The 267,942-nt window shown below is 38.5% G+C and overlaps 2 protein-coding genes across 2 annotated transcripts in view; both read left to right on the top strand.

The window, feature by feature from the left end:
• Positions 1–116,323: 116,323 nt before the first annotated feature.
• FREM2 (FRAS1 related extracellular matrix protein 2) lies at positions 116,324–245,876 on the top strand. Its single transcript, XM_027674469.1, has 24 exons — positions 116,324–121,472; positions 125,580–125,669; positions 185,365–185,511; positions 187,770–188,000; positions 190,324–190,449; positions 191,354–191,605; positions 208,336–208,485; positions 210,458–210,667; positions 210,936–211,133; positions 213,088–213,252; positions 213,333–213,515; positions 216,846–216,976; positions 217,875–218,033; positions 218,905–219,208; positions 221,793–221,924; positions 222,530–222,861; positions 232,534–232,726; positions 235,032–235,136; positions 236,293–236,420; positions 236,519–236,653; positions 240,731–240,857; positions 241,052–241,239; positions 242,126–242,272; positions 243,918–245,876. The coding sequence occupies exons 1-24, from the start codon at positions 116,324–116,326 to the stop codon at positions 244,428–244,430; spliced, it is 9,495 nt and encodes a 3,164-aa protein (XP_027530270.1). The 3' UTR covers positions 244,431–245,876.
• A 19,935-nt stretch (positions 245,877–265,811) lies between these two features.
• Positions 265,812–267,942, top strand: part of LOC113963435 (complement C4-like) — a 48,415-nt gene continuing 46,284 nt past the window's right edge. The window contains exon 1 of the mRNA XM_027674468.1: positions 265,812–265,958. Coding sequence (XP_027530269.1) covers positions 265,894–265,958 — 65 coding nt within the window. The 5' untranslated portion in view covers positions 265,812–265,893. The remainder of the gene's footprint in view (positions 265,959–267,942) is intronic.

Here is a 267,942-nt window from a genome sequence, read left to right as displayed (position 1 = left end):
TTATCTAGTGATGGTGGACTGAAGCATCAATTTTGTTCAAAAAAAGAGAAAGAACAATGAACTTTGAGGTGGCAAATAAGTAGTTATGATATCAATAATATGTATGATCATCTACTTAAGTTCACGGGAACTTTTAGTATGAAAAAATTAAATATTGTTATAAGGATGAGGAAGATTTGCAACTGAAATGCACTGATTCTGCTTCTTTTTGGATGCCAAGAAAAATTTCAGCACCATCCCATTTGATTTAATGCAGAAGACTAAGTACAAAGAATTATAATTTCTCTAATACAATAATTTTTCAATTATTTCTATTGTTGGCTTGCATGAATTATATACATTCTGCATATGTAGAATTTCTAAAGGGATCTTCAGCTATTCTGGAAAATTGGTAGGGATCTGAAGTTGATTGGTACTGCAATAGTTAAAGAATAAGGCAAGAATAAGTCTGTCTGTCCTAGAAAGTATGTCTGCTAACGTGGTTCTTTAAAAAGTACTCTCAGTCTCAGGAAGTTTTCTAGTCAAGTGTTTTACTGCACTTATATTTACAAAGCTTTCCCCAAATTCCATTTTAATTTGTGAAAATTAAGCCTGCTGCTTCTTCCTTTCCCAGTGTATATCTGGGACAACTGATGGGACCAATTCCTGCAGGTGCCTGTTTCTACAGAGTATAGGAGAAGCCTCATCAGCAAGTTTAGGCTAAGTGAACTGCCAACACAGGTAAGATGAATTCCAGTCAGGAAGGCTTTTACAGAAAACAAGCATGAATCAGCACAGATGGGGAAGATGATGCTTCGTGTTCCCTGCAGATCATGGGTTTTATTAGCTTCCTAACTACCCACAGTATTGCTGGTCATAAACACAGGAGCTTAAGAATCTGTTTGAAACTAAGCTAAAGAAACCCTGTAGATTCTCCTTTAATTAAACTCCTGTCAGCGGTATTCAGGCAATAAATGAATTTAAAATCTTATAAACAGCTCTGTCAATTCAATTAATTTCTTGCATCATACATATAAACATGTTAATCTTTTTTCCCTAAGGTGATTTTTTTCACTTAGGTAATCCTGCTATTTTCACACTTTTATCACAGAATCACAGAATATTCTGAGTTGGAAGGGACCACAAGGATCGCCAAGTCCAGCTCCTGGTCCTGCACAGGACAGACCCAAGAACCACACCACGTGCCTGAGAACATTGCCCAAACACTTCTTGAACTCTATCAGGCTTAGTTCTATGACCACTTCCCTGGGGAGCCTGTTTGAGTGCCAGATGTTTTTCTTAACTTAGAGTTCTCTTCCTATCTACTCTTTTATAATTTTCTTCTTCCTTTATTTTAATCCAATTCAGATTGTCTCTCATTAGGTTGAGCCTTGTTCTATCACAGCTCTTCGGATTCCACTTTTCCCTTCTTTTCCTGAGACCTTTCCACAGCCTCAATTTCTGTTACTTAATGTAGCACAATTAAAGTAGTCTACGTTGCTGTCTTGTTCTAAATTCCTGAACAACTCTTCTGCCTGTTCTGCTTTCTCAATCCCCACTCTAGCTGATACCCTGGATATATATTTTTTTTTCTTCCTGGCTCCAGGGTTAATTTTGTGTGTGAGGAGGTGCTAGAATATTAATGTATATAGCTGAAAAAGCCTCCTCTACACCAAGTAGAGGTTCACCATAAATAAATAAATAAATCTGGCATGCGGAACACAGACACCAGTGTTCTGGAAACATAATATATGACTCTATACAACTCAAACGTGAAATTAGTTTTGTCCTTTTCCTTTAATGCTTGCTGCTTTTTTTCATATTCTCCACATTGCTTCAGTAGAACTAAGTTTGTGTGATTCAAAAGATTGAGAGCTGAAAGGCAGTTGTAGGGTAGGAAAGGGCTAAGAAAGTAGTTGGAGGTGGAAGAGCTTCCCCTCGAGTACCCAGCAAACAGCTTAACCCAAAGTGAGCTTTCTATCCCATTGCAGGATGGTTTAGTGCTTGTTTTCTTGAGCAAACTGTTGTTTCAGGTCATTGATTACCTGCTGCTCATCTTACACCAGAGGTTTGGGAAATGTGTATTCTTCTAAACACTAGTTTTTTTCACATCTTTAATGCACTGTACTTCATTTTTCTGAAAGATAGATATATTTTCAGCTACGTGAAAAAAGAGAGAAAACTCCTTTGGCCAGAGCACCAACACTCAGGTCATTCAAGAATTTTTTATTTCTTCTGTCTGCCTTTTAACTACTTTGAGCAAGCTGTAAACTGCTTTTGTGCCTTATTTTTCCTCTGTTATTTTCTTTTTGTTCTTTGTTTTTAAGTTTTTGGTCTGGTAATCTTCCCTTTATTCTCTCTCACTTTTTCTCTTCTTGAATGGTTCTAAAGCATACTTTAATCCTATTATCCTACAAATCCACCATACACTATTATTTCCTTCCTAACTACAGTAGCTGATAATCAGTAAGGCCAGCACTCACACAGAGTGATGAAAAACACAATAAACAGAGCATAAGAAACTATTTCGGGCATTTTAAAATAATCCTAGTTGCAGCAAGAGACTATAAAAATTCTGTTTTACTCAATTAAGTAACATAGGATTTTTATGTTAATGGAGGCTATGAAAAAAAAGCCCTTCTCAAGCACTGAATGGCATCTCTTGAGGAGCTGCGCAGAACTTTCCTCTTCCAAGGAGGGAAGGAACCTCACGTAAATGTTTTCAATTGTAAATGGGACATGGGCTGGGTAAAATGAACTGACCTAGGAAAAAGAAGGAGGGGAAAACACAATGGAGGTCATCATCCAAATGTGTGCATATCTTGAAATAGGATACTGGTGTCTCTGAACATGTGTGCAGGAACTCCTGACATTCTTGGTACTGTGCCCCCACCCCTATACACTGCCTTTCCTCCTGCTAACTAGCATCTCCATCTACTCACTGCTGAGCAAAGGTCTGCTGATCTCGAATAAGGGAAGCAGAATCTGGCAGATTGGCACCACCCCACCTCAAATATAGTGCAAATCTGCATTCCTCTCAGAACTGAGGAAGCTAATACAGGGTTTGTATTGTTGGAGGGTACAGCCCATACATTTCATCCAGTATGTGCCTTGCAGGGGTGCACAAATTGCTGGATTCTTACTGTGCTTGATCTTGCCACTTTGCAGCATGTTTATACTATTCTTAAATAAAGCACTTTGCAAAGCTCTGTGGTTTGTTAAATAGCAGCATTCCTGTTATTAGTGAATTGTGGAAAGCAACCTCACAGTATTAACTTTCAGCTTTGTGGCTGACTAGCTCAGAGTGACTGATTTGTTGCAGAAAACTCTATAGCAATTAAACTGTCGGCCACTAAGAAATGCTAACTTAACCTTTTACTCTAATTTACAGGCAAGTGAATTGATACAAAGTCTCCTCTTTAGTTATGGTTGCTTTCCATCCACAGGACTTGGAATACTTGTCCTTGTCTCATGCATAAACCAACATGCATGAGGTGGAATAAGAGAGAGAAGGAAGACATTAGAGCTGGTCCTTTTCCAACTCTTTCATCTCTAACATTCCCAATGCAGGTCCCTTCTGCGCATCACAGAGGAAGGACTGTAAACTGTAGAACTTCCTCTCCACCCATAAGAGAATATGTGCTCCCCCAGAAAAGGGTGTAAATGTAATATAAGGGCTCTCTGACTCCAAAGATATGATAACACTAGAAGAGCTTTGTTTTTCTTTCTTGTCCTGTTTCCTTCAAGGGCTGAACTGAGCTACAGCCAGACACTTTTGGTCTAGAAATGAAAGCTAGATTACTTTGGCAAAATGGCTATCGCCAGCAGTGGAAACCTCAGGAAGTTTTATATTGGGAGTTATAATTGCAGAAAATAGGTAATGATATGCAGTAGGAGACCCTACAATGCTGGAACCATGGATGTATGTTATATACAGGTGAGAAAACAAGCAGAACAGTATATGGATGAACCCAATATAAATTGCCTTTCTGGTCTAGTATGTACATCAGTCAACAAGACCACAATAATAATGAGTTTCTAATTCCTCCATGAGCACTTCTTGTTGGCTCACATGTTTTTAGTGTAATATTTGTGAGCAGACTTGATTTTTTCATCAGAAAAAACACAAAGTTGATGAAATGGAAAAACTTTTTTCTTAAAATCTCAGGGATGGGGAGAGGGGGAGGGGATGATAATAAAATTGCCTCACAGAATGAAAAGCTTCAAATGACAAAAATTGGTGTGTCTGCACTCCTGTGTATGGAAAGCATGACATGTTATTGAAAGATGGAAAAACCTTATTTTATTTCTCTGAAAAAATTAGGATTTATTTATACAGATCTATGACTCCAGAAGGAGATAAAAGTATATTTGCTATGTTCCTAAGAAAAAGCAAGGCAGAAGAATTTAATCAAACTTTGTTGCTTTATTAAAGCTGCTTTCTGAGTACAGCTTTTCATGTAGCAGAGGGCAGGTGAGAGTTTAAATTAATGCTTCATGGTGTAGCTTTCTGTGAAGGAAAGTGCCTTAAATGACTACAAATTCAGTATACCTCTGCTGCTTCGTCTCTTAAAAAGCAGAAATTGTACATTTTGGCACTATGTAAAATGACAGCTCTAAGCAAGACAGCCATAGCAAGAAGAACAAAATGTGTATATTTAAGGACAAGGCAAAACTTTCTGATACAGTATTATTGGTTAGAGCTGCCTGGGAAATTTGATCTTGATCTAAAAATTCAGAATAAATTCCTGTTCAGAGAAATTAATTCTTCAAGGTCTTAAAAACACAAGGCTCACAACAGGCTCTTGGTGGCAGAAACATTAAACATTGAAAAGTATTTTCCTAAAACTACGGAGGGAACTCTGCCAGCGCCCATGGCAACAGGGTGGCATCATTGTTTGACAAAGGCCTCATTTTCTGTGTCTGCTTTGTGAGATAAGCAAACTTGTCTTACGTTTGCTAGGTTACATGATACATTCATGCAGGCTGTGAGACCTCCCTGCTGCCCTTCCCTTCTGAGGAACTGCCTTAGTCAAATCGATCTCTCCTAGATGGCTTGTGGAGAGACAAAAATAGAGAAAGCAAGGAAAAGAGCAAGTCTTCTGTTTGTGATGGGACATCATCCAGGATGGCAAACGTTTAGGATGAAGAACAGGAGTTAGGAACAGGAATGATTCTTGTTTGTCTGCTGTACTATAGTGGAGCAGGTCTTCCTTTCCAGACAGCTCAATGGTATTCTGAGTTGGACAGTTGTCTGCTCCATCCCTCTGGTCTCAGGGAAGCTTTTTACTTCTTTCTGGGATAGACCTGCCATCTTCCTCGTTGCAGTTTCCCAGCTCTTGCTTCTCCCATGCTGGAACACCTCCTCTGACCCAAGCAGTATGTCTCCTGGGAAGGTGTAAGCTTCCCTTTCTAGGTTTAAAGGAACATAATATTCATCTGGAAAGACATAACTGTGATAACTATACCTCTGAAAGAAGTTAAAGTACCTTTGTAATTTAGAGTCAGAGCATTTATGATGTGAAAAATTTAAATATGGCTGTTTGTGAAAGCAGAAAAGTGGGCATGCTGATGCTGGAGATCTCTGTCCACTGCAGTTCCGAATGTGGCAGTAAGAAGGGAAGCAGATTCTTTCCCATGTTCCTGAATAAATGCTCAAACCAACATAATTGCTGAAGATGCAGAAGGTACCTCTTGACATCTGTTATCAGTCCTGACCATTAGAAGCAACTGTTATAGATGTTTTGCTTATTAATTAAGTGCTTTCCTGTAACTGGGATAGAGTATGTTTCTGTCTGAACACCCATTCAATTTAAGGATGACATTCAATAATCTGAATCCCTTGCCCATGCATTAAATGAAACAGACATATGTGAGGGAGATGATTTCCCTTCCTGTAAGGACTGTTTCATGACTGTGAGCAGAAAACAGTTGCATAGGCAGTCTTACTTCTGACATTCCCTACTTCGATTTTACTATGTTAATCTCAACTATATATATATCTCATCATCATGGCTAGGCTTCGCGAACGAAGATTTGGGATATATATATAACTATATATATATTTTGACTAACTTCATGCAGATGAAATGTCGTGTGTGTATGCAGTGGAGGTGATAGGACGCTTTGATCTTCCAGACAGAAAGTATTTTTTGAAGATAAACTCTTCAAGATGAAGCCTTAAAACCTTCTTCTGGTCCTTGAAGTTTCACAAAAGTTTGCTTGAGGCTCAGTTTTCACCAGTACAGCTTTGTCTGTCCTGTATTTCTGTGCAGTCTGATGCACGTCTGCTCTTGACCATCATTAAGAAAGGGGTTGTTCAGTCCCTGTGACATGTGTGGAAGGATGTACCTTGCATGTCTCTTGGGAGCTAGTTTTTCTGGACTGCTTTTCTTAAAGTATGATTTCTGCCCCATAGACTTTTGTGCCTTACTCTGACAATCAGTTCCTTCACAGAATGGAATTTTATTTGTGATTTAAAGTTGCATGCATTGGTCCCTGCCTCAGTGATGTCACAGCAGGGCTGGTCTCCAGCTCCCCACAGCCTTGCCTGGCCATGGCCATCACTGCTCCCTGACAGAACCTGCACGGGATTGAATGTGCTCCATTACAGAAGTGACTGACACTTCTGTAAAATATTATTGAAAAAAAAATCATACTTAAATTAGTCTGCCCTGCTATAAAGTCCTGTTGACTTGACCTCAGTCTTAGGTCTGGCTGCAGATTTGTAATTTAAGGTAGTAAGAGTAAGGGATTTAAATTAATACAGCTTCCTAATTTCTAATACATAACTACAGTAATTCCTAATGTTACACAGTGTATTGTTTTCACTGTAAGTATTAATTCAATTGATTTCCTGGTGAGTGTCTATTCTGTGCAGAAAGTACAGTTAATTATGAATCCACATTCAACTAAATTTTTTATGCTGGGCATATTTTTTTAATTAGTGTTTAAAATATTTTAAAATGATCCAGAACTTGGTATATGTTCCTTTTAGTTATTTTATTATTTTTTAGTTTTTCAGTGCCTCTAATATTTTTGGAATATGCAAGACAGTAACAGTGGGCAAAGAAAACTTCCATTTAGTTTTAGGGTCTGAAGTCCTGATAACCTTCCACAATGAAGTAACTGGCCTGGTAGATGAGGAGAGAGCAGTGGATATTGTCTACCTTGATTTCAGAAAGGCTTTCTCCGTTGTTCTATGTGAGATCCTAATAGAGAAGCTGATGAAGTATGGTCTGGATGAGCCCTTGGGTTGAAAACTGGCTGAATGACCAGGTCCAAAGGGTGATGATCAATGAAATGAAGTCTAGTTGAAGACCGGTGACTAATGCTATACCCCAGGGTATACCAGAGTATAGCATATAGGGGACTGGGTCCAGTCTGTTTATCATCATCTGGATGATGGGATGGAGCATACCCTAAGCCAGGTTGCAGACAACACCTAACTGGGAGGAGTCGTTGGTACACCAGAGAGTTGTGCTGCCATCTAGAGACTCCTCAACAGGCTGGAGAAATGGGTCAACAAGAACCTTATGAAGTTCAACAATGAAGTGCAAAGTTTTTTGGGGAAGAAAGAGTACAGTCAGTCTCATACACACTCATATTTTGATCCAGAACACTAGCAGACCAGTCCCAAACCAGCTATTCTACTCTTACACATAGCTTATACAGGGACTGTAATTTCCTAGAACACAGAGTTGATCATGTACAACACTATGTATTTCCTGTGGTGACCTAATTGTGTGACTAGGGGGAAAATAAAGAATCATTCTAATGTTTTGTTTTTTCTGTTCTTCATGTTATGTCCTGGAGCTAGGAAATCATTGCTAGTTAGTACCTGTATCATAGTCACATGAGTGAGCAGATTCTCATACTTTCTGCAGTCTGTTTGATGCACTGCTTCTAAGATGGAGGATGTTTCTTGATCACTGTAGTTAAATATGATTCATCAAACAATTGGGTTTTACACTGCACAAAGACTGCTTGGCAATAAACTAGAAAAATAACATTGTACTTCTAATATCTTGGTTTAATTTGCTTTGGAAAGAAAGCCTATTCAATCACAACATTAAATTCAGCCACATACCTACATTTTCTTTTTGTAGGAGCAGCACTATGACCACCTGATGTATTTCTACAATCACGAAATAAAAAGGAATGCAAATCTGGCTAGAGGGAAAAGCAGGTTAGAAGTCAAAACACATTCAGAAAAATTTTCCCTTCTTTCTCTTAGTAGCTCTAATGGTTCAAATCAATAACTGCAGTTCCCAACAATATGTCCGCAAACAATTTCTTTCCCTCTGCTAGAGTCCGAGGTCTAGAAAAGTGTCATGGATTTATTTCTATGTCACTCATGTAAGTTTTCATTTGGACTCCATACATGTCTCCATACAGTGTATCCATTGCTGTGCCTGAACTGGACAATCTTCGATGTAACAACCGAGATGTACTGTATTAAAACATTTACCTAAAATTTTAATATCTCATTTGTTTTAGTCCTCCAAATTACTCACATCAGTGATGCCCATTTTGTTTTCTCTTCTTGTTTGTTATGACTTTTTTTCCTAGAATTAGTAAAGTATTTACAAACAGGAATATTATCACATCTTCCTATCCATGGTTACTATTTCTTCCCTTCGTGCAAGTGATCTCAAGAGGGAAAGATCAAATCTATGATTTTATTCTATCCAGCATACCAAACACTATTGCTGATACTATGGCGCTATGGTATCTAGTGTTATATGTATGGAGTTTATTAATCTTCATTACACACATGAAAGCTGTTCTTTATGCTAGAGTCAAAAATTCAGTCTAGTCCTTGCTATCCTTGCAGCTCTTTGGACAGTGCCACTCTCAGCTGCCTTAGAAAAGAAAGAAGAAACATAGGTTTTCAACAGAAGATCAAGAGTTTAATGCAACTGTTCTATGACAGTTTCCTCTGCTTCCTTTACATTCCTTACTCTCCTTACCTGTTGTCCTCTTCTTGCTGGCAAGAATTGCTTGCAACTCTTCTTTTCTCTCCTTTTTCTACTCTCAACTGCCCTTATTTTTGCCACAAGTCTCACCCAGAGCTTCTCAATCCCTTTTGTGAGGTGACAGAAAGCTCAGGGAGTTGGAATCTTATTCAAAATTGTATCCTGCTGCTGCTCCTTTCATCTTATGTATTTTCCTCCTCTCTGGCATGGGTTTCTCCATATGATGCAGCCTCTTTGTGAATGTCCCCACCTTTGTGTGGGTTGCCTAAGAGTTGCAGACCTTCAGGGGTGTTTCTACCCTTGCATGTTTTTCCATAATCACCATTCCCTCAGAGCAGGGACTCCTGTATGTCCTGTGGCATGGAGTACCTCCTTCCAAGAGCATACCTTCAGCCATGTTTCCAATTATGTCGTTTTCCATACCACTCTTCCATGCTCCTCATATGTCCCCTCCATGCTCCTCATATATCTCCTCCATTTCTGCACCTCCCAGAACCTGATGCCCTTTATTCATCATGTTTGCACAGAGGCACCATGTGTTCCTCCCACAGTTGCAGTTTTAGCTCACAATAAGTTCCTGACAGCAGTTTTAGAACTGACTAGAAGTGGCTGTGACCAACCCAGGGCTCTTCTTGGCCTTCTGCTACAAAGGTCCCCCTGCAGCCTCCTGCTGCCAAAACCTTCCCATCTATGCCCACGCATCACCCTTTCAGACATTAATCTTGTTAGTCAAAAATCTGCATTATTTCGGCTGTTAGCTAAGAAAGAACTTCCATGGTCTTCAGCATCATAAATGATGGGTGGTTTCATGTTTTAAATGGCACCACAGAAAAGGAAGATATCTGCAGATTGGGAAAGCAGAATCTGTGGTGTAAATAGGCACTGGTCTCCACTGTAAGTGTATTCCCATCCATAGTCTGAGAGTCTGAAAAAGGAAGGTTTTTTTGAGCCAAGGTCTTGTGTTAGGTTCTACAGATACTTAAAAATGTTGTATTTTATTCCTATGGGCTTCTGCTAAGTGTTGTGTTTGTACCTGGGCTTGACATGTCTTGTCAAGAATGACAGGTTGGAGAGGTCTGAAGATGTTTCAAGATACTTTACAGATAGCATTAGACACTCCAAGTTGCTAAAACATCTCTTCTACCAGCTCACATTTTAAGTAAAACACTTGTAAAATGCAAGGCAGCTATTTGAAGACACTTCTAAGTGCTTGTTTACAGACTCTAAAAGCTATCTGAAACATTATGGTTTTCTTGGATTCTGAATTTTTGAGGGGTTCTATTTATATCTAAGGGTGATTTAATTTTTTATGTATATTGGGAGAGAAGTGAGAGAAGAATGAATGAATGAATGAGAAATATTTTTCACTATTATTGAAAGAATATGATCAAAAAGAAGATAAATCCTGTGTTATTGAAAAGGAGCTGTACAGAAAATTGACACCCAGGCAGTTTATATTCACATATAATATTAGTAAATCACTAAAATGATAAAAATGTCACTGCTAGGCTTTACTACAGAAATTTAAAACAAGCTAGATCAGCTGAATCTCCAAGAAGGAGGCCAAAAGAATGAGAAAAAAATCCTTGAATTGAACAATTCATATTATAACTATCAAAGAATAAGTGAAGAGAGGAATTAGTTATCTGGTTAGCTAGTCCTGTAAAATTCTTCACAGCTGTTCATCACTCCTCTGTCATCAGCTCCATCCTCATTCCTCCTCCCTAGTCTACTGGTCCTGATCCAGCTCCCACCCTTTTCCATCCTGCATCCCACGCCTTCCTAGCCCACCTGGCCCATCCTGCACCCCTTGCTGTGTCTTTCCTCTTCTCTGTCATCTCTTCTTCCTTTCCTTTACTCAGGTACTAGGCAGAGGGATGGAACAACTGAGGGAGCTGTAGGTTCTCCAGGGAGTAGCATCTGCTGTTGAAGGAATCTGAGGTCGAGGGTGTTTTCTTGTGTCTTCAGGGGATGGAGGTAGCTCTGGATCACATCTTGGGAATTGAACTGTAAAAGAAAACCCGTAAGGTGTTGCTAACTGAGTAGGTACTGCAATGTAAGTGTGCTGAGGACAGGAAAAGTGATGTTCTAGAGACATCTGGGGAAATTGCTGCATCCTCTGCAATGGCCTCCTTGGAGCAGTTTTGCAGTGACATCTGTTACTATGAGTATTTCCAAAAATATCTGGAAGGCCTAACATATCTATGCCCTTAAAAATAAGAAAATGTTCCTTATCTATGAATCAGAGGAGCTCTGGAGGTCAGTACGGGAAAAACATTTGCCAAATCCATTTCTATTTCCTCTGACTACTCTCGGGCTTGGAGATACTATGATTAATAAGTGCTTACAGAGGTTTCTTGTAATTCTTAGGATGTCAGAAATTAAATTGAAAGACTCCTGCATTGTTCCATAGACCAAAATGCCCATAATAAGTATGATCTTGGTTACTATCATGACGTCACTATATTTGTAAATGAGACAGGAAGAACAATAAGTAAGTTCTGTAAGAGTTATTCTAGTCACTATTTCTTCTTCTTTCTTTTTGGTTTTTTTTTTCCTGACACTGACACATAAGGTTTAGATCTCAGACATGGAACAGCTAGATCTCTCTTAACCAGAGAATGATCTTATTGTATAATACAAGAATTGCTACAAAACTAATTACATTTTTTATCATTTTCCCTCATTCTTCAAAGCATTGCCACACCCACAACCTACCACCTACTTTTTGTTCTATATCAACACATGAAGAATGGAATTTTAAAACTCTGTATTATGCAATGAAACAGCAGGTACTAGGAAAAAAATGAAACCTTCATAGCTATTAGTTAAAAATGCACAGAATTCAGTAAGGCTTTTCTTTTCATGCATTTATCTTAATAATCAAATGTAGTTATCTTACATGATACATTTTCTTTGTAGCTAATGGAATATTTCTGGCAATACTTTAGCCTGCTTTATCTTATCATTTTTTTAAATCATTATATTGATAAGCAGAGGACTATGGGTTTTCCTGAGAGGTCTGAAAGCTTATAACCTTTCTACTGTTCAAAGATCCTGACTTTGACAACCGGAATGGTATGGATAACTAGTATCTGGCTGCCGAAGACAGCAGGTGCTTTGACTAATTCATTTGTCTACTGACTCAAATTACAAGCCATTACACTACTCATCTACACACAGTTCATTTGTCTACATCTACAGTAGGTAGTTGAACTTAGCCCTAAATGTATCATGTCCCAAACTTGCTCAGCTGCAAGGAAAATTGCTAATATGAAAGTCTGGAATTTAGCTTTACAAAGCCTGGAATGTGGCTTCACAGTTAGTGGCTACATATCAGTGTAGGATGTTGTACCTCCCTCTTCTTAACTATTGCCCAGATTTGTCTTAGCTCTCTGACAAATATGTGTGCCTGTAGTAGCCTGTGGATCGTGTCAACTGACTAAATATAGGTCACTTTAAGATGAGATTTGTCACTTTCTGAGTTCTGTTGACTATACAAGTTCTATATCTAGGAGTATGGGAGATCTTTTGCAGCTGGAAGCTACTGAAATACCTCATAATATCTCAAATTATGCCAGAGACCAATGCTTATGCAATTAACCTCTGCCCTAGATCTCTACTGATGTTAGTACTTGCTCTGTCCTTACTCTGTAGGTATCCAAGGAAGGTAGTACATGAAAAGCCAGTGTATCTGCAGTCAAAGCTCAGGGCTATACCAACAGAAAATCTTATTTTTATAAAATTCTCGCAATATTCTTTACCTTCAAACCCAAATGACCAGCAATCACAAATATTTTGAGAAAATGAAGACACAAGTCATTGCTTTCAATATTGTATTTGTGTCAAAATACTGTCCAGGTAGATGCCATTTGCAAGATTATGTAACCATAGCAGTCATCAGCATAATGAAATGCTATTATCTTTTCTATTATTGAGCAAGTCAAATTACTATTTATTCTCTAAAAGCACATTTCACAAGTTCATGATTGAAATTCTCAATAAATTTTCCAATTTTATTTTCCTTATACATATGTAGGGAAATAATGGAAAGGTGTACGTTCATTAAATCTACAGCTGCCTTTTAATGGTGCTTTTTCTCACCTTGGATAACCTTGTTAACTGAGTAAATTCTTTCTTCTGTTTTTCAGGTAATTGGCATAAAAATATTTTGTCAGACATAAATTACTTATTTACAGTGTCTCATCACTGAGGGCAAGATTCATCTTCTCTAACTTTAGACATCTACAACATATAACATCTGAATTATTTTCCCTAGTTTACCTTTGTCAGTGAAGAAACGATCAACATTTATGGCAGTGCATTTTTATTTTCCTTAGTTATAGAAGGACTTTGTAGCGACTAGCTCAGATAAGAGTCTTCTACATGATAAACAGCTTTATTTGCCAACAAGGCATTTTCCCACCAAGACTAGAATGAGATGCTTTTAAGGAAATCTCATCATGCTGGAAGAAAGTGTGGTGTGTCAGGAATTCAGTCAACATAAACATGATTTCCTGATGTTGCTTCAGGACTAAGGTACTCTTATTTCAAGCCAAAAGGTCTTTTTTTTTTTTTTTAGCCAAGCCAAGATGTGTAGCAGGTGTTCTTGAATTATTATAAGTCTGTAGATGAAACTAGCATACTGGGTAGTTCTGCAACACTGGCTAGGGAAGCAGCCGTGTCAGGGAAGAGACTAAGCTTTACTATATTTATTGACATGTAGGTAAATTAGATTTTCTTTTGCCTCCACTACAGTTTTCCACAGTGATGGCTAACACAAATTAGCTATCTTAAAAGCAGTGTGTGTCTTTGTCTACTAATGACACATACTAAATAAAAGGTGACAGCTATTATGTACTCGGGCAAGTTGTATGCATTAATAATGTGTTTACCATTACCAGATAGCACATGCACTCTCTCAGGTCTGCATGAGTGATCTGACTACACTAATAGCTGTTTTGTTGTGACAAAAAAACCTCCTTATTTTTAAATTATTGAATATTTTCCAGTAAAATTACTTTTACAGTTATTCTGCTTTTTATGTTGGCATCTATTATTTGCTGGCAGCACAGAATGAAACCATGGAGGACAATCCCAGTTCTCCTTTTGCTTTCATATATGTAAACATGGAATAGCTGCAGCAGTGTAAAATGGGAACAACGTAAGAAGGCCAGAAGTGTCCAGCTCAATACAAACTTGCTTTCTATGTTTCACTTATGTATGCTCTGCCATGAAGGATTTGTTCGGATGAAATCAGTAGCTGTGGCACAGTCATTCTTTAATTTAAAAAAAAAAAATACAACACTATTTCTACTTTGTGTAACAAATGGCATTATTTCAAAGGTTACTCTCAGGATTAGAAATGTAATGGGAAAAGAGTTTCCTCTGTTTAAGGAAATTAAAAAAATTGTACACAATCTTTCCTTTTGGATGCAGATTTGTCTCTGTATAATTAGCATAAATGCACACATTGTGCATAAGAAATGAAAATGTTACCAGAAATTTTTGATATATACTATTCATAAATATTATTTTTTTCCTCACTGCTTGATTGACTCAAGCTGACTATGTATTTCAAACAAAATCTTTCAACAATTTGGAGGGACAAAGCTGAAGATTGCGCATTAACAATATGATGAAAACTTCTCCAGCCACCACAAACTTTGCAGCAATGGCAGATGTGATACTCTGGAAGATTTTTATGGTAAGGACATGCTTTTTGTTATATTATGAAAATTACAGTTCATGCATAATCAAGAGAAACTGACTTTAGTAGTTAAATCTCCAGGGTATTCATCCTCTAGCTTAATTACTCCTAGCATTAACCAGACCTTCTTGGTGCTACCCTTGAAACGTGATATCATGGCTGCCCTTTACATAATGTGCATGAGGAATTCTGGGCAAGTCATTTCACCTAAACTTTTTAAGCAAAACTAAAAACTGCATGTTTCTCATTTTCTGTGTATTCTAATATGAGACACAAAGATCTGATTTTCAGATAGATGAAGTCAATTGTAGTTGTAAATGAAGTCATGTCACATATATAATGCACAAGCTCATATGCTCTGAAAAATGAGCTTCTAACTATTTCCAAATTATCATTCAAAATTAGTGAAAACGCAGCATCTCATCTTAGTTCCTGAGACATAAAACTGGGGTTAATATCACCTCTTACTGCTCTAAAGTTTTCAAAATGTATTGTATTAGGGCATGGAGATACCTATACAACAATAAGAAGAAAAAAGTGTAACTCATCAATTTGAATATAGTAACTATTCATTGTTGTGAAAGAAATGAAGGCTGGTGACCTTTCGATAATATACAGTCATATACTTACAGACAAAATTGTTAAAAAGACAATTCTGGCTGTCTTTATTCTGTCACTTCCCTGCTTTTGAATACTCAGCTTTGTGATTCTAATCTTGTTCTTTTGATGTGGAGGTTGGGGCTTTTTTGTTCTGCAGTTTCAGCTGCTAAAGACAATAGGCTCTACTTAGCATGAAGCCTCTGTTTTCATATGATGACATGCAGGAATTTTACGTCCTCTTAGGACACAGTTTTAGTAAGAGTCAAAGAGAGAAGAAGGGGCCCTTACTTAAGTACCCATGCAGACTGGATCACCGCCTCTTGATTGTCCGAATGAGTGGGCAATTCTTTGGAGGAATATGGTTCTGACTTCACAGGACAAGTGTTCTCTGGTAAATAGAAGTTCAAGAACATTGCTGGTTATATTGGTTTTGTTTGTTTCATTGGTTTCTGGGTTTTTTTCTTCTCTTAGTTCAACCACAGGTACAAACTTGTGAGCATGGAACCTGTCACTCTCTGTTTTTTAGTAATGTGGTTGTGATGTAATTTGTAATGTGTAATGTACAATGTGATTATTAAAACAAAATTCAGTGCTTTTCTCTCCCAGGTGAATGTTCAAACCATTAGGATTCAACTCAAGCTACCTTTCATTTATTTTGAAGTTCAAAGGGACAGTTTTGAATTTATTAACTAAATTATGATTTCAACTCAAGTCTTCCAGTGCTTGGATCAGGGCTGGGATATAAATGATGAGGTTTATATCTTCCAACACTCTTAATAGAAATAAGAATCTGTTGCCATTTTCACTGCAGACCTTGATCCCACCAATTCATGCAAAGAGTCTTTGTAAAGCATCTAGTGGATAAGACATTACAAAGCCAAGGAGAATTTGGTTTGAAAGTGAGCTGGGGTTGAGATGCTAAGATGAGGCAGTTCAGAACAGATTTGCAGCCAGAGCACAGATGCCTCTGGTGTTCAGCTGTATATTTAAGATACAGATAAGATATTAGTTGTACCTAACTATTTAAATTCATCTCCAAGTGTTCTCTGTCCATCTGTTTTGGGTTTATTGTCCTTTATTCTGTGCCATGAATTTGCAGTGTTGCAGGTGGGTAAAATTTCCCAGAGTTGCCAGCTGTAGGTCAAACAAGCTGGAGGCAAAGCATCAGATCTTCAAGCAATTTCTGCTGACTCTGTTGGAGTCACTCTGTGTTGCCACTAACCTAAGCAAGCTGGAAAGTGTGCTGTGAAATCTTGGAGCCAGGAGTGTTTGGACTGTGAATCTAAGAGCTAGGGGTGCTTGTCACAGCCTGTAAGCAAGGAATGCTCTCTTATATGTTAACTTAATTCTTGTTGGTTGGTCTCATCTAGCCTAAGTCATTAAAGTTTACAAAGGAGGTAAAGCTGTCTTTTCTCAGTCCAGCAGCATAGTAATTTAGGCTACCTACTTTAAAATGTATTTCTCTTTGCTGCTTTACTGTGGTCTTTAGCAAACGGCACACTGAGAAAGGTGCTGAGAAAGGTACATCTTTAAATCTTACTGAGTCTATCAGAACTGCTTGCAGCTCTGAAGAAACATAATATTTTGCAGTGATAGTAGTGTTTTTGACCCACCCTTCATACACTAAAAAGCACTACACTTGCAGGCCGGATTTAGAAGAGTCCAGTGTAGGTACTTGGAATCAATGTGTATACTCACACAAATTATTAACTGAATTTTGTTCAGGATAGTGATTACTTTCAATCAGAAATATTCAGGATATACTGATATCGTAGATACAAAAGGGCCTAAATGATGGCAATCACAGTTCATATTGTATCTTTCCATATGAAACCCACACAAACAGCAAATAAAAATCCTATATTTCCTAGGCCCATTTCTGAAAGAAAATAGCGATATAATTGTACTCTGATAACATGTTCCAGAAAAACCGGCTAAAGCCATAATTTCTTCAAATTAATGGCATTCAACTTTGTTCCTTGTGGGGGGCTTTAGATTTTACTCTCAGATAAGTCACTGTACTGAAATTTCAGGTCATTGAGAAATCATTGCTTTTGTATCTGTTAGCTGCAGTCCCACACTTGAACCCCATCAGTCTTAGTTGTTTGCTAGATATAATTAATTTTGAAAGTGCACTGTGCTGAATAAATCGTGTGACGCATTACACACTTCACAGTTATTTGTATCCATCTTCCATTTACTCCTTTTTTTTTTGTATAGCAACATGTTAATCAATCCCAAGAAAAGAAGAAAAGGTCAAGAAAAACATTAGTGAATGTAAAATAAAATCACTTTGTTAAAATAAAAGTGAATCACAAGTTTCTGGCAGTAATCTGAGATATTTGACAGTGGAGCCTGAAAGGGAGAGGTCCAGACACTTGGGAACAGGACAGAGAACAGAGGAGCCTTTGACAAATTTGTCCCATGTCAATGACCCAAATGACATGAAATCCAGATCCTCACAAAAATTGAAAGGTACTCACAATTAACATTCCAACTCACATTCAAATCAAATTTGTCTTCAACTGATAAAAATAGCTTTTGGGCATTTCTCTCAAATGAACGCCATATGAAAAACTGCACTTCCATATGATTCTGGGTCAAGAAACAAATTATTTGCAGTGACCCACACTGGTTTGCCAGGTCTGCAAGCTCTCAAAAGCATGTGGGAGTTCCATAATTATTCAACTTCTCTGCCATTACATGACCAGACCCTGCAGCAAGTGGTGTTAGCAGGGGTAAGGGAAATAAAATCCTTATAGATCCCAAAGATAATTGAACCTGACTCCTACAAGCATATTGCTAACAATACTTCTACCTCTTTTTTACAGAGCTCCTCCTTCCGTGTATTCAGACAAAACTATGTATTCTTCTAAAAAGAGCTTCAGAAATTTTATGACACAGAAATTACCCAGTTTACAGTTTTCTTACAAAGCTGAAATTTAAAGAAGCCTCAAGAATGCAGATTTATGTATATCTTTACACACCACTGTGCATTCCACTGAAACAGATTAAATGCTGTGTGCATAGTTAAGCACATGTATAAAGTCTTTGTTATGTCAAAACTTTGTTTAATTTTTCAGACTGTTCTCTTGCTTTTTAAAGAAGTAAGAGGTAGAGATTTAAACAGGGGTTTTAAAAGGGTTTGAAGGGGGCATACATGAAGCTGATTTTTACTTTAAAATTTTGTATATTCTAAAATTCCTGTCTACTTATTCCTACATTTGGAAAGAAAAGAAATTTTTCTTCTAAAATCTTGTGAATAGAAACTGCAGAGCTTTGTGGATTTTTGATGAGGTCTCTATTCCCTATTGCAGGGAGGGTAAAGTTGATCCTGTTACTGTTTATGTATAAAAGGATTTGTGGTATCTATTTAGCTGGGGATGAGAATTGCTAGACATTATAGGAGACACCTGTAAGAGAAACCTTCAAAGCTCCAGTACTCATACATGGCTCACAAAGTATCCTGGAGACACAGACTGGATGAGGAAGAGAGGCATTTCGGAGAGAAAATCCCAGACCATACATGAAGGAAACTGCTATGATATCTAGATTATATAAATACAGGTAACCTGACCCTCTGCCAGACTTCACATACTTCCTTAAAATGCCATATCGTTACTGGCAAAACTCTCTAGCTGGCCTAAAAGTCAATTACAACATTTTATTTCCAACCTCTAGGCAGCAATCGCTGCAGTGGAAGTAGCTTCACCCAGTGTTGCTAGTAGCCTGGCTGTTCACCTCTATGCTGGTCGGGAAAGGAGCTGGTTTTGCTATTCCCTTTCTCCCAGGTTTCTTAGTGCAGAGCTTCAGACAAGCAGCAAGCCAGCGCCCACCAGTCTCGCTCTTCTCCTCAAGTCCTCCAGAGCTTCCCACCACACTGGTCTCCCCTTGCTTGAGGTGGATGAGGATTCCTGCAAACAGCACAGTTTCACAGTGGTGAATCACTGCTATGCCAGAACATTATAGGCTCTTTACTATTTGGGGTTTTTTTCCCCTCCTCTGAGTTTGTTTTCTCACAGTGTATCTATTTACACAAAGTTAACCCCTCTTTGTTTTCCCTCAGTGTGTGATATTTATTTGTTCATATTTAACTTCTCTGTTTCTGCCTGGGATATCTGCTGGCAGATAGAAGAGAACTGTTAATACCAAAAAACCTCCTGCACTTGGAAAAGGGATGATTCACGGTAAAAACATCTGGATGCTAGACAAATGTGAAGCTTAATTGATTAATGTAGAATTGATGTAGATAGACTTATATAGGACTCTACCACTAACTAAACAGAACCAGTAAGAAGCAGCACTGAGGGTCAAAGACTACCCTGGGACATTTAACAGCTGCAGTTTAATAGGATGTGACTTAGAAGCCGCATAGCCCCCCTCCCCCCCAGTGGCACATTCCTACAGGTCTAAATGTGGCTTATATTCCAAGGCCTCTACTCTGACTTGTTTTGATATCTGGGCATTTTTGCAGTTGTTCTCGCCTTTTAAAGGTCAAAGTTACTTGGTTTCACTTGTAGGAGAAGAGGTGAATGGCTGAAAAAAACAGGCAAGTGCACTGAATTGAAATTACTCTCCTTCATGATAATACATAAATCTATATCCTAAGTGATCTACTGTAGCAAAGGGACAACTTTCCATAAATGTTGGAATCATTTAATACATTTTCAGGATCATGATGCAGTTACCTTTGTTAATGTCCCACTTCAATATGAGAATATCTACAAAGCAAGTGACCGGTAAGAACTGACCTCAATGTGTCTAAAATGCATTGGAAACTAATAAAATTATTTAAGGTACTGATACTAGAGTTACAGCTACTAGTTTGGGCAGTGTGTTTGGGGGTGATTCTATTCTCAGGACAAATAATTTAAATTGTTTGAAGAAAGTTTTTTGTTCCCAGATAAGGATGCAACATTAAAAACAGAGAAAGAAGAATGGGCAGTACCGTTAAAGTATGTTCTGGAGGCAGGAATAAGTAGTAGAGAGTAAAATAACTGCTTTGGGGAGATTTTTGTTGTCACTAAAGCACTGCACAGATAAAAAAATTTAAAAATTTGACAGTCATATTGAGGCAGTATCTCTTCTTGCATAGATGTTCTCCCAAGGAAAAAAAACCCAAACATCTACTTTTCTTATTAATCTATATTAACTTCTTGTGTTTAGAGGGAAATATGCAGTCTCTTCAGCTGCTCCTGGTTTGAGTCAGTCACAGAGTCTCTAGAGATTCCTTCTGCCGCATAATCCCACTGCAGGCTTGCTCAGGAACAGAGATCTTTGCATAAGAGCTGCAGCACAGTTATTCTTTTATATTTTTTTATAAATGTAAAAATTTTAAGGAAATCTGCACAAACATCTGAGCAATTAATAACCTCTCACCTACATCAAGTAATTTATAAGCCTTTTGCTATTGTTAATGAGTAGTTCCACATCTTCATGCAAAGACAAGTAAATCAAGTACAGGTCTTCATTCTTAAATCTGTGGGTGTACAATTATGAGCCAAAGAAATATAATCTATTTGGAAAAAAAAACAAAACACCAAAAAATGAGGTGAGATCAGCTTTGAACTTTGCAAACATAGAATAGATTTTCCATTATAATTGTATATTTAGATAAACTAACCTGAGTTACAAAGGCCCAGGCTTCTAAAATGTGTAAGAAAGTGTGTATCTTCAAAGGAGGACAGATACAGAGGGGAAAACAAAAGGCTTTGGAAAAGCAGCTAGTTCTGTGGGAAGGAGGACTGAAGCTTAGGTTCATGGCATTCTGTGACCTGTGGTTGTAATAGCCAATTCCCAATTAAATGGAAATTCCAAGCCAACCTACTCCTAGTATTGTGTGATTGCAAGGTCTCTTTCCTGAGGTATCTGATGTATAACAATATAGCTAATCTGACACTGCAGATTTTCTTCAGCAAACTAAAATATTTGTCTTCTACTGCTCTGTTTATCTCATGAAGCCTTTAAACTCTGCATCCCTCGCTGCCTTTCATAGTGCTCAAATTTGGCCGAAATTAGCCAACAATTTCAGGAGCTATTGGTTGGAAACCAGTAGACAATTACATAGCATGGCTACACATGTATTATTTGCTTAGGAAAAAGCCACAGCAATGTTGTACTTTTAATGACTTCTGGAAAAACAATGGAATATGGTCTTTATAGTTGCTATATGATCCATCCTGTTTTACCCCAAAAGAAAATAGTATCTAATTTACTCACACTTCTTCTCAGAACCAGGTTTGGATACCTGACCTGAGATAGAATTCTGGACTGATCTGTTGTTGTACTTCTGGTGTTCCCAACATTATGCTGAACACAGGTATATGAAATAAGAGGACAGATTTTAATAAAAAATAATAATATTCTCTAACAGGGAGAGAGAGGGCATCTTTTTCCCGATATTACATAGAAAAATCATGAAAATTACACAAATCTGAGCTTAAAGTAGTTTATTCCTTTGTATTATAAAGAGATTCATTTAAGCACTTTTAGTGAGATAGTTCTCAGATTTTCTTAGATGACTAAGATGTTTGATAGATACCTCATGGAATTATAATTTCATACAAAATAAAATGATATGTAATTTATCAGGTATAATATACCACTATAACTCTTTTATACGTCTTTAAGTAGCCAAACTGAAAAATGTTTTTAATCAGCCTTCAAAATATGACTTCTCTGTAAGAAGCCCATGTTCTTTTTTCTTTTTTTTTTTTTTTGGTTATTCATGTCAAGAACTCAGGCATTTCTACCTACTCTCCATTCAATATTCTGTATTCAGCTCTGGCCTGTGCTGGACAATTAGCTGGTCTGTTCCTTTCATTTCATCTATCCACTAGGCAACTGGGTTTACATACGTATTACTAGCCATAGTTCTTCTGACACTTTTCACAGCCTTCTGTTAGCTCTCCTACCGCCATCTCACAAATTGATTGCATGGTTCGTCCCTCGACTTCAAAGATGTTTGGTTGTCTTTCTTCTATTTTCACAAATGTCTCAGACTCATATTTCATTAGAGTCAGACTCAGGCTTCACCATTCAGGTGCTGAATTCTGAAGTGTGATGGATTTCATACAGAACAGAAGGTAATTCAGCACTGCTGTGGATATTCACTATCTTTGAGCATATTTGTTGTTTTATTGATCTCAGTAAAAGCACACATTAGCCAAGTGCACTGCTGAATCAGAGCCATAGATAGTATGTCAACTAAATGAAAACTTAAATGCTTTATAACAAAGTATTTAATTCCCATATTGCCCAAGGGATACACATCTCTGTCAGTCACTCTTCTCATTATTTGCCTGCTGTCCTATTTAAAGTGTCCACTATTCTATCAGCTGTAGCTAGTGAAAGTATCAGGAAAACCTAATTCAAAGTAATAGCCATAACCTGTCCTCTTTTGCAGTAGCTGTTTCTAATATGCTATTTGTAATTGTAAATCCAATGATGCTGGTATTTATTTCTGAACTATTTCAAGTTTTTCTGCTTCTTTATCTAGAAAGAAGAATGATATGGGGAGAGACATGACTTTGAAAGATTAACAATGTTTCTGATGTTTGAAAAAAGAAATTACTCTGAACATTTGAAATTTTTCCCCTGGAAAAAATGTGTTTTGAAATTTGGATTGTCATAAATACTTTTCATCTAGAACAGAAAATTCACTAATCCACTCCATATTAAGAAATATAACAATTGCATCAGCTACAGATTCAGAAAGATCATGCATCTTCTCAGCTCTTCTGAGAACTTGTATTTCCTTCAAACAACCTAGTTTTTCTGCGACTGTAAGGTTGTGCATGATGGTTATTTCAGTTCACCTTCAGCTCTGACATGTCTGCTTTTCACTTAGCATCTTTGGTTTCTCAAGGAGTGTCAGAATGAGCTAGAGGCCCATGACAGCGCCCAGTGCTACAGCTCCCATTTACCTTGTAAAGAGCAAAAAGCAAAGAACAGGTGATAGAGGTGTAAATGAGTGGCTCACTGAGAATTAACAATGAAGAAGCACCTAGTTTAAGACAAAACAATTAAAGAACTGATGTTTGAGAAAGGAGTAAGAGGTATGAAAAATAAGTTGGAAAGAGGATCAGACACTGACATGAAGGAAGGATAGGGAGTGTTTGAGCTGGCTACCGAATTGGTTGCTTGGATGGTGGAGTCACATGCCCACTTATTCAGCTTTAAATTAATATTTGAAAGATTGAGATCAAATCCAAAGCCAAATGTCCATGTCCACCCTGTTTATTAATGTGTAAAGGCTTTAGACACTATATCAACAGGCATCCAAGAAATCATTAATAGAGAATTATAGATAAGCTAGCTCAATTCTGTTCTCACTTTTGCATGAGACTCATAATCAGAGAGAAATGGATGTCATAAAGATATGAAAAAAAGCTAGATTTCATTGTAGTTTAATTTAAAATTACCACAATGTTGTTTTATATATATGGAGTACTCAAAAATGAAGTATCACAAACTAGTGATTTATTACTTTATTTCTTAGTTGCCATCCTTTCTCCCACTAATTAAAAAAAAATAAAATAAAATAAAAAAAAAAAGAACCAAACATTTAAAAAGAGATATTTATCTTTAAATGTCAAATTTCAATGTTAAGGACTAATTTATGTCTACAATACATGAAATATATTTAGGAATTCAGTTGAAATGCTCTTACACTGCCATCTGCTGAAAAGCAGCTGAGGCTACAAAGTATTTGTCAGTTTATTCCTGCTAGGACATCTGTAAATTCTTGGTCCAAATCCTGGGTACTTTTCAGTTGTTTATGCCTTACAGTATGACAGCACAAAATCTGTAGACCAAATACAAGGGAAACTATAAACATTGCATTTGCCTATATTGTTAAGGGCATGGTACCACTGAAAGGTAAGCAGGTACCTAACTGTCTCAAACAAGAGGATCCTAGCATGCTTAGGGTTTAAATTGGTTTATGTATATGCACAGCTCAAAGGCTGGATGTTAGCATCAGTTTTTTTACCCTCTGTCAAGTTGCTTCTCATAAAGCAGCCTAAATTTAATAAGCTCTAATATGTCTAACAAAAAATAAGCTGGTATGCATTGATTAATAAATTTTTAAATTTACTTCAATTCTCATGTCTTGAAATGCTTGTCAAGCATGTGAATAATTCTTTTAAAATGAAGAAGACAGACTGCATAGATTAAGGTAAGGTTTTGTCACAGTCTGAACTTGGGCCATGTGATAACAGCCCACTTGTCAGAACTCAATGATTTCTTTTTATTTTTTTTCCTTTTTTTATTCAGCAACTGATCCAAGTTTCAAATTGGTTCTTAATTATAGCTGAATATTTTTGTGCTGCTTGCTATGTTAAGAAGACTCATCCTTCATTATTTTTATATTACTTTATAAATTCTCATGTTACTTTATAAATTATTCTGGCTTCCCAGTCCACAGTGAATCAAATTTTAAACAGGTCTCACCTAAGATCTGGTCAATAAGCTCAGAGCTGTGTACATGCATGCAGCATTTTTTTGGTTTACATAAAGACGTAAAGCATCCTGTCAGTGAAAATCAGATTATATCTTTTCTCCCCCAGACCAAAGGGAAATTTGAAAATCAATTTGAAATGCAGTGCATTTGGCATTATCCTCCTGCTTGAAAAGTTTGCAATGGTCATTTTGAGAAGTAACAAGAGGTATTCCAGCAATTAATCACAAGCTGCACACTGTCAGAGTGGACATTTCATGAATAACCAAGAGGCTGAAGTTCTTTTTCATACGTTTTGTCATGAATAATTTAGACTTGCAAATAATTTGACTAGCAAAGTCAATCAGTAACTCACTGAAAGGGAAAAAGACTGAATTTCAATTAACTCTGTCAACCAGCATGACTAATTCTACCCACAGTTCAATGGATGTAGGACATGCACAAGTTTTCCTCATAAGTACTGAGCATCATCTCAGTATCTGTTTGGTGACAAGGTTCAAAGATGTTTGTATGATTTACTTGTATGATTTAGAAGTGGTAATGGTGTGAATTGCTCAAGTTAAGCAAAAATTACAAGGATGTGTTTAAGCTTGTGTCTTCCTACTTTGCTTTTTGGGGGTTTAAATTCATGTGTAACTGATCCAGAGACCAGAGTCAATCTCTCTATGATTACTGTAGTAAGATATTCTTGCTCCAGAGGCTAAATCTTAACAACTGAATTTCAACTTCATTTTTGACCTGTGCTCTTGCAAGTCTCTTTCCCACTTCTCTCTTCCCTGTTTTTTCAGTTTTGAATAAATATAGGTAGATTAGCTTCTGGAGTCTCTGTGCACATTCAAGCTCTTCCTTTTTTCCTGTGCCTTTCTTTATTTAAAGCTGTGGTAAACAGCATAATGCTAAAACAGCACTTAGTAAGGTACAAAGAAGGTCTAGGGTAAATGCTGCTGATTTGCCTTATTAGCTAAGAATCTCCATATTGAAAAAAATCACAAAAAACAAACAAACAAACAAACAACAGCCTTAGGGCCAGATATTCAAAATATATGCATAAGTATCTGGATGTTTTTGAAAATTTTGACAGATGCCTGTGTCTGTAGGTGTCTACTTATTTGGAAATTTTAATTCAATTTTCATAACATTATGTTCAGAATCAAGAAGAAATACTATGAATTTTGCTGAACACAGCACTGTCTTGGGTCACATTCATCTGTTTAAAGAAGATGGTGGATATACCAGGGGTTCTAGCTGTTAAAGTTTTTTAACTAGCCCACTCTGTTTATTAACCATAACTGCTAAAAAAGAAGTTAATCAACAACTGCTGCATATTCGGGGAGCATTCTAAGAATTGTGAATTTTCTTTGTGGTGAAGCCAGCCTGATCCTGTTATCTTTTTCTGCTTGCAAAAATGGATTATTTCCAATGGGCTTTGTTTTGAAAAATGAGCTAACTTTTGTATTGTTGTTACAATAATAGTAACAAGAGTAAGCTTGGCTGCCCATTTTGGCTCAGAGAAGCAACAGAATTATAAATGCAGCTGATGGAGGAAATTGCGAAATCTCCCAGAACACTGCAATTATTAAAGAGAAAAAAACAACAAATGCAAATACTTCCCAAGTGTAACCATTGCTTAGTCCGGTGTCAGAGCCTTAACATTTGTTTTCACTGAGATTCAGTACCTTTCACACAATTTTACGGCAAGATCTAAAGTCCATTAAAATTCTGTGCACTAGATGATTAATACTCTACAATTACCGAGATCAGTATTTGGCTGGTAACACTGCTTTTGATGCAGCCTAGGATATGGTTGGCTTTCTGGGCTGCAAGCATGCATGACCAAGTCATGTTGAGCTTTTCATCCACCAGCAACCCCCAAGTCCTTCTCAGCAGGGCTGCTCACAATCCCATCATCCACCAGCCTGTGTAGTTGCTGGGGGTTGCCTCAACCCAGGTGCAGGACCTTGTTCTTGGCCTTATTAAACCTCATGAGATTCCCACAGGTCCACTTAGAGCATCATTTGACATCGTTAGGATCTTCAGGCATCACTGACCTCAAATGTTCTTTAACAGAAAATGGCTATTCAACTGTGCTTCTCCATACTGACACAACGTAGTCTACAGGTAGGTAGCAAAAAAGTCCTTCATTTTAAGTCACATTAGAATTCACTCCTCTATAAACAGATCATTGTACAGGCATTCTTTTAAGAAGTGCCATGGAAATACTCTCTCTGTGTTTTACAAGTCCTGACACCTTTGCTTCTATAGTTGAACAAAAAACTAATTTCTTCATTATCTTTGGAAGTGTACTCAGTGCCGCTGTGCACTGTACCAGAGCCTAGGCATTGTTTATGCACACTCTGTCAGCCATCCTCAAGATGTTCAATATTCTTAAACTCTTCAGCCAGCTCCTGCCCTAAGTTACATATTTACAACAGTAATGGCTTCAGAGAAATGAAAACTCGGGGCTGAACATCCCCTGACACTTTTCAAAGAGGCTGTTTTAATACCCACCTTGGAATTTCAGACACTTGCACTCCAGCCAGCGGTTTTAGAAAAAACACTGAGCTCAGTTCAACAAAACATCATCCACCCCTCAGTGTTTTGGACTATAGGTTACTAGAACTCAGGGAAACAGAATGCTTAAAAAAAAGTCACTAGATCCTTCCCCAGATTACACTCCTAATTATACTGAAGAAATTAGAACTCCATTACTCTTCTGAATATCACAGCTACTGAAATTTCCTAGGGCTGTGTAGAAGAATCAGAGTTAAAAGAAAGTGGGAGATATTCCTGCATATTGGGGTTCAGCAGGACACTGCCTGCTGTGCCACACAAGCTATGAAACAGGCCAGGGAGAGAAGAAAGCACAGGCAAAATGCACGTGTAGTTTCTACTTGAAGATATGGCGTATCCTCTTTTGAATAAAACATATTCAGAAAAATACTTGCAAAAGCAAGGACACTGAACATCTGTCATCTCTACAACCATCTTTGCAAAGCATTGCAAAGCATCCTTTCCCTTCCTGTTCCTTGCTTTTACCTGTCTTTCTAGAGAGCCTTTAGTGATGTTTGCCTTAGGCAAGGTTTAGCAGAAGCTGCAACATCTTTTCAAAACTTAACACAAAAGGAAGAAAAGACAAGCTCTCAGGTATGTAGAGCCTCCCTTGACTATGTGCCCAAAAGTCTGTCTTTCCTTCTGCTAACGGGAGGGTTTTATTTAAAGATATGCTTCTCCAACTTGACGGGGAAAAGATTTGGATCATTAGCAGAAGCAGGTGAAATGAAGATTTTTACAATCTGGTTTGGGGCTCATTCACAGTTTTTGTTAATACAGATCAGACTTACTAAAATTCTTACTAAAATACCTTCTTGATAGGTATTTGTATTTATATCAAGCTGCTAAATAGGAGGTATCTGAGAACCTCAGGTCTTCACTCTGGCAGTTTTTCTGGGGATGTCACTGGCCTGGAATTCAACTGGGCTTTGGGAAGTGCCATGGTTCCTCATCATACAAAAGGCTAAGAGGAACACTAAGTCTATGATTGAGTCTGCAAATTTTTGTAAACCTTAATCAACCCCACTTACCAACATGTCCCAAGCATTCTGGTGCTGGTTTCAGTACAGTTTAATGGCGTTTCATTGCTAACCAGATACTTAAGTATCCTACAGAAGACCTCAACTTCTGTTGCTGAATCTGCATTTAGGAATAACAAAGCCAGATTCCTTCCTAAATTATAAGATATGTAGGCTCAATTTAGATACGCAGTTTTAGCAGTAAAAAAGAAGAGGGATTGGGGGGTGGAGAGGAATGTGTTTGTTAAAATAGGACAGACATGGTCTGTATAATTCCGGTCCCTGAACAGCGAATATGTGTTTGTCATGTCTGCATAAGAAATTTCAAGGTAAAACATGTTCAGCAAAAACAGTGCTTCACAGCCTTCAGGGGCATATAAGGCAAGTTTTGCATTTTACACTATGCTTTACTCTGTATTAACCTGAAGAGATGTATATTGACAGGAAGGAAAAGGTCATTATTATTATTAGGTGAGACTGAATTGGAATGATGGGTCTATATAGCAAGATTTAACAACTTGTTGACAAACATCTACATTAATAAAAATAATAGGAAAAAAATGTTAATGTATATGTTTTTAAAGCTTTTAAAAATGGTGAATTTTCCAGTTTGTTTTTCAGAATTCTCTTTCAGAGTATTGCCCAGCTCCTCATATATTTTCAAAATAGCAATACTTAGCACTGCCATAATAGCTTATAAATTCCTGGCTGCATGCAAACAATTACTTATGTGCATCCATATTGGCACAAATTAAGCCCACATGTACCTTTGTCACGCACATACAATTTCTCCATCATTAATCTCAGTTGTAAATGACAACTTTGAAATTCTCTGCCTCTCTAAATCTGCATTTCTCGTTGAATTTAAATGGATTTCAAATATATAAATAACTGCACCAACCCTTGAATATTGCTTTCAATGCTTTCAATTACTTTGAGTTTGCTGCTGTTCACATGGCATTCATGCTGATCTTTCATTCTGTTTGAATTAGCAAACCTCTTCTTTCTAAAACAACCTCCTGTATTCACAATTAACAACTCAATCCAAAGTTGAATTTTTTAAGCTTTTTCTCTGACTTTTTAAAAAGGTACAACTGGTGGCCTGTGGCTACAGGTCACATATTGTTCTTTTAAACAAGACTTTATTTGGAGTCACAATGATTAGAACTGGTTTTGAACAAAAATAGTGGGTCTGTTTTGCAGAACGCAAACTGAAATGCAGTGCAGACATATAGTGAGAATAAGAACATCTTATTACAAACAGACAAGGCACGTAGGTGCCCAGTAAGAGACAGTCAGGCTGTGAAACGATCATTTCAGACAGCTGCTGCTCCCCATGGATAGCAAAACTAGATTGACTGATTTTGCCTATAATGCTATTATGGAGTGGCCCTGACCAGGGACTAGAGATGAATTTTCTACTTTATTTCTGGCTGCAGCAGCAGCCTTAGATCTGGCTCTGGGGAAACAATGCAAGGAAATCACAATGCTGATTGTGACATCATCATCATCATGGCTAGGCTTTGCGAATGAAGATTTGGGAAGGCTCTATCCACATTTCTTGCAAGCGCGTTGGTGGCTAAAAAGGCCAATACGAGAAAGGCATGTCCGGTTGCAAAAGGCAGATTGTGACATAGTACACAAGGTAAGGGGCAACTCACCACTGTGGGCTACATGTTACATCCTGCTGCTGGGCAAGGAGCCTCTATCTAGCCCTCTGGGCTACAAAGTGTTCTGGACAGTCAACAGCCATGATTATGGGGGCATAATGCTGCCTAGCAGCACCTCGCTGTTAACTGATGCAGGAGCAAACGGGATTTAGACTTGCAATAAGTGCAGCCTGCTCACAGGGCGGCATAAGTGTGTAGAGCCTAGTTTTCTCTGTGGCCTGTATTTCAGGCCATTAAGGACAACCTAAACATCCTTCTTGGGCAAAAAATTAAGTATGCTTTAATATGAATATCAAATTCACCGTTCACATCTTAATAAGCAATGGAGGAAGACAAGATCAAGATCAGACAAACTCGAAGGGTAATGTTAGTTCACATGAGCATAGGCAATTTTATTAAGGAACATAGACATGCTGGAAAGGACTATCAAGACCTGTTCAAATCTATTATTTGATAAAGGCCTGCAATGTTCATTTAGAGTTGACCAACTCCATGGAGTAAGAGCCTGTGTAAAATACAGGAGTTAATAAGTGGCTTGCCCAGATATTCAACATATTGCAACTTCTACCTGCAAAGAAAATGGGTATTTTACTCCAAAAGCAGGGAATTATTCCAAAATTATATTTAAACTAGGAAAGAATGAGATCCTTGCACTCACTGAAAGGCATTATAAAAAACAAAGGTCCAGCTAGAGTGAAATACAGGATCTTTAAATAGTTCTCCAAGATTTCTTTGTTTTATTTTTTACTCACCTATGCCTCATTTGTGCATGGATTTCCTTCTTGTTGAAGGTGTACATGTCCATGGTTGCCCATGGTGGTTAAGGTAAACAAAGCCACTTCAATTTTAGAGTAGGAAATTAATAAATAAAACCCTATTTTGACTGAAAGGCAACGCAAAAGAGAACTTTGAGCTCTGTTCATTTTACAGTGCCTGGTTTATCTGGGTAAGGATTCCACAGTTGCTGCTAAAAGGCATACCTTGGCTTATTGACTGGGAGAGATATGCACAGAGCCGTGCACTAACCATGTTCCACTTCAGATATTTTCCAACAGCACCAGGCCTGCCACTGGCTCTCCTTCATTGCAGTGAAATCTTGCAAAGATGAGCAAGCATGACCCAAGCTAAAAATTTTCGTTTTATTCTAACTCGAAAACAAAAACAAATAAATGTGCTATGAGGAGAATGCTTCTCAGGCGCCATTCCCATAATATTTATAAACAACTGTCCAGTTTAAGCCAAGTGTGTTATGTGTCTGCTAAAAATATTTAAAAGATACTTTTGCTGTTATGGTAATTAAACATGCATGAGACAGAAAGTAACAAACACACAGATATATCCATAGTTTCCCAAGATGACGTATAAATACAATAATAGAAGACTTACATTTAATAAGTAAAGCAGAATAGTTTGGTGACAGTGGAGCAAAAACATAAAATCCACAGAAAATAAGTTGCTGTGATAAGAAGTAACAAAAAAAAGCTTGTCTGAAGGGCAAAAAATAATGATGAATAATACTGAACAAGAAAATGAAATATTGGTGAGCAAGAGACTTCAAATGCTCAAGGCTGCATGAACAGTGTGATTATCCACAGTGATTACTGAATGCTTTTATAAATCTTCAGAATGCCAGCAGCATTTCATTTCTTTCTAAGACCAGCAGAGCATCGCGCAGGAAGAGGCATCAGCCAACTTTTTATCTAGACTAAGAGGTAGCAAGATTCTGCACCACTTTCAAGCACTTTTCCTGGAGGAATTGCATCATACACGTAATTAAGTTGAACAGGAATTTGTCTCCAGTACTGCCTTTAAGAAATAATAGGAAAGAATCCTAAAAGACTCTCAAAAATCATGTCTTTCCCACTATCGGATTTACTAAAAAGAAAAAATTCTTAGTTCTCTTTATTTATAGACTCTTTCATGAAGGGCTATTTCTTTCCTACTAAATCTGAAACTTTTACTAGAGAGAACAAAATCACTCCTTATTCCAGAATACTATGTAATTCTTTTCTTCCTCCTAGCATGCACTAGTAAAAAATAGGGATTTTTTTTAAATGCAGGTCAGTTTGGTGTGACCCATGGATCAGCAGGCCAGGCTTGTAATGACTAAGATACTGTTAGATACTGAGTAAAAGCAAACTATATAAGGTCTCATAGAGTTTTCCTTTTATGGTAGGTTGTAAATATTATTACACATTCTTCTTATACTGATAGTGTAGTTTTGACTTGTTCAATAAAAATCTTTAAAATTACCTGGGCAAAAGGCATTTATAGCTCACAATGATTTCCAGCTGCTTTGTTTTCTTTTTGTAGCTCTCCTGTAAACAAGTGCACATAAGAACATGTAGTTCAGAGAATTAGCATCAAAGGAGAGACTAACAAGTGATTCTCATATTTTCACCTTCTTGCCTTGAACTTTTAAGTGTTGCTACTGACACACCATTAATTCCTATTGTTGTGGGGAAAGATCTACTTAGATTAAATGCAAACTGTTATAACATTCTGGATACATGTCTGTTTACATCATATGAGAATTTCTTTCCTATATTTAAGGTCTTCAGTTCCTTAGTTTCACCAATTCTTGCCTGAACAGATGATTAGGACCAGGATCCATCCATCTGAAAAAAGTCCTAAAATCTCTTGGCTTCCAGACTCAGAATAAACTTATTTTTGCCTTTGTATGTGTTTGTGTGTATATGTGTGTGATTAATGCTAGCACTGTGTTTTGTTTTAGCAAAAGTGAACACCTGTCCAAATATTTTAAATATTACACAGCAGAAAGTATATGAAAAAGACTGTTGAAGATGTGGAGGCTTTGGTTCTGCAGAGATTGATGCCACTGATTGTCTGTATTTAGATGTGTCAGATCTGCATTTCACTGTCAATCAAAATGAACTTAAGTGAAGTTCATTCCTCTCGTCTTCCTCCTGACATCACCTCAAACGGCTTTAACATTTGTTTGTGTTTCAAAGAGAGAGATAAAAAAATTCTTTTGATGTACTGCTGGTTAGAACACTGTTTTCCAACCTGTGGATCACACTCCACTAAGAAGTCACACCAGTGATGAAGGGGAGATGAACTCTGCTTACCCAGCTTTCCCAGCATCCTTAGTCCTACCCCCAGACAAAGTCAGCATTCTCACCATGTGAGAAGGCAGAACTGGTGGCCCATGGTGTAGCCCAGGGAGGTGACAGAGGTCAGAGGAAGCTTGAGGAGGCAGCATTGAGAGAAAGCAGAGCTTGGGATATGAGGACATCAGCCTAAGAAGGCAGTGCGGTGGCTTGAGCAAGGCATGGCATGAGGCTTGCTGTAGGGTTCAGGGAACTCAGTGTGGGACAGTGTGGGACAGAGGAGAGACTCTGGCATGGGCTAGAGGAAAGTAGGAAGAGGCAGAATCACTGAGACCTCCCTAACTGTGGCTGGCAACCTCCAAGGTCATATATTCGTATGGCATAGTTGGTTAGAGCATGGTGCTTATAATGGCAAGGTCACAGGTTTTATCCCTGTATGGGCCATTCGCTTAGGAGTTGGACTCGATCCTTGTGGGTCCCTTCCAACTCAGAAGATTCTGTGCATATAGAAGTGAAAAGGTTCAATCTTCCTCCAAATTCAGACAGGGTTTGTTTTTTCATCCTGGCTCTCTAACTTCCCATCTCAGGGTTCCACTCAACCAGTCTAGTTGTCTTTCACTATGATGGATATATCCCCAGGAAGAATTTTCTTTTCAAATGTTTTGCATTTCAAGTTTCCCAGCCAGTAAAGCTGGTTTCAGTAAAGGAGTACCATTTACCCAGGCTTTCTCACAGCTGGTTTCAACTTGCATGAAATTTTGGAAGTTTTTTTATATAGCCTGCTCCAAATACAGATTTTTCAAGTTTTATTCTGTGCTGCTTGACTTTTGTATGATGTTCCAATATTCTATGGGTTAAAACAATGGTATGAAAATATGCAGTTTATAGCTCATCTAAAAAGGTGTATTTTTCTATGCATTGAAAAGTTGACTTCCACCAAAGACTGCTGTCTGAAAGACACAGGATTTTCCAGGTCCCATGTCAGAGTGCATATGCAGTGAAAAGATTCCAGACATAGTGAAATAAGTTGATTTAGCAAACTGAAACAAATCTGGTGTGTTAGGACAGATAATGAGCTCAGTGTTAAAAAGAAACTCTCCAGTTAACCCTATTTTCTCAGACTTTGAAAAGAGTGCACTTAAATTATCCAGCGTATGTACCATATGTACATGCTATGCATCAGCTCAAGTTGCATACGCATAACTATGTTTTTCCATGCACCAACTGATTGAAGAAGTTTGAGGTAGATCTTTTATAAAACTCTTCGGAAAAAAGTCCTTTTTTGCATTAAAAAAAAAACACAATAAAACTTGGAATATTCCAATTTCACTCAAAACTTGCAAAAATAAAATTAATTAGCAATTGTAATTCACAATCTGATACTGAATTAAAATGCTGATCCTGACACTGATGCTGGTTTATAAGACAAAAGATCTGATAAAATACTTTCACACTTCGGCCAATTTCATAGGAACTGATTCCACAGATTCTGTCTATGTTCTATAAGGATCCGGACTACAATGAATCCCCTCAGTCAGAGGGGATTCTTAGTTTCTAGAACTAATTAAAAGAATTTATATATACATACATACATATATATACATATATATATAAAAATGAAAGTTTTGAGGCTGAGACTCATGTCAGAACTGCAATGTGCTGGGCAGGTTACACTTTCTTTATTTAAATGTATCTAACACTTCCATGCCCTTTATACATCTACCTGTAGTGGAACAAATGGCCTAGAAGACAAAAATAGCAAAACTAGTGAAATGGGTTAATAAATATCATGGTACAGAGGTTTCAGTCTAGTATACAGCAACATATAAAAATCACAGGCTTGCTTCAGAGTATGTTAAAGAGTCAGAGCTGAGAGGCAAGACAAAAACTGCAAGAGCGATGACAAGGAGAACCCTCAGAAGCTTGAGTTTGTACTCAGTGCTTCAAAGAGGGAATCAAGGGGAATGTTCACTCTACTTTTCAAAATATGAAGACTGAGCTAGAAGAAGAAAATAAATCCCTCCATAAACCTGGGGGAAAACAGAGGACCACGTTAGAGGTCACTGTATATAAGTGCTCCCGAACTATATCTGGTCCGTATTATGCAGGCTGCACTCTAAACCCTCTCTTTGAGAGTTGAGAAAATGAAAATAAATGCAAACATTAGTTTTGAAAATCTTGAATTGGCTGTGATGTCAGCAAAGGTCTGACATTGGGAACTTTGCAGGCTCATTTTTGAAGTTGAGAAAAATTATGTCATTTTGGCTCAAGATTTCTATATTGACTATATTCTATTTTGCTGAGCCATTTTAGATCCAATCCTATATCTGCTATTTACCTACAGCTCAGGCTGTGAACTCATCTGAGTAACTCACTTTTTCTGCCCTATGATCACTGCTAGTGATTCAAGCAAAATGGTAGATTGTGAGGATAATTTCTACAGTAGATATAATGGTTCTAATATTTGTCTTGAGCTCTGTACTCCATGTTAAGGACTGGTTCTGAAAAAAAATATGTATTTTCTCATTTCCTAGATAATTTAAAATCTCCTCTTTTCTTTCTGTCTTCCCTTGGATTTTATAGGTAGAGGTACCTTTTATGTTAGGCATGATATGAAATAAAAAAAGTTTCAGGGTTCTCACTGAGAAAAAATAGAAAAGTTCTAGAGAGGACTTTTTTTAATGTTTTTAAATTTAAAAACTCCACAGAAGTAAAACATTACAAAAAGAAGGAAAAATTTTTCCTGTGGAAAACCACTTATATCAAGTGCAGTACTTCTGACTAACTACAGATGTTGATCAACTCTAGTAAAAAATTTGCCCTGACAGAGAAGTTTTTCAAACCAATTCTGTCTGACGATAAAGTGGGTCTCAAATTTGCACATGTGGTATTTGGAGCCTCACACAGCAGGCTTTGATTAATGATTTTATTCTCACTATTGTAATATTCTCCTGCTTTATAAGTAGGTTATGTTCTTATTCTTTTTACATCGTTCAGCTGGCTTCAGCCCAGCTTGATATTTTGCTTCTCTTATCATCTTTTCTCTGTAACTTCTGATTGACTGTAACTTTTTTCTTCTTCCTCTGTCTTGCTTGCATCATTCTTCCCTGTTTCCCATACAGGGTATTTATTATTGCCCTTTTACTTTGGAAAAATCGCTGCTGAATACACAGTAGATGTTTTTTGATCCTCATGTTTTCTTGTTGCTGAGATTTGGCTGTGCCTTCAGTCACTTGCCACTGTCAGACAGATCCTTAGCAACACAAATGTGCAGAACTCCACTGCCTTTAACTGGAATCACTCTACTTTATATTAGCAGAGGATCTCGCTTGAAATCCAAAGATGCTGCTTCGGTTACACCTCAAAAGCAGCATCATTACTTTCCCTGTTCAGTTTAAAGTCTTGTATTTAAAGAGAAGAACACATTTCCCTCTTGTAGCAGTATAGTATCTTTTAATAAGGTTTATATACTTTTAAAATGAAAAATGGATTTTACAAAATCTCTTTGGTTCCACTTATGCGGTCACATGTATTTTTTGGAAAATCTGTAGAGAGTAAATAGGAGATAATATGAAAACATTCTCACTGAAATAGCCCTTATGGCTTGTAAAATCAATAGATTGAAAGATCTGTCAGATCACAGGAACATAACTCAGGAGACATCCAGGTTTCTGCTGCTCTGTACCTTGTTCCTGTTTAAATTACTGTAGGAATATAAAACACAGTCTAGAACAAGCAGCAAAGGCTCATCACAAGTGAGGTGAAATGTACTTTTGAACCTTGTGGAAAGGGTGACATTTGAGAGTATTCCTTTAATACAGACCAGGGTTTCAATGACTGCACTAGCTCTTCTTAACTTATCCTTGGGGTGGAAAACCAATTTCCAAACTGCATTCACTCTTGTTCCCAACACAAACGCCTCTTTAGTGAACAACATAACTCTCTCCAAAGCACAAAGACATCTGTGTAACTTTGTAGCATGGCATTACAGGACTAAGGTTCTCATTTGCGATTGTTCAGGGGACATAAGGATTAATTGGGTAAAAAATCTATGAAAATCTGTCTAACATTTCCGTATTAAAAGAGAGAGAGCAGAAAATGTTAGTTCACTTCTGAACTAGAATGTCAGAAAAAAGGAGGAGGAAAAATTGCAGTTTTCTGCTGAGAAGTAGGAGAGCAGTACACCATGACAGTAGTCTCTCCCACATGGCACCCCTGTCGAGTAAGGCATCTGTGCCTTGCACACAGCCTTCCACATGATGATGTGAATCTTTGCCATCTTGTGATTGCATGCCCCAAGAGGGGACCAGGACTATGTTCCTTTTTGGGCCTTGACCCAGTAAGACTGCCATTGATCAAATTAGCTGTAGGTAAGCCCTTAGCTACTATCACTGGAAGTGATACTCACCACTCCAATGTACCCCTCTATTTACCATTGCTTTTCTTTCTAGAGGACTGGAGTATGGAGTGCCCATTTCCCTGGGGAGTCTGGTAATGTTCCTATGGAGAACACAGAGGATTCCCTCACTCTTCATTATGCCATCAAGTTTTAAATAATTCATATTTATAGAGTTCTCCTGATGGGGGAACACTACATAATTCTGAATTAATAAATACTTTTTCTTCATATCTAATTTTTTCCCTTGTGTCCTGCAGCCAAGAAAACACTGTTAAATAATACAGGACTGCACCTATTTCCTACAAGTCTGAGATAAGAGGTATTGCTCCCCTTCTGTCTATTCTGAGTGTATTTATCTGTCACCTATGCAAAACTTTGTTTACCTGTGTTCCTTCAGCAGCATAGCATAACTGCAAGGGCCACCTCAAAGTTCTGTGATACCATAGTTCAGTTGTTAGTTGCACACAAGGTCTTTATTTTAGCTTTTTCCCATACTAACTGAGTTACTCTTTGGCCTTTCAGGAGAGCAGCATAACACACTTATGACCGTAAGAAGAAACTTTACTGTCCAAAAAGCAGGTATTTTACATTTGCACTAATAGCAACCTGTACAATAAGATATTAACAAATCAAATCTGGATTCGACCAACAGCATATCACAATGTGGCAACAGTAGCAACACATAACAGTATTTCCATATACACTTGGACTGGAATGGTTTAAATCATAATTAAAGTACTTCTTTTAAAAATCTAATTCATGATCACAACACCAAAATATGATTTCTTGCTTGGCAATTCCTCCATTAGGTATTTTGTGCAGGCTCAGGAATAAATGAAGGCAAGTATGACAGACACTTTTTTCCACTTAGCTTAGTATGTAGGACTACTTTGTGAAGCTTTAGCTATCTGTCATCAATAAATCTTTTATTTCCTGGACAGCCTGAGCACCATATCCAGCAACTGGACAATGAAAACATCTGCTATTAGCTCTCTGCAGTACAGCACAGTAGAAAAATCATTGAATCTGGGATCTGGGACTTGATAATGAATGTTGATTAGTATCTACATCTTTCCATAATAGAATAATATGCACAGATTTTTAAAAATTTTATTTAATCTTACCTGTCTTATTAAGAATAACACTGCTGTAGAATATGCATTTTTACATTATGGCATCTAATATCCTAGTTACAAACTTTAATATCCTCCCAAGTTAGGTGAACTGCTGGCAATCAGATGTTTTCTACTGTTCTTACTAAATTCAGGGGAATTTACTGGGAGTGATTTCCTAATACTAGGTTGAAATTGTCTTCATCTTAACAACCTCAAATTTATTTGACATTTATTAGTAGTACTTTTTCTAATAGTAGGTTGATACCTTGTACTGATGGTAAAGCAGTGCTCTTAGAAAGTATGTGAGGCACATTTCTTATGCCACAGCACAGAAAATGGACAAGATACCTGGGTCAGCAGTATCACCTCAAATAACAATGAAAAAACTGCGTGAATGCTGCAAAATGGATAAAATTTATCTTGAATGGGCTATGAAAGAAGAATGACTTTCAGTTCCATCTGTTTGACATTCCCTGTGGTTTCCATAAAGGTTTAAAAACCCTTTTATTATTTAAGTCAAACAACTATAGGCTTTTACCCAAACCAAAATACATTGTCACTGGTCTTTTGACATATGTTTGGGCATATATTATGCATTACATAATCTTACACCAATAAAATTTCTTTCATGCTAAAGTGTTCTAATAACTGTTAGCCATAATTGGTTTTGGCCTATCTGGGTGGCATTTGCTGCAATTGAGCTCTTCCCAGATTTTGCAGCTGTACTCCTCGAGTTCCAGATTGGAGACTGGATGAGTAGTAATAAGAGAAATGCTTTATCAGCTAAAGAATCATGGACAAACAAATTAGAGAAAGGTAAAATCTTACCTGCATCTCATATTATGCAGTCACTGTCAAGTCTGATGCTTGATTTTTCATCTTGAAAGCAAAAGTATTACACTGTCCTTCAGTCCTGTCTAGGCAAAATTATCTGTATCTTGGCACTTCCTTACTTCCTTCCTTCCTGCCTGCCTGCCTGCCTGCCTTCCTGCCTGCCTGCCTGCCTGCCTGCCTGCCTGCCTGCCTTTTGCAGACTGTGATAATCAGGACAAATCAAATGATGGAATAAATATGTGTGTGCTTCACAGACTCCTGGTCTCCATGAGCAAAGTAAATATTCAGTGTGTTCTCTGCTGCTTTGTTCTTATACCTGTCCTGTTTTGTTTAGCTAGGAGGACCAAAGCAAATAAACCTACCCTAACCTGTTCTGTACTGTGAGGAAAACCAGCAAAATTTACTGTAACATAGGGTCCATGAAAGAAGAAGCTAAAATTTGGGACTTTATCCTTTTGGGGAGAAAATGAGAGCCCATATGCTCTAGGATAATGCTGGGAAAAGATGCTTATTCTGAGAAACTTCCCTAGCATGCCAGGAAGAAAGATTTGATTTGCTAATATCTATCTGTCTTCTGTTACTCACACCTTGGGGATGGCACATTGACCTTTCTCTCACTGTTACACAGTCCTGAGGTTGTTACATCCCAACACAATTACTATCCCATCACCAAGTGGCTGCCTGACACCAAAACAGCTAACATAAAAGCAAAATAATCAGGTAGTCTGTAAGAGATGGTCTGGGCTTTGTCACTCCAGTACTAGCCATAAACCAAGTGCTATTTTTTCAGTTCTCCCTCCAAATAAGTGGAGAACCACAACAACCTATATGGAATATGAATCTATATGAATTTGATTAAGCCAATCACATTTTAGTTGAAACCTGTTTTGAGATAATAGTCTTACATGTGGGCCATATAGGCCGAATCACCTAAAAATACATATACGATCTGCTAGATTACATTCATGTTTTTGAAAGAAAAGGTGTGTGAATGTGTGCATGTCTATGTGTGTATGTGTAGCAGAACACTAAAATAAAGCATTGGAGTTTTAATCAGGAGAGTCAGTTTTCATAAATACAAAGGGATGTAGGTGTTTTTCTCTGTCATGTTAAAAGGTTTCAGAAGTAGGTTTTCCTTCTAACAGCTCTGCAGATGAGTATTTTAAATCCTAGGAATATGGGGTGCATTCTTGATCTCAGTAGGTGGTTTGCTCTTAACTTCAAAGGAGATGGGACATCCTTCACGGACTCAGGAAGGACAAAGAATCTCTTAAATCAAAAAATGTGCCTTTTCACCCCAATATTTTTGTAAGAGTACACTTTCTAATATAATTATTTATCAAATTATATTTAAAACCATGAGGTGAAAATATAACTAGTGACTGTTTTCCAATGCTTTCAAGATCTGAGGGGTTATTTTCTCTACTTTTTTTCACCTTATTTTCTGAATTTTTCTTTTTGCTCTTGGTTGTAACACTGTGCGAGAAAGATACTTCCTTTGCTTTTCATGACTGCACTTCAAATATCTATCCTGTTGTTACAGCTACCTGTACCTGACACTTTATTTTCCCCTTCACTGCCTGAAATCCCAGTACCTGTCAATGCTAAGAATGAAAAAAAAATCTGTACAGAACATCAGCTGACATTAATTAACCTCGATTTCAAGGGAACTATGCTTTTTTATGCTGGTGAATCATAAGGCCTCAGTTTTCACCAATGATCAAAATTACATGCTAATAGAAATTAGGGACAAAAATCTTGCAAATTTCACATGAAATTACATCAGGGAAGGGAGAATGCTCCTAAGTGAAACCTTATACATAAATTCAAAGTGTTAACTGACATTGCATTTGGAAATATCTATCATTTGTGATTATATTACATGTAAAGTCATACCTGATCTGCTGGGCCTCCAGACCCTTTTTCTAATTAAAGTCATTTATGTTTTGTGTTTTTTTTTTAAAATAAAATTATGTCTTCTTTAATTGAAAACAGTAGGATTATACTATTGAATAACAAGTATAGTAGAATTATACTATTTTATTTACAAAATACTGCACATTTAGAAAATCAGTTACCCAGTCTCTCTTTGCAAATATTTAATATCTTCTGGTTGAAATTAGACATTACATATGATTCCAGTGAAAATCACCATGGGAACGTTTCACTGTTTATCTCTGGAGAGGTTGGAGGGGAAGGGGCTTAGCCATCAAAGTATAACAGTGTATTACTAAAGCTTAAGCACTGTAAAATTCTCTTTTATTATGTTAGAATAGAAAGGTCAAATCTGACTTTAAAATAAACAGTAAATTTATTATCTACTATAACTCTATGAAACTGCATGAGAAAAAGAAGAATTGTGATATGGGGAAGACAAGAAAAAACTGAAGCAAATTGAAGCAAAGCAAAGTACTTCTAATGCATAAAACCTACTGGAGCATATTTTATAGAAGTCCCATATAGGGACTAAATTTTTATTATACTCTTTAACTTGCTAGACTTCTTTTCTGGCAAAATGCTGAAAATCTGTAACATCTATAGATATTAAATACAACCTAGTATTTATATATTCAGAATATTCTGTTAAATTAATGTTTATAACATGTGATTATATTACAAGCTGTTATGATGATACCAAAAGTAAATACATTATTTCTGCCAGATAATTTCTGATAAATGTACCATCTATACTCATATGGAGCCAATTTCTACTTAACAAGATAACAAAAAGCTCCATGGCTATAGAAGTTAGAGGAATGTAAAAGTCATTTTGATACATTATATATTTTAATTATAAAACAGAATTTGGGCCTGTTTCTTTTTTGTCTTGCAGCTTGAATACTCATTTATATGTGTTTGAAGTGGCTGCAAAATATTAACAAATTGAAATAATTATTTCCACTTCCTCACATTGAACTGCATGATTTACATGTAGATAAGTAACTGTGTGTTACTAGACAGTGATGAAGCTGGCATACCTATGAACAGCTGCCTTCTAGCAGGTATTGTTTTCTAATGCCATCAAGAATCTTTAAGCAGACCGGTTCAACGTTACATTTCCTAAGTCTCTGAAAATACTTTTTCTTTACTGGTTATTTTACATAATCATGGTTGGAAGCATTTAGAAAAATGTCTTTACAGTATTCATCTTCTGAATGGATGCTGACAGATTATATTTGAAAACTGCTGACTACAGTTGACACTTATATCACTCAACATGATTCTATACCTGTTGGTGTTTCTGTCTATCTGTCTAGCTATTAAGAATTTGTTTATGGCAAAGAAATGTAAGAGTCAGTTCATTATATAAAATATTTTTATATTCTTGCTACAAATATTACAGTGCAAACTCTAAGGTTTCCAAAACATGTCAGAAATTTCTTTCTGAGACATTTGCCTGCCTCGTAACACCCTAGTGCAATTTGTCCTGGTCCTTCATTATGATTACTGTTAGTTAAACATAAATGTTCTTAGAGATTTTCATCTTCAGTGAAGGCAGTCTAAGCAGACTGCTGTGTAACCACACAGGCCCTGAGTCATGGAATAGTTTGGCATGGAAGGGATCTTTAGAAGTTATCTACCCCACCCACTCCTGTAATAAGCAGGAACATCTTCAACTAGACCAGGTTGCTCAGAGCCCCATCCAGCCTGATTTGAAATGTTTCCAGGGATGGGGCATCTACCACCACTCTGGGCAACCTGTGCCGGTGTTTCACCACCCTCATTGCAAAAAATTTCTTCATTATATCTAGTCTAAATCTATCCTCTTTTAGTTTGCAACAGGCCCCACTAAAAATTTTCTATCTTTTCTTGAAAGTCCCCCTTAAGTATTGAAAGGCCACAATAAGCTCTTCCCAGAGCCTTCTCTTGTCCAGGTGGAACAACTTCAGCTCACTGTTTTTCATCGTAGGAGAGGTGTTCCATCCCTCTGATCATTTTCATGGCCATCCTCTGGACTCACTTCAATGTCTTTCCCATTCTGAGGACTCCAGAGCAGTACTCCATGTGGGATCTCACCAGAGCAGAATCACCCCTGACTTGCTGCCCAAACTTCTTTTGATGTAGCCCAGGATACGATTGGCTTTCTGGCCTATGAGAGCATACTACTGGCTCATGTTGTGCTTTTCATCTAACGGTACTCCCAAGTCTTTCTCAGTAAGGGTGCTCTCAATCCCTTCATCACCCAGTCCATGTAGATACTGGTGGGGCTTGCTATGACCCAGTTTCAGCACCTTGCGCATGACTGTGATGAACCTCATGACGTTCCCATGAGTCCATTTGTTGAGCTTGTCCAGGTCCCTCTGCATCCTGTCCTTCACATGTGTCAACTACACCACTGAGCTTGGTGTCATCTGCAAATTTGTTGAGGGTGCACTTGATCCCACTATGTCATTGTCTAAGACTTTAAACAGTACTGATCCCAGTATGGATGCCCGAGGTGTATTCTAATTCCTCAAAAAATATTTAAGACTCCCAAATGTTGTATCCTTTTGTCAGATGGCAAAGAGCCTGATTATGAGTAGGAACTTTGGATGCCAGAATAACATGAAAACAGCGCTGCACAAAGTGTAGTTTTACTTGGTTTTTTATGTCATTTGTTGGTTGGTAAGTTCCTTACTGATTTTTTCATCTAATTACTTTTTTTCCCATTTCTCTGAAATACCCACTTTTAAATTAGACTTATATCACCCCATTTATTTTGATCTTTATCATGAAAATGCACACTTGTTATACTGTGTACCTAGGAACATGTTCTTCCCCTGAGTTAATTGGTTTCTCCAGTCTTGTGTCATGTTCTTCTAAATGATTTACGACATCAACCAACATTGGCCTTGACCATCTATAGTTCATCTGTCCCCTGTGTCAGTAATGATTCACAGTCTTGGGAAATGGAACTTTGCCTACATAAAGAAAAAAAAAAGGCTTTTTTTTTTCCCCATGAAAGACTAGTATTAGTGTAAAATGCATATTCTGTAAAAAGATAAGGTTTGAGCACAGGGAAGGTTTTATGGATTGAAAAAAACAGTGGGCCTCTATTGTCTAATAGAGCTAAATGATCGGTCTGACTGTTAGACCCACCAGTTTTTCAGAACATCCAGCTGTGCATATAAATGGTCTTTAATGTTGTTATTGATGAGATTGTAGGCAGAGCAATGCAGCTAAACAAAAGGAGGGCCTTGAATGCAGTGCTGATGTCCAGAGTTTCTCTGTGGAGAGTAGCAGAATTTAATGTGATTAGAGATTTGTGCCTGGCATTCAGCCTGAACACAAAACCAGACGCATTTAGTGTGCCTCAGCAAACACTGGTTCAGAGGTCAGAAACTATTAGCACCTGGGAGGGTAGAAAACAGATACCAGACCTGGGCTGAGGAATCAGATAATGGCAGAGCAAAGCAACACGTCTGTTTTGGACCACTGCTTATGCATTGCTCAGGCAGAGGTCATAAGGGACCAGCTGAAGAATTGTGTCTGTCTACCAAATACAGAGCAGAGCTCCTAAGAAGTATTTAAGTCTGAATTGTGCTCTTTTTCTCCTCTGGTGAAGAGGGCCACGTATCTCCATCTAACCTGTTCCATTTTGCTGCGGGGGGGGAGGTTCCTGCAGGCCCTAGAGAGAAAGGAGTAGATGGAATTTTACCTCCTCCTGCCAAATACTTACAGCGGCCAGGGACAAGGATCTCAGTGTGCCTGCCACGCAGGAAGGCTGTGGTCTGCTCACCTGTGGAATGCAACATCCAAAGATAAGGGAAGCAGTAGGATCCCAGACTTTATGGCTGCACACATGATGCTAAATTAATTAATCTGCTTTAGCAAATGGTTACTGGCTATAAGTGCTATGGTTGGCTGTGTCCCTCCTGAAGCAGATTGGCCATGCTTGTTCTACAAAGGATGTGACTTTGAGTCTCCTCTGGGTGTTGTTCCCATATCTTGAAGCTAGAGGTGGTTTGGTATGTGTGTTTTGTTGAGAACATCTCATGCAACACGAGCAGTATGCTGCAGCTTGCTAAAGTGGCACTTTTTTAGCACAAAGCTGGGGATTTTTAAAAGACCTGTGATGTAACACTTGGGGACGTGGTTTAGTGGTGGACTTGGTAGTGCTGGATTAATGGTTGGACTCAATGATCTTAGAGATCTTTTCCAACCTAAACGATTCTATGATTCTGTGATACCATGATTGAGTGTGCCAGCCCTGGTCTCTGCCATCCCAGTGCATGCAGATGTTTTGGGAGATCAGGACTAATGGGGCAGACCCTGGAGGGCAAGAAGGGTCCATCATGGTTGCAGGGCACAGTGAGGGCTGAAGGTTTCTGTGGGGGTGGTAAGGCAGGGCACTGAGGACCTCCCTGGGATGCAACTGAGCTAGAACATGTGCCTACAGAAGGGCCTGGTCCACTGTGGCCCATAACTGGGAAGAGCAGGGTGGTAGGGAGCTCAGGACTGGCCCTGCTGCAATGTCACTGTGGCAGGGTCTGACATGGGGGTGATATGAGGTCCTGGACTGTGGGGAGGGGAGGGGGAGTCCTGGTGTGGCCAGGCAGGGCTGGTGGTGCCCTCATGGCCCTCACATGGCTGCAGGCTTATCTAACTTGTGTTTAGGAAGGTGATTTACACTACCCTGGGAACTTTGCTCAGCTCTTACTCTGGACCAAACCAGCTGTCATGTCCAGCAGGACCATGGAGCAAAGTAACGTTTATCAGACTAGGGCAGGAGAGTCAGGATCCAGGGGTGTGTAGGTTGTGCTATCTCACAGGAATTGTTGATTATTTTCCTGCTCCTTCTATTTCCTGAGTTGAAGTGTGATGTGCTCCATACATTTTATGAACTTTTGCTAAAATATTTTTATGTCATTAAAATTGTTGCTGTGCTGCTGGCCAGGCTGTTTTTGCTCACTCTCATCACAGAGACCTGCTGGCTGTACTGATGGGAAGCTGGATTCATAGGTCTCAGTGTGGTTTTGTACTTTTTATGACCATTCAGAGGCACTTGGCAGCCAAGTGTGGGAGACAAGGTCTACTCCAAGGTACAGCAGTACCATATGATTGCAAGTGGGAGGACAGAGTGGTATCTATCCAAGACCCTAGTGTTGATTTTTTTCAAGGGTTGGCCATGAAGAAGTGATCTGTATGGGTGATTTTTCAGTATGCTGTGAAACTGATAGTGTACATTTCTGTATTCATCATCACAAATAAACACATCTCAGTAACTCTGCTAGTTCTCCCACCATGGACTGAAAGTTTGGGCCAGGATTCTGGCAAGACTGGCTACTAGCTGCCTCTTCAAATACTTAACTGTGTAAGCAGAGATACTAATGAGGACAGCAGCAGTAGCTTATGGTATTTACGAATTCTGAGTCCTAGATATTGAAGAAGTGTGAAATAAGAGGTTATTTTTCCACTTCATCTATTTTCTATTTATTTGGACACACATATGCATAATTCAGTCACAGGGAAGATATGAGCAACTACACTGTCATGCACCTGCCTCTTTTAACATGCTTGCCCATTCTGGACATGTGGGATCTTCTGTACCTTAGAGAATTAACTTTTTTTTCCCCTACAGAAATAGCAAAAATTTAAAACTAGCTGGGGAAACAGCTGGCATGAAGATTCCTTCCAGAGAAGATGGGAGAACCTGGAAAAAACTGCCCACCAATGACTGAGCAATAGTAAGAAGAGTTTTTTGGCAACCAGCCTTTGCAAATGGAAATTGAAATTAAAAAGCTTTTCAGTTTATGTCATTTAATGTGGAAGTTGCCTGTGCAACTGGTGCAGATGAGAGCTTCTGCAGTGCTCAGAGAAATGGATCTAATAATTTTGAGTACAATTAGGTAAAAGAGAATTTTGTGGTTTCCAAAGTCTTACTAGTTACTGATATTAAGACTGAGATTCTTGATCAATAATTACAACCAATTCAGACTGTTCATCTCTCTCAGGAAGCCACTGTTGTCTTTTGATATATTTTGCATGATGCCACAGGCACGAAGTTACTTCCTGAATGTTTGCCAAGCTCTGTGCAGACCTCATTTCTCTTAGTTCCCTTCAGTTTCATTTGACCTTCGGTGGGAAAATAAGTCCCTCTTGCATTTTTCTGTATCCTATGTCTTTGAGGAACACATTCCTTTTAGCTACAATGCCTTGTAACACTTTTCAGCTTCATGTCATATATTTCTTTAAATTTGCCTGAAAATGACCTCTAAACTTCTTTTTAGAAGTAATAATTTTGGAATGTTTTAGTGGGGACTGAATTTTCTCACCATTTAAACTAAGAATATCAGAAATACTGCCAGTATTGGATGAAATATTGAAAAAAGAGCTGATTTTAGACAAAAAAGTGCTATTTTGAGTCTTTTAATTTTGGAAGCAATTGTTCCAGATGTCTAACTATGAGCTGTCATTTGTGAAACCAATGAAAGCAAATTATCTCTCTTTTCCTCACATCATTGTCATTTCTGGTGAGAAACTAGAGAGTTTCATCGTTGATTTTTGGTATAAGGACATAATCTACCCTTTTTTTCACAGTATGGCCAGATTAATGTGTCTGACAGGATATGCTCCTCAAGATAGCAGCTGCTTCATAAATCAGACAGGTTTACAGTCTGCAATACAAATCGATCCTTGAGATGCAACCTATTGCAGCAGAAACTGTTCCAGCTATTATTTGGTAGTAGTGACAATGATGCTAACATGCCAACTCACTCTCTGTCTGGTTATAGAACTAAAGATGCTTCCATGTACAAAAAGCTTATGACTGACTGGTTGTTACTGTTATACAGTTTTTTCCTGTTTGTTAAATTTACACAAGCTTAAATACAGAAGTCAAAAAGAAGACAAAAGACAACTAGGGAAATGAAACATGAGACTGCATGAATGTGACATGCAGTCTGAGCTGTTGTTAGGGAAGCCACACAGTATCGCAAGCTTAATATGTGAATACCAGAAATTTGTGCTTTATGGGATTTGCTTATTTTTATTTCATCCCTAATGTGTGCATGGGTACAGGAGACTGTTAATTCTTCTAGAAAATCAGCTCCCGTACAGTTTTAAAACCCTAGTTAAAAATATGAAAGAATTTCTTTATCACAGAGAATGAGATTTAAATGAAATGGAAGAGTGAGAGGCTGCATCCTCACAAGTGATAGACCTTTTGCAGTGTATTTTCATTTTTTTATCTTTTTTTTTCCTATGGGGAGCAATAGGCAGTTTCTAAGCATCCTGCTTTTTGAAGACATCTTAAACTAGGGAAAACACTAAGATATACCAAATCACTGTTCATTTTAAGAATGTAAGCTGAATTGGAAGCTGTGCTGACAAAGAACTGAAGACCAATAAATTCAGGAATGTATCTCATCCTCTATGTTCTTATAATCATACTAATGGGGATGATGGGGAATTGTCAAATAAAACTTGGTGAAATATTTCAGTTTCACAGACTTCAGGGTTTGGAGATTTTTTCAAATATATTTATGCTAGTACTGCACCAGACACCTTCTCTGATTTCTGGCAAGAAATATCTACAGGTGTTTGATTATAATCATTGAAGAATGGCAATATTTATAGCAGGAATGTTCTTAATGCTGATGAATTCAAAAATTAGCCATATCAGGTAGTAAGATCTTACAAGGTCTCTAGTTTTTGCACTAGAACACAATTCTAAACTCTTCAGTGTCATTTGCAGTTGTTATAAACTGTTCAGTTTTACAAACTGAAACGCGGTAAAGTGGCTTGAAGCCTAGAGCAAGAAAGAAAGATTGTGACTGTGAAAAAGAGAAAGGCAAAGCAGGCTAATCCTTAGGGTTGAGTCTTACACGGTATGTGCATGAGAGAGGCCCCAGAATGCGGCAAGCATTTTTCCAGAGAGAAAGACCTCACCTGCAGGGAGGTAGCACATTGTAATCATATTGCAAGGGAGCATCAGCGGGAGCTTGGTATGCAGAATGCTTTTGTAGGATCACTAGGATTTAGGTCTTTGGGTATTCTTCGGGTGAAACAGATTGGGTCTGTCTATATTTTAGGTGGAATTTAGTGTCTGCCAGCTGTGGAGATTTTGGGATTACGTTTTCAGATCAAGGTACCCAATTCTTCTCAAATGTGATTTTATTAAACAGCATTGCTGTGGTATGCTGAAGTAGATAGCAATAATCTACGTAACTAGGTGTCATTACAATATTAATGATAGCAATGACATAACTGCTAATTTTAATCAGTAATGAACTTTATCCATTGACAACCTTCAGAGCAACAGCAACATTCTTATTTTAGAGTTTGGGCTTTGATGCACAGAAAATTTACTTGCCTGAGGGAGTAACCACACAACAGCCCTTCACAAAATCAGCTCTATCAGCTCTTTCATGCACTTCAGATTCCTCTAAGCCCCTTGAATTTGCTCTGGGCTAAGGCACCAGACTGAATACGTGCATTAACTTGTCATCCAGTGGTAACCTGATTGTTGGTCTGGGTTATAATTTCACAGTAGACAACTGAGGTAGTGAAGAAAGTTCAAATTCTGTGACGTTAACAGTACAATGTCCCTCTCCCCTGCTGTGTTAGCACTGACTTTTAAGTGCTTGTGCCTGCATTTCCCAAAATACTGAGTCCTAATGGATCCAGATGTGTGATGCATTGCATCAAAACATGTCCTATTCGTGCCCATACTGAGTAGCTCTTTATTATTTTTATTCAGAGAACAGATTGCAGTATCAAGATTTTGAAGTGTTTCTATAAACAGAATGCAATTTTCTACGGATTTGAAACTGCTCCAACTTTGTCAGAAGAAGATTAATTATGAGGAATGTTAATCATTTTCACCTAGTTATTGTGCTGTCTCCAATGCTGAATATTGGCTGTGGGTTTTGGGGACCCATCCCACATTTGCACAAATACAGTTTTTATTGGTTGAAAATTATTAGGGCTAAAACAACTTGTGCATATCTGAACATCACAATATTTATCCAGGAGAATCTTTTGCAAGCATCCCCCAGCAGAAGAATCCATTTGAGCTCTGCCATTTCCCAAGACTCGTACAATCCCTCCAGCCTCATGCCAGATTGCTTCCCTGAAAATACAGTGCCATGCATAAGCTGGCCATGGGGTTAATCACCAGGGCACAGTTCAATGCTTTCACTAACAAAGAATTAACTTGGAGGATCCCTGTGATATTGCAGTTAAATCCTGACTTTCTGTAAAAAAAGTTTTACTCCCACTGTTCTCATCTAGAATTCCCTGTCTTCCTCCATTTAATTATGTAAGATGGTGCTTTTTTCTTCTGGAGATTATATGTCATTGAAAAACTTGACAGGGTGTCAGAGACTGAAATAGTGAATGATTTATGCATTCTAGGATTGCCAAGGGACTTTTGCAGGCTTTTGACTTTTGCATTATGCCTCTGATGGGCAGTTGGGCCCATCCCTCCCTTCAGAGCTGAAGGTGTTGAACCCTAAAAAGGCAAGAAGATACCTCAGATGGGCAGTTGGACCCTAAAAGGCAAGAAGATACCTCAGATGGGCAGCTGGGCCCACCCCCCTCTCTGCCAATCTTAAAAAGGCGGGAACCAGGCCAGACCCGGAAGCTCTGTGCAAGCCCAGGGAGAGGCTGGAGGCTTGAGACATGGCCCGTGACACTGATCATGGATATAATAACTCACATCTCCTTGGAGTGTGGGGGTTTTTCCTTCTCCCCCACCACCTGCGGATCAAGACCACCGCTCTCAAGATTACCAAGCTACATTCCTGGATCCACTGAGTGACCACTGCTCTCAAGGTTGCCAAGCTGCATCGCGGGATCCAGTGGGCGGTGACTATATACATTTCTTTTTCACTCTCATCTTTTCTTTACTCTTATCCTGTTTTCTCTCCCCTGTGCATTTCCCCCCCCCCCAAAGGTTATCTTTATGTTGCATCGTTATATGACAACACCCAAAACGCTGGCTTACCTGATGATGCAAAATTGTTAAAATAAATTTTGGCAATATATGTTTTCATACACCGATTATTTAGTGTCGTTTCGCTTTAATCCACCCCAAGGGAAGTATTGATAAAAAACCTGAGTTACCCCCCTCCCCTTTTCCTGGGGCGGGTCTTAACACAGGGAATGCAGCTTTTACAGTTAATTATTTTTAAAGAAGAACAACAACAGAAAGGACAAACATCTTTTAACTATAAGCAGCTTCAGCTCTCACAGTACATGAGCACACTCTGTTGGATTGTTCTGATAATGACTGTGCAGACAAAATGGTCATTTCGTTTAAAAGACTCGAAATTTCTGTTCACAAGAAGAATAAAGTGATCTTCTTTATACTAGGCTAGTAGTCAAATTAAATATATTCAAAGATATAGGTTTCTGAATCCAAACTCTTAAAATATTAAATGCAGAGATTATATGCTCATTATTTGCAGCAAATACATAGAAAGGAACATTTTCAACATTAGCCAAAAGTAATTTTCATGAATCAAAAAAAAAAAAAAAAAGAAGCATGGATGAGTTGATTCATTTCATATTCTCTGTTAGTTTTTATATAATGACAAATGTTTCCACAATAGATGTTCTAAACTGATGGAAAAGATGGTTTGCTGTAACAAACATTTCCTTTCTCTGGAGAGCCAAGATCTGTGGAAATATGTATGTTACAGAGGCAGACCACTGATCTAATTCATCCTAGTATCTTCTGTATCTTTCTCTGACAAAGGGAACTGGGAACAGGGAATAGTCAGATACAAAATGCTGGACTATGAAATTGTCCTGGTAAATTTATAACTGGTCCCCGTGAAGTCATGCCCAGCTTTCAGGTTTCAGATTATTCATAGAACCATAAAAAGGCTTGGGTTGGAAGGGGAGTTAAAGATCACCTAGTTCCAAACCCCCCACCATCGGCAGGGATGCCAGTCACCGGGTAGATCAGGTGGGTACATTCCTTTGAATACATTCAGGGAGGACCATTCAGGCATCACAGATGCCCCTCTTAGCATCTAAAACATTGCACATGCAAATGTTCTGCTGAATAATGGTAAGGTAAACGTTCATCATGAAGTTACACATTTATGGGGCTTTGTGACAGTGGAATGATAGGCAACCAGTAACAGTTGGAATTGTACTCAATTAGACATTGATATTGCAATATATGTAGTTTGAATGTGCTTTCCATACTGTAATTGCAGTGCCTTTGGTGATCACCATGCTTATTTGAATTAAGTGTAATCCAGTTTGGGAAAGATTACTAATATGCATTTTTCTTAAGCACTTTAGCTTCAGTAATGAATACAGTTAGAAACAAGTAATGAGTAATAATTTTTCTTTGGCTTTTTTTCTCATCAGATTTTTAAATTAAGACTATTTAATTAATTTAAAGTCAAATCCAATTTATCTCATTAAAATTGAATCCTGTTCTGTGTATAATATACTATTATCACAGCCAGGACTGTAACCAATATAACCCAGCATCACTTTGCTGCAATACAGCTATGCTCATTTGCATCTCTGCTGAGATAATTAATAAATATTTTCTGTATTAGTGGTTAGCTTATATGTATTTTTGAACCTGGAATGAGAGAATCAAACCCAGTCTGTCAGGCCAGAAAGGACCTAAGCATGACCCAGGTACTCTCTGCTCTTATTACAGCTGGTAAGAATAATTGTTTACTGGCGGTTCATTTCAAATTTTGCTTATTCTCTCCTATTCTATTTGAACTCTCAAATAATATTTTATTTCACACAGTTGGCTGGTTTACTCCCCATCATAAAGAAAGGGTTTCACCAGCTTCAACTACCCTGACCTTGTCCAGCCATCAGAGGATAAACAGTTAATGAAGTACACTGCACTCTGCCAAAGACAAAGCGAATTACGAGATTTGACCCGTAATGAGGGATGGCGTGAGACCCAGCATCTCATGCGAGTGCATACTTCTGCTCAAGTCAGGACGCTAGGGAAGAACCAGGCCCCCTTCAGGCATCCAAACTTCTTTGTTTTCCAGGAAAGACAAAAACCTCAGCTCACACTCCTAAGGGAAAGGGCAGAAAACAAACTGAAAAGGACATTTTTATCTTTTAATACCATAGATATAGAGGTCAACCTGCTTCTCAGCAGAGATGGCACATTGTAGAGGAACTCTCCCTCTTCTTCCCGAGGTTCAGGTATGATTGCCTTTGCAGAAGATATCTTGCAGCTTCAGAAAAATTTAAAACAGAAAGGAGATACATAAAAAGGTGATGCAGAACACAGTGCAAAATGTGATGACTGGTTAGTGTTATGTAATTCTAGGCTGGGAAAAAAAAAAGGTGAACCAGAGGAACCAGTGCTCAGTATCTTTTATTTTGGTTTAGTCTAGAGATGCTTGTTTCTCTTCTAGCTGATCTTTAGTGGGATCAATTACTATGGTCACCACTGCACATTTAAGAGCATAAGACTATTTGAAACCAGTACTGAATGTAATTTAAAACTAGTTTTTCCTCTGTCACATATGAACTCCCAACTCTTTTGCAATGCCCTCTCTTAGACAGACAGACCAGAGCTGTTTCTGTGAGCTTTAACTGTGTCTTGACAGAGAACTTTTACAAACAGGGGTCTTTACATGGTGGGGAATTAGTCTTGTGTTCAGTTCTCCTTGCTTTTTCTGAGACTGAGGCTCTTGTTACACAGAAGGGCTGGTCAAGTTTTGCTATTGGCTTATTCCATTTTAAAATATTTGCGGAGGCTGACTCCCTGTGATGCTGTGAGTCACAATCAGATGGCATATGCTGATCTCTCTGTCTGCTGCCATGGAAAATTCTGTATTCCTTATACTACAAATGCAGTAGTTTTTCCTGAAAATAAATGGTTTTAGAGAGAAAATACATCAAATCTTATTCTCATCTATTTCAAAGCATGTCTGATCATTAAACCCAATACTCATAAATGTTTCCCTTCCTCATCTCATTAGTCATGGAAGACAACGTAATTGTCTCAAAAATGGTAGCTACTATAGTGTGATCCAAATCAGTCTTGTATCTGAGCACTCTTGAATGTAAGAAATTAAATTTGTAGCTCATAATTACTTCTCATTTCCAAACATTTTTTGAGTTTTCTGAATTCATACATTCATGGGGCAAAATCTTTCAAGATTAAAAATGGTGTTTTTACTGAAACACGATAAGAAAAAGTTTACTGAACTTACATTCTTCAGAAATTAAACAGTTTCTTATATACATAGTGATTGCTTATTTGCATATTGGCTTATACTGTTATATATCTCTATGAAAGGCACCAAATCAGTAAAACAATTAAAGAGATAGAGTTCAACAGAAAAGGCTGCAATAAAATTAAATTTATCTAAGACATCAAGTTGGTCTGGTGATATGGAGTAAGATGATGAAAGACCATCAAATAAACAAGACATGATACAGCAAATGATGGTTGAATTTCTGTAGTTTGAAAGCTGAAATAAATTACAGCAGCATGCTTAAAAAAGGTCTGATATTCAACCGTGCTACAATCCAGAGTTTTGGTACTTTACAGATGAGAGATTTAAGATTTGTAGAGGAAGGGGCCATAGGGATATATGCAGAGAGCAAGTAGTAATATATGCCTTGATCAGAAGAATAAACAAGAAAATTCTGGGAAGCATTTTAAAAGTCACACTAAAACAGGGAGGCAGAGGAGGCTGAATATGCTTGACTATTAATGAAACTGATAGAAATAGAAAATATAGCTGGGATCCACAAAAGATAATATGAGAAAATATGTGCAGCAGTCAATAATGCTGAAAATCCTGAATTCTGTGCAACTAGTGTTTAAAAGTATATTGTAAATCTGGAAGGCACAGAGATCTGTTGATGCTCCCTTTTCATGTTGTTACATTTCAGGATTTCTCAGACTATGTTTAAATGAAAATTAATTTTTTGATTATTATTTTTAGAAAGCAGTATTTAAAATGTGCTTACAGTAATATACATCTAATAATAAACATTTTAATCTGATAATATTTAGGATCATTTTCATGTGATTCTGGTTTACATTTACTGTGTCAGCAGAAATAATTGTAAGGAAAACTGAAGATATTGACTGCTGATAGATTTCTCTGTGCAGTTTTAACATGTCTCCCCTTTTACTTCTCATGCTTATAAGTCTGTCAAGGTTTTCAGACTTCTTTCAAGAGGACTTCAACAATCTTCATTATTCCCTTTCGAAAATCAAGGCCCTTTGGATAAACCTTCTATTAAGCATATAAAAAGTAGACCACAGAATTATGGTTCATGTACAAAAATCTTGGCCCTTATAACTATTTCCTTAATGAAACTGTTCCCATATCTTACTGTGGTAGGATGTCATCACTCAGTCTCTACACGCATAGATTAGGATTCTGTATCTGCAAATAACACAGAATTGAACCCCAAGCACAAATTTTAATATGAGAAAAGCTGTTCCTAGGATGAAAACAAGGCTGCTATCATGGCCCAAAGCATTAACACACATTAACAGGCCATGGGAGTATTTGTATGGGCTAATGACTTCTCTAATCAGCAATGTTGTGAAACTGCCACTACATGGAGAACATGTATGCCCACATACAATTAGCAGGATCTGCAGAAAGAATGAAGCCTCAGAGGATCAAGCACTTCAATTCTGAAAGATACTGCCTATAGATATTAAAGGTTTAAGGGTTCATGCTTGTCTTTAATAATGTTTGAAAAATTATGTTGATACTCAACATGAAGATATTTCCTGAAATCAAATGGTGTTAAATCAGTGGAAGATAGATATTTCCCTTCAAATACTATTACCATTTAATACTATTTTTCTATTAACTGATGCATTGGAAGTTGAACCCACAAAGGTGATTTTGACCCAGCTTTACAACACCTACTTCTGGTAGAGTGGTTACACATGAATGCAGAAACCTGTCCCCCAGCCTTTGATGCTGAACATCTTTCACATGCATTGGTGCCAAGTCACACAGGATTCAGCCACCACAGGCCAATTCATTGCCCTTCTATTCCATATTTTACTCTTTGCTCAGAAGAGCTGACCATAGGATTCACAAAAACATTTTTGTTCAAGGAGACACCTTAAATGGCCAATGCGAAACATTGAATGGGAGCCCTAAACCCTAGAGAGAGGAGGACACTGGTGTTCTCTTGAGATTTTTAGACCGTCCTAGCACCGTACCTTCACCTAGATAGGTATGTGAGTATGGGACTAGATCAATCTCTTCCAAAAAATCAAGAGGATGGACACGCCCAGTTTCACATCCCGATTTTTGACAAGAACTTACATCTTTAATGCACCATGATAAAATGCTGATAATAGAGCTCTCTTCAGGTGGGAATATCACTTCATCACTGTTGTGGAAGTTGTATTAAAACTACACCAGCTCAGGGCCTGGACTCAGAGTCACTTGTATTCCTTCTGTTTTAAAAAGTATGAACAAGGTGTGTCCTACTGAGATGGAGCTTCTGAGCTGTGAAAGGGAATTGAATCCCTTTTATAAATAGCTCAAATGTTACACGTCATACCAAGATATAGGACTAAGTAATACAGGAGATTCCATAAGGTTTTCTTTACAGACATTTCAGAAATTTCACACAAGCTCTCAAGCCAGTTAGTGGGGCTGAGGAAAGCTCTGCAAGGGCCCAGAGTGCACCAACAGGTCCTGTAGCCTCTTCTCACTTCCAGCACTTTGGCTGTGGGTGCTCAAGACCAGCTCTGGCACAGTGTAGCTGAACCTGGGTGCAGCTGCCTGGAAAGTGATGTATGAGAAAGAGCTAGGAGAAGCCTCACTGGGGCCTCCTCTGGGCCCAGGAGATGCATCTGAGCTCAGTCCTGGCCCATGGTCCTTTTCTGAGCTGCATTGTAGGGATGCCTGTGCCCAGCCTAGTGCCATGTTGACTTACTGAACTTGCCTTCCCGTTTTGACCTTGAATCTCTCTTGTCACCTTGGACTTGACTGGCAATCAAGACCACTGGTTGTTCCTTGTTTCCAAGCCTGTTACTGTCAACAGTTTAAACTAGAAGAAAGACATATAAAATTTGGTTTTCATTTGGACTTGTTCAAAGGCCCTTTGACCTCTATGATGTTATCATAGCTCAAATGCTTCTGTTACGAAACAGAATCTATGTGGAAATGTGCAAATACTAATCAGTTCTAGTATGAACAGGTGATAATTAAATCTGATCTCCACTTTCCTTTTATATTTTTGCCAAGACATAAAAAGAACATAGGCACAGAGTGGTCTCAATATGCTTTAATTGTTATACTATGTGCTAATTACCTCGCAAATTCAGTTTCCGGAGTTACTCCGGAGTAACTCTGCAGTTAAATACTGCCTTGACTTGTTCTGTGAGGTCTTTATGCTTTCATTAATCAAAAAGTTCCTGAAACTGAAATTTTAGTATGTTTTCTTTAAAGACGAATGTACAAATTTCCATATTATGTATTTTAAAGAAATGCAGCTAAAGTTACATTATAACAAATTCCTGACTTGGGCCTTTATCCAAAAGATTCCAAATAACATGCAAAGCATGAATCTAAACTTCAACAGTAAAATTTTATTCTGTACATTAGGAATTGGCATAGTCTTTAATAACAGGTAGTGAATTATTTCCATAAGCCTTCTGCAGACAAAAACTTCTACTGTGATCAAATCAGTCTCCTCAGTTTGAATCAGGTGCTATTTATAAAAATGAAACAAGTTATTATTTCATGTGTGGAAAAAAAAGCAATCAATAGCTATCTGTCTGCTGGAGTATTATATTTGTTTTTAGTCAAAAAAAGAGAATTTTTCTTTTTCTGTATCAGAGTTGGATATTTCTTCAGCACAACGCAGTACCTCAGAATGATTGACACGGTGGTAATAGGAAAGAATTGAGATCATTTAGCAACAAGCTTGTTAAATCTGGCAACTACACTGGTAAATGTCCAAATCTCCACAGAGTCACACTCATTTCAGTTGTGACATGGACTTCCTCTAGTTTTATGTTTTTGGTTTTTTACATCAGTCAATAAGATGACTCCACACCACACAACTCCATAAGTTTCAACCTTTTAAAAGAGCTCTAAAGTATTTTGAGACTTAAAAGTGCCTCCAGAGTGCACCACAAAGCAGACAGCTCAATGTTAAAGTGATGGTGATGCTTGATTTTCTGTCTTCAATGTCCCTTGCACAAGGAAGAGTATGTCTCTCTGTGGATGCATTTGTAATCTGTAGGGGATCTGAAGTCACTCCCAAATCCTGCAGACTGCTGTCAACAGTAAGAGTAGGTTGAACAGAAAGGTGTGGAAAGACCTCCAGCTGACATGTTTGTGAAAAGGTCTTATCTTGTCAAGGTGTGCTTGGCAGGTTTTCGCTGAGTACAGTGGGTTAGCTTTTTTGTGCTATCCTGAGCCCATGAAGACTGGGTCAACAATCTTCAAGCTCAGGCTTTGTGTCAGGAAACAAAATTTTACTGGGTATTAATGCTCTTTAAACAAAAATCTCCCCTACTTTTTCTCCATCTAGGACTTCGATACCTGGAAAACTCTCAGGTATATCTTTATTTATATTAAATTAAGTTTCCCTTTCTCAAGAAGTGATATTTATGTATAAATATCCTAGTGTTGTTATTCATTAAACAGTAAACATTAGCCTAGCTGAGATGAGCTAATATTGCTGAACAAGCAACAAATCTGAACAAGCCTATCTATCTGCATTGCAACCATACAATTTTAACTGTATACATACCTCACCTCAAAGATGTTATTTCAAGTAATGTTTCAGTGTCTTTCTAGATATGTAATTTAGATAGAGTTTATGATGTGAATTTTTGACAGTCTGTTTTCCTGTTTAACATGTTTACCACCATGACACCGGTTTGTATCTTTGGAGAGAACCAGAACATATGCATATGTATTGTATGTTGACATGAGACATACTAGATAACCCTCTAAAGGAACTGAAATCCGCCTAAAGCAACTCTCTTCATTGTAAGATAGGGTGCTGGCATCTAAATTCTAATCTAATCTTGTGTAATTACATCACTCAAGGAATGCAACCAGAACTTTGCCTTCTTAGGAAAGATATGCCAGACTGAACAGGAGTTAATCAGTGAAATAAAAACCCCAGGAATTTTATCATACTACCAATAAATTAATTTGAAAAACTTCACAGACATAAACATTCCACAAGTCTTGCAGTTTTTGTAAAGAGTTCTAAAGTGTTGATTTAGTTAATTATTTGTGTAAAATGTTTTAAACTTCTCTTTTTTTCTGTTAAGGTCTTGATATGCCTTCTATAGAAGGACATAGAATATATCTGAACTCTGAGGATTAATTCAGTTTGTTCTTTTTACTGCCCTGTTCCCGGGCTGTTAAGTTGTACTTTAGCTAAATAATTATCTTTTTTTTAATAGTTTAGAAATTGAAGGTGAGGAGTTTAACTGAATCTAATTTGACAAACTTGTCAGAGCAGAGAGAGATTACTACTATTCACCAAGAGAAAGAATCTGCCTTTTTTTGCAATATATGATGGTAGGTAATTTTTGATCTGTGTTTGCTGCAGTTTGGAACCATTGTTGGAATGAAAGGTGCAATACTTTTGGGTACTTCTCAGTAAAGCTTCACTTTTTGTCTTTCTATCTTTTACAAGCTGTTCAGTCTCAATATAGCACACTACAGATATGGATAATATCTTTCAAAAGTTTATGATAGGGGTCTATTAAGTTCAAGGATGTTGAGAAGAAGAGGGGGATTTAAAAGGTGTTGCTTTCCTGTGTTTGCTTCTAGCATGTTGAGAAGAGTCTATTCAGAATTAAATGCTCCCACTGTGACTAACCTGAAAACAGCGAGAGCTGAGAAGTGGAATATTACAGCTGAGTGAAGGTACCTTAAAAACAAACAGTGAACTCTTTATAATTAATGCAATCAATATTTCTTGGTAATAAAACTCAAAGGATATGTTACAATGTTTAAAATAACAAGTCAAACATTATCAGGTGGATATTATTTTATTCTGGTGTAGTATTCAATTGCATATAATACTGTAGTCTTAAGTCCAGATGGTCTGTTACAAGGATGGCAGGAATAAAATCCTTAGCTGGCAAAGTGGGGATTCCTAAGAGGTTGGGTTGGTGATAAAGTGATAGAGAATTAATAGCAACTTCTAGTTACAATTCCTTAATCTGCGGCAGTTTTTCTTCTAAAGCTAACTCCAAGCATTATCCCACAAGCTTCTTTCAGTTGTTGTGAAAGTAGCTTGTGAGAACCGATCTCTTCTGCAAGATCATGCGTTCAGTGGATACACTTTTTTCCAATAGGTATCACGTATCTTAGCTCTTCTGATATTCCCAGAGGATACGTCAAGATCATACAAGAGCTACTAGGTAAGCCCACCTGACAGTGCATATAATTACTCACTCTACTTCAGTAGCATTTCTAGCCATCTTGTTGCTCTCTGATGTTATCATATAACAAGTACATGAGTAAATAAAAATTATTAATAATCTATAAATTTAGATAAATTTATAAATTTGACTGTGATTATAGAAAGTCAAAGATGGGAAACTCTACAGTTGTCAATAAACAGACAAAAGAACCAGATCAATGTATCAATGTACCAATGTCAATGTACAGTGTATCAGTGTATCAATGTTTAAGATAGAGAGGGAACCTGATTTTTAATGTGATTATATTAAGTAGTTGTGATTCATGGACTGAAGCAATCTGTGGGGAAGGAAACCAACAATGAGCCAGCAGAATTGCTGTTCAATATTTTTAGGAACATGAGCACATACGGAAATAAGAAATAGCTTCCTAAAAGCAATGAGGATAATGTTTTTTCCGAGTATAGTATAACGAAACAAAGATTGAACTTTAGGTGTAACACAATAAAACAGAAGAACATATTTTCCTTGGCAGATGATACTGCAATAAAGGCAAAATGAATAGAGGGGGAAAAAAGCTATGCTATTTTAGGATAGTGCTTTAATTTGTGAAGCAATGATCATAAATTAATCAACCTGGACAGCAGGAGGTTTTGGGACATAGGACTACCTGGATAATCAACATAAAATGGGGAGTCTGATTCCCTCCTATTGCCTGAATAGTTCTTCCATCTGTGGACCATAATATAAATTGCTGAAGTACACCATAAACTCAACTTCTCTTGAAAATGTTTAGCAGTAAAAGTTCTTGAACACTCACAAAAATGTGAATTCTTATACTGTATCAAAATCCCCAGTCAGCCTGGATAATATGACCTTTATGAAATAAACTGACAACATGAAAAAAAAATAATACATTGAGTATGGAGAAATACAGTGAATCCCAGCTGCTAGACTGCTACATCATTTAAACTCTTCTTACATGAACAGCAATGTAAATTATTTTACTGAAAAAATATGTCAAAATTATACAGTGGTCTGAAAACCCTTTCAGTCCTTAACAAGTTGTTTGTTTGCAAACACCTTTTGAGTCTCCTAACCATTTTTCTTCAGCACAAGAATACCCGCCATTCAGTGAAATATCCATATTTAACATCTGACTAAAATGCTGAGTTACCTCAGCCTAACATACGTGTCAATTGACTGCTTACTAAATAAACTGGATTTCCAGAGAGAACACTTTGGTGTAGCTTCCCAACAGTGAGTTGCAAATAGTCCAAAATACTTAGGGGTGATTGCAACATTTCTTCCTCATAACCTGTGACATGTCCTACAAATTATGGCCCAGTTTCCCACTATTTCCCTCAAGACACTAATCTTGAGAACAGAATATTATGTTTCTGAGATAAACTCAATGTCCACCTTACGTTTGCAAACAATCTTGTAATCCAGTAAAATTGTTCAGTTATATTTATATGGGCTTGATGATGCTGACCTCCAGCTAAAGTATTTGTGAGCTGTAGGATAGCGCTTGCATTACCTACATGAGGTGTCCAAGTACAGTAGCTAATGTTAGTGAGCTTGATTCCTTCTGTAGCCAGTGGAAGAAAGGTAGATGCTTCCAGAGGCACATGGGAACATCTACATTTAGACGGACAAAGCTAAATGCTGTGATTATTTACATGGACCCTGCAGGGTCAAACACAGAAGAAGACCACTTGTTTATTTTTTAACATCTATTTTGCTGAAGAAGACACTGATTTATAAACATGCCCAGCAGAGGGAAGTGTCTCTCTGTGTTTTAAACTTGTGGCTTCTTACTAAGTAGGGACAGCCTGAGCTGATGTCCCTGAGCTGACAGCCTGAGCAGGGATAACCGCTGAGCTGATGAAAATAGTTACTGCACCACTGAAGTGAAATTATTGTAAGAAAACAAGCTGAAAGAGCTTTGGTAGCGTTTCCCTATGCTCTGCAATGGGGTACTGTTGTATGGTCATATTATTTTATGTTCACACGTGCTATCTTTAAAATGTCACAAAATAGCACAATGAAAATATTTCTAGAGGGGGAAAAAAAAAAAGAAGGTAATAAACTCAAGTAATGAATCTCATGGCTACATTGTGTTTTAAGCAGCTCACCCAAATATCTTCACAAGAGGATGAGGAAAAAAACCAAAATGCATCTGGCTTATGGAAAAGTTCATCTTTTTGGACAGGATAAATGCTGAAAGAAAGCGATAGAGGGGAAAGCAAAGCTTTCAAGCAAGCAAAGTTCCTCAGAATGAAGTGATACACTCATGTGGTTGTGTCTTAGCCTTGCCCATGGCATTTGCCTCCCTCAGGCCAGTGGCTTGGATTTGGAGGCACAAGGCCTCTCTTCCTCTTACCACCAGCATCTCTTGGAAGCACTGCTCATAATATGGGACCAACTAGGTTTGGCACTGCAGGGACATAACAACAGTTCTTCAAGACAGCTTTCTGTCTTGGGTATAAAATAGAGACAGCTCCTTGATAGGCAGCTGGGGTGTCTACGAAACAGTGCTGATGACAGGACGTGGGAAGACAATCCCTCAGCCTGTTCTCAACATTTCCAGGAGGACCACAGCAATGACAAATTTCAGCAACTGAGATAAAGGAGGGTATTGATGTAGTATTGCAGATTAAAGGAGCACCTCACACCGCAAGTTTGTCATGTCAGCATTTGTAGCGCCTTAAGAAAGAGGTATTTTGATTTGAATTGGAGCTTTTCTCTGCCTCTTCTCCTAGCTCACTGTTAGTACACCTCCTCCGAACAAAAGGGGAAGTAGCTAGAATTTGGTCAGAGTATTATCTCCAACTTGGCACACATTTTTCCAAGACCCTTAATTGTTATTTTGAAATGACAGGCTACAGAAAAAACAACCAACCAAACGAAAAAACCAAAATCCCTAACCATTAAATACAACTTCAGTTTTTTAATAGTAACTTAGAAGGGAATGTACTGCTTATTGGACAGTCAAGCTTTATTCCTGCTGCAGCTTAGCATAGGAAGACCCAACTGTGCTTTCTCTGACTTAGTCACATGTGATTTTAGACTAGAAAAAAATTTGAATTCCTGGAGTTTACAGAAAATACTCCTTGCTTCCATACATGCAGCAATATCCTATGATTGGAAGTCAGTTGCCCAAAGCAGATCCTAATCACTGAGAGGGAATGGCAGAGAATTTTATGGATTCTATCTGCACTTTGGCTGATCCTAAATTAATCCTTTCTCTGATCCTGAAGACAAAACAAAGGGCAGTATTATAGTGCCACATTTGCCACCCATAGTCAAGCTTTCCCTCAAGATCAAATGTTTATTTCCTGTAAAAAATCCTTCATATTATATAGATTCTGTACTGGTGACCTTTTCTTGCTGCCATGTAATTGCAACATCATCTTTCTCTATGAATCACACACTTCCCTGCATCAAAGGAATGGAGACTTTTTTTGTATTTAACTTGGGGGGGGCGATATTTTAACATCTCATGCCTATATGAACAATGCTTTAACAGCTCTTAGGATACAATCAAGTTATGAACCATGTTTTTGTAGCCTCAGTTCTTCAAAAGGGACCAGCAGCAAACTCAGGCTTAAAGTGTCACTCATCAAATAGACAATGACGCTTTTTCAAGACTGTCATTTGATCACTAGTCCCTGTATTCGTTCTGTTAAGTACTTCTTTGGCCAAGTGTCGGGTTTGGCAAACATTGTGTAATTTGAATCTTCCAAGTTGATTGTACAGGAATGTACACCAACTTATCAGTGCTGGGGAGAACAAGGAGGAAAAAACCTTGACAGCATTGGATTTCAGCCATGTATTACTATCACTAACACTGTCTTTGTTCTGTAGGTGAGGGGTATTTACACAGACTGCATCTGAAAATTGGAGCTTGAGGGTTTATCACGGCTAGATCTCACTGTTCCATTTCTTTTGATTGAATGCATGCTTTTCCACCTTAAGGGTTGGTTTGCAGCAATTTCAAATGTTTTGCTACATCTCTGATCTATGGAGATTTTTACCAGGTCACAAAGGAGGTCGTGTCTCAGGGAAAAGGACCATCAGAGAAGATGAGATCCAAAGATATGACATTAATAGAGATGAGCTTCTAAAGTGATCCTATCTGTGTTTCAGAGAGAAGTTAGAGTATCTACTTTGGAGTAAATCACCTCTTCTGTTTGTGATTTAAACAAAGCTTTTTCACAAAGCTATACCTAAGGTGGCATAAACAGAGCAGACTGACAGGGTCTGGCAAAATTAGTGTGTGTATCTGCACAAGAGGAATGCATCAAACAGCCATAATTCAGGACACTACAGGAAAACATAGATCATTTGTTAGGGATAATTGGCAGCAAAGGCCACCGGTTCTTGTCTGCCTCTGTACAGTGGTCCAAAATTTTACTCCAAGTGCAAACCAGAGCATTACACAAAATGATCTCTCCCTCCTGTGTTCCTGCATAGCATTACTTTTGTCACAGCCAATGATTGTATTCATTTTACCAGAGACTCAGAACAGCTCGCAAGTGTTCCTGCCCTTAAGAAAACTTCTTAGGAAAAAAAAGCCATCATATCTGGGTGGTTTGATTATTTTTCCCTACAAAATTCATATAACGATATAGAACAGATTTCTCCAATGTCTAAAATAAAAAATATTTTACAATTGAAAAATTGCATTTTAAAACTTGCCAAAAGCTCTAATGACTGATGTGAGTCTTCCATTCATATTTGAGACTCTACACAACATATTTTCTGGAAGATTTTCAGAAAAGCAAAATACAGAATGTGGACAATAGCTTTTGTTTTTTAATTCATGCCAAACATGAAGCCGTAAGTCATATCCCAGCTGGCTGCTGCAGAGGTGAAATGTCAGAAATTTTCTTCATGAGAAGCCCTGTGACAAAATGCAGCTGGTGTGTGTGATCACCAGGAAGCCTAACTTCATACAAGTGACCTTATCAAAACATAAGTGAAACAACTTTCACCTGAAGCTAATCTTATGCTTGGAAAATGATTAGTGAATCTAAACACACTGTATCAAGCACAGTATTATTTCCTCTTGAATTCTTTAAAAATTTCCCTGCTCACAGACTATGATTAAACATATCCCAAAAGATGGTTTCCCTCTATTTTAAGTGGTATTACTGTTCCGGAGATTTATAGTTTGTCTTTCAATGACCTAGACTGGAGAAGCATATTGTCCCAAAGTTGCATTTCAGTTTGAATTGGAAGTAGTGAAGCTGCTGTTCTGAGGGAGAAGTGGGTCATTTGTGTGCAGGAAGAAAGAGGAGACTTAGCTGGTCTGCAGCCATGGGCACTGTGTTATACAGGACACAGATATTTCCCACAGCAAAGGAAGAGACCAGCCTAATCAGGTTCTCAAAGCTGAATCTGACACCAGTATCACCAGGAGAAAGCACAGTGTCACATTCCCTACTGCAGTGGTTAGAGACTGCTACGAGGTGGGGTGACTTCGTGTTTTCTGCATCTTATAATACATTCCAGGCAGGAGAGTGCAGGAAGCTGTATTTCAGAGCTCTGGGAATCAGTTCAGGTACATAACCCTTGAAATCTGCTCTTTCACATTGTATAATAAGGAGAGAGAAATTTTCTTCTATTAGACTTCCATGCAACAATATAGAAGTTTTCAGCTATATGTATCTGTGCTATAAATAACTGATCATCTACGAAACAAAAGACAAACTTTTGCTTTGCTTTTGTTATAAGGTCTCTCCATGTAATTTCTTTTCGTCTACACTTGTATCAGAAGGGTTTTGCAGACCAGCATTTCATTCTACCTTTGTGAACAGTGTACTAGAGATGAGATCATAGGGTTTGGCTAGGCCACTGGAAGCAGGTATTTTTCTTCCTCAGTCACACTGGAATACTTGTGTCAGTGACAGGTATTGACAGCTGGCAGTGTGGAGGAAGTGCCTCTCAAGTTAGACTTTATGCCATTTCTCCGACATGTAGCACTTCTCTCTCTGGCGTTTTTCATGTGCATATTCATCGCTACCTGATTCTTCAGTGCTTTTCTAAGCCTAGATCTAGAGAATGAAGCCCTGGTAAGTTTGGAAATGTCAGACAGCATTAGTTTCTTTTTACTTCTGAAGATGGAAACCATGCTGTTGCTGCAAGAATCTGTCCTGCCCTAGACCACACATCCCTGTTGACTCCTTTATGTTAGAATTAATGATGATGCTGCCATGTGGTGAACTGGACTAGATGATTGATCTGGTTAAAAAGGACCCAGAGAGGAAAGTAAGCTGATTTACTGGCTCTGCAGCTGGGCACAGCTACAGCTGGGGTGCAGAGTAACAGAAACACAAAACAGAGGAGGGAGAGGAAAAAATGACACTTTCAGTTGCCCTGTTGTCTATGACTGGGTTATACTGGTCACAAATCTCTATCCTGAGTCTCAGTATGTGTGTTTGTAGCCCAGCTCTGAACTGAGTTACTCCTTCCTCTGAAAACGCCTGCTAAATGCTAGGACAAGACAAGACACTTCCAATGAATAAAAGGAAGGTCTGTTTGTTAATCACCATCATACACCTATTTGCAAAAAAGGTATTGTAAAGCTTTCATAATTTCTTTACACCAGTACGAGGCAAATCCTTGCAGCAACAAGAAAACCCTTCCAGACACTGCTGTTAGTTCCATAAATGACCACATCATAGTCTTCTCAACACTAAGACACCCTAAGTCCAAATGTGACATGGAGGTTAGAAGTAAGGTTATCATTTTGTCAACAAGATTATTGAGTTATTGCTGAATAGCTGGATACAACAATCGTGTAGGTTCTCTATACTCAGTTGCCTTCAGGACTTCAAGCAAAGCATGCCCTCTTTCAAAAGCACCTTATTTAATTTAGTATGGCAGTAACAGCTTCTCTGAAATTGTGAAGTTGAGATCAGTTCATACCACTGCAAGGCATAGTTAGCCTTGAATCAGTTCAGCATAACAACATTGAATCGCTACTAAAAGCCACTTACAGCATTTAATGCTTTTCCTTTTATCTAAATTCAATTGTTTTAAAGGTAGAATTTCATATAGATGGACACATCAAAGATTTCATTGTAAAATTAACAAAACTGTAAAATAAATGCTTTACAGGACTTTATGTGTCACTTAAATTAATGTCTTGCCAAGGTGCCAAGTTTGTATTTTGGTTTCAGCCTACATTCATTTCAAGATATACATTGCATTGCACTAGATGTGTGACTTTGTTGAAATTATTCATATTTTACATATACAGTAGTGTCCAAGCTATCTATTGGTTTAGAAGTATTGTCAAAATGAGTTACTCTTTGATTATTGATGTTTCTAGTGGAATTATTCAGTTATAACATTAAATTGACAAAAATATTCATTGTTTGACAGAAAATAGGTGAGATTCCATATCACTGCTGTAACTGTCAAGCACTGCCATAACCTCTCATGTAACCCATTCTATTTTTGGGCAATCCTTCATGTAATCCATTCTATTTTTGGGCAAAGACTGCTAGGAGAGAAGGACACCAGTTGCAAGCTTTTCCATTTTTTACAATTCATTTTCCAAATGTTTAAATTCCTTTTTCTGTCAAAGCATACACCATTTTTAAAAAAGTTATCACTTTCTTCAAGAGGAATGTAACTTCTGAGACATGGTCCTACATTCCTCAGATTTATTGGATGCGGACAAAAAAGGAACGGAGTGTTTTTTTCAAGACCACTGAATTTGTAGACTGAAATAGGCTTTGTCATGACTCATTGTTACTATCCTAATGCCATATTCAAGCGCAATGTAAGGATTGTTTGATCTCTGTTTAAACCCAGTTATGAAAGGTTTGTTTCTCTGTAATCAAGACTTGTTTAATTTGTCTTTACTTTCCACTTGATATTTTATGTTTTGGAAATTTGAGAACGCTTTAGATTGGGATCTGAGACTGGGTTTAGGCTTTTGTGATGGAAGTGACTTGTTCCATCTCACTTGCAAAACTAAATTGTTCTTGAGATGCTGCCCTATCCTACACTACCAATATCCACCTTAGGGTGTTAGTTCCTCACTGGTCTATCAGTATGAGCAATACTTTTTCATGGGGTTCAAGGTTTTCTCATCCATTTGCAAAGCAATGTCTAGAGATGTGCCAAATCAGGTTGTAAACCTTGGATGATAGTAAAACAGCACAAGAAACAGGTAAGACCAGATGCAGAGGTATTTAGGTACCTGAACTCACATCGACATCATGGGAATTCAGGTGTATAAAACCTAAATATATTAGATACTTAGGTTAAAAAAATTCTAAATTGAACACAGTACAGTTAAATATGGCCCTTTTTTTCCCTAGGATATGTAAACAGCAACACCCTGATCTACATGCTTCTCTTTCCACAAGAGATTGTTCCCACAGACCTATTGTATGTATGTCCTCTTTCTTCTATCCCCTTGTTCCTTCTTCAGTAGTATTTCCCTCAGACGCAAGTCAAATATTAAATGCCTATAATCTTTGAGATTGGATTTTGTCTTTAAATCTCTGAAAAAAATACCTCCTGATTTCTCCTATGTTCTCTTCTTATTTTATATCTTCCAAAATAATTCTTCATCCTGCCTCACTGCACTCTACCCTACTTTCTTCTCTCCTATCTCCACCCTACCCTTCATTTGAGCATCTCTTTCCATAATTGAGATAGAACTCAGGGTTGTCTACAGAGCTGGGCGGAGACAGGAGCTTGTTCTGCCCACACTCTTAGCTGACTAAATACAATCCAGTTCTTGAAAGTCAAGCACCAGGTTCATTCATCACTGAGCCTATACTAGTAATCTCAGCAACTCTGCAAGGTTCACTATCTGGGCGCAACTGTGGCCATCTCAAAGCTTTGAGCTGGGTAGGAAATTTAAATTTTGTTTCCTCAAGAATAAAAGGCTGGGGCCATCAATGGAAAGGAAGAATTGCAGGAAGGAAGATTTGCAGAGGCAGAAATGTGCAAGACAGACTGGAGAAAGTTGAGTTTTCTGCTTCCTGGAAGAATAAGGAACATGGTAACAGCAGTTGCTGAGAGAGCCCACTCCCCGCTGAACAATATCTGTCACTCATGTAGCATGTCACTTCTGCAACATGTTGCCACCACACTCTTAGCAACAACCAACCCAAATCCCCAGGGCTCTGGCAACTCAGGATAGTCTGTAAAGGGATGGCCAATACATCACCTAGAACAATCCATTGTCTCAAATAGCTTGCTTAGCACGCTTTGCCTGGATCTTTCTGCTTGCTTTTGTGGATATCAGTATCAAAACTCATCATCCAGCACAGAGGCAGGTGGTAAAGTTGGTGTCTGCCCACACCACAGCATTCAAGCTTGACAGTTAAACCTGAGAGCAGTCAGACCTGAGAATTGTAAAATATCAGCAGAAGTAGTAAAGTGTTGCAGTTTCATCTCACAAAGATACTTTAAAAATACAAAGCAAACTGCAGTTTATATGCTACAGTGAAAGGAGAGCAGGTAGATCACGTTCAAGCTGTGTTTTGCCATAAGCTAGTACAAGCCCCATGTGGAGACATGATTCTGCAGCAGAGCAGATAATAGTTAGTAGCTATAGCAGACAATTAAACCAATGCTGACAGCATCACACCCCCTCTTTCCACAACACTGCTCTTTTAACAAACCTAACATATTGCCCTACCTGACTAGAGAAATGATAACCAGTTATTGCTGGTGTAAGTTGGCCCAACTCCCATTGGTTCTAGGGTTATTTCTGACCCCTCAACAATACAGAAATTAGGTCATGAAAGTCATGTTCAAATTTTGGCTCACAGATTTTTGTCACAGTATGATTGGTCTGACTAACTCCTTAAGGAAGTTGGTATATGTAGTGCAGGTATTTCTAAAGTAATGAGACACAAAATAAGACAATTTAAACACAGACACTTTTTGTAGCAGCTTCATTGAAGGAAGGTATACATTTCCTGGTAGTCTTGGCTCAAAAAATGAGTTTTAAAAAATTAAACAATAAATTTCAGCTAACGACATTAATGTGAGATAAAAAATAATAATTTTTTAAGTGAATTAATATTTTTTTTGAGGTAATACATTAACTCCCTCTGTTAACTGTTAGATTTCTTGATCTCCATTTCATTTGGCTGGATAAAGGTGTGCTATATTTTAACTCTATATTTTAAATCCCCAAAACTTTGTTGGGGAAAAGCAATGAAAAACTCATACTAACAAATTACATTTCTGTTATCTCAATCTGATCTCTCTTCAGCCACATTCAGCCAAGAATTCAGCCTTCTGGAAGTACTCCTACAGCATGCCTCGGGAAATCAAAGGGACTTAGAGGCAGTAAGTGAAACATTTGACAATTTGATGTTTAGCTGGTGACTCCCATAATACCACAGTTTCTTTGGTATTTTGTTATTAAACAGGTGTTTCTGAAGAAGGACTTTGGACCAACAGTGAAATACTTTTTATTTTTCTTACAGTTCCTCCTGCTTCTGTGTCTGATTCTGAGGAGTGCCAGAAAACATATTCTCAGGCATGCACGTTTGTGGAATGTCATGAGATTCAAAAGAAGAAAAACCCTCACAGAAGGCATTCCATAATAGTCTGCACACTTGTGTGTGATGTATAGCACACTTCATTTCATTTTGTAGATGTCAGCAGTACACTTCTGCATGTCTGCTCTTTAGGACAACCTTTCCAGAACCCATTTCTCTGGCCACCTGGTTCTTCTATTTGTTTTCTAAAAAAACTATTTATATTTGAGTAGGCATTTATACTCGCTCAGTAGGCTTTGGGATGGCTTCACAAGGAGAAAAACCCACTAGAATTATACCCTTAAGGATATATATTTTCCAAAAAGCATGTGCACTTCTTTGTTCCTTTTGAACAAGTTAGAAACTGACTCATTTAGGGATATCATGGAGGGATGGATAAGCAATTATCTTAAATTGAGGGAATTATTTGATAATAAAATAGGAGCCAAAATTATGGTGAAAGTTTTCTTTTCAAATAGAGAAATGGTTTTACAGCTTCACTTTAATGTTTTAATTCTCAAATAATGGATATAAACTCATGCCTTGCAAAAAATATATTAATATTCACAAATAATTTCAATTTTTTTAGGCTACATTCCACTCCTGGTGTGTCAAGACTGCAAAAGCTCAATGCACCCTTTCTTTCCCTCAACCACAAGCATATTCACTTACTCCCTCCACCCAAAAGACTGACATGAAGGCTTATTTGGCTCCCAAAAGAGAAGGGAAAACCAGCAGTAAAGACACTGTTCTGCAACCAAACAAGATTTTCAGCCTCTATCTGTATTAAAGAAATCACTCCAGCTGTGGAAAGTCTCCATTAGGATCCTACTTTTGGTGGGTCTCACTTCTGTCCCAAGAACTTGATTGAATGGTGGATATCGCTAGTGAAATAATAAGCCACCTATCTCCTACCTACCAAGCCTATTTCTGACCTCCATTTCTTTCCTTTTCATCTCTTAATCCCAGAACTAGTAAGAGGTGCTTTTTATACACTCTCTCTGTAAGTAGAAAGGCTCGTATAGGCATTCGTGGCCACTCACAAAGAATTTCTTCCAGCTCACTGTGTTCAGACTGTTCCCAGACAAGAATTTCCTGAGACGCTGCTGTCTGGATTTTCACCTCTTGTTTCTCATGAGGGTATCAGCATCATTGTTCATAACCCGAGTCATCTAACAATAGCACATATATAAAGTATTATACTGCATGATGGCTCTATGGGGTCATTTTTTGACTCATGTTCTTAGGAAAAAAGGGATACTGTAAGAGAGAAAGGTCAGCTTAAGCCCTAGAGAGCTCTCAAAGCCCTCTCCTCTCAAGAGTTAGGCTCTAGTATACAAAAAAGGGAAACTCAGTTTGACAGTTTTGGAAGAAGTATGCAAAAACAAACATAATGAGACCTATGTTACTCGAAGCTTCTTAGTAACATGAGAAGTACTTTTAACGTGACATGACTGAACACAAAGAAGGGGAATTTAGACACATTTTCTTTACATATTTCTCTGACAATTTGGGAAATTTACATAGTGCTGTTTTTTCCTGAAACAGAAATATCTCCTTAGCTGCAGAGAGCAGACCAAACGAACTACAACTTTCCAACATCTGAGCTTTGGAAAGCCATGCAATAAAAGGTACTCTCACATCATTTGCAGATGTAGTATTTTATAACTTTTTCATTCCTATATCTAGTCCTGTATTCTAATGAATACCACACACAAAGTGGTATTATAAGAGTCAGCACATGGCTTCTCCAGTGACACTTTTTATCCCCAATCTAGATTATATTTGAGGACATTTTCTTAGCCTTCCTGTCACGTCAGATCAGACTGCTCAGCCAGTCAGCTTGAGGTTCTGGACACATATCCTCCGTTCATACTCACATTAGCTCCATGGGGCTTGTGCAGCAGGAATACACTTTCTGGAAGCAACACAGGGATGCTCTGCCCATGGTAAGAATCAGTTATGATAAAACCAAGGGTGTTATGAAGATCTGGCAATGAAGAACCTGGTCAATGGAACATAACACACCCCAACAACAACAACATTGTGCTGTTAGTACAGGACACAGGAGAACACAGTGATATTTGGGAGAGGGGGGATGTTGGATAGAAATATGGCTTACAGTAATGAAGGAAGGGAAAAAACCCTTCTATAGGACTGGAGTAAAAAAGAAGAGCCCCCCCTACCACACCATAGTAATACTTTTTGGCAGTGAAGCCGTGGAGATGTTCTTTCCTTTTCTGTGATTACCTCTCCATATTTGTGACTGATACACTGTATCTGAACATAGCTTCTAAAATGAAAGAGAAGAAATAAATGTAATGATTTTTCATTTCTAAATTATTAATGCAAAATTCTATATGGAAATGGAACAGCTTAAAATGGCTGATCTAATCCTCATGGTATTAGGAATGAAGCTCTCTACCTTCATATAGAAATCATTATACGAAGAGAGTAAGACACAGTTCTGTGAAAGCATCAAGGCCAAAGCAGAGGAAGACAAACCTCTGATGGGTCTAGGACTATGTATTTACTCTGAATTACCATATCTAAGGAAAACTAAAATGCAAAAAAGTACACTAACCTGTAGCAACAATATTATGTATCATCCTGACATACAACGTGACATGTAGTCTCTATTAAAAAATGAAGTTTTTGTGTTTTGAAGCTTAAGGGCAAAATAGTAAAGCAATCTTTATTTATAAAGTAACATCAGCCCTTAAATGAAAAATACAATAATTTTCAGCAGAGGTTCCATATCCTTTTCTCCTGCTCATACAAAATCTAAGTGTCTACCAAAGGGAATCCTTGTTCTCTGAATATATACTTTAGGATGAGGTAAACTGCCCTCTGGAGATGTCTATGTTACACTGAACCAGAGATCAGGTATTCAACCTGGACCAGATACCTAACTTTAAGATGTTTGGGGTTAGATGAGATAAACTCCATTATAAGTGTACACAAATTATAATGAAGTACAGGAATTTTAAAACCCTTATCTACTTTGGTTTATAGTTCTGTACAGCGTTCCTTGAATCCTACACTCTTATCTCTAAGAAGTGGTTATTTTCATTCATACCATGTGAGACATGGAAAATTCGTTTGCTGTGCATAAGAAGCAATCCTCTAAAACCAGAAAAAATTTAAAACATTTTTAATACAATATACTGTAACATTACAGAACTGAAGAGTCCACATCATTTTCTAGAATTGAAAATATTAGCTATATTGTTTGGAGAAGGCCCAGGTGGACATCAAGAGTAATTTGGTTTTGTGGTCTGTATGGTAAATTTTACAGTAACTCTTCTCTGGACAGTGGAAGTACTCTAGTGACTAGCTGGCAGAACAGTAATATTCAGCAGCAATATACCATTCAGTGAATCAAGCCTGGGTTGTCTTGGGAGGTGAATCACAATTGCAGTAAGCTTTGTCTTTAGTAGAAAAACAGGTTAGCAATTGATAGATTTGGCAGAACTCCTTACTAGAAATTAACGTTTTGACATAAAGCAAAGCAATAAAAACAAACAAACAAAAACCCTTCATCCTTTAAAATGCATGTGCTAAATTCTAAATTTATTCATGTAGCAGGAACTACAAACATAGCAACTGACTTGTGACCATTTCAGTGAATTAGAGAGTTGTGAGATTCCCTCTGTACTATATTTCCACCTTCATACAACAGTTGGAGGTGATTGCCTCTGGAAGTTACAGTTGATTACATATAACATTTTTAGCTTATCTGCTTAAATATTACCTTCAAAATACAGTCAATATTAAGGAACCTTGCTTACATACAGACACTCAAAAAGAGCGCAGTTATTTGTTTCTAATACATGTAAATGCTTGTCTCCAAGAAAAACCAGAGCTTTTTGTCATGCAGATGCATTTCAGAGCTTAGTTAGTAAAGTTAAAACTTCATATATTCCGTTTTGAGTTGACTGCTAAGATTTTAAGTCATGGGGTTTTTCTTTCTGGTTGTCTGTGTTTGCTATGTGAGAAGCACACTTTCTATCCTGGAGACAAGGGATGACAAAACCAAAGGGAACAGTTAAAAACCTATGGCTGCATTATATTCTCAGCATATATGGAGCTTTGGTAAGATTTGTATACACATCAGCTTGGCAGCTATAATATGTGGCTCAGCTGGTGTGGAGCTACACATATTTACTAAAACCAGAAGGTGGCATCAAAGACTGTCTGACATTTGCAATAGAAAGGCCTAAAACCACACAGTTGGAAACTTTTATTTTTGCTAACAGATAAAAAAATGCAAGCATGGGGAGTCACTTCCCCTATATTAGTCTTAGGAATTTGGCAATTTCTGGCAATCTCATGAGATAGGATCTAAAGTATTATGACTCCTTCAACCCAAATAAATTATTTTTTATGAATCATTATGAATAAATCAGCTTGTCTGGGATGGGTAAATGTGTAATCCTGTCTTAATATCAGTAAGTGTATTTGTTATCCATAGAGTTTAGTTAGTCATCTTGGCAAACATAACAATATAGACATTATCTATGCACACTGTTTAACTGATGCTGTCCATTCTGGCTATCAGTCACTTAATCTGGGTTTTATCACTCCTCACCTGAATTTTCTTCTCTATCTGACTTCTGGATAGAACAGAAGGGCAAAGTGCCTTCTCTGTAGTAGCAAAACTAATCTTGATTATGACAGGCTGTACTAGATGTAAACTGAGTGGATTGGATTTGTGGAAAGTAATGATGATCTTCCTCATTCTGTCAAAGTTTAGAGAATACTGACAGAGGAGAAGCACATGGGATGAGGAGTACAGGTGTGATGACTTACACATGCAACAGAGCAAGAACAGAGGTGAAGAGAGCCAGGTAAAAAATTAATTTTGTTTGTGAAGGGCACTGTTGTTAATGTGCAAATAATATGTCCAAAATTAATGGTCTGCATAGTAAAACTAATTATTTTCATTTTTTAAGAATACAGCACTTTTCATTTTTAATATTTAGCTGCCTTCTGTATCTAGATGCTTTGTTTGTATCATCTAACTACTGAAATAATATTCTTGACTGGAAAACTTGACTGCAGTGTTGGCAAGTAAAGTCTGATGCTTTGTTCAAAGTATTTACAGCACAAGCTTCCCCACTCTGGCAGACCAGATGATTTTCTACTAGACAATGAAAGTACTCAAATATGTTTAGCAAAAGCAGTTAAACTGCTAATAAAATTCTTCCTCAGATTTTTTCTTTTGGGTACAGTGATCTATCCATTTTCTCAGCATTGTGCTACCAGTCACAATGAATCCTAAATCTGCACTTATGGACAAAACTTCCCTCTCATCTTTGTAGTCCTGTGTATACTTGTGTTGTCACCTCATTGAACTCAAATACAATATAAATTAATTTTAATCTACCTCACCTTAAATAATCCATTGACAGTTTCTTATTTATTCTCCTCTTCTTCTTGTTTTGTCAGTTATGGACTTCAAAGCTACAGCATTTGATTCTTCCTTCTTTACACAGTTTCAAAAGTTAAATAACCTAATTCACCTATGATAATCCTAAAGCATCATCCATCACATTATACCTTCTCAGAAATTCAAATCCTCAATTTTGCCCTCAGATCTATCTCTTATCTCCATGCTGTGTTCATCTGCTGCCTCATTTACTATCTTTAATTTTTCAAAATTTTACTTACATCACTCCACAAAACTTAAATAAAAAGCTATGTAGGGTATAAGGTGTATGATACATATATTTTTACAATTTCCAAGTTTATTTGGTTTTTCTCCTTAGGGAATCTTATTAACTTCAGAATTCATAAACTGCAATTTCTAGAGTGTGCTTTTCACTCTAGTTTTGTGGCTTTTGAAGACTGAAGAAAACCTGAGCAAAACGTATTGACAAGAATTCTGAAGCTGTCTGCCTACCTGCTTGTTTATCTATACTCATCCTTTTACTTTCAGTTATCCTCTACACCACCATACTAATCCTTCTACTTTTTATTATGTTAGCTACATTTAGATATTTTGAATCATTTATCTTGTCCTACTTATTGTCATTCCTTAACCAAACTATTCAAATTACTCCCAGTGTTCCACCATAAACTGATTCTCTCTTTCCATCATTTTTATACTGCTCCTCTGAACAATCTTCAGCTGCTCAGTATCTTTCTAGCAATGTGGTGTTTAGAAGCTGAGCCTCACAATTCTAGGATTTTGTGGTATTAAGTGCATAGTTACTTAGTGTATTTTGCCTGCTCTGTCTTGTGTGCATCCATGTAAAGAGATAAAATGCAAGGATTACAGAGCTGCAGCTTGTCGAGAAGGAAGCAAAGGGCTACCTACATTCCATTCTTCAGCAAGCACATGGAGAAATCTCGTTCAGGCAAGTACCTGCTCACTCTGCATTAGGCACCACACTTGCATGTCAGTTATTAAGTATATCATCAGATAATAATATACAGTAAAGTTTGCTTTTTGCAATTATTTTTGAACAAGCATGAAATGATGAGGTAGTGAAATATAATATGGGCTATGGAGTAATTATTTGGAAACTTTTCAAGAAAAAATGAATGAGTGGTATTGTCAATTCTAGTATTAAAAGTCAGTTTGTTGATACAGTCTAAAAAAAACATTCAGTTCAGCTCTTTCATAACAGGTCTTCTTTGGATTAACAGCTTCTTCCAACCATATTATAATTTTCTGAAATCATTTGTCAACAAAAATGCAACCCGCTGACCTTACTGGATACTTTTTGAATTCTCTTTAGATTTCACTCAGAAATAAGAGATCACTCATTAAAAGCATAGGAGTATCATCAGTAAAGAAAAAATATTTTCGTTATCTGCAGAGCTACATTAGAATATCTGAAAGAATATTTATTCTCTGCATACATTACATTGTCCCTGTGAGACCAGATATTAATGTGTGACTACCAAAGATAAATTCTGGTTTAAATGCTGGTTTACTTATGATTGTCACTATTAGAAGAAAAATATCAACTGAATTGCTGTGGTGTGTTGACCTTAGCTGGCTGCCAGGTGCCCACCAAGCTGCTGTATCAGTTCCTCTCTGTCAATAGAATGAGGTACAAAATAAGATGAAAAACTCATAGGTTGAGATTAGGACAGGAAGATTAGAGAGCAATTACTGTCAGAGACAAAACAGACTTGATTCAGGGAAAGTAATTTAATTTATTGGCAATTAATGACAAGGTTGATAGTGAGAAATAAGAAAAAAACTAAAAAACACCTTCCCCCCACTGCTCCCTTCTTCCCAGGCTCATCTTCATTCCCTACTTCTCTACCTCCTCCACTCCAGCAGCGCAGAGGGACAGGGAGTGGGGGCTGCAGTCAGTTCATCAGACTCCTCCCTGCTGCAGCAGGGGGTCCCACCCACTGGAAACTTTCATTCTTCATGAATGCCCATGTGGGTCCTTGCCATGGGCTAGAGTACTTCCTGAACTGCTCCAGCATGGGCCCTTCCACAGAGTGGAAGAGTCCTCAGGAACATCCTTCTCCAGAGTGAGCTTCTCCCTCCATAGGGCCAAGGGTCCTGCCGGGGGCCTGCTCCAATGTGGACTTCCCACAGGGTCACAGCCTCCTTCGGGCATTTACCTGCTCTTATGTAGGGTCCTCAACTTGCTGCACATGGATCTCTGCTTTGCCATAGACCTCCATGGGCTGCAGGGTCACAGCTGCCTCACCATTGTCTGCACTACAGGCTGCAGGGGAATATCTGCTTTGGCACCTGAAGCACCTCCTCCCCCTCCTTCTTCACTTACCTTGGTGTCTGCAGAGCTGTTTCTCTCACTTCTTCTCATTCCTCTCTCCAGTTGCTGTTGTGCAACATTTCTTTCCCTTCTTAAATATGTTCTCACAGAGGCGCTACCCTTGTTGCTGATGGGCTCTGCCATGGCCAGTGGTGGGTCCAGGATCTTGTAGGAGCTGGCTCTGTCCCACACGGAGGAAGCTGCTGGTGTCTTCTCACAGAAGCCACTCCTGCGGTGCCCTCCCTGTCAGCTGCCAAAATCTTGCCATGTAAGCTCAATGCAGTTTCTAATTTTTTTTTCTCTGAAAATGCCATGATGGATTTTAGTAATGCAGTCAAGTGTGAGAGAGGCGGGAGACAAAGAGACACAGGGAGATATTCTGTTATTTCTCTGAACTTCATGTAGTGAAATAGGCATCTAGTCTAAACTACTCAGTAAGTTTAAACCTCTGCAGTTAACAGAGACATAGATCTATAGAGCCATTTATCCTATTATAAGATAAACATCTAAGATCAGTAGGATAACTCTTTGCAGCTGGTCTGTCTCTCTGTTGACTTTTACACAATTGGTTTAGACTGAGAACTTGACTTCTAGACAGAGAAATTTAAGTCACTTGTATACCACCTGTATATATTTGAATCTTTTTATTTTTAAAAGAATACAGGTAGAGATGTCTTTATTTCTAACATAAAGAACAGAAACAGTGCAAATGCAGAGGCCCTCAAACTGTTGACTAGGAAGTAATCTCATTACTTACTAATTTTTCAGAAAGGTAGAATTACCTTCTTTGAGGTTGATTAACTCATTTACCTAGATTAACTTTGTAAGTATTATTTAAAAAAGTAGGAATTCCAGTTGTGTGCTAGAAATTTATGCTGTTGGGACCTGTGCAACAAACATTTGAGATCAATGCAAACAAACCAATAACTGTAGGAAATTAGGGAAGGGAGGGGGAATTAACAGGGTAAGAAAGAAAGACAAGAAGATGACTAAGATATTACTGTTGCCTTCTGAGCATGACATGTTATACATTGGTATAGAGCAGATGCAGAAACATTCCTACCTTTTGTTTTCAGTGCTTTATACTTTGAAACAACCACTTCAGACAACACAAGAACCTTTTCTTAGATAGTTCACTTCTGTACATTGCTTATCAAAGTTAAGTGATGGCACCCTATTACAAGATGAACTGAGACAAGAGCCACGGGCAGAGGAGTAAGGTTGAACCATGGATCATACAGCACATTAATTACTAGGCGTGAAAGGACATGATAGGGCCTGAAGTGCAAATAATTGTTTATAACAAAGCTGTTGACTTGCTTTCTTCCCAGGCCTAGAAATTCCTCTTTCTCAAATTTGAGCATCTTGAGGGAAAAGAACAGTATTTCTTGTAACAATGGGATATTTTCTGCCATTTCAGGGATACTGGGATGGACCTTCTTTGCATCTGCAAAGCATTCCTGTGTTGTATATAAATGTTGAGGTCTGACTGAGCAATGATGAATAGCTGATACAATCTGGCAGTTTTAGTGCTGTTATGTCAGCAACTTTGTCTTCTGAGGTGTACAAAATAATCTCTTATTTTTGGAAAGTCCTTTAAATAAAGTCCCAAAATCTATAGTAACATCAAATTAAGCTTTGCGCTGGGTTGACAAATTCACCAGAATTAGTGTGATTATGCCCATTCATCATTATCCTGAATACTTTAATCTTGCTACAGATACTACCATTCTGCCTTCACCTGTCTTTCATGAAAGCAGGTTTGAGAAGAGTCATCGATCTGCTAGTCACCTGTATGCCTGCTCCATTTGATCAAACATGCAGGACATTACTACTGAATGACCGGGCATTTACAAAGGATTATAGCAAAGGTACTTTTCTAAAACTGACGATCTTAGGAAATATGCCTTTAAACAGGACTTTATAGTTGTTAGAAAGATTTAAGTTGGTATCATTTTATCCCCTCTGGTAATCTACCATGACAAGCATTCTTTTGGTTAAATAATGTCATTCATGTATCAGCTTAGTGATTGCATATTTTGGCTAACTAAAGCTCAGTAATTCCTGTAAGTACACATAACAGGAAACTTCATATACTTGCACACTTTGAGATTGCTTATCTGGAGTTCAGGTAAGGTCAAAATGTATACATGTCCCATTGGGCCTGACCAAAATAAGGGAGGTATCTTATTTCACATGGCTCCAGAGATGAATTTTGTGATTGAAACACCGTAATGTTTTCAGGCTGAGTAAGCAAAAAGCCAACAAACATTGTTGGTGTTTTTAAAAGTGTTTGTAAAAGATTCACAGCCGTATGAGAGGTTACATAAGTCTCCTATTTTTTCATATACAAGGTCACAGAAAATGTTTCTTTGGGAGCTAGGGCATTCCTTTTTCCTGATCATGTGCCAGGGGGGTTTTGGGATTTGGCAAAGCTTGATGGTGTCTTCATTTGTGTGTGGGCTGAGGAGAGTCCAGGCAGCCATTATCACAGTCCTGGTCTCTTGAGTGTCCAAAACATAGACCTAGACAAACATGTTGTCATCTGCCCTATTTTGTTAGGGTTTCTTCTGGGTTTTATGTTTACATATAGACTCACTTGTATCTGGATGCTATTCAGATGCAATTGAGTTACATGGTCAAATAAATAAATAAAAACAAAAGCCTTAAAGAAGTTGTACAGTCAATACTAATATTTTTTTAAGAATTTCTTCTGCACTGTTTACAAAATACAAAGAGTAAATTGACCAAGTTTTGACTGGAAAATAAAATAAATTATGTGAAGTTTTGAACTGGTACAGTGATATAATGAATGCATCCTATGCTGCACACTAATGATTTTAATTTATTTTCATCATCTTCCTTCTCCAGACATCCCAGCAAATGTTAGCTGATGTTGTGTTTTACAGGCATTATTTGTACAGCTATAGCATAAAAATCTCAGGCTACAAAGCTCATCTGTCGCTCATCTTTTTAGTGGTCACAGGTTATTTCACAGCATAATTGAATTCCCTGATGCTTCAATATTTGAGACACTGGGACATACAAGACTATGCTTCTTCCTACCTTTATATGCATGGCAAAAGAAGAGTGCACTATGGACACACTGAGCATATGCTTTCTTAGAAGACTAAACATTTGTTGCCTGATGAAAGAGACCATCTGAATTTGATCCTGTTACCTTATTCTGTTGCTCTACCAGAATTAAAAACTGCAGACTGAGAGTAGCCAAAAGCAGTTTTCTCACTGTGGAAAAATTGACAAGAACTCATGGCAACAAAAATTTAAGCATTTAACAAGAAGTGTTGTTTTAAAACCTGTATTAGGAACAAGGGCAATCAGAGAAAGATATAGTCAGAAATAAAGCAGAGAAATAACAGAGCTGTTTGTTAAGAAATTTCCTTATTTCAGTAAGGTATTGTGTTCAGTGTTTAAAAGCATAACCATTTAGAGGAACTTATGTGCTCAGACTATTTTTACATCATTTCTAAATAAATTTTACTTTGCTTCTAGACAGCGCAAGTAGACAAGAAAAAATTGTGATTATCTAGTCCATTACTACACTTAGAGCCTCAAAGAAACTAAGATCATGGCTAGGGCACAGCACAAGGATGATAGACTGAAGAAGTAGTGATAACATTTCTACTTGCAGAAATTTGTTAGCATAAATGGCAACAACTTTACAGGAGGAATAGGTTTTCTTGTGCCAATGATCAGGCAGGAAATACCATAGAATTCTTGTTTTCTCCTTCCCAGTGTGGGCTAACTGTAATTAACTCAGATATGGTTCCCATTTTGAAAGAATATTCCTGTTGTACATTCGTGTTTTATTCATTTTTGTATTAGCTTCCACTATTACAAGATAATAGTTGACCCTGAGTGACAACAGTGGCCTTGGATGAGGCCTTAAGCCAGTGGTGGCAGAACCTTTCATGTCACATGAAATACCATGTATTTCATAGCATGTATGCCAGATCTGACATATGTCACCAATTTGCCTTCCCTGTGCTCTCTGGGCTCTAAAAACTGTGACAAGTTTAAATTAGCTAGAAAACCAAAATAAGGAAAGCTGAATTAGTTGATGAAGGAAGGCAAGGCTTGTGTACCAATTAGGAATATTATGCACATATTTATACAGATTTTTTCCTTCTTCTGTGATGTTCTCTAACTATGTAACAAAAGTCAATGATTTTACTGTTTCAGAACCTTTCATTTTAAAATTTCTCATCCAAGTTAAGAAAAAAAAAAGGTGATGTTAAAATTTGACACTGTAAGGGAAGAATACCCTAAAGGCTTCACAAGCAGTAAGTAGATAATACAAATTTTAAATATTTTAATAAAAACCTCTTGCGTATTAAATGTACTTTTCATTTGAGGGCCTCATTGAGGTGTTTTTGACTGCTTAGGGTTGCCAGTACTAGGTACAGTTGTTCTTAGGCTGTTAATTAACTGCACAGCTACTACAAAATGGTTGAGGTCAGAGTCTAATTTGATGTTGCAAAAGTGTCTGGATTGGCATGAGATCCGTTATGAATTTTACTGTCTATGTCTGACTCACTTGCAATTTAGGCATTGTTTTGCTTTGGTTTCTAGAAGTCCCAGGTGTGTAGGAGCCTGGGCCCTGAGTTTTATGCTGTGCTAAGAACCATGGCATAGGGAACAGACCTTGAGGAGTAACAGCATACGGCATATGGTGGGGAAATTGATCTTTTTTTTTACCTTAGGGCATGGACACTCCTGGTCTAGTCTAGAGTGGAGAGGTGAAAAGGAATAGGAAGGATTGAATAGGAAAGATTGAACATTGACTTTTGTCAGATTTGAGACAAAGCAGTACTTTTGCCCTACCCTCAAACCCTGCCTACGGAAGTCTGGCATACAAACTGAATGTTCTTTATCTCTTAACACCACATTACCAATGACGGTTTAAGCCAAGGTCCCTAAACTCATAATTGTCTCAAATCAACAGGTTTTCAATTAACTCCCAGGAATCTGTATTTTTCTCTCCATCTCATTTTCTGTTTTCTACTGTGTCTGCTTGAGGGACGTGGAAGAGAATGGGGAGCAGTACCTGTTTGAACAGTGGACTCAGATATTGGAAGTCTACTTTCAAAGGTTTTCACAACTCTAAAGAGCTGATATGTAAACTATGCTACATTTGATTCAGGGAAATGAAGTGATGGAAAGCATGACAACTAGAGGTGGGCTGGTAGAACATACAGGCATTCTTCAGCTTGCTTTCATTCAGCTCTTATGTTAAATTAATGAAAATGCAGTGATGGAGGTTTCAGCCTAAATACATGAGTAAAGGTCTAGCATACTGAGTTGGATTTGTACAGACTACGCCACTGTGCAGGTTAGCTTGAGCTAAAGCTTTCATTATTACAGTACACTGACTGTCTGTAATACGCTGGATTTCATGGTTCTCTGGGAGTCTTTACCTTTTATGTAAGACTATTAAATTTAGTTTGGTGAAGTGCCACTAGTAATGAGGATCGGCAGGCATATAAGACGCATAGTTAGCACCTTACATATACATATATGTTATGCTTTTAAACACTAACTGCTGTACCAGCAAGTATGGTCCCATATGCCATTTTGCATCCCACAGCAAAATGCACAGCTTATGTAGTTAGGAGCTTCTTTTTTTTTTTTTTTTTTTTTTTTTTACAAATAGTAAATATTCAGCAGTTCAGAGAGCCCTTCTCAAAAAATATCCTGATAAATAGCAGTTTGGGGAACACAAAACATGAAGTGCCTGAAATAGACCTAACTGAGAGTGCTTACCACCTTCTGCACCTCTGCTCCTGTGTGAAGTCATAAGCAAACATAAAATTTTGACAAAAGCAGCACTTGGATGGACAAAGGAAAAATTGCATAAACTGATTTCTGGAACCAGGGAGATTTTTCGTGCTTTCTCTCTGTGGGTGCTGGAAAAGTAATATTTCTTAAATGCCCTTTATTTTTCTGAAACACTTTATTTTCTGAAACACTTTCTGAGATATTTTATTTGAGGAAAAACATACAAAAAAGAAATTAATGAGAGAGCCTGCTTCAATACGTCTTCTCATTTACTGTCTCCACTTTAAACATGCTCTTTTCTTGCAAAATAATTTTTTCAGGAGAAATTTATCTGTAAACACAGCCCAGACACATGAATTATGTGACCAAATCTACTGATAGGTTTTGTTTGTGACTTTTCTGTGGTTCTGTGAAGTGTCAGTATTTCACTGAATGAGGCTAATTATTACATTTAGGAGCCAGCTCTCTGTAATGAATGCAATGCAAAGCTTTTCAATGGCAAACTGTAACTGAGCTATCAGATGATATAAAAAACTTTAAAGTATATTGAAAACTCAGGAGAGAAAGTCTTCCCTTTCTCACTTGACAAGTTCTGAAATGTGGTTGTGGAAGTCATTCAGGTCTGAGCATTCATGCATGCATGTTGAGCTCAAGATTCTCAATTAATTCCTGCTTCCACCTCCCCCACAGCCTGGGCCATCCCCTCTGTTTGTGCAGTTCAACATTAAGTTGAAAGCTTCCATACTGCCTGGTGCCCTGGGCTGCAGCAGCGGCTGCATAGCAGCTTACCTGGCTTAATCTGCAGTTCCGTGTGACAGAGTGGGAATGGAGAAGGGGAATGGAGCTTCAATGCTGCTCTGGGGTCAGCTGCTCTGAGACATTGCTTAGCTCCGTGTCCAAAGGATCCCAGCCCACAGCCTCCAAGAACAACCACATGTGCAGAATGAATTTGACTGAAAGGCTTTTGTGAGAGATCTATGCCTCCCTCTGGTCACATCTTGTTACACAGCAAGTCTGAGTAACCTATTTTATCTGTTGCTATGTCTAGTCAAATGAAGAAATATGCCTACAGTGCCCTGCGCTTTCTGACCCACAACCATGCTGTCCTACTCATCAGGAAGAAGGAACTCAGCATCTTATTCACGGGCTCTGACTGCTTGGATCTTTGGGAACTCATAAATCTATTAAAACACATTAATACAATCCATACAATGCTAAAGACAATGTAATTATGGCAGATACTCTGAATCAGTTTAGAGACATAAAATCCACATTTATTTTAGCTCTTAGCGATTTTAAGGAGTTTACATTGACTTCAAATCATAACTGTTTTTTCAGTAAGAACATACCTTCTTTTCTTATGACAGTACAGCTTTTCTTAGAAATCAAACCATGCAGTAGAGAAGTGTGTGATTTGCAAAGAAGGCATAAAGTCATTTTATTTCCACTCTGAAAGGAGAAAAATGTTGGGAGTTATGCTGTACAGACTGAGAGTAAAATATCCTAAGACAGAGCTCAAAATAACATAGTTGCATCCATACCCTACGCTCCTGGATTTGTCCTTCAAACTATGCACAGAAATATTGGTAAAAATGCCCCCACAGATAAACTCTGAGCTTTGTGGAAGATTGGAAACTGGCTAATCATAGTAATTACAGACCACACAGCTTGTCTTAGTTCCCATTCAAAGGAGAGATTTATTAACAAAGTGATCACGTTTCAATAAAGACAGAAAGAAATCCATTTCATGCTTAATGTCCTTCTTGTTGTTTTATGGCCAAAGGTCCTGTGGGGCAGGAATTTTTCATCCAGAAAAGTAAAGCTGTTGCTTACTTTGCTAAAGCTTTGGTTTGCCATAGGTCACACATGCAAACTGGGAATCTCATCCACAGTTGTTTCAAGTTAATAGGGTTCTTCTCCACTGGATGTTTACTCAGGCCATATTATAGAAGACACTGAGTCCCTATGAGGGAAATTTATTTGAGACTAGGGGAACTTGACTGGCCTTGCAGTTTCTCATTATGAGAAGTAAGGACTCCATCCTGTGATCAGGCAAGCACCCCTCACTCCCAAGCATGTAGTGACAGCACAACTTAATAATTCATTAATTCCACTTGAATGAATCGAGTAACTTTACTCAAGTCAATTAACGTGCATGAGGAGATGGAAACTCCCTGTATTTTTCTTTGTATGAGAGCAATACAAGTGTCTGAGATGGGATTCATGTAACATGACTTTGGCCATCTGGAAATTATAGCCTCTGTGGTGGTAATGAGCTCACAGAATAGGATATATAAGTGCCTGCAAGAGGTTAATGTTTCCACACTCCCCTTACAGGTACAGGAGACATACTTGTTATCATCAGTGCAGCCTGGACAGTGATTCAGCTGAGCAGTCACCCCTCCAGGATGAATTTAGGTGTTCCCATGGCTTCAGTGACTGTATCAACTAGATTTACCTTAATTATGATGGCAGGTTAGCCTCCTGGCACATGTGGGCAATGATATATAGACAGCAAAATACAGGTGTTCTGGCCTGTGAGCTGATCCCATTCATAATCTTAGCTATTCTCCTTGGCTTTTCCTCTAGTAAATAAAGATAGAGACGTTCCTCTTGAGACTAATTCATTTATTTCTTAAAAGCAGATGGTTTAAAAATAAAACAAACAAACTAAAAAAAAAAAACCAAACCAAAACAGATGTACTGTATACACTCTACTTTATAATCAGTATAACCAGTGGTTTAAAAAAACACATAAGCATGGCTTAGCCTAGATGACTGGTTTCTTAAAAGCTACAGTTGGTTGAACTGAATAATAACCCCAAATATTTGTGGAAGTTATGAAAACTAGATGGTAGAAAGCATATAGAACTAAGAAAATGATGTCCTAATGGCAAAGCTCAGCAACACCACAGGGCTGTTCTGTTACCAGTGTAATTTCCACTATCAACTGTAAACTTGCCAAGTTTCCTATGACTCTGTCCCCTATGGTCAGTGAAGGCACAGGACCACATGAAATGCTCTAGCATGGGTCCAGCTGTTATGCAGGACAGCTGCTGAATTGCCCCACCCCAGAGCCCAGCATGGCACTCCTACTATTTTTTCACTTTGAAAGAGCCTGGTCTCCATTGCCTCCCATTCGTACGCTACCAGCCTTCTCATTCTGCGCAGCTTTCAGTAGCAGCTGAGATTAGTGCTGTGCGGTCAGCCAAGTACAGCACACACATGCAGGGGTCAGCCAGGAAAAGCTGGCAGCTCTTGGCATCCAGAAGCCCAGTTACTGCACACACTTTTTTGTCACTGATTTATCTATGGCATTTATCTGGACTCTTTATCATGTAAAACAAGGGAAAAAACCCAATGTATTATAATAGCAAAGCTTTCCTCTCCTCTGCTGCATGCTATAAAATAATATGTCTGATTCACAACATTGCTATGCTGTGATGTTTCTACCACTTTAGACTAAGTTTGGACATGTGATCTACGAGCAATAAAGGTAAGAAATAACTTTTGGGTTATATTTGACTTCATCAGTAAATAATGTAGCTAAGATTTTATGGGATATATGGTAATATTTCTGATAGCAAAGAATTGGCTGGCATGTAATTCACTGCCAGCAGTACAGAAATATCCAGCAGGTGAATGTCAGGAATGAGTGTTATGCTTGCTCTAAAAGTAATTTTGAGGATTTTTAAAAACAGTGACTTTAAAAGCAAGTACAAAAGGCAGTCCTGATATTCTTCTGCTAGGTATCCCTGTCATGCCAACGCTGTTTAAAAGCATATTACTCAAACTTGCTCTGTCAGAGCAGTGAAGCTATTGTTGGAAGAGCGAACAGGATTTTGGATTGCTAAATTTTACAGATATTGGAGAGGTTCTCAGCCTCTCTTATGATAATAGAGATTTACTCAAAGGATATCTGATAACAAACATTAAAAAAATATTTTCATAGCATAATGGGACATTAGTAAACTTCCTCTTCATATCTGCCTGTGAAAAGACTGACATTACACCAGTGACAATGAAAAATAAGGGCAAAAGAATTAAGACATTCAAAGGTCTTTTAAAATTACTTTACTTTTAAAATCTCTTTAAATGCTAGTCTTTTCTCATTAAATGTAAAAATATTTCTTTTTGTGTTCTTAGTCATCTCCAGCTTTTGCAAGTTATCCATAGTGCTTTTGAATAGATCTTGTTAGAGACAGCTTTGCTGAATGCTAATAATGGGACAACTTTAATAAGCCAAATTCATCACATTCCTACTCTATACAGCCGGGTTTTACTTGGATATCTCTGCCTGTTTTGTACTTTTGCTTTCATGCCTTTCTCTCTGTAGCTGACTGTAACAGTAGGAGAACAACCATAGGCTGGGCTCCCTCAGGGAAGTACATTACAACGAACCACAGAATCACAAAATATGCTGAGCTGGAAGGGACCCAGAAGGATCACCGAGTCCAGCACTTAGCCCTGCACAGGACCATCCCCAAGGGTCACACCATGTGCCTGAAAGCACTATCCAAACACTTTTTGAACCCTGTCAGGCTTGGTGCTGTGACCACTTCCCTGGGGAGCCTGTTGCAAGTGCCCAGCCACCCTCTGGATGAAACCTTCCCTAACACAACTTCAGGCCATTCCCTCGGGTCCTATCACTTCTTGCCACAGAGAAGAGATCAGTGTTTGCTCCTGATGAGGTTGTACTCCAACATGTGAATACATACCATGTCATACAGAAGTACAGACAAATTATGAACCAAACCGCTTTTGAAATGGTGGTTTGCAGGAGTCCAGCTGAGTAGTAAACTGAGTTTGTCCCTTTCCCCACAATAGGCTTAGTGTTATGCTTCTGTACTCTCTGGGTGGAGGAGAGATGTCCAGACTTACCAGTATTTCTTCTGTTCTTCTTGTGACTTGCCATTTCTTCTTCTGCCTCAGTAACAGGAATAAAAAATCTTATGAAAGTGGCTTTTGAGGTGTGTGGTGAGGTCATGCTCTGTGGGTGAACCCAAGGGCCTCTACTCTTCCTAGCCTGAATATATCCCTTCTCTCCTGGTACTTCCAAGAACACAAGTATGATCTAGCCCATCCCACCCCGAATATAGAAAAGACTGTAAAGTATGATTTGGTGTTGTATTCCGGTGGTATACGCTTCAGATGTGAATGAATGCCACTTCGATGTGATGTGAAAAGTATTCTTCATGGGCTTGCCAGTAAGTGGCCTTTTACCAACAAGTTTTCGTTCACACTTTTCAGAGGCAACATTCATAAATGCTACCAGCCTTCACTAGGCAACTTGCAGCTGAGCTGTTAGAAGGAGGAAAACTTCAGTGAAAGCTTCTTCAGCTCTTTTAAAGGGGATGAAGGCTTGGAGCACAGGGAAAAGCAGTTCCCTATTGCCGATGGTAAGGAAAAGCCATTATCACTGATGAGCTCAGTGTGGAACTGGAGCAGAAGGGCCTGGCTGCTCATCAGACTGAAGGTGCAAGGCATTAAAGGGGATTAAACCAGCACAGCCTCTGCCAGCCTAATCCACTTGGCACCAACGAGCTGTAGGGAGGCCTAGATGCTTTGTGCTTATGGCATTTATAAGAAGGCTTAAAAAGAAAAGAAGTAGTAAGTTTAGTTGCCATGGAGGCTTTTGGTGCGAATTTACTTTTTGATCCTTCCTTTTCCCCTTTCTCTTTTTTGTAATTCTCTATTAGAAACAGTGCTCCACTCCACTTTAATGCCTATGAAATATAGGAACTATCCCTGTCCTTTGACTCTGAAATGAATGCAAAGATTTTATGTTGCAGCCACCAGTAAAGATGAATCTAGCAGTGTCTCCAGAGAGAAATGTAAAAGCAGATTTTTTCATTTTCAATCAGCAGGGAAACATACATAATGTTTTGTCTATTGAACAGCAATGGTCTGCAAAGAAAACTGTTTTTCCTTTTTTGAGCACTGGATATTTGGTTGTCATTTTGTTCTTTCTTTATTAGTTCAATGCATAAATTCAAAGGGTGACATAGTTCAGACTGACTCTAGCACATAGGACGCGTGTATTACTCCTTTAATTAAGCTGTTGCAAAGAAGTGAAATTGCAGTGTCAGTAGTGCAGTATTTGCTAAAAGGTAATTTTTAGGGATTAATGTAACAATGGTACTGAAGACCTTTCCTCTTTTCACTTTTGCTTCTGGCCTTTTCTGTCTAACAGAGTTTTCTGATTAAATTTTTGAAGCATGCAATATAAAACCAGTACATTACTCCTTTGGAACAAGAAACCTGTTAAAATAAAGCACTGGATATATTTATTTGTAAGCTGAAGAGAAAGACAACATAGAAAATCCACTAAACACACAAAAACCCAGACACAGGCTTTTTTTAGAGGAAAAGCCATTTGAAAGGCTTTCATTTTCTTTGCTTTTAGAGTAACCATTATGGATGTGAAGATAAGAGATCATTAGACCTACATCAGTATGTGGCATAAGGGCTGCTCTTCTGTAGCACATCAAGCATGCAATAGCCCAACTGAAATTCCCATAGAGGTTAAACAATAGCCTCCTGTTTGTAGCTGCCTCCGGTTCATTTAGTAGAAAATGTATAACCCAAGTTTTATCAGATTCAGCTATAAAGTCGAGGTGCTCAATATTTCCTGTGCTAAGTGGAGTTCTTTGATCCATTGTCCTGCTAATTACCAACGGGGTTGACCTCTTCCTGGATTTAACTGCTCTTGCCCATTTTTTTCTGGCTCCCTGTATTTGCTTAATTAGACACAGCCATGAATGCTCCCACAGTTCAAGCCATCTTGAAGCACTTTGACTTGTCTGTGTGGATCCTGCACCCTCCAAGTTAGGAGTCAGATTTGCTCAAGGACTAGATGCAAAGGTTAGGGAAGTCAAGGAGAGACTCTAAGTCAAATGGCCAGACCCTGATATGATAAATAAAAACCAGCATGAGTCTATTAATGTAACTGGAGCCAGGCCAATTTCTACAAGTAGAGAATTTGGCCCTAAAGCTTACTTTCTAATCTTTAATTCAGAGTAATATTGTTTATACAATGGGCATAAGAAAGACCAAATTTGTTCCTGTGCAAGCACTCTATGCGCAACTTGCTAAGGAAGAAAATATTTTGCTGTCTTTAAAAATGTTTCACTGTCTTTGAGTGATACATGTGTGAAACTTTGTAAGAGAGCTTATTTTTCAGAATATTTATTTCTGCTTTTAAATTATTTTTAGACTTGTAGACAGCTGATCTGGAACGCACGCTGAAAGGTGTTGCAGTCCTGGCCCCAGCCCCAGGGAACATGCTGTGTCATTTCTGACATATCTTTATCTACCCTGATTTTAAAACCATGATAGAAATTTCTTTTTCCTTTAGTAATCTATTTTTGTGCTTCCCTGTGCTAACGGTTGGATTTTTTTTCCCTTTTCTGCGTCTTCACAGCTGCAGTATAGGCCCATTATCTGTTATCTTCCCATTGGTAAGGGAAAATTATTTATTCCTTTTTTTTGTGTGTGTGCATGATAACGCGTTATATGTTTGAAAATGGTTATCATGTCTTCCTATGTTCTTCTCTTCCTAGACTAAACAAACTTCTCTAAGTCATCTTTGTTTCTAGCTATCCTGGGAGTGTGGAGAACAAATCTGTAGCATCTTAGAGGAGTAGAACTGGGGTTGGACCTTAACTTAATGTGAAGGCCCCATCATCTGCGGGAAGCAGGAGTTGCTCCTCTTCATAAATGTTGAATGTCTGCTAAAACCTATAGCCAACCTGAACAGGCCACTGCATGGCCAGCTCAATTTTCTGGTAGTTCATGGAGGAGCCACATTGCTTTCCCTTCCTAATTTTGTTAGGGACCTGGGCATCCTGAGTAGTGCAGGAAAGCAGAATCCCTTGTAGAAATTATATCGGTTTACACACTCTGTGACAAGATGCACTGATGAGGAAAACCACACAAGCAGTGACCATTTTAATGTTAGCCCATGCTGATGGACCAGACAGAGATGGAATCAGGGTTTTTCTTCTATGGGGGATGAACTCATGCAGGCCACTCCTGTGACCAGGAACTTGATGGATTGTGTCACGTTTCACTTTAAAGACGGATCATGAGATATTCTTCTCAAATTACATTCTGGAAACAAAGATCTGACATAGACCTGTTTTGGCTAAGTTTTACAGGTAGAGAGGAGGGAAGCAGAAGGCAGGGAATGGAAGAGGAGGATAGAAAAATAAGAAAGCCTCTTACAAAATTTTATTTTCTCTGTGGTTGTGATCTAGATATGTTTAAATGTAGTTGTGCATTTTTCTTTGAAAGTGAGGTGTAGACTACATATTATAGAACATGTGGTCTTCCTTTCATTAAAGATGTAATTTTTTCATTATCAGGTTTTTTGGTACTTGCAAAATTAGGTCTGAGTATTCAGTTCATCTATAGTTTTGCGTGTGAATTTATGCTAGAGAAGAACCTTTCTCAAAGCTTAGGCTATATCAAAGGCATTGCCTGAAATAGCCACATTGATAAAGGTTAAAAATGAAGTGTTTTACAGTTTCAAAGTACTCCATTGGTCCATTCTGTCTCAGCAGTATCTCAAACATGAAACACAGAAAGTTAATAGTTGGTTTCAGTCAGGATTGGGTGGTTTTTTTCTCTGACTATGGTGCAGAGATTATTTCAAATGTGTAATTCAGTTTATTAATATTTTATGGAATGTGGTTTCTGATATTGTGTGTAGCTATTTATTTAGAAAACTACACTTTCTTTTGTGAGCTTTCCGCAAAAGAATTCCTTGAAAACAAAAAGCCTGTGTATGATTTCATGGTGTGACAATCAAACGCCCCAAAAGACTTGCTAAGATGTTGGATTCTGAGGATGACTCAGTTCTACAAGCAATTCCTACACACACATCTCTTTTCATCCATAGATCTCAGTGCTTATAAGTACAAGATATTCCTTATAGTTCTTCCTGTTCATTTTTTTCTTAACTTTCACTTCAGAAATGGAGTGTTACCAATAGACAGTACTAGGCAAATTTCAAAGCAACACAGTAGAAATATAAGCATGGCCTCTGTGTTCTCCTGTCTCCAGAAATATTCCTGTCCTAGGGAATTTTGAATCTCAGGCATTGACAACCTTCACAAGATTTTAGAGAGTGTAGCATATGCTTATCTCCAAACTCCTAATTAAAATGTGCTATGGCTCATGGAACAGCTACAGATGTCGTACCGTGGCTCTGTGGGTCAAAAGCACCCCTTGAAAACACTGAGCCAGGCAGCATTTTCCTCTGGTAGTTGTGAGTAGATGAAAGCTAGTTGCCTTTACATACCTTTTTTTTTTTAAAGCTATTTGGCACTTTCAAAACACAGTTCACGAGAGTGTGTCATTATTGTTACAGCCAGCTTACAGGAGAGGTGAAATTCTCACTTTTCATGCTTAAGGGAACTAATATGGAGAGTTCAAAGGGATGATAAATGGATCTAGGCTACTCAGAGAAATAATGGCACTGCCAAACTGTAGCTGGGGCTTCTGGTACTGCAACTCATGCTTGCCTAGTATGCAGAAGAGACTGCTTTCTCTGCTGCCACAAATTGCCTTCCCTGTGTGAAACAAGTGCCAATGCCTACATTGTTTACTGTTACTGTGGACAATCTATACATAAAAACATGCTGCAATTAAATTCTGCTCCTCCTAGGAGCATTATGAAGGTGTTACAGCACACCAAACTCTAGATCAACAGCTTCTAGTGAGACAAAAAGGCATTATCTGACTGTAAGATTTATTTTCCACATCATCTGTCCAGCACATTTCTTTAAATGAGGGTCTACCTACTGAATTTTTCTTTGGCAGAGCACCTGTATAGTTTGCACATTAAGTGCTCACATTGTCAGCATCAAAATGATAGGGGGAACATGCAGCATACACCTTCTTTTCTTCCTCCCTTTCTCCCTTCCTTCCTTCTGTTTGCTTTCCAGATAGCCATACTCTTCCTGATCATGGAAAATCAAAATTCTTGGTGTGCATCCTCCCAGATTAAACTTTTCATAAGCTTTGTCTTAAGGATCTTAACATTTCTATCAGTAGACCAAAAATAATGTTAGGGACTGGCATACATGTGAATGGTTTTGTTTCCCAGATGATAGCAATTTCTTTTGGAAATAGTAAGTCCTAGTTTTACTGCTACTGAATTTCATAGAGAATGATAACAATAATGACAGACCTTAGGGACACGTCTCCTCAGGACCGACATTCCTGGCAGCACTGTCATACTCCTTCTATTTATCTTCTCATTTACTCTAAATTCTAATTCTCAGAATAGCATATGACAGAAAACATCAGCTTCTCCGTTTAGCTGAGAGCATTTGGGCAGCTGGCTCACTATTTCTTTTCCAGACAGCATCTTTACTCCTTGCTCTTCTGCAGAGTTCAGTGGGGGCATAATGTGAAAACATATCCATAGTATGAGCTGGCATTCAGATGGAGAATTTAAATATAGGCCTAACTATTCTTGACCTAAGCAAGCAAATGCCTAGAAACCAGCTATATTCAGATGCTTCTAAGTGCTGTACTTACACAGAGAATCTCATTGTTTTACTAGAGGTATATAAGCAAAACTGTGATTAAGTGTGCTTACAGGTCTCCACTGGAGAAGGGGTGGCATACACAGCTGTCATGCTGTTCTGATAGCAGAGATCACAGAATCTCTCTGAAATTCAGAATGCAACTCCTTTTTTTTTTTTCCCAGAAGATATAATAGCAGTTTGTAATACTGGAAGAATTATTAGAAACATAAAGATAAACAAAAAAATAAATAATAACAGTAATAATAATTTTTTTAAAAAGGGATTCCCTTTTCCTGCTTGCTGGGGAATCCAGGTGATGAGAAAGAAGAACTGAAGCAGCTGAGTTTTGAAAAAAATTAATCTTGTTAGCAATGGTAGAACAAAATGAGCTTTTTTGTTTATTAAAAGATTGCAGTCAGTATCTGAGATCTCTTTAGTAAAAGATTCAGTGATTAAAATGTGGGAACAGAGGTAGAACTTCATGTAAAAAAAGGTAGGATCACTTTTCCTGAGATAAAGATAACTTAGGACAAAGTTACACCACATCTTTACAGACCGTGGTTCTAACATATGAACAGATGTCTTTATTCCCATCACGTGCACGCAAGCCAGAGAAAACAATCCAACTAATTTTTTGTTTGTTTGTTTGTTTGTTGCTTATTTTGTTGGGGGGTTTCAGCATCTATCTATCATGGCATTATGAGGGACTTCAAGCTGAAAGGAAATGTTTGAAGGTCCTTATGCTGCTAATATTAAACCAGCCTTGGAATTTTCAAATTATAGAGGCAACAGTCTCATAACTCCAAAGTCCTAGACCTGAGAAGGGCAAATGCTGTGAGAGCTCTTCACAACTGATAAGAAGTCACTGAGCTAACAGTCAGACAGTGAAAGTGAGCATTGCTTGGTTATTTTCAGCTTTGAAAACAAGAAAGCCACAATGATAAATATGACTCACAAAGCTAAGAAGGCTCATGAACTGAATGAATGAGGTGCAGGAGTGGGAAAAAATACTACTTGGAAAAAATTGTTTACTTTTTATTTGATATTCTAAAAAAACCCAAAACTGTCATCCTCAGGGAGAAAATGGAAGACAATTAAGAAAACAAAATGTAAGTATAAAATGAAGGGAAAAGAAAGTTGATAGGCATGAACATAAATTAGAATCTAGCCGTTGTGAGACTGTGCCAATAGAAGCATAAACAGATGAGCACAGAGAGTTAGTGTACTTATGAACAATAAGAAGGCTTTGAATTATTTCTATCTAGACTAAAAGGAACCCTACTAGTAGGGAGAGGGGATTTCACTGATATTCCTACTGAACAAGAACAAGGACTTACTGACTATTCAGGATGAGCTTCTCCGTTTTTCCTTAAGATGTCTTCTACATCCAAATCTTCTGTCTTCTTCCAAATCAGTGTGAAAGAGGGGTGGTAATGTAGCATCAGGTAGACTGTCCTATTCCTGAGAAGCCCATCAATAGAACAGGTTTTGTTTTTAGAACTTACATTTTTTTGCATCTTTCTTTGATTGTAGAAACTGCATTCTATAAAGTTTTCTCAGAGGGTAATCCTAATTTACACTTGAATGTCTTCTGAAAGATTGTGCTGGAGTGTGTTTGATTTCTGGCATCATTTTGTGGTCCTGAGAACAGACAGTGTGTGTGTGGTACGTGCAGCCAGGCAGCTGAAAAAATTGTTAATGATGTTAGGAACTTCTGAAGAGATCTAAAGCATGCAAGGGCTGCATTAACGTTGGTCATCAATATTATTTGCTCCTCCAGTCTAAATAAAGCAATTATAAACATCAAAATAAGAGCTCCTTGTTTCAGAACATTGGATTTTACATTCGCCTGTCTCTAAATCTTGGGAATATAATCTTCTATTCCCACTTAAGGGTCTTCTGTTCTTATCCACCCATTCACTGGAAGAGGTTCCTTCTCACCACTCTGTTCATTTTCTCTCAGTTGCACTTCTGTTGCATGATATTCCTCATCAGTTGTAGTGCACATCTGTTTTTGACGCCAGAATCATGTTAAAATTAAACAGCAATGGATATTGTTTATACAGCTGAATCCCTGTAAATAGAAAAAAGATGCTCTGAAAGGTTTACAGCATAATTCAGATAGATTTGTATATACAGGATCATAGATTTGAGAGTATGGTTGCAAGCAAAAAGCAACTGAACAAAGGAAAAAGTCTTAAGCAGGGATTTGAGAGATGATACACCATGAATGAAAGATGTAAACACTGCGGTGCAGAACAGAATGACTTTAAAATACCTACAAGAGGTGCACAGCTTGTGACTTTAATATGCCACTATATGCAAATAGGCGATAGAACAGGATTGGTGAGTGGGACTCATGTTACATTGTGCTGGATAAGAAGACAGACTGGGAAAGATATGTTGCCTGGAAAAGCATAAATGGGATCTAAAGGGACCTGTTACTTACTGGATAATTCACCCACCAGACTGACAGTTTTTCCCCAGTCTATTGTTGTATGTTTATGAATTCTTATGCACCTCAGTTTATTGTTAAATTTTATGAATTCTGTCATACCTTCATATTGTCTCCCTTTCTCCCTCAGATTTTCCCTCCAAAAGTTGTTTGTTACCGTCTCCCCAGTTTTCCCACTCCTCTGCTGCTCATTGGTCACAGCCTGCCACCATGCAGGGAGAGCTACCATTGGCCCATTCCCTCAGAGACCCGGGAGTTCCACCCACCTTTCCCCTATCCCCCTATCACACTTTTCCCTGAGTTGTCAATCTCTTGGGCCTCCCCAGGTTAGAATCCACCCCTCAAACCTACGTTATTTAAACCCTTGTTTCCCCCAAATAAACGGCATTGCTGCACGAGACCTCAACTGTGTCAGAACCCTTATTGCAGTGCCCGGTCCCATTCCCTTCCCCCCGCGGACCGCGGCATTACATAATGTTCATCATCTTGCAGTTGTATGTGAAATCTAGCCAGGCTGTCTGAATTCACCTTATTCTAGAACAAGTGTTAAAGGAGAAAGCATGAATTATCCTCCCTGAGTGTATCCCTCCACTGAGGGAAGAAAGGTGTTTAAAAGTGTCCATGTGCTAATTTCTAGACAGCTAAAAATGAGGCAGACGTAGCCTGCCATCTGTCTATAGATACACCTAAACATAATGGGAAGCTTCCATCTTTCTTTTCCATCAAAAATAGATACCTTTGCATATCCATAAAGCCTTCATTCAGCAGTGCCTTCTGAGAAAGAGAGAGCCCTGGGACCCCACTGCTTATGTAGGACCATGATTTAAAGGACAGCATGCATTAGACAAATCTAACAATCTATACATTGGTGTCTATATCTGATACATCTAAGTTCCTAGTGCAGTCAGTGGAGATCTAACCATTGAAATAAGGTTTATTTAATCAAATGTAGGCTTCTGCTTTAAGATGAAATGAATCTCAGCCTCAACTTCATGAACTGGTTTAATTTCTGACCAGGAAAGGAACTTGAATAACTGTTTTGGATGTGGCTATTTGTGCTGCGAAAATTCACATTTGAACAGGACAAATCAAACCCTTTATGTGTTAATGCATTCAATTTTGCTACTTATAAGAACATTCCTAATGAAGAGGAGCATTTGCTGTACCATAAAACCACTTCATTCCTAAATACTGCTTACCTTTTTCCAGATTTCCAGGGAATTTAATAATTTGTTGGTGAGAGCAGGGAAAAAACTTCTGAGAACAGATGGTTTCATTTGGGGATTAAAATAAGGGAGTCCAAAAAAGTAGTCAGTAAAAATAGTTTATAGTTATATTGAATTACAAAGACACAACCCCTCAAAGTGTTAATTCCCACTTCTGAGAAGCTCAGCATTTCTCATTATCTCTTCAGAGATGATTGTACTTTCCCAGAAGACATTTAGACTTAAATGCTTGTAGCCTAGACTGAAAGCATCAGGCTGCCCACAGAACAGTTATACCAAACTGCTAAATCAAATTTGCTTCAATGACTTGGAAACTTTAGATAGGAGTAACATCCTTCTGCCCAGGAAATAGGGCCTCACAATTTATTTTTTTGTTAAATATTTAGTCACGAATAAATAATACACAGTGCCACACTAAAACATTCCATTTGAGATCAGAGACCAGAAAGTTTATTTGAACCTGCAGTCCTGCTTGACAAGATTTGTAGCATACATTTATAAAACCAGTTTGTATATTCACAAAAAGGTTCTCCCTCAGACATAGCTATGGATCCCATCCATCTTATGATGAGCTTTAACTCTGTTCTTTTCAGAAATGTATAACCTGATGCCAAAACATGCTTAACATAATTTACTAGAAAAACAGACATACAGAAATTGAAAGAGAAGAGGTTTTGTTTGCCATCACTTTCAGAAATTGACCTTGGAGAGTTTAACCAGTATATTTTAAGTATTGAAGCACATCTATCAAAGAACATAGCAGTAGGCTTTGGAGTTACTGAATTCTTCTAAGGATAATTCTGAGGTAAATAGAAGGAAAGAAGAAAAAGAGCTGAAACTGAGAGATCACTTGAGCTGTAAACATTCTACTTATTTGCCCTCATTTTCTTGGATAAATCTGTGATTGACAAGGATGCTCTCTGGGAGTAAAGGCAGTTTTCCATAGGGATCACACAGGGGCTGTCCACAGCTGTTTCCCAGTGGTTAGGGGAAACTATCTGCCTTTGAGTACGTGGGCAGGTGGCAAGACTAGCAGAGGTTTCTTCTCTTCTCCTGCAGAGGTAACCTTCATCTTAGCATTTACATATTTGTGAATGTTTGACTTTGCAGATTTATTCATCTATTAATCTAGCAGGAGAAGGAGTAAAGGGAGGAGAGAGAGAATGTTAATGGAGTACCTTGGGTTTTTTTGAAAAAGAAACTGACCCCTTCAGAAAATCCATTATGTAGCATTATGGTGACCCATAATGGTTAATCATCAGAGTTTCGCTCTTTAGTTAATAGTAACACATTTGTCAACTTCTGCATAAATCAAGGAGAAGAAGAGACACATTTTGCCAGCAGTGCTTAAAGCACACAATAGAGGAGGCTCAGGAATCCTGAATCACTTCCAGGTTCCATTTGCCAGAGAGCCTTCTGACCACATCCAAATTTTGCTCCATTTCCTCCTTTGTTCAGACAGGAGTGAAATCTCTGCTCTTTACACATTACCATTTTATTCTATCACCTTCAGGCAATACTCGCTCGCCTCTCAGTCCTCACTTCTTTTTACTTTAGTCACCTTGCTGCTTCTTTTCAGCTAAGAACAAAACAGAGATAGAGTTTGTGTCTCTGGTGCCACAGGGGCCCTTAGCAGCCAGAGGAGGATTTGTAGAGCAAGTCTGGCTCAGCTGATGGCCTTCCAGACAAATTCCTCTACCTCTTACCATCCTGTCTTGTATTGGACAGTGCAAGTTCAATGCTTCTTAGGCAAACTTCTGAAAAGTTATGTCAGCTTCTTTCAGGGGCTTGAAGGCACCAAAAGGTTTGACTTGTTCTTTCTTGCCTCATGTGGGACCTCCATCCCCTGAACTTGCTGCTGTAGGAGCTCCACAGAAGTCTTGTAGGTGTGTCTGTCTCATCTCATGGATGGACCTTGCACCTATGTTACAAGTAGCCTGTCTCCTGGATGGACCCATCATATGTATGTCTCATATTAAATGAAATGCATGTAAATTGGATTGCTCCAGGGTTAATACTTCCGAATTTTATAACATAATTAACATGCAAAGAAGTTACAAACATTTAACTAAAATTAAAAGACTCAGAAAATAAAAAAGAGGAATATATTTGTCTAAAATAACAAGTTCTCAAGCGCTGAAGCTGTATTTCCTGAGAATAATAAATGAAGCATTTTAGAGACTATGAAAAGGCTTGTAATGCCTTTTTAATGCCTACAGGATCACAATCAGGTTTTCTGAGGGTCATCCCCTCTCCAAATGGAAAAACTGTAAAAGCGTGTCTTGGTTCACTGCTGTCACTGTCACTGGATATTTGTGTGCATGCACGTGAAAACATCAATATACTTAGGGCTGGCTGCAAGCCAACATGGGTGTGCATATGAGAGAGAACAGAGCTTCACTTTACTGTAAAAGCTCTGCTAAGGTTATCAGTCCTTCCACTTGTTCTTGTACCTATAAATAGACCATAAATTTTAATTACTGTACATTCTCAACAATTAAGGAATTTCTGAGAAGAAAAGTCAGGAGTAACTGTGGGCAGGAACAGCTAAACCATTTTGCTGAACTGGTGTAAAGCACTAAACCAAGTTACTAATGCTCGCTCTGTCAAAATACCTGTCAAAGTTAAGCTCTGTTATCTTTGCTTAGCCTGCACATGTAAAAGCAAGTGCAAGCTTTCAGCCTTAGTGACCAACTATAATATCTGTAGTCATCCTTGCATTTAAAAAAAAAAAAGAACCTCACTCAAAACAGGTACAATGTAACTATACGTTGTAACTGCTATTTTTGAGCCCTCTGTTAGCAAATTAGTAATTTTTAATGTAAAAAAGTGTGGTAGAAACCATCTTAGCATACAAATGGTCTGTAATAATTCAAATTGTTAACTAATACTGTTTAGTCTTCTATAAGTTTCCTTGCCCATTCTTAGCCACAGTTGGGTTTCCTCCCCTCTCCTTCTATCTTCCCTCCCAGTTTAAAGTTTCAATATTTCATAGGCAAGAGCAAGGAAACTATCAGGGGAATCCATAGAGTGTTGTTTTGGTTTTTTTTAATAAACTGAGGCAGGAGGGATCAGGTAACAGTAGCTGATGTTGCTGACTACTGAATCTGACAGTAGTGAAGTGTAGTTTAGTCCCTGGCCTAAGCTTTGCTTATGAATGATCACCACCCGAGAGTTCTGGCCTGTGTGTGTTTAGAATCACACCTGCTAACAGGTGATTTATACTTGACACAGGAAAGGAGGACCTGAAACATATGAACGGGGGGATTCAGGTGCCTAAGCAAGCCCAGTATAATTTTTTTTTAGATGCTTTTATGGTTTTTCTCTTGGCTCTGTGCTCTGTAGGGCTGTAGCTGCTCTTCCATTGGTACTGTGTCATATTTACTAGCCCAGGTTGATGTCTCAGGTACCACGTGGCACTTAAGAGAGTGCTAGACACCTATGCTTTGGCACTTGAATCGTGCCCTTTCAAGGTCTCTAACCAAAAAGTCTGGTGAAGAGGGGACATGGCATCAAGATGTGAAGTACTAAGTAGCTTATTTTCCAGCATTTTTTCTTTTTTTTTTTTTAAGTAATCTAGATTGTCTCTGTCTGACTGCTTGTTAGGGCAAAATTTATTCCTCTAAATAAAAGTGGATCAAATCAGCAGAGTGGGGAATGTTTCTGTGTGTGCCTTTGGGTGAAAGGGAAAAGAGGAAAGAAGTTTAATCAGTTCTCTCCTGATCCCTATAGTCTACTGATCATGCTGGCTCTAGCTTATGAGAACCTTCTAGGAACATATATAGCCATTTGGCCACATATTGGGCACATTTTGGATGCTTTACTGGAAAGTCAGGCAGTACAGCCCTGGAAGGACTCCAGGACAAGTGTATGACCCCTCCAATCAAAAAGCAGGATGTCATTGTTTAGTTGGCATGTAATGCAAGAATTTAACAAGAATTGCTAAGGTATGCATCTAAAAGCCTTAAACAGCACTTCTAGAATACAGCTTGAACCACATATTTGCACTGAAGCTTAGCAAGATTAGGAAACTTTTGTTTACTCTTCTATCTCTAGGGTTGTTTTTTTAGTGGGAAACACTAATACAGACAAATACATTTAGAATTTGAAGGAAAAAGTAAGAAAACTCTGCTTGCTAATGAATCTAACTCCACGTGTACAGTGGGTCCTGTATATCTACTGCTTATAAAAGTAATGTTTTAAATGGCTTCATTTCTTATGTGCTCTATTTCTTTTTCATCTTCAGATACTGTATTTTACAACTGTTTGTTTGTTTTTTCTATGCAAAAGCCCTTTATTAATACAAAAGACCTGCTTAGAACCACCCAAGGAGTACACTTCTGAAGAGAAAGCCACATTGCTTATTGCCGGGTAAGTCCTGTTTGAATAGCAATGAGAGTGAGTATGAAATGCAGCAACTGGGAAAATGTAACAATTACTAGAAACAGCAATTAATTAAATACAGCAAAACAGTTCAGCTGGTGGTAACACAAATGTAATCCATTTACTCCAAAGTCCAATTAAGGCCCCTTGCACCAATGGCAAAATATTTAAAACAGCTGTAAACTGAGACACCTTTGAGCAGAGTGTTGTCATTCCTGCAATATGCATTAATAAAATTGCGTTCTCTTTAAACAAGTCATAACAGAGCTACCAACACAGAGAGTTAGAGGGCAACATTGATTCTTCATGCACACATACAAAGCCAGAACATTATAGTAGAAGCCACTCCTAAAGCAGCACATGTTCCATTAACTCTCTTATTTTCAGACGGATTGGCTATTTTAAAAGTGAGTGATGGAAAAGAACATTCTTTTTGCCTTGGTTTTCTTATGGAAAAAAATGTCCTTGAAGAGTGTATGTTTTAGCCTTCTGAATTGCTGCAGTCTCTCCTATGCCATGTCAGGTGGACCTGTTTCCATCACCAAGAGTTTAACTGAGATCTCAGCCTTTAGATTGTATCATTAAAGATCTTCTGGGATTTAGCTTGTCCTTCCTTGAGTGCACCATGTGTGCATGGTTGCTCCAAGGCAGAGTAAGAAGTTTTCAACTGCACTGTCTCTATTTATGATTGACTAGCAGAGATTGCATGGCCTCCCCAGGCAATCTCCTTTGTTGTATTAGACAAGAAGGTATTTGGTCTAGGTTGAGTTAATCCCACCCTAGGGCAGGAGGGTGGACTACTTGACCACCTGACATCCTTTTTAGTTCTATTTTTTCCTACAATTTTCTGACTCTTTACAGATAAGTAGGCTGCTGGGCTCTTCACAAGGTTAGGCACTGGGAAAATATGGGGACAAAAGACTGAACCTATAAACGTATTTACAAGCTTAAACTTCATTTCTTACTATAGAAACGGAGATACTAAACTCTTCTGTAGACCAAAAACCAAGCCCAAAACTATCACCGCATCCTGAATAATATAAAAGAGACATAAAAAGACAAAAAAACCCCCTTAATAGTAGGGTCTCTTAACTCCCCTAATACTTGTCCAATATTCTCTTCGTAAACAGGTCCACCCTCTCCCACTTTTATTTATTGCTTAATATCCCATCAAATCCATCAGTACATAGTCTCCATGTTATGACTGATTTACCTTTTATTGAACAAAAAAATTCAGTTACTATGGAAATATTTACACCGCCCAAGTTATACAAACTGCCTGTTGCAGATGCCAGCCTTAGCCATTGCTACCACATCTCTTTTTTGAGTGGCCCTGAACAGTGACAGTGACTAAGTGACATATTACTCCCATAAGCTGAAGTATCATAAATGCTCGCATCATACATATGTATCGTTCCTACTCATAACTACTAATTCATCCCTAGTGTTTAGTGTTTTTTTTTCCTTCTGCAGGTTTAGAATATAATCTTTTCAATAACTTAGGTAGGGTCATCACACCCTACATATTGGTATATTGTTTCACAGGAAATATGTTGCATTTAGGACCTTTTCCTTCAGGTTTTTAATCTATACTTAGTAATTAATTCTTCTTTTTCTCTGATAAATCAATGATACTATATTCCTCAATGATACTGTACTCCTCAATGATACTATATTCTGTGTTTTAGCCCATGCTCCCAAAAGTCTGGCAAGGGGTACATAATTTCTTCTTTTACTACTTTCCCATAAAGCATTGCAAATATCCTATAACTCTAGCTGTCACTATTAGAATTCCCTTTATTTTGTCCTTGTCCTATTGGTAAAATGATGCCATGACTTGCAAAAGGAGGCAGAAAACTCAAATATCTGAGGTAAGGCTGGACCACAAATTGTGGAGAGGTAGACAGTCTTTCCTGAATAGTACTTGCAGGCATCAACCTCTGAATATTACAGCTTCAGTTGCAGGTGTACATTATAATCTTCCCAGCAGAGTTATGTCTGGCAGCAAGCTACCTTTCTACAGAATACTATCAAAGGAGTTACAACCCACTGGGTTTCCTTTGCTGTTGATTCAGAAATAGGGAAAGTTTCCTGAAGAATTGATGTCAGATTGAACACCATTATATCAATGAATTAAGCACACTTTGAACCGCTGCCAGACCTTGAAACCGGGTGTTTCCAAGGTCATCTCACATCCACAGTCACCTGGCATGGGAAGAGACCTACATCACAGATTCTAAGTTCCAATTCTTTGTAAATAAAGTCCTTACCAAAGAAGCTATAATATTTTTAAAAAACTAAACACTTTTAATACGAAGATCTGCCCCTTTAGAGACATTCATGTAAATGTTGTACATAATATTTGAACTATTGAAATTCACTGTCAGAAACTATATTTCAAGTATTCAGAAAAGTTACAGTGCAATTTTACTGTAAATTTACCAATAACTTAAACACTTTAAGTGTCCATGGCTGTCTCATGTTGACAACTTTGAGCATTTTATCTGATGAAATATTCATGTGAAATATAACAAGGCTTCCACTTAATTCAAAATATATATACACATAATACACATATGTGTATATATCTTGGAAAAGTATTTATTACAAGATATGAGTTGTAACAGTAGACTGTCCCATTCCATATTGAACACAGTTTATTGGTGGTTGTGCTGTTGTGGTGTGTAATGGGCAAAAATTCAGATATGGTGTAGCATCTAGTCATGACTTCTTTAAAAAAAAAAAAACAAATTAAGAACAACAATATGAAACGCAGTCTTTCACTGTATTTCATCAGCTACTCTCCCAAAATATTTTTACTTCTCTTTAAAAATATGCACTTTGACTACTGTAATTTCAGGGCATTTCAGAATTTCTAACATATTGTCCTCTTAAAAGATTAAGTGCTATTATTGCCACTTTGCAGCAGATAGAAAACATTAATAACCACAGACATGTAAGCATTAAGCCTTTGATGTAAGTGTTTTCAGTTTCCCTGTTGTATATAGCTCAGCACCGATAAAGGCTAATTCAGTCTCATGTCTTCAATGTTCCCATTCTCTGGACAGAAAGGATGCTCTTTTAGAAGTGTCTGTGTATTTTCATCCCTGTGCTGCATCTGACCTACTCACCCAGGCTTTTCTTGTAGTAAATGGAGACAGAGATGCTTTCAGAGCATTATTCATCTTATTCTAAAGCAGATACCCAAATTAAGCCAGATGAATTGCAAATTAAAGCACCTTTTCTTTCCACTGATAACAAAAGCAGCCTTGAGTGATGAGCACAGAAGTACCTTCACTGCAGGCATCCACCGTCAGGTGTAATGAGATGTTTCCATTCATTCAGACTCAGGGCTATCCTGTGGGAGTGTGCTCACTTGAAGGGGATTGATGGTTAAAAGCTCCAAGGAGTATTTGTTTTTTACTTCCTGTGTCTTGTCTAATTTCTAGGGCTGAGGTCAAGGAAGTGGAGGCTTCAGTCACTAGATTGAACAGTAACTTGTCCTTCCTTTCATCGGGCCCTTTGCTAACCTAGCTTTACTGGGAAGGACAAAAGGCGTCTGAAAACTGTTCTGTAGCCTGGCAGTTCAGGTAAGTGGGAGAAACCTTTTAAGTCCAGTTTGATTGTCAAAAGCCTAAAATCCACCCGAGAAAGTGCTTTAATCACTAGTTTATTTACCTCTTCCTTAAATAAACAGACCATAAAGACTCAAAGTTTTCATGGCATGTTACTCACTATCTGTCTGGGAGACTTTTATATAAAACCAGTAACAACAACGAAATCATGGTGGATGATCTATGACTAGTGACATTTTGTAGAGATCTATAGGGATTCAGTTATTTGTGCATATTTTAGGGGAGATTTTTCAGTAGATATCATATACATATGCTTTCGCTTCCATTGTTTTACAATATTCTGGACTGGCTGGTTTCAGATTTGAGAAAGAAACATATTTGCTTCTCAGCTGAAAACTTCACAACTGAGAAGTCCTGGTGTAGTCACGGAAAAAACAGATAAAGACGAAAATTCTCAGACAGTTACAGAATTGAGAAATACAAGTGAAAGCGATAGAAAGAATTTAACTGCCACAAGTCCAAAATATTTCATTAGACAAAATAATGTAAACTTTCTACAGCATTTAAATGGGTTGTGAACTAAAAATGACCGCTCAGGGCAACATTGTGTTTTGTTCGTTGCTGGTCTTTTATCAGTCTACAGCAAAGGGCAGAAAAGCAAATCTAAACCTGGATGCACTATGGAGGATGACACATTACAGTGACTTAGTTTGTTATGTAAATGAACGGCCTGGAATACTGCATGCAGAAATGATGATTTGCTTTGTGAAGATTTTGGTTAATTCAAATGATTCCACAGATGAGAGACTCTGAGGAGGGAGAATTCTCCTGTGGACGTATATTATGTGTTTAGTGCTCATTTGGACCTTCAGTGTGGAATTTATTCCATAATGAGCTCTGAATAGATAGTTTGAAAAAACAAAAAGAAACAAGTGGTTTCTTAAGGCCTGTGAGCACCTACTGAAGGCTAAGGGTTTAAACAGTAATGGGGAAATCTCTCATGTCTGGAAGTGGTGCAAAGATACAAAGGCGCTCATTTAGGTGCAAAGTAATCACAGCCTGTATGTCTAGCAGACATCCCCCATAAAGGACCCAGCACTGTTTACAGACATACAGTGAGTATAGGTAGCCTGATTGTGACGCATCTCAAAAACATCTGTGTACTGAGGATCTAGCATGTATATCAACCCCATAGACCTCACCTTCCGGCGGAGAGTCTTTCAAATAAAGATGCCAATTTTATTTCATTGAATATAGCTGGAAACAGCCTAAATACTAAGCTTATCTGTCTGCAAATACTTATTTAGCTATCTAAGGCAATTGGCAATGTTGTTGTGTAGCCCCTGAAGGAGATCTTGATTTAACTGCTTAGCTGCAGATTTACATGCTGTAGCAAGAGTAAATTTTATGGTGGGTCATATAGTGGCCTCTGACCCCATCCCTCACTATTTGGTGAGTGTATGTTTGTTAGTTGAGCTGTTAATGGCAAATAGGTTTTTTTAGAAGAAAATAAATTTTATAGCTAACTGCTTTTAAAATGGGGAAGGTAGCTGCACATGTTGCATGTTCAGTCATTAACCAGGTCCAGAAACTCTTACTGCAAAATACTATTTGTTCTATTTTGTGCCCATTTGGCCAAATATATTCCCATTGGACGTGTCAGGGATTAATTTGGTTTTCTGAGTTATGTTATACAGAGACATCACAATGGTGGAAAAAGTTTTGAAACCGATGGTGAACTATTTTTACTTTCTTGCAGACAAGCCACTCAGAAATCTCAACAGTCTCAGCACCAGCCTTTGAACATGCTGCAACACCTTTTGCCTTTGGATTCCATTCCATATCAGAGCACTAAAGAGAGCTGCATCACATGGAAGCCTGAGGACGCTGAAGAAAAGATTTAGCTTCTTCAGGAATATGAGTACATGTGAAGTGGCAGAACTTCTGGAAGAGCATTTAAAAATAGAAGTCCTGGAGGCAGTAGGCTCAGAGCTTTTGAATCTCTCATAACCTGGAGTGGCATTTATCACATTTAATTTTGTAAGTTTAGGAATTAAGCACCTAGTCTAAGACAGGAATGTAAGCTTTCCCAGAGCAGAAACAGAAGGACATGAGCACTTCTCAAACATCTTTCACAGGATGAGATGTCTCTAACCCCACCTCCCTTCACTGTTTATCAGAGGAGTCTCTCCATGGCGTCCTGTATGTCTGACAGCTGTCAAAATTTCTTAATTTCTAACATCAATACAGCAATAAATGATTCAAATCCCCTTCTACAGGGGCTGATAAACCCTACTCTAACACACTGTCAGTGGAGAAAGTAAGGTGCAAGGTCTAAGTCAGACACCAAAAATAATTGGCCTGAATGCAGTCTTTTTATGCCCAAAGGAGTGAGGAATGACAAAGAACACTGGTTTGATATGAGTTTATTGAAGGTATATTTGAAAGACTCTCTCTTTACTAAAATGCCATAAGCTCATTTTACTACAAAATTTAAGTTAAAAAGGGGAATGGATCAAAGAACCATTCAGCTTAGGCAGTAGTATTCTACCTCTCACATTCCACACATACATATTGAGATGGGAAATCTGAAACTGCTTTGCTCAAGTTTTTGGTTTTTTGGGGTTCTGTTTAAGGGCAGCCTGTTCCATATCCCAACTCTGTGGTGTGTATATGGTGCAAGTTGTACCTTGGCATTGCTGCAAGTATCCTTCTCCAAACACAAATCCTAGCTGTTCTCTGACTTCCAGTTAATGTCTCTCTCGCTTAAAAGATGAAGTTAGGCACTAAGTTCTTATCCAAGCCTTTGAAGATCTACCCTCTAAAATGCAAGGTAACCTGAAATTTGGATTCTTACTTCCTAACTGCTGGTTTTATCTGTGATGAACACGTGCAATACTAGCAAGGTAAAATCAGTTTGATCCAGAGGTTTTATAGTTATTGCTCCAGAATAGTTCCTATTTCATAGTATGATAATTGATAATTGATCATTCACTTGGAAGTGAATAAAATTCTGGAGAATTCATTTGAAACAAGCTTACAGGAATGCTTGGAAATCAACCTGCAATGCTACAAAAATGCTTAATTTTAATAGTTATGCAGATGAACAGACACCTACATCCATATGACATGCATATAGATAAAATCCTCATCAATCATATTTTAAGCTGACTGTGATTCTTACCTTGGCAAAACTCACTGAAGACAATCAGATGTTTGAGTGGAAGTCCCAGTATCAGACCCAAAAGGTTAATGTGTCTGTGCATTTACACCAGTTGTGTGTAAAATGAAAGCAAAGTTAACACTGGCTAACTTAAGGAAATCTCTATGGAGAAAGGAAACATAGTAAGTGGTTGACATCACTACCTGAACATGAAAAGGGAGGAGGGATGCTGGTGCTTGTCCACTTCACAATCTTAAGGCTTAGTTCTCATTTACTTTCTAGCCTGTGGCTGTGTAACATAAAGGCGAGTAGTTTACAGTCACAGGAAAATGTGTATTTGACAGTGACACTGTTTGAATTATAACACGATGAAACTGCCTGTGTGGGGTGGTTTTGTTATGACAACTGAAGCTGCAATGATTAGGTAAAATTTCTCTTATAAAGCAGGAAAGAAAAAATTACAGTGAAGGAAATCTTAAGTGATTAAACTACAGTTTCTGCAGCCTTTGATATGCAATTTTAATAGTTATCCAAGGTCAGTGCAGAGATGGCAGGATCATTCTTCAAAAGAATTTTGTTTCATTTTAGGACACATACCATAGCACCCTGAATTATTAAAAGCATTCAGTTTGGGGCTATCTGACAGCTTGTTTAACCGAAGTTCTGGACCTAGTTTAACAGTCTTTGTTGTGGAACATCACTGTGTACTATATAAAATGTGCAGTATGTCATGTTTATAGTATAGGTGTGTATAAGAAATATGTAGTTGATAGAAAAGAGTTCTATTAATAGCACAAATCAACATCTTGGCTCAGATAAAATAATTCTAAATATTATTACTAAATATAATCCTCTGTCAGGTGCAGAATTAGTGCACTGTTTTCATCAATTCATTCACCCACAGACAAATATATGTCCTTCCATAAGGCCAGCGGACATTCAAAACATGAGAAAGATAGTAACATATATCTAGACACTGCTGCAATTTTTTTGAGAACAATATTATGCTCATGTTAGAAAAGCCTCTTGACCACTGAGATCACTCCTCCAGAGAAAAATGGATTGACTCTTTGAATGAACTGCTTTAACACAATGTGAGTACTTGGTACAACACAGTGTCTCCTCACTACAGATCATTCAGGTAAACATGAAACATACAGAAAACGATTAACCATCATAACCCATGATGGAGGGAGATCACCTTGTGAATAAAATTTCAGTATGCAAGGCTTCACTGTACAGGAACTGCCCAACTTCTCTCTCAAATTACTTCACAGACTTCTCATAAGAAAATTAATTTTGGGCAAATATTCTTTATTCTCTATTTCCTTGGCAGACCAAGAGATAAGATACGGTTATGTGGTCAAAGGCTTTTCTATTTTTTTCATAGTAATTTCTGTTAAACCCATTAAAAGGTATCACTTTTATGTACAAGGCTTCCTTTGCTTATTTAAGGGTGTAACCCTAAAATCATAATAGTCAGGACACCGCCACTACCAGTCAAACATACAGAGTCATAGTCAGTGGAGGAATGGACTATTCCGAAAAGTTTCACCTCAATCTCCTCTAACATCTGTGCTAGAATGAAATGAATTTGAACTCCTACTTTTTAAACTCAGAGACCTTAATACAGAAATCAAACATGTGAACTCATAAACCACCCTGTGAAAACTAGAATTTTATTCTCTCACACTTTCTATTCACTCGAGAACATTGCACCATCAGCAGAGTGACCTTAACTCTAGCACCAAGTGACCCCAGCTCTTTCAGCCATTAATGTTTTCCACAGGTTACACTAATAAAATGCCTGTATTGCAATTGTCAAAATGCACAAGGCACGACTTTACTGTTAGGCCATAATTTGTCCTTTCTGAACTGAATTCTAACACTTTCTGAAAGCATTAGAACAAGGAGAGGCAGAAAGTGAAATAAATCTCTGTTGCAATTTTTTTATAACAGCCATGGGTTATCAGAAAAAAACCCAAAACCAAACAACAAAACAATGTTGCACATGTTGTCCTAACAAGAATATATGCATTTATATGGCATTTGTGGGACAGGAGGAGTTAAACAACTTGGCCTGGATTTGATCTCTCATTCACTAAGTAGCTTCCATTCTGTTTAATTTTTCAAATAAAGTGTTGTCAGGAATATTTCCCTACTCAGTTCATTAATAAACTATCATTATTAAACATTAATAGACATTTGACTGTACTAATTTTCAGTGATCAGTAATGAAAACATGGCAATATAAATAGTATTGACAGAGTTTAAGGTTTAAAAGGATAAAATAAATAAATAGGCACTTCAGATAAATGTATAAACATGGAAGATTTGACTGTGCTAATCTCCATCAGCTACTAAGCATTTATCTACAAGTAATAAGTGTCTTACCAGTAATTCCTTGTTAATACATAATTCCAGATATAATTATAATTTGCATAAATATAGTGTAACACAATACATACCACAAAAACATGTACCTATTCTGGATTGCATGTTGAGATTAAACCACCTTGGTCAGCGGTGACAGTGTTTGGCCAGCTCCTATCAACACGATTTCCAACCACTCACAAGTTTTATCCAAGGGAAATCTGAGAGAGACCCTAGGTCTTTCGGCCTTTAAATATTTTTTTGAAAACAGCTGTGTTGCTTATAGTGTCTTTTTTGTTGCCTTCATTAAACATCATAGAACATGCACGTGTGTGTCACTGTACATTTAAAAATAATGTTATAAATTCCATAATCACAATGAATAAACTTCAGAGTCCAAACACAAGACATAAACCATAAGTAAGGAAGCTTGATGGAATAACTTAACCTAGTAAATTACCAAGTCTTTCCCCTTTGTTAATAGGAGATCAAGAAGTTGTATTTTGGCTTTGAAACAATAAGAGTGAGAATAATCAAAAGGCAGAGGAGAAAAAAAATGTAAAGAAAAACACATTGCTTCTAAAATGGGATCTAAAGTAGGAAGGAGCTTGAAGAAAGTTGACTTGAAAAGTAGGTTTTCAAAGAGACAAAGCTGAAATAAAAATAGCACTAGAGACATGGAGGGTGGGCAGGGCACCAGTGCCAGGCAGGTAAAAACAATTACTGGAGCAGCAGCAAAAGAAACATCTTAAGGTACTACAACAAAAGTCTAAGAACTTTAAAAGCATGGAGGGTGATTTTGGATTGGGTTTTGGAGTGAATGTTGGCTAGGTCATGTGGTCACATTTACTGCAGGTACACGAAATGTACAAACCAGCACTATATTCATCCCAGCATCAACCAAAACCAATTTGGGAACAGACTGTGTAAGAGTTTCACTAATTAAGGAATGAAACCTTATCTTGACAGAAACCAGTTAAATTTCTTCCCACTACAAGGCAATGGGAAATAAATCTATGGATGCAAGATTTAGTGGGTTTGGAGTTTTCATTAACATCTCCGCCTGCAAGGCAACAGATATTTGGACTGAAACAAGAACTTTTGTATCTTATGTTGTGCTGTGAAAATGAAGAAGAAATAAAGCAAGTCTTGCACTTTGTACTTGGACTGTGGCACAAGAGGTCACTGACTTGTTTGAAAAGACAGCAACTGCTAAAAGTAAAGAGGATTTCCGCGGCTTTTACATGGAAATTTACAACTTCATGATTGAGACAACAGAGGTCAAAGAACCAAACCCTGTGTCTGCTGAAAATAAGAAATTTCTGTATTAGAGATGGGTCAATGTCATCCCTTTAATACTTTTTAATTTTTTTTTTTTCAGAAAGCAGCTAAATAGCTCAAAAATTTAACTGTTGGAATGCTCTTCTCCATTCACTTTCAACACAGGTATTTCAAAAGCTATTCTTTCATCCACCATGTTTCTCTAACTCACTTTACTGATTGAAAAGAGATGTCTCACATATGGTCTTTTCATAAACATCACAACAAATATTGAAGAGATTTCTCTGTTACAAACATAGTTCAAAACATATCATCATTAAAGAGAAAATATTTTGAAGGTACACATTTACTTGCTATACTTAATAGTCTAGGAGTACTAAAACTGGGAAAAAAAGAGCACTTTGCATTTGATACTTTTGGGGTTTTTTTCTGCTAGAACAACAAATAAAAAAGCTAGATGCTATTTGTAAGTGATTTATTACCCATTCTAACTAATTCTCTCTCCACATACCTTATATGCACATACACATGGTTTGAGTGGCAAACTCTGCAAAAGGGAGTTTGGAAAATCTTTCTCCCTTGAAGTCAATAAATGTGAAGATTTCTACTGGACGTTGGTTCTGTAAAATTTCATTTCGCTGTAGTAAATTTGGAAATACAGCAATAAGTTAATAATTTAGATTAATAATTTAAACTCTTCATGACCATGCAGGCAGACAGCCCTGAGGCTACCTCAAGCCGCATGTTCTGGGTCATTTGATTTTGGGTGTTCGTTGATTGTTGGGTTTTTTAAACTTACGTGTTTGTTTTAAAACAGAGCCCAGGACTTGACAGTAGACCATTATACCCGGGCACTTCCAGTCATTCCACCCTGCATACTGTAATCCCTGACAAAAAGAGATACTAAAACTATACTTGTGAAACTATGGGATCCTTGGTCCTGGGACTCAACTTTTTGTACTGAGATATCTTCCTTTGAGGCTAAGAAATAAGACATTAATTTGCTGAAATCCAGGATTAATGCCTCATAAGGGTAGAGAAATGGTATTAATGTCACTCAAGTTGCTAGATATCTAACTACTAAAATTACTACCTCCTGCAGCAGTATCCAAATCCAGAATTCTGTATAGACTTATTTAACTAAATAGCTTTTGGCAGTATTACACAAGAATGTAAATAATTGAATATAAAGTATCTCACAAATTACAATAATCCAGTTTTGTAGAACTGGGTGTTTATGTCCACTGATGTCCCCCTACCCAAGCTAAATTATTTCTTGGAAAGAATACTTAAACGTAAGTGTGGCTGACCTTGCCCACACTTGCAAAATTCAAATTCCAAATTCAAGTTTTCCATACAGACAACAATATCACATGCCATAATGTTGGTCCACCACCGAAGGATAACTTAAAAGAAGGCATCACAAATTTACTCAAGTAATTTCTAAATAGCCTTGGGTTGTCTATGAATCTGTCTCTTTGTAGTATTTTTCGCTTTTCTATTATTAGAAACCTTTTTTAAAAACAGGCATTTCATTAACATGAAAGAATTCTAGCAGCTGTGCAAAACGATGAATCAAAACTCAGAACCTGCTATCAGGAATTTTAAAAGGCAAGGAACTCCTGCAAGCCCGGGCTCTTATTAATGCGCTTTTAACTGCAGGCACAAGGTGGCAGAAATACCGCGAAGCTTTAATTCACCCGCCGCTGTGACCAGTCACCTCCGAGGAGTGAAACTGGATATCAACTGATGTGTTTTGCCCCGGGGATACTTTTCCATTCCCTTCCCGGCGCACGGTCGGGCAGGGCTCCACGCCGCCCCGGCGACAGCCCCGGGCGCTTCCCCTCCTGCCGCGCACACCCCGATTTTCCTCGGGCACCTTTCCCGCTGTCCCGTTATCCGGGCTCGGGTCCCGGGCAGCCCTGCTCCTGCCGCCGAGAGGAAGGGAAACCCCGAGTCCTTCCCGGCAGCGATGAGGGGACAGCTCGGCTCTAGTTGTGCCCCAAGCTCAGTGCAGGGGGGGGGCGAGGCGGTGCCGCTCTCGCTGCTCCCGGGGCCGGCGGAGGTGCGCTCCTCCGGTGCGGGCCAGCAGCACCGCCCTTCCCCCGACGTGAGGGCTCCGGGTGGGGGCCGCAGCGCCCTTCCCGTGGCAGCTGCCGACAGGGCCATCCGTGCCCGCCGCCCCCCCGGCTCCCGCACGGCCAGGGCTCAGCTCTCCCGCCCCCTCGTCCTCCGCAACCTGCCGGGCGGCCGCGGGAAGAAGAGTGGGGGAGCCTCGTTCCTCCCCGTAACTTGCATGATTGACACACCTCTCCGCCCAATCGCGCACGGCGGCCTCGCCCCCTGCGGGTGCCCATTGGCCGCCCGGAGGCGTAGGGCGGGGCTCGCTGGTTCGCGGGGCTCCCCTCCGGAGCGGGGGCGTTGCTCGCAGAGCGCGGCGTGAGCGCGAGGTGAGCGGGCTGGGTGGGCCGCGCCGGCGATAGGAGCGGCGCCACGACTTGGCCTCTGCCGGAGGCTCCCGGCGCTTCGCTCTGCCGGCAAGGACGATGCAAACTTTCCCCGCCGCGCTGCTGGTCGGCTTGCTGCCGCCGCTGCTGCTGTTGGGCGGCTGCGCCTGGGCTGGGGCGCCGGAGCCACCGCCAGGCAGCAGCGCCGCGGTCTCCTCGCCCTGGTCGCCGGAGGCGGCCCCCGTGGTGGTGGCCAACCGCGGGCTGCGTGTGCCCCTGGGCCGCTCCGCCTGGCTGGACCCCGCGCGGGACCTGGTGCTGCAGGTGCAGCCGGGTGACCGGTGCCACCTCACCGTGCTGGACGAGGACCCGCTGTGGCAGCGCCCGGGCCACCTGAGCCCCCGGCGCTTCTCCTGCGACTTTGGCGCCCGCGAGGTGCAGTACTCGCACCTGGGCGGCCGCAGCCCCGCGCGGGACCGCGTCCGCCTGCAGCTGCGCTACGACTCGCCGAGCCGCTCCCTGGTGCTGCCCCTGGTGCTGGAGGTGGAGGTGCTCTTCACCCAGCTGGAGATCGTCACCCGCAACCTGCCCCTCACTGTGGAGCGCCTGCGGGGCACCAGCAACCCGCTGGACGCCCGCAGCCTGGAGTTTGCCTTCGAGCCGGGCCGGCAGCGCTGCCGGGTGGGGCTGCTGCCGCTGCTGGCCGGGCTGCCCCGCTACGGAGAAATCCTCAACTACCCCATGGCGGCTGTGAGCGCGGGCGGGGAGGCGGCGGGGGGCGTCCCGGTGCCTTCCTCGATGTGGGACTGCGAGGAGTTCCTGCGCCTGGGGCTGCGTTACCGGCACACGGCAGCCGGCGGGTCCCCGAACCGTGACTTGGTGCCACTGGTGGCGGAGCTGCGGGAGGCGGCGGGCGGCGGGGCACTGCTGAAGCGCGAGTACTTCCAGGTGCTCGTGCGGATCCGGGCCGGGACTGAGAATGTGGCCCCCAAACCCAGCTTCTTGGCCATGCTAATGATGGAGGTGGACCAGTTTGTCCTTACGGCCCTCACACCTGACATGCTGTCAGCTGAGGATGCTGAGTCGCCACCAGACCTGCTGCTCTTCAACATCACCTCTCCCTTTGGCCCTGGCCAGGGCCACATGGTCAGCACAGACGACCGGAGCTTGCCCGTCACCTCCTTCAGCCAGCGGGACGTGAGGGAGCTGCGCATTGCCTACCAGCCGCCCATGGAGGACTCGGATCGAGAGCGGCTTTTCGAGCTTGAGCTGGAGGTGTTGGACCCAGAGGGTGCTGCCTCAGAGCCCTTTGCCTTCGTTATTGTAGTGAAGCCCATGAACACCCTGGCACCCGTGGTGACCCGCAACACTGGCCTTGTGCTCTATGAGGGGCAGTCACGGCCTCTCTCAGGCCCAGGTCCCAGCCCTAACCTGGTGATCAGTGACGAGGATGACCTTGAGCAGGTGCAGGTGAGCGTGGTCGCAGGGCTGAGGCATGGCCACCTCACTCTCCTGGAGGACACACCAGGATCTGCTGCCCCCCGTAAACATTTCACCGTGGCTGAGCTGGCAGCAGGCTGGGTCATTTACCAGCATGACGGCAGTGAGTCTCCACTCAGTGACAACCTGGTGCTGCGGTTGGAAGACGGTGCCTCTCGCCATCGCGTTGAGTTCCTTTTCCCCATTACCCTGGTGCCCATTGATGACCAGCCACCCCTACTTAATGCTAACACCGGGCTTGCCATGGCTGAGGGTGAAACAGTGCCCATCACCACCCGTGCTCTTAGTGCCACTGACATTGACTCGCAGGATGCCATCCTGCTCTTCATAGTGGAGTCTGGCCCAACTGCTGGGCAGCTCCTCCTTCGTCAAGCACAACCACCTCCTGGCTGGGAAGAGGAGGAAGAAGATGAGGGCTTTTCTTGGAGGAGAGTGCCAGCTTTAGCAGGGAGCTCCCTCATCTATGAAAAGCCAGTGAGAGAGTGGCTGCAACAGGACATTGTAGAAGGGCGTCTCTATTACCAACACTTTGGGGCTCACAGCCCTGGCCCTGGGGTTGTGTTGGACCAGTTTGTCTTTAGAGTCCAGGATGACAATGACCCACCCAACCGCTCGGGGCCACAGACTTTTGTGATCCGGGTACATCCTGTTGACAGATTAGCCCCAGAGCTGCATAGTAGCAGCAGCCTGCATTTAATAGTTGCAGAACAGCAGGTGACCCCCCTGCGGAGGAAGCACTTGTGTTACACAGATCAGGATTCAGGGGACCGTGAACTCCGCTATACAGTAACACAGCCCCCCACTGACACTGACACCAACCACCCTCCAGATGTACATGGAGCTCGCCTTGGATCCCTTGTACTGACTGAGGATCACTCTGTAGAAGTTACTCACTTCACCCAAGCCCAGATCAATCACCACAAGATCTCGTACCGCCCCCCACAGGAAGAGCTGGGGGTGGCTCCTCATTTGATTCAGTTTCAGTATCTAGTGCAAGATGCGGCTGGCAATGCAGCCAAAGGGACGTTCACCATCTACCTGCAGCCTGTGGATAACCAGCCTCCTGAAATCACTAATACTGGCTTCACTTTGCCTGAGGGAGGCAGCCATGTCCTTCGTCCAACTGAGCTGGATGCTAGTGACACGGACACAGAACTTGCCCATCTCAGATTTATCTTGACCCAGGTTCCTCGGTATGGCCAGTTGCAGCTTTCTGGGTACAGTCTGGTTCCAGGAGGTGTCTTTGGCCTGGAGGATATCAGACAAGGGAGGGTGGTGTATGTGCACAGTGGAGCTGAGACCAACAGTGATACCTGCAGGCTTGATGTGAGTGATGGGGTTCATTTTGTGCCCATCACACTGAAAATGAATGTGCACCCAGTTGATGATGAGGTTCCTACACTTCGATTACCCCCGGGCACTCTTGGTTCCTACCTAGATGTGCTGGAGAATGGTGCTGCTGAAATCACTGCTAATGTCATTCAAGGTACCGATGAGGATACAGATGACTTAATGTTAACCTTCATTGTAGAGGATCCTCCTCAGCATGGGAGCATCCTGGTTCAAGGGGTGCCTGCAGAGAGATTTTCCCAGAGAGATCTGCTGGATGGTGCTGTGGTATATGCGCACACTGGTGGTGAAATAGGCCTTCTGCCCAAGGAAGATGCCTTCAACCTTACCTTATCTGACCTGTCTGAGAAGTGGAGCGTCAGGGGCAATGTTGTTCAGGGAGTTTCAGTTGTGGTGACCATTCTTCCTGTTGACAGTCAAGCCCCAGAGATTTTTGTGGGGGAGCAGTTCTTGGTAACAGAAGGTGACAAACAAGTCATTACTTCTACTTACCTCAGGGCTGAAGATGTGGATACTCCGAGTGATGATATACTCTGCACAATTGTTGCTCAGCCCACATCTGGATATGTAGAGAACATCTCTCCTGCCCCGGGGTCTGAAAAATCTAGGGCAGGTGTAGCTATAAGTGCTTTTACCTTGAAAGACCTCCGTCAAGGGCATATTTTTTATGTGCAAAGTATACATAAAGGTGTAGAGCCTGTTGAAGACAGATTTGCTTTCCGCTGTTCTGATGGCATTAACTTTTCCCAGAGGCAGTTTTTCCCCATTGTTATTATGCCCGTCAATGATGAGGAGCCTGAAATCTTTGTGCGAGAGTTTGTTGTGATGGAAGGCATGAGCCTGGTTATTGATACTCCCATCCTCAATGCAGTTGATGCAGATGTCCCTGCTGATGAGTTAATGTTCACAATCACTAGCGTTCCCAGGCACGGCCACATTGTGAACCAACTGGTCAATGGAACTGTCCTCGTGGAGAGCTTCACCTTGGATCAGATAACAGAGAGCTCCAACATACTCTATGAACATGATGACTCTGAGACAAAGGTGGACAGTTTTGAGGTGAAACTCACAGACGGTAAACATACCGTTAGGAAAACAGTATCCATCATGGTTATTCCTGTAGATGATGAGACACCCAGAATGGCCATCAATGATGGTTTGGAGATTGAAATAGGGGAAACTAGAACTATTAATAACAGAATATTGAAGGCTACTGATCTTGATTCTGAAGACAAAACCTTGACATACGTTATAAGATATGGGCCGGGACAAGGACTCTTGCAGAGAATAAAGCCTTCAGGTGGAGTTGAGAATATCACCCTGGGAATGAACTTCACCCAAGATGAAGTGGATAGAAACTTGATTCAATATATGCATTTTGGCCGACAAGGAGTTCGTGATCTTATCAAGTTTGATGTGACAGATGGAATAAATCCTCTCATTGACCGCTACTTTTATGTGACAATAGGTAGCATTGATATTGTCTTCCCAGATGTAATCAGCAAAGGAGTTTCTTTGAAGGAAGGAGGGAAGGTAACCCTTACTACTGATTTGCTCAGCACCAGTGACCTGAATAGTCCAGATGAGAACTTAGTTTTCACTATTACCAGAGCACCTGTTCGTGGTCATCTTGAATGCACAGATCAGCCTGGGGTACCCATCTCCACTTTTACTCAACTCCTATTAGCAGGCAATAAAGTCTATTACATTCACACTTCAGAAGATGAGGTGAAAATGGACAGCTTTGAGTTTGAGGTGACTGATGGCTATAACCCTGTGTTTCGTACTTTCAGAATTTCCATTAGTGATGTGGACAATAAGAAACCCGTTGTCACAATCCATAATCTGGTGGTGAGTGAAAATGAATACAAACTGATAACCCCATTTGAACTGACTGCAGAAGACAGAGATACACCTGATGCATTGCTGAAATTTATCATCATTCAAATACCAGTTCATGGTCAGATCATGTTCAATAACTCCAAACCAGTCACCACCTTCACTAAACAAGATCTAAATGAAAATCTAATCAGCTACAAACATGATGGCACAGAATCAGTTGAGGATAGTTTCTCTTTCACTGTTACAGATGGCACTCATACTGATTTCTATGTCTTCCCCAACACTGTGTTTGAAACAAGGAAGCCTCAGACTATGAAGATTCGAATAATGGCTGTGGACAACAGTGTGCCTCAAGTTGTAATAAATAAGGGTGCTCAGACTCTTCGTATCCTGGCCACAGGTCACGTTGGGTTTCTGATTACCAACAAGGTGCTCAAAGTGGAAGACAGGGACAGTTTGCATGTTACTCTTAAGATCAGAATCACAGAGGGTCCACGCCATGGCTTCCTGATCCACCTAGGGAAAGGCAACCATAGCATCAGCCAGTTCACCCAAGGTATTACAATACTTCATGCTTTCATTTGATCACTGGAAACATTCTTTTTCATGATAAACTCTATAATAATTGATGGGAGAAACTGTCCAACAGTGAGCTTATTTATAATGGCTTCTTTATTTTTTATGTCTGTTTATTATTTATTGCATCTGTGACAGCTATAAACAGGAAATGGGGTCTGCTGGATAAACACTTCTTTGCTTTGAAGAGCTTAGTCCAGTTAACTGTGATTTCGAGTTTCTATCGGTGATAGAATTTTTGATAGCAGAATTGGACTGCACATCTTTAGAGACAGTGCTTTCTTTAATCAGTTTTATTTAGAAAATGCTATAGGAGTGGCCAAGCTATTATTAACTAATGGTCATACCATGGCTAGGGTATCAGTCGCTATACAGTCTGAGTACACTCAACTATAAAAGCAAAATACTTTCCTAACCAATGGGGAAATAATATATTATGAGTACAGTTGTTGCCTTAATTACACAAATCTTAACCACAAAGTGTTTATGGTAAATTAAAAGGTAATGTAAATGTTTTAAAATTATGTCAGTGGTACTTACTTTTTACATGGAACTAAAATATTAGGTGTTATAAATAAGGCAAAAACCACGTGTCGTACGTTCTGAAATTAAGCCTCAATGCAAGGCTGTGAAGTAATTTCAGTTGAAATGGGAGCATTAGTTATTCTCCAGAGAATTTTCCAGGTACTTTTCAATCAGTTAAAGGCTGGTTAATTAACAATGAAATGAGTTTTTTTGCAGCCTTCTGCAGCTGTGGAATAAGCAGACAGCACAACAGCATGGAGACTCAAAGTTAAAGGGGCTCAGCCAGGCTGAGCTGTGTAGGTAGTAAGGCTTGAGATGAACACCTGCAGTTGGCTGTATTTCATTTCACAGAGCCCAGTGTTGGCTGTAGCGATGTACCAAATCTTTCAAACAGTCCTGATGAACTTTCAAATGGGTGGATTGTCCTAAGTTTTGCAGTGTTAGTGCAGAAAAGATGATGAGAAGGGATCAAACAATGTCCAAAAAGCTTTGGTAACCAGCACGCTCCTTAAGTGTAAGGCTTCAGTAGTGAACTGTGAGTAATATTGAGAGTATTGCCAGAGAAAGTGAGAAACAGAAGAGAAAGGAAGTGAGCAAATAAACAGATTATCACTTTTTAAAGTGGGTTTCCTTTTACATTGAAGAATGTAGAATTATTGAACAGATGTTCCTTGAAAGTAGACCACTGCATAGCACAGTGATATCCCTTTTGGGTTTTTTTTGGGGGGGAGGAGCACTCTGGAGAGGTATGTATTCCATTCTCTCTTGTGCCATGTGGCCACGTGTACATTTGGCTGATGACTAAAATGAAGTTATTACTTGGCTTTGAATTGGCAGTCCAACCATGTGGCACACTAACTGGTCTTCATGCAGGCTATCTTAATATCCTAGGGTTGCCTAAGCTGGGTAAGAAGCATACAGCCCTTAGGAAAAATTGGTTTTAAAGCTAGTGAGAATCCCCAGAAAGCAATGTAACTTCACAGGTTCCCTGAAAGTACTGGCACAAGCACTCTTAATTTGTGTTGGGTTGAAGAATGTTTTTAAGAAATACACATTTCTTCAACAATTTTGTCCTCTGGCAGCTATAAGCAAATATCTCCTGGGCATCTGTGTTATTCTGTGGTATCTTCTCAACTTCCTGAATGCTTTTTATCGTGGTTTGTATTTTATGAAGCAAACATGAAAATGTCTTATGAAAGCACTTGAGGGAGAAGAGGTGCCTGTAAAGGCTGCATGAAAGGTAGAAATCATCACGCTTACATAAGGGATCATCTGAGGACAGGGAGACAGACCTTTCTGGAAATCATAGAATAATGTGGGAGCAAAAGTCATGGATGAAAGGGTACAACCTTTTCCTTTCCTTTCCTTTTTCCTCATATGCCCTGTTGTCTGTAGCTGCTTTGGGTATCAGAGAGGTTGTGAGTGGCAGGGAGACAAAAATTCTTGGCTGAACTTAGAATGCTACAGTTTGGAGAAGTAATATGAAACACAACTCTGTGTGTAGTTCACTGTTGTCCCTCACCTTGTGGCCCACTACCATTAACATGCAAACATTTAACGCTGTCAAATCCAGAGTAGTGAATTTATGCATCTTTTGTGCTTATGCTATACTGAGACAAATAATTATCTAATGTTCAGGGCAGAAGTAAACAAGACCCTCTTTTGTCATATTCTTAATAATCCCTGTGTAAGTGCAGATTTTGCAACTGACTTTGGAAAGCCTCTGTTGACTATTGGACCTGCTCTTATACACTTTCTTTTTATGTTTTGATTTTTCCCCTTTTTAGGCCTTTCATCCTGCCATGGGCCACCTCTTTTAAAATGCTGAATAATTCGAGTTTCATCAACATGTGTGGGTTCTTATGGGGCTTGTAAAACTTGATCAGAGTCTTCCAATTTATGTTGGAAGGGACCTCTGGATGTCATTTGGTCCACCCCCTACTCAAAACTGGGACAACTTTAAGTCAGATGAGACTGTTTAGGGTCTCATGCAGATAAATTTTGAAAGCTGCTCAGTAGTTTGTGAAGTCCATCCTAATACTCTACCACCTCACACTCTCATTTCTTGGATTTGTGCCTGTGGTTGTATGAACAGGCAGCCTGACCACACTGAGTAAGGTAACATTGATGAAACAAGATTCATTGTGTGCAAGTAGCATGAGCAGTCTGGTTTTTCAGGTTGCCTGTAACTGAAAGAGAGGGCAGAGCAATTGTTTAGTATACAACTTTCTGTCTTATGCAAGTGGAGATAATTATATTTTTGAAATAGAAAATTATGTTGGATGTATTTCAGAATTATGTTAGAGAATTCCAATATAAAATTAATTTTTAGCAATCACTGTAGTTACACAGAAATGAATTGTGCTTACAACTAGACAAGTTTTGATATATGCTCAAGTGACCCTGAACATGTTCTTGCTGAAAACAGGTCATTCCTTTGCAATTATTCTATCAAAATTAAGATATTTGGATGACAAGTAGCTTTTTTTCTTATGAGTTGGTCTTGGTCCTGCAAACACTGTTTCAAGTGTTTGTCTTTATATATGCTGGAATGATGGATTTTGATAAGGCTACCCACATGAGCAGAGCTGAGTACTTGTGTATTTGCAGGATGAAAGGTTTATTTGCTCCACTGGCATGAAGAGGTATTTGTTTGCATCCTCTTTACAGCCCCATGAATTTTTGATCTTTAACTTTCAAACATTTATGGAACAGATTCTTCAGTTACATATATTTGCTGATAGCGCTCTTGTTTGCCGTAGAAGATGTCTGGTTACTTTTGGAACTGAAGATTTTGTGAAGCTTTAACAAAAGTGGTTTTGGCTTCCTTTTACTCATGCATCCACCCTGACATCAGAAGAGAACTGGGGTGGTACTTGAGGTCCTCTTAAACACTATTAATCTCTAACACTTTTTCTTGAAAAAGGTATCAGATGTGGATTTTTTACCAAGAGCAGACTTTCAAAGAAAGTGACAAAAATTAGTTTTTTATGTGTTGTAGGATTCTCATCACTATTCAAGGAAGCCAGAAAACACAATATGAATAAATATTTATTTGCCTTTTTCATACTTTATTGCAATTGATGATTCAAAATTGTACATCGCATTTTTTTCTTACTCAAGTCTTGTCTGTATACTTTAATTGCATCTGTTTATTAAAACAATCAATCCCTGTAAATGTCCTCTACAGTATTTTTTAGGTTGAAGAATGACAGAATCAATTTTATAGTGGAGATACACTTCTGTTTAAGAAAAGAAACCACTAAAAATATGAAGTAGTTCTGACTGTTGAGCCCATGTTTGTAAATTCCCCTTCAATTCGTTTTGTAAATACAGGTTAAAAGAAAGAGGGCACTGGAGATGGGGAAGTAAAGAGAGGGAGAGTGAATGATATTTGTAAAACTTGAACACTGTTAATTCTGGAATTCCTCAGTTCTACTGGAGAACCTCAACCTCTCTCTTGTTGAAGCTAAACTGTTTAATACATGTCAAGTTTTTCTATAAAAACAGTTTTCTACCTTCAACATTTTAAATAAAATTTATTTTTCCTGACTCTTTCCAGCTGATATAGATGATATGAAGATATGCTATGTTTTACGAGGGGGTGACAATGCCACCAGTGACATTTTTCATTTCATCGTTGAAGATGGTGGTGAGTACTCCTAAGATCTGTGGTTTTGTTGGTTTTTTTAAAGACAAAGAGTTTAAGTATTTTTGGGGAGTTGAAGAACACTGAATTTAATTGAAAGAAGTCTATGTAACCTCCTGGAATATGATTTTTGTTATGCCTTTCCTATATTTTGAACTATTTCTGGTGATTAAAAAGAGAGCAGTTGATGAAATGGTAATTGAATCTAATGAAAAAAACCTCAACCTACTCTAGCAAGAAAGTGAAATTCTGTAAGTCTACTTAGATACCAGGCCTTTCTGTAGTTTTACTTTTGTATTCCCTGTCCAGGATCTTTACACGTAAATTCTCCTAAGTCTTTATCTTGAGAAACTTTCTAAATTTTGATTTGTTGTTATTGTTGTCTACCTTTTTAAAGGTTTCAGCTATAATGCTATTCATATGAAAACATTATCTGTAATGTACCTGTTGTGTAGAGTTCAAGTCTTGATTCTACCTACTTAACAAAATCCTCAATGGCTTGTCACAGATTTTCGTCAGGGGACTGATGTGAATTCTCCTGACTAATACTGTTTTGTGGGATTGTGGGAGATGCAAAAGGAAATATAAAACCAAAGTGAGAATACTGGCATGTACTCATTTGAGGAAAACATATGTAGATTGTTTGTTTGTTTGTTTTTAAAGCACAAAGAACAGTTTAAAGGGTAAACCAAATACATTAACAGGCTTTTTTCCATCCAAAGTCTGTACTTGAGGTGGTTATTCCTAAATATAGATATTCCTGTGTGTGGTAACAGGTGGCTAGATTATGTTACTTTAATACTTTCTTAATATGTGATACATAGCTCTATGAGGAATTGACAATGAATTTTATTAGTTAATTTAATAATATACTTCTTAGAAAACAAAGCTTCCAATTAGCTGATTGTCAGCCTGTGTTACTCAGCTTGTGTTACTGCTTCACAAGAAGCACAGCCAATTAAGGGTATTAAGATCAGTGAACAGGGATTTGTCCTGTCTGTCACAGATTGAACAGTTTTGTCACCATCTACCATTGCTGGGAGTGGGATGTTGAAGCATGTTCACCTCTCCATTGTGCTGGACAAGCACAGAAGAGACAGTATATTCCTCTAGAGACTTTTGAAAATGTCTTTGCAAATCTTTGTGACATCAGAGACCAAGTAGTGAGATAAGAGTTTGTAACACTTGACTTATTTTCCATGTATGTTTTCTTTTGACTGAGATATAGGTTAGAGAAATTTAAAGCTAAGTAAAGATAATGGAACATAGGATGCTATATTTTCGTAGTATTACCATCACTTTCTTATGACAAATGTCACCACACAGTGACATTGTTCATGATTTTTAAGTTGTTCTTCTAGTAGTTGAACAAATACTCATGAACCTTGAGATCTTTTGAGGTTTCATGTGATGGGACTAATTAAAACTGAAGAAAGTTTGCTCTCAACAAGCTGTTTAACATTAGTTCTTAAAACTGAGTTGCCCCTTGACAACCCAACATTTGTGGGACTTTTCTCCATGCTATTTAACACTTCATAGTGGCAAATATGTAGTTAAAGCAAATTGCACTTAATATATTCCAACTCTATACCAAGAATTTTTCTTTCATTGGAAAGCTTACCTGCCACATCTGCTTCTATTTAGCAGACCTGCAACAGCCTGTTAATTGTAACAGAATGCTGTTTTTCATAATACAAAGAATCATTATGATAACAAGATGCTTGCTGATTTTTTGGAGCCTTTGGAATTTGCAACATTACTGTCTTAGCTAGATGGTAAGGTGGTCTTTTCTTTCCTGAGGCTGTTTGTTGACAGAGTGAAAAATGAGCTGTGTTGCATTTCAGAGTATTTCTGATTTTCTGCCTAACTGAAGATGGTAAAGCTGCATTTAAAATTGATGAAGTTGTGATCAAAACATTAGTAATTATCTGTCTGAAATAACTCAAATTTCTTAGCAGTGTCTTTAGAATCTGTAACAGGTGAAAAATATAGCAATTTAATCCAGCTATATTCCCACCCTCCTCATAAAGACATCAAAGCCAGTGTTTTGCAGCTCAAGTATATTTTGGCAGACTTTCAGTGGTACCAAGACTATTGTTTAGTTTTTTTGATTTTAAGCCAGATCATACTAAGAGACTACAAACAAGAGCTGAGTGAAAGATGCAGCACAGGTGATCAACACTCACTGTAGAAAGGCACACTTCAGACTTCTGTCTCCTGTATCAGGAATTTTGCAGTAGTAACAGGTTTGTGCTACCATACAATGCCTAATACTATAAATTAAATAAGTGGGACTTCACTTCAGCCGAATTGTGTGACGGTCTATAAGTGATCCAGTTCAAATCAAGAAGGATTTCAAAAAGTGATTTGATGAATGAATATGTGTTCATGTAATTCAGCTAATGCTATTTTAAATAAGTAAAAACCCCTAAAATAAGGCACATATTGTGCTCCAGGTATTTTATATCTTCCACTGCTTTCATGCCTCAGTGAGAGAAACATACAACACCAATTTCTGATCTCTTCACATGACATGAATCAGAAAGTTGATTTTGCCCCATACCTATAGTGTTGCCTGCAAAATACTTTTCTACATGTCTTGCAATATATATTAGTTCATGGTCTGTGAACTGCAATTAGGAGAAAAAGAGCATGACTTTTCCTAGCTCCATCTTTTGATGGTTGATCTGCCCTACTCATTGTACCATGACTTACAAAAACAAATGCAGAAGGCTTTTTGTGAGCCTCTTAAATGACGATAGTCTGATTGTGGCCTGAGTCTGTTATCTCAGGCAATTGCCTGGAGAAACAAGTACAAGGAGTCATCAAACTGCTCTGGTATGAACTTTGTTGTGGATCTGGAATTTTGTTTATTGTCTAACATGTGGTAGCATTTATAGTGAGCAAGTTAGGGCAACAGCAGACCAGGTGGGTAAGTGAGGTGAAAAGAGCCAAGTCAGTGCTCTGCCAGCTCTTGGCCCCTTGCCTGCTCTGTTTCTCACAGTGGGAGTAAGGTGAGTGCCATGCTGCATACCAAATCATGACCTAGGATCTGAAAGCATGAAATAGGGTACCAGTACAAGGTTGGTTGCTTGGTGGCCAGAGGAGAAAACTGCAGTATAGACAAATGAAGACTAGCTCAGGCATTATGGCTGTCTCATGATAAACTTTCTGATTATAACTAAAGAGAACAGAAACGGGATCAATATGAAGAGAAAGGAAGGCCACTTAAAAGGAAAGGAAGCCCTCAGGACTGTAATTCACAAGTGAGAGCATAGGCCTTCTGTATTCAAATCAAAATTAGAGGTTTCACCAGAAAGAACTGGTTGAGTTTTAAAGCTCTGTAAGAGTCCTATTGTCAGCATCAATCACCTGCAAATGTATGGCTGTAAGGCTTTTGTGGCGTTAAATGGCATTTCTTATAAGAGTAATTAAAAAGTAGAATAAATTGAACACAATTTGGCTATTTATTAGCACTAGAGCTCTTTAAAGGTAGAAAGTGTTTTTTTCTTCATATATAGAGATTTAGCTGAGGATAAATGATGATCTGTTATAAAGTGTGTGAGCTCATGCATTTCTGTTATACTGAGAACAAGAAGACAGTGGAGTATATTGGATGCTCCCGAGTTAGCTGTGTGACGTTTTGAAAGAAACTACTTTAGTTGATATTAACAATTTTCTTTCCATTTTGTTTTAAATTTTGGTCTTAAAATAAGTATGTGTACACCTGTTGATACTGAAAATGTGTTTACTGAAAAAGTGTTATGAGTCCATTTTAGCAAAACCATGGAGAAAGTATGAAATTTTGTTTTTCACAAAGATTGTGAAATAGTCTCAGTTGAATCACTTTCCTCAAGAGTGGTCTCTACATTCCATTAAGAAGGTGAAGGAAAAACCCGTCTTAGCAAGGGCAAACATGTGACAGTGGTGAATCCTGATGTTTACATTATTCAATTCTTAATTCAATAATTAATAAAGAAATGAATGCTACCAGAAGGCAGGGAAAGCAGGATTTTTCCCCATGGGAAGGTAAAAAAATGCAAATCCAGACTGATAGTTGAACTCCTGGACATATTTCTGATGTATAAGTTGGCACATTATTGAAAGACTCACTAGATTGAAGAAAATATTCAGTTGAAAATGCTTGAGCCTTTAGTGAAAAACAAACTCATATAGTAAATTATATCTGATAATTTTAATGGAAGCTGCAGTGTCTGCAGCAAGTCTGGAAGCTCGAGAAAATTGTATATGTATGGCACTGCCAAATATACACATAGACATGGTGCTTCAGCTATGCAAAATGGCACTAATCCTTACGGAATGAAAGTTGACAGAGAAGTTAGCTCCAGTGTGTTGAGCTCTTGTACCTGTTTCAGAAAACTGCATGCTACAATTTCACGCTACAATCCCTTGTGAGTGGTCTGAGGCTTTTTTACTCCTTACATGAACTGTGCACTGAAAATGTACAGTTAAAACTGAAGTATATTGTTTACCTTCTCGTTATTTTCTCTGTTTGTCTGAGATTTCTTAATGTCACTGCAGTCAGTCATAATAATTGAATAAGAATATGGATCTAATGCCCACCTATCCAATCTGTAGAAGGTATTTTCTCATGAAATGTGCTGCTTCAAACAATGTGAAACTGGTTGAACTGGTTTAAGGCAAATTTTTTGCCAGATTCTGCTGATTGTGTAGAGTAAAACAAACATACCCCAAAGCTGGCACTAAACTCAAACCCCAGCACAAACTCCATGCCTCCAGAGGAAGTATCAAAGTCAAATACATTCCTGGCTCTGCAATGGGTATCGGTTCTGAGGTAGCAGTACTACTGCAACAGTGTGCTGAATGCCAGTTAGAGAGCAGAGTTTCTCTGTAAAGGACTATTGTTGTATTCTTTTTTGATTCACATAAAAGAAATGTTTTATCTAGTTAGGTTTTGTAGATAACTCTGAAATGTTCAAGATCGGGTCATGTGAAGTCAGTAAAGGAATGTTTCTCTCTTATAAAAAGTGTTCTGCTCCCAAGTATTTTTAAAAGAAGACGTTCTTGACCTGCTTGTTCCTTTAGTGCTCTCATTGCAGTAGTTTGCCTTGTTTGTTCTTCCTCCTGCCCTGTCTGTCTTCTGAAGTTTGAGAAGCTGACAACCAGGATTGCAGCACCCATGGAAGAGGTTCTTGTTTTGAACCTCATTATTTTTTGTTGCAAAAACCTAGTGTCATCCTAATAATTTTTTTAATTAGTCAGTTCCATTAACTTTTCCTGTTCTGAGTAAAAAAATGAGATTACCCTGCTTTGGGCTTTTTGGGTCTGGAGCATTCAGAAAAAAAACCCCAAGATCGTGCAAGGGGAAAACCCATTTCCTGTTCAGCCTTAATTTGAACTGTAATCTGACTTACCTGACTTCTTTCTCTGCTCAGTGCTTCAGTGGAGTGCTCCAAACTGTTTCTTTAGGACTGCTAAGCGATATCTTGCACTACCGTGCCTCAAAGGTAGAATGGTTTCAAAGGGAAAGAAATAACAGATTCTCATGGCTGTTTTAGGAATGTGAGGATCACTAGGGGAACAAGAATTGTTTTATTTCAGGCTCTTTGGGCAGCTTTTCTGACTTAAAGCCAAAGCATCACAAAGCCAAGGCTCACTAAAACTGGTGATTTACATCATTAGCTAAATCTTATTTAAACTTTTCATTACAGATCCCTAAATGCCTTAACACAGCACTGCATTTTCCTGTTCTAACATTTGGTTAAATCCTCACTGAAGCAAGAATCTTTCAAAAGAATTCCCTGAAGTTAGCCTTTAAACCTATTTTCTGCAACAACTTCATAGACTTTTCCCAAATACATTTATGCAAGAAATTTTGTTAATTGAAGAATCACTGTTTCACTGCTTAGAGAAAACTCTCCATTAAGTTTGTGAAATACAATTATTTTATCTGTCATCCTTTATTTTGCTAAAAAAAATATTTATTTCTCAATTTCACCGTTCTTGTATGCTTTATTCATTTGTGAGAGAGTAATATTACATGCCTGAGTTTAATTATTAAACTAAAAAGGTTGTCAGTGCTACTTTTCAAAGCAAAAATACTGATGTGTTTTCCTGGGTGAGCTTTAATAATAATGTGGGAACAGACATTTTGGACTGAATATCTGATAGTTCATAAAGAAGCAGACTGGTGAAATATCATTGGCAATTATTTGCAGCATCCTTGCTTGAGCTCGCATATGGCATTTGAGCACACCAGTCTTGCCAAGAAACTACGTTTATCTTTGGCTTAAAAATGAGAGCGTCACATGCTGGCAGTACGTTTGCCATCATTTGCCAAGTACTGTATTGAATTCTAGTCTGTTAGGCTTGTTGCTGCTGTTTAAATATACTTTAGGTTGGTGCCCAAACAATTTTCCACATGTCACACTTCTTGCTGTAAGTATTACCAAGGGATTTAAATAGTTAGTTTGACACTACGGTTTATAAAAAAATAAATATATAAATAAACCTTACCATAAATAAAAAATTAGTTCATGGGGACACTGTTGTGAATGTGGCTGCAAGGTCACAGCATAGTATCTGTGAAAGAATACAGGAGTAAGAGGTGCTTATATGGGGCGTATAGGAAGTTTAGTACAAGCCTTACTAATCTCAGTGCAAAGACTTTCATTGTCTTTTGTACCACTTATATTGGTCTCTTTGTCATGGCATTTTAGACTGAAATGGGGAAATTATTGAATTTTCCATTTCTAACTTTGAATATCACCTTATCCTCCAAATAAATGCATAGAAAAGGTCTACTTTGTCGAGCTGAAACAAGATTTTCTTTTTGTGAGGAATAAAGGTAGCTGTTTGATTTGGCAAGAGAATTTTGTTTGTTTTTAATTATTGGGGTTCAAATGGTGATTTTATACAAAAGCAAAGATTTCCTCTGCCCCTCACCCTGGATTATTGATCGTTTTTTAACAAAAGCAAAGCAGTATACTTGAAACTATGAGTTTAGGTACTGCCTTGGGTTAGAAAAGGAGAGGCAATTGTGGTTTTAATTGCCTTTTAGGCAGAAGTTAAAGCACTTTTTCCAAATGTGGAAGTCTCACATACAGTTCCTTCATTTCAAAGGTTTTCAACTCATATTCCCTCTAATGTGCCCTCACTTATATTCTAGCCTGTTTTGTGTTATTTTTTTGTTTGCTGCTGCCCAAGAATATGAGTTCTTAATTACTCTTTGGAACATAGCCTGGACTCAGCTGATCCACTTTACAACTAAGTATTCTTACTATGGGCCCAAAAAATTCTGTCTCATTCTTTTGTGTCTGTTCCTCCTCTCTTTTTCCCCTTTATTTCTCCTTTGCTGCTAATACCTGCAATGTTCCACAGAATAAAACGGCTTGAACAGGCCAATTAGGAGCAATGCATTCCAGATTAATCCTTAGGCTGGTGGTTTAGATCAGGGTCTAGAGCAGGGAGGTTTTGATTCCATTCCAGTTCTCTTTGAGTCGGGGCCAATAGTCTTGTCTTCCATGTAGAATGAGCACCTTGACTGTCAGGCTGGTTGGATAGAAGGGAAATGTCTCAAACACCGTCACCTGTTGATAGATATTTTTCGAGTTTCCAACTGAGATCACTTGCTGAGTAATCACACTTTTAAAGAACAGTGTAGTCACAACAAAGTTTACCAGTTCAGCACTTGGAGCTGAATCATGCTTGCTTTACTGAGCTGAATAGTGCCATTGATTTCATTTGACCTGGTCAGATGAGAGGCAAGGAAGATAATGCTCAAGGTAGCCCTATAAGTACTTAACAGGCTTTTTACTTAAAAATAATCCCCAATTTAGCTTTTATATTCTTATGATACAGAATATGGGCCCAGATATCAGCAAAAGAAGCATGACAATGAGCAGTAAAATTAGGTCAAAATGCAAGAATTAAAAGGATTAAGGAGACACACTAGGCTTAAGTAGAAGAATTGAGAACTCTCAGCAGTAACACTGATTGCCAGTGACATGAGAACCTGCAGAAAGACACTAATTCCTAAAGTGAGCCATAATAAGCTTGTGAAATTATCTTGGTAGTTGGTTGCAAATTTGGATATTCTAAAGGGCTCTAGAGAAGGGACACTGGCTGCTGTCAAGAAACTCTGCTCACAGCAGCTAAGTTTGTTTACTTTCCCAACTTGTTTTACTCGAGGGATTCTAAATAGACCTCAGAGTAAGTTTAGTTTTTATCACTTCTCTGGTGAGTTAACTGTGTAGAGTCCCCTAGAGTTCCCACAAAGTGTGTCAGCAGTAAATAAAATGTATGCAAGAAGTTTCTGGACTTTTCAAAAAATTAGGTTGATACTTACACAAAGAGGGATAAATACCTCCAAAAAAACATAAGACATGTGTGGAAATACACTAAGAATCAAGTTAAATTAAAAATGGAGAAAATAAAATTATGGCATACATTGTCATCAAAGTTTTGCAATTTGTGCATCTTTATTTACAATACTCTCAATGTTGTAAGCTTTTATTTGCTTTGCTAGATATAAGGCTTGTAATATAAGGACCATTCTTACCTCATCAAACTCTTTGTTTTTTTTAGAAAAATGAAGATGTTAGTTTTATTTCATAAGCCCAAATTTTGTTTGGATGCTGTTCAAATTTTCCCTGAAATTATATGATCTGTTCTTTATAATTGGCATCAAAGTAGGTTAGGGTGTGTTTTGGTTGTCTAGGGCTTGACAATGGTGACAATAGAGTAGAGCGTTTATGTATAAGAATCGGGGGAAGGCCGACAAGGCAGATGTCGTGGTGGGAGTCTGTTATGGAGCACCCAACCAGGATGAAAAGGCAGATGACATATTCTATAAGCAGTTGGGAGAAGGCATTGGAACAGGCTGTCCAGGGAAGTGGTTGAATTCCGATCTCTGGAGATATTTAAAACATATGTGGATGTGGAACTTAGGGACATGGTTTAGTGGTGAATTTGGCAGTGGTGGGTTAATGGTTGGACTTGATGATCTTAGAAGTCTTTTCCGAAATGATTCTATGAAGTTAAGAGCCAGAAATGATACAAACAAAGTGAAAATCTTGTTAGAGTAAGTTAATTAATTTAACCTGGGTTGATTTTTTTTTGGGTTTGGCCTAGATGGGGATTTCTTAGGTTGGTATGGTGTGGCTTGTTTTCTCTAGGGTTTCCTGTAGTTAATCTTTCTTTTACATATTTAACTAATTCATTTTTAGTTTTAGTACTAGAAAGGATTTGATTTATTGGTAAGCCCTTAGGAAGCTCTTTGGAAAGACAGATTTTTTTTCCCATTCCCGAAGAAGGATTTTAGCTTGTTTAAGTTCAAGTCATTAGTGAAACATTAATTCAGTCAACTTGATACACCATTGCCCTGAATGTTTGCCAGAAATCCAATCTCAGTAACTCTTAAGTACCAGCACAGCATTTCTGTCACTTTGCTGTATAACATGCATTTTCTTCAAGACTGTAGGAATGCTGTTACCACAGACCTTGCTGCTTCTTTAAAGCTTTGTAGTTGTCGTGTAACATAATTAGAGAGGGAATTGTAAGGATACCTTTAAAGAAACATTTGAAGCCTAATTCAACGGCCAGTGCCTCTTTGTGCCTAGGGGTTTGTGGTTTGAACCTCCATTACTGAAATCTTTGAGAATATTTTTTTCACTTCTTACTTTGGTATTCCAGAGCAGGTCATACAAGATAAGATTCCCATAACTAATAGCATGCCATTATTCACTGTCCCTAAAACTATTTTGCCCTAGAAATTTTTATTTTAGGGCCTTCAAAGTATTTGATTTCTTATTCTGATGTCTCCTTTTTAGGCAGAGCTTGTGGTCTCAAGAGCCCAAGACACTGTAACCAGTTAAAAAAAACACTGAAGTACTCTGTATATTATTTTAAGACTTTTCTGGGCTTTGTGCTGAATTCATTCACTGTCTACACTATTTAATCTCAGTAATTCCAGTCAAACTGACTCATTATTACTGTAGAGGATTTGTAGTACTGTGTGCTCAAATACATCACTCCTGAGAGAATTTCAGTGAGAGTCTTTTGGATAGAGATATGAGATCCTAATAAAAAGGAAACTAGTCGTTACCTTTTCTTCTGGCAAATGCACGAGTTCATCACACTCAACTTCTTTAGGGATAGGTGATGCAGTACTGTACATTGAAGATCCAAATGGCAACCTCTTTAGTGGGCATTTTGAGTGGGGTTTTGTCCTGGATTCATCCTAATCAAGTCAAGGTCCTTGAAATGCTGAATTTATAGCCATAATAAATTTAGGTTCCCTTCGTTATATTGAGGATGAGTAAATTTGGATGTGACACAGAACAATTGCTCTGAATTTTAATCCAATTTTGCCCATAGCTTCCTTTTCATGTGTACGTAGAATTGAATAAATCATGTAAGTATTAACCAGAGCAGTGTTTAGCACTGGCAAGGTTTACAAGTTGGTTGGTGAAGTGGACATTTTCAAGCTTGTTGACTGATTTGGGCATTACGCTAAATATAGGAAAGCACATGAGATTGACAGTGTCTTGCTTTACTTAATAAGTCATTGCATACTCTATTTCCTCTAGATATTTGAGACCTGTGCTTAATTTTCTCTGCTGCCTGAGGAAACTTAAATAAACATTTCCTGTAAAACTGCTGTAACCTTTAGGCTATAGGAAATGTGCGGTGAATCCCTCTTACTGAAGTAGAGTCATTTTGTGTGGAATGAGTTACTGTTCACTGTCAAGCACAGATCAAACTGCCTGTCCCACTGCATCAAAACCAGACCCTTTGGGGCTGCTGCTCAACTCTTGCGAGTTCTCTGTTTCATTCATCGTGGGGGAAAAGTCACTTGTTTTTCCTTCACAATCTTCCCTGTTTTGAAACCTAGCTCCCTGTTTTCCCTGGCCCCTAGGAGTTTCCACATATGGCTGTATGGGGGATTGTCCTGTTAAGTTTTCAGCTCTCTGCCCTTGATCTCCATCCAATCAACCCTTTTTTTCCCTTTCTCTGTCCTTTTTCTGCCTCCTGTTTGGTGTCATAGCCTGGTTGTACCAAGAATCATTGAGAGCTGATCAGATAGTTATCAGATGAGTAAATTAGCTAAGGACGGAGGGATTCCTTTTCCTAGCAGGAACTGGGAAGAGTTGAATTAGCCTGTGCTCCTGCAGAATGCTCTTTTTTGTACACCAGTGGCAAGTTGGAATGAGACAAAGCAAAGTATTGCTTTTGACACTGTTTTGCCACCAATGAAAAAGCATGGGCAAAAAAAAAAGAAACAGTAGCTGGAATAGACAGACTTTAGGCATTAAATTGAAGTTATGCGACTGCAGTGGTTGAAGGGGCCTAAAAATGAGGGATTGTAATCTTGGCATTGGGATCTATTGGCCAGCCCATTAGTCCAAATATTTTCTTATAACTCTCATTTTTCCCCACACTTAAAGACAGGCATAAGGTCATTTAATACTTTGTCATAGAGGTACTTTAGCAGTAGCATAGCAGAGCCCTGTGTGTCATTTTGAGATGCACAAGTACTACATGCTTGGTCCTTATTTTGAAACGTGCTGCTTCAGACCCATTAAAGGATCACAAGTGAGCTAAATTCAAATAAGTTGGACAATTTTTACCAGCAGTGGTTTTGCCCTAAATCATATAATGCATAATTCTTGGGTTTCAGATTATGAAGAATGGAGGACAGATCACAACGTGTTTTATTCACTTTTTTATTTCTTTAAGGGAAAATAACTCTTTTCAGAAAAAGAAATAGTACTCATGTACTTCCTACCTCTAAGGTATCTTGTTTTATGTGTATGTGTTCCCTGTTCAGCACACACACTCACCAACCCAAATGTCTACATCAAGGTAGTTGAGCTCGCAGTGATTCCTGTCATGTCTCCACCACCCTGAGTTACGCTGCTATTTGAACTCCTTTTCTGAATTGTTAGGATCATAGCACAAGTAAATTCAAGATGATATGATTTATTTTGATCAGCTCATGAAAATAAGTCTGCACCATATTCCAGTTAATGACCAGCAAGCATTTGCTAACACTTTAGGGAAGACAATGAAAAAGGGAAGAGAATTATTTTTATGAGGTCAGCCTTTTTTCCTCTTTATTGAATCTCCTCACTACATACCCCAAAATAGCCTAGATTTAGCTACTCCCCCTTTTCTGTCATCCAAGAGACCTGTTTCTGAGAAAATACTCTTTGCTACTCTGAGTGCTTATCAATTGAAAGAAGCCCCAAAAGAATCTACAGGTAAGAAATACAAAGCCATTAATTGAAATGTTTATCTTAAAGATAGTTAGTTTTAGGCTATTAGTCTCTATGTAGTTACTGCTATTATTTATATTAGTTTGATAATCATCAGTCATAGGAACTCTGCTTGAAATCATATGATAAAATTATTCCCTTCCCTTGATTACTACTATTACTGCCTATTACAGCAAACAACTAATTATATAACTTCAGATTTTTCATGGTTCTTTACACTTCCCTTGATTACACATGTAAACCAGACCTCATTCATTGTTTTTAAGTCCCAGATTCATTTAAACATCTGAGGAGTGTAACTTATTAGCACAGCCAGCCCTGGAACTGGTTACTGAATTGTTGAAATCCCAAGTGACTGCATTACCTTCTGAAGCTGTCTGCTTATAGAGAAGCCTCACTCAACTGGAGTACCTCAGAGATTACTCTTATGTGTGATGAATCTCTTCATTGTTGAACAGCCTTGCCTTGGTTTCCAGTACTGAAAGATATTAAATCTAGATCTTCTGTGGACTTGACTTAAAATTTTAGTAAGAGTGTGTGCAAACTTTTTGGGATGGAGCTGCATTTCCCAGCTGGGACATGCATACCTTTGCTTGATTAGCCTCTCATCCATAGGGAATGTATTGTTTAGGTAAAAAAAAATAGATTTTACACTGTTTTTTTCTGCAGTTCTTTTATTTTGTTCTTTGAAAGGAATATATGCACATTGCTACAAAAATACGTTGTAAAACATCTGTAGATTGTTTAAATCTCATGTTTTCATACCTTTCAAAAGATAATAATTTTAGTGTAGTTTTTTCTTCGAAGTATTATTTTCAAAGTATTAATTTTGACTTGTGAGGTTTTTACACAATGCTATATGTGTAGTTTAGTTCTTTGGATTCGTTCAATGAACTAAGTTTAATTCCACTTCTGCTTTTTTTTTTTTTCGCTCCTGTTTGATGACTCCAGAATGAGAATAGATAGGGTGGAATTGAATAATAGATATAAACATAATCACAAAGAGTTATAGAGACTTTCTTTCACAGCATTTGACATAGCAAAATGATCTTTAGCATTTGGCTAATGCTGAGTTTCATAAAATTGACAGTTTGGACAGTTTGTAATGTTTCATTTGAAGGATCGTGGATCTTGTCAAGTGTCACAAAAGCTGGGCCTTATGTCATGACAGTAATGGTGGTTTTGCTTAACAAGGAGTCTCAGCTGCTTCTGGTCTGCTGGAAGTTTTTGAATGCTTGATTTCTGTATTTCACCAATGTTAGGAAGTGGCATAACAAGGATCAGTGGTTGGAATTGAATACATAAGAATTCAGCTTAGGGATGGGAATGTAGTTTTTAAGAGTAAATGCTTTTACCTGGTAACAGATTTTCAAGGCAAGTGGTGAATTCTGATGTCTGCAGTGGCAGGTATCTTACTGGAAAAAAACCCCACCTGTGAAACTACATTCAACACAAGGTTACTGAATAGAATGTTCTGTTCTCTTAATACAGAAGATCAAGCTAAATTATTACACATGCCTCTTTTGGCCTGAGATCTATGGACCAGGAATTTATAGAAACTCTCAATTATTACTGATTTTGCATGAAACTAGAGTCAGCAGCAAAACTCTCCTGGAAGATTAGTAAGAAAAAACTGAAAAGAGAATATATAATTTGCAGAAAATTCTTATCAGTGCCATTCTTCCAAATTGTGTATTTAATAAACAATCCTTACTCCTCCTTGACCCCTCTCCAAGATCCTTAAGGAAACTAAGTGCTATTATGAAAGTCATAGAAGGACCTTTAAATCACGCAGCTGAGAAACCAAGAATTCAAAGAAGATAAAATGAAAGCTGAGTGGTGCAGACCTCAAAATCTGTGGATTGTTATGGCTTTTCATATAGTCACTAGTTATTATTTGTTTAGCATTTCAACATAGATTCATATCCCTCTCCCACCCACCTACATTCTTGTAAAGTATATCTTGTTAATCTTAATGTTATCTTAACATTTTTCACCTCAGGGAAGTTTTTACAAGAAATCCTAAAAGTAAGAAGCACTTAAAAAAACAACCTAAAAGAACACTGAAACCTAACAAATTTGACCAGTCTTGCTGAATTTTTAAACAACCTTTTGCATTTAACAATTAAAAAAACTGAAATTTGCCAACTTTTATTTATTTTTTTATGTTCAAAACGTCAGAATGTGCCAGCTTTTCATAAACAATATTTTATATAAATGTAGGTGCAGTATTTTCAATACAATTCCAGTGTTTATTCTGTTCTTCTTAGCTAGATTAGGTTTGCTCTGACATAATGAAGTGAAATAACTCCATTCTTGTGTAAATTAAATTAGAACCAGACTAGCCAGATTTTGACCCCATTCTCAGCAAAATTATTCCCACAAAGGTTATCCAACGTGTTCTGCCTGAGCAGTGTGTTGCTTGGAAGAGCTCAGCAGATCAGAGAGAGATGTCATGTTCATCATGCTGCTGGCTTCTCTATGGATGTGCTGTCACATGATACCAAATGCAGGGATATGGATGACTTTCTATGATTAGATCATGTAACGTCCCACTCCTACAGCCCTCCAGTGGTCCATGCATAGTTATTTCACTTTTGCTTAACTATTCTAACTTGAACTGATGGTCTGTAAGCTAAATGTTTTCTAGTCTACTATAAAAGGGGACTATATATACATATATAGAGGATTGTCTCTAGCCCTTAAGCCAGCTAGCCTCTTCGGGTTCGTATATATATTCTAAAGGGCTGCTTTCTTTCCTGCTTCACTCCTATTTTTCCCCATGTAGCGCTGAGGTTTCTTTGGTGAGTAGCATGGTTCACAGTTAAGTCTTGAACTTTGGATTCTTGACATGCCTGAACTGGCTTTCTACCTGAAGAAAAGCAGGTATTCCTCCTTCAGTGCTTAGCTTTGCATAAATAGTTCTTTACCCTGGTCATTGCTTATAGACGCTGTTATCCAGTCAGCTAGCTACACTGAGAGGAGATAGCATTTCAAATAGCAGTCAGTTCTAGAGTATATAAAAAATACACAAATCTTCTGCATAGGAAAGACTGCCATTTTGAGAAAAAAAGAATTATTTGGAGGGATAAGATGGTCAAGAGATATTTTCACACTTCTACAGAATACTTTTTAGGTCAGCTTTTAGTTCTTACTGATCATTGTATCTCAAAATACAGCTCTCAGGCCCAACCTACCTTTCTAGTGTAGAACTGATAAGAGATTGTCAAGGAGCTGATAAACACAAGCTTAAGGATTAAAACTAAAATAGGGTGGGCTTTTAATGCAAAGTGGTGTCCATGAGTAAATGCAGATTTTTTTTCCTGTTTTTTTTTTTTTAAAGTTGCTCTTTCTCTGCGCTTCTTTTAAAATCCTTTTGATTATTTATTATGCAATTTAGTAGTCCTTACCTTATTCCTTGCTAAGGTTAAAAAAATAATTTCTGTTCCCCTTCATAAATACATTCCCTCTGAGAATTCCCCTTTGGGCAGTGTTGTTCAGCTTCATTTCAAAATACAAGACCGCGTGCTAAACGGCATAGAGTAGGATACACAGGGGGAACAAAGGCATGATTAATTGTATGTGCTAACATATTTGTTTTGCTTCAAGTTAGCTGCATAGCTTAGCATAGCAGAAGCCACAGCATGAATTGTAACGTATGTTAATCCGAGCACAACCTCTATATACCTTCTGGATATACGTGCTAAATAAATAACTAGCATTGCTAAACCCCACATTACAATCCATTAATGCTAATGTTTGAGTGCTGGCTAGATCAAGATAGCACGGGTACACTGTCGTGTATTCGTACTAGTTTCTTAATTTTTCTTAAGATTTAACCAAGTTTGGAGGGAGCTTGTAGCATTCTTCCCTGGGCAGTTTTAGTTTTTGGTATTTTAAATGGAAGGTCTAAAGAGTCAATATGTTTTAGTTTTCTCCTCATTTATTACATTTTAACAACAACAAAAAAATATTCTCATTGTACAGACAAATTTTGCTCTTTCAAATTCAAACGGAAAATAAAAAGGATGGGAGTCCTTTGTTTTAACAAAGATGTCCAAATGTATTGTTCGAAATCCTAGTGGTAGTTTTGGGATCCTTTTATAGTTAATGGAGTTGTTAATTTAAGTAAGATTGATTCACCTTAATCTAAGAAATAAGATAACAGATTAGTTGAATTACTCTCCTGAGGTGCTCATTTCTCCATTTATGGTAAGGAGGGCCTGGTAAAACTAGAAAAACATTATTAATCTAAATATGAAAAAGATGAATCCTGCTCTTCACCACTTTTATTTGTGGGTGCAGATTGCAAAAAATAACATTTCAAAACAGTTTCTAAAATATCAGCTGAATTTGGATAAAAAGTTGCCCCTTGTCCTGTTGTTGCACACCACTGAAAAGAGTCTGTCCCCATTCTCTTGATATCCATCCTTAAGATATTTTTAAGCATTAATAAGATCCACTCTCTGTCATCTCTTCTTCAGGCTAAACAGGCCCAACTCCCTCAGTCTTTCTTCACAGGAGGGATGCTCCAGTCCTCTAAATCATATTTGTAATCTCTGCTATGAAGTCCCTCTCTCCAGTAGTTCCTTGTCTTTCTTGATCTGAAGAGCTCAGAACTGGACACAGTACTCCAGGAGTACTCCTAGAACAGAGTAGAAGGGCAGGGTCACCTCCTTCAACTTGCTGGCCATGCTCTTCCTAATGGAAGGGCACACTGCTGGCTCATGGTTAACAGCTTGTCTACGATGACTTCCAGTTACTTCTCTGGAGAGCTGCTTTTCAGCAGGTCAGCCCTCAGCCTCTACTGGTGCATGGGGTTATTCCTCCCCAGCTGCAGGACCCTGCACTTGCCTTTGTTGAACTTCATTAGGTTCCTCCCTGCCCAACTGTCTAGCTTGTTCAGCTTGGCTGGCAGCACAGCCTTCTGGTGTGTCAGCCACTCCTACCAGTTTTGTATCATCAGCAAACTTGCTGAGGGTACATGACCCTCTTCCAAGTCATTGATGAGCAAGTTGAATGAGACTGGAGATAGTACTGACCCCTGGGGAATACCCTTATCTGCTGGTGTCCAACTAGACTGCACCATGGATCACAACCCTTTGTGACCTGCCATTCAGCCGGTTCTCAATCCATCTCACTGTCCACATCTAGCCCACACTTTCTGAGCTTACGCATGGATATGTTATGGGAGATGTTGCCAACAACCTTGCTGAAGTCAAAGTAGACAATATCCACTGCTCTTCCTCATCTGTCCAGCCAGTTGTCCCATCATAGAAGGCAATGAGATCAAGGATGATTTCTCCTTGGTGAATCCATGTTGACTACTCCTGATAACCTTTTCCTTCACTTGCTTAGAGATGACATCCAGGATGAGTTGTTCCATCACCTTCCCAGGGATGTAGGTGAGACTGACTGGTCTGTAGTTTCCAGGACCCTCCTTCTTGCCCTTTTTGAAGACTGGAGTGGCATTCTTTCCTCCAGTCCTCGGGCACCTCTCCTATTCTCCATGACCTTTCAAAGATGATGAAGAGTGGCTTAGCAATAATATCTGCTGGTTCCCTCAGCACTCATGGATGCATCCCATTGGGGCCCATGGATTTGTGGGTGTTAGTTTTGCCTAAATGATCTCTAACCCAATCCTACTTGACCAAGAGAAAGTCTTCCTTTCTCCAGACTTTGTCTCTTGCCTCCACAGTCTGGGATTCCTGAAGGCTGACCGCAGCAGTAAAGACTGAAGTAAAGAATTCTACCTTCTCTCTACTCTTTGTTACCACAGCACCCACCTATTCAGCAACAAGCCCACCTTTTTTGTAGGCTTCCATTTGCTACTGATGTACTTGAAAAAACCCTTCTTGTTGTCCTTGACATCCCTTGACAGATTTAATTCCAAATGGACCTTAGCCTTTCTCATAACATCCCTTCATACTCTGATGATGTTTCTGTATTCTTCCCGAGTGGTCTGTCCCTTTTTCCATGTTCTGTAAACTTCTTTCTTCTATCCTAATAGACTGTTTTTTCTTATTCAAAGAGAAATAAATAAATAAATGTATAAATAAATTTAAAAACACTGGTTTACACATTTTACAATTAAGTCATTAAGTGTTTTTTAAAGTCTTGAATTTATAAGGATAAACTAAAACTAGTGATCAAACATACTGTTTGTTTAAGTTAATGAAGAAGATGTAAACTGAGAAATCCTCCATGATGTCATGGTACATCTTGATCATTGCTGAAGTTAGAAAAAAATGTTGCATCTATGCACACAGTTCCATAACTGCCACGTAGAGTTGAATCACACTAAAAAACCAAACCAACCAACCAACCAAACAAATAAACAACCAACCAGAATTGGGCCTAATAATTGAAACCCCATTTAAACAGAGGAATAAAATTAAATGGAGCTAAAAGCAGACATGCAGGCTTGTCTGATTTTGACACTGGTAAATTAAAACTAGACACGCTAAAGTTCTGTAGTCTTTCCCTAGCTAAGTAAACTCTGCAGTTCTTTTCACATTCATGGTGTTTCTATCACAGAAGTGTCTGTTTCTCAAAGGCTGAGGACTCTACAGTTAATCTAATGTGTCTTCTAAATTATTTCTACCTAATATGTTTATGCAGTAATTTCAGTGCATTTGTTTACAATTTAGATATATGTTATTTATAAAACCAAAATTCAAGTTCTGTATTTCGCCTTTTCTGATGCTTGGGGATGGTAGTGGTTCCACTTTATTTCTGTATAAACGTATTTACTGCAGCGTATGCAGTAGATACTGAGAACAGTTTTAATGAGTTTAAGGAGTTACTAAAAGTAAGATTGTTTTATTTTTTTTTCACTGTAAATTTGGCAAACCACTTTCATTTGCAGTGGCCATTCCTTTTATCTAAATAGTTGAGAAAGAATACAGAGATAATTTTTGAGGAGTGAAATACCAAGAAGTTGTGATTCAGATAAAATATAATGCTTAGAGATGCAAGTAATATTTTTATCTACTATATATAATCCTTTAATACACCAAATGATTAGAGAAAATAGGGAGTTGAGCACTGAAGATTACAAAATTGAAACCAAAATACTGGAAACACTTTTTTATAAATATTTAATTACATTTTTCTAAATACTTGTGTGAGTATAGAGTATCCTGGTTGTGTATGTTTATGTCTATGTGGGTACAAGAAATGCAATGAAAATATTAGCTGCGAAGTTAAATGAAGACATTATATTGAATATTCTGAATATTCTTAGCTTAGGAGCAAAATAAATAATATGATTAGAAAAGAATCTAGTACTTTCCAATTCTGTTTGTGTCTCTAAGTGGAGAAGGGGTAGCTTTGAAATGAAGTTGTTAAAATGGTTTTTATTCCTAATTCTTCACACTTGGTATGTGACTTCATGCAAACCATAGAATCTTGGAATAACAATGATTTGAAGCCATCTCTGGAGATCATATAATCTGATACCTCTGCACAGAGCGGCATCAACTAGAGTGGATTGTCCACGAATAAGCGCAGTCAGGTTTTAAGTATCTGCAGGGCTGGAGATTTCCACAACCTCTCTGGATAATCTGATCCACTCCTTGAATACTCTTACAGTAAAGAATTGTTCTTCTCATGTTTGAATGTGTCTTGAAATTCAGTTTGTCTCCATTGTTTCTTGTCTGGTCACTGGGCACCTCTGAGAAGAGCCTGACTCTCTCTCCTCATTACACCTTCCCATCAGGTACTCATACGCACTGTTAACTTTTCCACCTCAGCCTCCTCTTCTCCAGGCTGAATAATCCTAGCTCTCAATCTCTCCTTGTAAGTTAGGTGCTCCCAGTTCCTTAATCACCTTTGTGGCCTTTTGCTGAACTTGCTCCATTATGTCCATGTCTCTCGTGTATTGGGGCTCTCAGAGCTGGGTCCAGCACTCCACGTGCGCCTCACCGGTGCTGAGTAGAAGGGAATGATCACATACTTCAGCTTGCTGGCAGGACACCCTAATGATGCCCAGGATGCTGCTTATGTTCATACCATCATGTATAAATCTAGATAAACTCAGGTCTTGTGGCAGTAAGAAGGAAATGAATTCCCTTCAAATGAATTGCTTCATTCATCTGTGAAGAACGAAGACTAGTATGCAAGTATGCAAACTACCATGAATGTGAGTGGCTTACAAATTTTATATGCAAGAAGAATTTCCAAATTAGTGTGAATCACTGATAGCTGAGATAGGGCTAGAATCTGGTTTCCATATGCAGCATGGAAATGGAGCATGATTAGAAACCAGCAACTGTAAGCAGAAAGTCCATCTCATAGTAGGATTCTGGGGAAATCGCATAAAAGGCTGTGTTGGCAGTTCACAAGATTTATTACCGCTTAATACCTTGGTTCATGGCAAAGCAGCTGCAAGCTGTTGTTTCCTCTCTTCCCTCTTTGTATCTCTATTAAAGGCTGGAGCATAGGTGCTTGTATTCATAATGACTGCTAAAATTCCAAGAATCAGAGTTGGAGGTTAACTTGAATGTGTTAACTTTTCTTTCAATTTAACTGTCTAACATTGGGGGACATCCAAAAATCATGTAAGGGGTATGAAAGGATATGCTAAAAGTGTCTAAAATATGATAAAATTGTACTGCTTTACAGCTGGAATTAATTCCATCCCTAATTTTTAATTTAGATTAATGAATGAGATGTTATTTGTCTGAGGTGAGTAGGAGGAGGAGAGTGAATCCATAAATCCATGCCACTAAATGTGATACCTCCAGAACTTTATTTAGGAAATGTAGGTACCTCTAGAGGACATTTCAGGACTTATGCAGGCCAGGTAGCCCTCTGGAATTACTATTGTCTCCATCATCTATTTACAGAGTCTAGAGCAGTTGAGTTCCTCACTTAAAATATATTTCAGTGATACAGTCAACTGAATTGATGACTTGCTGCTACCAAGAGAGCCCACTCTCCCTCCCTCATCCTTTGCTATCTCATCCTACACCAGTTTATAGCATGCTAGGTTGATTCAACTAACTGCTGTGGCTGAAAGCCAATAGATTTTTAGGCTAAGTGAGTGGTACGGTATTGAATTGGTTTACCAGTCAGGCGGGGATGAGCAGCAGGGAGACCCCACATCTAGGAATGGAGAGACTGGAGGAGATGAGAGGAATGGAGTTTCCCCAGTTGTGGTCTTGAACTGTTGTATTTTGTAATAATACAAATATTAAAAAGATGAAAATAATGAATAGAAAAATAAGATGGAAAATTAAATACATATCTGTGATATTTATGAAAAAAATCTGAATCTGTACATAATGAAAATATTATGTATAGCATTACACACATTATAAAATAGAAAAACTTTTATGTGTTCTAATTCGTACTATTCTAATAATTTTTATTAAATGTTTAAATAATTTTAATTGTTCAATAAAGGAAACTCTTCTATTTTCTTTAGAATGTTGCACCAATGCCAGTGATAGATTTAACTTGGAATTGAGGTAACAAGTGATGAAAATGTAGCTTAATTGTTCTTGTGGAAGGAACATTGTCCTGCAAGTCGATTATCACTAGACCAGAATGGGGTTAAACATCTTAAGTACATTACACAAGATGGTGGTTTGCATGTTGTAGGAGATGTGCAGTTAGATTATTGAAATCATTTGTGGTGTACCTATATGTATTGGAATTATAGTTCTATAAAACTTGTGCAATAGAAAGACCCACCTGGCTACTTCTTGCGTTCTACTACAATAAATGGCATCCCTTACACAAAATATTGATTAACAAGTTGAATGTGGCACTCATGCAATGAATACATCATCAAAATAATCTCTTTTCGAGATGGCAAAACATACAAGGAGTGGTGAACCAAGTCATTAGGCAAAAGCTTCAGTGTTTCATAGAATTGTAAAATCATCAAGGTTGGAAGAGACCTTTAATATCACCAAATCAAACCATCAACCCAGTGCTACCACCGTAATGCCTAAACCATATCACCCAAAATTGAGTAAGAGCTAGTGGAGAACCACATCATCACAGGATTTTTCAAAAGTAGAATCAAAGTTCTTGTGTCTTAAGGAAAAAAACGTGCGTCCTCTGAATTTTTAGGGAAAAGGTCATTCATACATGTTCTCTATTGCTTTGAAACATTGTGTCAGTAATTATTGGTGGTGTGCATGTCGAGACACGGTAGTCTCCCACCTAGTGCTGATCCAGTGGCTTTCTGGTGCTGGGGATGAAGTCAGGAGCCCACGCTTGCAGGCCTCTGCCCAGGAAAGAAGGGCTTCTTCAAAAAGCAGCTACAAGTGCTCAGCTTCTGCCTGGAGTTTTCACTGAAGAGGCCTTTCTCTCCTTGCACAGACTTCAGGGGAAATTAGAGAGACAGGTCCAGACAATAGCCAGAGATATTGCTATAATAAAACAAGAAATTGCAGCATGTTTGTTCAGACATGCAGTGTCTGTAGAGATGCCAGCTTAGACATTTTACTATCTCTTTTGCGTAACAAAGGAAATTGCCTCTGGAGATTTTCTGAAGATGTCTCTGTTTAGAGACAGTGCATGCACATGCATGCCAAATGTCTTTTTTGTGTTTGTGCTAGGTGTTGCATTTTTTTTAATCTATCATACTGTACAGAAGATCACCGTACTTTATATTTTCATGTGCAACTGTGATGAGGTATTTCAAATTTTCCATATAGTGTAGTAATGAGCTATTTTATGGCTTAATAGAGATGATTTTGTTGAACAGAGTATCTGAAAATATTATGCCTATGTTGCAGTTAATCTGGTTGGTTTTGCATGGAAATAAAATATAATCTTTTAGAGAAGGTGATATGGCAAGCTGACTTCTAAAACTATTTTGAATATTCACAGTGATTCTGGTCTGCATCAGAGCACACCAAAATCCTCTATTCTTGTTCAATGCTATGTGTTAAATCGCAGCAGGCTAGTTGTAAGGCAGAATAACGACTGTAGAGAGGTACCTGAACTGACTTTACCATCTGGACCAGGTACTAATAACACTGTAGACACGACAGCTTGGGATTCAACTTGATCTGCAAAAGCAGTCTGCAGTCCTAGGAGCAGTTGTTTATGCCAAGTTCTGCATTGCCACTGCCATATATGTTTTTTAACTAACTAGTTTAATGCTGGGTGCCTTGTATTTGTTTGTGCTGCAATTGCTTATCTGGATTGTGATGCACAGGGCCAATGTGTGGTACCAAAAGTTGGGATAGGGCTACACTCCCTTTTCTCTGTGCTCAGGGTAGCGTATGATGTGGAAACTGCTGTTCCTTTGCAGCATGGGAGCGTCTGCTCCAGTGCACTGACTAGGACATTGGCAAGGCAAAGGAACCTAAATATAAAGATATAATATTTAAATATATAATCTTTTCTGATTAAAAATATAACATTTTTGCCTTCAAACAGATATATCTAAGCTTGCTGATCCTACTTGTCACAAATTTTGTCCCTAAGCTCTTCTTGAAGATAGTGGGAGGCTTGCTGTAGTAATGACCACATTTGAAAAAACAAGTTTTGACTGTCATTTACTGCGAAAACAGGTGTGGTGATTTAATATGTTACTAAATCCCCTTTCTGCCAGAGGTAGCTACCTTTTTACAGAGTCAACAGAGTGGTATGCATATTTTAGTAGCTCCAGTGTTAGTCCAGCTCTGTAGCAGTGCAAGCTAAGATACTGAACTGAGACTGTGTGTTTTAGGGCAGGGACAAATACTCTGCATTACTAACACTGCTAGAGGTCTGCCAGTAATGCAGAAAGGGGAGAACAGCTGTGGAGGGTAGTGTCTTAAAACTGCTATGGCAAAATTTGCCAGGGCTTTCCTGTCAGATATGGTCATGAGATCAAGATTTGCATCAGAATGTGCAGTATCATGCAATTCATTAATACTTTTTATTCACCCCTCATTTGAAGTATATGTTGATGTGTTTGGCCTGTCCAAATAAGTAAAAGCTGCCTAGAAACCTATCCTGATTGCAAACAGATTTAAAATACCACATTGACAGTCTAGTTGTCATTGAATTAATCACATTCTTAATTGTACTGTTTCTGTATCATTCATTGCAGTTATGACATCTGTGTGTTGGTACAATACAGGACACGAATAACATGTTAGGAAAGCAATGCTGTCTTTTAATAAGCATACACAGAAAAAGTCAATTTTAAACTGGATTAAAAAATATATAGTTGTAACAATAAATATAAGTTCAGGTTCACCTATGAAACAGTTGTTCTTAAGTCAGCCTTCTTTGGTGTCTCGGCTTGATATAGATGTAGTCAGACTTTTGCACTTTAAAGAAATATTAATTTAAAGGATAATATGATCATTATAGTGCTAGGAATTTGTTTTATTACAGAAATATTTGTATTACCTCTATTTGTCATATCAAATGAAGGATATATAAAATGTATTTATATCTCACATGTTGACATGTACGCAATTGTGGAAGGCTTTGTTGAGAGAGAATTGAAATAGTGATTGCCTGATAGAATTGTGGATATGAAGGGGCAGTATAAGAAGGAGTAACATGCAGCATAAAATAAGAAAACTGTGAGCCAGTGGTTTGGAGAAAATGGGATGATGTGTTAATGTAGATGCAACTATATGAGAAAAACTTTGAAGAGCTGTAGAAAAAAAAAAGGTAAAGCAGGATATTAATAGAGAAATAGAGACTGAAAGAAAGTGCCATACATCCAGAAACCACTTAGAAAAAAAAGGGGGGTTTAATTTGTTATGAAGTTAATTTAAGTAATAGAAGGAATTTTCCCTGGAGTAATATGAAATTGCAGTGCTTTCTGTGGTGCTGCAGAAAAAAGGGTAATGATTTAGAAAGCCTACAGAATTACAGTAATCAAAATGGGAAGTGAATCTCATGCAATAATTTCTATGTAATTTGTCTTTTTGTGCTGCTCTTTCTTTGCCAGCTGGAGCTTTAAGTTATGTCTCTTAACTTACAATGTGTGCTAAACTGGAAATTCTTTTCTCTAAACGTGGGGGCTTAGTTTGGAAAATGAGGGTGAAATGACACTCTTTACGATTTGGTTACTTTTTATATGTCTTTTTTTTCTCCTTATGTGTTTTAATGACAGATCTATCATCTCAGGCAGAAATGTGCACTTGAAAGTTTTACTTTAAAAGGAAAAAGGTCTTTCTGTGGGGTCTTTGCAACAGATCTATCTATTGTGTGACTGAGAATATTCTTTGCCTTCTACTTCCATCATCAGAAATATGCCACACTTTGTAAGAATCTAGGATTATATGTGTGTTTGGTTTATTATTAAGTCCTTCATTAGATGAAACTAGTGGGGTTTTCATTAAGTCAATTGGAAGATTTGCCTAAGGTGCAGACTGGCCATTAAAACTCCCTGAAGGTATGTTACCACTGCACTGTGACCTAGGTCTTAGAGCAGATCTCAGTCTGCAAGTGATCCAGGTCTGCTTGTGAGTGTGCACATTGCAGGGCTGGAGTCAACTCACAGCATGCAGCCATCCATGGCCAAGACTACCAGTGTTGAACTTGCAGATGGCTTCTCTGAATCACAGGTATAGGTTCTTATGGCCTCACTGAGCTGAGTTGTTCTGGGATGGTGTTTTTTGCAAAGTTGTACCAGTACCCAACAAACTCCAGTCACTGCTTTAGCCAGAAAGGCCTAGAAATTTGGTGGTACAGGAGCTTCAGGAGATGGAATAACTTTTAGCAAGATGAGCACATAGTTTGGGATCAGATGTCATAAAGTGGGGATAGATACTGTATGAAGCAATTGCTGCAGGTTCTCTGCATGGGGAACTGAGCTTCTAATGCAAACTGTAATACTGATACTCTGACCAGTCTCATTCTGACCAATTTCACACTGCATCAGTTCTTGACTATTCCTATTCAGTCACATACCTCTTTCCAAAGAGATTTAAATCTTGTATGTAATCAGAGGGATGGCTACTTAACCAGAGCAGTTCCCCCAGAATGTCCTTTTGTTTGTGTTCTACCAAGTGATTACAGTATTAGGTGTCCCTGGAACAAATAAACTGTGATAAGTAGAAATTGTACATATGGAAGTAGATCTCATGGAAGCTTTCTGAGAATCTGCCGTGAATGGTAGTTTGCATTAGGCTGCCAAGAGATGTGGCTGTGGCTGATGAGATTGTTATTATTAAGTAAAACATAGATGTTCTGTATGGAGTTGGAGGTTTGCCTGGTGGTTTTGGGTGCTGTGTTCTTTGGCATATGCTTCAGACCCAGAGCGTGAGGCCTAGAGCTTTGTTTTTTGCAAAGGCAACTGCATACTGTTTTCTGTGGCCATTACAGAGGGTTAGGAAAATATCTTTGTCATCACAAAGGCTGCTTCCAAGCAAGCAAACAAAATAAGGAATGCTTTATGCTTCCACGTGCTTGCATAGCAGGAGGAAGAGAAGCTGCTGCAATGGAGATATGTGATGCTATTAAACACTTGGCCATTTAGGTGCTTTTGGTTTTATGGGATTAGAAGAAATTATGATAATTCATGAAAATTTAGAATAAAATCTTGTTTTCTTTCCCATCTCATGTCCATATAATGAACAACTCACAAAGAAAAAAAGCTCAACAAGTTTTGCTAGCAAATAAAATGGTAAAATGAGAATTGCTGCAATGAAATTATTAAATCAAGTAGGGGCGAAAGTTAAATGTGAAAGTAGATTTAAAGTCTGGGAATAGTGCAACCCCTTGTAAGACAGATAGAGTTGTCCTAGAAAGACAAGTTATTTTGTTGGTTTCATGCCAGTTGAATTTTGTGACTGAAGCAGTCATCTCTGCTGGGCTTGTCACCTCTGAGCCATTAAAACTCCCTGAAGGTATGTTACCACTGCAGTGGAATTGATACCTTGCTGTTTAACTGAAGATTTTGGTGCTGTTTTATTAGTCCCTTTGTACTGGAGATGCATGTAAAGTTTCACCAAAAAATAGTGGCTCTTGACTTATTCAGATGTTTTTGAAAATTTTATCTGGTAAAGAAGAACTTCAGAGAGGAATCCAGGATCGATTATATAAGAAACTTCACAGTTATTTGTGGGCTCAACTAATTGTTTCCACCCTGTGCTAGACTTGACCTGATGCCCTACAGAGTTGCTTGCCTATCTGCACATCATCCTCCCCGACATGTCTCATAATTCCCTTGTTATTATTTTTTCCATTTTCTGGATTTTTCCAGGCCCCTTAACCTTAACCCTGGGTAATATAGAGTTAAGTGTAATTCTGTATTACTGGAACTGCACTTCAAAATTTACAAAAAAGTATACAATGGTGGTTAAACGCAGTCCAAAGTCTTAAAAGTTTATGCCATCTGATTTTTCTTGTGGTGAGAGAAATTTCAGCAGACTGGTCTTTTGTCACAAGAGTGTATACAGTTACATGTGTCCTTTGTGGGATAGGACTTTTTCAGTGAACTGATTAAGGAGGCATTTAAAAATGCATTTTTCATTTTAATCGAAAACTGATCCTACTTTAATTAATTGAAATAAAAATAACTTAAACTGAGTTCCTTCACTGTGGTCACAGAGACACACATACAATTTTTTTTTTGTAAACCTCTCTTCTTATCTCCCTCTGTTCACTTCAGAAGATCTTTATCTACTGTGCTTGAGGAGAAAATAGGGGGTTGGAGAAAGGCACTAGAATAGGCTGAGATTGAAATCTCTATTCAGTTTTTCAGTCATAACCCTTGGTGTCTCTGTCACAGTTCACACTGGTAGGAAAAAAACTTCTATTTTCTTTTCATTGTCCTTATTTAGCCTACAACGTCTTAGGGTGGTCTTTCAAGGAAGGGATTTGTTTCATTTAACTTAGATTTAGTTTCGATATCTGTTTTGGGATGAGGCAAGTCCTGCCTTTTCTCTCTGTTGACTTAAGACAGACCTTTAAGAAACTGAAGTATGATATTTATACGGCAGATTTCTGCCTTCATTGTCACCTTTAAAATATATATCCTAGAATATCCTGTTGCATCTGAAAATAAAATCACTTGGGTGTTAGAATATGGCTAATAACTACATCACAATTGTTAAAAAAAGAGATTAGCTTTTTGAGATTTTCTTGGACTTGCTGGGTGTGTGTAATTAATTATCCAATCCAATGTAATACCCATGGGAGAAAAACCCCACCAAAAGTAATGATTGTAAAATTTAGCATTATATTCCTGAGGCTTCTTGGGCCATGCCTTGCATTCTGACTAGGCTTCTGTACCATGCCTTTGGTGTCATGGAATTTTATTAAAAATTTGTATACATAAAAATTGTGGAGTGGCCAATACAGATATGGGCTATAGAAATAAAAACAGATGAGATCTGTTATGATGGGCTGTAGGCTGCAAAGCTTTAATTTGTTAGCTAGCAGGAGAAACAGCATTGGCCATTACAAACAGATGAGCTACAAAGAGGAGTTCAGAAAAGATGAACAAAATGGGGTGAACAGCGTGTAGGAAATCTGCAGAACAGTGGTTTACTGGAGCACACGTGGTAGTGAGCCAGGGAAACCTCACCTTTGTACTCCTGCACAGGACTACCCCAAGGAAATGCGTCAGAAATACGCATTTGATGTGTTTAGTGGAACTCTTAAGGGCTGTGATGAACACGTCTATGCTGTTTATTACTGGCAGGCCTCGCAAAGGAATTCTCATTTTATTTGGAATCCAGGAGTGGTTTGAGGAACTGGCAGAGAGTTAATATCTGCAAAGCTCCAAGGTATGTGGAGTGCTCAAGGTTCCTGCTCACAGCCAGGATCACTGTTTGCCAGTAATCTCTGTCATGTCAGTTGATGGGACATGCCGAGTCCTATGATAAAAACTAGGCTGTGACACTAAGCTGTTGCTAGAAAGCATGCATATTAGCAGGACTGTGTTGATCATGGCTCACTTGTAGGTTGTATCCTTGTGTCTGTAACTTAACAACCTCTCTCTTGCTCTGACAAAATAAGCCAAATTCTGGGACACAGTGCTGTGAAGCAGAAAAAGAGCCAGTGTATGGTTCTGCAGGTGTTCAAGGTACAGGCTCAGCCCTGGGCATAGTGGAGTGGGATTTTCTGCTCACTTGATAAGTTCTGTGCTCTCTAACTGACACCTCTCTAAATAGCCAAGAAACTCCTAACAGCCTCTTGAACTGAGGCTGCATTATAAGACGTTGCATTGGTTTTGCACCAGATTGGGCACATTTTTGTATTATCTCTCCCTCTCCCCATGTTTTCTTTTGTTTGGTGTGTATATCTGTGGCCACTAGAAAAGGGAACTTTAAGCTTACAGCACTGTGCTGTATTCAGAATTTAGTATGGGATGTTTACTATATTCATGGCAGATTTTTAGGCAACTGTGCAAAATGAAGGAGATAATAATCAGATTTTTAAAAAACTGAGCATGGCCACCTTTTTTTTTCCTCAGAGTCAGAAATGTGGAATAAATCTTGTAAACAGAAATTATATGAAAGCTTTTTGTTTTATAAAAAAAAATTACACTTAAATCCTCTTAGCAGCTACATTAACATTAATGGGTATTTTTTTTCCTAGATGATGGCATTAGCATATGCATCAAAAATATTTGTTAGCAAACTGACAGATGTTTTGTGATTACTGCAATTTCGCTTCACGCACCTAGGTTAAACATACAACAAGCAAGGAATTCAAGTCACTCTTTTTTTTTTTCCCCTGCCCTTTCTAGCATAAGGCACATAAACCTTGAAAGATAATTTTTAACCTAGGAGTTACCCTTTCATTAGCAAAGTTGAAAGCGGGATACATTAAGTAGTTGTTTCCTGACCTCAGAGAGAGATGCCTATGTGCTCTCAGATCTGTGTCCAATAATTGGTCCTACCTAGGGGGAAGAAAAGAAAAAAGAAATTACACAAACTGACTGAATGACCACTGAATGGTGCTTCCAGAGTAATAGCTGGCTTCTGGCAATGCTCCTGTTCATGTGACATAGTTTGTTGAAATACCTTTTATGTTACCCAGGGATATCTTCTACCTTAAGCCTTTAAAAGGTCATTGTTGAAAAGCAGGAATATTGATTAGTTAGTGGTCTGAATCTTTAATCTTAGCGTTTATGTTGTGATCAAAAAATGTTAAAGGACTTTCAATAAATGAAAATGTGTGTGTGAGATTTAATTTTCTGAACTTTATTATGCACAGGTATACCAGACTGCTAATAGCAAACTTTGCCCTTTAGTTACATACTAAATCTAAAATCTTTAGATGGAGTCTTGCTTATGTACAAAATCTGCTAAATCTGGCAGGTTAATGCTTTTACCTTGATCTGGCTGCCTTGGCAGGGGAGTCCATTCTAACTCCCTTAAGTGTAGCTCATCAGCTACTTGTACAATGCCTTTGTCCTAGAGAGTCATTATGGAGTGCCTTCAGTTTTGTCCATTTTCACTTAGCCTAAACTGACTTGAATGGAGTGAAAGCAATTATAATGTGAATGCTATGTCAAAGGAGTAAATAATCATACAGCTGTAAGAAATTATGCTTTTTGGAAAGTTTAATATGTGCATTTTAAAAGGGAGGTTTGATTTATTCTTGAGTGGCATTCTTCTGCTGCTCCTCTGAAGTTACTAAACTCCAAGTAGAAGTGAGAGCATTTGAAAAAATCTTAGCTTTTTTTCTTTTATGTCATTTTGTTTGTATTTTACACCTTGATTGGTGTGCTGGGTTTGTCTGGGGAAGAGTTAATTTTCTTCACAGTGGCTAGTATGGGGCTATGTTTTGGATTTGTGCCGAAGACAGGGTTGTTTTTGTTATTGCTGAGCAGTGCTTGTACAGAGCCAAGGCCTTTTCTTCTTTTTGTACTGCCATGCTGGCAAGGAAGTTAGGAGTGTGTAGGAGGTTGGGAGGAGACACAGCCAGGACAGGTGACCCAAACTGACCAAAGGGACATCATGCATATGACATCATGCACCGTATATCAGTTTGGTGGGAAGAAGGAAGGAGATGGGTATGTTAGGAGTGATGATGTTTGTCTTCCCAGTAAGGGTTATGTGTGATGGGGCCCTGCTCTGCTGGACATGGCTGAACACTTGCCTGCCCATGGGAAGCAGAGATTAATTCCTTGTTTTGCTTTGTGTGCACGGCTTTTGCTTTCCATATTAAATTGTCTTTTTCTCAACCCTTGGCTTTTCTGGCTTTTACCCTTCCAATTCTCTCCCTGATCCTACTGGTGGGGAAGTAAGTGAGCAGCTGTGTGGGGCTTGGCTGCTGGCTGGGGTAAAATGACAACAGTCCTTTTTGCCCCTCAAAAAGGGGAAAACCACAGACACTTTAGAAAGTGTTCATGCTTACAAAAAAGAAAAAAGTAGGACTGAAAAATAACAAAACTGGAAAACTGCTACAGTAGAGAAAATTTTTAATTACAATACATTCCAAATACAGATCGTCATATGTCTATTTTGCATTTCTCTCCTATGACAGAAGGCAAGATAACGTAGTCAGAATAAGCATCAACAGCAGAGGTAGAGTCTCTCAATACTCCCTTATTTTCCTTTTTGTTTTAACCTCCCCTTTCTGAGGTTAGATCATGTACCTAAAATGTTCAGGAATGGAAAATTTTGGAATGAGCTTCCCTACAGGTGGGTTAGTGCCTTTGTGGTTAGCCAGTAGATGTCATCACAAGACTGAGCCTCTGTGTCCAGGAGCTGTGCAGCACCCTTCTCTAATCCTGCACACACTAGTCAGCTCATGACTGGCATTTGAGTGTGTATTTTCTGGCTGGCAGCACCTGTTGGCTAATAAAGTGGTTCAAAGTAGAAGTCATCTACAAAGGAAGTGCCACTTGGTGAGGCACCTTTCCAGCAAACTGATTGAGCTCTGCTGGTAGTGGGTAAGAAGCGTTTGAAAGACTGTTTTCAACAGAGGAAGGTAACAATGATGCTTGTGGGAATTAGGAAATAGCAACGGCCATATACTTAGTAGCATAAGGGCTCTTACAGATATCTTACAGATAAGACTGCAGATATGTTTACACCTACAGCTGCAGAATCTAGCGTGTATACTGTGTTCCAGAATGGAAGGGTATGATTTGAAAAAGTATCCAGTGTTAACCTTATTTTGTCCTTGCTGAATAGTAATATTAAATTTACCATTGATCTTGCGAGAGAAAAAGAAGGATTAAAAAAAAAAAATCTTTTCCTGAATTTTAATTTAAAAAATGCATGCCCAGTCTTTATAATCAGGCAAAGTGTTTTAAGAGTAAGTTGCCTAAATGTCTATGTCTTGCAATAATCCAGGTCAGGTAGAACCAAGATGTAGCTTTCTGGCCTCTAGCTGTCCCTTTACAACAATGCAGGTTTTCCATACGTCCCAAATCCAGCCTGCACTGATGTCTGGTTTCCATAACCATCTTAAATTGCACTAGTTGTCACTGCTTTGGCATCTGAATCACATCTATACAGTATTCTTTTTCTTCTGAAATCTGTAAGCCTGCTGTAGCAGTTAGCATATGTATGACCTACCCTGTGTATGCATCTCAGTAAGTGAACACTGAGGCCCTCTCAGACAATCCTTACAGAAGCAGCTGTGGTGGTTTAAGATGTCATTGTCCTGCAGCTGTTCAGTACTAAACCTCTGCTAAAGGCTGAAGCCTCATAAGAGACAACAGAACTCTGTCTTTCCTTCGCCACAGTGCCCAGTTACCTGAGTTACCTTAACTTGTTGACAAAGAGGCTTTAAACTAAGCTGGATAATTTGTGCTGGAGTACATGAAAGAGGCTCACAAGTTCTGTTCATTTACATTACTAGAGGAATGGCAGCCTCTAGCAGAGGAGCAGAAACAAGTAGCCAAGGTATAATAGCTTCTAATACCATCTTATTAATTTCTTTGATGAATGTCTGGCTGCAGCCTAAAACTAAATATAGCAATTTAAACAGCTGCAGTAATATAACTATCTTCTTCATATGCTTGCTCACTCCAATGTTTTACAGTATTGCCCCTGTTGAAGACTAACTGTACACCAACATTTCTGGCTTGCCATTTGCTCATCTCTCAGGATTCCCAGCTGCCCCTGTCCAATAAATACATATATACTGAAGTGTTACTTTAGTGCCCTGAAACCAGAAGTGCAGATGCTACATTAAATACTCTGCATTTTGCTTCGTAGCAAATGAGGCACAGGAATTGTATTGATTCGCATGAGAGTTTACTTGAACTCAAGAATCCCTTCAGACTTTAGACATGTAGCTGCATCTGCCATGCAATTTCCACCTGTCTGTAGTAATTCGTGATGCCTACAGCATCTGAGTTCACTTTTCCTTGGAGTGTGCAGCATTTTGTTTACTGCAATTTGCCCATGACAAATCCCATGGAAAGCAGCAGGGTCCGTGGAGAGCTGCCAGAGAGATTTTGGCTCAGAGAAGGATAACTTTCTGACATGAATGCTTGTCTGGCCAGCTTTGCCAGTAGTGGGTAGGGCAGGTGGGAAGCACCTTCTCTCCATCTTTGTTTTGTACTCCTTTATTCTATAATGCCAGTCATTCCCTTTGCAAGAGGACAAGTTCTTAAAGGCTATCCAGTCCCCAGTAGTGAGATGACTTGTGAGAGTAGCTTATGTGCTACTTTTTTTTCTGAGCCAATCTGAGAATGGGGTAAGACTAGTGTGCACTAAGGACAACCTAGCAAGAGGAGGTAAAGTATCCTGGTAGGAGGAAAGTATCATCTCCAAAGGGAAACTCATTGTAGTAGTAGAGAGCACTGCTTGTATAAATGCTGCAATAAACTGAATTTATTGATTACTTGCCATAAATTACTTTCATGGTGCTCTTTCTTCCAGATCTTTTAGGCTGCCTGATAATAACCTACTGATGATAATTCTTTCTCTTGTATAAAATGAAATGTCTTTTGTCGTAGTCTCACTGTTATTTTTGCAGGTACTTCATTTTTATTACTAGAGACCAATTTTGACATTTTGAATTTTTGGAAAGTTCACATTTATCTCAGTGCCTGAGTTGACTATTTGGTAAAAACTTTGGTCCTAAATGTACAAATAACACTATCACTTTGAGAAATGTGGTAAGATTACAAGGTCAATCATGACAGATGCTTTGTTAAATGAAAACATGTGTGACACAATAAAGCATCCAGCATAAAGTTTTATTATCAGTTTGTTCAATATGCGAAGCTGCTTTATGATCATTTTGCAAGACACATATTATTGGCATGCTGTCTTTAGTTTCACTTACCAACCAAATAAAGTCAATTGGTCTCTTCCCTTGTTTCATGCCTGAAGTTGGATGAGGAGTACACAGATGTTGCTTGTGGTAAAATCGTGTAACTGTCAGCACAAGGCGAGTTAGAGTGGAGAATAGAGACTGCATTTTAGGAACAGTTTTCTGGCAGAGGATTAATAATCTACTGTTAAATAGAAATGGGTATCTGAAAGTTTTACAAATTACATGGTTTTGAAAACCTATCAAGAGCATTAAAAGGATTTAAATCTGAACAGATGTCCAATATAGTATTCACCTGTCTGGAAATAGGAATGGATAAACTAAAAAACTTCAGAAATGTATTGGGGACTAGGAAACAGAGCTTGAAAACCATATTTTCCTAATAGCACATGCAGAAATTTGTAGCACTTCGTGTTTAAGACTGAGATTATTGATAGCTCTCTGTGCTGTCAGGATTACTTTACATTCCATTTTATTTTTTTTTTAGAATATGGTGAACATTTACGGGGTTTATTGTAATGTTGTTAGGTTTAGGAAGCTGGCTTGATAGATTAACTGTCAACTTCATTTAAGATGTGAACTTACCTAGATGGCAAAGAGAATGTGTTCCTGATAAAGCACAGTGTATTGCACTGGGACAGGGAAACAGTTCTACAGAGCATGTCAGGACATGACTGATGGTGTGGCTATTCTCTTCTGTGTTGGTTCTGACTGCGCTTCCCCCACCCCCTTCCTACAGTATCCAAACACCTTTCAGTACTACATGAGCAAACATGATTAGCATCTGTCACAAAATGTTCTTTCTTTCATCTTTTCCTTGGGGCAGAATTGTGTGTGCAGTGTAACTTAACAATTTTTTTTTAAATGTATTTGTTACATTATTATATGTTGTTGAAGAGAAATCAAAGGTGTATACTCTGACTCAAATTGGAAGATTTGTGGTGATTCTTTATTCTCGGGGAAGTTCATTTCACAAACTCAGACTAGCTCACAAGCAAGCTGTGTTTCCTGCACGGACAGGCTTTACCTTCAGGAGAAAAAAAAATCTATTATGCCTGGGGAGTATTGACTAGCCAGTTGAACTGGAGCTTTAAGCAGTGTTTTAAATATGCTCAGCCCAGAATACTGAGCCCCTTGAAGGAATGCTTTTTCGGTTTAAACATAAGTCAAAGTTCAGCGTGAAGTCATCAAAAACTTTAACAAAAAGACTGGACACACCTTTAAGGTCTCTGTTGGGCAGATGAATGGGAGTGTTTGGATATCATTTAGGATTCCCCGTTGACTAAAGGAGGCATGTTAAAGGTGGATCACATCACAGTGACCATGAGAAAAGTGATAAAAATAGCTTGGTGGGGTTTTTTTCTGTAATTACTGATAAAAGCAAAGCCTTGCTCAGTGACACAATCCTTTTTGCTTTCAAACATAAACCAAGTTGTTTCTGAAAAAAACTGTTCTTGATACATAATTATAGCCAAAATTAAGCCTAAGTTACCATCATCAAAATCAGAAGTAGGCCAAATACACATTCATTTTTTTAAAGCAAGTATCTTGGACACAATGAAATTTAGTTTCAGTCCTGGCCAACCACAAAAGCTGATTTAAAGCTTACAGTCACAATACAGCTTCCATTTTTGAGTTTGTTAGCTAGTTGTATTTTGCGTTTGACATTTAGACTTTTCAATATAAACCAGAAAACATTTCACAGGGTTTCTTTTATTTAAACATACAAAATAGTTTATTTTAGTATGTATGAAAGAAAACAAAGGCAAAAAATGGTACGAAGTTACTCTGCAGGTTTTATAAAATTTATCTGTAATTAGTGAATAGAGAAACTGATAAAGTTCTTGCAACTAAAACAGCCAGTGAGATGATAAAATAGTAAAGATGGTTGGTCTAGGTGCTGATCATTATGTTTCTTAAAATGAGGCACGAAAATGCCATGATGGTGCTTCCTTGTCCTTCAGGTATTATTGCTGTTTTTTTCATTCACGGACCTATTTTCTCTGTGTCTGGAATGATTGCCATCACCTTTTGTGTGTAGGTTGTACATGTTTTAAGGATGGTTTCTTCTGTGCTCTTAATGTTATTGTGTAAGCAGGAAGCAAACCTTACTTTGTTTTAGGCTCAGATTTATCTAAAAAACAGTGAAATTGAATCAGATCTAAGGTTCTTCCCATACCCTCCATGATATTTGTGCAAGAGAATATGTAGTATTAGTACATATTATGTCATGTACTATTAAAACATCACTGCATTTAAAAAGTTGAAGAAACATGAAATTATGAGAGAGTTTAATTGGTGCCAGAGGTTAATGTGAAATTTATTTTGCACGTATGTGTCTTTGTTACATTTACTGTAACATGACGATGAAGAACAAAGAAAACCAAAGAGCACGTTGTTCAGATTCATCCTACTCACCGTGCATTTTCTTCCCTGTATTTTCCTTGGTGTCTGTCACAGTCAGGCAGATCTGTTTATTCTCTAATATGTAAGTAAACAATGAAAAAAGGATTTTCCAGCAAGTATCTGCTACTGGGTCAGTCATTCACATGACTTATCTATATGAATACTTCAATATCCATAGGAGTACTATACTGAAAAAAGTCGCTTGTGTGTTTGCAGGGCTGGTATCATGAAATCACAGAATCATAGAATCGTAGAATAGTTTGAGTTGGAAGGGACCTTAAAGATCACCTAGTTCCAACTCCCCTGCCATGAGCAGGAGCACATTCCACTAGATGAGGTTGCTCAAAGCCCCATCCAGCCTGGCCTTGAACACTTCTAGGGATGGGGCATCTACAGCTTCTCTGAGCAACCTGTTCCAGTGCCACACCACTCTCACAGTGAAGATTTTCTTACTAATATCTAGTCTAAGCCAATCCTTTCAGTTTAAAGCCATTGCCCCTTGTCCTATCACTACATGACCTTGTAAAAATAAAAACTCCCTCTCCAGTTTTCATATATGTATATTCCAAAGTATGTATGGAAGGGGCACTCAACTGAAGCATTGCAGAAGAGAGAAACTAATACATAGATCTCGATTTTCAGATGAGACCTATATTAATCCTTTATTCTTTTGTGAGCACGTTGTCATCATCATGGCTAGGCTTCGCGAATGAAGATTTGTTACAAGCACGCTGGTGGCTAAAAAGGCCGATACGAGATAGACACATCCAATTGCAAAAGGCACAGCAGAAAGACTCCTTAGATGGTATACTCTGCAAGGCACGATTCTTTCTGCGTTGTCTTTTCTCCTCAAGAGTGATCCTGCGTGCTTTCTCAAAAGCATCAGCAGCATTATAGATGGTGTGTCTCCAGGCCTCCCGATTGGAGGCCAGAGTAGACCAGTTATGGTGATCAATATGGCCAAGGCTGAGATGTTGTTTCAGGGAGTCCTTGTATCTTCTCTTTGGGGCTCCTCTCAGGTGGCAGCCAGTGGCAAGTTCACCATAAAGCATGATCTTAGGGGGGCGGTGGTCCTTCATCCTGGAGATGTGCCCTGCCCAGCACAGCTGTGTTCTCAGTAACATGGCCTCAATACTTGTGACTGCTCCTTGTTCTAGAACAGATGTATTGGTCACATAGTCTGACCAGTGGATATTCAGGATTGTACGGAGGCAGCATTGGTGGAAGTGTTCTAGGAGTCGCAGGTGGCGTCTCAACATCGATATTGCTGCTCTCAGCAAAGTTCGCCTTCACGAGGAAGGCAGCCTCAGAGAGCATGGTGCCGGTTACACACTCTTCTGGTCAGGTAAACCCAGAAACGAAAAGCATCTCTCAGGAGTCGGCTTCATGATTAAAAACTCTGTTGTTCCTAAACTCGAAAATCTGCCAACAGGTCATTCTGACCGCATTATCTCCCTACGCCTTCCACTACACAACAAGCAATATGTTGTCCTCTTTAGTATATATGCCCCAACTCTCCAAGCTGACCCTGCTGAAAAAGATAAATTTTACATTGACCTGCACCACCTTACCCAAAAGGTCCCTGCAGATGATAAGATCATTATCCTTGGTGATTTCAACGCCAGAGTAGGAAAGAATTTTGAAGCCTGGAAAGGAATATTAGACAAGCATGGTGTTGGAAGCTGCAACGGTAATGGTCGACTTCTGCTAGAATTCTGTGTGGAGCAACAGCTCACCATCACTAACACTATCTTTCAGCAGAAAAATAGTCTGAAGACAACCTGGATGCATCCCAGATCCAAGCATTGGCACCTCATCGATTATGTCTTGGTGCGACAGAGAGATGTCCGCGATGTCCACCATACCCGCGTGATGCCTAGTGCAGAATGCCAAACAGACCATCGACTGGTGCGCTGTAAACTTAACCTCAATCTTAAATTCAAACCTAAAAGGGGCAGTATCCCAAGGAGGAGACTCCAAGTTAGCAGTCTCCAATCAGCCACAGTGAGAAACAAATTCCAGGCTAATCTTCAAACTAGGCTCGAAAATCATTCCATAGATTCTACAGATACCTCCCCTAAAACATTTTGGCTCCATATTAAAAACAGCATCCAGCAGTCCTCTGAAGAATCCTTAGGGTTCTCCCTCAGGAAGAACAAGGACTGGTTTGATGAAAACAATCAAGAGATCCAGGAATTGTTGAGGATAAAGAGAACTGCCCATCTTGTCACATTAAAAAAACAGCCTTTCATCTTGCATGCAGCAAGCTCCAACAGAAACTCCGTGACATCCAGAACAAGTGGTGGATCGACCTAGCTGAAAAAACTCAATTATGCGCAGACACGGGTGATCACAAAGGGTTCTATGAAGCCCTGAAAACAGCATACGGGCCTGAACACTTTCAGACTCTTTTCAGTACTAGCCGAGTAGTCCAAGACTCAGCTATTCAGTCCATCACACAACAACCGGTGAAGTATGAATTGGATACTGCCACCACTTTAAGATGAGCACATTGAATAGTTTAGTAAACAGGATACAATTGTGGATACATTCAGAAATGACTCCCTCAACACATTTCTCAAGCTAAGGAGGTCTGCAAAAACAAAATATATTTTTAATTTCCTAGGTATTCTGTGGGTGTGTATGTAAAGCATGAGTTTAAGGGAATTAATTTTTAAAGGGTCTGATTTTTTCACGTGTGCTTTTCTTGTTAGGACGTCAAATCTCCATTTTGTGGAGTGACTGCTGACCTTTAAAGGGGGTGGCTGGTGGGCAATTAGATGCAAGGTAGTGCCTCACAAATTATCAAAAGGAAAGCTCTGTCCTTCAGTCACATTAGTGTCCTATGAGTCTGATGGAAAGGTACCTTAACAGAAAGCCTGGGTATCTGTAGGCTTTTGCTTTTCTTGGGAAGCATTTTAAGGCAGGAACCTTTATGACCTCTTCAAATGGTTGCCACAACTACCTCCTGGCTTCTATCAGGAATCATTTTCATTATGTGATTTGTGTCACAATCGAAGTGTGTGTTCCTTGGTTGCACTCAACCTTAGGTATCAAACATAGGGGTGAAGTTGTTTCTTAGTGGAAATAACATGGAAAATTTGCTTTTCAAGTTAATGGCCAGATTTACATTCTAACACACTGATTTATACTAGCAAGGAATGTCAGCATGAGGGCTTACTTTCAGCATCAAGAGACAGCATTGCTGCCAAGCACGGCAGTCCAGCTCTCTCTCCACCCTTGGTATTTACCACTGTGCTGTTGCCTCCCTTACACTGGCACAAGCACTGTTACTGCTGTGCCATGAACTCTGGGTCAGGGAAATCACCTAGATTAAAATTAAACTGTTTCTTTCCACATTTAGTTCTGTTAGAGATCAGTTCCCTGGAGCGGTTCCTTAAATGGCCATAGAACCACTTATGCCAGTTCCAGGGAGGGGACAGAGCAGAAGCTGGGACTGAGAGCCCGTGAGGGAACAGGGGATTCTTGATTTCCTAGGCAGTGCTTAGTCTGTATTTTCTGAATGCATACAGGAAGCCATGACTCAGGGATGTGTTTTACGTCAGTTTAATGCAATCTGAGACCAACACTGAAATGGATACTGTCTCCTTCAGAACATATCCTGCTCTGTGGCGTGTTCCTCTCATACCCTCTTTGCATATTGCTTCAGGCTGCCTGTTTGATGCAGGCGAACATCCACACATTCATCTCAAATATATAGTACCAAGAGGTAGGGCTTGCAAATTTCCCTTTTAGCAGTAGAGTCAGCTGCCATGTAACGTGAGATTTATTCTTCAATCTGCATACTCCCTTCTTTGAAAAAAAGGTTTACATGTAGTTTGTGCTAGATTGAAGACAGACAAAGTTAGATGACTAAATGCAGGTTTCTGAATGTGTCGAGTTGTCAAAGGTCCCATTGCAGTCCATGAAAAAATAGATAGTACAGTTGGGAATTACAAAACTATTTGGCCAATGCAAGTGTCTTCTTTAGGATGATCTGAATAGCTCTCCACACACCATTGGGCAGGTTTCAGTTCCCTCAGTATAGGACCAAGTGTACTGTGAGGGGCTCCAGCCACTCTGCCAAAGGGCATGGGTTTCCTGTTAATCCTGTGTTATATTTGCCATCCCTCTGCAGATGTCCCAGATACCTTAAAGGGTCTCAAATGACCCTGAATACCTATCTTTAGACAGCAGGATCCAAATCCACTAACTAGACTTCAATTGGCTATAATGGATGCTTAGGATAACTATCTTAGGATACAGACATCTACCTTATCCAAACTTAGGTGAAACAAATCTCAATAAATGCTTTTTAGAAAACCTGTCTAACATAGCATGAGTGTAATTCAATGCAGTAATGTCTCCCTACATAGAAAGTTCTGGAAAGAAAGTGGGAGAAAGCTTTCAGCTGCTGCTGGCAAGAACAGTAAAGGAACTGAAGTTACTAGAACCAGCAAGTCTACTGCCTGGATCACTCATAAGAAGGCAAATATGTAGGCTGTGATTATACCTATGAGTTATATATATTCAACCATACTTGGACAGGGAGGTATAAGTGTTATTCCAGTAAAAGGTTGAATGAATATGTAAGTTCAGTAGAGAGGAGAGATAAAAGAATTCCATACACATCAAAGAGTTTTCTGCTTGGGACAACCATCATATTTTTTGCCAGAACATTGCTCTCCACAATCTCTTTACTTTTTGGGGTGTTTCTAGTGAGTCAAACTCTGTAGAACGAGCAGTGCCCACAGCTGATGTACTATCCAGCCCAAAAGCTTAGTCCAGGTAAAAGTCTGACTAATGGGAGAAGACAGGTCAGTGTGTTATACCAACTTAAAATGCAGTATTGAAGGTAGGAGAAAATGCCTGACTTGACTGAGTTGTTTTCACAAAATGCATTTTTCACTCCAGAACAGGGTGCTCGGTCTTGATTTACTTGCAGAATGGGAAGTTTTAATTGTTTTAATTGTCTTGGGAATATGTATGAACTGATTTCTCATGTGTCTGCTGTGGGAGCCTGCTGCACTCCTGGGCAAGGTTCATGGGGAATCAGTCTTGGAATTGCTTCTTATCGGGATTGGAGTATGAGGCAAGTAGAATTGAACCATTAATACATAAAACATGACTGGAGATTTGCACTATATTTCACTTTGCTTCATACAGCAAAATATTCTTACTATTCATAATTGTAATATTATTATTATCCATGTTACTGATGTATTTGAAATAGCTGAAGAGAATTAATCCTCAGCCCATGACATAGATTATTCCAGCCCTGAATAAAGACTTCAGTTTTCTGTAAGATGAAAAATAAATCCCAATGCATAATCTGAACAATAAAAAATGATAAATTTGTGTGGGTATGTTGCTGTGAGCATATTTATTCCCATTTATTTTGGCGATATGAAGTGCATCTCACTGGTGAGCATCTGTTATAAATATCCATGCTGTCCTGTGATGGCAGAGCAGCACAAAAAATATGGACCAGGTCTTCACCTTAATGAGCAGTCATTGCTTCATTTGCTTCATCTGAACTGCAGAATGAGACTGATTTTGAATATAGAGTGAATGCACTGTACTTAATGAACTACTTAACTGAGTGTACAGGCCCTCTGCATTCCTGTATGTTTGTGTGTGTATGTGTGTGTGTAGGGACTTACATACACCTATATAATTCTCTTGTTTAAGATACATGCAGAGAGAAAGAGAGAGAAAGAGACTTGCAGTGTAGGAACATACTTATGTCCCGTGTCTATCAGATTTCATATTTTAAAGAGTATTACATGAAAGTAGTGCATCTCAATTTTCTTTGTTAATCTAACAATGTACAAAGAAAGTATTAAAGTGCATCAAGTGAAATCCACGTGGCTTCTTAAAAGTATAGTATACATCGCTGTTAGGAAGAAATCCAGATTCTTCCTGAAACTTATATGAGAAATGTAAATCATCATGGTCAAAAAATTTTGTGTCAATCATTTGAGCTTATTAGGTTTAAAATGCTTTAGCATTAATAATATTTTCTGTGTTCCACACAAATCATCCTTAATACATTAATGTTAGCTCATCCTGTTAACTCATGTTAAATTAATACTCATACAGCATTTGTTCAATTCTTCACACTCTCTATTGGGCAGATTCAAACTATAGAAATTAATGCTGTCCTTGAGTTCACTCTTGGTGTTTGCAATATAATGCTGAAATACCAGGAATGGAGGGAATTGTAGAAATAATATTTTTTAAAACATAAATGTTTATAATTTTTCTTCTCCTGTAATAATAATAATATTCTGGCATAGGTTAGAAGATATAAATATTATACTTACTAGAGTCAAGAGATTTATGCCTTGTTGAGTATGTCTCTGAAAGAACTCGTAAGTACTGTAAGCTCTTTGCTTCACACACCATTTAGTTTTCATAGGAAAATAATGAAAGTTTTCACACTGTTCTATTATTGACGCAAATACTGTAGATTTCTTGGCCATTTAGTATCAGAACATTTTGTGTATTGACTCAAATATAGAATCATAGAGTCATAGAATCTTTAAGGTTAGAAAAGACCTCTAAGATTATTGAATCCAATCTTTGACTGAACACTAAGATGTCAACATAGCACTAAGTGCCATGTCAAGAAGGTTCTTGAACACTTCCAGGGATGGTGACTCCACCAGCACCCTGGGCAGCCTGTCCCAATGCCTGATAACCCTTTCATTGAAAAAATTCTTCCTGATGTCCAAGCTGAACCTCCTTTGGTGCAGTTAGAGGCCATTTCGTCTTGTCCTCTCACTAGTTGCCTGAGAGAAGAGTCCTATCCCCACCTGGCTACACCCTCCTTTCAGGTAGTTGTAGAAACCAATATGGTCCCCCTTGAGCCTTCTCTTTTTCAGACTAAGCACTGCCAGCTCTCTCAGCTGCTCCTCATAGGACTTGCTCTCTAGACCCTTCCCCAGCTTCATTGCGCTTCTCTGAACGTTCTCCAGCACTTCAATGTCATTTTTTAATTGAGGGGCCCAAAAGTGGACACAGTACTCGAGGTGTGGCCTCACCATTGCCAAGTACAGCGGGACAGTCACTGCCCTGGTCCTGCTGGCCACACTATTGCTGATACAGGCAGGATGCCATTGGCCTTTTTGGCCACCTGGGCACACTGCTGGCTCATGTTCAGCCACTGTCAACCAGCACTCACACCAGGCAGCTTTCCAGCCACTCTTCCCCCAGCCTGTAGTGTTACATGGGGTTATTGTGACCTAAGTGCAGGACCTGTCACTTGGCCTTGTTAAACCTCATACAACTGTCCTTGGCCCATTGATCCAGCCTGTCCAGAGCCCTCCATAGAGCCTTCATGCCTCAAGCAGATCTGCAACAATCCACTGCATCCTATCGGACTTGGTTCTCTTTCCATCATGCTACATTATGTTTCTTTCTTTGAAACATTGTACAAAATTTCCACAGGATACTTGGTTACTGCTGACGTTATAGGTATTTATAAATGTTCACTTGTATGTCAACTATAGACAAAAAAAATCTATAAAATATTAAATATCAGAATGCAGAGAGCATTCAGGAATTCACAGAAATAATTCACAGTAAGTTTTACACTACTTGTATTAATATGGAATTGTGGTTAGGTTTTTTAAAATTATTATTATTTTGTGACCAGTGGGTTTATTAGAACACTAAGTGATGGGGCATATTTTATAATCAAATTTGATGTGGTATAAGCAGAAATTTAGAATTGGCAAAAGGGTATTGATTAAACCTTCTTCTCTTTTGACACCAAAAGTGATCTAGAAAACCATTATTTTAATTCCTGTTCAAACTTATGATGGCTTGGGTTTGGTTTGGGCTTTTTTAAGTAGTTTTCTTTTCAGCTCTAACACTTCTTTCTTGTGTCGCATTTTATTGTGATTTACTGCTCTAAAAATTATCTTCTGCTATACTGGTGAAAGCCACTGAGGAAGCTGCATTTTAAATCAAGTCCAAATCAATTCTATCAGATCAACACTAAGACACAATTATGGAGGAAAGTAAAATTTAGAGTCAACTTGAAAGACAGTCATATATGTGAGACATAAAAAAGTTCCAAAGAGTGAGTATTACAACTGTGAGTATGGTACAGTCTGTGCACAAAAGGGATGAATGGTATTAATAGTTCCTTCCAGAGCAGTAGATTTATTTTGAAAAGTGGTATGTAGGACCATCAGTGAGAGAAAATTGTTTCCAGTGTAACATGTGGTTAGATCTGATATATATGGTGATCTTCTTTTCCTAAAATGAAGTCAACCTTTCTACTTGCCAGTTGTTGAATATTAAAATAGCTACTCAGTTAAAACATACAAACCAATCTATTTCATAACTCATGAAAATATTTGATATGCCAAATCAGTACTATTAATGAAATTCCTTAATTATTTTGTCACTGATCGCTGATTTCATTATAACTCCTTTTCACCATCTCTTTAGCACAAACAACTGAATACATGGCAGAATCACTCAAGATGTAAGGACTTCCCTGCTGATATATTCCTGTCTGTCTGCTCAGGGAGTTGCCCAAGCCAAGTCTGGCTTCACGTGTTATATCTGCACCATATTCTTCTCTAGATATTCTTGGCTTTTTCTTGAAGATGGCTTATACAGTCAATATGTTAGGCAGTGTAAAGCTGATGTTATAAAGCTGGCTTTGCTCAGCACTGTAGGATATAAGAAGAGTCCACGTGTTGACTTTAAAATTGAAATATAGCATAGCCATTATTGGATATGCTCAAAAAATTTTTTTTCCTGGAATATTGCCGTCATTATACATATATATCTATATATATGTGAGTAGTACTTACATGTACTGCAAATCAATATGCTGTTATGTTGAACTTCCACGCACTTCTACATAACCTTTCTTTTATTCAGATCTTGTTGCATACTTGGTAAGGGAGCAAAGACTTAACCTAAAAGGTTATAACTTCTCCATGCAGTATACTGTCCAAATTTCATTCTTCTGCAATTTTTGAGTGGCTGTACTACAAGATCTCTTAGGAAGAAAAAGTTTAACCATAGTCAGAAAGAAAGTCCAGATCCGCTTTCATGCCACAGGGTTTGCTATCCTGTTCTCCAGTAGATTTAAATAACTGCTGTTCTTCTGGTTTTCAAAATGTGACTCAGAGAAAGCAGTGCCCTATGAGGACACTGATGTGAAAAATGGCTATGAAATTTGTCTGACACATATTCCTCGTCTCTGGTTATTGAATAATGTTAAAGGAAACCTTAAAAAAAAGATTGGAAGACTTGTCCTTTGTATTATGTCTGTGTAAGCAGTTACTGTATTTACCACAAGAAGAGCATGTGATGACAGTGGAGAGAAAATGATTTCTGTGGCCACATATGAGTAGGAAAGAGAGAGACAAGTGTATCCAACAACCTGTAGAGTGCACTTGGGAAAACACTGAGAGAACTCAAGATAAAATCTACCCTCCTCATTTATTTCCCTCTAGCCAAAAATAAACCTCTTCTGTCTATGGAGCAACATGGTCCCTTACTGAGATACTCAAGATAGACCTTAGTGAATGTGTCAGGAATCAGCAATCAGCAGAGCTTAGTAGGCTCAGCAGAGCATCAAACTAGTAAATCTTTGATTCTGGCAGGGCTGAGTCATGTGGCATTATCCTTTATGCCATGAGGATGTACCAGCTCAACTAGAGCTTGTTTGTGTGGCTCTAACAGGATGCATGTACTGTGTCTTGCCCCAGTGTTCATGAGCAAAAGCACATTAAGGTATCTTGGTGACTGTAGATTGAAATACCTGTTTAATAAAAGAACAAAGAGACTATAGCATAGGCATCTTTAATGTAAGCACATACTAGAGTAAATGTGTCTGCATTGAACAAGTAGTTTTTGAGACAGTACCCACACATTTCGCTTCACAGTTCCCTCCCATGTTCTTTAGCATAAGGATCTTTATCAAACTTATCTTGAAAGTTGCTCATTAACTAGAAAGTGGAAAGAAAGTGCTTTCACATGGTTATGCTAGACTGTATTAGCCTCATTCCAAGAACTTAGTGAGTATGTGAAGAGGTGAAGAACAGCTATTGCTTATATTTCAGCAGCTAAGAAATCTAAAACATACATGAATTTAGTAAGATGAGGTAAGAATCGTGTCCAAAGGATTAGAAATATGTTTAGATAGCAACTTTTCAAGGTCAGAATGTGTTATCTTGAAATATTTGAGTCAAAGACTGTAATAAAACCTTATTGTGAGACCTCATTTGGACTGCAGTGCCCAGTTTTAGAATCACGGAATGGTTTGGGGTTGGAAAGGACCTTAAAGTTCATCCGATTTCAGCCATTTAGTTCCATTTAGTCAACAGGCATCTAGTTTCATCTGTTCAAGAATTTTTTAAGTGCTCCACCATAGTAGGTGGAGAGAAGGGCAAGAAGCCCCTGCTTTTGTAGGAGGAGATTAGTGAAAATATCTCTTTGGTCAGTTTGGATTAGCTGCCCTACTTGTGTCCCTACCCAAGATCTTTCCCACTGCCAGCCTACTGATGGGGGGCAGAATGTTGAAGACAGTGCTGATTCTGTGTCAGCACTGCTCAGCAGTAGCCAAAACACTGGTTATCAACACCTTTCTAGCTATCAATGCAAAGCAGAGCACTGTGAGAGCTTCTGTGGGGAAAATGAACTTCATCTCAGCCAGTCTCAATACAACTTTACAAATAAGACTAGTAATATTTTCCCTCTTTGAAAAGGCAGGAGATGGAGACCTGGATAAATGAATTATTTTCTTAAATAGATAACATAGTACTAGGGTACTTCTTTGAAAAGCTTAAGGCTAGAGTCCATGCTTCCAAGTGACAAGATAGGACTGACCAATAGACCAAGGTTAAAGCAGGAAATTTTCACTAGCACAGAGGAACCTATAGCAGGTAGGAAGTCAAGGATGTCATTTTGCAATGGTGTGGGCATTTGTATGACTGAACTTACACATGCAAATGTTGGAATAATTGAAACTTTATTATGTAGCACGTAACTTTTTAGGTCTATCTCTGAATAGATAAGGAGTCACTGCCATATTTTTTTTTAGAATGTGTGGCGTAGATTGTTTTGCACTGGAGGATCAGCAATGTATTGCTGTCAGGTTGACCACCTGGTCACTCACCTTTTATAGATGGGCTGAAATGTACGTTTTTCCAGAGGTGTCAACAGAGGCCCAGCAATCAGTGACATTTTGTATGTTGGATATGCCTGTATGAAGATTAGTACTTTTGCCATCCCATCTTCTGATGTTAAATCAATTGATATTGACACCTGTTTGACCCTGTAGAACAGAGAAAGAAATCCTATGAGTGTAATTTATACATTTCTTACGCATCTCTCTTTAATCAATCCTGCTAATTAAGACCTTAGTTTTCTATAATTAAGAGAAGAAGAAGAAGATGTATCCTTAAAAGGCATGCGGGGGAGAGCTTATCTTCCTAAACTATGAGGCTTTCACAGGTACTTCTATGGCAATCATTAGCTAGATGGATTTCAGCAACCATCTATACTTATGTGGCAGGAGGGCTGCCCACGCTGATTTCATCTGAGATGTCTTGTTAATCTCACTGAGCAACTGGTGAGTTGCTCCACACTCCACACTGTGCTCCAACTTCTGCTGTATCCACTGTTCTTCATGGTCATACAGCTCATGGGTCTTCTGTGGCATTCCTGGAATTGGCTTGCTGAGCCCATGGGCCTCAGGCTCCATCATGGTGCTGCATCCTACAAGAACCAGGAATCCTAACAGGTAGCAAGAACATTGTCAGATTTAGTGGGGTAATGAAAATAAATATTTTGAACAGACATGAAATCTGTTTAAAATAATGACTAACACCCCTGGCCAAAAGGAGGAGGTAGGCGATGACATCTCAGCACTGTGTCATCAACATCGTTGGAATTGCTGCAGGCAAGAGGAGTTTTCCCAGAGACTTCCCAAGAGCCCCCATTGCGTTGCAACCCAGGGAACCTCTCTGGTTTGTGTGTCAGCAACATTATCAGCCACAGCAGGTAACGTGTGGGAGGCTGAGTGAACTCACTCCCAACAGGTGAGTGCTATGCAGCTCTCTTTCAAGAAAGGGTGGGAAACACCTTTCTTTAAAATTGATAAACGTTTGTGCTAGCTGGCGTGTTAAAACTGCTGTGGTCGCACCTCCACACATTTCTGTACGAACACTAAGGCAAAAAATGTAAAATTGAGACCAGATGTACTCAGGCCTTCACCTGCCTGTATGCCATAGCCAGCAGATTCAGGAGGAGGTGGACTTGATTTGAGAAAAACATTGCCTCCCTGAAGCTGAGGGATTTTGGTTTCTCATTGCGTGTGGGAGAATGGTCATGGAAATCTTGATCAAGGATTTTTTGGAAGCCTGAGTGATGCCAAATCAACTTCAACTTGGCATCTCAAAAAACACACCCTGATATTTGAAGGTCAGTGAGAAATTTTTGAAAAGAATCTTGCCAAATCTATTATAAATAAAGGAGTTTTTATGTAAATATGCCTCTTCACTTATCAAGACAGTGCAGTATTCTGCTGTTACATTAAGACAGGAAATAATAGCTAAAACAGTAATCTTTTTTCAAGCTGAGTAAAATGTGAACTGTACATAAGTTCTTAAAACCTGTTGTATGCTAAAAACAAATTTAATTTTCAAGATGCAATGTTTCTACTGATGATTTTAATTGCTACTTATCTCAAACCTTAAGTCAAGTTTTCATGCAGATGCAGAGAGAAATGATGAGGGAGAGAGAAATGATGTGTTGGAAGCAACATACTATCAAGATTGAGTTGTCATAATTTCACAGTGACTTCTGTCCCCTGTCTCTCTGCTTTATGTCTGTTTAGCTTCTCTCTTGGAAAACTCACAGGGGTCATATTATTCTGAAGTCTCAATTCTACTATTCATTTCTGAAGTACTTTCATGGCACCTAATTTCTGAAGTACTTTCATTGCATTTAATTTTAATATTTAAACAGATTTCTGACATCTTGGCTTGAATCTTTTAAGGAATTTTTGGATTTTCCCATTTTTTCATCTTACAATATACATTGATACTGCAACATAGGAATTTGAGATAAAAAAATACAGGAATATATTATAATTACAGTTCTGCCCCTTAGGACAGACCTCAAGTAAGAATAAAAAAGTACCATCATATATAAAAATAACACATTAATGCAAAAGTATTTCTTTCCTCAGCAGAACTAATATCTTTCAGTAGCTTTTTGCAAGGCTTGTCTTAAGTCAAAGTTAGTGACTTAAAAAGGAACCCTTTTTTGTTCTTGTTTATATCAACAATTTTGTATGTTTTCACTTTTTTAATCTGCCTTTGCTGAGCAGGACTAAATCATCTGCAAAAGGTTATAGGTTTGGCATAGCTTAAAAAGGATAAAAGGCACCGCAAAGGAGTTTCTCTGGTCAAACAATATCAAAAAATAAGTATTTGAGATTACCTGGTACAATTACTCTGAAATTAATTAAAAATAAATGTTAAATGAACCTGACATTTATTCTCCTCCAGTCAGTCAGGCATTTCATTTGTTGTAATGCCAGAACACAAAAGGAAAAAAAATCAAGTATGTGCAAGTGAATTCTTAATGGAAAAAAGCAGTTCAATCACTTTGACACGGAGTTTAAAGAATAGTTTTTGTATGAGTGCTCAATGAGTTGCAAGTCCAGTTGATAAAATGGAAACACTCTTCCAACTTTTTAGAATAGGTTTTGCAAACAACAACAACCTCTTTAATCCCTTTTGCATACATTTTCCTCTTAAGGCTCTAAAATTTAAGATTTACGAGTTTGGATTGTGATCTGAAATGGAGGGAAATTTTCTGCAAAACCAGTGCTCAACAGTTAGAGTTTCAAAGTTCAATTACTTCTTCTTCAAGAAAAATTTGCCAATTTGACACAAATAACAATTTAAAATTCATTGTTAATAATTAGAGGCCTCAGTTTTAGATGGTACCCACTCATGCACTGTAGTTTTAAGCATGAGAATGATTTTGCAAACATTGAAATATTAGATGCATATGTAGGAGTTTTCAGTGGTGGGTTCTCAATGAGAATGTAATTTAATGAAAGGGAAATTCGTGTGTGTGTATATATATCTATAGATAGATAGTATAGACATAGATATTGGTTTTCCGAGAAAAAAAGGAATTTCTTAAAATACTGCAATATTGAGATAGTATTTTGATTTTAAGTATATTTCTCCTGGATCCTGTTGTGTTATAATGTCTTTCATTTGTGAGGCTGCAGTACACTTTTCTGTTATTACTTATAAGCTTTGAGACCAGGGCTTAGGATACCCTATGACCCTCAAATTTAACACTTTGTCTGATTAGGCTTTAAATGACAATGGTTTGCCTATGGGCTAATACATATGTAGCAGTACTTAAAAGGTATAAACCCGAAAAAAATTCCCATGTGTGACAATAACTAAACTAGTTGAGCTAAACCCATTATTCTATGAGACAAGAAAATGAACCTTACTTCGTTTCAGCTGGAGAATGTAGGAAGAAGTTATCTGGCGCCAAAAACATTAGTAAGCAGAGACCTGAAAACTATTAAAGTTTATTTTAAGAATGTGTTGCCAGAGATCTAATAAATTTACTTGTTGCTGCAGGCCATGCATGTATGAAGTCTTACTAATCCAGGTGGTGGGTTTTTTCTTCAGAGGGATGTGCAGGGTGTGGATCTTTAGGAAAAAGGTATTCTGCTTTAGGTAATACAGGCATTGTTTAATGATAGATATGACAGCTTGAGTTGTATGTTTGGGTTTTTTCTCTTACCGCTCGCAAGGCAATTTAAAATAATTTTCTCATGCAAAGTGTGTGACTACACAAAATGCTAATTAGTTTACCAACAACATGGAAATAACTTTACAGTAACAGAATAATTCTTCTAAACCAAATAGATCTTTTTGTTGCTATTTTTAGATATTCCTAAGATTGCTTTTAAAGTATTTAAATTTACAGGTTTCCCAAATTACAGTTCAAGACCAGCTGTGTCTTTGACTTTTCTCAGGACCCTTCTTTGACATCACTGGACTTTAGTTACCTGTCTAGACTGGTGGGTTGCACACACTCCCATTCTTCAATGGAGTGGATCAAATCTTTCCAGAGGGTGATCCAGCTGTTCATAAAAGATGTACCTGCAGTTCCTGAAGAGGTAGTTCTTCCCCCTCACTGTGCCTAGACAGCTAGCTTAAATTAAAGATATATCTTTTACATGATAACATTAGATTATATGAATACTACCTTCAAGTAGGACCTCTTGTAGGATCTCTAAAGCAGATTTGTTGTCTTCATCTTTTGTGGAACAGGAGCCATTTGGTTGTTCATGTGCACTGGGACCTAAGCAAAAACATACTGTGTTTTGCCAGTAGTGGTTTTTCACTGGAACTATTGAATTTGTCTGCTCTGAATTTTTTTCTGCTCAGAAGCAGTGGTCATCCTGCAGAGCAATTGCTTTGCTTACAGCATGGAATCCCAAACCAGAAAGTAGATCTTTTGGATTCCCTTGAAATCAGTTACAAAGCTAAGCACTTAATATCTGTAAAGGTTTTCAGTCACACACAGCACTCCAGTATCTTTTTTTGATTATTCAAATTGGGTTCCTCTTTATCCACTTTGCTCTTTCTTTTGAAAACTCATGGTCTCTTAGTGCAGTCAACAGACTGAAGGTATCCTGGATTTTGGGGAATTAATTTGTACTGAGCTGATTTAAACTGAAACTAATTTAAAGCCATGGAATGAAATGGCTGAAGAGGCAGTGCATGTTTGCTTCCACAGTTTTTGTTAATGAAAATCAGATTAGTCTCTTAATCAAAATCTGGTTAATCTCCTGCAGAACTGGACATAGACTTGAATTGGGAATTCCTTAAATTAACTCAGCGTGAATCTCCAGACTGTGCTTGGAGACATCCTTAGTTACGCTTAGTTGAATTTTACGAGGATCCAAGTTTAATATGCACCAGCTAACCTTTACATTCACGTCTCGTCTCTCACTTCCCCTTCTCTTTTTGTAACAAAGCAACTACACAGTATTCTTCAGATACTTCTGCTACGTGACTTCAAGACTGAGCCCAGGCAAATGTGGCCATTCCAACTTGATTCTTGGGGGTAGACATAAAACAAAAAAAGAGTTACAGAAACTACTGAAAGACGGAAACTGTCTGCAGTTCATTGGATACCAGCAATTACACTCCAGGCAAGCTAAGTCCATAATGCTGGGAAGTGTGTGTTTTCTCATGAGAAGTCAGAGAAAGCATTGTTTTAGTCCCTAATCACCAGGGGCTAGTTTAGGGGGTTGGTTTTGGCTATTCTGCAAATATACTGAGTTACAGTGGCAGATAGAGTGCAGGAGGGTGCAGAGTTCAGCGAGTTATTTTAGTAATTGGAGTCTATGATAGTACATTTGAAAGACACTTACAAAGGTGAAGCATTTTAATGGGTTTCTAATTGGATAAAATCATTAGGTTAGCTTATGCATTGTTGAAGTAAATTCAAAACATTGTAGTGGCGTATTTTATGTGCTGGTTTTACTTAGACAATTCACTTCTGCAATTTCCATATGAAATTAAGTCAGTTTTATAGGATATTCCTTTTCTGATGGTCATGGCAGAGGGAATAGCCTATGATTATAGAATCATAGATTAGTTTGTGTTGGAAGGGGCCTTTAAAGGTCATCTAGTCCAATGATGTGCTGCCCCAATACATTGAATACAGAACATTTATTATCTATTTTATTGCTGGGGTTTTTTTAATAGTTTAGCAAAAAAAAAAATAATTTGCCTTTTTGACCTGGAGCTAGAATGTACTTGGGATCATGACACAGTATGCCAAATCAGAGTTGTTGAAACTATGTGGCTTGAACTGAACATACAATATCTATAGATTTATTCTGTCTCTCCTGTAGTCTGGTAAAAACAGGTTTATACTTACCACGAATGTCTAACAAATAGTGTGGGGAAGTGGAAAGTGCTAAGGTTTACGGGGTGCTTCATGGCTAAATGGGGAATCATGATACTGGGGGCTAAGATTTTGACATTTCACATAAGATTTTACTTCTAGTAAAACTGTTGAGGTAACTTTATCCTGGTGTATATTAACTGAGTCGACCTGACACAGAAAGAGGCTAATCAGAGAAAAAAAACGGAACAGACGTCTGAAAGTGGACAATTCCCTTTTCTTCCCTCTCTTTGTGTCTTTGAACTCAAGTTCAGGAGTGGGTTTACTTTTTCAGATGCTTCATTTAGCTACTGCAATGAGGAGATCCATAGCAAAGAGAAGGACAGAGTTGTGCCAACTTAAGTAACCTTGTTTGAATGAGGCACCCAGTAGGGTCAAATATTTTGAAACAAGGAAGAAAAACTGTAGCTCTTGCAGACATGCAAACAAATCAACAAGTATTGCATTACCATACAATGATTTCTGATCTGTTAATATGTCACAGTTGCTCTGGTTCTCCTTATTAACATCCTTTTGCAGTCAGTTTAGAAAGCAAAATAAGAGGAAAGAGAAAAGACCAATAGTAAAAAATTTGAAGAAACTCTTCCTAGTTTTATTTACTGGTTGTTTTTTCCTCTGTCTTTCTTGTGTTTGATATATGTTCTTTGTTCTGGAAGAATTTATGAGTTTCCCCATTAAACAACCTCACCTAATCACTAAGGAGAGCAGATATGTTGTACCATGAAGCTCTTAGAGGTCAAAGATAGCTGTGTTTGTACAGACATATCTTGTGGACACAAAGAGTCTGTGTGGCTATGGTTATATAGGGTAGGCACTCTTTTGCTGATCCATCTCTGATTTATGCCATGCATACTTTGTAGGGAAGCCAATATCTACATCAAGATGCATCAGTTTCTTTTGTATCAATAAGTGAATACTGTGGTGTAGTTATATGCTTTTATTTATGAATTAGGGTCTGGGGTAGCTCCTAGGGACAGCAAACCTACAATCAGACTTTCTTTATGGAAGGGCCACTCTTTATGGCCTCTCAGGTCACCAGTGCTAAAGAGACATGAATTATTTTTTATACAGTCTTCGCATAGCTCCGTGATCTGGCAGAAAACTGGAACTGATTCTTTCCTTCTCTGAGCTCTTTGCATCATGATAGAAGGTTCTGCAATCTAATCCGTATTTTTTCATGGCGGTTTGATAACTTTAAGATATCTGAGCAGCATGGTTGGAAAGATAAATGCTTAGATGGGAATATTAATATTAGTATTTTTCCCTTTAAGCAGTTTACTGACCAAGTCTTCTTCCCCCTCCTCTTTTATTCATGTTGTGTAACTGAAACTGGTTTTTCCAGATGACTTGATCTTTTTAGGAATTTCTTGTTTGATGACCTGTGCAAAAAGAATACATCACTGTTTTCTGACTGGTGAACAATTTACTGACAGGACTCCTATAAAGACCAATTCCAAGTTACATCCATCTTTGACTTGTCATATTCAGGCATATCTTCTCAGAAGGTTTTGTCCTCAAAAGCCTCAGTCAGTCATGAAATCACTTTATGACTCACCTTACTCTAGATCCTTAATTTTAGCTCTTTAAAAAGTTTTTAAATGCCTCACAACTCTTGCCAGCTTGTTTATTATAAATGTCTCTCTGCACCGCATCCTGTCTAGCATCTTCTGATTTAGTACTGCTGCATTCTGATCTCTGACAGAATTCAAGAAACAAGTTTTCATGCCCCACTATAGCAACATCTTGCCAACCACATCTCATTGATATATAAACAAAGTTACTTTGGATTTACCTTGTTCTAACATGGCTCAACAACTACAATAGGTAGAATGAAGACAATGTTAAATCTTTTATATTGCCTTTCTTGTGTTTTTTTTCTTCCTAAATTTCATTCGTAAGAGACCTGTGTGTAAGATGTAGATTGTGTGCCTGTGTGCACAACACATTTAAACCTTGAGTTCTTTGCATAAGAGAACAAAATGCCCAATTTTCTTTTGCTTTCTATCCTCTGGTTGGAATGTCTTTTGTCTAAAAGGGTGCAAACTTTGCTAGAAGATTCTCCTTCATCTGGAAGGTTTCCATTATCTGACATTCTCATTTCTAGTAAACTCATGTAGCCGTATTTTTTATCACTAATGTTACTAATTGGTTCTCTCTCATCTATTTCACAGTAAATTTTCATTCTTTTTTTTATCCTTCCGTCAAATTACAGTTAAATTGGGCAGTATGTTCAAGGGTGCCAAACAAATGGCTTTTCTCAGTAGATTAGAGAACAGGATGTATTCTGTTACATTTGTCCCCAGAAACTAGTGGGAAGATGTAACATGGCTAACCAAATGTAAGTGCTGGTGTAGTTACTGCTGTAAAACTATAGTTGCTGGTTCTCTTGTGGTGCTCATTACAGTTTTTGGTATGTGTTTTTGTAGCCTTCCCCTTTATCAGTAATAATAGAGATCAAAAGAGCAGAAAGAAGCAGGGTGAGGAGTTCAGGGAGATACTCCAGTAACCATTTCTTTCGTTTACACAGTACCATTGCCTTTATGTGAGATTGCTCAACTGTAGTTCTTGGTTTTTCCTAGTAGACAGGTCAATAAAGAAATGTGGAGGTTTATCTTTGAAGCAGAGTGAAAGAATATGAAATGGCTGCCTAATTTTTCAAGAATGGAAGAGACTGGAGGGGGTAAACCAACCTTCATTCGTCTCTTCCTCCAGTAGTTAAGCCGTGAATTAATTGAAATTAACAGATATGTTTCTCTGCTATTCAGAGGAATTACTTTATTCACTGCCTTGTATACAGATGTGTTAATTTCTAAAGAAGTATTAATTTTCTTGCACATTTTATACAGTTACTACCTGAGCAAACCTTGTTCTGTAGCAGCACCTTGTGGGAAGGAAATTAGACTACAGTCTTTCACATGAGACAGCATTCCCAGAAGACAGTTCCTGAGTGAGCATCTGCCATCAGTGAGCTGAACAGCTTATTGTGTTATTGCTATAGAAAGTAGAGGATTATTCTGAGTAATAGAAAACATATCCAATAGGATGATATACAGAATTTGATTTGTCATGCCTTTCTATCTGTGACATCCAGAATCCCTACAGTGACAAGAAATGCCTTTTTACTGTGGATAATCAGTGAACAGGTGGAGGTAAACTGTCCATGAGAAAGTAAAGCTATGCTGTATTTTATCAGAAATGCGTCAATCTGAGATATTCAATCTGTTGTTCGAATACTTGATTTACAGTCAATGAAATGGGTACTAGCTCTTTTCTATTTACTTGCCAACTAAAAAAAAAAAAGATGTAGCATTTTTAACGGGACCATCTGTTTACATTTTTTGTTTCTGGATTGCTTATCGCTTAAGAAAAACTCCATAAAACCTGTAATTTCAATATGTATTTCCCCTTACTTTGCAGTTATACAAATACCATTAATTGTAGACACAACAGCTTCATTTCTGCTGCAAATGAGAAATTAGGCTAAGGCATATTCAGCTTTTAGGGTGGTGCTTAGCATTTTGGGGCTGGAGTTCAATGACTTCCATATTATCCCCTCCAAAACTTGGAGAGATGCTTCCTGTATTCCTGCATTGCTGTGTGTTCAAAAAGGGAACTGACTTCTGTGGATAAATATATATGGACATTTTTGTTTGAGGAGGACTATGAAGGTTCTCTCAATTATTGTATGAGGAAATAGTCTTCAAGGCAGACACAGTCTTGGTCCATGTTAACAGCCATGTCCCTAGCTGAGTGTTCTGCGGGATGTCTGCTTTGCTTTCCCAGTAAGAATGAGTGCACGGAAACCATGCATGTTCAGTGAAACTGCAGGGAAGCTGTTATGCTACTGCTACAGTACCTTGGAGAGGATCCCTGGAGTCTGTTTTCTTCACTAGGAGTGTGTTGCTACAGTTGTCTGTGTGTAAAAAGAACTGAGGGAGTCCTTTGGTGCATTGAAAATTGACTCTCAAAACACATTTCAGCAACTTAGTTCAGGGCAGTCATCATATTGCAAAGAGAGGTCATTGCAAAATAGTTTAAGATAATTCCAATAAGCATTTGTATCTCTCTAACTCTTCTCAGACGGCACAGGCAATCATACTCTAGTGGGTTTCTGTGGCTGGGTTTTGGTAGTGGGGCGTACTACAGGAATGACTTCTGTTCGAAGCTGCTAGAAGCTTCCCCTGTCCCGTGGAGCCAATGCCAGCCGGCACCAGGACAGACTTCTACCACTGGCCAAGCCAATCAGGAGTAATAGTAATGCCTCTGTGATAACATGTTTAAGAACAGAAGATTCTTGTGCAGAAGAAATTCCAGTCAGGGCAGAGCGGAGTGAGAACATGGTAACAACAATGTAGACACCAAGGTCAGTGCAGGAGGGAGAGGACGTGCTCCAGGTGCCGGAGCTGAGGCCCCTGCTGCCCGTGGTGCAGCCCATGGTGGAGCAGCTGTGCCCCTGCAGCCCATGGAGGACCATCGGGATGCAGAGACCCACCTGCAGCGCATGGAGAAGCCCATGCTGGAGCAGGTGGATAACAAAAGGAGGCTGTGACTCCATGGGAGGCCCAAGATGGAGCAGGGTCCTGCTGGAGACCTGCAGCCTGTGGAGAGGGAAGCCCACACTGGAGCAGGTGTTTCCCGGGTAAGACTTGTGGTCTCTGTGGGGGACCCATGTCGGTACGGCTCATTTATGAAGGACTGCACCCCATGGAGAAGTAACCCACAGGACAGCAGTTTGGGAGGAACTGCTGCCCGAGGGATGGACTCATGTTGGAGAGGTCCATCAAGGACTGTCTCCCTTGGGAGGGACCCCACGGGAGCAGGGGAAGGACTCCTCTCCCTGAGCAGTGGCAGAAACAACAACTGACCGTAACCCCCCATTCTCTATCCCCCTGCACCACTGGGAGCAGGGAGGGAGAACATGGAAGGAGGGGTGGGGGGAAGGTGTTTTTAAGACTGTTTTATTTCTCACTTTTTGGCTCTTATCCTGTTAGTAATAAATTTAAGTACTATCCCCACTTTGAATCTGTTTTGCCTGTGAAGGTAATCAGTCGCTGACCTCTCCCAGCTGTTATCTCTACTCAGGAATCCTCAGCTGTTTTTTTTTTCTCTCTTCTCTGTCCAGTTGCAGAGGGAGATTGAGAAAGTGCCTTTAGCGGCTACCCTTGTTCCCAGCCAGGGTCAACCCACTACACATACTTAACCCAACAAGCATTTAAGCTTAGAAGGGCCTTAACATAGCTATAAACTGTGGTGTGCATCGGGGATACCTAATCTTGTTGAAGTTGTGAATGCTGTTCCTAAAACCAGATAGAACTGATGCATGAATTCTAAACCAAGAAGAGGAGAAATTGTTAGATTTAGTGAATAAAATATCAGTTTTTTAGACTGCATAGGTAAAATCAGTCTAAAAGGTGGTACGTATCATCTCCACTCTCAGAATGCTAAGGGTCTTTCAATGCTTCTGGCAGCCTGATGGTATCAGGGAAGTTCTGCATGATGTCCTACATTGTGTGTTATTTGGAAATACCAATACAGTTGTGCAGCAACCTGGTTCATCCACAATTTTTTTTAGTTTCTAAAATAGACACTCCAAATATGTTTTGATTAATTCTTGATTGTTTTTGCTTGAAAAATAAGAAATTTAGGATACTATGCGTCTAAGATAAAATTTAGTCCTATGTGTACCAGGTGGATCGTGGTTGAGTTCTTTACTTATTTCTTAGTTTTAAATCTTTAAAACCTTTGGATTGTGATCTCCAGATAGATACACAACTTACCCAGGGTACAAGGTTTCTTTTGTTAAAGACAAAGCAGTCTTTAATAAAAAAGAAAAGTTATAATTGTATCATTATAATTTTGTTTTGCAGGAGGCAATAAGCTGAAGAATCAACATTTTCGCCTAAACTGGGCATGGATCTCCTTAGAAAAGGAGTATTACTTAGTAAATGAAGACTCCAAATATCTTGATGTTGTTCTTAAACGGAGAGGTTACCTGGGAGAAACGTCTTTTATAAGTAAGTTCAATTCTAACTTTATCAATTGCTTCTCTAAATCACTGTCCATCTAGTTGATAAAATCTGTCAATACAACTACATCCTATTACTGGTGTTTCATGCTAAGCAAACTATGTTCAAAGCAATATGTTTATTTATTAAAGCAATTATCTTTTGTTATGCTAAGTATATGATTTCTTTAGTTATATGTTGAAATTTTCCTTTTTGGTTGTTTTTTTTTTTCTTCTGCAATTAATTTTTGACTAAACAACCCAAACAGTCCTTCTTTTCTTTGATCCGTTGATACCACTCTTTATTTGTTTCACAGAATACAGTTTCTGTCCAGATTTTTTTTAGCCTGTAATGATAAAATACAGTTGTAGCAATTGGAAAGACAACAATAAACAGGAAGACTATTGTGAGCTGGTCTGACCAGCAGCTACGAGCATTAGCCTCTTCAGTCAATGTTGACAGTCATTTGAGGCTGATACAGGAGGTGTTGCAAATTGTTTTCAGTGTCTGGGGAGCAAAGAGGTGAAAAAAAGATTGTGTTATCACATTCTGCAACCTCACACCTGTTTGTAGCTTCTGGATCTGTTCCCATCCTCTGATGCACTTGCACCAGGGAATACTATCCTTGTACAATTTCACATTGAAACCAATGGTGAGCTTACAGTGCTTAGAAAAAGCACTCAATTTAAAGCTGTTTTTGCAGATATATGTAAACATCTGCCTGGCATGGAGCACAAACTCATGCTTAGAAATCAGGTTTCTGTTTAAGACTCTTTCTGAATAAGAATCTGAGTTTCAGGTAGTGAGATGTAGTTGGGACACCTATTTTTGGCATGAGATTTAAGGGATATAGACCTTAGCTGACTGGATCTAATTTAAAAGCTTCTGTTTTGAGCAGTGAACTAACTTTGATAATACACTTCTTCTAAAGAAAGAAAAGGAATGGAAGAGATAAATTAAATACAAAGTTAAGGATGAGTGGTTTAAATTAATTACTGCTACTGAATAACAGATACTGATGTGACATGATCCTTCAGATAGAGTGCTTACAAAATTTTCTACCTACAGATTCAAGGTCAGTTTCTGAACTGAGCTGCCTGAAAATCCAGCAAAACCGGTTTGAATAACTTGCCTCTGACTACTTAATCCTCCAAATGGAATTACAGAGTTGGAAAGAGCATAAAAGATATTGGTCAAGACACTTACTGGTCTTTCTGGTCCATGTGCAATGCCAAAGTGGCTGAAGGGTTATAGGTTATATAAAATATTGGCTATGACTTAGGAGGAGACACAAGCCGGAAGCAAGAAAGGCCAGGTTTGTAGGGACAGGTGATATGTTTCAATGCATTATACAATACAAGTGGAAGAAACAGTCAGAGAAGGGAGGTTTTAAGTTTCTTTTCTAAAAACCTGAGAAAGGCCTTTAAGATTTAAGTGGTATTGTGGGATTTAAACAAGGCCACATGCATGAGTCGGAGATAATTCTGAAATGCTGTCTGATTTCCATGAAGGCCTGTCAGACAGCCTTAAACTGGGGTGAAATGCCAATGAAAAGCTGTTTTAGAGCGGTCTGAGTCCAAGGCTGAAAGGCCTGTGCTATTTCTGTGGATTGAGTCATTACGGATTTTATCCCATGGCCTTGCAATTTCAACTTCACTTGAATTTAATGATTATCATTATTCAAACACTGGAATAAGAGGATAACAATTTTTAAAAATGCTTATTTCAGTGGCAATGAGAACAATGGCTCAGATTTTACATCTTTCATCTTTATTCAATATGCTATACCCTTTTGTGTCTTTGTATTTTCCTTAGCTTTCCCTTTAATGGCTGAACTTTTCGGAAGTGTCTTTATTTTTTCCAAGAGAAATACGTATTTTCTAGGGTTTCAGGCAGCATGTTATTTAGATGTTCTGGAGCAGAAGAGAACCCAGAATGCTGAAAGGGGTTGTTGTCCCTTTTGGGCATCTACAGTTGAATCATGGGGAAATTGAACTTGTCTGTAACCTCAATGAATGTAGAATTCTTCTAGTAAGTAGTTTTGCTTTGGCTAATTCTGTCCAAACTGCTTTTCATAATGTTAACTGATGTGCTTGCCCCTCTGTGTGTGACACCCAATATAAAATTAATCAAGAGTAATGGATTTGGCTTGGACATCCTCTGGTTGTGAAAAGTATATTTTTCTAAATCTTCTTTTTTAAAGATGACATAATGGGAGAAAAATTACCAGTGATGTTTTTAATGACCTGAATTTCTGATTTTGACAGGTATTAGCACCAAAGATGGTACGGCCAGGAAAGATAAAGACTTCAGAGGAAAAGCCCAGAAGCAAGTGCAGTTTAATCCTGGTCAAACCTTAGCTACATGGCGAGTACGGATTTTGAGTGATGGTGAACATGAACAGTCTGAATCCTTTCAAATTGTTCTTTCTGAACCTGTCATGGCAATTCTGGAATTTCCTGCTGCATCCACAGTGGAAATTATTGACCCAGGAGATGGTAAGAACTTTTCCAGAACTGTACTGCCAATATGTGCATATACCAAAAGATAAACTGGAGGGCAAATGTTATGAATAACAGTGGATAGTAAAGGTTACCTTTCCCCAGAATATTTCTGAAGACAGACTTGAGCACTGGGTAGGCATTTGCCCTCTCTTTAAATGCTTCATGAATAACTGAGGTAGCATGTTTTTATGAAATAACTGTATTTTTTTTAGATACAGTATTTCTAGGGGTTTTTTGTTTGTTTATTTTCATTTCAGGTATAACAGGTTTTCCATTAAATATGTTTGCAAATAAAATGTATCTGCACAGTTGGCTGGAGGCTGACTTGATTTACTCTGTCATGATAATTCATGTGGCAGAGCATGGTACAGGAAAGTCTAGCCAGAGCTTATCTGACATCCATATTTAGTCACTGAGAAGAATAGAGTTTAACTTGAAAAGCAGTATGTATGACACAGAAATTACTGGAAAATGTGTTAAATCTCTTTATATTTTCTATGATCAGTGAGATAGCACAACTCAGGATAATCATCTGAGTCTTCTTAATGCTGAGAACCAGTTTTTTCTATTTCTTATGTTAAGGTAAAATTTTTACAGTCCCAGAGAATTTGTAGTAATTATACATAAAGTGAAGTTGCATAGGAGAAAATCAAATGCACAGCTGCAAATCAAGGAATATTTACAGGAAAAATAAAGAGGGTACTGGCAAGGACTGGATTTCCTAACAATCTTTTATAACACAGGGTGTATCAAGTTCAAATGCTTACTGAATAGGAACCATCAAAAGTTTTATTCTGCTACCAGTGAAAAAGATTTTGAAATTCATTGATTTGAATGGTGTAGTTTTAGGATCAAAATAGTGAGCTTGTTTGGAAAGCTGTACCAGCCCCTTGGTGTATGGGACATGAGTTAATGTTTTATTACAAATATAAATTGCGTACAGATGTGTTTTCTTATACCAACTGAGATGGTGTAGCTCTTTCTCCTCTGAGCTTTTGTGTTATTTTTAAGGTCTGTTAAAATTTAGAGTGTCGTTTTACTCCTAGTTGAATAATTATGAGAGAGAGAGGAGACCAAACAAATCAGATTCCTGCTTTTTTTGGAAGGACAGAGTTTTCCATCTTGTCAGCTAAATTCTAAAGGGAGAAATGGAAGCAAAAATTTGAGATCTTTTGTAGAGTTACCTTTTGTTTTACTTTAAAAGAGAAAGGTAGGGATTTGGGTTTTTTCACACTAAATTTTTAACTTGCTGGAATAATGAATGTGTCTAGATCTTACCAAACCTGCATTATGTTTTACGGCAGGCTTTTGACCTTAAGACATGCTTAGTAGTATTTTCCAGCTAGAGAAATAAAACCTGGGACATGTTTGCAAAGAAATCACCTGACAATTTTCAGAACACTGTTTGCCACAGTACTCTGAAATATTTGAAAGATTTGCTTTGTGCAGTCAGCTGATACCACTTGATTTGATATTATACAGAATTATATTCTGTCTGGGTTGCAGTCATACTAATGAAACTGTAAAAATGCTTTATAATTATATGCATAACTACCTTTTGTTCTTGAGTGTTTGAAAGAACAAGAACAAATTTGATCCTGAATCCCAATAACAGCATAAAACTCAGCAATCTGTTTAAATGAGTGTAAAATAATGAAGGAATTTAAAATGCATTTTGGTGATTTTTGTCTTCTCAAAAACAGATCTGATATGCTTTGGAATTAGACATTTTAGAGTGAGATTGCTCCCCAGACTTCACTGACTGTGTTGGCTAGGTCTCCTTTGAGTAAAAATAGAGTGTAGACATGTAGCCAACTCAAATCAAATATCCAAATCAGAGTAAGATATCAAGAGCTCAGACTTGCTCCTCAATACCAAATGATTGTCATGGTTATCTTGATGCAGTAAGCTACAGAATGGCCTTGGAGAACCACAGCCTGTGTGTGAGCTATGCTAGTGATACTTCTCTCATTTACAGTTAGTAATGAAATACCCCGGAAATAATAAAAAGACAGACTGTGGACAAATTCTCCAAACTATCTTGCACCATTAACCCTAGATAAATAGTCACATTGGAGACCAATTAATAAGGACTTGTGAGTTCAGACCTAATGATCTGATTTTCTTGTCCATTTCTGAAACACTGAGAAACTCTTACTTCTGTCACCCTTGAAGTTTTACTTACAGTTTAGTAGCAGTGCTGATAAATATGAGTTATTTGTTGCACTTCAGAATATTCCAAAATGCTCTTAGTTATTGTACAGATGATTTTATGAAGTGATAAATCTACATAAACAAATGTGCCTGTTTTTTGCAGAATCAACTGTCTTTATTCCTCAGTCCACCTATAGTATTGAAGAAGATGTTGGTGAATTGTTTATTCCAGTCAGAAGAAGTGGAGATGTGAGCCAGGAACTGATGGTTATCTGCTACACACAACAAGGTAATAGAATCTACTATAAAATAATAAAAGGCAAAAATGGAAAAGAGACAGAAACTAAAAAATAATTATTCCATATATTTTATAATAAAATTGTTTATAACTATTGATTACCTTTTCATGTAAATATCTTCAGTCTCAACGGGGAATGTATTCATCACTGCAATCTGTCTTAGAGTATTATTGAACACAGATTAAAAATCATCATGTTTCAAATTTCTGCCATGAAGAGGTGAAGAGAATCTGTGTTCTTTATATTTTTGCGAGATTTTTATATGCCGCCCCAGATATCTGGAAGTGATGAGAACTGAAAGCAATGCAGTGATTGCCCACAATATCCTTTACTTGTTTCTATCTTGAAAAAATTATAAAAAATAATATTACTTAATTGCCATGCTTCTCCTTCCTCTGACTCTCAGTCTCTTATTAATTATATGTGTGCAGGGCATGGGGTCTCTACACCTGTGGTTTTATTATTATTTTTCATCTGGAGAGGTGAAGTAATATTTTGTGTCAAGAGATCTGGAACCAAAATAATTTGTTTTCATCAAATTCTATCTGTTCTAGTCCTCCAATATCTTCAATACAGGTAAAATATACTAAGGGAGTTAACTGGTAGTCCTCACAGGGGCTACTTTGTCAACCTGTGTCTGTTGTGATAGACTACAATATTCCTTCTGACTGAAAAGCTGCAAATGAATTTGAGGAGCTACATACTTGCGTTGTATCATATACAGAAGTAGTTTGTCCATGGACCTCAGAAATGTAGCCTGGTCTGAGGTTTCAGCCCATCTTACCACAAAAAAGTAAATAGAAATTAAAAGATAATGAAAACAAAATTCCACTTTTGTGACGGGTTCTTTATAACCATGGTATGTATAGTGACTGTTTTCCTTTTATGCCACAGGAACAGCATCTGGCACGGCCCCAACTTCTGTACTTTCTTACTCTGACTACATATCCAGGCCCGAGGATCACAACAGCATTCTACGTTTTGACAAAGACGAACGAGAAAAAATGTGTCGCATTGTCATCATAGATGATTCCTTGTATGAAGAGGCTGAAACCTTTGATGTTTTGCTGAGCATGCCCATGGGTGGAAGAATTGGTGCAGAATTCCCAAGCGCTCGTATTACCATTGTACCTGACAAGGATGATGGTAAGATATCATATAATAAAGTGATATTCCCAATTCAGGACAGAAACTACAAATAACATCACAATCAAATCAGCATGTAGAAAATGGAATTCTGAATGGGTTTTTGAAAGTATTTAGTATTAATATCTTATTGTTTGAGAAAATCACATGAGGAGTGATGTCACTGGCATGGGCAGCCTTGTTTGTGTGATTCAGGCCCATTTTATTATGGTGCAAAGGGCCATATTAGAAGCCCTAATGGAGCAGAAGCCATCTAGCAGCTCCTAAGATTCAAACTATATTTCTTCTGATTTGATGCTGCATTTAAATTTCTGTCTGCAAGTGTCCACATATGCTTCCTTTATCTTTTTAATGAAGCAAATATTCAAGTGACAGTAATGTTGATTTAAAAATCGTCTCAGTAAGGAACTGCTGACAGAATTATGTCTTTTGTTCAACTGATTAATACTTTTGATATATTGCATTGAAAGGGACATTTCTGATGGTGATTAGAGAAAGGTCTGTGACCAACACAGAGTAGAATCTGTATCACCCACTGCCTTCAAAAATACATGTAGATGTTATTGTGGCCTCAAGCCTTGCCTTCCGTGCCCCTAGTATGGCAGTTCATTTTGTAGGAGTGGTAGCAAAAAGGTTTCCTGGTGCAATTGCCCTCATTTATGCATGGAGTTTGGAGACTGAAATCTCAACTGTAAATTCTGTGAAAGGAATACTGATAGCTATTTTAGTCCTCTCTATGTGGCCATTCTCAAATTCAAACCCAAAAGGGGCAGTATCCCAAGGAGAAGACTTCAAGTTAACGATCTCCAATCAGCCACAGTAAGAGAAAGATTCCAGACAAATCTTCAAACCAGGCTCGAAAACCATCCCACAAATCCTGCAGATTCCTCTCCTGAAACAATTTGGCATCATATTAAAAGCTGCATCCTGCAATCCTCTGAAGAATCCTTAGGGTTCTCCCTCAAGAAGAACAAGGACTGGTTTGATGAAAACAATCAAGAAATCCAGGACTTGTTGAGGAAGAAAAGAACTGCCCACCAAGCACACCTTGCACTGCCATCCTGTCACGCAAGAAAAATAGCCTTTCGTCTTGCTTGCAGCAAGCTTCAGCAGAAACTCCATGACATCCAGAACAAGTGGTGGACCGATCTAGCTGCAAAAACTCAACTATGTGCAGATACAGGGGATCACAAAGGATTCTATGAGGCCCTGAAAACAGCATATGGGCCTGCGTACCAAGTCCAAAGCCCACTACTCAGTGCAGATGGTCAAACGCTTCTGACAGATAAAACCTCCATTCTGAATAGATGGTCTGAACACTTTCAGACTCTTTTCAGTACCAACCGTGTAGTACAAGACTCAGCAATTCAGTCCATCACACAACAACCGGTGAAATTCGAATTGGATACTGCCCCCACTTTAGGAGAAACCCTCAAGGCCATACAGCAGGTGAAAATTGGCAAGGCAGCTGGGGTTGATGGAATTCCACCCGAAGTCTGGAAACATGGGGGCCTTGCACTCCATGCTAAATTTCATGAGCTCGTGGTGCGCTGTTGGGAACTAGGCGAACTACCTTCAGACCTTCGTGATGCAGTCATCATCACCTTGTATAAGAAGAAAGGTACTAAATCAGACTGCTCAAATTACCGTGGTATTACTCTGCTCTCCATTGCTGGCAAAATCTTGGCAAGAATACTCCTGAACAGACTAATACCCACTATAGCAGAAGAAATTCTACCTGAAAGTCAGTGTGGCTTCAGAGCCAACAGGAGCACCACAGACATGATATTTGTTCTCAGACAACTGCAAGAGAAGTGTAGGGAACAGAACAAAGGTCTCTATGTAACCTTTGTCGACCTCACCAAGGCTTTCGATACTGTGAGCAGAAAAGGTCTTTGGCAGATTTTGGAACGTTTAGGTTGTCCCCCCAAGTTCCTTAAAATGATCATCTCACTTCATGAGGATCAGCACGGCCAAGTCAGATATGGCAACACACTTTCTGAGCCCTTTCTAATAAAGAATGGCGTGAAACAAGGCTGCGTTCTCGCTCCTACCCTATTCACAGTCTTTTTCAGCATGATGCTCCAAAGGGCCACGGCAGACCTCAATGATCAGGACGGTATCTACATTTGATATCGTACTGATGGAAGCCTATTCAACCTAAGGCGACTGAAGGCCCACACTAAGACCCTAAACCATCTTGTCCGGGAGCTGCTTTATGCTGATGACGCTGCCCTTGTCGCCCACACAGAAGCAGCTCTGCAGCGTTTAACATCCTGCTTTGCAGATGCTGCTGAGCTCTTTGGGCTGGAAGTCAGCTTAAAGAAGACAGAAGTTCTCCATCAACCTGCACCTCAGGAAGTCCCCCACCGTCCCCACATCACCATCGGCCAGTCAGAACTCAAATCAGTCCAACAGTTTAATTACTTAGGCAGCCTCATCTCCTCAGATGGTAAGATTGACAGGGAGATAGACAATAGGTTAGCGAAGGCATATAGTGCCTTTGGTAAACTCCATAAAAGAGTATGGCGTAATAAACACTTGAAGAAAAGTACCAAGATCAGTGTTTACAGAGCCATAGTGCTGTCTACTCTTTTATATGGCTCCGAATCATGGGTCATCTACCGCCACCACCTGCGTCTCCTAGAACGCTTCCATCAACGCTGCCTCCGTACAATCCTTAACATCCATTGGTCAGACTATGTGACCAATACATCTGTTCTTGAACAGGCAGCAATCACAAGTATTGAGGCCATGCTACTGAGAACGCAACTGCGATGGGCAGGGCACGTCTCCAGGATGAAGGACCACCGCCTCCCTAAGATCCTGCTTTATGGTGAACTTGCCTCCGGCTACCGCAAGAGAGGAGCTCCGAAGAAAAGATACAAGGACTCCCTGAAGCAACAACTCAGCCTCGGGCATATTGATCACCATAACTGGTCTACTCTGGCCTCCAGTCGGGAGGCCTGGAGACAGACCATTTATAACGCTGCTGATGCTTTTGAGAAAGCACGCAGGATCACTCTTGAGGAGAAAAGACAACGCAGAAAGAATCGTGCCTTGCAGAACATACCCTCTAAGGAGTCTTTCTGCTGTGTCTTTTGCAACCGGACGTGTCTATCTCGTATTGGCCTTTTTAGCCACCAACGCGCTTGCAAGAAACGTGGGTAGAGCCCTTCCCAAATCTTCGTTCGCGAAGCCTAGCCATGATGATGATGTGGCCATAAACCGTCTACTGTGACACCACCATATTTTCTAAAGACTAATGTGGGGGATTACATACTACAGTACTCTTTGAAATTCTGATGCCAAAGTAGACTATTATTATCAACACAGTGATTTCTCTCTAGTTAAGGATACAAAAGGCAGCTCTTAAAGGTAGGAAGTTCACACCCATCTAATTGCATCATAATACTGCCTGAAATTTCTCACCTGTAATCCTGTGGCAGAGGTGACTTTGTTTTCTCTGTGGAGCATTTGAGTAATCATATAATATCAATGAATACAACACTTTGGAAAAACACTTCTTGTAAAGTAACAGATTGAATGCAAGCTGAAATAGAAATCTTTATCTGTCTTTGCTATTGTAATAAATACAGATTTATTCATGCAGGGTTTTTTTACAACAATTTGATTTTTATGAATAATTTTGATGAATTCCTGAACTTTACATTTTGTAAATAGCAGAACATAGGATATTTCAATAGTAGCTATTAAGAAATATATATCCGTGAAGAAACTGATTACCCAAATTTTGAAGGTGTTCTGACTGCTTAAAATGTGTATGGAAAGTTTGAGAGAGAGAGAATGACTCCCCAAGGTGTTAGTTAATACAGATATTAGCTGAAATTAGAGCGTCTAACTTTAGTGGGAACCTCAGTACCCAGAAGGGAACACTGTTGTATATGTTTTTTGGCATTTAAATTAAGGTATTGTCATTCATGGGGTTTATACAGTCATTTTAACAGAGATCTAGACTGACTCTGAATAAGAAATGATGAAAGTTGGTCAGTCACAACATAGTATAAAACAATAGTTTTATGTGAAAACTCCCACAAAATATTAAGAGAAATTGACGAGAAATCTTCTGTTGGAACACTCCCATTAGAAAACAGGAGAAGTAATTTAGTTTGTATACCACTGTTCAGTTTTAAGGTCCTGCATTTATGAGCACAAATTGCCTCAGTGCTACAAACTTTTATACACAAATTAATTTAACAAATAATAATCTTATGAGATTTATTAAAAAAGCTGGGGAAGTGTTTGGGGACATTAGAATATTTTCATTATGTAAAAACTGAAATATCTATGTCTGTTGATAAGAGTAAGTAATATTTGGGATATTGAAAGATAAGGGAGCTTTGATGGATAGATTTGGATCCTTTTTTTACAAACATTCACTTGTTTCTTTTGCGCCCAGAATGTTGCATATGAGATATTTGAAATAATGTGACAGAACTCCTTTTTCTGCTTTTTGTATCAGTGAAAGTGCTTCCACAAAAGATTCCAGAGCATTCAAAAACTTACTGACAATTCACTTACCAGTAAAATTTTCTACCACATGCTTTTAGTTTGTGTAAAAACATAAAGCATGGCAACAGAAAAGTCTATGTGTTTTGTTTCATCTGAGATCTGTTGCACTGCTTGTTCTAAAAAGCAGAGTACAGACTACAGAGTAGATAAATGATAAATTACATCTTGTATATTTATTTATAAATTCACACACATACACATATATATACATATACACACACACAGATTTATGTAATGTGAGCAATTTAGCACCCTGGCTGTTGTGATTGAAATTCTGCATAACTAAGCAGAGGATTTTAAGCAGTATTGGTTATTATTGATTACAGTGCACAAAACTAACTTTAACAAGTTAAAGCAGTGTTCTTTGTGAAATAAAAATAATTTTCTTTAGTTTTTAACAATAAAATTTAATTCAGAAGATGCCTAACATAGAGGATAAAAGCTTTAGCTTTATATATTATATATGATATAGCCTATCATCTATAGTAATGTTATAATGCTAAAATGTGTAGTCCACTTTAGTCTCTACTTCACATCTATTGATGTATTATTTTTCTCATTATTTGTTTAAATTCATCTTCTACTTAACAAAGTTTCCTTGCACAAATCTCACAGCACGTCATTAAATTGTGATTTCTCCAAGTACTGTAACTGGATTAACATTATGCATTGACTTTTTCAGGTCAAAAGATACAAACAACAAAGGTCAAAGTTTAATACTACTACATGAGATCTTTCCTATGGAAGTCAAGTCAGCACTAGCAACATTACCTTACCTTCCCTGGCATTCAATGCAAGTTAATTAGGAAACATTCACCTTCAGTACCTATCATCAAAGTTTTTTCTTCTTTTATTTCCAGAGAAGGCCCCTAGGGTCTAACTAAAATAGCAGAGTTGATGTATAATCATGACAATAAACAAAAAGTAAAAGAGGTGTGCTCAACTTTCTAGTGAACCACAGTATATAAAAGAAATTCCTGGCAACTGAATAGTTTAATTGGGGATTATACAGTTGTGCTGTGCTACCAAAGCAAAATCTGGAAAAAAAAGAATCATAGTATGTAGAACACGCACATGTATATTTATATATATGAAAGCTGATTTTTAAATTGGTGCTGCTGGTGGGACATTTTCTAATTTAGAAGGGACTTTTCGTGATAGGTACTGAAGTTGGAGACAGATAGAGAAGAAGAAAAGGATTAAGTTAACAAAGTAAACAGCAAAGAAAAATGTGCATGGAAATCTTGGATTCAAAGTTACACATGCCACTACAGTTAAGGCAGTAAAAAGCAAAAACATGGTCTGTTTGAGTCAGATGTGATAGTTACTAACCATGAACCACTGCAAGAAAAGCATTCAGGGGAAAGACCTATGCAAATCATCCACATCTGGAGTGACAATAATCTCACTTAATATTAGCCATCTATCATTTTAGACATCCGATTCAAGTAGGCTATGCCAGGATCCTTCTAAAGTTAATGAAAAGAGAGATGTACCTCCAGAAAGCATCCTATCCTAGGGGAAGCATCTAATCACCAGGGGTACGTGGTGCATCTGAATACATTGACTCATGACAACAGATTTAAACCCTACCTTCAAAGTCATAAGCACTACTGGGCATGAAGGAAGGAATTTTTTGTAATTTTGTGTTAAAACTACACCTACTATGAAATGCCATTAAACAACAAAGAGATACAGATACATAGCTATTCCTGCTTCATGAAATAATTATGGTCTATAAAGAAAAATCTGAAAGAATCTATTTAAGATCTAAAGAAGCAAATGCTAAAGTGTTTCAATAGATTTTTTTTATTCAAGATAAAATTCAAAAACAAGGATACTCAAGCATTTTCCATACAAATGTGAACTTTTGTTACTAAATCTAGCCAGAACTGATAGGCTGAATTACTTGTCTTCATTGATCTCAATGATTTGGGGAATGAACAGAAATCCCTGAAGAATTTGAGGTCAGTTTCTTGGTTCAGGACATACGTACCCTGCACAGAGAGCACAGAGTTCAGCATAAAGCTCATTCAAGGGAGGCACTATACATAACAGATCAACATTATGCATCTAGGAAAGCAAAGATGAGGTTACTGTGCACTTTTCATTCCCCTTGGAGAGAGGAGTCCTGGACTTCAGTCTAAGACCCCTAAAACACTCAGATGCCAGTCTTCCATGGAAATGCCTTAATCCTCAGGCATTTAGCAACTAACTAAGCAAGATCAGCCTGTTTTTCCAACTGAAGCTGTGATTCTGAAATCATTCCAGAGAGAGAGAGAAAAAGATGAGATCAAAGTCTTTTGTTAGTATTCATGTGGGAATGAAGAGCCTGTAATTTGGTTCCAACACTAACAGTGTTGCTGTGTTGTGTGCAACAAGTCTGATGCACAATGCTTTACCGAGGTTTGCAGTCAAAGCTCTGCATTCTCACAGTCCCAATATTTTGACTGCTGTGCTGCTGATTTGGAGTCTTTTTTACTTACTTGGTTTTGTATTGTAGGCAAATTAAAAACTCTTGGTTTGTAATCACATTTGGAAACCTGAAGAGAAGAAGTGTGATGAATGCAGAGTTGAAGTTTGCACCTAAGAGGAGAATTATTTTGTTTGCTTCAAGTTTTTTGTCAGCGGCTGTCTTCCCATGTGATTTTAATTCCATGCAACTGTACTCAGTGTTGTCATGAGAGCACAGCCTTACAGCCAGGCTGAAAAACAGTCATCCTGCCTTAGTGGAATTGTTGAAGCCTCATGCTGTTCACAGCAGGAAGTACATTAAATACATTTGTTCCACTTCATTCACATCGGATGGACAAGAAGCTGCTCAGACTTTTTTTTGACATTTCTGCATGAAGGCTGGGAAAGCAAAAGACTCAAGTTTATGTTGGAGTTTTGCTGACCATTTTCTTTATACTTACTCGACAGAATTGATTACTCATATCTTCCACATGAGAGAGGATAGCACTATCTGGAAATATTTTACAGCTGAGTAAACTGGATGATGGTATGATAATGCAGAAAGCCAATGTTAGAGGTCAAACAGAACAGGTTAAGTATTTAGTCTTCTAGAGATTACTCTAAAACACTTGCTATCACTCTCCCTACAGTTAATTAAATTTTGAAAGTCCTTAGACCGTGTTCTAGAAATCAGGACCTGTCCAACTTGCTTAGAGTAGTAAAGTCCATACTGAAAAGTCCACATTTACTATCAATAGCCTAAAAAGAGCCAGAAGGTCAGCACTGCAATGCTACATTATAAATATATGCTTTGCATTGTCTCCCAACAGGCATACAGTATCCACTAACTTTCAATGTGTGTCCTGAGCAAAATTTCCAGCTGATGATAATTAAATATTCTATTAATAACAGAGTTTGTCAGAGGGTCATCCTTATCTCACAAGGTTATCTGGAATCTCTTTTGTTCCACTAGCCTCCAAGGCAGGCAATCAAATGTTTCTTTTTCTCTTCAACAATAGGTATGCCATAACCTTAAACTAAACAGGTGGTTGGTTGATTTTGGTAGTTAACATCTCCAATTTTAGTTACAACCTGAACACTACAGGCAGAGCATGCCCACTGTTATATTACGGACGGGAGTCATGACTTGACCAACTATCCATTACTATTCTCTGGAGATGATTAAAATAATGAACTAGTTCTTTTTCCTCTATACATCCATCTTTGACTACTTTCTCCCTTTTATGTTTTTACAGTGTTTGTGGGTCTGACACCTCTGGCACTTCTATGCAGCTTTTAACTTCTTTTGTCCTCTCATTAAGTAAAATCTCTATATGATCCCTCCCCTTTCCCGAGTCTGTGGCAGGTGGCCAGATTGGCAATTAATCAAGGGAAAAAGTGGATGTCAGCCAGTGTATGACACATGTTATACTCCCAGTTTTCTTTTCTAATAGCTTCTTATTATCACCTATTCAACAGAGTGAAAAATGTTCAATTTATGATGATAGCCTTAAAGATTTCAGAAAGTCCCTGTTTGCTGTGTATCACAGAAATAAATTAACGTCATGCCTCACAATAGGACATTCTATAGAGGCAACCAGGTGCATTTATGATTTGCTTTCCTAGAATTATGTATTGCTGACAGTTATTACATGTGTGTGTCTGCAGGTACACTCTCTTATTTTATATATATATATATATATATATATATATGAAGTACAGATGTTGGATTATTCTGATCTTCATCTAGCTGCTTAATAAGTAGGTATATAGGTCAACCTTATGATCTAGGCTCCTCTGATAGGTAAGAGGACAGAATATGACCTCCAGACAGTACTTTGTCACATCTGTTTCAGATGGCTAGAGTAGAGGACTTCGTTGGTGGAGCAGCATATCTCTCACCTTTCACTGCTGCAGGTTCTTAAATGGGTAGCTTACATATGCATTATTACACTTCTATGTGAATTATAGTCGTATTTCTAGGTATAGTTCTATTTCTCTTAAAATACAGAAAACTTTTAAGTTTTGTACTCAAAGCACATAAAATAGTCGATAAGCAGAAGGTACAAAACTACATGACCTGTTTAGAAATGTACTGAAGACCTAGCAAACCATTCTAAATTAATCATTTGTCTTGGTTGCTTGTGGTTGAAGGGAGTGAATTTAGTGACCTAGTCAATTCTTTGTGTGTTTAAGATTTGGATAATCAAGCTGAGTCGGACATCTTGGTGCATTCAGTTTTCCTAAGGCTTCTTCAAATCATCTTGCCTTCTCTGAATCTCCTTATACTGAGACTTTGCTGTTTTGTGGCAGTCATCAGTCATTCAAGACCAAAAGATACTGGACACTGTAACTACCACATTAGGCTTTAATGACATCAGTTCTCCTTTTGAGTGTGTAAGCCCTCAAAGCATTAAGTCAGTTACTATCTCACATCACTGTCTGTCAGGAAACTCTTTTCTCTTCCCTCCACTACAAATGGGATCAGAAGTCCAAATGACAGAATACAAGAAGTTTTAACATATTACAGAGTGTATTTTTCTGTCCTTACAGCTCTGCTTTTGTGTTCTGAGAAGTCTGACTGTTACTCTATTTTCACTTTTCTGTCTTCTCTGCCAAGTCCCACCTTCAACAGTACCTCCTATAAGGGGAGAGTGGAAGCTCTCTTGCATATTTTTCTTCTCAGACTGCAGTGGGCTAAATGTGTTAGCTCAGTTGGTTAGAGCATGGTGCTAATAACACCAGGGTTGTGGGTTTGATCCCTATATGGGCCATTCAGTTAAGAGTTGGACTCGATGATCCTTGTGGGTCCCTTTCAGCTCAGAATATTCTGTGGTTCTGTATGTGGGCAGAATAGCCTGTAAGAAATTGTTTCTAGCAGTTAAGCAAACTCAACATAACCAGCATTGTGACCGAATAGTAAAAGTGCAAAAATCTAAAGTCAGAATTGAGGCAGTGCCTTTCTTAGCCTCTCTTGTGATATGGTCAAGATATCTCCAATCCAGAAAAATCTGCGTATATATAAAGGCAGAAGAGCAGATTGAATAACCATCCACAAGAATGGACAGAATAATAATTTTCTTTAAAAAATGTGGTATAGGCTGTGCCAGAAATGATAAGGAAACACCAATAGCCACCTGGAAATAAAAGTATTTTCCGTTTCTTGGTTATGCTATTCCTCTTCTATGCACCATTTGTAGTTACAATAGTAGTGCCTCCCTTCCTCTTAATTTATTCTTCAATGAAATCAAACACATTTTCTGCATTGATAAGATACAGATTTGTAATTAATTTGGTTAAAATTAATTTAAGTCTCACCTCTGTGCCTGGTAAGATCATGGAACAGATCCTTCTGGAAGATGTGTGGAAATACATGAAAGACAGAAGTGATCAGAGGCAGCCAATCTGCCTTCATCAAGGACAAATTCTGCCTCACTAATCTAGTGGCCTTCTATGATGGACTAGCTCCATCAATGAACAAAGGAAATGCTAAAGATGTCATCTAGCTAGATTTCTTCAAGACCTTTGATACAGTCTCTCCAACATTCTTACCTCTAAACTGAAGAGGTATGGGTTTGAAATCAGGGTCATGATTTAACTAGATGATGTTACAAATTATTTTAAAGAAAAAATTTGTGGAAAGGTTATAATTTTGTGGTTATGTTTCTTGATGTGAATGTGGGTGTGAGGAACATTATTTGGAAGAGAAGACCTGAAAATATTTATCTCACAAAAACCTCTGTTTCGCAAATATAATAATTACACTCAGAGCCTTTCTGAAGACAGCTTTTTCTGCAAGGCCTAGTAGTAAATGAATCACTCAATTAAAATATGAAAAACATGTTTAGAAATGGCTACATGCTATATCTTTGCATAGCCTGATTTCTAAAATGCTGCTCAGCTTCTCATACTGTTTGTTTCTCATACTGCTTGTTTCTTATTTCTGTTCGTAGTCCTCATTTTTTATCTCGATTGCAAATCACTGACTGTAAGGTCCTTCAAGCTTAGCCTCCGTGTAAAATACCTTGTGTGTGGTATATTTAAATACTACTGCCAAGCCTTCCCATTTATCTATCTGCCTCTGTGTCATCGGTTTGTTGAGAATTTGTTACTACTACCATTTCCTGTACCTATTCATAAAAATAATCTAACTCATTTTAAAAATAGAGCACATAGAAGATTCTGAGTTCATTTCATGCTCTGTGGGAGGTATAGCCAGTAGGAAAAAGGTATATGCAAGTCAAATGGTTGCTGCAGGGAATGCAATCATGTTTGGGTGTGTCTCCAAATTCCAAAGTGTTTGTTTCTTCATCGGTTAGCCTTTACATTTCCATTGGTAGATGTGGCAATTATCTGGATTATGGAATAGTTTGGGCAGGTAATTGACGCTTGATGTACTTGTAGCAGGAGAAATCTGCTGGCCCTATCCTCAGACGCTGACCATAGGAAAAGCTCCTCTGACACCTTGGTAGTTCCAGTGATATCAAGGTCTGTAGGTTATATCCTTAGAGTGTGTGGAAGAATCCTAACAATACTACTCTATTAATAAATATTTTCAGGTATATGTTAGTTCACATATATATGAATTTGGTGTTTTGGAAAGGTAGCAATGTTTCTTAGCAAACCATCAAAGGTAAATTAATTTCTTCAAGGGAAGGTCACTTGTAAGAGTCAACCTCACACATTAGCCATTCTCCTGAAATTCCATTTGTAGCTGGGACACAACTTAAGACTGCTCATTACCATCTGGTACATAATAGTTAACTAATTATTAAAAAATTCATCTTCACTTAAATGGCACGCATCTTGAATGAGTTGAGTATGGCTTCATACACTCAGATGTATTCTCCATTGTTTAGGTATACTCTGTAGCTCATCTTGCTATTACTGAACTGTTATGAATTGCAACCCAACATATATATGTTCTCCAGGCTTCAAAGTATGATGCAGGCTATGAAGAAGGAAACTGTAGGTGACCAGAGATAGGGTATCACTGTAGCCATCTTACTGCCATCCTCAGTCTTGAAGCTAAAGCTCTAGTCTACTTCCTTTACTGTGCTACTTTGCTCACATTTGAGTTTAGCTTACGGATGTAGCAGAGAGTTTAGATGTGGATTTCAGGCCTACCAGGCAGGTGCTGCTTGTGATGGTATTGTGTATAGAGAAACCAAAGCATGGATGCACTTCAACATAAAGGGTGAGTTAAAATGTAAAGGGCTATGCTGAATTAGTGTGTATCATAAATTAAAAATGAATCATATATAATGTTGCTCAAAGCAGTTACCAGTTCACACCATGTTACCCTACTGAAATGATGGGGTTAAGTTGCGTAAAATGAGAGTAATTAAGTGAAGATCGAGTCTAATCAATGTATGACATTGCCATTGTAGATTTAAAAAATGTATAATTTTCTTACAAAATCAAATTGGGTTTGGTAAAGGTTGCATTAATTTGAGTCTGTCCTTTTACCTGTTATAATGTTTGCAGTATCCTTTAAAAAAATCCTTTTAAGTTGATAGAAATGGGCTTTTGAGACAAATGGAAATGCAGACATTATTTACATGAGATAATGTTTGTGGCAATTTGACTGAAACTATTTTGACTCTGAAGGTAATTTACTTCTTGCAAAAGTTATGATAATGCTAAGAAGGTGAAAGCTGTTAAGATTGCAACAAATGAATTTGAAAAGTAATCTGTTTTGACCACATCAAATAAAAAACCTACTGGCATTTGTACAATAGGATCTGCCCCAGAACTGAGCTCTGACTGTAATCTTGACCCCTACTTCTACAGCATTCAGTAAAAATAAATAACTTGGCAAATTTAATTCATTGTGCTAAATGCAAGCTCAGTTGCTTGCATAGTTTCAAGAATGTGTAAATAGCTGTAGAATGGTGCTACCTATTTCCAGATTTTAAAGTCCTCTTTGATATTATCACACTATAAACTATTGTAAAAGACAGTTCTTCTGAGCTATTCTTTTGCTGCTATTAACATGCATATATGAGAGAGATTACAGAAGTCGACCTTTACTGCTATTAAACAGTAAATGCCCATGCCTTCTCAAATTTGATGGAACTCTTGTTCTTAACTGGTCTGTCTTCATGTTGAGAAAGAAAGAGTCTCTTTTGTTATAGTCTCAGCAACGCAGTCATTTAATGCCATCTGTGATACTGAAATGCAACTAGGCAGTGTGTAGGGATGTATATGTTATTTGAGTATGAGCCAGACAACATATGGAGGAAATCTGGCCCTGTTTGTCTGTTGTTATATCCAAGTTAATTAATTAGCTGTGCCAACCACTAGGGCTCATTAGTTTGGACTCAGCATTGTACTAGCATGTCCAGACTATTGCAGAACAGGCTTGTAGACTTGGAAAGCACTGTTTTGCACCTCCTGCGTTACCACAACAGACTTCTGCTAGCTCTGGCAACTCATAATGTTCACATCATAGCTTTGTTTGTACTCTTCATGGAAAGAAGGAAGGCAAAAGCTTTCAGGAATAAACAGTTTAACACCACTAGAAAAGATCAGCCATCAGTTCCTTTGTAAATATTGCTTCTCCTAGTTCCAGTATGTAAATATGTCAGAGTAGCATATATGTCTGTTTTCTTCTATTCTTTCTTTCTTTCTTAGTATATATATATGTGTGTGTGTGTGTGTCTCACTGGTAGCATGTGTCACTGAAATTCACTTTAGTTTGAAGGCTTATTAAGGTGTCAGAACAGAAGGGTCTGTCCTTTTGTGTTTGTCCTAACTATCCTGCTAACAGGGTATTTTTACAACCAACCTACTCTTTTGCCATATCTCTTTAAAGCAGATTGTAAGGATGTAATTTTAAAAACAAATGCCTCCTTGGAAATAAACATTTTTGTGCTATCAGATTGATTTTCTGAAGTACCTTCAAAGATAGATGTATTCCTAACATAATGAGAGGTGTGTTTGTTTTCCTGCTTGATGACTGACTAGTGCTGTAGTTGAGAAGCACTCCTAACTGTATAACTACAAAGGCAAGGCAAAGATTTCATTTCTGTGCCAAGAAACCTGGGACTAAGGCTCCTAACCTTTCTCCTTTGATTATTGTAACTTCATGCCAGTGAAGTCTGTGAGTTTGAACAAAAAACTCTTAGAAAACTTCCTTGTATGTCTCTAAGAGGAACCATTAAATTTGCAGTAGTCTCTCTTCAGAGTGATTACTAGATTAAAGGTCTGCTGTAAGTGAGCCCACAGTCATTGAGCAGAGTGTTTTCCAGACATGAAGTGAGAAAGACAATGCTTTCCCTGTTAGTAGCTTGGCTTTACTACTTCCCCTGGGGAGCTACTAACACAGCTTACAGGAAATGAACTTAGAAAACATTTGTAAGGATTTGTTTCCTAGGATGGGTAACCATGCAGAATGTGTCTTTCATTGAACATACATGCCTCCAAGAAGTGTGAAAAACTCAGTCTGTAATACAAGGCAAGGTAGTTGAGAGTTTAGGCATTTTTATATTTGGCAGTGACTACAGGAATGAACAGCATGTGAGGATTCTTCTTCAGCAGCAGTAAAACAAGCATTTGGATAACACTATAAGAAACTAACATTTTATTTTATACCTTCCAACTAGCTTAGGGCAGATATCTATGTCCCATGTAGTAAGTAGAAGGGGATGCTTCCACACCTCCTCAGATTTTTCTGATTTCAGCGAGTGAGCCATTCCACCTGTCCTTCTCTATGTTCATTGTGCTGGGAAACGTCCTGGAATTGGCCTATCTTGGTCTTTGCAAACTAAGAACAGGTGGGCTCAGCGTGAGTACTTATTTAAATGCTTAAAATGAGGTGCAGCCAAGTCCAGATCAAGTTTCAGAACCATTGGTACAACAATATAGAGAGAACAGGATTATAAGAACGAGATTAGATTTGGGAAAGTGTGTTAAACTTTGAGAATACCTCTTTAAGAAATGACAGGTATTAGAACTGGTAATATTTTTAACTGCATTTATCTAACTGTTGGCACATTAATAATCATTTGGTCTTAGGAGGCATTCTGTATTTTTAACCTCTAGAGGCTGGGTAATTCTTTGTCCATCTTGAGGATTGTAGAAGATCATTTTATGTCTGAAACGTCACATTTCTTTGCAGATCTAATGTCCATTTCTGCAGTATCCCTGTAAATAGAACTCTCATCAAAGTTAATAGTAGTTATACAAAACGTAGAGAGTGTATCTTGTTCACCTATTAAAAATGTTTCAGATAAGATCTTCACAGATCCAAATATAAAAGCAACTATGACAACCCAGTCCCTATAGGCAAATAAAGTAAGATCAATGTGTGTCTGTCCGTGCACACAAATACACACACGTTTAAATACACATGCCATTGGATAAAAAAAAATTAAATTTGAACTGAATGTGTTTTCACCTACCAAAGTTAGACTTCTTCCAAATTTGTCTTTAATCCTGCAAAAGTGGATGACTTTGATAATGCTCAAGCAGGTCTATGAATCTGCACTGTTTTTCAGTAAATACATTCCATTAAAATACATACCATTAAAAAGGATTTACGTCTCCTCCTTTGGGTAAGTTGTACCTTTTCTTTATGCAAGGCATATCTCTGTGTTGCCATTTCCTTTGAATTTTTACTTTTTTCTATGCTTGATGAAGGAGAAGTATTCACAGTGCTAGTGATAGAGCACTGAGCAATTGTTATGATCTTTGCCAACTGAATTGAAGTTGGCCGTATGCTGTATGGTTTTTCCAACATATTGGTGATATTGTAGCCTCATGATTATAATAAATTCTCACAAGACAAGATAAGAAAATTGTGATGAAGTGCAGAGAACTTGTGTAGGTCTTCCTACCCTTGGAGAAGGTAGGTGTGATTTCGGCTTGCAGTGGGAAAACTGGGGCACTGGCTGTGTGTGATTACTCTTGTATGTTCGAAACAGGAATGGAAGGGGTAGAAAAAGGGAGATGATATACATCCAGGATGAAGTTGGGATATGTTTTTAAGCCTGTTTACTTTCTGAAATTGCTGTGGGTAGAAAAACTGAAAAAAGGGAGGAAAAAGGGAGGTAAACAATATGTCTGTTAAGTGGAATAGCACTTAACCTCCTTTGCTTTTTGCTCTTCTTTCTTATGAACTGTGGAACTTCAGTATTAAGATAAAAGACTGTTCACATTCCAGTTTACATGAAATAAGACTGATTTTGTTTTAAATGCTAGATGTGGGGGAGCTAAAATTCAATATTTACCCCTTTGATTAGCTAGAAAACATTACCAAAAGCAGCTGCAGTTATATATCATATTCCAGTCTGGTTTTGGCAACAGGAATCTGTGAGAACATTCAAGTTAAGGTTTCATTATCTGTATTCACCTTTGTCTGTTTGCAGCAAAGTAAAAATTGCAAAGAATTTTTTGGCCTGTGCACAAGACTCAGCTAAAATAACTTTAATGAGACACTACATTTGGTTTTGTGCAGATTGGTACATGCTGACACACAAACTTTAAAATGTAAGAGGCAAGAAAAAGAACACAGTGCTGATATAACAAAGAAGCCAGAAATAGTCAGAAGAATTCTAAACCTTAAAAAAAAGAACTTTATTTCACTTACTGAGAAGAGTGAAGTGCTCTCGCTCAATATTTTATTTCACTTACTGAGAAGAGCGAAGTGCTCTCCTTTGTTTAATGTGGATTTTATGCTGTTTTGTTAGCTACGATGTAAGGTAAAGAAACATTTATGGACATTACTCCTCTTTCACCAGAACCAGCATTCTACTTTGGAAATGATGAATACTATGTTGATGAGAGTGCTGGCTACATTGAGGTGCGTGTCTGGAGGACTGGAACTGATCTGTCTAAAGCTGCCTCTGTTACAGTGAGGTCTCGCAAATCTGAACCAGTAACTGCAGAGGGTAAGTTATTGTTTTACTCTAGTTTCATAATACATCTCAACACAAATGCTAGCACATTGGGTCTTGATATAGTTTCAACTACATAAGATGAAATGTCTGTCTCTTGCTCTTAGGAGATCTTTCTTCTTAGAACAAATTAAGTAGTTACAGAATTTGAAAGAAACAGGATTAGGAGCAACTGTGAAGTACAGCACTAAGTGCCTTCAAATCCTCATGTAGAATGCTATGCTACAAAGGCAGTTGATTGCTGCTGCCTCAGCAGCAGACTCTGGGCACAGAGTTATAATCACTGACAGCGTGCAGAGTTTGCTCCTCTCCTTTTTTCTGTAGGCAATGAGAAATTATTACCTGGTACCCTGTTCAGGAAGAGGATCGCTACAGCTGTGTGGTTTGGTGATACTTTGACAGAAACTTTGTCTGCAGAAACAAATGTTAGCATGCTATATTTTTTTCCACAAATCATAATGTTTAAACTAAGACATTCATATAGAGACAGCATAAAATTCATCCTCCTTAGATGTTTATCCTGAGTGTAACTTTACTGTTATTTCAGGGCTATCTAAACATCATATATTTGTATCACACATAACATATATGTATTTTTCTCATGGAAAGAAAACTTATCATGGCTAGACATTGCGAACGAAGATTTGGGAAGGGCTCTACCCACGTTTCTTGCAAGCGCGTTGGTGGCTAAAAAGGCCAATACGAGAAAGGCATGTCTGGTTGCAAAAGGCACAACAGAAAGACTCCTTAGATAGTATATTCTGCAAGGCACGATTCTTTCTGTGTTGTCTTTTCTCCTCAAGGGTGATCCTGCGTGCTTTCTCAAAGGCATCAGCAGCATTATAGATGGTGTGTCTCTAGACCTCCCGATTGGAGGCCAGAGTAGACCAGTTATGGTGATCAATATGGCCAAGGCTGAGATGTTGTTTCAGGGAGTCCTTGTATCTTCTCTTTGGGGCTCCTCTCTTGCGGCAGCCAGTGGCAAGTTCACCATAAAGCAGGATCTTAGGGAGGTGGTGGTCCTTCATCCTGGAGACATGCCCTGCCCAACGCAGCTGTGTTCTCAGTAACATGAGAAAGAAAGAAAACTACGAACTCTGAAAAAAATATATGATTGTTTCATTTATGAATTTGCTTTTATGATCTGATATCTTTAATCCTGAATATTTAAGTTATTTTATTTTGAGGAGGAAAAATATTTTCTTACAGTAAGAATCTTAATTCTCCACAAAAATGAACATTAAAATTCAGTCCTTCCCTAACGTCCTAGGTACCTTTAATGCTTTGGTTCCAAGATAGGGTCACGTTTTAGTCAGTATCTTGTTTTACTTGCCTTCTTCTCACTGGCTTGTTATGGATTGGTTTGCTTTGCTTTGAACAGAGCAAAACAAGACAAAGCCAGATCAGTCTACCTTTAACAGTAAGGTGCCAGACTTCACCTGATGTGGTCTGAGCAGAATTTGATTTGTTTGTTTTCCATTCATTCTGTTTTACACAACTCCTCTGAACAGCAGTTCTTCCTTACAATCAGCTTGCTGGCCTTTTCTCCTTTACTTTCTACATTACTCTCAAAACTTGCATCTTTATTACAGAATAATATGAAATTTCTTTCCAAAAACCTTTGCTTCATCTCCAGAGTCTGTCTCAAAGCTTTTTGCTTATTTTTATTTCTCACTTCAAGCAAACTTTATTAGTTTTTCTGGACTAGCTGTTGGTTTACAGCAGAACAAAAGCAGCCTCATTTTGTGACTCAAATCATCACTAAACAAAAAGTAAATTAATATTGACTTTTTTTATTGTATAGTCCACCTTAGATAGTCAATAGATAGTTTTGCTTTACATAAATGCCAGAATTTGGCAATTAAAAATATTGAAAAAATAGATTTACCTATAACTAACTTCCTAATGATAGATATTTTCATTTTTCATTATATATAATCCTATTTTATCTCTTTTCCATTGGTAGCTGGAGTAGATTATGTAGGCATCAGTCGTAATTTGGATTTTTCCCCCGGAGTCAATATGCAGACGTTTCGTGTGGTAATTCTGGATGATCTTGGACAGCCAGTGTTAGAAGGAACTGAGAAGTTTGAGCTTGTGCTAAGAATGCCCATGAATGCTGCCCTTGGAGAACCCAGCAAGGCCACCATCTTCATTAATGACTCAGCATCTGATTGTGAGTCTTTTGTGTTTTTTTTTACCTTTTCACCTTTATGCAGGAAATGGATGACTGCAGTACACAAATAAGTGTCCTTTTGAAGCACACCAAAGCTAATGAGTCTACCCATTTCAGCTAAAGACAATATGTTAAATCCTTTCCCATCTGGCTGCTTATTTTATATATCTGGTGCAATGTAACTTAAATAAATCTGAAATAGTGGAGGGAAGATATAAGAACTTCTGCAGTTATACTTTACACATGCTTTTTATATTTTTCTTCTCAGTGCCTAAGATGCAGTTTAAAGAATCTGTATATGTAGTCAATGAAAATGATGGACAGATTTCTGCCATGATATATAGGAGTGGGGATATCCGATACACATCCACTGTGAGATGCTATACAAGGCAAGGTTCGGCTCAGGTAATGATGGACTTTGAAGAACGTCCTAATACTGACAGTTCCATCATCACATTCCTTCCTGGTGAGTTCTTGATCTTATTGTAGAAGGCCTTAGTCTACCATGTTTTGCTTTGCATTGCTTTGCTTTGCTTTGTTTTAATTGTGTCTTCTCATAAAGTAGTGCCAAAAAGACCACTTTGGAAAACAAAGGGTTTTTTTTCCTACACAATGGGAAGAGTGCCCAGAAATTATATTGCCTCTATTTGCTTCACTTCTGACCTAGAGGAATAATCAATAAGAACCAAAGGGACATATCTTCATATAGGTTCAGACTGAATACCAGGATATTTCTGATAGCAAAAAAGTTCAGGATAACACAGTAGAAGCACAGAACTACTGTCAGAAAGGAAACTTCAGAAGTTCTGCTCTTTATTAAGCAGATTTCTGGTAAATATATTTGACTTGCACTAGAATGAGTAATAGGTCTTTCAACAGGAATATAGGTCTCTAATTTCTGCTTGAATTTTTTTCTCCCACTGAGGCTTTCCTAAGGCAACCCACGAATATCAGGTACTTGATATTTCACATCAGAGATGAAATGCAAATAAATCAAATGCTGCTACCTTGAAAGAATATTGCTGAATTCCTTCAACGTGTGCAAAACACAGTTTCATCTTTTTGTCTTTGAAGTTTAAACACACGTAATATTTTTTACAAGCCCTAAACAATTTCTGTCATCAGCATGAAATCCTTGGTATGCCCTTATCACAGAAGTGATTACTTTAATATTTCTGTAGACATTTATCATAGTTCTCTTGAAAAAGTGAGTTGTTCAATCTTTATTTAGAGCTGGCCTCAGCTTTTAGTGCTATCATATACTCTACACCTTTGCCATTGCTCCTGTGCAACTACAAATGAGAGTCCAACTTATAAGAATTAATGCATCTGGGCCACGTAGGAAGTGACTTTTTTCTTTTCTTGAGTGTTGTCCTACCATTTCTCTGTGGAGACAAGGAGCAAACAGGTCTGCCAGAATTACATCTTTTTTCCATAAGCTTCTTAGGCATATTTAAAATGTAGCAGTTTCATTTCAGTTTTCACATTTCCCGTGTGACGATGAGCAGAATGAATATTTTGTTGGGTTTTTTTCCTCCTCCTAATGGATAATTTATTTTCTATAGGGAGGATAAAACAAGCTCAGAAAATGAACACAATCAGCATCCTGGTCTGGTTCTTCACCTTGAAGAGCCTTGATCATATTTGCATGTGTAACGATGAAAAAAACCTGTAAATTGATCTAATTTCTCTCATCCTGTGCTGTTCCTTTTGTCAGGGATGTAGGAGTCTTTCTTATAATGACAAACCCACCAAGTCTGATGCTGGGTGCCAGACACTGCACACCACTCATAACTCTTGCTGCTTTCCCAGTTTCTGAACATCTAGTAAGTCTAGGCACGTTGATTTGTGAGTGAAAAAATTGAACATTTTGATACTCCAAAGCATTTTTAAGGCAATATTTATTGTCACTTGGAATCAGTGGGAGTTCAAAATATTTTAAAATCAAATGGAACAATATAAGTGAAAGTCCACACTGTTGGAGAGTGTCCAATCAAAAGAGATCTGAAATAGAAAACTTCAGGACAAAATTACCATTAGTATTAGTGAAAGTTTCTATTGCTCTGCTTCCTTGTGCAAGTATTTATTTTTTCAAGGCACTCTGTGGGAGAGGTCACTGAGAAGGAGCATTTCCTTCTAAGGTAAAACAAAAGGAATAATACATATAAAGTGGATATACCAAATAGAAACTTGTTTTAGAGAAGTCCCAAAATGGGAGATTCCACTTAATTGAGTTTCCCTAGAAAGGTAATGATTACTAATTCTGCTTTCACTATTGTCATTATTCATTAACTTATATGGTGTCAAGGTGGATGCCTTGGCCAGCAGAAGCAGCCTGTGGTTTGAGCTTGGAGAGAAGTGCTGTAATAGAGCAAAGAACACCTAAGTTCTGCCTGATATTACCTTCAGAATGATTGCAGGTGAAACTGAGAAGCCTTGCACATTGGTTCTTATGGATGATACTTTCCATGAAGAAGAGGAAGAACTACGTCTGGTTCTTGGCACTCCAAGAAGTGATTCTTCCTTTGGTGCCTCTATTGGTGAACAAAATGAGACACTGATAAAGATTCGGGATGATGCAGACAGTAAGAGAATATTTTGTTGTTATTGGCTTTTGGAAGTCCATTTGCATGGTCTAAAAACATTTTTTTCCTTCTAATTGCAGAAGCTATTATTAAGTTTGGTGAGACCAAATTTAGTGTGAGCGAACCAAAGGACACAAGACAAGTAGTAGTTGTAAAAATCCCAGTGCTTCGTCTGGGAGACACTTCCAAGGTTTCTGTTGTGAGAGTTCATACAAAGGATGGATCTGCTACTTCTGGAGAAGACTATCACCCTGTATCAGAAGGTAGGATCATACTTATCACATCCAACTATTTGTTTTCAATCATGACTGTAACATAATGTTTGAAAAATGAAATAACTTTATGAATACAATAATTTACAACCACATCCCATAATGCATTTTATTATTCAAATTGAGTGTGGACAGATCCCTTGTGGTATGCAACAGCCAATTGCTCTTGGAATACTAGTTATCAGTAAAGATATTTACAAAACAATTGTGACTCCTTTGAAAACATCTGTAGCTCAAGTAGTTATGGAAGAAATGTATGAGTTCCACCTTAGTAATATTTGTGAAGTGTAATACCATTACTCTGAAGAAACATCTACTGCTAGGATATGTTGTGTGGTTGTTTCTTGAGCAATTCATAAAGATAATGGCTTTTACTCTATGTAGGAATTCATGTATATTTCTCTTTTTCTACATTCATAATAATAAAGTTTTCTTTCTATATTTCTGCAATTCACTACCTGCTGCTCCTCACTAGTAATGAATGAGGAGAGAAGTTGCGCAACAGTTTGAAAAATTTCTTAGCTGATAAACTTCTTTTCACTAATAGCCCACCCACATGGTTTAGAGAATGATTAATGGAGTTTGTAGCATTGTGAATTTTTTGTCTTCTGCAGTTTATGATAATACGCGATCCTAATCTGTGTTTTAAGATTAATGATTCATTGCTGGAGTGTTTTCACAGTTTTGGATAAACTATTTTTGTGTCCAGTTCAGCTGAAAGATAACACTTACCTTTGAACATCCAGCAACAATGTTGGGCTATCTTCAGTTTCCACAGGAAAGGCATTTGCCACTAGTGATATCTGAAGAGAGAATTTCTTAGCCATAAGCAAAGCATCAACCCAGAGCTTGCTAATTCCAATCACTTTGTCTCCTGCATTTTAGAGTTTTGCTCTTTCCTCCTGAAAACCACAGGAACTTTTAGCGCCAGCTAATACTACCCCATATGCATTACCTATACACGTTGCCTTGCTTACATTCTCCCTGCTGTGTACTGACAACACTTGGGAGCAAAGTTTTTAAGGGAAACTACTGCAAAACAAGAGGCTCTTGGCCTCTGCCCAGAAGCCTTTGAGAAAGGTCTCTGATGTGCAGGATTTCCCCACAGGTTTCAGAATATCTGTGGGTTTAGGGAACCTGCCTATTCAGCCATGGGTACAAAAATGACATCTTTAATTGGGGTTTCTGAGGTAAGTCTGACAAAATTAAAATCAGTAAAATTCTTAGCTATCACATAGCATGTTTATTGCCACAAAGAGTATTTTCATGGCTTAATAACACGTAAGGCTGAAAGGATCATTAGCTTACTTAGTCAGAGTCACTGTGGATTGCAAGATTCTCCTAGTTTCCCCCCAATACTTCTGTATTGAGCCGAATAACTTTGGTTAGAGAAAACATTGTCTTTGGAAAGGGCATCTAGTCCTGATTTGAAGGCATTGGAGAGGAAGAGTGTTTCTTAGCATCTTACTTCACTGATCAGTCCCTATAACCTCTCTGGGCCTTATTTGCCATACATGCAGAACTCTTTAGCACCTGGTATATTTTGTTTCTGGTGATGTTTCAATATACCAATGAGAACATCACTTTCTGCAAGTCTTTTCGTTTTTCTTCTGGTCCTTAGTTTCTGTTGGTTACCATCTTCAGTTAATTTGGCATCCTTTAAAAAATAAAAATAGTAGAAATGCATCTATTATTTTAGCATCACTCTCACCCATTTTAGACACGAATGTTAAATAGCTTCTATGCTTTTCTTTAGTAGTTATTATAGTCAAGAATCATGGTACTGTCTAACTGTCAGTGTGGTGGGTTGACCTTGGCTGACTACCAGGTGCCCACCAAAGCTTCTCTGTCACTCCCCCTCCTCAACAAGAGAACAGAGAGAAAACATGACAAAAGGGTTGAGATAAGTACACCACTTACCAATTACCATCACAGGCAAAACAGCCTCACCTTGGGGAAATTAGTTTCATTTATTACCAACCAAATCACAGTAGGGTAATGAGATTTAAGACCAGATCTTTGAACACCTCCTTCCCACCCTTCCCTTCTTCCTGGGCTTAACTTCACTCCCAAATTCTTTACCTCTGAGTGGCTCAGGGGGATGGGGAATGGGGATTGCAGTCAGTTCATCACACTTTATTTCTGACACTTCTTCCTCCTCACACTGTTCTCTGCTCCAGCATGAGGTTCCACCCAGAGGATACAGTCCTCCCCAAACTACAATGTGGGTCCTCCCCGTGGCCTGCAGTTCTTCGTGAACTGCACCGCAGTGGGTCCCCCCTGGGGTCATAAGTCCTTAAAAGCCATTAAACCTGCTCCAGGATATGCTCCTCTCTCCACAGGGCCACAGGTCCTGCCTGGAGCCTGCTCCAGCACAGGCTTCCCACAGGGTCACAACCTCCTTCAAGCTTCCACCTGCTCTGTCATGGGTGGCAGGTGGATCTCTGTTTCACTATGGACCTCCATGGACTGCAAAGACAGCTGCCTCACTGTGGTTTTCACCACAGGTTGCAGGGAAATCTCTGCTCCAGCACCTGGAGCATTTCTTCTGTCCTGCTTCACTGACCTTGGTGTCTGCAGAGTTGTTTCTCTCACATATTCTCACTGCTGTTTCCCAGATGCTGTGGTGCAGCAGTTTTTTCCTCTTCTTAAATGTGTTATCCCAGAAGTACTACCATCATCACTGCAGTGCTCAGCCTTGGCCAGCAGTGGGTCTGTCTTGGAGCTGACTGGCACTGGCTCTTTTGGACATGGGGAAGCTTCTGGTGTCTTCTCACAGAAGCTACCCCTGCAGCCCACCCATGACCAGAAGCCTTGAAAACCCAATATGGTAGGTTAAGATTGAACTTTTTATCCACCATGGCCTCTAAAGTTTTTTCAGAGACAATGATTTTCAAAATATAGAACTGTTGTGTAACTCTAGATTTTTGTCTTATTTTTTGTATATACCATTGTATTAAAATGCACTTTGTTTGAGCAAGACCTGACAATACTATTTATTTAGAATCATTCAGTCTTTTCGTCATTCACGTATGTTACCAACATTAATGTAATTAGTCCCAGATAATTTTCAAAATATTAAGTTCTGTTAGACTAAATCCTGATCTTTACAAATCTCTTGATGATGATGATGCCACATTTTCAGTGATTTCCACATATGTCCACTGCTATTCGTTATTATTATCAGATAGGTTAAACTAAATATACATACAACTGTAATTTGAAAACCGAGTGTTAACTGCCATCTCTCATGGCAGGGCCTAGAATCACAGCTTGTTATGAACAACAGATTTATTTTTAAGTGTCTCATTATGTTTTTAGAAATTGAATTTAAAGAGGGTGAAACACAGCACTTTGTGGAGGTTGAAGTTCTCTTTGATGGAGTAAGGGAGATGAGAGAAGCCTTCACTGTTCATCTGAAGCCTGATGAGAACATGGTTGCAGAAATACAGGTAACAAGCTCATGCAAGTCCTGAACAACAAAATCTGATAAACAGCCTTTTTGTTTTCTGGATCATAGTTTTACATTTATTTTAAGATTTATTCACACCATCTTGGCTTGTATCTTAAAAGACAAAGAGGATCATCTCAGCTGACACGGTAGCACCTACACAAAACATTATGTTGCCAAGACAATTGTGTTGATGGGACATAGAGTCAATGAAAGACTGAAGTCTTCAAGATATCACTCCACACACATTCTCCTCATATAATCAGTCCTAGAAACTGATGTCCTCTTGGAAACACTCTCTGGCAATACAGTGTAACCTCTATGCTGTAAAAAGAGCAATTGGTGAAATGTAACTTTTGCTGTCAAAACCATGTTATGTTTTTCTTGTTGTGTGAGATGAAATAACCACATATTCTTGGTTTTTTAACATTATAGCTTACATAATTTTAATTTAAACAGTATATTCCTCTGGTATAAAATATTCTTGAAATTCTCTGGATGCTTCATCAGTGTCATACCATATATAGTCTGACTATGTATGAATACAATAATATAGCCAGACAGAACCTTTGCTGATGACAAAGACTGTTTCCACCAGGTGTTAAAGCACACAGTGCACACTGGCTTTCTACCAGCATACTGAAGTGATTCAAGAAAGCTGGGACACAAGGCTAAAGGTCTGGGATCTTCAGTGTACTGAGAAGAAAAAAATTATTTTTGCACTCTGCAATATACATTGCAGTGCCTCAACCCTTTCTCAATAGCTCATGCAATTGAGGTTTTAGAACTTCTTTAGGAACAATGTTTCAAAGGCTAGACATATTCTGATCAAGGTCCAGCTTGAATCCCCTTGTTTATTTAATTTTCACAGAGAACTGTTTCTGTCTTTTCATTGTCAGACAGCCAAGGCCATTGTTTATATAGAAGAAATGAACAGCATGGCAGACGTTACCTTTCCCTCTGTCCCTCAAGTTGCATCCCTTTTGATATATGATGATATTTCTAGAGCCAAAGACAGAACCAGTCCTGTAGCTGGCTATCCTGTCATCTGTATCACAGTGAGTATCTCTGGGGAAAAAATGGAACAAAATCAGTATACGGATTTTGTGTAGTGGATTTTAGGCACCCAGTATCAATCAATATTGTGGTGAGTCACATAGGAGTTCAAGCTACAGCTGTCCTCAGAGCTAATCTAATTTGTTTGGATAATGAATCCATATTCAGGAGACAAAAAGCGTAGAAAGATGTTTCATTTGTTCATCACTGAGAACAGTTTGATACTCACGCTATGACCTTACTATTTCCTGCATTATCTTGCCTTAATGTGCAGAGTTAAAATTACTGGAGATAACAGATAAGCCATTGTTTTCAATGAGTGCCACAAACTGAAAAATGAGTGCTGTTTACTGAAGGACTGTAGGCTTCTTTCATTGTAATTTTGCAACTGAAAAGTTTACATGAATATGTATATACATTGAGGAACATTTTTGTTCATCGGCATCTTCAGTTTGTTTCTCACACATTTCTTATACACAGGAATTTGCCGTGTGTTGAATGGTTCTCCTAAGTCAAAAGAAAAATAAAAAAAAGAAAAAGAAAATTTTGAAATACAAAGTATATTTGCAGAATTAGATCAAAGGAAGAAGTTCAAATTAAAGCAATATGTGTAGTTTGTGCCTTCATAACTATGCCATATTTTCACCTATATATCATAATTTAAAATATTTTTTTATTTCAATAAACATAATTAGATACACCTTTTAATCTACCCTAACAATGCTAAAAGCATTACTGTCAAAATAAGGTGATTTCTTAAGAGATTTACTGGGATTGTCAGTTCCATGTTGTTGAGTTTTGTGATTCCTGATAACTTAAAATTCCTTTGCCATGAAGCAAATAAATTGCTATCATATCTGCCTTCTTCTACAGGCTTGTAATCCTAAATATGAAGAGTTTGACAAGACTGGTTCTATATGTGCCAGTGAGAACATCAATAATACTCTGACTCAGTACCGGTGGCTTGTAAGTGCACCCACTGGCCCTGATGGTGTGACCAGCCCCATGAAGGAGGTTGACTTTGATACCTTCTTCACTTCCTCTAAAATGATTACACTCGACTCCATTTACTTTCAAGCTGGTTCTCGGGTCCAGTGTGCGGCTCGGGCTGTGAATTCAGATGGGAATGAAGGTCTTGAGCTTATGAGCCCTATTGTAACTATCAGCACATCAGAAGGTAAGACATCATCACCTAATGCAAAATTCACAGGTCTCTTTTGGATCCCAAATTCTGTCCTAACAAAATCTGATTGCGTGATCAGGCATTTTAACATTACAGTCTCAGCTTTTCTTCTGTTGTTCGTAGAGGTGGTACAAAAATTCTCTTCACACAGCAAAGAATTGTATAAAAAAAATGTTTTCCATCTGTGCTAGTTCTCCACATCTTTAAATAATAATCCACACAGCAAACTTTTATGTTCTGAGAACAATATAAAATGTGCATTGGAATTAGTGAAACCTATTTTCTGTTGACTTTTGAATTCAACTGTAGTAATGATGCAGTATAGGCTCAGCTCCTGTTGGACACTGGAAAATCCACATAGGGGTGGCATATGAGTGCCTAGCCAGAAGAAAACCCTCATTTGACATTCAGGCCTCACTGGACATCTGAGAATCAGTGTATTCCTTGACTAAGAACTAAAGCAACTGGTGTCCAATAACAGGTCATGGACAAATTTTTTTCGTGGTTGAGGTATTCATAATATTCATCCTTCTTCTTTCTCTGCTACTCTCTTTGTCTCTCTCTCAATCTCTGACACCTTACTAATATTGAACTGATGCTGCATTCTCTCAACCATCAGCTACTGTAGTCTACCTCCTTTGCCTAGCCAACTCTTTTTATGAAACTCAGACTGAGTATCATTATGAAACAGAGATGAAGCACTGACATGCATATGCTATTTTGTTACAAAAATCACAGATATTTTTTACAGTATGATGTGGAGAATGAGTTACATCAGCAACCAAGGTAAAGTGCAAAACATTATATTTTATTACCCTTCTGCAGCCATTTTGCATTCTTTGTGTCATCTTTGCTGCTTTTGTAGCTACATTAACTGCTGTGGTTTGTGTGAAATACGTTACATGATTGTTCATTTGCGATATCATTTTCATTTCCTAGGCCTTTCCAAGTAAATATTTGATTTAAAACATTATATTTTCTACTAAGTTGGGGCTTTAAGATGCTTAATGAATGGAATTTCTATTTATCTCTGTCCTTTATCCCACATTTTGACTGTAGGCTCATGTCATCTTTGCACTGTCAGGAATCCTACACCCTTAAGAAGACTCTGCCTAAGGGCAGAGTCTACAAGGTGCAGCGTAGTGCTTGTTAAAGGGAGACAACCTTGTGCTCTGTGAGCTGGTTTTGTTATATGAAACAGACTGGCTTTGTTAGTGTTAAAATATATTATTCGCATTACCCTTAACAAATTAGCAGAGCTAAGTAGTTCAGGACCGAGTTGTCATGCATATATTACTTCCAGTACCTGAGCTAACTTGCGATGTGGAAGAAAAGAAGTACAATGATCAAAGCAACCTGCCAAAATCCTGAATATTTGCCGCCTTGAGGATGCCTGACCTCCAGTGTATAGACCAAATTCTCAAAATTAAATCAGATTGTGCAAAAAATTGCATTTAATCTCCTTAGCACATCTTACTTGCATTTGAGAAAAAAAAAAAAGCATAAAACCATCAACCAACCAATCACACAAACAACAAACTAAAAGCTATCATCTGCAGAAAAAAAATGTTTTTCCTCCTGCCAGAAGTTTCCAACTGGGAGGTGCTAAGCCAGATGAGGTCCACCCGATCCAGTAAGTCCTCCAAGAGGAGAGCCAAGCCTTTTCTTTTCTTGTAATCCCTCATAAATGAGCAAAGAGCAGAACAAGGGCAAAGGGAACTGTTTTGATTTTCCACATCTGCTAGTTTCTTACTTAAAGTACCTTGTGATCTTTTGGCCATCACATGGCAAAGTGCTGTGGTTCTTGTAGCCAGAATGCAGACACATCTGCATTGAACTATGCAACTACAAGTTGCATATATCTCAGATCATATGATTACAAACCTAATTTTCTCGTTCTACAAACCGGGACTGGTATTGGAACACAGTGAACTAACACTAGAAAGGATTATCAAATTAAGGTGTACATTCTCCTTTCTTGAAGAAATTCAAAATTGAAATGAAGAAGGCCCTAAGGAACTTGATCCGACTTTGAAGCTGGCTCTACTTTGAGCAGAGTATTTCTAGAGATGCTTTGACACAATTATTCTAACTACATTTTTGTTGCTAACGGAACAGAAGGATCATAAAGTTCTGTGAGGGCGTGTAGGTGCATAGAGCCAAAAACAACTGAACACTAGTCAGGTATCTTTCATAAAGATATGTATGTGCTTAAGAGGGTGAGAGGAATTAACACTGCTGTAGACCACTGTAAGAAAGTATGACACTTGACACCAACTTTGCAAATATGGTTGACACATGCAACTGAAAAGCTGCAGATGGAGTATCACCACCTTGTTCTGAAAATGTGGCCCAGTTAATCGAGTACTGATTTCTATTTGAATCCTCTTTTGCATAAATTCCCATTCAGACCTCTGGAAAATGCTGCTCAAAGTGTTTACTTGTCATTCAAGAAAATTTTTGTTGTTTTGGAAACCTGTACAGTGGGAAAAAAGGTGCATCTAAAATAGTGCAAGGGAAAGTATAGGTTATTTCCTCTGGACATAAAAGTAAGGTTGCTTTCTCTTTTTTCCATTAGGTCTTTGTCAACCTCGTATATCAGGAGTAGTTGGAGCAGAACCATTCTCTGCCAAATTGCGCTATACTGGCCCAGAAGATCCTGATTATGCCAACCTCATCAAACTGATAGTCACAATGCCACATATCGATGGTATGAGAAAATTAGCTGTGAAGTTAAGAGAACTCATACAACATGTTGTTATTTGAGCTATTTTATTGGACATATTGTTCTAAACAGACAAAATAATAATATGATCTTTTAATATGTGGGAACAGAGAAAAATGTTATGAATGAACAAGCACAGTTTGCAACAAGGTGGATAAAATACGGTATTGATACATAGTCTCTGATGTGAAGATTGTTTTCAGATTAATTGGATAATTTACATAAGTTAAGCTAGATGTAAGCTTTGTGAAACTCCTTTGAAGTGCATAGAAATGTACCATTTAATTACTATGTGCTTCTGAAAAATCAAATGAAATTTTTATTATTGAAATATTGATATGTTGAATATTATTATGATGTAATTTCAATATGTTTATAAATATTTTATTTGGCTCTGCATAGTATACAGACATGATTATTGTGAATAGCACTCATACACACTTAGCATATCAACTTTCTTTGAATTCTAAAGTGCAATACAAAATACAGAAACACTGCATAACCTGCTTAATGTTTGACAAAGTTTGGCTAAATTAAGCAGCTCTGAAAACTGACATTTAGTGATAGTGCTATAAATTAATGTTTTTTAGGCATGCTGCCTGTTATTTCTACCAGAGAACTCTCCAACTTTGAGCTGACACTTAGTCCTGATGGAACTAGAGTTGGAAACCATAAATGCTCCAACCTGTTGGATTACACAGAAGTAAAAACCCATCATGGTTTTTTAACTGATGCTACCAAGAATCCAGATGTGGTTGGAGAGACCATTCCCTATCAATACAGCCCAACAATCAGAGGCTTCAATACCTTGCGCTTTTACCGCAATCTGAATCTGGAAGCCTGTTTATGGGAGTTTGTTAGCTATTATGACATGTCTGAGCTCCTCACAGATTGTGGAGGCACCATTGGGACAGATGGACAGGTATGAAACTATAACTTGATTTTGTTCTGTATTCTTAAAGTATTTCCCTTATGTGGCACCTATGCTAGTAGAAATAAGTGGGTTTTGAATTAATTTAGTTGAAAAGTGTTCTTTTTTTCTTAAGAAGAAATAGACTTCCCCTCAGTTGGCTTATTTCTTAAAACTATCAATATCCATTAAATGCTAATAAGCTCTATGTGAAATCCTTGTCCAATTAAAATTAATGAGAATAATTTGGTTTGAATTAAATTTGCTATGATATTCTCCCAGTACAGTTCTGGAGTATTTTAGGACAAACTAATCCCACTTTCACTGTATAGTGAGTCAATTTAATCTTTTCTTGGAATGAAAGCCTTCTGACGTATTGCTTTTAGCCCATAGATAGTACTGGGCTATTTAGTATTAGTTGTGGTGTATCTTAAAAAACTGTTTTAAAATATTGTGGAGGGACTTCTTGCCAATAACTATGGACTGCAATGTCCTACCAGCTGCTGATCTTTTGCTCACTGGGTAACAAGACCATCAATGCAGACAGCACAGTGGTCTCACATTACCCGGCAGAAAATTCCTTGGTCAGGAAGCAGAGAAACTGCCGTATGGAGTGGCTGAAGAACAGAGCTGTGAAAGTGGTTGGGGAGTTAAAAGAAGGAGATTGGAGAGATCTTCAGGTGTCCTTTGGAAAATGTTTTTCAGAAATCCATAGTAATGTGGAAGATAAACAGTACAGGATTTCTTCTGGTGCAGTCACAGTGAAATTAATCCCTGGGTCTTCCTTGTGTAGTCACTATATAAGCTTGTCTGATCTCACTCAGGCTCTGGAGTACAAAGTCTGTAACTCTGGAGATCAGTCCTTTATGTACAAAAAGCCTCTTTGGGGAATAATCCTACAGGTTTGAAGAAAAACTGGAAATGCAGTATCTCATTTCAGAGAAGTCTGTCCACAGGTACCTGATTTTCCTGGCGCACTAGGGTTCCTTGTTGAACCATTGTGAAAAGGATGAGGCCGCTTTGAGAAAAGGCCATAATTTCTCTGCTTGTTTAACATTTTGCCAGGGACCCACCTTCTATCAGACCTCAACAGACTTATATGCACAAATTCTTATTTTGTTAGTCCCAAATAGCATAAGGCAGATATGAAAAGTGTGTCATTGCCCAAAGAAACATAATGGGCATTTGCAACAACAAAGCTATTGTACTACTACTAAGCCTAGTTGCCAATGGACATATAGATATCTAATCAGATAAACTGGTTTTTTTGTTGTTTTTGTTATACTTACACACCTGAAGTCAATTTTACTCCATGGATCAACTCCCTCACAGGTGATCATACAGTCAGTTTGCTGGAAAAGAAATTGCACCAGGATCTCTTTAGCCCTTGGTTAACTTGGTTAACATTCTGTTCCTCTTAACTAGAGATTATATACTCTATAAAGCATAAGACCAGAACAAAATGGAGCTTCTGCCCTTAGATTAAAAGGCCTTGATGGATGTGTCATCCCAGTGCTTTGTCATCAGTTCTGGTTCCTTGTCTGTTACAGAGACCAGTTCAAGGTCTCTGCCTTGATGTTGGAAGCTCACTGTCCGTGCATCTGCTTGGGCTTGCCCCTCTGCTGCAAGCAGATCCTCCTACAGGTACATTCCACTGAAACTATGAACCTGTCAGAGGGAAGGGGAAGGCATCCCAGTGTGGGATGTAAACCTTACACATTCCCACAAGATAAAAATGACAGCAATCTTCGCTGTTCCTAGAATGATTTCATTTCTTCAACTCATCATTCCTTTGGCTATCTCCTTTTGCCCATGCAATATGCAACAGTATATTCTTATTTCCCAGACAACACAATCATAAGCGCATAAGCACACGCAACTTCCAAGCAGCTGTAACTCTGATCCTGTGACCTATGCAAGCCACTTCTCCTTCAATGAAAAGGAGGGAAGACTTGGTATGAATCCTTTCTATTTGAAATACTTTTGTGTCGTTTAGGGGGAAGGCTGAATATCTAGTTTAGACAAATGTGTATCTAAATAAAACCTATTTATGTCTATGGGCATATAAACAGAGGAGAAAATACACACCATTCTGATATTTTAGTAAATTAAAAGAACCAGTATATTCAGTTTAGGAGGACATGCATAAGTGGTAGTGTGGCCAAGGAAGAGAGCTGTCCTTTCCTTAGGTTCCAGAAGTATTATGTACTTTATGTAAGATCTCTCATTTAAAAGCAGAGAGGGGTGAACATGAGCTGTGAGAGCCATGAAACTGCAGCTGAAGTCACCCTTTAGTGCCTTGTAGGTTATGGCTAAAAGGTTACAGTGTGTTAAGTGAAATATCAAGCTGAATTACTTCTAGCGGTGAAGCATTGCCCCACAGCCAGTATGCACTTCACTGACCTCCCTGTTTTCCCCACCTCCATTTAATTCTTCTCCAGGTTTGGTCTTTATCTTCACATGACCCCTTCCAACTGAGAGGGGAGGCAGTCAGTGCCCTATCTCTGTGGTTGTCGCCATTGTTGTTTTTTTCTCCTTCAGTGAACAATTAATAATCCTCCTCTGTGAGAGGAGAGCTGGCAGCTATGGTTTTCACCATTTTTTAGCACACAAAGGAAGTTTAAATCCTATAATACAGACAGAACAGATAAATAACAAAAACATTCTTACCACATCCTCTGCTACCACTGCAAATTTAATATCTTGAATTTACCAGATACTTTGGCTAGATCTTTAGGCTCAAAATTTTGGTTTTTGACTCTAGTTCTCCAGTACCTGTATGGTCAAAGATAGCCATGTTGATTCAGAGAGAGAGATTTCACAAAAGGATCTGGCAATATCTTACATGATGTGGACCTTCACTTTATGGGAACTCTTGCTATGGTAGGGGAAGAAGATGAACTTTAGTGAGCAAGAAGTGAGGTGGGAGACCTGCAGCTGGTGTGGTTCTTCTGGCATAACTCCTAGTGTTTGCTGCAAGCTGCAGCTGTCTTAGTCAGTTCCCATGAACTCATGAACTATCATAATACATACAGAGAAGGTCTTAGTTTTCTTTTTTTTTTCCCTTGAGGCCTTTTGATTGTGACCCATTCTCTTTCTCAATTATTCTGTGCATGAGCAAACCTTGTGTGAGTTAGTTGTAGCACTCCTTTCAGTGTACAGCTTGACGGTTTGTTCCTGGGGTCTGCCCACAACTGAAAAATCAGGCACTTATGTATCTAAATATGGATTCAGATGTGCAGCTGAAGGAACTTCTATTTAAAAATAAAGGCCTACTCCTCTTTAAAGTGAGCTAATTAATTTGGATTAGAATTCTGTCCTTGTTAAAGTTAAGGTCAGCTTTAATGATTAGCAGTTTTCTTTAAGAGGACCCACAGTCACAGCCTAAAATTCAGTGTCTGCATTTGGATATGTACAGGTCTTAAAAAGGGAATCTCACCTACTTGAGAGCTGTCTTCCTGTATTTTCAAGTAACTAATAAAGGTTGGACTTACTTCATGGGGACATTGTGTGAGTCAAGTACTACAGACATCTCACATTCTCAAGACACAGGTTCTAAAACAATGACAGATCTTCCTGAAAGGAAGTTAAAAAATGAGACAGTGGAAACAAAGCAAGTGACTGTCCTTTAAAAAAGTGTATATTGAAGTGTTGGCCTACACTTATTTGATAGAGTGTGAAGTATCATTTGATTTCATTTCCTACTATTATAACTCTTTGCTATAGTCAAGCGGTTTGGCATCTGAAGGCTTCTGTGTGGTTCTGGCCAGGTATTTATTTATGGATGTTGCTTTCCCTAGTTCCAGTCCATTGCCAGACTTGGAATAGGGCAGCAAAGAAATTACCATTCCAACAAATTTTATTAACAACTAGTTAATCAAGTCTTTTACAGAAACAAGAAGGTGAAGAATGTGTATTAAAATACTTGAATGTACAGATTTATACCTTGAAACTACGGTAATTGAGTATAGCTGAGCAGTTTGCTTTTTCTCTTCAAAAACCAGTTATTTCTGGCCCAAAGTGAAAATGTCTGTCTTTCGGTAGGTTCAGTTCATATTTATGCTACACAGTACAGCACTGAATGTTTGAAAATCCCATCTGCAAACAGATTAAAATCACTAATGTACTGCTGCAGCTTATACAAGGCAGCTTGCAGAGGGTTTTCATTACACAGAAACAGTATATTTCCAGCTTTAGTAGTTAGTAGTTCTAGTTTTACAGAAGTCATACTTTCAGGGGAAAACTAATCTCTTCTGAAAATCTCATTAGGTCTTATAAAATGTAAATAAACAGAAATGTCTGTTTTCAGATTTTTATATTTACTCTAGCCACCACAGTCAAGTATAAGAAAGCCCTACAATTCATATTTCCTTGACATGAAACCTCACTAAGAGCCAAACATTTTTTCTCTAGCTGTAAACATGTGCATTTAGTAAGCTGTGAAGAAAAAACTGCTATAAAGTTAGTGCACCAGCTGTGTAACAAAGTCAGAGGTTAAATTTTTTCAAGAAACTGGCATTTCAAGGCTGTATTGCATTTTCTTCTCCATTCAGACATCTTTAAACAATACTTTGCATTTCACCTGTGACCTACCTGGCTGAGTTCCTTGTTGGGGCCAAATCTTAGGTTTACCATACTGACATTCTGTATGCAGTTAATTGATAACACTGTTAAACTTGTGTGGCTCAAATTCACAGACATAGCAAGTAGATGCAATAGAAAATGAGACAGCAATTTGGAGGACAAAAATAGAATTTTCATGTAAAGCCTGTTTCATTGAGATATATAGTGTAAAACATGAACTTGTGTTATTTCTAATGTCTAATTCTGATTTTATCAGTACTGTCAGTGTACATACACACTCACTGCCAAGTTCTATCCTCTGGAAGCCAGCTAAATAAAGCACACTATAAATGTAGCACAGAGGCCAAGCCCCAAACTCTTTACTGAAAATATTTTTTATTGTAAATATTCTCACTTATTATGTGACAGATTCTCAAAATAATTATGTTTTTTACTTAATGAAGTTTGACAGTTTGATTTGAAAGCAGAACAAAAGAACACCTATAGAAACTCCCATTAATACTTCCTAAGTCTTAAATGAGAATTTTCAGTATTCAAAACCAGATCTGATGCTCTGTGATAATTTATCTTGCAAAGAAAATGCATGAAACTCTACTTCTTATAGCAATGTTGAGTATAAATCATGTTCTTCTCTCACACACATGAATTTTGAGATGTGCTACTTGATAATTTATCTACATTTTTCCAGATATTAACTGTAAGCGTCTGTTCCCTGCTTGGAACAATTTTTGTCTTCTGTCTTCTTTGGTTCTCCAGACCTGACATTGTCACAGAGTAGTAGACACAATTTCCCCAGTTCAGCTGAGGTGTAGCTGTAGTTTGTATTTCTCTCCCAGTATCACAAGGCTAAAATTCACACCCATTTATTATGGTTTAAAATTGATGTTAGTGAATGTAATTTTGTCAATGCCACTGGTAAAATCTCCTGTGCATATGATGTATGCACATAAGGCACCTGTTCTGTCTTCCCACAGCAGTTAAACTGATCCTACATTTACACAGCTCTAAGTTACCATTTTGGTCTCATCAGTGTCACATTGAGATATAGTATGAACAGCTGGCTGCTTTCAATAGGCTTTGCAGGCAGTGCTGGAAAAAAAAGATAATTCAATGGAAAGAATGTTTTCTCATGTTTGTCTAAACAGCATTATTAAGAGGACTAGAGAAGTAAGAGTCCTCCATCTGTGTAACACATTCCATTGATTCATTTGAGGAGTGGGGGCAAGGAGGTGGCTGCTCACTTGGACACAGTTTTCCTCTGCAGTTAACTTCCTCTGTATTTTATTTTTATTGTATCAAAAGGTCCTTTCATATAGCATATCTTGAGATTTTTCTGCCTATGGAAGAGTAGATTTCCCCTTGTAGAAATAATAGGCTCTTAAAAGTTTTCATTTACTGTTAGAAGAGAGAAAATTATTTATTCAGTAATTCTCTGACTCTCAGTGTTGTAGGTTTGCCTCCACACCTGCAAATCCATGAGTGGATAAGGAAGGGTTTGTGTGCCTAAAAACTCAATGAGCTTTTAGCAAGAACTCCTTCCTCTTCCCACATGCCAGGAATCACATGTAAGGGCAGCTATGCTGATGGAAACACATAGATGTACACAAATAAATTCCAGGCTGGGGCAAACAGCCCTGCTGTCTAGACATCTCTTGCAGATTTTACTAAAAGGGAAGAACCTTTTAAATTTTAGGGTCCTAGAAATGGAGAGAGTTTCAGATTTTCCCGCAGAGTAATGGTAACATATGTCAGAAGAGCAGTGTTTCCAGTAGACTTGCCCCAGAAGGGATCCTATTACTAGATTTCCACCAGTACAAATGCTCTGAGCTCACTAGCACTAGGGTCCCATTGAATGGAGTCAAGAAAACTCTAAAATGTGTCTTAAAAACCTCATTAAGGGATTTCTTGATGTACAATATTCATGAAGACCTGATGATACCTTGTACTTGAAAATCAAGAAAAGCTTTGAAAGGAGGTCTTGTTTGTTTTTTTAATTGAGGTGGCATAAGATACTCAGCTGGAAGAACTTTTGTGGATCACCCTGTCCAGGCTACTGCTTTAGCTCTATGTAATGTTGTTCAAACTCTAGTAAACTTAATCTAAAAACTAACAGGATTTCATGGCCTCACTATTCCTGTTGAATGCCACCACACTGAGGGCTAGAAATTCTTCTGATTTCTACCCTGTATTTATCATGGCCATCTCATGCCTGTTTGTTCCCGTGTCAGCACCATCTTTCAGCAGCAGCAGCACTTCTCCACTGTTTGTCTCCTGATGTATATAGACAGCATTCTTATTCCCTCTCAGTCTTTGTCATACTAGGCTTAACAACCTGACTATTTTAGACTCTTCTCATCAGAGAGTTTTGCCATTCTGGTGATTATGTACAATCTGCAGTTGTACAATCTGCAATGCAAATTAGACTTTTTCAAGCATGGATGATCAAAGCTCTTCCAGATAAGCTCTCACTAGTGCTCTGTATTATGACATGCATGCTTCTAATTTCCACCTCATTCCTCAGTTTGTCTTGGGATCACAGCACATGCAGAGGGTAGGAAGATCATAGTTATGCTGTGATCAACTCACATACCAAAATTTTTTTCCCCTCTATTGTTTCTAACAAGTGTCTTTCATTTCTACCAGAAATCTCTGTGACTGGTTTCTATTACCTTATACTTTATGCTCTAAAATTTCATCTCACTACTATTATTCTAATCCTCAAGGTTATTAAATTCTCACTTTGATATTCCAGTCCTCTACTTTATCATTTAGCATTGTGTATGCTTATGTTCAAGAGAATAATGGACATATATTAAATCGTCTTCCACGTACTTTTGTCTCCTCCTCATAGGCAAACTGAATTTCAGATCTTTGACTTTAGTGTCTAATTGTTACTGTACATCATGCAGCTGCAGAACAAAAACACATAGAGAAAAGTTTGTCTGGGATGACCTTACAATAGAAACACATTCGTTATACTGCCACATATATTCAGTTCTTGATACACTTCCAGGAAATGACAAATTTTTGAGGTTATTCCTGAATCAAAGGCAAACCATGAGGCACTCTAGAGCTACATCATAGCTATATTTTTTTATAGAAGTGAGAATACTGTGTTGTTATTTGGAACAACTTAGCAAATTTGTGTCCAAAATAATTGCTCAGATACCCGTGCAGGTAGGTATCACAAAGATAAACTTGCTACTAAAGAATAATATTTTTGTCTAACTTCGATTTGTCATCCAATACATATGGAGAAGCAATCCTTTTTTGTTGTTGTTGTTCCAAATAGAAGTTCTTGATTGTGTTTATGTAAAACCAACAAAGAAGCATTAATATAAAATAATCCTCAACTGTAGCATCTCAACTCATCTACCAGTCTGTGTTACTGTTTTACTTTTCAGTGGTACCAGATTCTTTTCAGTGGTGCCCAGTGACAGGACAAAGAGTAATGGCTCTAAACTAAACCATGAAAAGTTAACCTCAACATGAGGAAAAACTTCTTTACGTTGAGAGTGGCAGAGCACTGGAACAAGCTGCCCGGGGAGGTCGGGGAGTCTCCCTCTCTGCAGACATTCAAAACTCCCTTGCACACATTTCTGTGTCACCTGCTCTAGGCGACCTTGCCTTGGCAGGGGAGTTGGACTAGATGATCTCCAGAGATCCCTTCAAACCCTGACAATTCTGTGGTTCTGTGTGTCTCCAGACTGTTTACTGTCTAAATGCTAGCACATATTGTGGAATGATATGAACAGTGTAAGTTGAAAGGGTTTTGGTAGCATACTGTGTAGATCAAGGAGCCTCACACGTGAAAGTGAGTTGTGACAACTACAAACATTTGCTTTAATGAATTAAAGCTAATTAGTTTAGAGTATTTAGTTAGTACAAGCAGTAAATTTGTGGTTTCATCATATTACTAAAAGTTTTGTCAGGCATTTGGGAATGTAAAGCAGCTGTGAGGTAATGGATGTTCAGCTCCCTGACATGCCACTGAGTGAACCCAGAAACAGTTTGATTTTTATATAGCTTGTAAAATTTGAATGCTGGGGGTTTTTAATAGTGCAAAACACTCTTTAGAAGAATGTAAGGTAATGTTCAGGGAAATGTTCAGATGTACAAATTTGTAAATGGAATTTTTATTGGAAGTAAATGAGAATTAACAATATTTGTGCCTTTGAAAAGTTTCCCACTGGGAGATGATCTCAGTGTCTTTCCTTCCATGTATTTCTGAGAAAATCCATAATGATCTAAAAGGATCTGTATTGCACATTTCTAATCAGAGATATATGAATGAAAAAGTATTTGTAACAAAACATAAATACAAAGTCTCTTTGGAAAAGTTTGAATCCATGTATCATGTAAGAGCTATTTTAAGAGGTGACAGTTCACTGACACTATTATTCTTCTCTTTTTTCGTCAAAATAGATATAAATAATATGTAATTCTTTGGTAATTACAGCACTATTGTTCTGTTCAATATATGCATAAAGAGTCTATTTTTAAATCCATATCAACTTGCATATTATTTTTAGTTCTTCCAAACAGTGAGAAACAATGTGATTTGTGTTTTTGAATGCAGTATGTTAGCTACTATCCATGCACAAAGAAAGAAATAGTTGCAAAGATAAGTACAGTCCAAGGACTCAGTCTTGCAATAATGTCTGAGCAATTTCAGGGTCTTCCAGGAATGCTTCTTAGATGGTAGTAACAGAAGAATGTAAGCAAAAGAGTTGGTTAAAGCACAAGGATAGAGAAAATGAAAAAGGATATATGAAAAATTTCTAAAGCCTTCATTTGTATTTATGTTGTTTATGTATTAAGAAAACCTGAACAAAAATGATGAGTCAAAACTGAGAGGGTTATGTGTTATAAGTCATTATCAGTTTGAAATACAGAAATGGAACTTGAAGATATGTAAGCTCAGCTGAAAACCTTGAAATGTGGTTTTGCACTTCATCTGTAGTTTGCAAAAAGAGAGAATTAGATTCAGTCACAATATTTATTTGAAGGTCTGTCTTCCCTTTCTCTTGCATTTGGCTTACCTGTGCAATGCTGCCTTTCATGATCACTAACCCTAGCGTATAATTTTCATTTTTATAGGTTCTCAACTTAGTACAGTCCTATGTCACACTGAGAGTCCCTTTGTACGTCTCTTATGTTTTCCACTCTCCTGTGGGTGTAGGAGGCTGGCAGCATTTCGACCTACAGTCAGAGCTTCGGCTGACTTTTGTGTATGACACTGCCATCCTGTGGAAGGATGGGATCGGTAGCCCTCCTGAAGCAGAGCTCCAAGGTGGGTGTTGGATTTCCTTGCACAGAACTCATGCTCTGTTACTAAGACTATAATTTACACACAGTAGGATGATTTTTCAATCATTCCAATACTAAAAAAAAAAAATAAAAATTACTATTTATTATCATTTGCAAACAATCTATCATTTCCTAGCGCTCACAGGTCTCTGCTGGAGTGTTTATAAAAACTGTGTAAAGTTGATATCAGTGTTTTTATTGGAAAGAAAGACAATTTTACTGTTATATTTGAAGTAAATCTACAAAAATTTAAAAAATTATTTCTACTCAGAACCTCAAGGTACATTGTGTAACCATATTCTGTTATCACACAAGATGTTTGCACTTTAGTGAAAAAAAATTGAAGGTTTTCTGTGATGCCATTTTTTCTGGCTATGAATTGCCAGGTTCAGAAACTTTTGATATTTTGAAAACATTGTGAAACATGCAAAAGAAACAAATATATTATGAGGATAATAGCCTGTTCTGTATTTAAAGTAGTAAACTGTGAAACATTCTGTAAATGTGTTAGATACTGTCAGTAAATGTTTGTGAGTGTAACCAGTCAACAAATCAAACTATATCATTATAGAATTTATCTTTGTAAAAAGTTAATTTATTTTTTAAAAGTAGTGACATACAGATGTGTGTGAAAGATTATAATATATAGTTACAACTTTATGCTGTGTTGTTCTATTTATGAAAATTTACATAGTATTTTCCAGCATTAAGCTTCAGTCTCTCTCAACCTAAGTTAGAATACAGGCACCAGCTGTAGTTATTTACATGCACCTACACAATTTCAGGACTCCGGGGAACATAAAATCATTTTTTGTTTCTGCAAACTCTGTATATGGATTACAGAAGTCATTGCTATGCAATTTCTGTCTTTATGTTAAGAGCAGGAAATGAGGAGTGGCAAGGGGAATCTACAGTGCATGAAGAATAAAGCACATGTCATGCCATGCCTAAAGAATAAGCCACATGCCAAGAATCATGTGATGTGCTGGTCACCAAATAACAACCAGTTCTAATCCTCTGTCTCAGGAGTTGCTGGTCACCAAATAACAACCAGTTCTAATCCTCTGTCTCAGGAGTTATGTGGTGCATCTATGCCACCATTTCCTGTATTTGATGCTTTAATTTTTTTATTTCTCTTTCTAAGAAGCTGATGGCCAGATCTTTGAAGATGCTGAACTTTGACAGTTCCTTTTGAAAACAGCTGGGATAAAGTATATGATAAAGAGGGAGGCATCTGAGATTAGACCCCTAGCATATCCCAATCTGATTTGGGTAGTATTTTTTGAGCAGCTATTTTTCTTAGCATGGAGGGGTTAACTAGTTTCCTGTTTACTTTTGTAAGTCTAAATTCATATAATTGTTCTACATAAATTCTACTTAACACTGTGAAGCAGTCAAGGTCTTCTAAAACCATAATTCATACATATATAGAGAGACAGATATTTCTAACGTACCAATAAATATGATTGGTACAGGTGATTTGATACAGGTAGTATACATTCACACTGGTGAGTGCATTTGGTTGCCAGCACATTCATGGGGGAACATTCCTGTTTCCTTCTTTTTTGTGGCAAGCAGAATGGTAGTACATCACTGGCTCTTTGTAAAGGATCACTGGAGGAAATGCCTGAACTCTGAAGCTTTGCAGAATTCTAGAGGAAAAGGGACTTGGCTGCAAGCTACAGCCGTAAACCACTTCTGACATGTAAGCAAGACCCTGCAATGTGAAATTAGAAGACATAAGCCTGTGTTTTGGGCCAAATTCATGCCAAAAATTGCCAGCAATGCAAAGTCTGCCAGAATGAGTTTCACAGATTGAAGCACCCCAACGCAAATTGCTATGGAAGTCACAACCAATTGCTACAACTAAATGCTGGTGGTTCCTGCCTTGACACAGTAGGCACTGCTAAAGAGTATCTCTGAAGCAGCTATTCTTCCCTCCTGACAGTTGACCATGCCTGTTGCCCAAACACAAGCACAGACTGTGCTGTGTGGATGTTTTCTCAGCCTACTGGAGCAGCGATGTAGGTCCATGGTAACACGTGAAAGCATGACTTTGCAGGGAAATTCTATGTGTGCTTTGGAAGCTGTTGTGAAAACTCTAGGCCTCGCTATGTAAATTCTTGTTTGATAATAATCTTGAGACAACCCAAAAAGTGCCAGCAGGACCCCTTCCAAACAGCTGGCATGACAAGAAATGGAAGAGTGGGTCTGGTGTTTCATAGGAGTGTGATTTACTTGTCATCTGCAAGTGGAACAAACCTTGTTAATTGTTGTTTTGCTGCCAGGTTCCCTGTACCCAACCAGCATGCGTATTAGTGAAGAGGGGCGCTTGGTTGTCAACTTCAAGACTGAAGCCCGGTTTCATGGCCTATTTGTTATGTCCCATCCTGGTAAGCGTAATCTACACTTTAGCAGTACTATACAAACAAAGACACCCCTCCCAAATTTTATGCTACTAATTTTTTTTCTATTTCTGCTACTGATATCTGACTTTATTTTTATATACTGTGCTCTTTGAATAAGGATTTTTCCTCTACTTGAGATTTCTTACTTGTCATTTATGACTGTATTCAGGTTGTCAAACATGTTGAAATATGGATAAATCTGATGGAAAGCAGATATTTCCACTTGATCAAGAGTCTGTTTCATGAAAGATGAAGATCTAGGCCATTCTGTCCATTAGAGATCTACAGATTTGTGGTTTTAATCCAATAGTTATGATTACTGTTTAGATATTTTGCCCTAGGAACTTACATGGCATTAAAATTTCTTTTCTAACTTGAAGCTTTTCTGGGTTATTTAGACCTTTTTCAGAGAGCAAAAAAACGCATTGTATCACTCAGTTAATATCATTCTCACTGACATTCAATTAATTATTGCTGAGGACCTGTTCCTGCAATTTAATCTGTTTAAACCTCATGACTTTATTCAGAATAATTGAAGGTGTAAGACTCTGTGTACGGACATAAAACTGAGCATGAATGCCAGCCATGGAAAAGATTATCTAACTAAATTAAATCTGCTGAACAACAATGAGAAGGGAAAAAACAATTAAGAAATCTCCTTTAGTTTAACTCGGGTTTTTAAGCCTATAAAACTCCTGCATAGTGCTTCTACTTTTTCTCAGCTGTCCTCTTGTATGTTAGGCTTTGCCTATTGGGTGGAGCCAATAGCTTTCCATTGCTAAGAGAAACTATGTTATGTTTCCCTGGGCTGACATTCCAAGTTTAAAACAAGACAGATTATAGATCTTTGCTTTTCCACTCTCACTGTTTTACCTGTCTGTTAAATTTAGTCTTCATACAGTTCTTGTTGTGCAGTCCAAAAGGAACTGTTGACTAGACACTTGAACAACAATCAAGGAGGCCCCACTGAGTTGACTGTAATTGGTTTGTTAGTTTCACTTAATAAAACCCAATGCCCTGTAAAAGTATTAACATCAGCTATGGCATTATGGTGTATGAATTATTGGAAATGTTTTTCAGGTTCTGAGAGTTTGCAATGAAACACTAAAGGTGATAAATCTGTTTCTTGGCATCTTTCTAGCTTCATCTCTAACTTCCATGGTTATGTCAGCTGATCACCCAGGCCTAACATTTAGCCTCAGCCTCATCCGAAGTGAGCCAGCCTACAACCAGCCAGTACAGCAGTGGAGCTTTGTCTCAGATTTTGCGGTAAAACCTCAGCATTCACCATGTCTTCTATTGCCCTAGCCTGTTGGCTTGGATCTGGTGGTACAGCTACCTCTTTATCTCTCTCTGTCTGTGTTTAGGTTCGAGACTATTCTGGAGCATACACTGTGAAGCTGATAGCCTGTACCACTGCTCCACATCAAGAGTACAGCCTACCAGTGATCTGCAATCCCAGAGAGCCAATCACTTTTGATCTGGATATCCGATTCCAGCAGGTACCATTCCAACGATACCTTTGCTGTGTTTTCTTTTTAGCTTGATTCCCATATTGCCTGTGTTGGTCTCGTAATAATAGCACTGGAAACTGAATTTACTTGCTTATAAACAAAGCATTTCTAAATTGGTGAGACTGCACATACTCCTCTCTTGCTAAATAATCAGTTTTGCCCAACGGGGAAAGGCAAGTGTAGGACCATAAATGGTCTTTTTCCTCAATGCATGACCAGTCTTTAATAGTCAACAAGAAGGTCACTGACATTGGCTTGGAGGCTAGTTACTGTGATGTGATAGTAACATTTGGGAATTCTTTTCTTGTCTGTTGGCTTAGGTAGGAATCAATTTTATCAAGTAATTAGGCAAATATAAAACAATTATCAGAAGGTTTTTGTCTGACACAAAATCAGAGGTAGGTCTCTGGTATTAGAAGTGGGTCCTCCAGAGGAAGATTCATTCAGCCCTAAGGTATGACTTCCTTCACTGACTGTAGAAGAAGTGTAGATAATCAACACTGGTAAAATGCTTGGCTTTAAAACACAAAAGTGGCTGAAACAAATCCGATCCATAGCAATATGGATCATATGGGAACATAAGAACAGACAAACAGCATACCTTTCTCAAAGCTCAGCTGTAAAGGAAATTATATAATTTTCTGTTATTTGCAGCCAATACAGCTAGCACTGGAACAGTGTGTCTGTGTTTTTATGCTCATTAATAGTATAGATGTATGCCATTAAATCATCTTACAGTATAAATCTGATCCAGATCAGTCAGGGATACACAATCACTTTTCTGTTGAATTAGCTAGAGTACACAAGGGAATGTATGCAGTCTTTATGCTTTCATTTGGCAATATGCCGGCTGTGGGAGAAGAGATGGTTCCTGATAGGGCATTAAGTCCTGGAAAAGCAGAGAGATGATACATGATCTGATGTGAAACCTGCCTTCTCAGAGTTAACCAGCAAAACATTTTGAAAAAGTCTGAATGGAGTGGGTGAGGGGAATTTATAATAGTTCAGCACTTGGGCTTTTGTCTGGCATTTTTAATCTGCTTCTAGGGACTCTAAAGCAATTCATAGCAATGCCAAACCACAGCTTGTGCCTGATCCTAGTATAGACAATATGATGTTGATATTTCAAAGAAAGTTCAAAAACCTGCAAAAATCATTGCAAAAGGGACAAAGTAGCCTAGGGAGAGACCTAACTCTCACCTGGAAGTAGCCTATGACTAAGAATTAGAACTGCCTTCGAATAAATAGATACTATAGGGGTCATTATATCAGATAAAGCTTTAATAATACAGTATATGGAAATTTCAGGTACCTCAATTCAAAATAGGCATAAGGTGCAAAGTTGCAACAGTGTCATAGGCTGTGGCCAGTTAATCCCCCATCACCAAGAATTTTCAAACCAAGACCATCTCTTTTTCTTGAGAGACTAATAGTAAAAGAGGTTCAGGAAATTCTGTGGTCCATGATATTGTTCCATATGATCATAGATTGAAACACTATGTGGACTTAAAGCAGGTCCCAAAAAACCAGCAATTGATAGCAGTACAATAGCACAAATTCAGTAGGCAGTATCTACCCTCTTAAAGAGGGTAGGTTTAGACTGGATATAAAGAGGACACTTTTTATAATAAGGATAGTGAGACACTGTCACAGATTCTCAGGGAAGTTGTGGAATGCCACATCTCTGGAAGTGTTTAAGGCCAGGTTGGATGGTGCTCTAAGCAACCTGGCCTAGTGGAAGATGTCCATGTCCATTGCAGAGAGGTTGGGTGAGATAATCTTTATATGTGACCTCCAACCCAAACACTCTGTGACTCTCTGAAATTAGTGAATATAGGTGTCATAACTGGACCACAATGACTTCGACTGTAAAGTCTAGTGATAAAATAATGAGGCAGGACAGGAGTTGTATCCCCCAATTCTTTATCTAGTGCTTCAGACCCTGTAGTGAATTATCTTCTTGGGTTTTTTAATATTAGGGGTTTAATTTCCTTAGAAACTTTTTGTTCTAATTTCCTTCACAATTTTTTTCACTGTTCACAATTGAGGAACCATTTTAAGATTCAAACATCAAGATGACAATGTATTTAGTGTCTCCCCTCTGGAGTTTCAACGTTTCCTTTTTTAACATATATCATCTGCACATCTCCTTTTTCGTCTCTCCATGCTCCCTGAGGAGTGAAGCAGGTATCCTGAAACACTAGTGAGGGTTGTATTACTATTGTCTCACATTGCCTCACTTCCTGAAGATTAACAGTATTCAGCCTCCAGGCTTTGCTTTTTCCCTTTCAGCATCTCTGTTTTTTAAATGTATATGACTATTTCCTGACAGACGCACTTCCATAATCAGGATGCTTGCTTCTCTGGGATGAACCAATCTTAAGAGTTCTCTGCTTCTTCAGGTGGCAAATGTCACATGGCTTTAATCCCATGGAGATGGAATTGTCTACCATGAGTGATCTGCATTGTCCCCAGATCATCCTTATACAGAGCTGATGGACATGGCAAATAGGAAGAGTAAATTGACAGTTACTCTTCTCACCCAGCAGATCCTCAGATTATTTTTTTAAGAAGTCTTGCTTAAAACATCTCAAATATCCATGACAATAATTACACTTAAATTACTATCATAAATAACAGCTATGTGTTGGCTCCTGACAGCACTGAGACTTACATGTAAAACTGAAATAAAAATAGTAATTTAAAATAGAATGCCTAAGAGATGTATTCATAGCAATACAAACAGTATTCACCCAGGCCATTGCTCTCACCGTTCTTGTAAACTGTGTGCCTGAAATCCAGTCCTTTGGGTGAATACATCCTTCTTGTTTTTTATTCAGTGGACATTTGCACTGCTCAGGAAGAGCTTGATGAGGCCATGGTTGTTGTTTCTCTTTTAAAAACAGCTGGAAACCAGTTGTGCCAGTCAAGTATTTGAAGCTATGGGACTGCAACCCAATAGCCTGAATCCCAGGCATTTAGAAGGAAGCATTCCAAGAGAATGGAAATTATTTTTTTAATCTTTATTTCTGTGAAAAGGCTATAGTGGTAGTGTTACTCTTTCTGAAGAGTAGCAGTGCATTTATAAAAATGTTTCAGCTGTACATTTTTCTTGCTAAATCCCGTTTCTTTGATAGTTTTGATACTCTGTTGTGAAATAGACCCTTGTCCATGAGCCAGCAAGAATGTTTTCTTTTTTGTTTTCCTTCTTTCCTTTCCACACACTTATACATATATGTGCATAAATGTGCATATATATGTTATCATTTTTTTATTTGTTTAGCAGCCTCTTGTTATTTTCTTTTTTTTTTAATGTGTATGTCTTCCACATTGTTTATTTAGGTACACACATCTTTTTAATCTTTAGCTTCCCCCCCAGTTCTTCTGTTCATTGTATTTATTTCCCTTTTGTTATGTCCCTTTATAGTTTGCCTTCTATCTTCCATTATATGGTCCCATGAGAACCTGCTGCTGATAATATTGACTTATTTTATTCTTGTAATCAAGGAAGAACCATAGATAACTGTGTCAAATATATAAAGATAAATACTAGCATAAAAAGGTGTTCAAACAGTTTGGTGCATTTTCACATGCGTGATCTGATATCCTGCAGCACATCAGAAGAACTGATGCTTGCAAATAAATCCTCAGCAATGTGTACTTTAAATAATTGGCAGAAGATCAGAGCAGAGGTGAGACTTGGGTGTAAGAATGAAAATGGGATAGAGAAAACAGGCTTTCATGAGTCAGAGGGAGAGAAGTTTTTGAGGGAAATCTTTTCCTCTTATTATCCCCACATAAGTTGCCCTGTGCACCTCCTTACCTGGGATTTGGAAAAATGTGGTGGAAAGAAACTAGCCTAGAATACTATCAAATATCACAGATGCAGATAATCCAAAGGTTGCATGTAAAATGAACTATGTCTAGTACAAAGAAATCTTTTTGTTAAACTGTATTTTTGCATGTAGATGTACGGAGGTGATGAGTAATGTATGGGAGATCATGCTTATATTTTAAGAGTCATTAAAGAATACTTGTTGAACAGCCTTATGATTTGTGTTTTAGGTCAGTGACCCAGTGGCTGCTGAGTTCAGCTTGAACACCCAGATGTTCCTCCTCTCCAAAAAGACACTGTGGCTATCTGATGGCTCAATGGGCTTTGGGCAAGAAAGCGATGTTGCTTTCTCAGAAGGTATAATTGTGCACAGATCGTGCACATTTAATTTGAATTCCACACTATCAGGATCCTGTTTCAGTCAAAACAAGATAGGAATAAGGTTTTGGACTCTTTGCACTAAGGTTCTTGACTACGCTTATCAACCTAGCCTCAGAACTGGGCTAAGTGTTCCAGTCTAATACAATGTTAACTCTATGCACTGTTTACAGGTGATATCATATATGGTCGGGTGATGGTGGATCCAGTGCAGAATTTGGGTGATTCCTTCTACTGTAGCATCGAGAAGGTTTTCCTGTGCACAGGAGCTGATGGATATGTACCCAAATATAATCCATCTAACACTGAATATGGGTGCCTTGCTGATTCACCATCCCTTCTGTACAGATTTAAGATTGTGGTAAGTGTTCTAATTCTGGGAGGGTGCACATATATATTTTAAATTTTTTTCTAACTTCTCTTTTATCCAGAAACCAACCGTTCTTTAAAATGTTCTTGATGGCACCAAAATTTCAACTCAACCTCCAGGCTAACATGAACTGATGGAGGCAATAGCTTGCCTTTCACCCTCCTGGTTCTATTTTTAATCTTTCTGGGGACTGCCTTCAATAAGAGTTTGACCTAACTTAGAATCCCAAGATAGGCTTCTTTTCTGCGCTGTCTATATCCATTGACTATAGAGAGAGCCTTAGGAGACATGCAAGTTAAGGATTGGAATCTGTTTCCTATTTAGCCACCCAAAATGTAGTATATAGTGTAAAGTTAGTCATCTAGGTTGCCTCTAATCCATAGGGAAAGAGAGATGACTTAGAATATCTGAGATAATTTCCCTTCTGAAAATAGCTATAGAGTAAGCTAGGTAACTACAAACCTGATGCCCAACTTTTAGAGTTAACTTTAATTAAGATGATTATATAATTAGCTAAAAAAATTTATGTGAATGTCTGTTAATGAAATGAAATGTAGCTTCTTTAGAGTGGGAAATAGACTTCTTACTTTCATTTCAGACCATTTTTATGTATCTTTTTTATTTAAGAAGTGTAGCTATGATTGTGCTCTAGTGTTTCTCTCTTGTATTCCAGAAAAAAGTATCTTCGGGCAGGAGATTAAATAGAATTTAGTACAATTCAGATGTGACTACGACTGTTTCTCATGTCTGTTCTCTTGGTATTTCACTAGACTGCATAAAATAGCATGTGTAAATTACACAATTTATACATTGCATGTAAATATCTTCCTAGAGGAAATAAATTTGTGGTTTACAAACTTTTTTTCCCTCCACACAGGACAAGGCTCAGCCAGAGACACAAGCCACAAGCTTTGGAAATGTGCTTTTTAATGCAAAACTTGCAATAGATGATCCTGAAGCAATTCCATTAGTTAAACAGCCGGGCTCTGATGGATTTAAAGTAGACTCAACTCCTCTATTTCAGGTATGATTTCTATTATCTTATTAGTACTGAACCAAGAAAGAAACACTTGCACAAGTACTGTTGTTAACTGTAAGTCATACTGAAGTCAACAGAAAGATTTATTCTGATTCCAGTGACAGTCAAATATGATTATAATTGCTTAAAAATTACTAGATATAAATTTGGAGCACTTATTAAAGCACTGTTGTGGGATACTCTGCTTTTCTCGTTTAATTCCACAAACTAATCAGAAATTTACAAATTGTTCTTAAGCATTTCTCCTAAGAAATTAATAAGTTTCTTGTTACACAGGAATGTTTTATCGTTTCCCATCTCACTTCTCAAAGTCAAAATTAAAGAATCATAATTTTTATAGTGAATTTCATCAAAAGCTAGTTGATACTCAGCATTTTCTGTACAATTCTTTCCTTGCAAACTCACATAGTGTGAAGCAATGGAAAGCCTAAAAATTGATAACTAAAGGGTGCAACTACTTCTAAATTATATATAATCCTTCAGCTGTGTGCATTCACCCTTTTCATCTATAAAACCCATCCAAGAGTTGTCTCTTCACTATTTGCCTCTTTAGTATTTGAAAAACTACATGCAAAACTCAAGTGTATAAATGAGTAGGAAAAATATGGAGGGGACTGATCCTAATCCTGGCAACTTCAATGTTAAAGGTCCCATTGTAAGTAATGGAATATTTAAGAAAACAGCCTACTTATCAGTATAAAAAGGGTTTCAAAATCTGCCTCCAGGAAAATGAAACCTCATCTTTTTTATGTGAAGAATCCATAATGCAGTGATTTTTCATCATCATTCTGTCAAAAGCATGAGAATATGAAGAAACAATAGTATATCCTGAAAAAGACTTGGAAAAAGAAGAGTAAAATAAAAAATGTGTTATTTCTCACGATAACAAAACTTGACTGCAACCGTTTGCATTATCAGTCAGTAGCTTTAACACAGTATTCAGACAAGCCTACTGGATCTTGTGGAGGACAAATTTATTATGTATCCAGGAAAGACAAGAGAAATTCAAGGAAGATAGTATCATCTCACACAGACTGCAGGGACTCACACAATCACAGAATGGATGAAGTTATCAGGAGCCTGTGGAAATTGACTGTTCCAACCCCCTACTCAAAGCAGCATCACCTAGAGCAGGTTGCCCAGGACCATGTCCAGTTGTATTTTGAATATCTCCAACAAAGGAGACTCCAAGGCTCCCTGTTCCAATATTCAACTATACAATAAAAAATTGTTTTCTTATGATGAGATGGAATTAGAGCCAGGGCCTGATCCACTGGCAGGTAGAGCCTGGAAGATCCTCTTCTGCGGCCTATCCACAGCTAAAGGTACTTTCTATGGCCTTTGACACTAACAGTACAGAAAAAATGCCAAGGCCATAGCCGTCTTCATCTGCATCTGATAGCCATAGAGTCTGGCTGCAGAGAGGAATGTAGACTAACCCCTCTTAAAATTTTGGCAGAAAACCTGACTTCTCTGGTGCACACAGGCACATAGTGGGGTGTTGTCTGTGCATGATTTTGAAATTGCTTGTCTGAGCAACCAGTTCAGAACAGAGATTGATTTCCCCTGCGTATAGTGCTGTCCAAATTGTGTATGTGTGTGTTTAAACACAAAAAATGTTTCTTCCTAGGTGTCTTTGGGTAGGGAGTGGTACGTCCATACAATCTACACCGTACGTTCCAAAGAGAATGCTAACCGTGGAATCGGCAAAAGGAGCGTGGAGCACCAGTACCACTTGCTCTTTAGTGGTGGGAGCCCAGGAACGTCTGCACAGAGACGACAGAAGAGGGGAGTTGAGCAGGACCCAGAACTTGCAAAAGACATTGGAATGGAAAACAACCGAGGAACAAACATACAGCACATAGCACTAGATCGCACCGGCAAGAAACAGATCTCTCAACGGGAGGTTGCAGTCAATGGTGTTCTCCCCAGAGAACTGAATAACCAAAGTACAGGAATCAGCATGGTCACAATCATTGGTGGAGCTGCTGCCATTTTCCTTGCCATCTGCTTAATTGCAATTATCATTTTGCTGCTAAAATGGAAACAAAGTTCTGAGAAGAAAGAAGCCACAAACAAGGCAGGCAGCAATGAACCAATGATGCTACCACAAAATTACAACAGCGACAGCTCGGAGGTTTGATTCCAAGACCACAAGATTCAAGCCAGAGTCTCCAGAGTGCCTCAAAAAAACCCTTGAACTGCACAATTTTAGAAGCAGATAATGGTGACTCATTAGGAATAAAGAGTTCATATGCTTCTAGGTGTACTTGAAATTTGTTATCTTGAACTCTTTTTGCCATTATCAACGATAGTAGAAGCCGTACTGAATCTCCCACTTTGCACGAAAGGAAATGCTGACATCCCTATACCATGCACTAATTTCAAGCAGCAATTCAAGGAACTGCATTGTAAGGAAGAGTTATTGTTTTAGTTTTGTACTTTCTGACATTTCCAAAAAATAAACTATACAAAGGTGCTATATATCCTATCTGCAATAAGAGAGGAGATCTGTTTCTTCAGAAACACAATACTTGAGAGAAGGAATCCTTACACACTTCTGTTAAATTTTGTACTGTTTCTCACAAAGAACTCAATGTCTACAATTAGTTTGAAAGGTAATGAAATGCCTTAGGTATGAATCCTCCCTCCTATAGGCTTTTGACTTCACTTAAGCTATACCAGTGATTTTTTTAATTTTTTTTTCTACTTATATGTAACAACATTTTCAAAAAACAGCTAGATTACACAGCATAGCATTATAAACAGTTGCATACCACAGGATGCAATACATACTCTTTTCTGCAAATTCCTATTCGTCTATTTAATCTGAGAATTTTCCCCCCTTATTTATGTTTATATAAAGCCAAAGAATGCAATAAAATCCAGAAAGAATTTTGGTTTTCAGTGAAACTGGATGCTTATCTCCTTCTAAGTTTATAATGGAACATGGAAGTGTTTTGAGGTAAATTATATTTCTTTGTGCATGTCCACTGTTGAGAAATGCAAGCAATAGTATTTCAGTACCTAGAGAAGATGATAGTTAGATTCAAAATGCAGAGGACAAGGTTCTGCCTGAACTGAGCCTAGGAATCATGGTACTGAATCCAACATGTAATTGTTAGTTGCCACATTAAATGGCAAAAAGTGAAGAAAAAGTTAGCATTTGATTGAATCAAGTAGTATTTATTGCTGTAAATCCTAGCACATTTTGACAAACATACTGGGTCATTGCTGTGCATTTTCTAATGAGTGACTACTTTTGCAAGAGTAGCTCTAATTTTCTCTCAGCATTCTTGATTTAGGTAGCATGGCAAGTTTGGATCAGCAGTGTCCCATGTCAGTTTTTATCCAGACAGCACCTGTTCTGTCCTGAAAATGTTTTTATTCAGATGGGACCTGTTCTGTCCCTATCAAATGCTTGGCTATGAAAGTTATGTAACCTTCAGGAAATTGTCCCATTTTTCAGATTAATGTTTTATATAAGTAAGTCCTTTCAAGTCATAGAAACATAGAATGGCCTGGGTTGGAAGGGACCTTAAAATCATCTAGTTCCAACCTCCCCTGCCATGGGCAGAGACACCTTTTACTAGACCAGCTTGCTCAAAGCCTTGAACACTTCCAGCAGTGAGGCATCCAGAACTTCTCTGGGCAACCTGTGCTCGTGTCTCACCACCCTCACAGTAAATTTCTTCCTAATATGTAAACCTATCCTCTTTCAGTTTGAAGTCGTTACTCCTTGTGCTATTGCTACGTGCCCTTGTATAAAGTCCCTCCCCAGCTTTCTTGTAGGCCCCATTCAGGAACTGTTTTCAGGTCTCCCCAAAGCCTTCTCTTCTCCAGCCTGAACAATCACAATTCTCTCAGCCTGTCTTCATAGGAGAGGTGTTCCAGCCCTGTGATCATCTTCATGGCCATCCTCTGGACTCACTCCAACAGGTCCACTTATGTTGGAGGCCCCCGAGCTGGACACAGTACTTTAGGTGAGGCATCATAAGAGTGGAGTAAAGGGGAAGAATCACCTCCCTTGACCTGCTGGCCACACTTCTTATGATGCAGCCCAGGATAGAGTTGGCTTTCTGGGCTACAAGTGCACATTGCCAGCTTGTGTTCAGCTTCTCATTCACCAACACCCTCAAGTCTTTCTCCTCAGGGCTGCTCTTAATTCACTCTCCACCCAGCCTGTGTCTGTGCTTGGAATTGCCCTGATCCAGGTGCAGGACCTTGCACTTGGCCTTCTTGAACTTCAGGAGGTTCACACGGGCCCACCTCTCAAGCCTGTCAAGGTCCCTCAGGGTGCCATCCCTTCCCTCCAGCATGTCTGCAACACCACACCACACAGCTTGGTGTTGTCGGCAAACTTTCTGAAGTTGCGCTTGATCCCACTGTCCTTGTCACTGATGCCTGCTCAGCTGGTGCTAAGAAAAAAATCTAGGAGCCGTTAGTTGGGGTGAGATAAGAAAGGGTTTAATTGTGCCAAGGCAAGAGATGGTAAATGACGCGCGCGCCGGGCTGTGCCCGAGATGTTACATTTATAACAATATCTGGCCAATCCCAAGTGTGTCCTCCCCGTGGCTTTTGCTCTGGTCCACCCCCTGGCCCACCTCCTGGAATTGGGTCGGGGGGCTTTTTGGGACCCCCTCTTCATCATCCTTCATCATCTTCGGGGTACAGAGAGCAGAGTCACCCAGTTCCTTGACTCTGTCCTGCGGTTTAGGCCAAGATACAAGCGTTCCCCAAACAAGACAGGCTTGCCTTGACAAGAGACAAAACATCTTCTACTGGATATGGGAATAGGGTTGATATGGGGAGTATGGAATGGGGTGAGAGGATTAAGGAATGTATAAACTAAGGGGTACTACGGGGAGGAGGGAGAAAGGGGTTTGTTTCTAAAATCTACTTCTATTACCTATAAAACTTATAAGGTAAAAAAATAAGAAAACCATTGGGGTTTAAGGCATCATCACCAACAAAGATGTTAAACTACAGTGGAGTCAGTGCAGTTGCCAATGTATTTCTCAATGGAGTTAAACTATATAAACTCTAAAGTAGGATGTTAAGACTTTGCTAAAATGCCTGTTCCCTTCCACCATCTAGTGGAACTAGAAACTATCTTCAGCTGCAATACCCTTGGCATTTGGTATTCTGGGGATCATGCTGCGGGGATCTGAGTTAGCTGAGCAGGATTCAACTCGAAAGCAACCTGCTGTAAACACACAATGCTGCCTCTGAACTAGAAAAAAAATACATCCAAAAGACTTCCTGGCCTGGCTGTGGTGCTCAGTCAGCACAGATAAACCTGACCTAGTAATACTGCACAATTGCCCTCTGAGCCATAAAGACTCAGAAGTGTGGTCTGCTAGCCTAGGAATATCTGTGCTATGATTCAGTGTGAATATGCCCACAGAGAGACTCGTATTGTTATGACTTCACTCATTTAATGGGAGTTCATCAGTTTTTCACAAAATGAATCAGGTCAAAATCTTTCCTACCTTTTCTAGGTTTTCTGAAGACAGTGATTAGAGAGCTTAATTGAAGGATGTTTGCAGCAACCCAAGGGTCAAACTCTGTTACTAAACTCTAGCAGTCATCCTTTATTTTAACTAATCTGAGTTCTAGCCTGAAAGAATTATCTGTAAGCCATGCCCAGTGCTTTAGACCTTTTCCCTAGTCACCTGACATCAATTTGATCTTTTAATGTTCCCAGTTTTGTGATCCGTGTATTATGTGTGCTAGATTGATCAAAGACTTAACCCACAGATACTTTTTGTATTTAGTAAGTTCACCATTAAGTTGCAAATGTAACCTAAGATCAAATTTACCTTTGTACACATATGTGAAGTCACTATGTGAAAAGCAGAATTTCCCTCCTAGAACCTGCATGTTTGGATAATAGCAGTCAATGATTCTACAGTAAAATGGGACACATGTAAATAATAGAACATTTTAATATTTATGAAATGCCTGTTTTGTATAAGCAGAGATCCTTTTAAAAAAATATATATAAAATACAGAAATTAGGTGTTTATCAATAGAGCTATTTTTCTGCTTTTGAATTTTTCCAGGCTGAAATATCACTAAAGTTCCTTGCAGGCAAAATCTTTTCTAATTATTATTTTTTTTATAAGGTCACATCAAAACCCATGTGTTCTACAAGCCAAATATTTAGCCTGGTAAACAACTTGATCACTGCTTTGAATGGCATCTGATTACAACTTTGTAAAATATTTAAGTTGATGGGGATTACCAGTCTAATGTTTTTCTAACAATATATAAAATAATAGTGCAGACTGGTGATAACAAAGAAATGGACACAGCAAGCACAGAAAAGCTGGACAAGCATGAGTGAGATATCAAAGTCCTCTTCCTGGGAAAAAAATCCCAATGTTTTTGGTAAAGCATGCCAGATTTGTCCCATTCTTAAGAAATTGGATTTCTTACAATTCAGTGAACTATAAATACCTCTGTAACAGCATGCTGATTTTTTTATTATGGCTTCAAGGTTTTAGATTTCAGCAACGTGTTTTGAAAGCTTATTAACATTTTCCCTTCTACTTAACAAGTGGCCTTGTTTATACTAACCTGAATAAGTGCCTCGTTTCCAGTTATATGCACAAATATTTTAATATTTATCTATCCATGCAATAAACTGAGTATATTTTATATATATATTTAATCTATTTCCAGATTATGTATTCAATCCTCTTTTCCCTGGAGATGCTTATTCTGCTAGCAGTAATACCATTTGTTAAACCATTTATACAATAATTACTGTGTTTAAATTTGTTATCAAGCTGTCATATTTATTTGGAACAATTTTTTGCTTATGTCTATGGCTGTGATATTTGGCATTTGTATCAGGAAAAAAATAAAACTACTTCTGTTTGGTTACTGATCTAAAGTTTGTGTATGAATACCACCCTCTGAAGAGAAGTAAGTAATGCAGTGTTAAGAAAAATTAATTTGTCACATCAGTGGAAGAATATAAACTTACTGTGTTTGCAATAAATCTTACTGCTTTGTTCCTGAGCTGATTGTTTTCTGGTCACGAAGTGTTTGGCACTAAGGTTGTTTTTGAATCGTTGTGGTTGTTCTCATGACTCAGAGATGGATTTATCTATCAATTCCAGAACATCAGAAATCTCTAGGCATCTGCAAGTCTTTGTAGGCTGGATTGTGATGTTCCTGTGTGCTGACAGGGTTTATTTTACTAGTCTTATTGACAAGTGAAGTTGAGTATGCAGGGAGCAGTTCCCTTGTTCATGCAGCACTGTCAGTTGTTTCTTGTGCCCGCTCATTAGTTTTGTTTGTTTGTTTGTTTTTTCCCAGGGGCAAATGTATCACTGATATATGTAGACACTTATGGTGAAACTGTTTAGATAAAGAGAGAGAGAGAGAGAGAGATAATACACACATAGGATAATGCAGAAAGAAAAAGCAGCCCTGAACTTTTCCCTTCTCACCCCACCCTTGGTAAACTGGCCAGCACTGACCTCTGATTTCTGTGTGAATTTAGGCAAGCACCTACTTCTTCACTGTCAGAAAGGCCATACTTCGTGACTAGTTACAAGAGTGGTGCTGTACACTTACCAACTGCTATAAGGAAGGATAAACTAGTAGTCAGCAATTCCTGCTATTTCTGTTGACTTCTACTATCTACCCTTGCTCATGTGAATTATACTCAGCAGTTACTTAGACTGAGCAGAGCCATTCAGTGTCAAATTTGTGAGCTCTGTGTTGTGATTTCTGCCAGGGCAAATCAGACGAAAAGAGTTTCTGTCCTGCTCCAATATAAATAGCTGTATATGTAAATGAATAAAGAATCTGGTCACAGGACTATAGCACTATCAATAAATCAAAGGGCATTAATTTCTCACTCCAAGATTCACAGTAATCAAGTCGTACACATTTGTTCATGTCCACGCTCATTTTGGCACTTAGTGGAATTTTGGTACTCCTAAGATGTTCAAGCATGTTTCAACAGGTCCAGGATGACTTTCATTTCACAGCCCCAGCTTAGTCCCATATGAGCATCTATATGAGACGGGTTTTTAGTGCATTCTCACTGCCTTTTGAAAGAATGACTCCTACCCGAGAGGAATTCAACTCCTATAATTGAATCCTTCAGCTTTGTAAGCTGTTCAGTAAATTGCTCTGAAGTAGTTGGCTGTTTGAGTTTTGGGGGTTTTATTATTTATCTCATGAGATAATCCATTCAGAATTTACCTTGTACTACTGTTGCTTTGGTAAGTAGCCACTGACTTCCAGTAAAAATGAAACTAACAACTGGAAGATCCTTAAATGATACATCTTGTTTCATTTCATGGCCAATTCTCAAGCATATGCTGGATTCCTGCTGGGTCCTGTTACCTGCAGATTCATGATACAAGTTTTCCTGAGTGTAAGTTTACAAGTAAAGCATGAATCTGTAGCTGTACAAGTTAAAGTGCTCTGGTTAAACTAGTGCAACTGGAAGATAATGTGTAACAATTGTCATCTCTAGCATCTTTTTGACCATTTTTGCAGCTAAAGTTGTAACTCGGCATGGAACACAAGAAGAGACATTCTGGATAAGTGCATGTTGTGCCCACGTCTTTGATAATATATTACTTTCTGCTTTCCTTCCACTTGCATTCTCTTCCCAAAAAAGCATATAATGGAAATAAATTACGCAGCAAATGACAAACAGGATGATAAAAGGTAAGGAATGTCTTCAGCATAAGGAGATTAAATAGATAAAACTCTCTTCCACTCTTTAGCCTTGGAAAGAATTACCCAAGGGAGAGTATTATAGAGGTTCATTATATTCTAAATCTCACAGAGAGAGTGACTAGGGAACAGTGATTCACTGTTTCTTGTCATATTTTAGAGAGGTTCCACCCAACAAAATTTTCTGCCTACAATATTGAAACAAAGTAGTTAATACCTAATCATCTGATCTAAAATTAAAATTTGCAAGACTCATTACTGAAGGATGATGTGCATGCCAAACTAAAAAAGAAGTGAAATTCATGAGAAAAAAGTCCATTGCAATCATCTGTTTGCATCAACAGCCAATTCAGAAAGGCTAGACTAGTAAAAGTCAGGAGGATTCAGGAGAAGGATCAAGCAGGTCATCTTCTTTTTCCTTTCTCTTCCCTTTATTACTGGGCACTGTTGAAGGCAGATCACCAGACCCAGAAGAGCAAATCTTTTGCACTAACAGCTGTACAAAGACCCAAGCTTGGAATTGGTAATATAAAGTGCAAAAACCATAATGTGGGGTGTTGTGGGTTTTTTTCTTGAGTTAAGTGAGGAATGAAAGTTTCCATTTATCAGCACTCTAGGCCTCTAACAGCTGGTTTACCTGCACCTCACATCTGCTTAAACCTCCTGCTGAGGACTGCTTGAAATGGTAGCATGATCCAATAGCCTTTTCCTGATGCATATCCTGTGAAGGCATATGATCTGGACAGAACGAAGTAAAGCATCTGGAGAGGAATGTGGGGGCCAAGGTAAAAGATACTGTTGATGATTTTATTTACCTTATAAACAGACTCCGTTTATTCTCTGCTGTTGAAGTTGTTGAAGTGTAACAAAAGGTTAAAATAATATTTCTTAGGCTTTCAAGTGTCTCTTTCACTATTTTTTGTTGTTTCTAATGGCACCAAAATGGTCATGGTAAGAAAGAAACATAAATACCAAATTCATTAAAAGTAGTAGCTCAGGGGGATGTGGCTGGGCTTCTCTTCCATTTCTTGGCAAGACACATGGATTTCAGTACAGCAAGCTACACTATGCCCCACAGGGACTGGTCCTCTGCATTGTCAAGTCTGTGAAACTGAGGCAGGAGTATGCTCTGGCTAATTTTTCAGGACAACGAAAGCCTCTGTCTGTGGGAGCAAAATGATGTTGCTATGTCAGGAGGTTGGCTTCATAGGTGCCTTTCTTTGCTCACATCTCATAGCAGCATCACACAACAGACCACCTCATCAATAATGTGCCTTACACAGTCTTCTGGAGTCAGGATTCCTGGCCTCCTCTGTCAGGATTTTGAAACACTCTCTCCCAGTCGGAGGAAAGGAAAGATTTGGATCCATCCTTGAAGAGCATAGATGGAGAAAGACTTGTAATGGCTTAAGGACATCAACAGCTGCCCATGCATCACACATACAGCAACCTTCATCTGCCCAGGATTTAGCAGAGGTGCCACAAGTTGCCCTCAATATTCCAAGCAACCCTAATGCATCAGGGTGTGCAGTACAGCACAGGGTCCTTTGCACTCCTGAGGACTTCTTTCAGCACAGGTTGCAATGTCAAACACAGCTTGCCATGCTGCACAGGTGATATGCTCACGTATGTCATGTCTTCCAAGATGTCAGTGGCAAAAGTCTCAGCATATCATGTTCACTCCCCTCAGGTGAACTTTAGTAACAACGTCTAAAAAAAGCCCTTTTATAGACAGAATTATGCTGGTCACAGATATCTAAAAGTTGCTGAATAGAAGTGCAAGAGAGAAGTGCAATTCTTACTGATGATTAAGGGTCTACATGCTGTATTTGGTAATGGGAAAATCTTGGTTTTTCAGCTGTGACTCTCAACACAGCAGGGTGTGCACTGAGACCTAACCCAGCTGCAGGACATAGCCAGGTGGGTGCATGCCTGAAACTGTTTTGTTGCTAACTTAACTGTTTTTAACCTAAAAAAGAGCAAGTTTCAGAGGCAAAATTCACTCCTTGTTTTTATGTAGCCAGGCTACATGTGAGCAATTCAATACCTGCTTTCTCTTGCTGGGGGTTTTTTTCTCAACCAGTTTTATAGCTAAACAGCTTTTCTAGGAAATTCAGATTCTGTTACCACACATTTGACTGAAGAGTTTTGTTTGCACACCTGCTGCAACAATTGGGGCACTCATTTATAACTCTTTCCTCAGCTGTGATGATTTTTCTACCTTGCAACACGATGCGCAGAATAAGACCACCAATATCAGCATCTGTCCAAGCTGTTTGACTTGGTATGCTGCTTGGATTTTCCTTTCCAATTTAGCTCTCAATGACAGTGCTAGGGTGATATTTCTCGCTCAGGAAACTTCAGTTTCCTCAGGAACTGTATTTGACATCCGTAACATCACTATGAATGGTAAGTGTGAGGCCAACAATTCAAAAAAATTCTTGCAGCATTTAGGCATTGCCTGTAGTTGCCATTTGGAGTTGTCAGCTGTGGTAATATGTGTTACTCCTGTCTTTTCAAGAAGTGCTGAGAAGTGTTATTCTCCACCAAAATGTTTGGTTTCAAAGCATGACTGTAATAACTGTAACACACACACACACACACAGAATGTTCTTCTTATTATATAAATTTTATAGAGATTTTATCATGTAATATATATTTTAAACATACATATACAGCATATAATTGTATCTAATATGTGCATTTTATATAGTATGTAATATGTATTGATATATGTAAGTTGTAGATATTTAATGTAATTTTTTTATATAATACAATTTTTATTTATATGTAATTCCTTAGACAAGTTCACAAGAATGAAGTGTTACAAGCTGGGAAGCAAAATTCAAGGTGTATTTGTCTGGAAGGAACCACAGGAGCCAGACCCACAGTCAAAATCTGAGACTGCACCTCCCAGGGCTTTGGGGTAAGGCACTGATTTGATACGCTCTGCTGGAGTCCAAAATAAGCAAACTGGTGGCATTCAGGACTGTCTCCCAGATGGTGACTTCAGCAGTGGCAGCTCCTGGGACCAGCAGATGCAATCTCTACTTCCAGCTTTGAGCTTCTTAGTCCGGCTCTGCTGCAGGATGCCAAGGAGAAGCACAGCCATTCGTCCAAGATACCTTGTGTTTAGAGATCAGCAAGTAAATGCATTAAGAAAAAGAGAAGTTAAAAACAGAAGTCTTCCAAAAGTCTATGCTTCTTTTATTTATTTTATGTCAAGATGCTGCAGCAACAGGATTTCCCTGTTCCAAGAGCCTGCAGCCTAGGGGGCTGAAAAAACCATACACATGGCAGCAGCTTCTCCTTGTGCCCCTTTCCTGAACTGCTGGGCTCTTGGCCCCCCTTCTGGAACTACTGTGAGCTGGTTTTGGTCCCCCAGTAGCAGAGTGGCTTGGAAATGCCACTAAAGAGAGGGAAGGCAGCAGGCTCCATCAGTGAGCTTGTGTCTGCAGGGGCTTGTGACTGGGGATGCTCCCAGCCTCTGGGCCACCTGAGGCCTCACTCCCCTTGTCCCCAGATATTTTAAGGGAGTCTTATCATCTGGTTAAGGTATGAAGTTAAAAGCTAATCAACTGCCCAGGGAATGAGGAAGTTTGTCTGCTAAACAAAGAAGGGCTGTCTGGTGTCAGATGCAGTCCAAGATTTCTCAAAGGGGCAACAAAAGTGCTTTATTCCCATGGGATGTGAACCTTCATTCCCTGGTGGCTCCTGGCACCTCCAGCTGGGGCAGGAGAGGTCACTTTGATCCTGCTCAAACCAGCCCTTGCTGTCCCTCTGGAGCAGTCCTCTCTCATTAAACGAGCTGTGGCGATTAGTCTCAGAATAGCGAAAAGGGATGTTCAAGACACGAGGAGCATCCTACCTGGTGAGTCACCAACATCAGCTGTAAAAGGGGCTTTTTTTCTGTCACACAGGGGGTGGGGAACCTGTTGCTTATCACAGATTGGTGGATTGGAAAAGAGAGTTAGATGTATGCTTTAAAGAAAAGCAGGCAGGCCAAGAGAATTCCTGCAGGCTAAAAGGCACCTGTTTGTACTAAGAGTTTCACAAAACCTGATTGAATATTCAGAGAACAAACAGTTCTGTAATCTCTAATTCATTTCTTTTGAGTTCTTGCTACAGAATGTTTGGGCAAATGCAAATTAATTCTCCTTTCTACCTGGTGCTATCTCCCATGTAACTGCACTTCAAGGGAAACTGTCAGGGCTACATTTATCTTCCTTACATGGATCTTGATAAACTGGTCATACTGTGTGAATTTTATCATTAAAAAAACACAAGCCAAACAAAAAACAACCACATCCACATTTTACAATTTTCATAAAATATTACTGTACTCAAAATGAAGTGTATCACAACTAAGTTGTTTCCAGAGGCTAGTATAATCAGCCATTATGGCTCAGTGAATTGCAAAAACAGGGAAAATAAGTAGCCTTCAGCATTAGCCCAATCATTAACAGCAGATATTTATCAAATTGGAGGTGGTCTGGACTTAGCTGTCTTTTTCCTTGTTCTGTATCCTTTTTCCCTTTACTGTAGATCTTTCTTGCATTTACTGCACTTTCTTGCTGGATGAAAATGCTGAAAACATGCCACCTTCTGTTCTTTCCAGCTATTGCACAGTCCAAAGAAAACTTCCAACCTCTGGAAACTTGTGTAAAATGAGAACTCATCCACACATGGGTACATGCACACGCATGTAAACCTACATATACATACATTTCTTAAATCCCTCTGAACTACCAAAATCTCTTTATTCACAGACTTTTCTTTAGATACCCTATTTGCACTCCAGCTGTTACAGTAAACACGCTCACTAAAGGGTTTTCAATACTTTCCACTGTTGCTGGAAAGTAAAGTGGGAGAAGGAAGGTGATATTTCATCCACTCTCTCTTTAATGACGATGCTGGATGAAGATCTGTATCTGCTTTTTTAAATTCTTATCCTGAGCTCCTTCCCCTCCAGGTGTACACCTGTATATATACTCTTTGCTTCAGAGCTGCTGTTGGAAAATCTCACTCCTCTCATTTCACTGATGCAGGGATGCTGAACAACCTCTGCTAGGGCACCCTGGGTATCCCCACTTGCACATAACCACAAAAAACAGTGGTATGGGGAGATCAAAACACAACTACAGCCCCCACAGTTTTACTTCTTGACTTTTAAGTTTTTGTCAGGCTGACTATTCCCCCCCCCCCAAAAAAAAATACCCGCTAGGGAATTTCTTATGCAACTACCCTTCCACAAGTTTATCCCCATATCTTAGTCTTCTCTTATTCCAAATAAAACTCAACACTGTGGGTGTGAGCAGATTCCTCTGCATAGATTTTCCTAGCCATATTTTCTCTCCAGCCATTTAAGGAGTCTCCATAAGTAAAGATAAACTTGGACTTTGGCAAGGCCAGGCTGACTCTCCAAACTCCAAGGTATGAGAAACATTTTCTTTTCTCTAGCCACTAGCAAGGAGCACACTTCTTTCTAATCAGCTAGGGCTGTGTTCTGAGGTCCTAGCTTCTTTTCACTGGGGACTCCTGCAGTGGAAAAACAGGAGATAGTTCTGTGTTAGGTGATAAAAAAAAAGTGAAGAGTAGCCCCAATGAGCGAGGGCAGGGGGATGTACCACATAAATGGTGTTTGTGGGTCACCTTGGCAGACAGATATGGAGGCAGTTAGAGTACATCTCTCAGGGCTGCAGAAAAGAGAGGAATGTCTTTTGCTTTATCTCAGTTTGCATGAGGAGTGTTTTCCTAAGCACATAGCTGCATTCTTCTGTACCTACCTTATACACATTATCTTGCTTTTATATGGTCTTGGACTGCTCTGTTGAAGTGGATCCTGCCTGTCTGACTCCTTAGAGTCAGATATCTGAGTTGCAGATAGGGTTACTTATTCTTTAAGAGCATGGTAAATATAATTAAACCAGTCTTTATTTTTACTATAACCCCCACATCAGAAGGGCTATTTGCAGACTGTAAAGAAAAATTAGTAGTAAGAGTAGAATAAATATCCTCAGATGGATTTTTTTTTACTCTTTTCTTAACCTCAAAGATACAAGTTATGACAGAAGCCAAAAGCCCTCTCTGCCTATTCCTGTGGGTCAGAAACATGTTAACATTCCTAAACAGCTGATCTTATATCACAATACCTTAAGACACTTTAATTCCTGTTAGAAGTAGAGTTAGTCCTTTGCCTACTGTGAAATACAGAAAGCTTAAAGATGGTTTAACATAATCTTTCCCCCTCCCTTATAGTTAAAAGTGGAATTTAGCTGGAACAGAGAATAAGGGCTCCATATTTTCAAGGCATCTGTTTTCCCAGATAAGCTCTTGACTCGCCGAGAGTGGGAAGAGTGTTGCAGTAAATCAGAAAGTCCATAAGGCGTGGAGTGGGGTCAAACTTCTGACTGCAATATCAACTCCAGAAAGGACTCAAAAGAGATAAGCCTTGTTCTTGACATTAAACTGTAGTGGTCAACAAAAAACATTTCATCTTGCCTTCCAGGGTCTAGTGCCATGAGGCTGATGCAAGTGAGCAGGGCAAGGTGTTCATGACTGGCTCTGAACTGTGCTGCCAACTGATAGTGCATTGACTTTGTAAAAAACTACCCTTAAAATATGGCATGAACAGCACTGCTTTTGCTGCTGCAATTTCTTGCAAAATGATAGACGAGACAATAGGATAAAAAGCTGGATAGAAACCTGGACTTGCATCTAGACAAGATGGTTTTGGAGACAGTTGAGTAAAGGCTGTGATGCCAGGAGGTGGGCAGCTCTCAATATCCCGAAGTGAATACCACCAGAGGTGTCTCAAAAGAGATACTTGATTCTGGACAGCCAGTGGGTCCCCTGGGACTTGCTTAGGCAGTATTATTCTATTTTTCTCTTTTTTTCTCCATACAAATGTTTAAGCACTCCTAGGAGTAGACTGGGATGGGGTCCCTCCACTCAGATAACCCAAATTGCTTTTTAAAACTCGCTAGCTGTATTGAAGGAGCTTGGATCCGCACCACATGTACAAGCAGCCTGCACTGTGGAGAACCACCTGAGGGAGTGGGAATCCAGAGCTGACTCCCCTTTACTACTAGTATGAGTCTGGGAGGTGCAAGGGGGTCTCAGAAAGCAGGACTGGCAATTTCACAGTTCTCCCTGAAAGCTTGCTCCCACAGTGGAGAGCACAGCTGCCCACTGGATGGCACCAGGGCTCCGTACGTATGTGCATGCTCCCCTTCAGCCTCCCTGACTCTGTCCTATCCATCACTGGGCTAAGTGATGCTTTTCAAGCAGACACAGCAAGACTCTGGAAGCAAAATTATAAGGAGAAATTACAGATGTGAAAGCTATGCCTGTAGATGCAGGATGATGTTACGGCTAATATTTTCAAAGGGGCAAGTGGTTTTTATGGTGTGTTACTGAGATGGAATATTCTACATAGTACTTTATGTTCCTATCCATACAAGCTGCTATTTCAGAATAATCACACAGAGAATAATCAGAGGTGTGGAATGCACTTTTTCTAACCATATGATAGAGGGAAAAACATTTTTTTTTTAAAAACTGTATTGTTCCAAATCTTCCTTCTTGCTGCTGCAAGCTACAGTAACAGCAGTATATAGATGCTGCAGTTTGTGCAGATTCTGGCTGCAAGATTCTGTCTCTTAAAGTATATTAACATCCCACATATGATGCAGGTCAGAGGCATTGATGCTGCTGCAGTGAGACAGTGCTTTTTTGCACCTCAGTGGAGAATACATGCAAAAACTTATGGTGGATATTTATAGAATAATGTACAAGTAAATGCTGTTAATACTCTTCTCCACAGCCACTGAAGCTGGGCTGCTGCTAAATATATGTCTGCAGTGTACTTACAAAGCCAAGAAGCTTTATGAAGTCATCAAAGAAAGGGGAGGTGTTTGGAAATTTAGTGATCCATTACATTATGTTGTAATTCATAATGATGGCTCTGATGACTGTTCATTTATTTATTTGTCGTTGCTCAGGCAGAAGTGTAAGAGCCCATGAAATAGGAGCCAGCCCCAGATTTGAAGAAACTGCTGCTGGTGGCAGCAAGGAGTGAGAAAAGCCTGCAAGGCAGAACATAGCAGCCCAAGACTGAGATGCTTGGAAAGGGCCAGCCTTGGCAGCCCCATGCTGTGTATCACCTGGAGAAGGAGCCTGCTTCGTCATTTAGATGGCAGAGGCCAGTGGGCTCCAGGTGCAAGACTAGATAGTGTCCAAGCCCAGGAACAGCATAAGCAAGCAGGCAGTTAGATCACAGATCTGGGCTTCTATCTGAGTTTCAGAGTGTCATGGGCACTGACTTTTTCAAACCTGCTGTTTATTTCTTCTACTTCACTGATCCAGAGAGTGACACCACAGGCACACCCAGTGAAGGTAGAAGAAAAGCTAAGACTGATGCCCAGATGTGAATGGCACCAGCTACAAAACCTCTCTGGCCCCCAACCCTGAGGAAGGGAGAGAAAAGTGGCATTCACAGCAGGCCGGGCTGCTGTCAGAGGTAACAGCAGGATCCTGCTGGGACCACAAGCTGAACCCAAAGAGTGCAGAGGTGTTTTTAGACCACATCCTGATGTGAATGAAAATTCATTCTCCTCATTCCAAAGTCAGGTCAAAATTGAGCATGAAGGGTCTGAAAATGTGTCCCACATCATAAAAATGAATATGTCATAGTTTAACTGCATCCAACGACTAGTACAAGACAGCTGCTCACTCATTCCCCCTGCATCAGGATAAGGGAGAGAATTGGAAGACTGAAAATGAGACAGCGGGAAGAAAAATTCCAAACATTCCTCGCTTCCTTCCTCCTTCCCCCAGCTTTATATGCTGGGCACGATGCCATATGGTATGAAGTGGAATATCCCTTTGGTCAGTTGGAGTCAGCTGTCCCGGCTGTGTCCCTCCTTACTTCTGCACCCAAAGCCGACTCACTAGTGGGGTGGTGTAAGAACCAGAAAAGGCCTTGACTCTGTGACAGCACTGCTCAGCAGTAACTAAAACATCCATGTTATCAACAGTGTTTTCAACTCAAATCCAAAACTCAGCCCCATACCAGCTACTCTGAAGAAATTAACTCTATCCCAGCCAAAACCAGGATAACATCACAGAGCATGTAATCACTTATTAGCAAGGGTAGATCCATGTTCCTTTCAAGATGTGTTGACTAAATAAATGAAAACATCCTTTGTGTTCACATTTTGTTATGGTTTCACCTTTTTTTCTGTAGGTACAATGTAATGTAAACTGATCATCTGGGCAGGGTGTGTCTGACCCAATACCATCAGCAGGGCTTTGGGGACATCCACCTGGTCCCTTTCTGAAAGCACCAATAATCCCCTCTGCATCTAAGCCACTGAGAGGGCAGCTGAGCTGACTTCTTTTGTGTCATTCTGCTGGAGATGGTTTTCTGTAAATCTGGGTTAGCAAGAGGGAAGATTCCTGCTGCATCCTCCATTTCCTCCTGTATCTGTGCCTGACAGTACAAAGAGGCACATTATTCACCCAAATAGCTGCCTAAAAAGCTGAAGGTCACAAAGAATCAGAGCTCTATGGCAGAAGGAAGACTGAAGATATATTACCTGAATAACTGTCCCACAGAGCTATTACAAAAGTCATCCAGCCTTTACCCCTCTGTATCAGGAGAGCAGATGCCCTGTCTGCCACACAGGGGGGTGCTGCAGCTCCTGAGATTGAAATATGCTATCAGTGAGCAGCTTCTCCTTTACAATAAAAACAGAACTCTTCTGATACTCATATCCTGTCTCCTTTCCCCTTTCTCTTTGTATTTCATCCTACAACATTAAAACCAAGGGATTAAAAATAGTAGGGCAGGTTCGATCTGCTAGTGGAGCTGACCTCAACTTGCTTGAGTGTAATGGACGTGGGAGCTGAGCCTTCTCTCAGCTTGGGGAGAAAAGTGCTTTCTGGTGTCCATGCTCTTCTGAGTTACTGGATGAAATTAATATTTTAGATTTAATTTGCAGATCAGAATAAGGCAGGATGTCAGTGGCAATAGGCACATGGTTAGCCGTGGTTGTACATGGTATGGGATTTTTTTTCTCCTTTAGTGTGGTTATGAAACATTTTCTAGTATAATTGTGCAATCATTTGAAACCTTAGAGTGTCTCCCTTTAGCAAGTCAGAAAACGCAAGGAATGAGGGTCAGTAAGAGTTACAAATTACGTTTCTACATTTTTCCTGCACAAAAGACTGATTTTCCTTGATTTCATGATATGCCTCCACATCCACAGAACCAGATGTGTAATGTTTTTTCTTACTTTCTCAGCTACTTAAGATTTTAGCTTTTGACACTGATACGTTCAAGATGGCTTTTGCTTTTTTTAACTTATTCTCACCTTTTGCTCCCATGAAAAGGAGAAGAAAAGAATTCCCAAAAGAGACAATTATGTTCATTACAGTCTAGAAAAATGGACAAGTTGGGAAAGACCAAATTATTTGAAATACGTTAATTTTTGTAGATATTTTGTATTTGTTACAGTTGGTAACAAGGAAAAATTAGGGTTTCTTTGTGTTTTATCATGAAATTGAAAGAAAAAAAAAAGAAAACCACAAAGGGTGGATTTAAGAACAAGAGTGTCAGGATGTTTGACTACAACGGCAATAATCCAAATACCCTGTATTATTTAGGCCAAGTTGTTTTATTCCTCATTTCCAGGAGCTCTGTGTTTTCACTGGGGGTGAGAGAGTCACTTGCATGCTCAGACATCTCTTCCCCTCCTGGCTATGACCATTTCAATGGCTTTTTCTCTCAGCAAGGCTCTCACTGGTATATTTACTAAATTTGACCTACAGTTCTTAAAGGTGCCAAAAGCACTGAGACTCTGAAAAAGGTAGTTTACTAAAAAAACAGGATGCCTTATTGCAGTAGGGTGAAATATTATGTCAGTAGTATAATGCAATTATTGCTTGACCTAAAAGAATCCCATAGTCTTACACAGGTCACTTTTGCAACATGTTAAATTTCCAGAAGCAGTGCTGGTTTTGAACATCTTTTCACAAATATTTTTTTTTATTTTGTTTTGACACTATGTTAAGAAAATCACAGAATTTAGCCTATCCATTGGGAGAATGAGGGAGAAATGAGGGAGAAACCTGTGAGAAAAAACTAAGGTTGGTTGCTTAATCCTCCTGAAATCCAGCCTCCTCAGATAGAGCAGAAAAATCCCATGGATATGTTGTTTTTCCTCTTTTAAACAGATCATTTTTTTTCAGTAGATACACTTAGGAGCGCTGAATGCAGAACATTTAAAGAAATTTTGTTTAATGGCAAAAGCAACTACAGCCTAGTTGTCTTCTTAATTCATGACCCCGATTATTGTAAGAAAAAAATATAGTTTTAATCTACAATTTCAATTTACATTGACACTAAAGAGAAGCTATCCTGCTGTTAAGGGGACCTTTTCAACTTAGACCCACACTTCATGGTCTGCTGTTGAAAAAGAATTTCAAGATCTAATTTTCTGAAATGTGAGAAGTAAAATATTGCCTTTTGTGTTTGTCACAGATCCCTGTAACTCGGCAAAGAGGTTGTCACCTCAGTGCTTATTTGTAAAATGTGCTTTGTTAAGCTGTCCTTTGTACCCTTCTGCCAGGCAGAGGTAAAAGAGCGCAGGCCGAAACTGAAAGAAGAGTTTGGTCTTGTTAGTATTTAGGCTGATAAAGGGGGAAAAGCCTTTGGGAAGCTCTTCAAACCAATGAACAAAAACTACTGCTGGTGCTCAAAACACTGTGAAATTCTACAAAGTTCAAACGAATCTACTGAAAAGGGACATAGCATATACTCAAAATAAAGCAACTCTGTCTCCCCAAATTCAGGGTTCACCAGTTCCTTGTTACACACGCATCAGCCCTGGGCTGTGCTTTCCACACGCTGTACTGGACTGTGGGTCAGCTGAAGGATCAATAGGTGAAAAGTGGCTGATAAGTAAATAGGAAAGGACTTTGCCTTTAGGAAAAGAACAGGCATATGAGTTATTTTAGGGGGAGTTTTCTGTGTTGTCACTTTCATACATGTGTTAGAGACCTTCAATCAAGATTGTTTTGTTTTATTTAGTTTCATTTTGTTTCATTATCTTACATTTTAATGTGCTTTTGGACTGGAATATTTTACATTCTGCTAGAAATCATGATATGAAGAATCTGTGTTACTAGAAAACCAGTGCAATGATCATTTTATACAAGCCCAGAGACAGACCAATCAAGCATAAGGAATTTTAAGATTCATTATAAAAATGGTTATGTATAAGCTTGCTCTTCTGTGATTGTGAGAGACAGTGAGAAATATCCCTATTTAGTTGAAGTTACTGGTTTATATTTTGGTGAAAAAAACCCTTTTAGTAAGAGTCAGAACACTTCCTTAAAATCAAATATAAAATATTTATGCAATGTATTGCTATGGATAGCTGTTATGTAGTCACATATATTTATTCACTTAAGGAAGCAAAAGTGCAAATCCAATTAAAAACAAGTGAAAGCAAAAAATGTAGCTTTTACGAGGTCCTCTTTATAATGTGATCTGTGAAAATGTCTAGCTGTGGGTTCATACAAGGCTATTTGTATAGTTGTACAAACAGACCTCAAACCCTGACAAACAAGCCATCTCGGACAATGGAAAGCCTGCCTCCTCCCCTCTGATAAAGATGGGTACAGAACAAGATTTTGATGCGATCTCACAGTGCAAAAGTGCTTTTCCTGTGACTACAGGAGTAGGAAATCCATGTTGGTTGTGTTTCAGTCTTCTGCAAATTGTTGACTTTTCAGCTGGGAGAACTCCCTATGTGTTTCTCAAGGAATGGGTATTGACCTTGCAGATATTATTTTTTTTCTTATTCTGTATTTTGTCTGGAGAAAAGCAAAGAACCCACTCATAGTTGTTTCTTGTCCTATTTTAGTGACTCAGTAATTGCATCAGCCCCGACCTTGGATGGCAGCAGTGCAAGATGTAGAAGCAGAACTGTCTCTGAAAATGGCAGGAGCCTTATGCTCCACAGCCACTGCTGCTCTTAACTCCTTCATTGTCTCTGCAAGAGTGAGAAGTCCTTATTTTACCAGCTGCAAGTTTAACAAGCCTCTTCTGCTCCCTGTGGAGAGCATGAGCCCTGTTCCCAAGAGGACTTCTTCTTCCACATGTCTTTGCCCTGAACGCAAACGAGCTTTGTGGTGGAAATCTCTGCTCACATGGCTTGGTTTGGGAGGCCAAAAGCCCTGGGGAAAATGATGGGATTTTTGCACGAAAATAAATCAGCAGAGGGAATTAGAGGGTGTAGAGGGAGGGCAGAGTGAAAATAACTTTGTTCTTAATAGTTCTCAAGTCTGAACTTCTGTAAACATCTCCCAAAGAGCACAGATTTGGACCCTGAGGATCCATAGGTACCTCTCCTCAACTTCTTCCTCCCTCCTGACACCTGAAGTGAGAGTGGAAGCCAGGAGAGGAAGGGTGAAGGAAACTGGCTGTCTCTTGGTAAAAAAACTTAGCTTTTTCTGAGGTTAATTTGAAGTCAGAAACATTCTTGCTGCTACTGCTGCTGGCCCTTTCTCTGTCCAGCAATGGACAGAGCGTGCTTGCCATCTTTTTTGGTCTCAGAAGGAACTACCACACTTGTGGCATGCCCACTATAAAATAGTGAACTGGTTTGTTGACAACTTCTTCTCTTTCCCTACCTCCTTGTCTTGAAAGGAAGGCAAGAGATGTCACTTATGCAGGTGGTGAGGTGAGGTGAAGTTCCCTTCATCTTCACAGTACAAGGTGACTATGGGCAGTGAGCCCATGCTGTGAGCATGAATTCACCTTACAAATACTGGACTGCTGTTTTGAGGCATCCATTGCTAATAATTAAAGCCACAGACTTAAATGTGGTGTATTAAAGGGCAGTTTATTATCAGAACCTGGGGGATAGCCATGTGATAATTTCTGAGACTCAACCTTCCTGTAAATCAGATGGGCATTTTTCCATTCTCATGAGTCAACAAAATTATGTTTGGGAGACAACAATCCAGTAAAGGTTTGTAAAAACAAGACCTGATGAAAGTTTCAGTTTGTTCTTTCATTTGCCTTTGATCAAAACTGGTTCCTGTACAAACAATTATTCCTCAGACAATTTTTTCCCCTGTTTATCAATATCCTACCTTGTAAGATACTGTGTCTCTCCTACAGTCTGAAATGCCATCAGCTGATGAGTCATCTTATATGTTTATGCTAAGATGAGACTAATTACCCTCTGGAAATCCCTCTGTCTCGAACATATAGGAAAAATGGGCTGAGTAGCTCAGACAGAGCCATCAATTTTATTTCCACTGAAATTAAAGCAGATGAATGCCTTCAAGCACGAAAGATTGAGATGGTGTTGTACAGGTAGATTTCCAGTGCAGTTACTTTGGTGCTATATAAACCAGAAGGAGCTTTCCCTCACCTTGCTGGACCACAGAAATGCCTGGGGCTAAGTAATGGCATAGAGAAGGGCCTTGTCACTTGCATTTATCCCCACTTAGAAATGCTTTACAGCCTCTCTTTTAGCCACAGTGTCTAGTTTGATTTTGAGATGCCTTTGCAGTGTTTGTGAAAACTTGTCTCTGCATGTTGCTGTCATGTCAAAATGTTGAAGCTGGGAAGACAATGGATGAATAATCAAATGTAAAATTGTGTTTTAGTCCAGAATATCTGTCCCTGGGGTATTAATGTGCACATCACCAGCATGTCCATCATGTTTGGTTGCACCATTTTTCAAGTCATTAATAAATAACCAGGATAGGTAATATTCTTTGCTGCAATGTGCCATCAGCCCATTTCTTACAGCATGGACCTAAATTGACAGTGGCTCTTTGGTATTTCTGTTTTGCAGATATTGTAGAGTTTTCCAATGGAAAGGCTGGCATTGTTGATGAGCTTTTGTTTGCTGCTGTCTGATACACAGCAAGCACCATCGTAAGTACATTTTGTTATCAATTCTTAAATCCTACCCCTTGGAAGAGAAAGTAGGAAATATTCTCTCTCTCTTGATAGAGAGACTGAAAAGTTTCTTAGACCACTGAAAATTTGTGTAACCTTAAATAGGTAAGAGGTAAAAAGCTTACAACAGCCCTTTTAAGGCACTTTTAAGGGAAGAGATCTCCACTTAGTAATGAATAATTAAAAATATCCCACTAAAGCATGTTGTTCATTCTGTTATCGCTGTTTTGTTTATGACATGTACTGGATTGAAAAATCTTTGGAAACAACATCTCTGTAATTGAGCTATACATTGCAGAAAGCAAAGGTTTCACTTTTGGGAGAGCTTCAGTGTTTTTCTGTATTTATCCTCTATTTTAGTGGAGACTTACACATGTTGATACTGGTTCTTCTAGTTGGACAAATTCCTGAGCTTGGGAAATAGGTGTTACTCTTTGAGAAAACCTGTGGAGTATGTTAAAGGTCCTTCAAATTAATGTTTATCTGTAGGGCAGAGGTACAGCAGAAGAGACTCTTTCTTTGTTCCCATGAGGATCAAATGTTTGCAGGTACTTACCATACCCAGAGGAGAGCTTTGATGAAATATTTGGGCTGTCAGTTCAAACCTTCTTCTCCTTCCATATCAAGTAACCTTTGAGGTTATCTCTAGCCCCAAATACTTATTTCTTTCCTGATGTTTCATCCAGGTGCAGACTCCTGCCTGCAGCCTGGTGTTGAACTCCAGTGTCCATATAAGCATGAAAACTACAGCCCCACAAAAACTTGATGTCGGGGTACCTGTGGGGCATCTTGAGACATACTTCATCATTAGTAAAGCACAGTCTTTGTCATCTGTGAAAAAAGTCTTAGTGGAAAGGGGGACTGAGATAGAATTTTTCCCTGAGGTAATGGGATGTGGGAAACGCAAGGTGCTGAATTTATCAGGTATATGAAATTGAACATTACATGAGAAAAATAGCATGATGCTTTGAGACTAGTTCTGGCCTGTGTCTGGCTAGCTGAGATTATGGGCAGTGTAGGCTAGTGACCATACCTCACTGAGCTATTACATAGGTAAACTTTTAAACAGCCAAAACAACTAACTATACCTCAGGAAAAAAAAAATACCTTGAATTTCTGTAGGCTATGTCAGAGAGCAAGAATTACTCTCTATTTTCCATATGTGAAGTTAGGTCTTATGTCATCTTTTGCTAGAACCAACAGACTGTGAGTGAATGAAATTAAATATCAGTTTTATTCCCTGATTGCTATACCCCACCATTCATTTTATACATTTAAGAAAGAAGAAATATTATTTTAAAAAAGTAAAAAAGAGAAAGTTCAGCCAACCCATTCTGATAATAGCAAAATCATTTACCTTTCATTTTAGAAGTCTTTTGCAGAATAATAATTTTCCAAAAGCGGCTTCCTTGAACTGAGAACTATTCTTTGTGTATGTGACATTGTATGTGAAGAGTCATGATATGACTTTTGACGTAGTTCTCTGATTTTTGTGTGTAAAATATCCTGGAAAAAAATGAGAGCAAGAATAATGATCTACATTTTAATGGTCATGAAATTAATTGCTAAGAAGCACCAGAGCAGAGTTTAGAATAAAGGAAAGTAATAAAGAGAAAAAAAAAAATCCTAACCAGTTTAGCCTCCAGCTTGGCCCTTCCCAGGGCTGTGGTCTTACCTTCTGTGGTCTCTCATTTCCTGCATTTCACAAACAGTGATATTGCAATGAAGATCAGCTACTTGTAACCCCATACACATGGTTAGATAGGAAATTGATTTCTCCTGACATATTAAAGCATAAGCTGTCATAATGTAAGTGCTAATACACGAAGATACATAATTTTGTAACATTAAATATGTATTTATGAATATGTATTCATTGTTTTTCAATGCATGGCCTCATTTTGTTTAAGAAATTTGAGTTTGTAAAACTTCATCTGAGTTAAACCAGGCTATAAAATGC

This window comes from Neopelma chrysocephalum, unplaced genomic scaffold (assembly GCF_003984885.1).
Source record: "Neopelma chrysocephalum unplaced genomic scaffold, ASM398488v2 Primary Assembly neopelma1_25, whole genome shotgun sequence".
Lineage (NCBI taxonomy): Eukaryota > Metazoa > Chordata > Aves > Passeriformes > Pipridae > Neopelma > Neopelma chrysocephalum.
This window is presented reverse-complemented; position numbering and strand designations above follow the sequence as displayed.

What these genes read in the sequence shown, in the direction of transcription:
- FREM2 (XM_027674469.1), top strand. Translation starts at nt 116,324, where the DNA reads ATGCAAACTTTCCCCGCCGCGCTGCTGGTCGGCTTGCTGCCGCCGCTG. An exon ending in TAATGACTCAGCATCTGATT is followed by an intron (nt 210,668 to 210,935) that starts GTGAGTCTTTTG and finishes TTTTCTTCTCAG; the next exon opens with TGCCTAAGATGCAGTTTAAA. An exon ending in CCATTGGGACAGATGGACAG is followed by an intron (nt 222,862 to 232,533) that starts GTATGAAACTAT and finishes TCATTTTTATAG; the next exon opens with GTTCTCAACTTAGTACAGTC.